Raw genomic sequence first — 278465 nt, 5'->3', positions numbered from 1 at the left:
TAATGAAGGCTTCCACTGTCCCCCTTTGAAGCAGATATCGAGACTCAAAGAGCAAAAGTACTTTGCCTGGCATCTCCCAGGTGGTGACGTGGAGCCAGGCATTTGCAATCCGGAGGGGCAGGCTCTACACATTCCCTGCAGGAAGTCAGCAAGGTGCTGCCTCCCCTCGTGGCATGGTTTGTTCTACTTCTGTTTCTCAGTCCTCCCTCCTGGACCTTGGCCTCTGGGTCCATTTGACCCCAGGACTCAAGGTCCATTTTGGGGTTTGCTTTCCAGATCTCCACCTAAGGGACAGGACCTCTTGTTTCCCTCTCAGTCTCCACTCATCCCCTCCCAACTGCAGATAAGAGATCTGACGCTTATGAACCCACAGCTGACCTACGGGGCAAGTTGGAGATCAAGTTCCATATCCTGCTGCTGTGACATCACTGTGATTATCTTGGGGCTGGAATAGCCCTAGCCTGTCGGTGGGGTGGGGGATGGGAGGTGAGCCATTAATAATGGCTACCCATTTCCCTGTTTCATTTCCTGCCTGTGAGTTCCAGAACCCATGTCCCTGCTACAGAGATGTCACATGGTCAGTAATGACTGGAGACAGTGTACAACCTTCTTTTCATTGTTAACATCATTTATAATGAACTCATGGCAATGTTATTGAAGTAGCACCTTGACAGTAGGGACTCCATTTTGAAGCACTTGAGACTGCATTCTGGGAAAGTAACCCCCACCGTGAGACTCTGGTTTGTAACCATGATCTCAAATAGTCGGACAATAGCAGTGCACTACATCATCCTTGGCAGAGCACAAAAATCCCCTAGCATGCTTGCTCAAGCTTGAAAGTAGAAAGGTTGCACCTGGGTTAATGATAAAGATGTGATTTGTCTATGTCTTACACATAATTTGAATTAATGTCAAGATCATAAATGATAATTGTATGATTATAACTGGTATTGTCAAGATTATGATGGATATTAATTTCACCTAGGTCTTAGGTTATATTGACCCCAGTAACTATGTACCCTCTTTGGATTTTTTTGTACTCTCTTTTGATCTTAGCAACCGTGTATAGCAACCGTGCATTCCCCCTCTTCCTGGTTTTGTGGTTTTTGCCTTTATAAACCCTAACCTTTGGTTATTCGGGGCTGCTCTGCTCATGTATGATCAGACAGCCCCGGCATGCTGGATAATCAATAAATCTTTAACCCTTTGCTGGTTGCATGAGAGAAAAGTCTCTTGGAGTTGTTCTTCGGGTGGTGGGCTTTTTCAGACTCTAACATTTTTTTTTATTTTTTATTTATTTATTTATTTTTGACAGGCAGAGTGGACAGTGAGAGAGAGAGACAGAGAGAAAGGTCTTCCTTTTGCCATTGGTTCACCCTCCAATGGCCGCCGCGGTCGGTGCGCTGCGGCCAGCGCACTGCGCTGATCCGATGGCAGGAGCCAGGTACTTACCCTGGTCTCCCATGGGGTGCAGGGCCCAAGCACCTGGGCTATCCTCCACTGCACTCCCCGGCCGCAGCAGAGAGCTGGCCTGGAAGAGGGGCAACCGGGACAGAATCCGGCGCCCCGACCGGGACTAGAACCCTGTGTGCCGGCGCCGCAAGGCGGAGGATTAGCCTAGTGAGCCGCGGCGCCGGCCTCAGACTCTAACATTATAAGACACAGTTCTTCTGTATTTTACTTCCTTAACTTAAAGACTACATATCATACCTGTCACAGGAATGAGTCTTTTTTAACTGAAAGAAGGTGAAGCAACATACAGTATTAGTATTAAAGTCAAATTTTCATAGAGTGGCTATAGACATGGACTGTATTATTCATCATCACATGTATCCAATGGCAAGTGACACTCAACTCTGTGTTCAAACTAAATTTCATCCTGGTCATAATCATTCCTTGTCTATTTTACCCTTAGAGACTCTCAAGAAAAGGGATTATTCAGCCTCTCTGCTGCAGGGATCTTTTCCATGTAACCAACAAGACCGCTTCTGTACTTGGAGGCTGGCTGGGCCTTGTTCTCAGAGCAGGTGAAAACATTTGGCCAACAGGAGGTTCGGGTGTTGACAAATCGTTACCAAATTATCTTTGGATCATTTTGTTCTTTTCCAGAACACAGTATTCTAAGCGTTAGTATTATTGTTATTATTTATTAATGCTCCCTTGGTTCTCTCGGCTCCTTCTTTTTGGTCTTACCCATTTCTCCATGTCTTGTGCAATTCCCTTCTGCTTTGCACCGCCGGTTACTTCCCAGACTTTCCAGAATGAAGTCCCCACTCTTTGGGCTGGCTCCTAAGAGCCTTCCTGCAGTACAATTCCTCTGGCTTCAATTTCCCCACTCCCTGCTCATTTCCTCCTGCCCCAGCAGGACAAGCCTTTTGCTTTCCATCAAATGTCTTCCCACCTGAAGACTGTACAGCTGCTGTATCAGTGAGAAGTGAATCAGGAACATAAAAGCCACAACTGGAATTCAGATACTTCTGTGCAAAGAATGACAAGGAACTGGGATGCGATGGTTGCTGTTTACTTTGCTGGAGAATCAAGGAGGCGTGGAAAATGCTGGCAAGTGGCTGGCAAGCCACATGGCAGCAGGTGTGATGCAGAACCCCACCTTGGTCAAAGCCCAGCCACCTGGGCTGAGTCTGCCCCTTCTCCAACCTCCACTTCTCAGGAGCACATGTGCATGCCCTCACACGCTGGGGCCAGACACAGCTGCCAGGCTCCCAGCTCTGGGGTGCAGGAGGAAGCCAAGAAAAGGGTGAGAGAGAACAAGTCAACTAACAAAACCCTTCCTTCAGCTTCAGCACTCCTGCCTCAGCTTCCAGAAACTCTTTCCTAATCAATCCACTCATCCCTGAGGTCTGTAACCAGTCCCTTCCACTCCCACCTGAGGCTGTCCTTCAGACAACTTCACTGTATCATCTCAGAGCACTTATTAGTACCTGAAATGACCACATTTCCTTCCTGGTTTATTTTCTGTCTCCCCTTACTATATACAAACCTCTCACAGGTACGTTCTCCGCACTCACAGTTGTGGTCCCCGCATGCCCAGCTGTGGACCATGCGCTCACAGCTTGACACTCTGCACTAACAGCTGTGGCCTTTGCCATGACAGCTCGTGCACTTAGCACTCACAGCTGTAGTCTGTGCCCTCACAAAGGTGCCTGACCCACAGAATAGCAGAAACATGGAAAGTTCATGTCCTTCACCCTCCTAGTCTGCAAGGAGAGTTTTCTCTGGTTTCTAAAATAAAAATAGTTATCAAAAAAGTCAATTATTGAGCCTTCACAATGGACCCACCAGCAGATGAGTGTGACTTTTATGTCCTTGTGTTCAGATAGTCACTCACAGTGAACCGTGTGCATTTACGTACGGTGGTTCTAAGAGATGCATCCAATGACCTTTAAGCCATGCTTCTGCACATTTCTGTAGAGAAAGGAGTATGGTAAACAGAGACTAAGAACCTGGCATACAACAAACACTCAAAAAGTGTGATCTAGTGTCAATGCCACTATTTCTTCCCTTCAACCAATGGTTCTAGGAAAACTGGATTTCCAGATGTAGAAGAATAAAGCTGGACACTTATCTCAGTTGCAAAAACCAACACAAAATGCATAAAATACCTAAACATAAAGGCCTGAAACCATAATCTCCTAGAAGAAAGCTTAGAGAAAATCTTGGCACCGGCCTTGGCAATGACTGTTTGGATACCACACCAAAAGCTCAGGCTACTAAAGCAAAACTAATTAAACCCCAAGCTAAATAACTTCAGCACAGCAAAAGGAAACAATGAACAAGATAGAAAGGCAGCCTACAGTTGGAAAAAAAAATAGTTGTATATCATATATCAGGTAAGAGGTTAATATCTAAGATTTACAAAGGACTACAATCCAACAGCAAGGAAGTATATAACCCAATTAAATAATGGGAACAGAACTTCAATAGACGTTTCTCCAAAGATGACATAAAAATACCCAACAGGTACATGAAAAGGTGCTCAACTTCACCAATCATCAGAGAAATATATATATATATATATACTTATATATATATATATTTCTTCAAAAAGGTCATGGAAATGTGTATTATGGAAAAACTATGTGGGTTTTTGGCAGCAAAATAACTTGGTTTTAATTCCATTTTTACCCTGAGCCCTTTGAAGTGCCCTGTGTGTGACAGGCACAGCCTGTGGGTGGCCGCCAAATCTGACAGGTTGACAGCCTGCCTCTTTACAGCAAACGTCTGTGACCCTGCTCTGCAGACTCCATGTCCTTCCACTGTCCTTCCTGGCTTACTTGGTTGATTAGAATGCACACTTTATTTCTTAATTAATCATGCATTTACTGTTATAGGTCATGGAGGATTTCTGAAAAATCTAACAAAAACAGGGACCCATAAACCAGTGGGGCAGCTGCAGCCTTGAGGACCCACACCCTGATGATGCCGTCACCTTGGCCACTATCCCAGACTTGATTCTCCTGTGGGTGTGTCTGGGAATGCAGCGACCGGCTATAAATGTCCTTTTAATAGCACCTCTTTGGGAACACAGAGTGGCTGCCAGCAAGCGATCGATCTTGGGGAATTTCCAGGGGTATTTGCAGCTTCTACATCAGCCTTGGGTCCGGCTCGTTCTCAGACAGAGGAGGACAGGAAGGAGCCCAGCCTGCCTGCCCGCTCCCTCCCGTGGGCCCCTTCTTCTGCATCTTCACCCTGCTGCTCTTCTCATTTCCTGCTCTGTCCTCCACTTCTGCCCCCCCAAATCTGCAATGATGCACACTTAGCAGGGCAGTTGGAGATGGTGGATATCCCTCACTCCAGATTCTCACTTGTCTTGTCAGCTTCTACATGTATGTCTCTCGCCAGGTATGTCCTTGTTAGTTGGAAGAAAAATCTTTCATGGACTCAAACTGAAGTTGACTTACTCTTGGGAAGGTCTTTCATATGGACACACATTTCTCCTATTGTGTGCTGGGTAAATAAGACTCTTTAAGTGCCAATTCTGTTTTCAAAAGCCCTTCCCAGTCAAACCACAGGAGCCCTCCCCATTCCTTCAATCCCACAACACCCATTCCTCATTCTTCCTTTACTTTTTTTTTTTTTTTTTTTTTGACAGGCAGAGTGGACAGTGAGAGAGAGAGACAGAGAGAAAGGTCTTCCTTTGCTGTTGGTTCACCCTCCAATGGCCGCGGCCAGTGCACTGCGCTGATCCGATGGCAGGAGCCAGGTACTTATCCTGGTCTCCCGTGGGGTGCAGGGCCCAAGCACTTGGGCCATCCTCCACTGCACTCCCTGGCCACAGCAGAGAGCTGGCCTGGAAGAGGGGCAACTGGGACAGAATCCGGCGCCCCGACCGGGACTAGAACCCGGTGTGCCAGCGCCGCAAGGTGGAGGATTAGCCTAGTGAGCCGCGGCGCTGGCCTCTTCCTTTACTCTTACTTCTGGATTGTCCTTTGGAACTCCAGTATTGATGTTGCTAATTTTCTACACCTAGATTTGCTTGAACATTTTCGTTTTCCCATGAAAATTCATGGCAACATGTTCAGCCAAGGGTCCTTCAACTGTGCAGTCCCAGCCTTCAAGGAAAGGAGCTGTGTTACTAGGAACAATGTAGGTAAAACACCGAGTGGTGCTGGGAAGGAGAGCTTGTAGCAGAGGGGCCTGGACCAGGTTTGTGGGCCAGGGAAGGCATCCCTGGAGAATACAGCTGACATCTGAGCTGGCCATGAAAGCAGGGGGAGGAGAGTCACTCAGGTGAGGGCAAGCACAGGTGCAGAGATGCTTATGGAGAAATCAAGAGAAGCCAGGGTGTGTGGTTGTGGAGAATGAAGGGGGAATTTCCTGTAAAGAGCCTCAGGTGTGGGGTTTGGAGGGCTTTGCTTAGCGTTGGAGGACTTATTAGCAATCCTGAACTTTCTCTGGATTGAGTAGGTATACTTGGGCAGGCGAGTGGGCTCCAAAGGGGTGAAAATGGAGACAAGGGAGGCCAGTGAAAAAGCTATCATAGCAGGCAGATTTAAAGGCGACATTGGAAATGGAAAGGAATCCATGGATCAAGCACGTATTTAGAAGGGAAATAATGACTGATTAGATGAGGGCAGGCAGTGGTCAGGGGCTGCCCTGGGTTCTGGCCTCAGTGACCAATTTGTTGTGGGGCTTGTTTTGGGTGAAGGCAAATTCTGACTTATGTTCCATCAGGTTGAGTTGGAAATACCTGTGGGTCACCTACATGGGGGTGACAAGAGGGCTGTTGGGAGGATGTTCCCAGAACTCCAGAAAGGGCCAATAGGGAGCAGTCCCCACAGGAGCCCAGAAGAAGAGCAGAGGAGGGAAACGGGGAACTGCGCCATGGGTGCCAAGGAAAGGAGGTGTTCTAGGGAGAGAAAGAGCAACCTCAGTGCCTACAGCAGAGCTCAAGGAGGTGACCTGGATGAGCGCTGGTGGTGTGACAGGCTCCAGATGACCGTGGGCTAAGCAGTGGACACAAGTGACAGCCACTTACATGGACATTTCTCTCCCTGTGCAAGAAGTGCCTCCTCTCCGTGCCTCAAAGGAAACCCCAAGGCGTCATTTGGAAAATCTAATCATACAGATCCTGAGCTTTGCAGCTGTCTGGAGACAAATGGGGTTGTGCTTTAACCCAATCTCCTTCCAATCAAGAGTCAGAAAAACAAGAGGGCCCTGGCCTTGGCCCCTAGCCTCCATTTATTCTTAAAGGAAATCAGATATAAATTTATCTGAGTAACTTAGCTCAGGGCAAATCACACTCCTTCCACGCACTTTGATAAAAACGGCCCTTGTGGACTGGGAGCCCTTAGAGGCAAAGGTCAGGTTTATTTTCTGCTGCTGGACCAAGTGTTCTTTGGTCTGTGATACTGGGCTAAGAAAAGAAAAAAAGTAACCGAGAAAGAGCGAGAGAAGGGGAGAGCGAGAACGGGCTGCCCAGAGCTGATGGGGACAGACACAGGAAGCATGCTGGAAGGGGGATCAGGAAGGCTGAGCTGCCCTACACGTCCACCCCCCATGCTGCCCAGTGGCCTGGTCCATGTTTGCCAACAGACCTTTGTTCCTTTGGGGTAAGCGGTTAGGCTCCATTCAAAACAGAGTGTGCAGCCTGAAGGGTGGAGAAGCACCAAGGGCCCTGGGGAGAGGCACCCACTGACGGGATGAGATCTGTAAGGGAGGCCAGAAAGCACCAAGTTCACTCACTTCTTGAGCAGTGGCCCAAGCAGAGCGTGAAAGGCACAGTGCGAGTTTTAGTGCTCTTTACTCAGAAGGTGTTCTGTCAGGGTTGCTGGGTAAGGATGTTCAGGCTGTGCACTGCGTACCTGCAGGCGTAGCATTCACAACATTAATATCACATTTGTAGCATCAATATCACAGCCGGGCTTCCTGCAGAGGCCCTGATGGCAGTCTTCTGAAGGTGAGGTTCACCTGTGTGAAAGGTGGAGCCATGGTGTGTACCTAGGTGAGGGGTGTCCATCCCATCTGGGTGAAGTATGTTGTTTCATTCTTAATCAACAGCATGTAACTGAGTGCCAAGATGATTTTTATAATGTCCATGTGAAAATATATTTCATTCTCGTCTCTTTGCTTTAAAAACCTGTAGAATAGCGGCTTGGGCCAACCAGCTTCATCCAGGGTACACTTGGGCCAGCGACTGTGAGAACTGCAGATTCAGGTGCCTTGTCAGGCTGTTCCAGGAACACACCTTGCACCTGCTTTCAGGAAAGGAGGAGAGAGGACTCATCGGGGTTAGAAGCCCAAGGTCCTTCTCACCAACAGGGTGGAGGCACAAACAAGGGGTCCTACACTGTGGTTGAGACTGTGCACCCTGCAGAGAAGTGCATCTGTACACTCTGGCGGGAAACACCGAAGAGGCTGTGAAAGATGTGAAAGGCAATATGCTGAGTATGACAGGACTAGGAGAGCATCTTCACATTTCTACTTTGTAGCTGAATTTATTTAAAAAATGCCTGGCTCCACTCTGGCAAAAAGATCTCTGTGAGTGAGATCCCAGTGGAAAGAACAGGTCTTCAAAGAGGGAGGTGCCTTTTTCTGAAGGGAGGAGAGAACCTCCACTTTGACTATGACCTTGTCTAAACAAGATAAGAGTCGGAGAACTCAAGGGGCTTCCATAGCCTTGGAAACTCATGACTGGTGCATAGGGAGATTATTGATGCCATAAACAGGAGTGTCAATTTGTAAAGTCAACAACAGGAGTCACTGTGCACTTACTCCTCATGTAGGATCTCTGTCCTTAATGTGCTGTACACTGAGGCTTAATGCTATAACGAGTACTCAAACAGTATATTTCACTTTGTGTTTCTATGGGGGTGCAAACGATTGAAATCTTTACTTAATGTACACTAAACCGATCTTCTGTAAAAAAAAAAAAAAAAGAAATTATCAATTCCCAACTTGACTCTCACTGGGATTAAACATGACAATAGGTCTGATCTGATTTCATCATGATTTAAAAAAAAATCATCTATTATTTTTCACTTTATGTTTCTGTGTGGGAACAAACTGTTGAAATCCTTACTTAAGGTATACTAAGCTGATCTTCTGTATATTAAGATAATCGAAAATGAATCTTGATGTGAATGGAAGGGGAGAGGGAGTGGGAAAGGGGAGGGTTGTGGGTGGGAGGGACGGTATGGGGGGGAAAGCCATTGTAACCCATGAGTCGTACTTTGGAAATTTATATTCATTAAATAAAAGATAAAAAAAAATAAAAAAATAAAAAAAATTAAAAAAAAAGAAAAAAAAAAAGAAAAGCTTAAAAAAAAAAAAATGCCTGGCTCTGTCAGAAGGTTGTTACCCAGCTGTGAGCCGGTGTTGTGGTATAGCAGACACAAGAGGGCGCTGTGCGTTCAGACGTCAACCTGGCTGAGAAAAAGAACTTGCCTTCTCCAGGAATGTTTGGCTAAACTCCCAGAAGCTAAAAGGGATTAATACGGTGAGTTGGGGAGGGGTGAGATTAGCCTCCAAACCAATCAAAGAGGCGGAGTGTGAGGTCAGCGTGCAGGCAGCCTGCCAGAGCTCGCAGCAGTCTCCACTCACGATCATTGTCATCAAGACGTGCCGTCTGCCGGGATGTGCACAAAAGACAGACTCGGAGTCTGCAGAGAATCAGTACTTGTCTTGATGCCTGATGATGAGACTTTATTCTGAGAAAGCCCCTCGTTCCTGGGAGCCAGCTGCAGCCCACGCCCTGCCTTCCGCAAGCAATCAGTGACCTCTGACCCAGTCCCAGCCAGCAGTGCCTGCACGGCCCATTTTCTTCTGAACAGGAATCTGAGCCACAGGTTCAGCCATGCGGTCATGGCTGCTGGCCACAGATTTCAGAGATACCATCTGGTTCCAGTTAATCTGGCTGTTCAGTGCGGGGTGGTGAGTCTGATGGCCTGGGGAGATGCCTCTGTGACCCGCCTGCTCACGCTGATGTTGGGGTTTGCTCCACAAATGAACAATGCACAACTCCTCTTCCCTGGAGTTTCCCTTCACCGCTTCAGCCCGAAGTAGACTTTGTGGGCAGCCCCAGCTGCCTCAGACCTCTGGCCACTGCACCATGTTTTATTTTGTGGCCAGTTTCCCAGTCTAGTGGAACTTCCATTTTTTTTTTTTTTTTAAGATTGTAAAATTTATTTTGAAAGTCGGAGTTACAGTGGGAGAAGAAGATACGGAGAGAGTGACCTTCCATCAGCTGGTTTACTCCCCAGATGGCTGCTATGGCCAGCGCTGGGCCAGGCAGACGCCAGGAGCCTGGAGCTTTTCGCAGGTTTCCCATGTGGGTGGCAGGGACCCAAACACTTGGGCCGTCTCCCACTGCCATCTTCCCAGTTAGGAAGGAGCTGGATTGGAAATGGGGCAGCTGGGACATGAATCGGTGCCCACATAGGATGCTGGCGTCACAGGTGGTGGCTTTGCCTGCTAAGCTACAATGCCAATCCCATCATCAGTTATTTCTGAAATTCAGATTCAAGGAAGGAGGAAGAAAAAGGCTCTATCTGCCTAGTAGACCACCCCTACCGCACTCACATCCCACCCACTGCGCTAACACCATGAAGCCTCTTCCTCTTCCCGCAAGTGCTTTCTTCCGGCCCGGGGTGATGGCACAGGCTCAACAGGGCCCTGTGGCAGGCAGCAGCTGATGAGCCCCTCGGAATCCGGGCAGCAGCTCAAGCCTCGGGGTATCAGTGGCAGTTTGTGGCTCCCCTTCCAAAAGACATCGTAGGGCGGTTACCTAACACGGAAACCTCAGCCCAGTCCTGCCACAGAGCCAGCTGCAGGCGCACCTCCCTCTTGGGACTGGAGCCTTCTATGTGTCCAACAGTGCTGTGAATGCCTCCTCTGTCGTTCCTGCCGCGTCCTGGGATCCTGCGATTCTCTGGCACTCACAGTGGGGCATTCACAGGGGGTCATAACTGGACACAGGGAGCCAACGTGCGGTACGAAAATGAACGCTGACAGCACCGCGTTCCTCATTGAAAGTGGCACTCTTGAATTTTGTGTCAGACAACTCAGAAGAAGAAAAGGAAAGAAAGACAAGAGAAGACAGACCCTGCAGGGAGTCGGATGCGAATGAGAACTGGATGCTGAGCTGCCAAGAAGAAGCAGGGCTTGGTGCCAAGTGTGCTGGGTGTTTTGCTGTCTCCAGGCGGGAGAACCATCCAGGCTCAGGCAGACGTGCTTCTCCTTGTCTGTCAGCTCCACAGCCCCTGCCAGGAGCCTTCGTTCCCTCCATCAGCCATGATCTTCAGGCTTTGTCGTCCTGTCAGGAGAGTTTAATTCATCACTGTCCTCGGGTCTTGAGAGAATGTATTACCTTAGAGGAAAAGTCGTGGTGGAAGGCAGATTTTCAGAGAAAAATGTTAGACTTTCCTTCATGCATAATTTAAAATTATTCATTTTTGAGGCCAGCAGTGTGCCGGAGCAGGTTAAGCCACCGCCTGTGATGCCGGCATCACATATGAGTGCCGGTTCGAGTCCCAGCTGCTCCATTTCCAATCCAGCTCCCCGCTAATAGACCTGGGAAAGCAGTGGACAATGGCCCAAGTGCTTGGGCCCCTGCCACCCACATGGGATACCTGGATGGGGTTCTAGGCTCCTGGTTGTGACCTGGCCCACCTCCAGCTGCTGTAGCCATTTTGGGAATGAAACAGCAGATGGAAGAGATCTGTTTCTCCCTTTCTCTGTCCCTCTGCCTTCAAGTAAATATTTAAAAAAAAAATGCTCCTTTTTGAGTAGGTAACACATGGCACACAGTGCATATCTACAGGGAAAAACCTTTTACTTCCCCGCCACCTCCTTTTCTCAGGTGCTTGGTTCCTCACTTGTCCTAGGGTTTTACATCATTCTAGAGATTATCTCCATAAATTACCAGAGTTATTCCCCATGTATCTTTGAGAGTATATATTTTTTCCTAATTTGTACATCCAGATGGATTCTGAAAAAAAAAAAAAACAAGTGAATAAATATACATGAAAATGTATTAAATTGTTAGGATGTTTATCCAATTAAAGCCCTGATTCTAGACCAGGTAATCCTGTTGTTTCTAGGTCCCTTGGACAGAAGCGTGGCTGTCCTTGCCATCGGTCTGTAAAGTTGCTGGTGCACTGTTGTCTGATGTAAGGTGTTCTTGTCCCTTCACATGCTGTGCATCAGATTTCCCAAGTCATGTCTATTGGTCATTTCTCTTTGAATAGAGGCAGGGACATCAAGTATTGAAAATTGAGGAGATGAGTTTTTCCTACTAGGAAAAAAAGCTTGGTTGAGGATCCAGCTGGCCATAATCCAAGAGGGGACCCCCCTGGTCACGGGGGCCCAGTGGGCAGCCTAGGAAATGGACCAGGGCTGGGAGGATCCACGTGTCCCACAACCCAATCTTAGAATCAAAAAGAATCAGTAGCGTAGTGACTCGCAGTGCTTTTGGATTACTTTGGATGCGTTTCAGTGCCTGGGAGGAGTATGATCTCCTTGCTAAGGGAGATGCCGAGGTGCATGTTAGTGTTCAGAGTCTCCTGGGGAGGGTGATTCTTGGGCCTGTACCTCCTGGGGGTTGCTGATGTAAGAACTTCTGGCTTGGTGACGAGTCAAATGCTTGGAATAAACCCGAGCTTCCCAAATCTTAATGCTGCAACACCTTCACTAATTCTGCAGATGCTGTTCACAGCTCAGTCATTTATTTGGCTGAATTCTCTGTTTATGGGTTGATAATTCTCGGCCCCTCCAGGCAGCCAAATGTGCCTTTCACAGAATAGGGATCCACTTCCTGGTGCTGCAAGCTGTGTGTTTGCAGAGGGGACTCTGGGGAAAGGAGGGGAGTCCCTTTGTTTGGGTTTATTAATGGTACAGAATGCATCTGGGTTCTTCTTGGGAAGTGTGTCTCTTTCCTCCTTATCCCCTCCCATTGACTCCGCAGGAGAAAGTGAATTTGAAAGGATGTTAAATCTCCCGAATTGACTTAGAGTCTGACCTTCTCAGGGAGCAGCTCAACCCAGTCTTTCCTTCTCTTAAGCAGAAACCACCTGTGTACAAACACAAGAAGTCTCAAGGGCACAGACGAATCAGCCATCCAGTCTTCCCAGATCCCTGGCACCTGGGTAATCCCTGAGATTTCCTGGTGTAGCCTTAAGGTTCCAGTTATTCCATCCTGGTTGTCTTTCCATACATTCATTTTCCAGGCAGAGGTTAAATCAAACTGCTACCCTCTCTCTCAACTCCACTGAGCAAGACGTAGGGGAATCCTGGGGTGCTATTTTTTTTCACCTGTTTTTCCCAGTGGCAGCAATTTTATTCCATAGCAGTGTATCTCTGTGGCTAATCAGGCTGGCATATCACCTATTACAGAATAAAGATGCCAAGCCCAAGGTCTTGACAGTGACATTTCAGCTGGCTGCAAGCATAGCTGCTTATGAGACGGCAGAGCCCCCTGAATCCCACCTAGGCAGGGCAGAGTTGGCATGAGGTTCTTCTCCCTGTAAGCATGGAGAGCCGGAATTCTCCCTGAAGGAGCATGACCAACAGCAATGGGTCCTAGTTTTCTATTTATATTTGTGCTGCCTCCCCTTATCCTCACAACTGAAACGCTACAACTTCTACCTCTCAACCATTCATCTCCATACTCTCATCTTGCTTTTCTTTTACTATCTCTCTCTCTCTCCCTGTCCTTTCCCCCCACCAAAATGTGAGCCTCTCAGCACAAAGTGTATCTGACTCACTTACTGCCGTATGCTTAGTGCCTAAAACAGTACCTATCCCATTTGTGGGCACGCAAAACAATGTTTGTTAAATGAAGAGAGAACTGCTAATGCCAGGCTCTGGGTCAGGCCTTGCCCATACCCTCTGTCTTTAATGCAGGTGAGGACTAGTGTCATCATGTGGGTGAAGAACCTATGTAAACAATGTGGCTTCATAAATTAGTAACTTGGGTCAGATGTTTCATAAATAACTGAGCTGAGCTGGGATCTGAACCAGGATAATCTCCTGCTAGAACTCCACTCTTTTCTCTTATACACAGAAAACCAAAGAAATATTTACAGTGAAGTGCTTTCCTCTTAAGATGGTCTCAATTTCCTATATGGGTAGAATTTAGGTAAATAGAGGAGATGGCAAGAAATGGACAGTCCCTGAGTTACCATGGTTCAAATTTTCAACTTTATGATGACAATAAAAACATTATTCATTCAATAGAAATCTTACTTTGTATTTTTGATTTTCTTCCTGGGTTAACAGCATGTTGCACAAATCTCTCTCACAATGCCCAGTGACGGCCAGTCTAAGTGTTCTGAGCACAGTGAAGGTAGGCTAGACCAAGCTATGGTGTTTGGTGGGCTAGGGGTTGAGAACAAACTGCCCCTAAAAAGCCTTCAAAACGTTCAAAAGAAGCACCAGAAGCCATCTGAGGAGTGGTAGGAAAGAGCTATGAACCTCATCCACCAAGGCTGTGTGACTTGGGTGATGGCGCATAAGGGTCTGTTTGCTGTTAGCCATCTGGGGCAAAACCTTGAGCAATCCTTTGTTTTTTCTTCATACAGCCCTTATCCAGTCCCTAAAATGTCTGTCTTAAAATTATTTAGTAGCCTTCTTTTCCACAGCCTCTTTTTAAATTTATTTATTTGAAAGACAGAGTTACAGAGAGAGGTCGAGACAAAGAGAGAGATCTTCCATCCGCTGGTTCACTCCCCAGAAGTCTGCAACAGCCAGATCCGAAGCCAGGAGCCAGGAGCTTCCTCTGCATCTCCCGCGTGGGTGCAGGGGCCCAAGGACTTGGGTCATCTTCTACTGCTTTCCCACGCCACAGCAGAGAGCTGGATTGGAAGAGGAGCAGCCGGGACTAGAACCGGCGCCCATATGGGATGCCGGCGCTTTAGGCCAGGGCTTTAACCTACTGCGCCACAGCGCCGGCCCCTCCATAGACTCTTAGAGACGGCAGCCTTCCCTTATTTCTGAAGGTGTTTGCAGCAAATCATATTCTAAAAGAAACTAATCTGCAACCAGAGAAAAATTCACTCCCCCTCCACCCCACCTTATCTGAAGCTTGCTTCTCAGGGCAAGCCAGCGTATGCTCACTGTGTGACACATAAATTCTGAGCAGGATTGACCGCTTTGGAACACTTCCCAACATTCATTGAAAGTCACCAGGCTGAGGTCATTCATACCCTGCCCTGAATGGATGTTCTATTACCTTTTTACAGGCCCATTTATTTCCGCCAGCAGTATATTTGGCGCATTTGTGACTTAACGATATTTTCAACTGACAATGAGTTGATTGGGACGTACCCTGGTGTAATGTGAGGAGCCTCTGCACATGTAAACTGAGGGTTGGAACAAACAAAACCAGTGTAGCTCAACACAAAATCCTCTGAGCCCAAATCAAACAACTACCAGCATCTCAGACGGTCTATTAACTTACTTGAAGTTCTCCAATTTACCAAGGTCCTCATACATGCCAGGCTCGGTGCCAAGTGCTCAGATATGGAGGAAGACAATAGGCAGGAAACCCAGTCCTGCCCGACTCACTGTCCGTGGAAGGAGAGTGAGCCCGAGTGGGGTAAGTTACTAGGATCCATGAGAAAAGGAGAGGAAACATACAGTGTGCTCGGGAGGGCAGGTAAGAGAGGGCTCTCCCCACACTTGGGGCAGGGGAGGCAGCTCAGGGACAATCACCTGAGGAAATGGTTGCAGATAAGAACTAAATCTACCCTGGAGGGGCCTGTGCTGTGGCATAGTAGGCTAAGCCTTCACCTGCAGCGCCGGCATCCCACATGGATGCCAGTTCATGTCCCGGCTGCTCCTCTTCAGATCCGGCTCTCTGCTTAAGGCCTGGGAAGGCAGCGGAGGATGGCCCAAGCTCTTGGACCCCTGCACCCATGTGGGAGACTCTGAAGGGGGCCGGCACCATGGCTCACTTGGTTAATCCTCTGCCTGCGGTGCCTACCTCCCATATGGGTGCCAGTTCTAGTCCCAGCTGCTCCTCTTCCAGTCCAGCTCTCTGCTGTGGCCTGGGAAAGCAGTAGAAGATGGCCCAAGTCCTTGGGCCCCTGCACCCACGTGGGAGATGTGGAGGAAGCTCCTTGATCCTGGCTTCGGATCAGGGCAGCTCCAGCCGTTGGGGCCATTTGGGGAGTGAACCAATGGAAGGGAAACCTTACTCTCTGTCTCTTCCTCTCACTGTCTGTGACTCTACTTCTCAAATAAAGAAATAAAAAATCTTAAAGAAAAAAAAAAAAAGAAGAAGAAGCTCCTGGCTTCAGATTGGCTCAGCTCCAGCTGTTGCAGCCATTTGGGGAGCGAACCAGTGATAGAGGACCTCTCTCTCTGTCTCTCCTTCTATCTATAAGTCTACCACTCAATTAAATAAATAAAATCTTTTAAAAATTTACCCTAGAGATTACAATAGTCAATGAAAAACAAATAGTAAATAGCTAGGACTCGTACCACCAATGTTACAGAAACACTGACAAGAGGAACTGGGAAGGAGGTAGTTAGATTTAAGGGCGGGAACTCAGAGGAGGGGTATGTGCTGGGACTTTGTATTTGGAAGTTGTTGGCAGCTTATTGAGGGTCACTGACATCGGAGGTGTATATGAGGTCACCTCGGGAGAAATTATATAGCAAGAATGGAAGGTAGCCCAGCACTGAGCTTTAAAGTCTACCCTTAGTGGCCAGGAAAAGGAGGCGGTGCCAGCAAAGAAGAGAGGGAAGGAGTAGGCAGAGAAATGGGTGGAAACACAAGGCGTGGGGCCAGGCTGGAGTCCCCGGGGAGAATGAGCACAGCGGAGTCAGTTACCTGTGTGCAGTCGGGACAACACAGAGAGAGGACACAGCATGAACTGGCCGAGAGGAGGCCACAGAAAGCTCTCCTTGGGGAAGGGTCTGCAGGGGGAACGGTGTGACTGACTGAATGACAGTGGGGTGAGGAGTAGGTTGGAAGGGAGATGCGGGGATATTACTGGCCTCTGCAGCCCTGCGCCCACCCACCAAATCTGCCTGGGGGTCTTGTGTTTTGTTTGTGCTGTGGTTTTTGTGTGTGTGTGTGTGTGCCTTCACATAGTTATATTTTTCACTGGAACAGTTGTACCTATTCATTTATGTAGCATTTTGTGAGTTGGACTGCTTCCTCCCCTACCGCACAATTTTTTTGGTGTTGCATATATTTAAGGTGTGCAACATGGTATTTTGACATACATTTATGTAGCTAAATGATTCCTTTAGTTAAGCAAAAACTAACACACCCATCACCTCACATGGTTACTTTCTTTGTGTGTGGGACAAGTACCTAACACCTACTCCAGCGAATTTTCAGTATACAATATGGTAGTTAACTATAGTGTCCCCCACACCCTCCCCCTGAATTCATATAATGGAATCCTAACCCTGGTACCTCAGAACATGAGTGTGTTTGGAGACAGAAGGGGTCTTCAAAGAAGCAATGTTAAGTTCAAATGGAGACATAGAGTAGGCTCAAATCTATTAGGATTGTGTCTTTGTGTGAAGAGGAGGTGAGGACACAGACACTCACCGAGAAAGGACCCTATGAAGACATGGGGACAAGGTAGCACTTGCAAACCTGTCCTCTTCTGAGGAGAGAGGCCTCAGAAGAGAACCACCCTCGAGTTTGGACTTCCACCCTCTAGACCTGCGAGAAACTAAATTTCAGTTGTGTCAGGCACCCAGTCTGTGGCGCTTCACTACGGTGGCCCTTGTAGACCAATGGCTGTTTTTGCATTGTACCATTTGCAGAATTGAGTAGTGGCCACAGAGCCTACATGGTGGACAAAGCCAAGGACACCACCAGCAGACACCAGCTGGCCCCTCCCAGAAATCGCCACTGCCGCCCTGGTGCACATGGCTGTGGCAGGGTCAAATCGCTGGATTGTTCCCGAGCTCAGACTGGAACCCAAGTCAGCCGCAGCACATCCTGTGCCCTGACATTCCTCCCAGGAGTCTCTGCACAGTCAGGAGTGCTGAGAGCAAAAGGGTCGAGTCAGCACGGAGCTCTGCTTTCCTTCTGCTCCTGCTCTGTCCTGTGGGCAGCTGCTGTGGGGAAATGCCGAGTCATAAATAATTATTCCATTAATGCTGAGGTGGCCGGAAAAGAAATGTCAGTAGGAAATGGTCTTTCAAATAAGTGCAAATTTCATAATTCAGGCAATTTTTTGGATCATATCTCATAGCAGTATTTCCTTAATTTGAGTTACGGTAAACTAGTAATCATTCATAAATGTGGAAGAAACTTACCTTTCTTTGGACGTTTAACCCAGATATATATGAGAGGTAAGGATGAAGGCATCCTCCTGCCACTTAGAATGGCCAAGTGCACCAGAGCAAAGAGAGGAACAATTGGTCTTATTTATAAAAACTGTTCCTTGTGTCTTTCAACCAACCTATACAATTTCAGTATCGTGCCATTCTCTATTTGCACTTAAGAATGGAGAGACACCAAGAAGCTTTGGTTTCTACTAAACAGAATAACTTATTAGTGTCATTTTATTCTTCCAGAAGTATATCATGCAAACCAGCCCTCATGGTCAGCTTCATTCCCAAGAAGGCCTCTTCTGGGTGTGCCCAAAGAAGCAAGGTTGCAAATGCCAACCTTGGGGCCAGGCTGGTTGGTTGGAGTGAAGCCAGTCAAGTGGAGAAAGCAGCTGTCCCGACCTCCGCGCCCCTAGGCCATTGTGGTCACAAAGGAACGCAGGCCAGCTGTCCCCACATCTTCCGCTTTTTTATAAGAAGCCAGAAACTCAGACTTGATCTGATGTTTCCCAATTTCTAGATCTTAGGAACCAATTCAAATGAAAAGAAAAACACTTAGGCCAGGCATTTCTGGTCTGTGGGCTGCATCAGCCATGGGTCCCCAGCTGCTGACGCCTGTTCTGGTCAAACTATATGGCAAGGTTGATGGTTGAAGCAAACAGGTCTGAACTCACAAGTATGTATCAACACGCATTTCAGAATCTCACTTCCGTGTGTGGTCTTCATACGTGCATTCCTGTGGCTGTGTCTGACCCACCTGTCTCATGCCCAACTTCCCTCCCCTCTTTATTTCTGGACACTGACATTCTGGGGGTCATTGAAGCCACTGCTGCTGGAAACACCAACTTCTGAATCTCGTGTTCCCAAGCAAGGAACTGCTAGCTGGGCTGGGGCAGCTGGGCAGATGGGACCAGCTCCCCTTCACTGTGACAACTTTCCTAAAGCTGGAGCAAGGTTTCCTGATTCAATTTTTGCCACTCTTCAGGTAGATGTTGCCAAGGAACAGATGATGGGGTACTAAAAATATAAGCTTTGCCATCTCTCTCTTTTTTTTCTTCAGACCTTTTCCCCAGCAAATGTCTTTTCTGGCTCTTGAATCGCCACTTGTTTTTCTCACCTGTTCATTCATTTATTCTCACAGTAAGCATTTAACTAACATGTGCCAGGTATCATGTTACATGCTCGGAGGGTTAGGACAAATCAGATCTGCACCCTGACACTGGAGGGCCTGTGGTGACTTGGTGTTGGGGCCTGAATGACTGTTTATGCCCCTTACCCAATTCGCACATTGAGCTCCTAATGCCCAAAGTGATGGCATCAAGAGGGAGCTTTCGGGAAGGTGATTAGGTCATGAGCACCCAGTCCTCCTGAATGGGATTAGTGTTCTTAGAAAAGAGATGCCAGAGAGCTCTCTTACTCGCTTTCTGCTACGTGAAAATTCCGGAAAGAGACCCCCTAGAAACAAGGAAGCGGGCCCTCACCAGACTCCGAATCTGCCAGCACCTTGATCTGGGACTCCATAGCCTGCACAATGGTAAGAACCAGTCTGTGTTGTTTAACCCCCATCCTGGCTGGAGGTGTCTTGTTACTGCAGCCCAAAGGGACGGAGACCTGAGGGTTTCTGGATAATGTGGAGCTGAGGCCCAAGGGTGTCTGGTGACTGCCGCTCCCACATTGGTACCTGTTACCCTGGCATCTCTCCACCAGGTATGTTGGATTCGGCTTAGAAAGGTGGAAGTGAACAATAGATAAGAAATTGAAAGGGCTACCATGAGGTTCCCAAGGGAAGAAAAATTCATTGGCCTTTAAAGGCATTCACCAAGCAATGATTCCAATGAAGGTATTTATTTCAACTTTTATTTAATAAATACAAATTTCCAAAGTATAACTTTTGAATTAGAGCAGCTTTTCCCCCCATAACCTCCCTCCCATCCGCAACCTTCCCATCTCCCACTCCCTCTCCCATCCCATTCTTCATCATGATTCATTTTCTTTTCTTTTTCTTTTTCTTTCTTTTTTTTTTTTTTGACAGGCAGAGTGGACAGTGAGTCAGAGAGAAAGGTCTTCCTTTTGCTGTTGGTTCACCCTCCAGTGGCCGCCGCGGCTGGCATGCTACAGCCGGTGCATCGCGCTGATCCGAAGCCAGGAACCAGGTGCTTTTCCTGGTCTCCCGTGCGGGTACAGGGCCCAACGACTTGGGCCATCCTCCACTGCACTTCCAGGCCATAGCAGAGAGCTGGCCTGGAAGAGGGGCAACCGGGACAGAATCCGTCGCCCCGACTGGTACTAGAACCTGGTGTGCCGGCGCCGCAAGGCGGAGAATTAGCCTGTTGAGCCACGGTGCCGGCCATGATTCATTTTCAATTATCTTTATATACAGAAGATCAACTTAGTATATACTAAATAAAGATTTCAACAGATTTCACCACAAAGACACACAAAGTATAGAGCACTGTTTGAGTAGTAGTTTCACCATTAATTCAATGAAAATATTTTTAAAATTCACACCTTCCTTAATAGATTTTATATTTTAGAGCATTTTTAGGTTTACAGCAAAAGTGTGAGGAAGGAACAGAATTCTTCCCATATGCCTCTTGCCTGACTCAATATCAAAATCCCACACCAGAGGGTATATTTGACATAGTCAATGTACCTATGTTAACTATCATAGTCCACAGTCTATAATGGGCTCACTCTTGGTGTTGTTACACTTGATGAGTTTGAACAGAAATGTGCAATCATGTGGGTATCCACCATAGTAGTGTCATATGCAAGAACAGGCTCTGTAGCATGTTTATAAACTAGATGAAGGATGATGTGACCACTTTAGGAAGTGTGCTGGGTGGCATCACATTAGTTGGGGTGAAGCTATAGATTCTGACATAAGAATATAGAAGATATGGAAGACTCTAAAGTTAGTCAAGATTATCGAACAAATTGAAAGCAGTTAACTTTGATAAACTAGCTAGCTAGGGACTAGTGTGGTCACCCTGAAACCACTATTCCCCTCCTGTCTTGTCTCTCAACATCTGCATTTGAAAACATTTGCATGTGCTAGAAATATCTGTCTTTTTTCCAAGAAAGATGGTCTTTTTTTTTTTTTTTTTTTTTTTTGGACAGGCAGAGTGGATAGTGAGAGAGAGAGAGAGACAGAGAGAGAGAGAGAAAGGTCTTCCTTTGCCGTTGGTTCACCCTCCAATGCGGCTGGCGCGCCGCGCTGATCCGAAGGTAGGAGCCAGGTGCTTCTCCTGGTCTCCCATGGGGTGCAGGGCCCAAGCACTTGGGCCATCCTCCACTGCACTCCCTGGCCACAGCAGAGAGCTGGTCTGGAAGAGGGACAACCGGGACAGAATCCGGCGCCCCGACCGGGACTAGAACCCGGTGTGCCGGCGCCGCAGGCGGAGGATTAGCCTAGTGAGCTGCGGCACTGGCCAGAAAGATGGTCTTTATCTTAGGTTCATTTTGAAAGTCCTTGTTGCGATGTAGAACATCAGTATTTGTGGAACAGCCTTACCAGGAGAGGAAGGTATCTACAGTCCAAACTCTACAGGACTTAGATTTTAAGAAGCCTTAGTCCAGCCCATGAAGAAAACCTCATAGAAACATTTGCAACAATATTATATTTCTTGTGTTTTATACATATTTACGAAGTATATGCTAAGTCAAACATTTAGTATATAGTTTCATATTAAATGTTTGCTTTCACATCAATTGATTATAAATGCATCAACTTGTATTTTATCTTATTATCAAAATTGATGTCTATAGATTTGTAGTTTCAATGAACTGCCAGGATTGAACTACACAGGAGAAGTTCAACTAAAGCCTGTTCCATTTGAGACTATTGTTCAGAAACCAACTATTAAAACTGGAATCACTTACCCTTGAATCTACCCTGATCCAGGAAGAAAAGCGAGGTGTGTCAGTGACCTGAGAAGGAAAGAGCCTTAGCTTGGTTAACCACGTTCTGTCTTCAGTTTAAATAACTCTGGGTATTGGCACCTTTGAGGAGAGAATCCAGGGAAGGGGGAACTTCTTCCTAACAGGTGGAATGAGTGGAGTCCCACGGGCAGGTTCATCAAGAGCCCTTGTCACTGATCTGGAGACAAGGGCAGCACAGAAAACTGTACCCCAAAGACATCCTACTATGGCGAGACACGTCTGGAGACTCCCCGAGGTACCTAAAGGACTGAGGTCCTACAGTAGTATGGGTACGGAGGGGATATTGTGTGAAATGCTGCAATAACAATGACTTGGACTTGTTTTGAGCCTGGGCTGCCCACGAAGCTCTTGTCTCTCACTGCCTGACCTGTTCTTCTGTATTCTGCTTTGTGATTCTTAGGCTGCATTTCCACCAGCCACATTGCTGTTTTGGCCTTGGCTCTTGGCAAGGCTTTGCCTATGTGGCGATGCTTGAGGGAGACTGCAGAGCTGGAGGAGGTGGAAGTACATGCCCCTTCCTGCCTGCTTGCTGCGCCTGAGTGGCATGCAGGCGATGCCAAATCTGGTGTGCAGAACATTCAACATGTACAGAACCAGCCTCCTTATACCCCCAGAGCCATGACTATGAAGTATGGAGCCCCTGCTTGTCTGAAGGTTTCAGCTCTGTGAGAGTCTTCCTAGCACCCTGGATTGGATCCTGGGACAGAAAGAAGACAGTAGGGAAAATAGCAAAACTCAAATAAAATCTGGGGCAATATTGGTTTTCTTACTTTTGACAAATGTGCCACGGTAGTATAGATATTAATAATTGGGAGCACTGGAGTGAGGGCGGTAGGGTCTCTGTAAATCTAAAAGTACTCCAAAACAAAATGCTTGCTTTTGCAAAGCAGTAACTAAATTGCATGCTTTGGAAGATTTGATAATGGTGGGTTGCTCTTAAACAATGCTGTTAAATTAGGTGTAGGCAGGGCCTAATTTTAAGGGAGAAGGAAAAAAATGTTTAAACCTTTGGCTAGTGCTCCACTCACTTTATAAAAACTGAAACTAGAAATTGTAGAAGAAGCTTAATGGATATGGTTGATGCATGAAAAGGGACAGTGGGGGGCCAGTCTTGTGGCACAGTGGGTTAAAGCCCCAGCCTGCAGCGCCAGTTTGAATCCTGGCTGCTCCACCTGATCCAGCTCTCTGCTATGGCCTGGGAAAGCAGTGGAAGACGGCCCAAGTCCTTGGGCCCCTGCATCCATGTGGGAGACCTGGAAGAAGCTCCTGGCTCCTGGCTTCAGATCAGCTCAGCTCTGGCCCTTGCGGTCATCTGGGGAGTGAACCAGCAGATGGAAGACCTCTCTCTCTCTCTCTCTCTCTCTCTCTGGCTGTACCTCTCTTTCTGCATCTTTCCAATAAAAAAAAAAAAAAAACAAATCTTTTTAAAGAAAAGGGATGGTGGATTCCAATGAGTAAAACTCATATTCAGGTTGATAGCCTATGTTAAAACACAGACAAAGGAATATGTGTTTATATTTTAAACATTTAACATATTTAACATATATGTACATTACTTCTTATTGTTTACCTGATTTTAGTGTCTAATTTTTCAATCAAATGGTCTTGGTAGCACTAAAATAGCTTCTACTAAAAACTAAAACCAGGTAATCAGGGACAGGCTTTTGACCTAGTAGTTAACAGACTGGCTAGGATGCTTGCATCCCATATTGGAGTGCTTGGGTTCTACACATACATCTGACTCCTGATGCCAGCTTTCTGCTATTGCAGACCCTGGGAGGCTGCAGGTCCTGACTTCCTGGCTTTGGCCAAGCCCAGCCCTGGCTATTGTAGGCATTTGGGCAGTGAACTGGCAGATAGAACCTCATCTCTCTCTCTCTCAAATAAATAAATATTAAAAATATAAACTAAAATAGCATCATCACAGGTTGCGAACTGTGTTCAAAAGATCTAGGCAGGGTGGTGTGAGACAGAGGGACCTGTGGGGATGACAGGGCTCTGGGAACATTGGAGAAACCCTCTCAGGAAATGACATTTGTGCTGAGGTCAGAATATGGCTTAGGGAACTTTGCTGGGCAAAGTTTAATGAAGCAGAAAGTCACATGAACAAGTACATGCAGCCAAGTGTCATGAAGTGGATGTGCTGACTGGGGCAGTGGGAACCCTGGGATGGGGAGTTGCTCACTGCTCACCAGGGATGGCGGAAGAGGGTCCTGGGAAGTGGCCACGCCCAGTCATGCCTTGAAGGAGAAGGCGGCATTTCCTGGGCAGAAGCAGAGTGACTTGGGTGGTGGCAGAGATACTTTGTTTTTTTATTTTAATTTATTAATTTTAAGATTTCATTTATTCATTTGAAAGGCAGAGATACAAAGAGAGGGAGGAAGAGAGAGAGTGAGAGAGAGAGATAAAGAGAGAGAGAGAAAGAGAGAGAGAGAGACTGGTCTTCAATCTGGCTCCAACAGCTGGGTGTGGGCGAGGTCAAAGCCACAAGCCAGGAGTTTCTTCTGGGTCCCCCGTGTGAGTGAAGGACTTAGGCCATCTTCTGCTGCTTTTCCGGTTGCATTAGCAGGGAATTGGATTGGAAGTGGAGCAGCCAGAACTCTAACCAGAGCCCATATGGATGCTGTCACTGCAGATAGCATCTTAACCTGCTGTGTGACAGTGCCAGCCCAGGCGCAGGTACTTTATATACACACACACACACACACACACACAATTTTAAATCAAATTTGACAGAGCAGATTCATACATGAGATATGGATCTTGAATGTCAATTACTGTTTTGTGGGGAGCAATCCGGACTAGACTAAGTTACTCGAATTAAGACTTATTCTATGCATCTGCTCTCCCACAATATGGCGCTGGGAGAGAAGAAAACAGCTTATACACAGCTGCCTCCAGTTCAACCAATAAACAGCAGGACCTGCTCCTGATTGGAGGAGAGCAGCGTACTCGGCGTGTGGGCAGCCGAGTTAGGATTGGCGGAGGAGGACTATAAAGGAGGAGAGAGACGGCATGCACCTGGAACATCTATGGGGAACATCTAAGGGAACCCGTGCAGCCCCCCAGAGAGCCGGCCGGCGGTGTGCCGCTCCCCCGCGGAAGTGGGGAATGTGGCCAGGGGGAACTGCCCTTCCACGGAGGTGGAAGGGATAGTAGCCAACCCGGGAAGAACCAGCAGCAAACCCGGGGAGGGCCGAGCAGACGAAAGAACAGCGCAGGGTCCTGTGTCGTTCCTCCACGAAGAGGGGGAGCGACAGATATGGAATCAGCACTATTAATAGATAAGTGGAAAGAAAATGGGGTCTACATACACAGCCTTTAAAAAGATTGAAATTCTGGGGCTGGTGCTTTGCACAGCAGGTTAAAGCCCTGGCCTGAAGTGCCAGCATCCCATATGGGTGCTGCTTCTAGTTCCTGCTGCTCCATTTCTGATCCAGCTCTCTGTTGTAGCCTGGGAAAGCAGTGGAAGATGGCCTAGGTCCTTGGGCCCCTGTACCCACGTGGGAGACCCGGAAGAAGCTCCTGGCTCCTGGCTTTGAATCAGCTGGGGAGTGAACCAGCAGATGGAAGACCTCTCTGTCTCTACCTCTCTCTGTAACTGTTTTTCAAGTAAATAAAATAAATCTTTAAAAAAAGATATAAAAAATTATATTACTTGTGATAACATGGTGAACTTAGGGGACATTATGTAAATGAAATATGCCAGGTACTGAAACAACCATACCCCATGATCTCACTCAATCCTGGATTCTAAAATGGTGGATCTCATGAAGTTGAAAGTAGCACAGCACTTACTTGAGGGAACAGGAGAGGGTGAGCCAACAATGTTACAGCTGGATAGGAGGAACCAGTTCTGGCTTTCTGACGCACAGCAGGGGGAACAGAGCGAATGCCGTATTGAATATTTCAAAGCAGCTTGGGGGAGAACTTCTAATGTTCTCAGCACAAACAAATGATACATGTTTGAAGTAACAGATACTCTATAATTTTTCCAATTTGATAACTTCACAATACACACACACACACACACACACACATACACACATACATATTGAACATCACATTGGGGGCCCAATCACATTTGGGATGGCCCAAATCCTTGGGCCTCTACACCTGTGTGGGAGATCCAGAAGAAGCTCCTGGCTCCTGGCTTTGGATCAGTGCAGCTCCGGCCATTGAGGACAATTGAGGAGTGAACGAGTGGATGGAAGACCGCTCTCTCTCTCTCTGTCTCTCTGTCTCTCTCTCTCTCTCTCTGCCTCTCTTTCTCTCTGTGTGTAAATCTAACTTTCCAATAAATAAATAAATCTTCAAAAAAATCACATTGTATATTATAATTACATATGTATAATTATGTTTCAATCAAAGATAAGTTAACAAATAGCTAAAATAAGGCCGGCACCGTGGCTCAATAGGCTAATCCTCTGCCTTGCGGTGCCGGCTCACCGGGTTCTAGTCCCGGTCGGGGCGCTGGATTCTGTCCTGGTTGCCCTTCTTCCAGGCCAGCTCTCTGCTGTGGCCTGGGAGTGCAGTGGAGGATGGCCCAGGTACTTGGGCCCTGTACCCCATGGGAGACCAGGAAAAGCACCTGGATCCTGGCTCCTGCCATCGGATCAGCGCGGTGCGCCGGCTGCAGCGGCGGCCATTGGAGGGTGAACCAACGGCAAAAGGAAGACCTTTCTCTCTCTGTCTCTCTCACTGTCCACTCTGCCTATCAAAAATAAAAAAAAAAAAATGATACATGTTTGAAGTAACAGATACTCTATAATTTTTCCAATTTGATAACTTCACAATACACACACACACACACACACACATACACACATACATATTGAACATCACATTGGGGGCCCAATCACATTTGGGATGGCCCAAATCCTTGGGCCTCTACACCTGTGTGGGAGATCCAGAAGAAGCTCCTGGCTCCTGGCTTTGGATCAGTGCAGCTCCGGCCATTGAGGACAATTGAGGAGTGAACGAGTGGATGGAAGACCGCTCTCTCTCTCTCTGTCTCTCTGTCTCTCTCTCTCTCTCTCTGCCTCTCTTTCTCTCTGTGTGTAAATCTAACTTTCCAATAAATAAATAAATCTTCAAAAAAATCACATTGTATATTATAATTACATATGTATAATTATGTTTCAATCAAAGATAAGTTAACAAATAGCTAAAATAAGGCCGGCACCGTGGCTCAATAGGCTAATCCTCTGCCTTGCGGTGCCGGCTCACCGGGTTCTAGTCCCGGTCGGGGCGCTGGATTCTGTCCTGGTTGCCCTTCTTCCAGGCCAGCTCTCTGCTGTGGCCTGGGAGTGCAGTGGAGGATGACCCAAGTACTTGGGCCCTGTACCCCATGGGAGACCAGGAGAAGCACCTGGCTCCTGCCATCGGATCAGCGCGGTGCGCTGGCTGCAGCGCGCCGGCCGTGGCGGCCATTGGAGGGTGAACCAACGGCAAAAGGAAGACCTTTCTCTCTGTCTCTCTCTCTCACTGTCCACTCTGCCTGTTAAAAGAAAAAAAAAAAGAAACCAAATAGCTAAAATAAGACATAGGCAAATTAGTAAAGTTGTGTTCCAATAAAATTTTATTGATAAAAACAAGCAGAAAACTGTTTTTGTCTTTATTATTACTGTTATTTTGTTTAACAGTAATGATTTGTCAGTTTCTGGTCTAGACTTAAGAAAGTGATGGAGAAAGTAGAAATGGAGGTGGGTGTTCTAACACAGTGGCTTGAGTCTCCACTTGGGATGCCCACATTCCATATCATAGTGCCTAATTTGAGTCCCAACTACTCCATGCTTCGGATCCAGCTCCCTACTAAGGAGCCAGGGAGAGAGCAGAAATAATCCAAATACTTGGGTTCCTGCCAACCTTGTAGGGAGGAGACTCAGATGGAGTTCCTAGGCCTGGCTCAGACCTAGTTGTTGCATTGGGAAGTGAAACAGCAGATGGAAGATCTGACTTTCTCTCCCCTTTTTGTTTTGTCACTCTGCCTTCCTAATAAATAAAAATACAATTTAAAAAGCTAACATTTAAAAAAAGAAAGAATAAACTCTAAGGTATTTCTTGTCTACAGCCACTACATTGTGAATAGCATTACAAAATAAGGAATGTTCTGCCAGTATCCAAAAATCTATTAGCTGATTCAGCTAAATCATTTGCATCAGTGATGCAGGAGTGAAGTCCCAACAACATATGTCTTCTTCGCCTCACACTCATTATTGTAAACAAAAATAGTAACCAGTGTTCATGGGGAATTTGCACTCAATTATCAGCTGCCCTATTTAATGGATATAGTTAGAAGACTTCAGCAAAAAAGAGTTAGGCCTCCACTTGGCTAAGAGTTAAGCCTCTTCAAACCATCCTGTGATAATCAATTGGCTATATGGAATTTATAAGAAAGACTACTGTTTTATCATTTATACTCATTTATAAATTTTCTGCCATACATATTTGTAGCAATCAAAATTTTAATCAACTTACATGCGTTATCATCATGCTTTTTGTTTTTGCTAGTTGCTATACTTTGATCCACACGATTGCTCAGGTTTCTAGTCTAGATGAGAAGGTGAACAGGGATTTTGGGAAACATGAGGAGCAGTTTTGCAAAAAAATAAACAGCAGAACTTCAGTCCAGGTTTGGACATGTTCCTCATTTATAATTCTCTTTTGAAAGAGCCCACTCAGGATCCAACCCCACATTCCATGAGTGCCTCTAGTTTCCCACCAAATCTGTAGTGGAACCAAATGAATCTTCTCAAGTCATTAAATGTCTACCCATATCCTCTTCCCAACTCAAACAAATGAGCAACTGTGTAATGCTGTTCACTGTCAACCTTGAGGGTGTCACTGACACTGCAGTGTATGCGAAAGTGAAATACAAACTGAATCCTCTATTATTTTATTAGTTTATTTAATTCAAAAGGCAGAGAGATATAGAGACAAAGATATTTCCCATCTGCTGCTTCACTTCCCAAATGCTGGCAACAGCTGGGCTGAGCTAGACGGAAGCTAGGAGCTGTGAACACAATCTAGGTTCCCTGAGTGAGTGGCAGGGACCCAACTGTCACCCACCAGTTCCAAAATTAGCATTAGCAGGAAGTAGAGCCAGGACACAAACCCAACCCCTCTAATATGGGATTCATGTGTCCCAAGCAACATTGTAACCACTACACCAAATGCTTGGCCCTCTGTTTTCTAACTTTGATTTTTTAAAAAATTTATTTATTTATTTGAAAGTCAGAATCACACAGAGAGAGGAGAGGCAGAGAGAGAGAGAGAGAAGGAGGGAGAGAGGTCTTCCATCTGCCGGTTCACTCCCCAGTTGGCCGCAATGACTGGAGCTGCGCCCATCCAAAGCCAGGGGCCAGGAGCTTCTTCTGGGTCTCCCACACAGGTGCAGGGGCCCAAGCACTTGGGCCATCTTCTGTTGTATAGCAGAGAGCTGGATCGGAAGTGGAGCAGCCAGGTCCTGAACCAGTGCCCATATGAGATGCCGGCTCTTCAGGCCAGGGCGTTAACCTGCTGCGCCATAGCGCCAGCCCTAATTTTGATTTTTTTTTAAAAGATTCATTTATTTATTTGAAAGGCAGAGCAACAAGAGACAGTGGAAGAAACTCAGAGGAGAAAGATCTTTCATCTGTTGGTTCACTCCCCAAATGGTTTTAACAGCCAGGACTGGGTCAGGCCAATGCCAGGATCCCAGAACTCCACTGTGGTCTTCTAAACGGGTTGTAGAGGCCCAAGCACTTGGGCCATCTTCCACTGCCTCACCAGTCCATTAGCAGAAAGCTGGATTGTAGGTTAAGCAGCAGTGACTCAACCTGGTTGGGTTTAAACCAGCCATTCTGACCACCAGGTAAAGCCTATACAATTTGAAGCTGGAGCTTGAACTGGCCTCATGCTTTGTCTGGAATGGTTATGTTATGTTATGTTCTAAGTTATGTTCCAGTTATGTTCTAAGAAAAGAATGTTCTTGCATTAAGTAAGTTATTATTTGGACACTCCTGGGGCTATAAGTTAAGCAAGCGCAGAACAGTGAACAGTTTTTATTTATTATGTCTGCACATGCTGTGGAGTTCATGGAGACTCCCAGAAATCTAGAGAAAAGAAAGAAAACTCTTCTATCTTCTGGTAAGTAAAAAACACAAAGGAAATCATTTACACATTTCCTCTTCTACAAGGGATGTTCCATGCAGTCCTATAGACAATGCACATGCAATGTGGTCAGATCTAAGAAGCCAGGAGAAAAAGGGCAGGCATTCCGGGGTAGAAAAAACCTCTGTCTTCTATACCAAAGATCCTAGCATTCAGAATTACAGGATGTCACACAGGTATAAAAACCATCTAGTGCAACTTCTTAGCTCACAGACTAGGAAGCTGAGCCATAGAGAAGGGACACGTCTAAGAATACCTGGCTAATCTGGCAAAGCCAGAACAAATGCAAACTACTGCACTTTCAGTTTAATTCTCTGTTAAGGCATCCTTCTACATTGCTAAAGTGGGTTGCTCCGAATTCGCATTGGCCAGAATTGCTTCTATCTGTGCTCACAGCCTGAGATTCTGAGATCCACTTTCTACGGCATGAGCCGTCGCTTGCCGCTCACTCTTCTTCAAGGCTTTGGCAATGCAATGGAAAGATCTCAGAATCTCTTCACCTTGGGAAACGGGCCATGTCACAACCCTTTTCCTAAAGTGAGTGAATATCTCAGCTCCAGAGAGACATGGAGTAACTGCAATCCTGTTATTTAAAATTAGAAATGGCCATAGTCCTAGTGTTTCATCTTTAAAGCAGCCAACATGCTTCTCTTCTTGTTTCTTCTTTCCTTTTTATATAATACAAAATGTAGGATTTTTTTTTTTTACTGTTGGAAAGATCTTTTACTGACAAAGAGAGTTTTTTAGACAGAAAATATTTGCAGCTCTTTTAAAAAGTTACCAAGATTTTCAGGAGAGCCTACCAGTGTCTCATTGCAGACAACATAGAACAAAGGAGATAAAATGACATATAAGGGAAAGAGTAAGCTTGTAGTAGTCTAGTGACGATCTGTTAAATTTCATTCATCAATTGAGGCAATCAATCAATCAATCAATCAATATGTAACCATCAAGTTAGTTTATATGGCTCATTACTTGAGTAGCTACTCCTCAAGGCAATAGTAGAGATGGCAAAATGAATATCATTTAAAGAAAATTTTATTCATTTATTTTTATTTATTTGAAAGGGGAAGGGAGGGAGTATGGGAGAGAGAGATACAGATACAGAGACAGAGAGAGACAGAGAAAGAATCTTTCATTTGCTGGCTGGTTCACTCCCAAAATGCCTGCAAGATTCTGAGCTGGGTCAGGCCAAAGCCAGGAGCCTGGAACTTAAGCTGAATCTCCCACATGAGTGCCAGCATCCCATATGGCTGCCAGTTCGAGTTCTGGCTGCTCCTCTTCCAATCCAGCTCTCTGTTGTGGCCTGGAAAAGCAGTAGAAGATGACACAAGCCTTGGGCCCTTGCACCCATGTGGGAGACCCGGAAGAAGATCCTGCCTGGGTCCTGGCTTTGGATCTGCTCAGCTTCAGCCATTGTGGCTATTTGGGAGTGAACCAGTGGATGGAAGCTCTCTCTCTCTCCATTTCTCCCTCTCACTGTCTGTAACTCTACCTCTCAAATAAATAAATAAAATCTTAAAAATAAGATATAAAACATTTTCACCAACCAAAATGTTGTCTCATGTCTGTTTAAGAATAACCTGTAGATATGATGACAGCTTAGTCCCTAAATATTTCAGTCTGTATTTCCTAAAACCAGGAATCCCCTTTTGTGACCACAGGACCACTACTGAAATCAGAAAGTCAACACTGAGACAATGCTGTTATATGATCTGCAGCCCTTATTCAGATTTTGCCAGTTTCCCCACAATATCTCTTACAGCAGTAGAAGTCCTCATTGTGAATTCAGTCATCTCGTCTCCAGTCTCCTGGGGTCGTGGTAACTTAGTGTCTCTTTCTTTCTCATGATGCGGGCACTTTTTTTGAAGAGTACAGGCTAGTTATTCTGTAGACCGTCCCTCGATTAACTCAGGTTTGTGAGATGTTTCCTCATGTCTAGGTGCCGGTTGGGCACTTTGGGCAGGAACATCACAGGAGTGATGCCAAATTCTTCTCACCACCTGGTATCGAGACGCACCTGCTGCTGCTTCTTCCCATTGCTGCAAGGTTACCTTTGATTATTTGGTTCAGGTGTCTGGCAGACTGCCTAAACTGAGAGCCACGATATTAGTCAGAATTCACTTGTAAGCAATCTTCTCTTGAGAGTGAAATCTCAATGGCACAGGATCGACTCATTTGCTAAACTCTTCCTGTTCATGGCAACCTAGTGAAAGGAGAGAACTTTAAAAAAAAATGCTTTAGAGCAGGCATCAAGAGTTTCTCTCTCCAAAAGGATTGTGTAGGGTCCACCTGAGGTTCTGAACACTGGCCTGCAACTGTGGCACCTACTGTAGCTGGCAGCGTTTGCAAACATTTACATACCTCAGTCTTTGAAAGTTAAGTCAACTGTGATGATTTTTGTGTACACAGAATGTCAGAAGGGCTTATGTATATAAGTAACGGTTTCAACAATTGATGCTAAAAAATATTCTCCACTTTCCCCTGAAACAAAGTTTTCTGATTGAGGTTTTCTAAAATAATGAAACCCCACTCCGTGTTTGACAAATACACTGCTAATAAATATATCACTCTTTATCTTTTTTTTAAAAGATTTATTTATTTATTTGAAAGTTAGAGTTACACAGAGAGGAGAGGCAGAGAGAGAGAGAGAGAGAGAGAGAGAGATCTTCCATCCACTAGTTCACTCCCCAATTGGCCACGATGGCTGGAGCCACGCCCATCCGAAGCCAGGAGCCAGGAGCTTCTTCCTGATCTCCCACATGGGTGCAGGGGCCCAATCACTTGGGCCATCTTCTACTGCTTTCCCAGGCCATAGTAGAGAGCTGGATTGAAAGTGGAGCAGCCAGGACTCGAACTGCCACTGATATGGGATGCTGGCGGTAGCTTTACCCACTACGCCCCAGTGCTTGCCCCTCACTCTTTATCTTAATATTGACTGAGTGCATTTTATTCCATGTTTACCATTTCCACACATGTGATATTATATTAATGGCCTCTTAGGTTTTTACCACGATAACTTATTTTGCCATTTAACCTTCTGGTTTAACTGTTTTTAAATGAACATTCCTAAAAAAAATTTTAAAAAATGAACATTCCTGGCATCAAATTATGTGATAACTAATGGGTGGGGATTATGTTCATTCTCTAAAATCATCTTCTAGTATATTTATTTCTTCTTTAGAAGAAGTGTGGGAAAACGTGCTACACATATACACATATTTCCTAAAGCTAGGATGTTATCCCTTCAAAAAAAAAAAAAAAACAAAAACAGGAAAAAAATAAAAGGCCAGATTCTAAATGCTTACTCATCACTGGGAAAGCTTTTACGTCTTTACATTTACTGAAACAGGAGGCCCTCCAGTTTCAGATGCCTTCACTTTATGTTTTGCTAAATAAGAAATGAAGGCTTGAGAGGATACACATCCCAGCATTAAGCACAAATCAGAGCCTGTAGCTTCCTGCTCATTTACGTGCACCGACAGGCTGGGGGAAGCAGAGGAAAGGATTCTTGTTTTTTTTTTTTTGTTTGTTTGTTTGTTTTAAGATTATTTATTTATTTTGGAAGATAGAGAAACAGGGACAGACTGTTACAGAGAGATCTCTTCCATTCTCTGGGTCACTCCCTAAATACCTGTCAGAGTGCGGACTGGACCAGGCTGAAGTCAAGAGTCAATGCAGGGCCGGCGCCGCGGCTCACTTGGCTAATCCTCCGCCTGCGGCACCGACACCCCGGGTTCTAGTCCCGGTCGGGGCACCGGATTCTGTCCCGGTTGCCCCTCTTCCAGGCCAGCTCTCTGCTGTGGCCTGGGAAGGCAGTGGAAGATGGTCCAGGTGCTTGGGCCCTGCACCCACGACCTGGCTCCTGGCTTCGGATTGGCGCAGCGCGCTGGCCATAGTGGCCATTTGGGGGGTGAACCAACGGAAGGAAGACTTTTCTCTCTGTCTCTCTCTCTCACTATCTAACTCTTCCTGTCAAAAATAATAATAATAATAAAAGAGTCAATCCAGGTCTCTCATGTGGGTGGCAGGGACAAAGTGCTCGAGCCACCACCTGCTGCCTCTCAGGGTATGCATTAGCAGGAAGCTGGAACCAGGAGCAGAGCTGTGACTTGAACCTAGGCACCATCATATGGGATGAGGGAGTAATAATTGGTGTCTTAACAGCTATGCCAAGTACTCACTCCAGGCCTCCTGTTTTCTATTGCAAATAAGATCTGATGTAGAGAACAGACACACAATAGTTGGTTTAAAGGGTGGGGACACCAAGTAAGCATCCAAGATGCTTGGATCCCACACTGGCCATAAACCATTCTCTGTTGGTCCCCCCCCACCCCCCACTGACCATACTATTTTATACATCTGATGTAGAGAACAGACACACAATAGTTGGTTTAAAGGGTGGGGACACCAAGTAAGCATCCAAGATGCCTGGATCCCACACTGGCCATAAACCATTCTCTGTTGGTCCCCCCCCACCCCCACTGACCATACTATTTTATACATCTCTGCTGTTGTTCCCACTAACCTGAGTGCTCTTTCTTATTATTTGTATCTAGGGCACCTAGATAAGTTCCTGAGATATGTCAGGCAGTTAAATGGATAATTTATTGCTTTAGAGGTTGGAGTAATATCATATCTTTTATAGATGGAGAGACTTAAAATAATGCAAGACAATACAACTTCTCACAAAAAGTTGAAAGCAACTGAGTAGGTTAACGAACTTTGAATGCCATCTACTATTTATTTGAAAGAACAGAACTAGAACTTATCTGGTTCTTTTTCCAATGCAGTATTTATAAATAAACTTGATTCTTACAGGACTGGCAAAAAAAAAAAATTTAGAATGTGAAGTCTGGTCTTCCCCACGTTCTTTACTAAATGTTGACATAGCTGAGGTCCCTGGAAGAACTCATTTTGGGGAGTAACAGCCTTAAAGAGCAGAGTCAATGGCTGGTGACAGATGACCTCTGTCAACCTTCATCTCAAAGTGATATTACTCAGAGAACCAAGTGGCACCCGTTCCTTTTAATGACTATTTTCATTTTAGAACTGAGTGTATAGATGACCCAGAGTTATCTTAATTCCAGATCCTTGTTCCTAATAGTTGCTCCACTTGGAATATGTCTTCTGTTAATTTTTTTCAAGACATATAGACTTAGGAACAAAAATGTTGAATGAATAAGATATGTTTGAAAGAATATGACACATATTATTCTCTAATGTTTAGTTACATACAGTGAAATTCACTGTTTTTGATGCACAATTCTGACTTTTTAGAAGTATAATCATGTAATTACCAACATAATCAAAACACAGATGAGTTTTATCACAGTCACAAATTCCTTTGTGCTACCTCTTTATGATCAAACTTCTCTTCATCCCTCCCTGTTCTCTGAGAACTACTGATCTGTAATTTACTACTCTTTATTTAGAATACCATTTAATAGAATCAAATAGAGTGAAACCTTGTCAAACTGGCTATTTCCATTCAACATAATGCCCTCAAGATACATCCAAGTTGTTACACGTACCAATGACTCTTTATAATTTATAAGTAATATTAAATTGTGCCAATGGACCATGGTTCTTTGAGAGACTTTAGGTTGTGTTCCATTTTTGCTAATTATCAATAATGCTGCTGTAAACATTTGCATGTGTTTTTAGGTGAATACAGGTTTTCATTCCACTTGGCTATAAGTGTAGTAATGGGATTACTAGGTTATCTGGTAAGCGTTATATAACTTTTTAAGAGCCCATGAGGCAATTCTCCATAGTGACTGTATAAGAATTCCAGTTGCTCTACATTCTTACCTGTACATGGCACTGCCAAGGTTTTGTTCTATTGTTAGCCATTTTAACCGGTACATAGTTGGATTTCATTGTGGTTTAATTAGAATAACCTTATAAAACTACGGAAATGACTGAAAAATCTATACACAGATACACATAAAAGAATATAAATGAATCAAAATGGAACTCTAAAAAATGTCCAAGGAGCCCACAGGAAGACAGAAAAAAAAGAAAACAGAAACAAAAAAGGAAGTACAACATAATGCCAGACATAAGCTCTAACCCGCTAACAGATGGTCTAAACGCACCACTTAAAAGACAGAGATTAGCAGATTATATTAAGAAACACGATCCAGGAGCAGGCATTATGGCGCAGCAGGTTCAGCTGCCACTTGGGATGTCTGCATCACATGTTCACAGTGCCTGGGATTCAGGCTTATCTTTGTTTCCAATCATTTTCTGCAGTGGCACCCAAAAGGTAGCAGATGATGGCCCAAATACTTGAGTTCCCCCCACCCAGGTGGGAGGCCCAGATGGAGTCCCTGGTACAGACTGGTCCAGTCCTGGCTGTTGTGGGCATTTAGGTAGAAGAATGATTATCTCTCTCTCTCTCTCTCTCTTTCTCTCTCTCCCTGCCGTCCTCCTTCCCTCTCTTTCTCTCTTTCAAATAAATAAATAAACTTCATTTAAAAGACAAAAGGAAAATGACCCAACTACATGCTCTTATAAGGAATCTTACTTCAAGCATAATGATTGAAGGAAAGGATGGAAGTAGGCAATTGGCACAGCAGGTTAAGCCGTTACTTGAGACATCTGCATCCCATGTTGGAGTCCTTGGTTTGGGGCCTAGCTCTGCTCTCCTTTCCAGCTAGCAAACTCCTGCTAATCTGCACCCTGGGAGACAGCGGGTAATATCTCAACTAGTTCAGACCCTGCCACCCATGTGGGAGATCTGGAATGAGTTCTAGGCTCCTAGCTTTGGCCTGGTCCAGCACCAACTGTAGCAGGTATTTAGAGATGAACCAGTAGATGGAAAATATCTGCCTCTCTCACTCTCTGTCTAGCTCTGCCTTTCAAATAAATACAATAAAAACTTTAAAAATAAAAAAAATTACCTCAAGTGGATCATGGGCATACATGTAAAACATGAAGTTAGAAAACTCTCTGAATAAAACATAGGACAAAGTCTTCAGGATCTAAGGTCAGGCAAAAAATTCTTAAACACCAAAAGCACAATCCCTCAAAGGAAAGGCTGGTAACTTAGATTTTCTAACACTCAAAATTTTCTCTCTGCAAAGGACCCTGAGAAGAGGATGGAAAGACAGGCTACAGAAGGGGAGAAAATGTCTGCAAATCACATTCTTCACAAAGGACTGATATATAGAATATTCAGAGGCCTTCAAAAATCTGCCATAAAACAAAACAAAACAAAAATCCAGCAAGAGAACAGACAAAAGATATATGCAGACATTTTACAAAAGAAGATATATTGATGGGAAATAAGCTCATGAAAAGACGTTCATCAGCATTAGCTACGGTGAAATGCCAGCACAATGAGATATCACTAAACCCCTATCAGAATGGTAACCTAAAAATATTGATAACCCGAGATGCCGGTACACAAGCAGTGAAACTTGATCACTCCTCCAGCACTGGCAGAAATGTAATATGATACAGGCCTCTGGAAAACTGTTTGACAATTTGTTTAAAAAATTAAACATGGGGCCAGCATTGTAATATAACCAGTTAAGCCACTGCTTGCAAAGCCTGCATCCATATCAGAGTGCTGGCTTGTGTGTTGGCTGCTCCACTTCCAATTCAGCTTCCTGCTAATGCACCTGGGAAGGCAGAAAGATGGCCCAAGTCCTTGGACCCCTGCCATCCATGTAGGAGACCAGGAGGTAGTTCCTGGCTCCTAGTATCAGCCTGGTCGGGTCCTAGCTATGGTGCTCATTTGGGGAATGAACCAGTGGATGGAAGCTAGCCTCTCCCTGTCTCTCCCTGTCTCTTTTGCTCTGCCTCTCAAATAAATAAATAAATCCCTAAAAATTAAAGATGTAACTAACACAATCTTGCAAGTGCATTCTTGGGTATTTATTCCAAAGAAATGAATGTTTATGTTTACCCAAAAACTTATACATGAATATTTATAGGAACAAATTTATAGCCCCAAACTGGAAATCACTCAGCTACCCTTCAGTGGGTGAATGGTTAAAGACACTGTTGTGCATCCGTGCTGTGGTATACCACTCAGCAATAAAAAGGAATGAAATGGTAACACACACAAAGCTTGGATGAATCTCCAAAGGGTTATACTGAGGGAAAGACAAATCCCAAAGGCTACATATCATATGATTCCATTTATAATAACATTTAGGAAATGACAAAGGAATAGAATGGCAGAAGAGATTAGTGGTCTCCAGAGTGTCTAAAGAAAGGGTCATGGTGGCAGAGACGATGGTGTGGCTATTACAGGACAACACGAGGATCCTTGTGGTGGTCTAGGGGCTGTTCTTGACTGTGTCAACATATGTTCCATGTAACACCGTACTCCAGTTCTGCAAGACGTTACCATCAGGGAGACTGGAGAAAAGTTACAGGGGAGCTCTCACGTTATTTCTTATGCTAAGTTGGGAGGCCAATAGACAGAGACAGTCACAGGGCCTTGTGTTCCTATAAGTAAACCCCAATCAAATTCAGAGTAGATGGGTGTATCCTAAGAAGTGAACTCAAGCCTAACCATCAGAAACTGCCAGCTAACCCCTAACTAGGGACTTTTAAAGCTACTGTTACACTTTAACCAATCAAATATTCTGTGGTCTTGCTTCCTTAAATTTCTTATACAGGTTTTCCCTTTGCACCCTTGAGGGAGCCCAAATGACTTGCGGTTTGGCACTGCCTGGTTCATGAATCACAGGATGCTCAAATAAACTCGGATTTTAATGTGTCTCGGTTAACTTTTAACATTTAATAACTACCTGTGATTCTACAACTGTCACAAAAAAAAAGTTTTATTATAAAATTAATCAATAAAAATGGCAAAATACTAATAAGTATATGAGATCTTCTAAAAGTTCGTGGAAAATACATGGCTTTAAATTTTTTGCATCAAAATAAACTTATTCTTTAATTATATTTTTTCTTAAAAAGGGCTGGTGTTGTGATGCAGCCAGTTAAGGCACCTCTGGTGATGCAATCATCCCACATCAAAGTGCCAGTTTGAGTCCTGGCTATTCCACTTCTGACCCAGCTCCCTGCTAACCAGAATATGGCCCAAGTGCTTGGGCCCTTGTATCCACATGGGATATCTTGATGGAATTCTAGGCTTCTGGCTTCAGTCTAACCCAGCTCAGCTGTTGTGAATGTTTGGGGAGTGAACAGGAGGATGGAAGATCAATCTATCTTTCTCTCTGTGCACCCCACCCCCATCACTCTGCCTTTAAAATAAATAAAATAAATCTTAAAAATAATTTCCTAAAAAGCCTCAAGACTCAGGTCAAATGTTTCCTCCACTCTAGGCTACTGTCAAGTAAAAACATTAATTGCTCTTTCTTTGAGATTCTAGGGAGGTACAATCAGAATGAGAGTGTTTTATGTACAGCTATACCTTGCTCATTTTTCTTTACATTTCTTTCCCTCACTCTCCTGTGTAGTCCAGGGTTTTGCATGCAATTGTTATTCTTATGATGCTGTTATTATTATATACTTAGCTATGTCTGAGGGCTCTAAATTAGAAAGAAAAGAAAAAAACGCACAATTTGAATCTTCACTCCATACAGAAAAAAAATGCAAGCCAAACAATTACATGGTATGTTATAGAAATGCAAGGAGCCATAAGGATATTGAAAAGCACCCACAGCGTGCCTTTTCAGAAGGCAGTTTCTTTGCCCAAGGGGACAAAATGTGGTTTGTGGAGAGGAGATTGGTTTTGTCCCTTTGAAGCTTGCTTATCTTTCAATCATTTAGAATGCTTGTGGTGTTGAGTAACAGATATTGAACTTAACTGGTTTCTAAATGAGAGACTGGCCTGGTTCACAGACCAGGGAGCTGATAGGTTACAGTCAGGGTTGACCGAGCCCAGAGGCCACTGCACTGGCTTGGCATTCCCCTGGAGGCTGGCTTCACCTGCTGGTGAACATCATCAAGTTCTGGGCCTCATAACCTTGCTGGACCCTCTCTCTCTTTTTAGAATTTTTATTTATTTATATGTGTTTATTTGAAAGAGAGAGAGAGAGAGAGCGAGCGAGCACTCTTCCATCAGCCGATTCACTTTCTAAATCCCCAAAACAGCTGGGGCAGGGTAAGGCTGAAGTTATTTGGGTCTTCCATGTTGGTGGCAGGGCCCCACTACTGGAGTCGTCATCACCTGTTGCCTCCCTCTAGGGTCTGCATTAACAGGAAGCTGGAACCAGAAGCAGAGCCTGGACTTGAACCTAGGCACTCTGATATGAGATACAGGCATACCAAGTGGCTTCCTAACCACTGTACCAAAAGCCCACCCCACAAAAGACCCTCTGTTTATTCTGTTTTCTCCTTAGCATGAGGAGACTCCCCCAGGATTCCCTGGGCTCACAGGCCCATTGCTGTCCCAGGTGCTGGCAGCAGGGATGGACTCCCCCATAGATCAAGCAAGCCTCATTCTCATCCGAGGGATGCACCTGCTCCTGAGGGGCTGAGCGTTGTCTGGAAAAGGGGTGGTTGCCCGAACAAGCTGGGGCTGGGGAGGTGGAGACGTGGTGAATCACGAAGCTCTTCCTGACCTCCCTCCCAAATTCACTCAGTTTTGCTTCTATTAATGAGGTGGTTACCTGGGGTTTCCTATTCTGGGTTGACCTGAAGTCAAGGAAAGGAAAGAGACACTCTTCTGCATGTCCAGGGAGAGTAGGAAGCTGGGCGGGAAGACAGGCCAGGGGAGTGAGTGACACAGTCCCATTTCAGGATTTAAGAAGAGCAGTGAGGGTACAGTACCTTGAAGCAACACAATACTTGAGAATGTAAGAGCAGCACATTCAGTTCTATGGCAGGCCAATGGGCACCCACATCATGCAGTCCCCAGGAATTTGCAGGATCAATGGGGTTTTAAGCCCCTACTTAATTTTAATAAAAGCAGTCCACTTTTTGACTACAGAAACACCAGTACAAAATTCAAAATGAACTTGAGAACTTGGATGAAAAGCCTACAGACATAAAGAGAAATATTTGCAGGCTGGGGGAGGCATTATTTAGTCTGTTGCTAACAGTAATCACCATCTCTTACTTTTTCAAATTGTCTAGCTTATGTGGAATAGCTTGAGATATTTATGGGACTGGCCTGGTAAAGATTCAATGGTGATATGTAGTACTGTGAGCTCTGGGGAAAAAAAAAAGGAAATTGGGGCACAGAAAAAAAATAATTTTTCCTCTATTCTCTGAAAATTTCTAAGAGAACACATGAGGGACTATTAATAGTGCTTGCTTCTGAGCAGTGGGACTTGTTGCTGGGCAGGTGGAGAAGAAAATTTTACTTCTACCGTTCTATGTGGTAGGCACTTTTGCATGTATCAGGTGTTTATCACGAGTCAAGGAGTTTATCAATTGTTTCCTCAGTTGGAAGGGAAAGTCTGGGCCTGACTTACCAGATCTTTGTTCTGCTGCGTGCAGTGCTGATGTCTTTTCTGTGAAGAATTCAGGTCTCAGTTATCCTCAGCAGCCTCACTCGGTCACAGAGCAACGTGGGTGAAGAAGGGACCGAGAGACATTCTCAAAAGTAAGCTTTCTACAGATGCTCACCGTCCTAAATGACACCACCAAGTCGCGTTGGCAGTTCCGTTCTCATAAACAGCCCCAAGAAATGCCCGGAGATCAGATGCAGCGCATTAGGAAATGCAAGCACTGTGACTGAACACAAGTGACAGATTTTAATTCAGATTAGCTCAGTAGAGCGGAAGGTCCAACCTTGACTCTGCTGGTGTGTGCGGTGGGGGGCGGGGAGTAGGCAGGGGGTGGTGCAGTGAAGAAATGAATGTTGTAATCAAGGTTATATTGGAGTGCCTGGTTCACGTTTAGATTCTGCTTCTGACCCATGCTTCCTGCTAGTGGCACCCTGGGAGGCAGCCGATTATGGCTTAAGTACTAGGGTTCCCGTCACCCACCTGGGAGACCCAGATGGAGTTCCAGGCTCCTGGTGTTGGCCCAGCCCCGTCCCATCTCTTGCAGGCATTTGGGGAGGGAACCAGTAGATGGAAGATCTCTCTCTGTCTCTTTGTGTGTTTCTTTACCTTTCAAATAAAATGAAAAATTAAAAAACAAAACATTGTTTTAAGAGATTTCAATGAAGAGATAATTCTTCAATGGGTTAGAGCAAATGTATGTAATATTTCAAATGTACAAGCAGTATTCTGATACTATCAAAGAGTTTTTTTTTTTTTTTTAAAGACTCCACCTACTTGTATTTAACAAGGATTCTCTGTGGATTCGGGCTGCTGCTCACACTTCCAAAAAGTCTGTGCTAACCTATCATTTCTAACAACACTTAGGTCTTTGAAAATATTAATTCACATTAGAGTAAGAAACAACTAGACACAAGCAAAAATACTATGATGTGATAACCTCAAGCTCATGCATTTGCAATTACTGCTTACTTTTTTTTTTTTAATTTATTTTGTGTATTTGAAAGACAGAGTTACAAAGTGAGGTAGAGATAGAGAGAGAGAGGTCTTCCACCTGCTGGTTCACTCCCCACGTGGCTGCAAAGGCCAGAGCTGCGCCGATCTAACGCCAGGAGCCAGGAGCTTTCTCTGGGTCTTCCACAGGGGTGCAGGGGCCCAAGGACTTGGGCCATCTTCTGCTGGTTTCCCAGGCCATAGCAGAGAGCTGGATTGGAAGAGCAGCAGCTGGGACTAGAACTGGTGCCCATAAGGGATGCTGGTGCTTCCGGCCAGGGCTTTAGCCTGCTGTGCCACAGCACTGGCCCCATACTGCTTACTTTTGATGCTAGTATTTTGACAGAAGTTCATAAAACAAATTGCCTTACCCACTTTCTCCTGACTGTTGGCACTGAAATCTGTATTATAGATGGGACTAAGGCCAGTACAGAATTTCACAGAAAACTGGGTATATATTTGCCAACCAGGAAGCTTTTGTCACCCAAGGGCCTTTTAAAGGTGCAGAGATAAAAGTCTGGGTTTACTTCTCTCCCTCTCCTATTGTCCTTGCCTCCCTTTTCCTCTCCTCTCTCCTCCTTTCTTCTATTCCTCCATCCTACCATATATTCTCTTTTCCTTTCTTTACTTCCTAAAAAGAATGAATGGTAGGTGTGTTTGGGGGGTGTATACTGAATTCTCTTCAGATATTTGTTACCAAAGGTTTTTCACTTAGAGTTTGAACTTAAACATCTGTTCTGCACTTACAAACTTCTACTTGAAGCATATGTAGAGAGTCCGGCATAGTGGTGTAATAGGTTAAGCTGCTGCCTGCAGTGCCAGCATCCCACATGGGCTCTGGTTTGAGTCCCAGCTGCTCCACTTCGGATCCAGCTCCTTACTAATGCACCTGGGAAAACAGTGGAAGATGGCCTAAGTACTTGGGCCCCTACATCCACATGGCAGACCAGGATAAAGTTCCTGGCTTCTGGCTTCAGCCTGGCCCAGGCCTGGCCATTGGCCATTGCAGCCATTTGGAGAGTAAACCAGTGGATACAGGTTCTCTCTCTCTCCTCTCTCCTCCTCTGTCTCTCTCTCTCTCTGTAACTCTGACTTCCAAATAAATAAGTGCATCTTTTTTTTTTTTTTTTTTTTTTTTTTTTTTTTTTTTTACAGGCAGAGTGGACAGTGAGAGAGAGAGAGACAGAGAGAAAGGTCTTCCTTTACCGTTGGTTCACCCTCCAATGGCCGCTGTGGTCGGCGTGCTGTGGCCAGCACACCGTGCTGATCCGAAGCCAGGAGCCAGGTGCTTCTCCTGATCTCCCATGAGGGTGCAGGGCCCAAGCACTTGGGCCATCCTCCACTGCACTCCCTGGCCACAGCAGACAGCTGGCCTGGAAGAGGGGCAACCGGAACAGAATCTGGCACCCCGACTGGGACTTGAACCTGGGGTGCCTACTGAGCCGCGGCGCCAGCCTAAATACATCTTTTTTTTAAAAGGATATATAGAAACAAAAATATAATCTTCTGATTAACAGTAGGGCTCTAACGATTAGGGAAAATATGATGGTTCCTCTTTTCTTACGCATTTAATGGTTCCTTTCCCTTAATTCCCTAGAACATCATTTGATGGGAAGCCTTATTAAAGTCAACACAGCCTAAATCTTGAAATCAGCAGAAAAGCTGATTTCTCTCCTTATTTTATTGTTAATACTTATTTTGGGACTAAGTAGAATTAGGAGGAGTTTCATTTGAAATAGTTAATTTCCAAACAGGGTGTGCTCTTCGGAGCCATGAAGTTCTCAAGAGGCCTTTTTTGTTTGGAGCTGAATGAACAGTTCTGCAGTGAGACCAAAAAAAAAAAAAAAGAGAGAGAGAGAGAGAGAGAAAAGAAAAGATTTAAATGAGGGTTCTTGACCTCTGTACCACTGACATTTCAGACTGGATAAGTCTTTGCTGGGGGTCAAGAGGTCATCCTGCAATGTAGGCTCTACAGCAGCAACCCTGGCCGTGACTCCCTAGCGGCTCCTTTCTCCAAGCTGTGACACACAGAAATGTCCCAGACATTGCCAAGCATCCCCGGAGTGGCCAAAACTGCCCCCGCCTGCTTGAGAACCCCTACCCTAGATGCAGCAGCGTCTCTCTCAGAGTAAGTTCAGAAACTTGCAGAAGTTGACAACTCTAGCAGAGTAAAATCTTGCAGGGCTCGAATTTCTCCCTTGCTCGTGTGCCTAAGATGGCCTTGTCACGCTCTCTCCTGGGAGGCATGAGGCTGCTCCAGTTCTGGACACAGGTGATCCAATAGATCTCTTCCCGTCTCAGGGTTCTGGCTAGTGACAGCATAATCAATGCGCTGACGCTGAAAACATGCTGAGAAAACAATGGGAACAGGGTCAAATTCCCCTAAGAAAGATGATTTTTTTTTTCCCGTTAGTAGCCTGAAGCAGATATAATGCTGCACTGTACATTTGTCATAAGGTAGAAGACGCCAGTGATTCAAGGCAGAGTAAAAAATCAGTCTTTTTATTGTGTCCAAGTCCAGTATGCTATCAGATGTAGCTGCAGCTAAGTCATCGCCACAAAGGAGTCTTGAAATATGCTACCAGGTGGCTTAAAAATCACAGCCATTTAAATCTACATATTCAACTTGGCAGTAAACTCCTTGCATATCTCCTATTTGGGAAAGATAGCACCCTATGATTCCTAGATTTAACTGAATTATGCAATGTAGACACTGAGACTCGGGTACAAAAAGGTTCCTCCCCCCTCCCCGCCCCTTTCCTCTCTCTTTCCTTCTTTTTTCCTTTTCTTTTCTCTGACAGTGTTCACACACATAAGAAAAGGTGAATCAACACATCTGGATTGTGAAATAAAGCGTTAGCTGTGGTTGGATCAGCAGAAGTAGCGCATCCTGGGAATGTTCAGTTAAACATCTGAAATGAAGCAGGTGCCTTAGAAGAATGGCTTTTGCTAGCTTCTCTGTAGCTTGAAGGACTTTCCAGGTTGCCAATCAAGGACAGAGCTCGAGCTGTCAAAGTTAAAGAGTAGTTCACGGACTGCTTCATGGTGGTGATGCTGGCCCACCGGCTGCAGGGCCACATGGCTTTCTGTGTATGAAAACATCTGTGCCAGGAGAGCTGAGTGGGGTCAGATCCATGACTGGGCAATTTATCAGAAGTTCTCTTTATTGAAAGAAACTCTTTGTAACGTTTTTTAAACTTCATTACCAGAAGCTGGTGTGCAAAGTTGAAGACCAAGAATAACCTGACTTTCAAGCATCCTATGCTACAAAGAGACTCAATTCTCCATTTTGTGTCCAGCCCTTCTATTTCTGCACTACCAGCCTTAGCTCAGGCGATTTCCTCTGCAGTGATGTTCTTTCCTCCCAGGACCACGTGCCCCCCAAATGCTGCCCTTTGTAACTGCCATCAAGTCTCCTGTTCCCTATCCTTCTAGACAGGGAACCGTGCCTTCCCACAAACTGCCTTAGAACATAATCTCACCGCTCGTGTGACACTCCACTTTCTGTCTTGTTTCAGGATCGTTCATGTTTCCCTTCCTGCTGTACAGAAAACCCTTTGCAGGAAAAGATCCTCATCTGGTTCCTTGCTCCATGCCCCACATTGCATGACTTAGGACTTTGAACACTGAGTTCAGCTGATAACATGTTAAATAAATGACCCATTAGGTATCATGTCTGTTCTGATATTTGTTCTCCCCTGAGTGTGTCATCTGGAGCAGGAGATAATGCAGCTAAGCTGCTCTTCAACCCCAGCAATAGTTCTAGGTGAAGAAAGGCAGGGGCCAGTTACAGATCAACTCCCTGGACTGATGTCGCAATCTTTCCCTTTGCAAACGCGTGTCAGCATGTCTGCTCACGTATCTTTCTACATATCTTCAGTGATCAAACTCCCAGGAAAACACTGGCTGCTTACAGAATGGGGGCAAGGTACCAAGGGCGCAGCCATTCTTTTGTTTTTTCCCCTCTACTGTATTAACCTACTCTTTTACATTTAGAAACATAAAAAGGATTTCATCAGCTGGTCCAACCCCTTTGTAGGGATCACTGCCAAAGAGATGTTGAAACGACGCTACACCTGACCTTTCTGAAAAAGACAAGAAAGAATGCACCAGAAATGAACTCTTGCAAATGAGGATGGTTAACATTTAGAGCTCCTTAAACCCTATTGGCTCATTACTTTATAGGAGTATGAAGCCACATTTTGATGAAAGGAACCATTTGAGCTGAATATTTTCTCTCACACACAGAGAATTAGAATTTGTGAACCTGGCCTGGCTCTGGATCTCTTTGCCTTCCTCCTTTGGAAGAACTGAATGCTGGCAAAACAGCTTCATGTTTCCTGCTAGCTTGTGGTCACTGCATCTTTTGCAGTATTTGATATTCACACAGATTTGCTGTCAAGACATTATGTCTTTCACTGGATCTCAGAGGGTATTGGGCAAAAGGCAATGGTGATTTATTGGACAGCACATAGAAATAACCTGGATTTGCATCCTTGCTGTCACTACTGGCAGTTTGGTTTAGGAAAAGCTAATTAACCTATCTGCTTCTCAGTCTCCTATTTGGAAAATGGAGACAATAATAATTCATATCTCCTCAAACTGATGTTAGATTTTTAAATGATTTATTTAATTTATTTGAAAGGCAGAGTTACAGAGAGAGGTAGGGACAGAGAGAGGTCTTCTATCTGCTGGTTCACTCCTCAGCTGGCCACAATGGTCGGAGCTGAGCAGATCTGAAGCCAGGAGACAGGAGCTTCTTCCAAGTCTCTCACATGAGTGCAGGAGCTCAAGGACTTGGGCCATCTTCTGCTGCTTTCCCAGGTGCATTAGCAGGGAGCTGCACTGGAAGTGGAGCAGCTGAGACTCAAAATATGGGATGCTGGCCCTGCAGGCCAGGGCTTTAACCTGCTGTGTCACAGCATTGGCCCATGTTGTTAGGTTTTAATGAGATAATGCATGTGAAAATGTGCTGAAAAGTATACAGCATCATATCAATACCCACTCTTCTTATTGTATCACCATGCTCAGATACCACAATAGCAATTTGTTCCAAATCAATATGTAGGGGCTGGCATTGTGACACAGCCATCACTTGCAATGCTAGCATCCCGTATCAGAGAGCTGGCTGGATTCCTGGCTGCTCTGCTTCTGATCTAGCTTCCTGCTAATGCACCCGGGAAGGCGGTGGATGATGACCTAGACACTTAGGCCCCTGCTGCCCATGTAGGAGAAATGGATGGGGTCCCAGGCTTCTGGCTTCATCCTGGCCCATCTCTGGCCACTGAAGCTGTTTGGGGAGTGAACCAGTGAATGAAAGAACTGTTTTTCCCCACTCCCATCTGCCTTTCAAATAAATAAATAAAAATAAAAAAAAGGGGGCAGGGGCAGGGTGGGCATTGTGGCAATTGTGGCACAGCAGCTTGAAGATGCTGCCTTGGATGCCTGCATCCCATATTAGAGTGTCTGGGGTCCAGTCCTGCCTCTGCCTGTGACCCAGCTTCTTGGTAATGAGCTCCCTGGGAAGCAGCAGGTGGTGGCTCAAGTATTGCAGCTCAAACCGGAGAAACAGACGGAGTTCCTGGCTCCTGGCTTTGGCCTGGTCTAGTCCCAGCTGTTGTGGGCATTTGGGGAGTGAACCCATGGACAAGTCTTTTCTCTCTCTGTTGGTCTGCCTTTCAAATAAAAGAAAATAAATTTAAAAAATTTGAAAAAAATAAGTGTGGGTTTAGTGGGAGGTACTTGGTTCTTGTGAAACCACTTGGTAGTTCCTGCAAGAGGTTGTATAAAAGAAAAAAAAAACTCTTTTCCCCCACCACCCTCTCCCTTTCCTTCCTAGCTTGGCAGATGACTGCATTGTCCAATGGGGTTCCGGCCCATGCCATCTGCCATTTGCCATGAGGTGATGCAGCCAAGGGGCCCTCATGAGTCTGTGCCTTACTCTTTGGACCTCCAGGCCCCCAAACTGTGAGCTAAATCTCTTTCTCTCTCTCTCTCTTTTTTTTTTTTTTTTTGACAGGCAGAGTGGACAGTGAGAGAGAGACAGAGAGAAAGGTCTTCCTTTACCGTTGGTTCACCCTCCAATGGTTGCTGTGGTCAGCGCACCGTGCTGATCCGATGGCAGGAGCCAGGTGCTTCTCCTGGTCTCCCATGCGGGTGCAGGGCCCAAAGACTTGGGCCATCCTCCACTGCACTCCCTGGCCACAGCAGAGAGCTGGCCTGGAAGAAGGGCAACCAGGACAGAATCCGGCGCCCTGATCGGGACTAGAACCCGGTGTGCCAGTGCCGCAGGCAGAGGATTAGCCTATTGAGCCGCGGCGCCGGCCTCTCTCCCTCTCTTTATAAAATAGCTTGCCTCCAGCATTTTGCTATAGTAAAAATAACTGAATACACCTATTTTTCAAGACAAAATGAGATAACCTGGGCAAACCATTGAGCCCACTGTCTATTTCCAGTTGCTCAGAAAATGCTACTTTTCCAAGGAATAAGACAAGTGCTAATGCAGAGTTACCAGAATTCAAGTTAATGAGAAAAAACCATTATATCTGACTGGAAAGGCTACACAGAAGATTTAGAATCTGACTGGAGGCTTGATGGATAAATTTATTTCTGCACCTGAAGAAATAACCTGTAAGTACTACACACTGTTCAAGGCACTTTGTCTATGTTATCTCATTTAATACCAAACACGGTTAGTGCAACATACCCATTTTGCAAATGTGAAGATTGAGGCACAGAGAGCTGAACTGACTAATGCAAAGTCCTGCACATGGTTCAGAACACAGCCAGGGCCAGGCCCTAGGAGTCTGTTTCCTGAGCGTCAGCTCATAACCATCACTTAGAACAAGGCAGGTGGCTGGGGGCTAAGAAGAATGGGGCAGAGGGCAAACAGAGGCATTATAGAAGCAGATTAGAGCAATGACAAACCTGGGAGCTTCCCCTTAGTATCTTCCTCTCCCAAGATGAAGCAGTATCAAAAGCAGAAAAAAAGAGACACAGTCAGAAAGAAGCCCTTTGTGATGGGAAACCGTGAAGGATGAAAAGGCCAGAGAGACCGAGTTGCAGGCTATAGGGAGATCAGAGTATGTGGCCTGCCACTGAGCCCCGGTTAATGCCTGTTGACTGCACAGGCAGGAAGAAGGAGGGTGCTTGACTTTGCAAATCCAGGTCAGATTTTGACACGTGGCCCGGTTTTTCTTGGGAGGATATCTTGTCCAAGACACCAAGGTCATCCCTTTCTCTGTCCACAAAGTGCTGCCGACCTTTGGCCCTTTCTAGAACAGCTCTCATTTGGTGTCACCTCTCATCAGGTCTCAGCAATTACTGTGCACTTCTTCTAAAAGGTTAGACTTGCAATCTTTTTCAGGCCTGCACAGTAGAATGTCATTGTGTGCATGTTTAATGAATCACTTCAGCACCCAGATTCTGAAAAGCCATTCTGCAAAGCACGTTGGAGGAAACAACAAACACCCTTCAGTTTTTAGAATACAAACAGCAATGAAAAAGCACATTTCCCCCAGGAAGTGTAAAGACTACATGTAGTTTGTAGTGTTATTTTGTAAGAGATTTCCTCTCTTCTCTCAAATTCTGAGTTTTACTGACACAGTGTTGTCAGGCCTCAATGTCACGCTTTCCCTTTGATGGAATCATTAGGTCTTTACACAGCCCCATGTTGTCAGCATTTCAATTCAAGGTTGCCTCCTCTGCGAAAGTTAATTGGATGGGATGATGGTTATTCAATGATAATGCATTACATTGCCTTAGTGTGACCCCCTGGGTGTGTCATTTCATTAGCAGTCCAAAGAACATGTCTCACTAAGGCTTTTAGGCTTCTAATCACATGAGCACACCTCTGCATGCAAAATTAGTCCCTAAAAGGTAGTTAGCATAAATTATTCCATCACTCAAGCACAAAAGACTCTTTTGACAAAATATCTATCATTTTTAATTAACTTCCTTGTATATATATTTCTCTTTCCTACGCTGGTCATCCAATCAAGTGGAACCTAATGTGCTCTTAGAGTAGTCCAGGCAACTGTTCATTTTGCCAGGAAGACCAAAAGAACTGCTATAACCTCTTTTCTCTTCCTTCCTTTTTTTTTTTTTAATACTGTTTTATAAAAAAATTACCTGCTTCAAGTTTTGTTCCATTAAAATAGTGAAAAACATCAATGAGTATACATTACAAGTAAATGCTACCTAACTCTTGTGTTTAGCATTTTCTACTTTGTTTTTTCCTCATTTCCTTTCTTCAGAAACTCTTTTTAAATTTTTTTTTATTTATTTGAAAGGCAGAGTTACAGAGAGAGAGAGAGAGAGAGAGAGAGAGAGAGAAAGAGATCTCTTCCGTCTACTGGCTCACTCCCCAAATGGCTGCAACAGCCAAGACTGGGTCATGCCAAAGCTAGGAGCTTCATCTGGGTCTCCCACATGGGGACAGGGCCCCAAGAACTTGGGTCATCTTCTGCTGATTTCTCAGGCACATTAGCAGGAAGGTGGATGAGAAGAGAAGCAGCTGGAACTTGAACCGGTGCCCGTATGGGATGCCAGCATTGCAGGTAGCGCCTTAACCTGCTGTGCCACAATGCCAGCACCCCCCACACCAGCCCCCAGAAACCCTTTAAAGGTAATATTCTTGCTACTGATCAACAGTGAACCCAGAACAAAGGCTTTGTTCCTTCCTTCCTTCCTTCCTTCCTTCCTTCCTTCCTTCCTTCCTTCCTTCCTTCCACCACTCATCCAGCCATTTATTTATCAAATATTAACTGAGCAGCTTTATGAAGTACCTGGAAATACTCAGGACACTTGGAATACATTAGTGAGAAAGCAGACAAAGATTCCTGTCCTCCTGGAGCTTACAGTCTCATAGGGAGGTTAGGTAATCCACAATAAACAGTGTAAGTAAGGGAATTCTACAGTATGTAGGAAGTACATCACTGCTCTGGAGAAAACAAAAAGTAGCACAAGAGAAAGAGTATGAAGAGCTGCTATGTGTGTGTGTGCGGCTGGGGAGGGGAAGGGGGAGACTGCCATTTTAAATAGGGTCAATTGAGAAATTGAGATGGAGAGACACGAAGGAGGCAGCCAAGCCAGTATCTGGCTTAAAGCGAGGCAGCAGCTGGAGCTCCTGGCATGTTCCTGATGTGGTAATAAGGTCAATCAGAGTGGCTGGAGACAGGGAGAGAGGGAGAGCCTTGTAGGAGAGGAGGACAGACGTGCTGGGTGGGTTAAGACATTGCAGGAACTGGAGTAGTGTCATGGCATCATCAATGTTTAAAGGGACGCCTCTAGTACTGGGCTAAGAATGGACAGTGTTGGGGGTGGGGATCATTGTGGAGGAAGGGAGAATTAAATTACTACTCTCAAAGTCACATCAGCAAATGTTAAGAAGAAAAAAAAATCTTCTTTGGCTCCCATTGTTTTAAGCCAGACAGAATAGAAAACAAAACAGAGAACAACCTCCTGTGCAGTCACTCCCGTGGACTGTGTCTCTTGCACAGAACCTCAGCTCCGCCCCGACACTGACTGCAGGGGTCCCAGCTCACTGTTCCTTATGAGCTCCCTTGGTAGTTCCCTTGGGGGCAGTGCAGTGTGTCACAGAAGATAAATCACCGCATCAGGGGACAGTGAGACAAACCCAAGTTGGAAAGTTCCAGAAGTGATTTTGAAATGCTGGCTGACGCAAGCAAAGAATGGACTCAGCAAACGGGGTGGGCAGAAGCCCTGTAACTCATTGTCTCTGTTGATGTAATAGATAGGGCACGTATTCATTGATATTTAGAGGGACATGACGCAATATACCACACCTTCCTTTACTGTTGTTGTTTTTGAACTGTCACAATGCAGCTTAGACTTGTGTGAGTCTTTTTTTTTTCTTTTCCAGAGGGATTAATATTAGGGATATAGTCTGGGGGTGGCAGGGAGGTTGGAGGGAGAGAGAGATTCATTGATTCATTCATTGATGCATAAGAGGGGATCAAAAGCTGAAGACGCAAGACCTAAGGGCAGCAGTAGACTCAGCGAAGAACTGTCTTCACAGACTATGTAAACCTAAGGTAGAAGCAAGAAGACTTAGTGCTCCTTAATTATTTCACATGACTGGCTGAGAATGTAGGAGTAGAGCTATTCAAAGAAATCCTAGGAGAGATTACTGCCCTAGAAAGAGAGGTCTCTAGGCCTCTGCTGAAGCAAGTAAAGCCATCTGAAAATGTAAATGGGACTAGAGGGAAATAGCCAATCACAAGAGACCAGAAGCAATGTCAGAAGGTCACTTAGCTACAGGATGGTGAGCAGAGTGCAAGTCTCAGTGCCAAGTGCGATCCTGCGGAGTAACTTCTGGAGCCAGCAGTTAGTCGTACAGGATTCCGAGGCCACACCTGGTGTGGGGTAGAATGGCACAATAGGGGCGGGTGCTACTCCCGTCCCAGGCAGCAGCAGTGGTGCACACAGCCAGGAACATAACATTCCCCTCACGAGTCAATCCTCTCGCCTTCACATCTGTCCTCGCTCAGGCTGCCTTAGCAAGAGGAGATGCCACTCTGTCTTCAAGAGGGTTGAAGAGGACATGATGGAAAATCCTTCCAGAAAGGCAGATTGTTACTTAAAGGAATTCTGCTTGTATTACCCAAGGCCTGGTTGCTTTATCGAATCTTTTTTTTTTTTTTTTTTTTTTTTTTGACAGGTAGCGTTTTAGACAGTGAGAGAGAGACAGAAAGAAAGGTCTTTCTTCCATTGGTTCACTCCCCAAATGGCCGCATGGCTGGCACTGCACCGATGCAAAGCCAGGAGCCAGGTGCTTCCTCCTGGTCTCCCATGTGGTGCAGGGGCCCAAGCACTTGGGCCATCCTCCACTTCCCTGCCGGGCCACAGCAGAGAGCTGGACTGGAAGAGGAACAACCGGGACTAGAAGCCAGTGCCCATATGGGATGCTGGCGCCGCAGACGGAGGATTAACCAAGTGAGCCACAGTGCTGGCCCTGGTTGCTTTATCAAAACACTGTTTTCTCTTCTCTGGCCTTGGTGGAGAATGGGAGAGCACCAGGCCCCAGGAACCTCCCCGTCATCTGTGAGTGAGGTCGAGGTGCTGGACTCTCCCCTTTCTCTGGCTGCCTCCATCTTAATTCAGGGCTTCCCTCCCCTGATGCCCCTCTCCCCACTTCTGGCTCCCTTGCAGACAACATGGGGACTTCAAACTGAGACAGATGGAATCTCGGGCAGATGATGGGTCATGAAGAATCTGGTTTCCTCCTCTAGTCCTGTCACCAGATGTCTCATTTTCCTCAGTAAAATGAGGAGGATGTTAACCTGGGAAAAGAAGCCTGAAATAATTCATGTATTTGCTGTAGAATTAGGCTGGTTGATATCTTTTGTTAGATTCTCCGAGTTGTAACCTCAAAGTTGTTCAGAGTCACTGGCTTTGGGGGAGGGGAGAGGGTGCATCACGGCACAGTGGGTTAAGCCACCACTTGTGACACAGGAGTCACACACCCAAGTGCTGGTTCCAAGTCCTGGCTGCTCCACTTCCAACCTGGCTTCCTGCTAATGCACCTGGGAAGGCAGTACATGATGGCCCCAGTACTTGAGCCCCTGCCACTCATGTGGGAGACAAGGATGGAGTTCCAGGAGTTAATGACTGAGCTCTGGCTACTGTGGCCATCTGGGGGAGTGAATCAGTGGATGGAAGCTTGATGTCTGTCTGTCTGTCATTGTCTTAGATGATTTCTAATATTCTTTCAGTTTGAAACTTTTTATGTTAAGATCCCTTTTCATGTAAGCAATAACCATGCATCACCCTCACAGCTGGAGGATGTGGCAAAACACTCTTCAAAAGGTAACTTCCAGGCCTTCCAGAGAATGGATTCATATTAATTAGATCTGCAGAAGATGCCTAGCATCAACCAAAAATGCAATCCCCGTAAGGAAAGAAGTAGAATTTGGCAGAGTTACCCTGGAAGCCTGTGAGTTACGAAACAGGAGACTTGGTTCTAGAGGACTTCTTGTCTTTTAATGACCATGAATCAAAAGGCAACCCTCATGGGAGACAGATACTCCCTGGGTCTCGTGGGGACAGCAGCAGCAGCAGCAGCAGCCAGCCTTGTTTTGGCTGGCTGTGGCCCTTGGCCTCCCAGCTGCCATTAAAGCCGCAGTGAAAACAGATTAGCCACATGCATCAACTGTCTTGGGTGTTCACACAGAATACAGAGAAAAGGCCTGGAAAGACAACAAAGTGACACAGGCGCTAGGAGAGGGGACATGGATGAGGAGTGCCGTGCAGAAGCACTCTGGCTTCACTGGCTGCGTCTGTCTTCCAGAACCGACATGCAGACATGGCAAACTAGGCTGTTTTTGAAAACAACTGGGATTTACTCTCACAGTTCTAGAGGCAGGTCCTTGTTCCCCCCTTCTTTGTCTCCTGGAAGGCTCTAGAAAGTAATCTTCCCAGGACTGGTGCTGTGGCGTAGCGGGTAAAGCCTCCACTTGCAGTGCCGGCATCCCATATGCGCACTGGCTCGAGTCTCGGCTGCTCCACTTCTGATCCAGCTCCCTGCTGATGGCCTGGGAAAGCAGTAGAAAATGGCCCAAGTCCTTGGGCCCCTGCACCCACATTGGAGACCTGAAGAAGCTCCTGGCTCCTGGCTTTGGATCAGCACAGCACAGGCTGTTGTGGCCAATTGTGGAGTGAACAAGTGGATGGAAGACCTCTTTCTCTCTGCCTCTCCTTCTCTCTCTATGTAACTGTGACTTTCAAATAAATAAATCTTAAAAAAAAAAAGAGGAAAAGAATAGACAAAAAAAAAAAAAAGAATCTTCCCTTGCCTTGTCCAGTTTCTGATGACTTCCAGCCTTTGTCGACTTTCGGTAGCTTAACTTCAATGTCTGCCTTTGTCATCATATGGTCTTTCTCCCTGGGAGTCATGTGTCCCCTCCTCTTCATACCAAGACTCCACCAGTCATCGGATCGAGGACCCACTGGAAGACAGGATGATTTCATCTTGAGATCCCCAAATAAATACATCTTCAAAGATCTTATATCCAAACAGTCACATCCTGAGGTCCCTGGTGAGTGTGAAGTTTGGGGGATACAGCAACCCACCACATTTGCATCATTTCAATTGCTTTTCTATAGCAAAGGTGTATTCATGTATTAGGATATGAAGAAACAAAATGAATCAAATAACAGGGTATGTAGCTATAAGCAGCTATGATGTATATCCATAAAGATACTTCAGACAATTTGTGGAAAAATGGAATGAAAACCTAAGTGTGCTTTGGTATAAAAATGTTTTGAACCCATGCCCAGTTTTTTCTTAATAGGCATGTCCCAGGGACTTTATGAAGACCCCTCATATATGCGGTCATACATGTGATTTTTTTGGTACCAAAATACACTTGTCTTTTAATTCCATTTGTCTACAAAGTACCCTTGTATATTATTATATCTACTGTATATGACATGTATCAATATATGAACAATAATATTAATTATCACTATTATTATTTTTTCTAGCTTACTCAGACAGGATTGGTTGTAGGGAAGAATGATTGCTAATACTTGCAGACTGCTTGCTATCTGCTGAACACTGTTTTAAGTGCTTTTTGTATATTAGACCACTTGATTATCATAGCAACCTTATGAGGGAGGCGATATTATCATGCCTATTTTACAGGTGGGGAAACTGAGGCACAGAACAATTAAGTCCCCTGCTCGAGCTCTGGTGGAGGTAAAGCATTAGAAACTAGACTGTGTAGCTTAGCAGCTGTGCTCATAAATACTGTGCTCTGCTCTCATCACGTGCGGGCAAGTGGAGAAGTCAGCCTGAGGAAAGAAAATCTGACACTGTCTCTTGAACACACGCAGGCATGGCACTCACACGTCCTCCTGCTCCCAAAGAAGACACGATGGTTTCATGTGCAGAGCCGACTGGACTGGACACAGCCAGATAGCTACTTGAATAAAAATTCGTACGGGCCGAGTTAAAGACAGCTGCTCATGCACATCACCGCCTGCCTCTCTGACCACAAGTGACCTTAACCAATCAAACTGCAGCAATGCTCTGGTCAAAGGGTAGCTGCATATCAGGCATTGACTTACGGCAGCTTCTGGCAAATGGCAGCTTGGCTGCGCTTGTGGTTGACGTGGTGTCTTTACAGGAACACGCACCACACAGAGCAGTGACAGCAGCGCTACCCTGGATTCTATTTTTCCATGCAATGCTACCCGTAGGCTTCTGAATCATTAGTAGCCCAGTGACTAATGGTGAGGCTGTCAGGATGTCCCGATGGTGAAAATGGCCCGATTGTGTTCCTGTAAACGTGCTCCAGGGGCTTTCCCCTCCTGCAGCCCCCTTGTTGCTCTAGGGCTGGACACACGTGTCTAGAGAGTTACTAAATGAATACCTCAGGGGTTTTCACTGGGGGGGCGGGGCTGGAGTGGGTAACTTCTCAGGTAATTTCCCTCCTCTGAGTAGCTTCTTGAGTGGAACCAAACCTTCCAAGGGCACAGCCTGAAGGCGTGGGAGTGGGGTAGCACCAGATAAGGTACAAACCTTCCGTTACACAAACCTCTTTTGTTGGGGGCAGGGGGGAGGGCGGAGAATGTTGGCCTCCCTGGGGTCAGCTCAACACCTGTACGGCAGCACCTGCCTAGAGCCGGGATGGAGTCATAAGCAGAGAGAGGAGGATCCAGGCGAGAAGGCAGTGCTGAATGCACAGGTTGAATTGTGGCCTCTGAAGGTGAACCCCTGGCACTCAAACGCCAGCACCATCACTCCCCAGGCCCCCACTCAGGAGCCTTTGCTGTTTCATCTACAAAGTGGGTGTAACAATCAATTCTACCTCCATAGGCTGCTGTGAGGATGAACCGGGTTACTTTGCTGCAAGTGCTTTGTAGGATGCCTGGTGCTTAGGACGAGGCAAGAGCAGTCATCATTCCTGGGGTACCACCAGTGAAGTCCTGTGCACCGGCCTTCCTCCCCGGGGGAACTGAGACAACTGGACTCCCGGGAGTTCCTCTGTGCTCGGTTCACCCCATGTTGTCCAACAAGCCATTCAGTATCTGCTGGCATCTCATGAGAAACACAGAAGGAAAGACATGGGTTTTTTCAAAGAGGCTCGCTCTTAAAATACTTCCGTCTGACCTCCCACTCCTCCACCCCAAATGGATTGCTGGTGCGTGGGGTTCATTTTCCTTTCCTGTGGCTCAGCCAGCCCCCGTGAGTGTTCCTTTTCCACCAAAGAGAGCAGGTTCCTGCCCCCACAGGGGCCCCTTTCTTTCCCCTGAACCAGAAGGGAAGATCTCCTTTCTCTTTTCAGCAATGGGCAAAGAACAAGGTTCCATTGACAATGTGAATGGAGCATTTCTTACGCTGCACTCTCTTACTGCGGCAGACGCAGGGGCCTTTTCTCTCTCCCCCGGCTTGCTGAACATTGATTCAGGCTCTCCAGAAGGCGCCTGGGGGCGGACCAGAATTCCTCATTCTGCCATGAGCCCGCCAAGGGAGGGAGGTTGTGTGGCTGTAGGGTCTCCATGCCAGATCATTTTACCTGTGATTTCTGATAGGTGCAACTCCTAGAGTTTCCCCTGCTTTACCCATTAGTACCCTCTCCTTCCACACCACAGTCCCTAACCCTGCTTCATTTTTCCATTTGAGCACCCAGCATCACATGGTCCATAATATGAACATGCCTGTTCTCCCTCTCATGGGAACACAAACTCCAGGAAAAGCCAAGGCTTGTCCTGTTGATTGCTGAATCACAGTGCCTGGCAGCTAGCAGGTGCTCTGCAAATACTCACTGAGTGAATGAATGCATGCAGGGAGGGAAGGCTGACAGCACCTTTGGGTTTTCCTATAAAATCCAGAAAGTGCTTTCTGACACATGAGTAACCCAAGTCAGGTTGCAATTACTTAGGGTGTCCAGAATGGCCAGAGATTGGATCTCTTGATTAGCAGGCACAATTGATGGGGCATCTCTTATGGCCAGGAAAGGTCAGGATGTAGAAGGTTATGACCTGGTCCCCATTCTCTGAGCAGACGGAGTTCAGCTGATGGCAATAAAGCTCTCCAATGGCAGTGGAAAATGAATGCAGGTAGAAGATAAGCAGATCATTAAGGGCAAGGGCAGCTGCATAGGCATGCCTGGGGCCACTGCTGTTCCTGGCATCTCAAGGGAGGACAAAGGGGACCACCTGGCAGTGCCGCTGACACTGATGTTGAGGGACTCAGACAGTGCTGGTGTCTGGTTTCTATAGTCTGGGCTCCCTCTGCACCTTGTACCCAGAAACGACACCATTTCCAGGAAGTAAGCACTAACCGCTTGTTCGCTGTGGGTTTCCCCTACTCTTCCTTTTTGGCCTTGCTACTTCTTGCAAATTAAAAAATAAGTCAGGAAGCAATGTTAAAAATAATCAGACCACAGTTAAAGGAAGGCGCTATCAAAAGAAGAGAAAGGGGAAAATAATCGAGTTGCACATGATTCCGCATTGCCTGATACCTGAGGTCCTGCGTGATTATTCACTCGGGGAAACCGCTGAGGCCTTCAGGGAGTTAATGGGGCCAACATGACTTTGTTTTTGCATTGCCTACATGGGCCATAAAACTTAGCATTGGCTCCTTGGCCCAAAGCCTGGACAAGTCATGCCATGGGGAGGGAAGAAGGTTAATCAAAATGGAAAACCCAGGGCTCCAGTTTTCCTGCAATGCTGTTAGGTAGCACCTCTCTGGAATCAAAACCAGCTTCAGGCATCAGGGGGGGCAGAGGAAAAAGAGGAGCCAATGATCCAGCTGAAACTGGGCACTCGAGGGAGGACTGGGGACCTTTGAGAGGCTCTGTGCTCCGAGGTCTGGGGCCATGGAAATCGACAGGTGGGTGTTCAGGGCCTTGAGGAAGAAGGCAGCTGGCGTCAGAGCGTGTTTGTGGCTACTTCCTTTTTTTTTTTTTTTTTCCTGGATCCCAGAACATGAAAACACGGAAAGAAGTTCAAAGCTGAACCCCTCCCCAAACTTTGGCAATTTTTAAAACATAAACTTAACAAATGAGTGCTTGTAAAGCACACGTACACAAATAAAACATGGCAAATTGTGGTATTCAGTAGGGAAGTCCAAGATTTACTAAAACTCTGAACTCGGGGGCAGGCATTGCTGGGACCAAGTGGTTAAGGCGCTCGCATTCTGTGTGGAATGGAATGTCTGGGTTTCAGGCCCTGCTCTGCTCCAGCTCGTGTGCACCCTGGGCGGCACAAGGGATGACGCACACTCTCAAGTCTCCATCGCCCACGTGGAAGATCTAGATTGAGTTCCAGACTCCTGGCTACCCTCTGGTCCAGCCCTGCTTGTTACAGGCATTTGAGGGTATGAGCTAGTGCATAAAAAAATCTGTCTTTCCATCACTGTGCCTTTCAAAGAAAAACAAACTAAACTTAAAAAAAAAAAAAAGGACTCAGAGCACACTGCAGATGGCGAGGACCACCAGGGCACAAGCGGGTGTGTCAGGCAGCGGCTGTCTGTGGCTCTCAGTGGGTCTCTGACGGCTGCAGCTAGCTCAGAGACAGCGCCTCAAGTCTCGGTTTTGGAGAAGCCCTCTGCAGTGACTCAGCTACTCCGAGGGAGGAAGCCATCCTATGCTATTTGTTATTGGACATCCTGCTTTGCTCTCGGGCTGACACGGAAAGGCCTCCTCTCTGGCACTCGCCGACAGGCGTGGAGGGTGGGGCGGCCTGGGATGATCTGGGCTCTCGCTTGCTCCCTCGATCCACGGGGCCTCTCCAAACAGCAGGGTTTGTTCAGGACGTTTTCTCTGACTCACCCTGGTGATAAGACAGGCAAAGGCCTTCTCAGCAAGGCAGCTGGCATTCAGGGAGGTTTTAGATCCTTACCACTGGCAGTTGGATTTCCAAATTTGCAAGTTCCTTTAGCACAACTATTATAGCTTTGATAGAACTGTAGCCATTCTGAGAACCAAAACAGCAGTGACAACAAACAGAATGCTAAACTCACTGCCTAAGAATGAAGGAAGCTTAATTCTTTGGCTCCCTGTTGCTATGTTCATATATTCATTCAACTAATATTTATTAAGCCGCCTTCTAAATGCTAAGCACTAAAGCAATAACAGTGAGCACATGATGTCCGCTTCCTCTCTGGATGAGGCCTATAGCACACAGGCGGACGAGGGACCCTAACCCTAAATCACAAGGCAATGTGCATGGCCACAGCTGCAAGCGCTACGCAGGAGAGGTTTGTGGTGCCAGGAGCACACATCACTGGGTGAGGCAGGGGAGGGAAGGGACGGCTCACTGAAAAACAGATATTAAACTGAATCTGAGGGAGGAAGAGATAAAAGTGGAAGACTCTTTATGGAAATTTAAAATACCATGTGCCAAGGCCCTGTGGCGGGAGAGAGGAGACTATTTAAAAAAAAAAAAAAAACTGAGAGGAAACAGGGCTGGGGCAGAGTGATGGAGACTCAGGTTAGGGCCTGAGGCGCCTGGGGCACAGCCAGGCGGGAGAGAACCGGCGCGCTGGGCAGGAAGGAGGATGTATCTGGGCCTTCCAGGCCGCTGTCTTCTAACAGCAATGGGACATCTCTGAAAGGCACAAGCAAGGGATGTCCGAATCACATTTGCATTTTGAGACGATCACTCTGGCTACAGTGCTGGTATCTTCTAAGCTGATTTCTGCTTTGCCAATCCAGCCATCAGGGTTAGGGTCCAGCCACTGCAGGCACACACGGACGCCTGGCAGCCTCACCTGGGTTTGAATCCTGGCTTCATGCCTCACTTCCAGCATGGCCACAGGCAAGCCAGCTTCTCAGAGCCCTCACTTGCTCATATATAAAATGGGGAATAATAACACCGCCTTCCACATTGCTGTGAGGGTTAAGAAAATCACAGTACATAAACAGTCTTGCTTGATACACAGCTAACTCTCTTTGAGACTTTCAAAAATATAAATCTACTTTGATATTGTATATACTGCTAAAAGAAAAAAAAAGCCAACACCTCAGCAGGTCGAAAGCACCCGGAGAAAACGTCTCAGGCTTCACTTGAACGTCTTCCCACAGGCGTGCAGTTTGGAAATACCTACTCCCCACTCTCTGCAACAACAAAAACACAGTAAAGACACAACCACTCATTCACCTGCTTGTCCAAGGTGCAGCCGTCATGCTTCCCGACTCTTGAACTATTTAGATGATACACTGTGGGGACATGAACAACCCGAGGACAAACAAGTGTGTAGTGAGCGTTGCAAACACAGAAGCAAAATAAGTCACTGGCTGAGCAGAAAGTGCGTTGGTCAGTAATCAATAAGAAACGGCTGCATGTCTTCAAAGAAATGGTAAATGTTTAAGGGAGAGGAAATGGAAATCACACTGCTTGTCATTACACACTGTGACCATGGATCTGATTATCACACTGCACCCTATAAATACGTACAATTATTTTATGTTAATGATTTGTGGCAAAAAAAAAAGGAGACTGCTGGAAAGTATACCTTGTGTTGACATTTCAGGGCTCTCATTTGTTTTTATACTTATTTATTTGAAAGTCAGAGTTCCAGAGTGGGAGGAGAGACACACAGAGAGATCTTCCATCTGCTGGTTCATTCCCCAGATGATTACAATAGGAAGGGCTGTGTCAGGCTGAAGCCAGGAGCCAGGAGCTTCACCTGGGTCTCCCACATGGGCTCAGAGGCCCAAGTACTTGGGCCATGTTCTGTGCTTTCCCAGGCCATTCACAGGGAGCTGGATTGGAAGTGGAGCAGCCGGGACATGAACTGGCACCCATATGGGATGCCAGCATTGGCCCACTACTTTGCTGGCAGAACTTGCATCGACTTAAATCAAGAGTCTTATCAAAGTACTTGCAATCAGTCAACCTTAACATGCTCTTACCAGCTGGTGATGAGACAATGTGAACACAGAGCATGTGAGACATATCAAATGTACTTAAATCCTTGAGTTTTTAATGGTATTTTAAAGATATTGCTCACCACTAAAGGGTGACATGAAATGACATACTGCTTTGTTCATTTGTGAACAAAGGATATGAAACAAACAGGTATTCTCTCTTTCTGACATGAACTGTACCAAATAGCGGATGAAGGCAGGTTTTTCTTTATAGAAATATTTCAGGGGCTGTGTAGTGGCACAGTGCATTAAGCCTCTACTTGGGATGCTGGCATCCCATAGTGGAGTGCTGGTTCAAATCCTGGCTGCTTTGCTTCCGACCTTCCTGCTAATGTGTCTGGGGAAGCAGCAGATGATGACGGCCCAAGTCATTTGGGTTCCTGCCACCCATGTGGGAGACCAGGATGGAGTTCTGGGCTCCTGCTTTCAGGCTGGCCTAACCCTTGCTGTTGAAAGCATTTGGGGAGTGAACCAGTGGATGGAAGATCTCTGTCTCTCTCCCCTCACAACCTCCATACCCTTTGCTCTGCTTTCAAATAAATGAGTCTTTAAAGACAGAGCTACTTCAGCTGACAAATGTTGAAGCCGTGATGGACTGGAGTATCACGATTCTCTAGCCCTTCATGAATGAGTGAATCTAGACTGCAGTCATTACTGCCACGGATGTCGTAGAAAGTTACCCACCCACCCCATTCTGGGCCTGCTGGTGGGAAAACATAAAGCAAACAAAATTTTGCTCCCTTCAAAAAAAAAAAAAAAAACCAAAAACTGACTTTGAATCAAGTGAATTAAATTCAACTACCAATTTTTGAAAAGTAGGGAGGACAGAGAGATATGTTAAGTAAGAGACTGCGAGAAACTCTGCAGGAAGAAAGGCTAGATTTCCAAGATGAATGTGCTGCAAGGGAGGAAAAAAGAGACGGAGGGGAAACCTGCAGAATAAAGGAGACTTTATGAGCTCTCTTAGCCAACTGCAAGGTGGGGATCCAAGCAAACTGAAGAAATCTTGAACGTTGATGGGGTATTTGATGACTCTTAACATTTTTTGAAAGATTTATCTATTTATTTATTTATATCTGAAAGGCAGTTTTACAGAGAGGCGGAGTAAGAGATAGATCTTCCATCTGCTGGTTTACTCCCCACATGGCTTCAATGGCTAGAGCTGTGCCGTTCGGAAGCCAGGAACCAGGAGCTTCTTCCAGGTCTCCCACGCAAATGCAGGGACCCAAGGACTTGGTACATCTTCCACTGCTTTCCCAGGCCACAGCAGAGAGCTTGATCGGAAGTGGAGCAGCTGGGACTTGAACCGGTGCCCATATGGGATGCCAGCACTGCAGGTGGCGGCTGTACACACTATGCCACAGCGCTGGCCTCGACTATTAACTTTTTAAAAGTGTGCTAATGGTATTGTCAAAGTTCTTATTTCTCAGTGATTCAAATTGAAATCATCGTAACTACAGATGAATGGTAAGCTACATAATAGGCGGGAGAATGGGGTACTGATAATGCAAGATGGGGCTGGAACTGTGCCGCAGCAGGTTAAAGCCCTGGCCTGCAATGCCAGCATCCCATACGGGTGCCAGTTCGAGTCTTGGCTGCTCCACTTCTAATCCAGCTCTCTGATAATGTACCTGGGAAAGCAGCAGAGGATGGCCCAAACCCTTGAGCCCCTGCATCCATGTGGGAGATCTGGAAGAAGCTCTTGGCTCCTAGCTTTAGCCTGGCCCAGCCTGGCTGTTGTAGCCATTTGGGGAGTGAACCACTAGATGGAAGAGCTCTCTCTCTTTCTTTGTAACTCTGCCTTTCAAATAAATAACTAAATATCTTTAAAAAAAATGACTAGACATGAGCCAAAAATGGTTGAAAGTGGACCAGGGGTTTTAGGTAGTTTGATATTTCCCTCAATAAAGAAGTGTTTAAAAAAGGCATTGGCCAGTGTGGGCACTTAGCACAGTGGTTAAGATACCACTTGGGATGCCACATTCCATACCTATGTGTCTGGTTCGAATCCTGACTCCCCCACTTCCCATCCAGCTTCCTGTTGATGGCACCATGGCAAGCAGCAGGTGACGGCTCAAGCACTCGGGTCCTTGGTACACCCATGTGGGAGACCTGGATTGAGTTCCAGGTTCGTGGCTTTGGCTTGGCCCAGCCCTGACTGTTTTGAACTTTTGAGCAATGAACTAGCAGATGGAAAATCTCCCTCTCTCTGTGTGTCTCTCTCTGCCTTTCAAATAAAATGAAAATAAATAAAAAATGTAGAGAAGTCTATTGGCCAACCTATTTCCCTTGTTATTTCAATTTTAAAAACTAATCATTATTAACAGTGCTAATGTCCACATTCATCCAGTCACTTTCACAGGAGATCTGGGGGCTGGCGCTGGCAATTAGGAAATCTGGATTTGATTCATTTGATTCATTAGCAGAATCATTTTGGAATTTCAGCTCTCAGGGTCTCCCTGAATCCATTTGGGAACTGGGGAATCAAGGATGGTTTCTAACATCCTGCTGGCAGCAGATTCTTGGAATGACAAAGAGATCTGAGGCCTGCAGACTGCCTGCCTGGATTGGAATCCCCGCTTTCCTCTCTGGAGCCTTGGGTAAATTTACCTAATCCCCGAGCACTCAGTCCTTTGGGTTGATAAAATGGACATAACAACAACGCCTACCTCCCAGGGCTGTTGTGAAGGTTAGTCACTTCACGCATTTATTCCACACATATGGAGCACCCAAGTCTCCAGATCTGGGAGGGGCACGGGGTGAAGTAGCACAGAGAATACAGGCGCTTGGCTGTTTGCAACCTAGAGGGAGCGCCCAGGAAAACAAGTAGTAAACGCAAATTGAGATGCAGTATTCCGATAAACAAGAGCTGGGAAGAAGATCTAAGTCAGCCGTGTGACCCGAGCTGCAGAATGACTAGGGGCAGGAGCGCTCTACCTTAAGCAGGACTGAGTGGAGGTTCCCCATCAGGGTGGATCTGGGCTTCCCTGCGCAGCTCCTTTCTCAAGCGCGGTTGACTTCTACCTCCTCGCTCCTCCCTCCACTTCTGGCAACGTCTGGGGAATTTTGGTTGCCACCATGGAGAAGATGCTGTTGGCATCTGGTGGGCAGAGGCCAGAAACACTGCCCATAATCCGACGCACAGGGCACTGCCCATAATCCACTCCAAAATGTTAACAGCTGCAAGCTTGAGTTACCCTGTTATAGGCAGAACCAGGTTTGGGGGGGGGGGAAGAGTCAGAAAGGGGCTTGCTGTGTTGGGCAGAGCAAAGGAAGATGGAGAGAAGGAAGGAGAACCGGCTGCACTATGGGTGATCCTGAAGGCACCGTGAGGAATTCGGAATTATTCCAAAGACAGTGGGAGCCCTTGCAGAATTTTGTGCAGGGGGGTGAGGGTGGAGAGGTTTAGCAGGTGCGTCAACAAGTTCCTCTCCAGTGAAATGTTAATTTTGGTGCAAGAAACTGAAACTACGCATACGCGCACGAGTGTTCAACGACGTCCACGACCACCACCGCCAGGGTCTTCCCTACACTTTGCAATAGCCCCGACCACCCAGGCCTCGGCGCGGCCGCAGTGACTCCTCCCGGCCAGCAGAGGGCGCAGGTCGACACTTGGCCACCCGCCGCCCGGGGCGGGCCTCCTCTTGCCTGCCCCCGCCCCCCCCAGCTCGCCTTCCCGTCTCAGGAGAAGTCGGGAAGGTGGCGGTGGCGGCTGCGGTCCCGGGCCGGCCGGTTGGTGTGGCGCGCGCCGCCAGCGTCCGCGCCGCGTCGAGCCCAGCCCAGCCAGAGCCGCGGCGGCCGGGCTTCGGACGGGCGGCGCGCGCTGACGGAGGGCGGCGGCCGCGGCCAGGGCGGCCCGTGGGACCGCGGGCCCCCGGCGCAGCGCCGCCCGGTTCCCGGCCCTGCCGGCCTCCTCCCTCGGCGCCGCGGCCATGGCGGCCAGCGCGAAGCGGAAGCAGGAGGAGAAGCACCTGAAGATGCTGCGGGACATGACCGGCCTCCCGCACAACCGAAAGTGCTTCGACTGCGACCAGCGCGGCCCCACCTACGTGAACATGACGGTCGGCTCCTTCGTCTGCACCTCCTGCTCCGGCAGCCTGTGAGTGCGGGGCGGCGGGGCGGCGGGGCGGGGGAGGGGGCGCCGGGCGCGCCGCCGGCCGTTGGGGGCGGCCGGCGGGGCCGGGGGCGGCCGTTGGGCGCGGGCGCGTGGGGGCGGAGCGGGGCTGGCCGGCGGGATGCGCTTTCGGTTTGAGCGGGCCCGGGGTCCACGCTGAGCGCGGCCTGGGTGGAGCCGGCATCTGCGGTCCTCGCCGAGCCGGCGGCCGCCGGCGCCTGGCCCTCCGCTCTCCGGGACGCCGGCCGGGCCGTGGGGAGCGGCCGGAGGGGTGCCGAGGGCCGTGCGGGGCCTATTGTGCGCCGGGTCTCTGAGCGGCCTGGGCGCGGCGGCCCTCGCGAGGCAGGCACCTGCTGGGCGCGGCGGCGGAGAGCAGGGTCGCGTGTGCTGGGCTTTCCTTTACTTATTCGAACCCTCCTCCCTCCGAGAGTATCTTGGTAGCCGGGAGAAAGCGGGCATTTAGGGGCTTAAAAGGTCGTGATGGCAGAGATGGGAGTCCCCACGGGAGAGTTTGGGGGGATGAATTCCCGGGTTCGGGGGAGGGGGCGAAGGCACCGAGGAGGTGGGTTGTGGGATTTGGGCCTCACAGTCGCTAGGGAGCCCTGAGTTGGGGGAAAGTTTTGCTGGGAGTCGGTCCCCAGGAGCGGCCTTGCCGCGTGGATGCGGTGCGGCGTCCGGCCGTGCGTGTCGGCGGTGCGCAGCCAGCGGGGACCGGGAAAGACCGCAGAGCGGAGCGGCTCGGGTTACTCGGATGGTTTGTGTTTGTCCTTTGTTTCGTTCAGCTTTGTTGAGGGAAAGGTCGTACTTGCTGTGCGGTTTCATCTGGCAGGTGAGTTTGCAGATGATGTTGGAACCGGGAAGGTGCTTTTCCAGGCCAGCTGTCTTGGATTTTAAGTAAATGCAGCTAGTCAGTATTCTCAACCGGTGATTGTGAGATTCACACTCAGATAACATACGCAGCGTGTGGGAAACTGGCTTCTTGCAGGTTGGAAAATGCAGGACTTGTCCGGGAGTGTGCTATGAGTATTTGCCTTTTTTAATTTTAAGTTGGACAGAGAGGCATTGCTAGTTTTCCCCGGGTTATCGCTTCTTCAGGAAGCAGGTATTAGGTACCTATTGGGTTTCGTAGGATGTGTATCGTGCTGAGCTTTAAAAGACTGGGTTAGGAGAGTCCCTAAGGTTCGTTTTAGGTTGTGTAGTAAGAGAAACTGAAGTTGCCAGTTGGTAGTATTACTGAGTCGCAATAGAGTCATAAACTAGGTGGAACCTGGGAGATAGTCTGGTTCGTGCTTTTCACAAATAAAGCAGAAAATTAAGTGAAATCAAGCCAATAGTACAATTTTTAAGTGTATTTTACTTTTAAGAAGTGCTTAAGGTGTTCTGCTTTTGCTAAACATATCGTATTTTAATGCACTTAAAGTATTTATGTATGTATAAATACACACACACATACATGTATTCACTGTTCCGAATAGTTGGCATTTCTTTGTAGGCTTTCAGCACACTGTTCCCTTGCAGCAAATGTGCAATGTTAAGAAATTATTTTCAGATTTTCTGCTGGATTCAGACACATGCTGTATAAAAGAATAGCTCACTGTAGTGACAACTGTTCTGAATGGATTTAATGTGACAGACAGGACTTGGTGTATCTATTCAGTTGTTACTCCACAGGCATTTCTTGCTTGCTTGGCCTGTCTTATACTGTGGGGAGAGCTGCAGTTACCTGGTCCTGCTGCTGTTCGGAGGCTTGCTTTCTAAGTACATGAGTATATAGCTGTAATATTGTTACATTTTCTTTCTGTGACCCATTATCCACAAAATATGTAAATGGATACGGAAAGCTTTACAGAGGAGTTAATGCTTGAGCAAAGACCTTCAAAGACCAAGTGTTGACAGCAGGTTAAGCTGCTTTCTGGGTCTGCCCAGCACCCCGGATCTGAGTGCTGTTTGGAGTCCTTGTTGGTCCACTTCCCATCCAGCTTCCTGCTAACAGCTTGGGAAAGCCGTGGAAGATGGCCCAAGTCCTTGGGTCCCTGCACTCTGTGGGAGACATGGATGTAGTTCCTGGCTCTTTGCTTCTGCCTGGCTTAGAACTGACTGTTGTGGCCATTCATTTGTGGAGTGAATTAATGGATGGGAAGATATCCTCTCTCCTCCCCCATGTCTCTACACCTTTCAAATAAAGAAATCTTTAAAAAATAATAATAAAGACCAAATCCGTAGATAAACCTGGTTTTGAATCCTGGCTCTAAGTGTTGTAGTTAGAGAATGCCAGTCAGTCTTTGTAGCTTGATACATGAAATGGTGAGGGTAAAGTTCCCCTTGTAAATTTTGGATGTAGATTTGTTCTCAGTATTAAGAGAATATAAAACACCACATAGTGCTTGGCACATAATAGGTGCCTGATGAAATATGTTATTAACAGAGAGGGAGAGGATGTTCTATGTTTAAGGAAACAGTATTTGAAAGACATGGAAATGACTAACACCCTAGTGAAGAATCTTATCAGTTTGGATTTTTTAAATGTAACTCAAAACCATACTCAAATTGGTTTAAAAATACAAAGGGAATTTACTGATTTGTCTAAGGGAAGACTTTATCCAATGGCTTAATGATGTTGCCTGTGTTTCTGTCATTCAAAGATAATTGCCCCCAGAGCATACTGTCTTTGTATCTGTTGTCTAATATTTTATTTATTTTTATTTATTTGAAAGAGAGCAGGAGGGACAGAGCTTCCATCCACTGGTTTTCTCCCTAGTTCACTGCAATGGCAAAAGCTGAACCAGGCAGAAGCCGAGAACCAGGAGCTTTATCTGGGTCTCCCACTTGGGGAGCAGGGGACCAAACACTTGTGCCATTTCTGCTGCTTTCCCCAAGCCAGTAGCAGGGAGCTGGATCAGAAGTAGAGCAGCTGGGACCTCAGCTGGTGCCCACATGGCATGCATCTCGGGTAGTGGCTTTACTCACTAAGCCACAACACCACTTCCAGTCCAACATTTTTAGAAGTTCTGCCATTGACTCTGATTAGTTTAGATCTTGTGGCCACCTTAGACCAATGTTCTGATTGGACAGATGTTCTATGTGACGACTTTGGATCCTTAAAGAAAGTTCCTAAATCAGAAATCTGGGACTCCTGGGAAAAAAGTGATGTAAGCATGGCGACCATCAAACGTCTACTGCAGAATATTGAAGGAACAGTAGCTCTTGAGGTTTCTTTTTTTCCTAATCTTTGGAAAAAATCTTTGATTTTTTTTTAATCTTTCCTAAGGTAGGAAAAAAGGGAGAATAATGTAACAAATCAGTTTAATTATCTATTTGCTATGTAGATGGTAAAATTGAAAAAAGGTATTTTGAAGACAAATTTTGATACTGCCACTAGGTTGGTTGATCAGAGCAAGGTATTAAGCTAGGCCATGTCAATTTAAAAAAAAAAAAGGTGGGGCCGGCGCCGTGGCTCACTTGGTTAATCCTCCACCTGCAGCGCCGGCATACCATATGGGCGCCGGGTTCTAGTCCTGGTTGCTCCTCTTCCAGTCCAGCTCTCTGCTGTGGCTGGGAGGGCAGTGGAGGATGGCCCAAGTGCTTGGGCCCCTGCACCTGCATGGGAGACCAGGAAGAGGCTCCTGGCTTCAGATTGGCACAGCGCTGGCCGTGGCTGCTGTTTTAGGGGTGAACCAATGGAAGGAAGACCTTTCTCTCTGTCTCTCTCTCTCACTGTCTAGCTCTATCTGTCAAATAAATAAAAAATAAAATATATGTTGGACTGGATCTGTTTTTAGCTTCATTTTTTGTTTGCTATTGCTTGCTTGATTTACCTAGAAAATACTGATACTTGTTAAATAATACGTATTCTCATGGATTCTAAATTTTACGATAGTCACATAATTATTCATTTGGCAATATTTTTGTTAAAAGTATTTTTATTATTATTAAAATTACTAGATTCAGAGCTAATCTTTCCTTTGTTTTTCTCCCCAGTTGACTGTTCTGTAGGCTTGAATGATGTTCATTCAGAATATACAACTGACGTCAGATTGTGAAACTTTAAAATAGATTTTAGATTTAGGTACAGTTAAGCTAATTATTAGTGAGGCAGAAAGAGGCATCCTAACTTGCTGGGTTGTCACTATTTTGTGTTTTTAGAAGTACTTAAAATTATGAACACATACTCTAAACAGTTAGAGCTCAACAACAAAATAGTATCTTCATGTTAAAGAACTTCAGTTGATTTTGAGATGTGTTTTACACCAAATTATTTGTTTTGTGGAGACTGTTAGCATTAGTGTAGTACTAAAATAATGAACAGTTGCTTCAGTTTTAAAAATGATTGATAAATTTTTCAGTGAGAGTTTAGGTACAATAAAATAACACTTGCGGCCGGCACCACGGCTCTCTAGGCTAATCCTCCGCCTTGCAGTGCCGGCACACCGGGTTCTAGTCCCGGTCGGGGCGCTGGATTCTTTCCCGGTTGCCCCTCTTCCAGGCCAGCTCTCTGCTGTGGCCAGGGAGTACAGTGGAGGATGGCCCAAGTCCTTGGGCCCTGCACCCCATGGAAAACCAGGATAAGTACCTGGCTCCTGCAATCGGATCAGCGCGGTTTGCTGACCTCAGCGCACCGGCCACGGTGGCCATTGGAGGGTGAACTAACGGCAAAGGAAGACCTTTCTCTCTGTTTCTCTCTCTCTCCCTCTCTGTCCACTCTGCCTGTTTAAAAAAAAAAAAAATTCACAAAACATGTTGTCGCTCTAATACCCATTATTTTATGTAGACAATGCATTTAAACTTTAAATATTTGGTGGGTAAATGGAGTCAGCTAATAGCTTCTTTTTTTTTTTTTTTTTTTTTTTTTGACAAGCAGAGTGGCAGAGTGGATAGTGAGAGAGAGACAGAGAGAAAGGTCTTCCTTTGCCGTTGGTTCACCCTCCAGTGGCTGCCACGGCTGTTGCGCTGCGGCCGGCGCACCGTGCTGATCCGATGGCAGGAGCCAGGTGCTTCTCCTGGTCTCCCATGGGGTGCAGGGCCCAAGGACTTGGGCCATCCTCCACTGCCTTCCCGGGCCACAGCAGAGAGCTGGCCTGGAAGAGGGGCAACCGGGACAGAATCCGGCGCCCCGACCGGGACTAGAACCCGGTGTGCTGGCACTGCTAGGTGGAGGATTAGCCTAGTGAGCTGAGGCGCCGGCCATAACTTATGCTTTGTTTATTGTTTTGACTCTCATGGTGAGTTTTTATTGCAAGAATTTTAATTCTTTAAGTTAAGGCTGACTAGGTGAAGTTTGTTATACAATTATTAACAGATGTATTGCAACCAAATACCCTTCTGGGTGCATTGTTTTTAATGGGATTTCATGAGGTTGCACACACTGGGCAGTGATTTCTATTCCTTTATTCCTTTTTTGCCTTTTTTTTTTTTTTAAAGATTATTTGAGGGGCCAGCACTGTGGCGTAGTGGGTAAACCTGCCGTCTGTGGTGCCAGCATCGCATATGGGTGCCTTTTGAGACCTGGCTGCTCCACTTCCAATCCAGCTCTCTGCTGTGGCCTGGGAAAGCAGTGGAAGATGGCCCAAGTCCTTGGGCCCCTGCATCCATGTGGGAGATCTAGAAGAAGCTCCTGGCTTCAGATTGGCACAGCTCCGCCCATTGTGGCCATCTAGGGGGTGAACTAGCTGATGGAAGACTTCTCTCTTCCTCTCTGCCTGTGCCTCTCTGTAACTCTGCCTTTCAAATAAGTAAAATTTTTTTTTTTTTTTTTTGGACAGGCAGAGTGGACAGTGAGAGAGAGAGAGACAGAGAGAAAGGTCTTCCTTTTGCCGTTGGTTCACCCTCCAATGGCCGCCGCGGCCAGTGCACCGCGCTGGTCCGATGGCAGGAGCCAGGAGCCAGGAGCCAGGTACTTCCTCCTGGTCTCCCATGGGGTGCAGGGGCCCAAGCACTTGGGCCATCCTCCACTGCACTCCCTGGCCACAGCAGAGAGCTGGCCTGGAAGAGGGGCAACCGGGACAGAATCTGGCGCCCCAACCGGGACTAGAACCTGGTGTGCCGGCGCCGCAAGGCGGAGGATTAGCCTAGTGAGCTGAGGCGCCGGCCAAGTAAATAAATCTTAAAAAAAAAAAAAAAAATTATTTGAAACATTGATGGATTGGGGCTGTGGGAGGGGTGGATAAGTGAGATATCTCCAGTCTGCTGGTTCCCTCCTCAAATGGCTGCAGCTGCTGGGGTTTGACCAGGCTGAAGCCAGGAGCCTGTATCTCCATCCAGGTCTCCCATGTGGGCGGCACGGCCCAAGCACTTTGGCCATTTTCTGCTGCTTTTCCAGGTGCATTAGCAGTCCACTGGATTAGCGGTGAGAAGCTGGGACTAGAACTAGTGCTTCAGTAAGGTGTGCTAGCTATGGGATGCCAGCATTGAAGGGTGGCAGTGTAGTCCACTGTACTACAATGCAGGTCTCCCCCCCCCTTTTAATATTCTAATGTGGCTTGCATTCAGTGAGATATTTTGATGATGCAGATGCAGGAAAACTTTGATGTAGAACAGGTGATAAAATTCTTAAAACTTTTATTGTGAAGAAAAAAAACTTTTTTAAAGTATTAAGTGCTCATGTACTGGGGATGTAAGAATTAAAGTATTTATTGAAATAAAAAAATGTAGCTACTATTGAGTACTAGCTATGTAGCAGGCATTAGTGTAGTGACAAGCATATGAGGAAGGTACTGTTGCTGCACACAACTTAGTTTTTCTTCATAAAAGTTTTAAGAATTGGGGCCAGTGCAGTGGTGTAGCAGGTAAAGGCGCCGCCTGCAGTGCGGCATCCCATATGGGCACTGGTTCGCGTCCTGGCTGCTCCACTTCCAATCCAGCTCTCTGCTATGTCCTGGGAAAGCAGTAGAAGATGGCCCAAGTCCTTGGGCTCCTGCACCCACATGGGAGACCTGAAAGAAGCTCCTGGTTCCTGGCTTTGGATCGGCATAGCTCCTGCCATTGCAGTCAATTGGGGAGTGAACCAGAAGATGGAAGATTCTCTCTCTCTCTCTCTCTCTCTGCCTCTCTGCCTCTCTTTCTCTCTGCTTCTCCTTCTCTCTCTGTGTAACTCTGACTTTCAAATGAATAAATCTTAAAAAAAAAAAGTTTAAGAATCAGAGAAGGCTGGCGCCATGGCTCACTAGGCTAATCCTCTGCCTGTGGCGCCGGCACCCCGGGTTCTAGTCCTGGTTGGGGTGCTGGCTTCTGTCCTGGTTGCCCCTCTTCCAGGCCAGCTCTTCTGCTGTGGCCTGGGAGTGCAGTGGAGGATGGCCCAAGTGCTTGGGCCCTGCACCCACATGGGAGACCAGGAGAAGCACCTGGCTCTTGGCTTCAGGCCGGCGCAGCACCAGCCATAGTGGCCATTTGGGGAGTGAACCAACGGAAGGAAGACCTTCTGTCTCTCTCTCTCTTACTGTCTATAACTACCTGTCAAAAATAAATAAAAAAAAAGAGTTGTCTCTCTGATTCTTTTTATTTTTTATTTTTTGACTGGCAGAGTTAGAGAGGCAGAGAGAAAGGTCTTCTTCCGTTGGTTCACCCCCCAAATAGCCGCTATGGCCGGCTCGCTGTGCTGATCTGAAGCCAGGAGCCAGATGCTTCCTCCTGGTCTCCCATGCAGTTGCAGGGCCCAAGTACCTGGACCATCCTCCACTGCCTTCCCAGCCACAGCAGAGAGCTGGACTGGAAGAGGAGCAACCAGGACTAGAATCCGGCTCCCATATGGGATGCCAGTGCCGCAGGCAGAGGGTTAGCCAAGTGAGCCACAGCACCAGCCCCAGAGAGACAACTCTTACCTATCGGTTCATTCCCCAAATGCCTAGGAGTCAGAAACTCAATCAGGATCTCCCATGTAGATGACAGCAATCTCTGAGTATTTGAACCATCATTTATTGCAGTCCCAGAGTATTTGTTAGTAGGAAATTGAAATTGGGAACAGAACTTTGACTCTAATGAATGACTGGGCATTCCAGTATGGACTTACAGGTGTCTTAAGTATCAGTTTTTTTTTTTTTTTTTTTTTTGACAGGCAGAGTGGACAGTGAGAGAGAGAGACAGAGAGAAAGGTCTTCCTTTGCCGTTGGTTCGCCCTCCAATGGCCGCCGCGGCTGGCGCGCTGCGGCCGGCGCACCGTGCTGATCCGATGGCAGGAGCCAGGAGCCAGGTGCTTTTCCTGGTCTCCCATGGGGTGCAGGGCCCAAGCACCTGGGCCATCCTCCACTGCACTCCCTGGCCACAGCAGAGAGCTGGCCTGGAAGAGGGGCAACCGGGACAGAATCCGGCGCCCCAACCGGGACTAGAACCCGGTGTGCCGGCGCCGCTAGGCGGAGGATTAGCCTAGTGAGCCGCGGCGCCGGCCTTTAAGTATCAGTTTTTAATGAGTGCACCAAACGTCTGCCCCTGCATACAAATTCTAATTGTAAAATTGGCATATATGTTTAGTGGTGTGTTGTGGTACCCTACTTGAAGTTGGGATCCAGAACTAATACTGTTTTCAGTCTTAAAGGATGTGTAGTTCCCATGGGTTGCTGTAAATTGTTGTAAATACTATAGTTTTGGGGTTTTAAATGGTTGATTGTACTTCATTGGGCTATAAATGGCAGAACAGATAGTTTATGGGTGTATTATACTTTATGACTGTGTCATGCTTTTTTTGGTAGGTAAGGCTTTAGTTCCAAAATATATTCCTTTTTTTTTTTTTTAAAGTTTATTTATTTATTTATTTATTTTTTGACAGGCAGAGTGGACAGTGAGAGAGGTAGAGACACAGAGAGAGGTCTTCCTTTACCGTTGGTTCACCCTCCAATGGCCGCCACGGCCGGTGCGCTGCAGCCGGCGCACCGCGCTGATCCGAAGGCAGGAGCCAGGTGCTTCTCCTGGTCTCCCATGGGGTGCAGGGCCCAAGGACCTGGGTCATTCTCCACTGCACTCCCGGGCCACAGCAGAGAGCTGGCCTGGAAGAGGGGCAACCGGGACAGAATCTGGCGCCCCGACCGGGACTAGAACCCCATGTGCCGGCGCCAGCCAATTTATTTATTTATTTGAAAGAGTTACACAGAGAGAGAAGGAGGCAGAGAAAGAGAGAGATCTTCCATCCGCTGGTTCACTCCACAGTTGGCTGCAACTGCCAGAACTGCGCCGATCCGGAGCCGGGAACCTCTTCTGGGTCTCCCACGAGAGTGCAGGGACCCAGGGACCCAAGGACTTGGGCTATCTTTACTGCTTTCCCAGGCCACAGCAGAGAGCTGGATCGGAAGAGGAGCAGCTGAGACTCTAACTGGCGCCCATATAGAATGCTGGCACTGCAGGCAGCAGCTCTACCCACCATGCCACAGTGCCAGCCCCCAAAGTATATTCTTAGCTTTGAATTTTATTCAGAAACTGTTGTATATTCTGTATGTAGAGGTAATATGGTACTGAATGTTCCATTAGCAATTCTTCTGAATTTCACATCCCCATAATACCATGTATAGTGAGTCAGTTCTTTTACTGTTTTCTTTAATTGTAATTAAGTCCCCTCACTTTATGCAGGATTGGTAGTGGTCAGGTATCAGGAAATAAGTGAAAATAGTTATTGAAAACAGATATTACAGGGCTGGTGCTTTGGTGCTGTGAGTTAAAGCCTTCTCCTGCAGCGCCGGCATCCCAATATGGGTGCTGGTTTGAGTTCTGGCTGCTCCATTTAAGATTCAGCTCCTTGCTAATATGCCTGGGAAAGCAATAGAGGATGGCCCAAGTCCATGGGCCCCTGCCCCAATGTGGGAGACCTGGAAGAAGCTCCTGGTTCCTGTCTCGGATGATCTTAGCTCCAGCTGTTGCAGCCATTTGAGAAGTGAACCAGCGGATGGAAGACTTCTCTGTGTCTCTACCTCTCTTTCAAATAAATGAAATCTTCAAAAAAAAAAAGATATTACACATATATAATTTTATGTGTTTATAGCAAGCTTAATTTTTTAAAAAGATTTATTTACTTATTTGAAGGGTTATAGAGGAGAGACAGAGAGATCTGCCATCTACTGGTTCACTCCCTAAATGGCTGCAATGGCTGAGCCTGATCCAGGCTGAAACCAGGAGCCCAGAACTCCATCTGGGTCTCCCACATGGGTATTTGGGGCCTATGCACTCAGCTCCTCCTCTGCTGTTTTCCCAGGCATATTAGTAGGAAGCTGCATTGGAAGTGGAGCAGCGGGGACTCAGAACTGGCATTCATATGGGAAGCCAGTGTTACAGGTGGTGACTTAATGTACTGTACCACAACACTGCCCTGCAAGCTTAAGTTTTTAATTATAACAAATATCAATTTTTCATAGTTTGTATTTAACACTACATGGATTTTTTTAATATGGATTCACCAATTATATTCTCTGTCCTCTGATACAATCCAGACTCACACTGTGCTGTTTATTATTTTCAGCATTTCAACTTTTTAAAAAAGAAATCTATGTTTTATCTTTTTAGAAGGCAGTGAAAAGGGTAGAAGAGACTTTTTTTTTTTTTTTTTTTTTTTTTAAGGATTTAGATATTTGAAAGGCAGAGAGAGAGAGAGAGAGAAGAGATCTTCCATCCGCTGGTTCATTCCCCAAATGAAGGACTATATAATAGCCAGGGCTCTGCCAGGCTGAAGCCAGGAGCCAGGAGCTTCATCCAGGTCTCCCACATGGATGCAGGGGTCCAAGCACTTTGGCTGCTTTCCCAGGTATATTAGGAGGGAGCTAGATTGGAAGAGGAGCAGTTGGGACTTGAACCTGTGCACATATGGGATGCCAACAATGCAGGTTGAGGCTTAACCTTCTGTACCACAGTGCCAGATCTTTCATTTGGTGGTTTACTCTTCTGAATACCTGGGACTGGGTCAGGCAGAAGCCAGGAGCCTGGAATTCCATCAGACGTGTTTAGCAGGACCCTAAGTACTTGGGCCATCATTTTGCTGCTTTCCCAGGAGCATTAGCAGGGAGCTGGATGGAAGTGGAACAGTTAGGACCCAAACCAGCACTTTGATATGGGCTGCTGCATTGCAGGTGGTGGTTTAATCTGCTGAGCCAGAACACCTACCTCTTAACTTTAAAAAGATATGTGTGTGTGTGTGTGTGTGTGTGTGTGTGTGTGTGTGTGTGTATATAAAATTTGAAAGAGAAAGAGAACTAGAGAGGGCTCTCCAATCTACTGATTTACTCAAAATACCTGCAGCTGCTAGGGTGGGTCAGGCCTAAGCCGCTAGCCTGGAATGCAATCTGGATCTCACATCTGATTGATGGGACCAAATACTTGAGCCAAGTTGGCGGCTGAGCTGGGGACTGGAACCTAACCACTTTGATATGGGATGCAGATGTCTCTCATGCAGTGCCTCAACTGCTGTGACCTGTTCCTTAATTTTAAAGTGGTTTGAATGCTGGATTGTTCTAGATTTTTATAATTTTTTTAGGCTTGTAATTCTCCACTATTACATGACAGCTTTTTCTAGCAACTCAATTTCATCTCTAAAATACTTCGTTTATATGGGAACAATTCTTCTCACTCATGTGTCATTGTTTTATGTAATATTTAATTAAACTATATACTTACCAAATACTCTACCAAGTGTCTTACCAAGTACTATTTCAAACTCTTGATAAACATAAAACTCAGTTGGAAGGAATAGGAGAGATTGGCCTTCTAAGCTGTGAATGTTCATTGTGTGATAGACATTAGCTGTAGGCTTTTCAGAGTGAAAGGGAAACATGGATTCTTCCACAGAATTGATTAGAAGGGACTCCTGTACAGTACAGTGCTATGAACATCTTCTATACTGGAGAAACTTCTGCATTGAGGGTGTAGTGGTGTTATTTGACATTAACTTGGTGATATCATTTCCATATAAAATTTGGCTCTTATTCTGTTTTTTGGCACAACTGTGACTGAACACTTTGGTGCTTAGTTTCAAAGTAGATAAAGTATAATTTGTGTGGATTTATATTAAAATTAAATGTTGCTGAGTTAGATTATCAATGAAAGAAATTAAAAACATTGTTTTAAGGAACTTGCTGACCTCTAGATCTGAATTTAAAAACTGTTACTCCTTTAGAAAGCCCTGCATTTGCTACAGTAATATTCTTTCAAAAGCAGGTAGATTTCATAGACTGATTTTTTTCATTCGTTTTTATACAAATATGCATAATTTTCATTAGTGAGAAGTTCTTAAGGAGATGCCCAGGACAAGGCATCATTATCCTATCCATTTTCTCCACACACAGAAATGCATTTCCCAATTCAAACTACTGATTACCTAGGGAAACATGACTTGATTCCTCTAACATATATATTTTAACCAGCTTGTTCCCCAGCAGGGAAAAACAATTAATAAAACTAAGCTTTTGGAGCCAGTGTTATGGTATAGCGGGTTAAGCTGCCTCCTGCAATACCAGCATCCCATATGGGTGCCAGTTTTGAGTCCTGGCTATTTAACTTCTTAGCCATCTCCCTGATGATGGTCTGGGAAAAGCAGTGAAAGATGGCCCAAGTGTTTTGGTCCCTGTCACATATGTGGGAGACTTGGGTGAACCTCCTGGCTTTGACCTGTCTTAGCCTTAGATGTTGCAGCCGTTTGGAGATTGAACTAGCAGATGGAAGATCTCACTCTTCCTCTCTCTTTTAATAAATAATAATTTTTTAAAAATCCCAGGCTTTCTTAATTGTTCACCCTGCACAGATTGTTACTTTAATCAAACAAATGGTTATTTGCAAGATTGCTTGAGGCATAGTTAAGAGCAGCATACTGGTGAACATATGGAATGAGTCACACCATCTGGTTCAGTCACACCTGGCTGGTGGTCATTAAAACTAAAATTTGTAGGGATCTATCTATGGCTTAATTATTCTGCTAAAACATTCTGGGCTGCACCAGTACATTACTTCATAACTTGGAACCAGTTAACTGACAAACATGCTTTCAAAATATTAATACTACAGGTTTTAAATAAGTCAAATGATCCTTTTTGACAAAACTGGGGACTTAAAATGTGAATTTTAGGATTTGGAATGGGTGGCACATCAGTTCTGGCCCTGTTAAACTGTAGTTTACTATTGGCCCTGTAAATTGATGTAGCTTACTTCCTCAACATTTCCATCCAATAGTTACTATTACTATTATTAAAGTATTCTATAAAATGCTGAATTTACATGGTAGATAGCCTAAGCTTATCTCAAAAAAAGAGAAGTGGCACGAGCTTCTAGGAGTACACTTTAAAAATGAGTTTCAATTTTGACCAAGTAAGAGTTACATTCAAGTTATCAAATTGGTAAGTGCAAAAAATGGTATGCAAATGAGAAGAAAATTAGTGTAAAAATTGTGATTGCAAGACTGTAATTTATTATTTGTTAAATTAACATTTATTGAAATTAAGTCTGTGTATACAGCTCAATAAATCTTAACATGCAGCCACCACTAAAATCAGAATGTGAGGACAGGTGTTGTGATAGAGCAGATTCAGAGTGCTGATTCAAGCTGGCACCCCTGCTTCTGATCCGACTTCTGCTAATGTATCCTTAGAGGCAGCATATGATGGCTCAAGTGCTTTGGACCCCTGTCACCCCAACAGAGGAGACCCCGAAAGACTTCAGGGCTTCTGGCTTTGGCCTGGCCCAGCCATGGCTGTTGTGGACATTTGGGGTGTGAGCCAGCAGATGGAAGTGCACATTCTCTTACTTGATTTCTGTCTGTCTCTGCCTTTCAAGTAGATGAAAATAAATAAATAAAAAACAACAACAACAACAACAACAAAAAACACAGGACATGGCAGCTGCTACATCATTCCTAAAAAACTCTTTAGTTCTTCAGTCCCTGGCAGCTAACCACCCATGTGTTCTTCAGCGCTGTAGGTTTTGTGTTTCTGAGAATGGTGTATAAATGGAATCATAATCTTTCCAGATGGTCTTCATTCTGTCAGCATAATGCCTTTAAGATTAATTTGAGGGGCAATTGGGTTGTTTTGGCTTCTGATGCATATATATAGTTTCTGTAAATATATATAGGTGTTGGGCAAATACAACTTTTAATTTCACTTGTGTAAAAATATTTAGGGTGGGATTGCTAGATTATATGCCAAGGATATGTTTTTATAAAAAATTGAATTGTATTAATTTTAGTAAAATGTTGAAGGTTTTTTAAAAGATTTATTTATTTGAAAAAGTTAGAAAGAGGCATAGGCGGGGGGGAGGAGGGGAGAGAGTCTTCATTCGCTGGTTCATTCCCCAGATGGTTGCAATAGCTGGAGCTGCACTGATCTGAAGCCAGGAGCCAGGAGATTCTTTCCGGTCTCTTATGTGGTTTCAGGGGCCCAAGGACTTGGGCCATCTTCCACTGGTTTCCCAGGCCATCAGCAGAGCTGGATTGGAAGAGGAGCAGCTAGGACATGAATAGGCACCCATATGGGATGCCTGTGTAGCAGGCAGAGGCTGAAGCTACAGTGCCACAATGCTCCAGTTTGTTTGCCTTTCGGCGGAGTTGCACAGAAAGTGAGAGAGAGAGATATTGTCTGTCTGCTAGTTCACTCTCCAAATGACCAAAATGGCTGGGACTGGTCCGGGTTGAAGCCAGGAGCCTGAAGCTCCATCCGGGTCTCCCATGTGATTGCAGGGGCACAAGTACTAGAGCCATCTGCTGCTGCTCTCCAGGCTAATCAGGGAGCTGGATTGGAAATGGAACAACAGGACTCAGACTACAGTGCCCATTTGGGATACAAGCATTGCATGCAGCAGCTTAACCTGCTGCACCACAACATTGACCCTGATTTGTTGAATTTTTAATTTCTACATTTATTGATTTTCATTTCTGAAAATTCTGATTTTTTGGGTCACTTTTCCTTTGAGGGGGAGGTTGGTCCTTAGATTCCCCTTTTTTATACAATCCAGTGATATGTTACAGTTAGGATTTTTTTGTAATTTATGCAATATTTGTCATGTTTTAACAGAGAAGCCTTTTCAGAACATCTAGTCTGCCGCATTGTCAGAAGTAAAATGAAATGAGATTAAATAATGTGAAGTGGCAGTCTAGGTACATTTTAAGTATTCATTTTTCTGGCTTAAGTATTAACTTAGTTTCACCAACCATTTTGTATATGACTGCTTCACATCATATAGCATAGTTGGTTATTTGTTGTGGTCTTTAAATTTGTGTGTATATATTCTGAATATATATATATGGCAAATTTTAAACTTATATTTTTGTTATTTATAATTTTTGAGAAATATTTATTTGGACATAAAATTCTAGAAACTCAAATTTTTGTGCATAGGGTAAAAGTTTTGAATGTTTTGCAGATGATTGAACTTGGATACCATTTAGATCAGTAGAGGTTTAGAGAAATTATTAATTTCTTTTGTTTGGTAACTAGAGCAGTAGTTCTCACCTAGAGGGGCATATATTCCCTCAGGCAGATTTAGCAATGTTTAGAACCATTTTCGATTGTCAGTACTTGGGGAGGGTATTCTGCTTAGCATCCCACATTACACTGGGTGTTCACCCTCCCTCCCCCCCAGTAAAGAATCTGACCCACAATGTCAATCAGTAGTGCCAAGGTTAAGGAACACTGGCTTAGAGAAGTGAAGATAAGGTGTTAATGATGGTGAGTATCAAGATTTGGGAGGAAAGATTTTTCCAGATTTGGAGAAAGTTAAAAGATGATTCTCTCCTCTTATTTTCTTTCTCTAACTTCAGCAGTTATTCACATGTGTAAAGCTAGGACTGAAAAGCTGCATTTTTTGACCAACTTAACTAGTCAGTTAGACTTCCAGTTATTTCTTGCCATTTTATTCTGTTACAGAATAATACATATTCATTGGGGAAAACTTGGAGATGATGGAAAATTATTTTTAAAAAAGTCATTCAATCCTATCACCTATATATGCAAGGACTGTTAACATTTGGAGTATTTAGGGGCTGGCATAGTGGGTTAAACCTCTGCCTGCAATGCCAGCATCCCATATGGACTCCAGTTTGAGTCCTGGCTGCTGCACTTCCTGTCCCATCCCTGCTAATGCACCTGGGAAAGCAGTGGAAAACGGCCCTTACTTGGGAGACTCTGGGGAAGCTTCTGGCTTCGCATTGGCCCAGCTCCAGCTGGTTGTAGCTATTTGGGGAGTGAACCAGTGAATGCAAGATTGATCTCTCTCTGTGTCTCTCTGCCTCTCTCTATTTGTAACTCTTTCAAATAAATAAATCTTTAAAAAAGTATTATTTTTCTTGGCCAAGATTCCTTATCTAGTTCTAAGAATACTATATAATTTTATCTTAAAAGTTAATACAAGCCTAAATAGGCATAATGTTATACAGTCTTATTACCATTGCCGTTTATTTAACCACTTACTCTTTGGTACTAAATGTTTCTGATATTTTTCTATCGCAAATAATGTTTGATGTACATCTTGTATATAATTTGTTAGCTACATTTCATATTACTCTTTTAGGATTGGTTCTGAAAAGTGGTATTGCTTGGCATGCATGAGATTTTTTTTTTGACATGCAGAGTTAGAGAGAGAGAGAGAAAAAGAAAGGTCTTCCTTTTCCTTTGGTTCACCCCCCAAATGGCCATTACGGCGTACTGTGCTGATCCGAAGCCAGGAGCCAGGTGCTTCCTCGTGGTCTCCCATATGGGTGCAGGGCCCAAGGACCTGGGCCATTCTCCACTGCCTTCCCAGGCCACAGCAGAGAGCTGGACAGGAAGAGGAGCAACCGGGACAGAATCCGGCGCCCTGACCGGGACTAGAACTCCGGGGTGCCGGCGCCACAGGCAGAAAATTAGCCAACTGAGCCGTGGCACCGGCCCTGCATGAGATTCTTGATACTAATTCATAAGTGTATCCCACTATCAGTATCTGAAACAACTCATTTTCAGTACAAGCTCCTTAAGCTTAATGCTAATTTTGTGATAGAATTGTCTTCAGTTTTTTTTTTTTTAAATGTTTGTTTATTTTCATCTACTTGAAAGAGCAAGAGAAATCTTTCATATGCTGGTTCACTTCCCAAATGTCCACAGTAGCCAGGGCTGGGCCAGGCTAAAACCAGGAACCTAACACTCCATCTGCCCCTTACAACACCTGCCACAGACTTCACATTTTTGTTTTAAACCACACTGTTTTGTGAGTTTATAATATGCATCTACAAAGCTTTTTGAGGCTGAAAAAGACATCTTTGTATATTCTTGCATTGAAAATATATACTTAAGCTGTCTGAATAAATGCGGTATACAAAAACTATTAGAGGAGGTACTGTGAACACAGGTAAAATTTCTTTGGAATTATTTGATTTATGTAATAATCACAGCCTTGCAAAATTGTTTCTGCCATTTTTATAAATTTGTATCTTATTTTAAGTGCACTGAATGAGCTCATTTAAAGAAATCCTGTTACGTGATCTTGTTCAGGGGCAAAAATGTCTTTTCAGAGTTTGGTTAAGTGTAAGTACATTTTTATAGTATTTGTTTAATAGATTCAAAGTTTTGTTCACTTAGATAATAAAAATGTAACCTGTGATATGGTAATGCCTGGAAGATGTATCAGTAAATATGCTATATATACTGCAGTGCATTCAAGAGATTAACCTTCTGGGATGCTCTTTCCTCATTGAACAATTTGGTATCTATAAAGATATAAATTATTGCTTCAAAAATTTGTGAACTTGTTATTTTACCTTTTCTGGTTTTCAAAAAGAAATAATTACACGTGAAGTGGAAAGGTAAAGGCTGTCAGGTACAGGAGATATTAGGGAATAGGGAGACAGAGTTGGAAATGAGGGAAGAAGAGGGATTTGAGTGAACAATTTTTCCTTAGTTTTGGGACAAGACATTGTGTAAATATAGATCATAAATTAATAAATTTACCCAAGGTGGTGAATACAGTCTTACTCTTTTAATATGGATCAATTGGAAAACAAAGTGTTGGCTCTTAAATGAATGAATAGTAGTGACTTTCTCTTTGGAAATTTAGAGGGAACCTTTAGAGACTTCATTTGTGGTTGCAGGTAGTAATGGTCCTCAAGTTATTCATACATAAGTTTTTTTTTTTAAACATATATTTATTTTATTCAAAAGGCAGAGTTAAGAGAAAGAGATTCGATCTTCTGTCTGCTGGTTCACTTCCCAAATGGCCACAATGGCCAGAGCTGGGCCAGACGGAAGCCAGGAACCAGCAGCTTCTTCTTTGTCTCCCACGTGGGTGCAGGGGCCTAAGCACTTGGGCCATTCTCTAGTGCTTTCCCAAGTGTTTACACAGGGAGCTGGATGAGAAGTGGAGCAGCCGGCTCTCAATCTGGCTTCTCAGCACGGCTTTACCCGCTATGCTATGGTACTGGCCCTATACATCAGTTTCTTCATAGTTAGATTTGAAAATGCTGCTAGAATAAAATTGCTGTTTAGTTTTTTTGTCCCAGTGAGTCCTTATTTCTACATTTTACTGCTCGTCAGGAGCTAAAAAACAGTTTATTAAAGAAAGCAAAACAAAACAACATCAAAACTCTAGGTTAGTTTTTCTCCACTTTAAAATGTGATTTGATTCAGATCATGGTCTGAAAGGTATTCCCTTCATCTCTGATGAGTGGAAGGAGGAGTAAAAAGAAACAGAATAAAAAAGTTGTGGAGTGGGGCTGCGTTGTGGCATAGTGGGTAAAGCTGCCGCAAGCCACCGCCTGCAATGCTGGCATACCATTGTGGGTGGTGATTTGAGTCCTGGATGCTCCACTTCCAATCCAGCTCCCTGCTAATGTGCCTGAGAAGGCAGCAGAAGGTGACTCAAGTGCTTGGGCCACTGTACCCACGTGGGAGACCTGAAAGAGGCTCCAGGCTCCTGGCTTTGGCCTGACCCGGTCCTGACCATTGTGGCCAGCAGATGGAAGATTTCTGTCTTTGTCTCTCCATCTCTCTCTGTAACTGTGCCTTTCACGTAATTAAAAATAAAGTTGTGGAGTTTCTGTTAATTCTGAATACTTCTTAGTGTTTTGGCTAAAGTATTCAATTTTATAATATTACATAATATATTGATTACTCAAAAATTTCCCAGAATACTTTTGAAAGTTCTTTGGTTGATTTATTATGTTACTGTTAAGTCTTTTCATTTGATTTGCATGGGTCATTGCAAATTCACAAATTCTGAAAGATAATACTAATAGGTTCTAAAACCTAGACTCCAAATGTGATTTTTATCAAAGGATATGATTCCAAAGTAGTTTATGAAATATTGCACAGGTTGTTACTTTGCATAGGTTTTTTTAAGGCCATTTTGTGAAAGTTGGACATGATGTTGATAGTTTACTGGCTCTGAGTACATTTTCATTCAGTTTTTCATGTGCATAGTAAAGCATCATTAAGATAAGATCCATAAGGCTATACATATAGAAATGTCTTTAGAGTTTTAAAGGATCTTAAAAAGCTATGTATTTAGCTGCTTTGTGATTTTCTTCTCTGTACTCCTATGGTTTCTTGAGTTTCTTCTCCGTGCCGAAATGATTTCCCTCTTGAACACTTACTTGAAAATGTTCTTTATTATGAATCCTTATCTGAAGTGATAGAGAGATGGGACTTTACTCAAAGTAGCTAATTATCTCAAGTTTCCTGATGCTAGTTTTCATATAGTTTTATAAGTTATTCTCAAACTTATTTCTCAAGATAGCAGCTATTTGTGTGTAGCTGTGAAATTAACACACATCATTGTCATAAGACACATGAAAATATTTAAATAATTATGATTGTAAATCTTGACTATAGAATTTTCTTCACATATATAGTCCTTTCCTTCCATCAGAAACACACTAAAGCAATATTTATTTTCTAGAAACCCATAAAGATACTATGTGTTCCCAAGTAGGTGGCTATTTGAATTTATCTTTTAAATAAGTTGGTATAAATCTAATCAAACTTATTTTATGTATTAGGAAGATTGATAGGTTAAAATAATTTACTTTTAGCTTATGGGATGTAAATACTATTCTAAGTTTAACTGCTAAATGTTTTAAATTATTAGATTTGTCATTTTAAAAATGTATAATAGTAAATTTTGTAAAATATTTTATCTTTTAGGCGAGGGTTAAATCCACCGCATAGGGTGAAATCTATCTCCATGACAACATTTACACAACAGGAAATTGAATTCCTACAAAAACATGGAAATGAAGTAAGTGTTTTTACTGTTTTCAGCTTTTTTGTTGGCAGTCTTTTTAATAAGATTTAATAAATTATATTAAATGGTGAATTTCACTGAAAAGTTATTTTTGCATTATGTATTTAGTTATGTAGGTGTGTTTACATTTAATAATGTGGGTAGAATTAATGTCTGCTACAATAATTTTCCTTAAACCTGAGGTAAAACTTGTGCTTACGGTTAATCATGGTTAAATATAAAAGGCATTTTTGGAGGCCATCTAATACTGGGATAGCAGTTAACCTTTGCTTTAAAAATGTAAAAAAGGCAGATGGAAATTAACTTTGTGATACTATATTAACCTAATTAGGCTCTTGTGATAATTTTGTTAGATTTTCAACTTCAGAAGTTTATATAATGTTTATGTAGGGAGGGAGCTAGTAATTCTGAGGGGTAGCCTAGTGTCATAAAGACCCAGATAAAGATTTGGGGTGGGGGGAAGCGGAACTTCTTCCTTCTTGCTTTGAATGGGCTTCTAGTCTCCTTGTTTTTGTCATGTGTCTTACAGTTAGTCTAAATAGTGATGTAGTATTCTAAAAATCAATAAACTTCACAAAGTAAATGGCTATTTTTTGTAATCTTTAGATAAGGATGAGTCAGCCTAACCAGCTGATTAATGATACCCATTATGATACTCATTATTTACGAGAAAGTCTTAATATTTTTTAGAAAGGAAATAGCATGTGATTGTACTATTCTGATTTCAATTCTTATATTTGAAATAGACAAATATAATTAAGATTTTTAGTTTTAATCTTCTCTTTTACTCAAATAAAATGTATGCATTTTGCACTCTTTTCTTCCTAATACTTTGATAGTAATATCTGAAAATTTTGCCTGTTTGTGATGCATGTCTGTTTTGATTCTAAAATAGTGAAGTGTATATTCACAACTAGTGAATACTTTTAAGTGCATGATTTAGAGAAGTGGCACTCTTTGATACCTCCAGATTTCACCAGTAACAAATTTTGAATAATCAGATTCCAGGTTGATGTAGGTATAATATAAAAAAATATAAAACTGGATGAAAGGCAAAAAGTTTTTTTAATGAAATTAAGCATAGATTAATATATTCACTGATTACAAATATAATTTTAATTTTATTTGTGGAAAGTTTAAAAAGAGATTAGTGTAGCTGTGCAGACTTGAAATTACTTCCTTAGAATGTTGGTTACTTTCTTAGAATATTCAGTATGCAGAATTTCAGAAATCAAAATGGAGTAAAAAATAAAGAACATTATTCTGTTCTTAGATTGAAACTCTTGGAACAATGGATAAAGCCAGAGTAACAGGACTGGAAATTTTACAGGCCACTGGATAAATAAATGAAAATATAAACATGTGGAGGTAGAGACTGATTCAAAAATATGAAGACTTTTTTTTTTTTTTTTTTTTTTTTTTTAAGATTTAGTTATTTGACAGGGAAAGACAGAGATGTTCCATCCTCTGGTTCAATCCTCACATACTCATAACAGCTGAGGCTGGGCTTCACTGAAGCTATGAGATAGGACTCAATCTGGTCTCTCCAGTAGCAGGAACTCAAGTACTTAGGCTGTCATTAGTTGCTTTGCAGTTTGCATTAGCAGGAAGCTGAATTGAAAGTTGAGGTGGGTATTGATCTCAGGTATTCCCGTATAGGTTGCAGGTGTCCCAGGTGGCGATTTAACCTGTTGCACTGCAATGCCTGCCCCCTAAAACTGTATTTTTAATTGTGGTAAGAACACGTAAGATGAGATCTATCCTCTTAATAAATTACATGGCATAAATATATTTAAATAAATATAAGTTACTAACTATAGTTGCAGTGTTGAATAGTAATCTCTACAGTGTATTTATGGCTTAACTGAAACTTTATGTTGCATAACAATTTGTGATTTCTTCCTCCTCACCCCTGATACCCGCTGTTGTATTCTGTATGGGTTTAACTATTTTAGATACTTCACTTAAGTGAAATTATACAGTATTTGTCCTCTGTGACTGGTATAATTCGTTTAGCATAAGATTCTCAAGGTTCATCCTTTATGCATAGTTTGCAAGATTTCTGAAGGAACATTTTTTAAAGTTGTTAACTTCAAGGTAAACTTAGTTTGTATAAAAAATATTAATGTTAGGAAACTTACTATATCAATCATTAGAAGTAAAATATAAACATTAGAAATGAATGTAATTGATTATGAATTTTAAATCCTACAAAGAGGCATGCAGATAGGTAGACCACAGTATTAGATAAGTAATGATTAGAATAAGAAGTTTCAGATTACATAAAAGAGGGACTTAACTCTTTGATGGAAAGTAGAGGATTGGTAAGACCTCATAATAGAGGCAAAACATTTGCTGGTTTTTGGGGAGACTAGAACTTAAGCTGGCATAGAAAGATACTAGAAATGGAGCAAACATGGCACACAATGAAAAAGCAAAATTTGCAACAGATTTCTAGGAAATAACACCAACCGTATAGATACTGGTTAAGGAAAACCAGTTTACTTTCTCATAGTGTCAGTGTACCTGAGGATATTTTAGAACCAAAGTAGTGGATTAGGCACCTTTGGTTCTTTATAGTATTAACAGTTTCTGTGTTTTAAAAACTTAAAAGGATGTTTAGCTGATAAGAATTGATATTAGGAAATAGAGAATGATTGTTATAGCTTCATAACCAACTATTCATAGACAGGTGTTCTTTTTATTGTCTTATTTAACATGTGTAGGGAATAGTACACAGAACTTGAGTTTACATTCAAAATAGGTTATCTGTTTCTATTGTCATCTTTTTAAACAGTTTGGAAAGGACCACAGTCATATAAAGTTAGAATAAAATGGCTGGCGCCGCGGCTCACTAGGCTAATCCTCTGCTTTGTGGCGCCGGCACACCTGGTTCTAGTCCTGGTCGGGGCGCTGGATTCTGTCCCGGTTGCCCCTCTTCCAGGCCAGCTCTCTGCTGTGGCCAGGGAGTGCAGTGGAGGATGGCCCAAGTACTTGGGCCCTGCACCCCATGGGAGACCAGGAGAAGCACCTGGCTCCTGCCATCGGATCAGCACGGTGCGCCGGCCACAACGCGTCAGCTGCGGTGGCCTTTGGAGGGTGAACCAATGGCAAAAGGAAGACCTTTCTCTCTGTCTCTCTCTCTCACTGTCCACTCTGCCTGTCAAAAAAAAAAAAGTTAGAATAAAATGACACTATTATACATGTTATGCATGAATGAATTCATACTTCAAGATGAATGTTTCAGGAATTAAAAAGGACAGAAAGTATATTGACTTTGGCATAAGTTTTTTATTTTTCCCTTGTACTGGGGTGTTGTATGTTGGAGGTCATGTTTGGCTATTGTCACTGTGGAGAATGTTGCTGAATTGAGCAGGCAAACACCATAGATGATGGATGACTTGTTATGTGTCAAACAAAATTAACCTGTAGGTCACATGCTTTATCCTCCAAACATATATGGTAAGCATCTGTGTGTAATTATCTGTGTATATAATTTAATTCTGTTTAACATAGTTTGCATTACAATTGTGGGCATCCCGTTGCCAAAGAAAATCAGGCACCAGGCCCAGCATCAGAGTTCTGGGAGAGGACTAACAAGTAATAGGGCAAACGGCATGGATACACAGAAGTTATTGATTAAGACCATCAGTGCAGTGACTTATCCACATATGTATGTCTAGAAAAGATAGCACTTCATTCAGACTTTATTGGGAATTATTTCCTTACTGTCTTGCAGAGCCTCAAAACTGATAGTAATACTAATGGTATGTGAGCTATTAGTAAAGTACATCTGTATTGATCTGTGTTGGTAGCTGTGTAAGCAAATAATATTGCTATTTATAAATAGGCAATGCCATACTTTTAAAGAGTATATTGTTAGATATATAGATCTATATTTCATCTCTGCAGATATAATTTACAATTTACATGAATAGTTTCGTACTTCCAGCCTTTTTTTTTTTTTTTTAAAGATTCATTTATTTATTTGAAAGGAAGTGTTACAGTGAGGCAGAGGCTGAGCCAAATGGCTGGAGCTGGGCCGATCCAAAGCCAGAAGCCAGGAGCTTCATCCAGGTCCCCCACACGGATGCCGGGCCCAAGGACTTCGGCCATCTTCCACCTTCCACTGCTTTCTCAGGCCATAGCAGGGATAGGAAGTGGAGCAGTGGGGGCTCAGTCCAGCGCCCATATGGAAGCCAGCTCTGGAGGCCAGGGCATTACCTGCTATGCCGCAGCTCTGGCCCCAGTATTTTCAGACTTCCATAGCATCTTTGAAAGAGCAGATACATAAACTTATTAAGTTATAGAATATAGTATACTAAATATTAGTAAATATTTTATAGCAAAACACTTTGTGATTATTTGCTGAATTAATTTTTGACCTTTTTTCCCAAAGGAAAAATATTTAACAAAGTTTCCACTTATTTTTAAATTTTTATTTATCTGTTTTATTTTTACTTGAAAGGCACAGAGAGAGACATAGAGAGAGAGCATGCTCTTGTCTACTTTTTCACTCCCCAAATCCCTGCAATAGCCAGGACTCAGCCAGGAGGCAGGATCTCAATCCAGGTCTCCCATGTTGGTGGCAGGAATGTAATTACTTGAGCCATCACCACTGCCTCCCATGGTTTGCATTGGCAAGGAGTTGGAAGCAGGTTTCAAACTCTAGCACTCTACCATGGAACACAAGCATCATAACCTCTAGTCTAAATGCCTGCCTCTGGATCTTCTCTTTAAACCGTCAAAATTTTTACTCTTTGTTTTTCAGAAATGTTTTATTCTACAAAGGCTAAGACTCTGATATGTTTTATAAATTTACTTTATTTTTGTAACAATTCCTGGGTTCTACTCCTTAGACATTCCCACCATGGATGTCAGTTGAGACACAACAGTGTTTTGCATTTTCAACCAGAACATAATTTGATTCTGATACAGGTGGCTGTGGATGGATCACCATTTGAGAAAACTAATATGCTTAATCTAGAGGCTCCAGATCAGGACTTCCCAAAATTCTACAATTCCATTTATCCCATTAATTTGTGAACTTTGGCACTCCGGGCAAACTGTTTTTTTTCTGAGCTTCATTTTCATTTGTAATCTCTGAGAAGTCCCTGTCTTGTCTAGTTTGTGAGGTTGGTTTGAATGCAGCATATGTGAAAACATTTTGAAAATTGATGTATGGTGATGGTTTATGTACACAGATACTAGTTGATTCCAAAGCTCTGAAAATGCCATATAGTAACATGTGCTTTCAGCTGTATTTAGTGTGGAGAGAAACTGCAAAATTTCAGTCAGTATGCTGTTGTGAAAAGATAGTTCACTAGTAATAGTTAAAAACTCTTTTAATGGCAAAGTATAATTTTTAAAAATATTTATTTATTTGAAAGGCAGGGTGACAAATGAAAGGGAGGCAGAGAAATCTTTAATTTGCCACTTCACTCCTCTAGTGGCTGCAACAGCCAGGATGGGCCAAAGCTGAAGCCAAGAACCAGGAACTTCATGTGGTCTCCCATGTGGGTGGCAGAGACTCAAGCACTGTGGTCCTCATCTGTTGCCTTACCAGGTACATTATTAGGAAGCTAAATTGGAAACAGAGTAGCTAGGACTGGGACTGGCACTCCAGGATGGGATATGGGTATCCCAAGAGGCAGTGGAACACACTGCACCACTACAGCTACCGCAAAAGTATAGTTATTTATGGAAATCACTTCCTAGTGAGATGTTGGAGGTTTAAAGTCACCCAATCATGTGGGATATCCAGATTTGAGTTCTGGGCTCCTGTATTCAGCTTGGCCCTGCTTTAGCTTTTGAGGACATTTGGGGGAGTGAACCACTGGATGGAAGATCTTTCTGTCTGACCTTTCATCTCTTTCTGCCTTTCTGATAATTTTAAAACCATTGAGACTATTGAGGCACACTGTTAAATTGTTTCAGAGGATATTTGTTCAGTTTCTATGTATTTATGGGAAAATATATTTTAGAAGAGGCTTTAGTGCTATAGTTCTCTTAATTTTAACTCAGTCTAATAATTACTAAAATAGTAATGTTTAGGGCTGGCTCTGTGATGTAGTGGGCTAGGCCTCTGCCTACAGTGCTGACATCCTATGTGGGCACTGGTTTGAGTCCTTGCTGCTCCTCTTCCAATCCAGCTCTCTGTTAATGGCCTGGGTAAGCAGTGGAAGATGGTCAAATGCTTGGGTCCCTGCATGCATGTGGGAGACTGAGGTGAAGCACCTGGCTCCTGGCATTGAATCGGCTCAGCTGTGGCCGTTGGAGCCATTTGGGGATTGAACCAGCAGATGGAAAACCTCTCTCTCTTTCCCTCTCTGTCTGTAACTTTGCCTCTCAAATACAAAAACAAAAACAAACAAACAAAAAAACTTAAAAAAAAAATAGTAACGTTTAGAATATTTGGAGATTTGGAGTTCATTCTTTGATAGCAGCTGTTGGCTTTTGGAAAAATACCTAATTGTACTAATTCACAAAATATGAAGGGATATTATCTTTGTGTTATATACATTGTAACATGTGGGTCTTTCTGAATGATAACAGAAAACCCGTAGTGTTATAAAAACAACTAGATGTTTGTCACTCTTCTTGAGAGCTTACTTAGTTTTTTATTACATTGATATCCCTGGTCATAATACTTATTTCCTCCTAGCTTTTGTTTGTTTGTTTGTTCTTGGCCGTTAAGTGTGTATTTTAAAAATCTTACTTCAATTTATTTCAAAACATGAGTTGTTAGACTTTTTTGTTCTATTTTAAGAAGTTTTTTTATTAAGGAGATGTTAACCTACACAGTTAGACCGTAATATAACAAAGTCTTATCCACCGTACTTCCTATTTCTTATTATTTTTTAAAGATTTATTTATTTGAAAAAGTTACTGAGAGGCAGAGGCAAAGAGAGAGATTTCCATCTGCTGATTTCACTCCCCAAAAAGCTGCAGTGGCTGGAGCTGAGCTGATCTGAAGCCAAGAGACAGGAGTTTCTTCAGATCTTCCATGTAGGTGTAGAGGCCCAAGCACTTGGGCCATCTTCTACTGCTTTCATAGGCCATAGCGGAGAGCTAGATTGGAAGTGGAGCAGCAGGGTCTTGAACCCAGTGCCTGTATGAGATGCGATGCTGGCACTGTAGGTGGTGGTTTTACCTGCTACGCCACAGTGCTGGCCCCTCTTTATTGTTTTGTAGCATACCAGCTCATGCAGTTTCATCTGTACATCTATCAACTCATTATTTAAAAAACATCTTAAAGATAATGATCCCATTTTCATGTCTATAAAAGTCAGTGATAGTCTTGTCATCTAGTAAGGTTTCAGATTTTCTATTGTTAATATTGATTTCTTTACCCTCCTGTACAGTTTATTTGAATTAGGATACAAATAAGGCCTGGACATTATGAGTGTAATTAATAGGGGTTGTAAAGTTCTGAAATCTTAGAAGTTAGCTGGATCACAATAAGACCTGAAAGGCCAGTTGGTACAGGCAACTTCTTGGGCGACCATATTGCTGGTCTCGGGGGATAGACATAAGGAGAGGTTTTGTCAGGACAGTGAGGCCTCAGACCAGGTCTTTGGCTACTGGAGGGCTAAGTACCCTAAAAATTGGGGACCCTGCCAGTTTAAGTCCTTGGGAACAAAATCGTGCAGGTGACTTTCTGTACCTTGTGAGTGAACTCAGATTGCATTTAGTATATATCTGAGCTGTAGTTCTTTTGTTTCTCTTCCACTGCTCTGCTTTCAGCTCCTACTCAGGCTCATGAAAATTGATGTTAGGTTCTTACTTCAGAGCAAGAAGCCTATTTGCCTGTCAGCACTGGCATTCACACCTTGGCAACAGAGGATACCATCTGGTTATGAAGTGCTGTGTGCTGGTAAGAAGAAACTTGAAATGGGCTCTGGGCCCATAGAGTTTTGAGGAATTGTTGATGACTTTGAAGGCTTCATGGTTCTGTTTTAGACTGAAGCCTTCCTGTACGGCAAGTCAGCTTTGGCAAGTAGAAGTTACAAGACCATGCATGTAGTATTTTCCTTTTTATTATTTCATTTTTTATTAATATTCTATGAATATATCTACATTTTAAAAAGAGATTTATTTGAAAGGCAGAATGACACATACACATAGATCTTCTGTCTGTTGGTTCACTCCCTAAATGGCTGCAACGGCCAGGTCTGGGTCAGGTCAAAGCCAGCACCCAGGAACTCCATCCTGGTCTCCCTCATGGGCAGCAAGATACTTGGTCATCCATTAGCTGTTGCTTTCCAGGCACATTAGCAGGAAGCAGCTGGGAACTAGTCGCTCTGATATGGGATGTGGGTATCCCAAGTGATGGCTTAATCATTGCATGCCCTCTCTTCCATAAACTTTTTGTAGCTCCATCAGATTAGCATTTTAAAACTGTAAATTTCCCTCTAAATTTTACTTTAACTGCATTATAAGAATTTGGTAAATTGTATTTTATCATTAGATGCTTTCTAATTGTCCTTTTGAGTTCTTCTTTGACCCATGGATTACACTAAAGTAATTATTTAATTTCGAGTATTTGGGGTTTTTCTAGGTCCCTTACTGTAATTGGTTTCTAATTCTGTATCATCAGAGAACCTTTTCTGTGTACTTTCTACCCTTTCTTAAATCAAGACCTGTTTTATGGTGTTAGTTGCATGGCCTGTCTTAATGACCAGACTGTGTCCACTTTAAAGGCGCGCGCTTTTCTGAACTCATTGGGTATAATGTTCTATAAATGTCAGTTATAGTTCTATAATTTATAATGGTGTTTAACTCTTGTAGGTTTCCTTTACTGATTTGTGTAGTTAATTGTTGATAGAACAATTAGACAAATAGTTTGGATTTGCATATTTATCTGTCATTATTTGCTTTATGTATCAACATGTTTACAATTATGTCATCTTGGTAAAAATGTCATTCTGTCATTATGCAGTGTCTTTTTATCTTTGTTAATATTCTTTTTTTCTGATATATTTTTTCTTTGAAGTGATAGGCTATTTTGGAAGTGTTTTTGCTTTCCAGAATTTTCTATAATGTGCCTGAACATTCTTTTTATGGGTGTGTATATTCTTGTGGTTTGCTGAGTTTCTTGAATCCATAAATTTATCATATACTAAATTGGGAAAATTTCAGCTATTTTTTCAGCAGATATTTTTCTGCCACGTTCTCTCACTTATGTGATTACAGTTGCATGTATATTAAACATTTTGATATTGTCCCAGTTTCCTGAGTCTGTTAGCATTTCTTTTGTCTTTTTTTAAAATTTCTTTATTTGAGAGGCAGAGTTACAGAGAGACAGAGAGAAAGGTCTTCCATCTGCTGGTTCACTCCCCAAATGGCTGCAATGGCTAGAGCAGGCTGATCTGAAGCCAGGAGCTGGGAACTTCTTGGTCTCCCACGTAGGTGCAGGGGCACAAGCACCTGGGCCATCTTCATCTTCCACTGCTTTCCCAGGCCATAAGCAGAGAGCTAGATCAGAAGAGGAGCAGCTGGGATGTGAATCAGCGCTGATAAGGGGTGCTGGTGCTGCAGGCGGAGGCTTAGCTTACAGCCCCACAGTGCTGGCCTCAAGTCTGTCAGTATTTCTTCCTCAGTCATTCCATTCTTCCCATTGGATAATGGATAATTTCTGTTTATCTGCAACAGACTCTTCTGTTATTTCCAAGACTTACTTTTTAAATCACAGATATTATCTATTCCAGTTCTAGGTTTGTGGTTTTTTTATATTTCTGTTTCTCTGCTGATATTTCATACTTCTTTTCTTTAACATAGATATCTTGGCTGCTTTAAATCTGTCTGCTAATTGTAAATTGTTATCTGTCACCACTGATTATGTTTTCTTCTATTATGAGTAGCCTTTTCCTGTTCTTTGTAAATCTGTGATTTTGGATTTTATTCTGAACACTGAAAATGGTAGATTACAAAGCCTCTAGATTGAATGTTTTGTTCCAACAAAAATTATTGATCTGAGGGGATGAACATTTAGTCTAGTGGTTAGGATTCCAGTTAAGACACCCATATCCCATATCTAGATACCTGGGTTCCTGTCTCTGGCTCCTGATTCTAGGTTCCTACTTAACTCAGACCCAGGGAGGCAGTGTTGTTGTTTCAAGAAATTGAGTCCCTGCCATCCATTTGGAAAAACTAGATTGAGTTCCTGGCTCCTGTATTTCACTTGGTTCACCCTCACTGTTTTAGGCATTTAGGGAATAAACCAACCAACAGTTGGGAACGTGCATACTCTCCCTCTCTCACTCTTTTAAGTAAATAAATAATTAAAATGTATTTTGTTTGTTTGCTTTTACTTTAGAAAACTAGTTAGTAGGCCGGCGCCGCGGCTCACTAGGCTTAATCCTCCGCCTTGCGGCGCTGGCACACCGTGTTCTAGTCCTGGTCGGGGTGCCGGATTCTGTCCCGGTTGCCCCTCTTCCAGGCCAGCTCTCTGCTGTGGCCTGGGAAGGCAGTGGAGGATGGCCCAAGTGCTTGGGCCCTGCACCCCATGGGAGACCAGGATAAGTACCTGGCTCCTGCCATTGGATCAGCGTGGTGTGCCGGCCGCAGCACGCTGTCCGTGGCGGCCATTGGGGGGTGAACCAACGGTAAAGGAAGACCTTTCTCTCTGTCTCTCTCTCTCTCACTGTCCACTCTGCCTGTCAAAAAAAAAAAAAAAAAAAAAAAAAAAAAAAAAAAAAAACTAGTTAGTGGGTACCAACTGAAATCTCTACTCAGTTCTTTTAATCCAAGGGTGGAGAACATTTTTCTACTAAGGACCATTTGGAAATTTATAACGTCATTCACTGGCCATACAGAATTACCAGTATAAAAATTAGCCTCTTGGGGGCCAGCACTGTGGCGTAGAAGGTTTAGAAGCCGTCTGTAGTGCCGGGATCCCATCTGAGTGCCAGTTGTGTCCCAGCGGCTTCTGATCCAGCTTCCTACTAATACGCCTAGGAAGGCAACGGAAGATGGTCAAAGTCCCACCCATGTAGGAGACCCAGAAGAAGCTCTTGGCTCCTGGCTCCAGCTTGGCCCAGCCCTAGCTGTTATAGCCGTTTGGAGAGTGAACCGGAAGATGGAATTCCTATCTCTTTCTTTCAAATAAGTAAATCATTTTTTTTTTTTTAATTTGCCTGCTGTAGATTTGTTGAATTTTGAGTCCCACCTGCAATTGCCTTGGCAGTGATAGACCAAATGATTTCACCAGCCTTATACAAACTGCAGGCCTGATGTTCCCCACCCCTATTTTGGTTTTTAATTCTTAATTCACATATAGGTGAAGGTGCCAGAAATTTTGGCAAAGCTAATATACAGGTTTTGTGGTGCCCATTCTGTTTATCTCCCTTCTGGAGTTTATCCCTCACTTTCCAGTTGGTATAGTCAAGGCAGACTTTGTATTATGCCTCAAGATTTGTAGATTTCTATTTCAGTTTTAGGCCTGCATGGGCAGGGGCTGTTTTCAAGTTTTGGTCCTTTTAAAAAAAAAAGACAAATAACTAGTCTGTTTCTTTCTTGGAAGTGTTGACCCTTCTCCAGTTTGTGAATGTTCTCTGGTGTCTTTTTTTTTTTTTTTTTTCCCAGAGTTTATCATTACTATCTGCTGGAGAACTGGTTATTTTACTTGTTTTTTAAAGGTTTATTTATGTATTTGAATGGCAGAACAACAGAAAGGGACACAACACACACACAGGTTGGGGATGGGGGCAAAACATCTTCTATCCCCTGGTTCATGTCAATAGCCAGTTCTCAACCAGGCAGAAGCCAGGAACCTCCGTCGTAGTTTTCCACATGGGTATAGCAGTTGGGACTCAAGTACTTGGGTCATCTTCTTCTGCCTTCCTCTACACATTAGCAGGAAGCTGGTTCAGATGTGAAGTAGCCAGGACTTGAACTTGCACTCCAATATGGGGTGCTGGCCTTGTAAGCAGTGGCTTTACCTGCTACAACACTGGCCTTGGGAGTTCGGTTTTAATTATGTTCCTCTGTTCTCTAAGTTGCCTGTGAACTAACTGGTAGTAGGATACTGTATGCTCTTTTATTAAATTCTGGCCTAATTTGGGGAAGGGGAAAAGATCCACTGTTTCATAAGTTGCATGAAGTATTCTTTGTATCAGAGACGACTTTTTTTTAAAGATTTATTTATTTATTTGAAAGGCAGAGTTACAGAGAGGCAGATGCAGAGAGAGAAGTCTTCCATCTGCTGGTTCATTCCTCAGATGGCTGCAACAGCTGGAGCTGGGCAGATCCGAAGCCAGTAACCAGGAGCTTCTTTTGGATCTCTCATGTGGGTGCAGGGCCCCAGGACTTGGGCCATCTTCTGCTTTCCCAGGCCTTAGCAGAGAGCTGGATCAGATGTGGAGCGCCCACATGGATTTTCCACCTATGCCACAGCGTAGGCCCCCAAAGAGACTTTTTTTTAAGTCATGTTAGTAGCTGCTAATGCTGGTTGTCTTCATCCAAATACTGAAACAAGTGAGAAATTAGCTGTCTTCTATTTAACCAAGCATTAACAATTTTAAACAGTGCCAGTCTTTCCATTAATTATTTTTCATAAATAAAAGCTCTTTATATTAATAATTATTTTTTTACTGTAAAGTTATTTAGAAGTACCCATGTGGTGCTTATAAGCAAAAGCTTATTGTAGTTCCTAATGTGCCTCTATTTTCAAAATAGTTATGTGATGTCTGCCAACAGTGACCAATTAGTGGTTTTTTAAAATTCCACTAAGAACTTATTTATTTGATGTGTTTCAGTCAGTCGTAATTATTTTTGATGCCCAAATCGTCCCCTTTGACTAGTGAAATCATTTGATTTTGAAACCTATTTAATGCTCTCCTTTTCTGCAGATCTTTTACTTCAAAATGGTTTGCCTTAATATTCCTGTTTCTCCCTTTTAACCTTGAACCACAGACATATTTGCAAATACTCTAAATGCTTCTTCCTCATTCCTGATTGATTTATGTTTTATGTAGAATGTAGTGCAAATTGAGTTTCCTTCAAAAATTCATTTTGTATTTGGACTAGTCTCTTGTTCTTTGGTGAGTATTGCCATTTCCAGCCTCACTCAGCTGCCTCACAGATGCAGGCCTTTTAGTTACTAGGGTAACAAGATAGTAGATTATCAGTATGAGTAGATCACTATCATTGAATCCTAAATTGAGCTAAATAATGAGTGAGTAGTGTTGATGTTAAAGGTGGTACACTGCTGATATCTCTAGACCACAGATAATCCACAAACAGTTGTGTTTTATATCAAGACAAGTAAATAAAGTTATGTCTTTAGTATTCAGATTCATACTATCTTTGGGAATGAGAATGCTTCCTTTAAGAGACTTGACAAACTTCAGAATGATTGAATTGAAAACACTGATGAGATATTTTTTCCTTTTTAGAAAACGATTCTTAAGTTCATCCAAAAGAATAAATAAGCAAAACTAGCTGAGAAGAATTTGTAAAACAAAGAGTTATACAGAATTGACTCTACTAGATACTAAATGTATCTCTATATTTATACACAGAAAATTTTAAAACAAATTTACAGTAACTATAGCATTATGGAGCTAATACAAGAATGGTCAAAGTCCATAGAATAAAGCCAAGATACACACTGTATTATGTGTGTGTGCATAAATATGAAAACTGTATATGAACTTATCAAAGAAATGAATTTGAGCTGTACAGTATGCAGGCAATTATGTTTATTCACTAACATGGAGAGTCATTTGGAATATTAGTTGACATGATATAGCAAATAGATTGTAGAAAAAATTGAGTTAAAATTCATAAAGGAAGCATAAAAATGTGGAGAATACCAACCATATCTCCCTACAAGATACTTATTAATCCAGTGAAGGGGGAGTCAGATAGCAGCTGCACAATGGAGATATCTGACAGATATGTTTTAGTCAAGTAATCAAAGTTAGCATCATCAGTTCTGGGACATGTGCCTCTTGTTTTTTTTTTTTTGTTTTGTTTTTTTGTTTTGTTTTTTAAAGATTTATTTATTTGAAAGGCAGAGCTACAGAGAGATCTTCCATCCACTGGTTCACTCCTTCCACTGATTCACTCCCCAAATGGCCATGGTGGCCTGGGGGCTGGGTCAGGCTGAAACCAGGAGCCAGGATTTTATTCCGGTCCTCTCATGTGGGTTGCAGGGGCCCAAGCACTTGGGTCATCTTCCACTGCTTTCCCAGGCACATTAGAGTGGAGCTGTATCAGAAGTGAAGCAGTTGGGACTCAAACTGACGCCCATATGGGATGCCTGCATTGCAGGCTGCGGCTTCACCCGCTGTGCCACATCGCCAGCCCCAACATGTACATCCTGTAGATGCACTGTGAAGAGTACACTGTCATTTATTTGGTGGTACTTTGCAAAATGCATAATATGAATTTAGTCATGAGGATACCCAAATTAAGGAACATAGTACAAAACAGCTGGCCTTACTCATCCTTTTGAAGATGTCATGGTCACAAGAGAAAGAAGGACAAAGGAATTGTTTCATGATAGAAAAAACAGTAAGAAGACAGAACAGTTATAGATCTTCCTTGGTGGGGCCTTCTGGGTCCTGGATTTGGTGTAGATACAAGTAGGAAACCCCAGGTGTGCCAGGAGGGGGCTGTGGAAGAGCCAAGGGCAGATGCTTACTTTGGACAGCGAATGTAGTTTTCCTGTTGATATAAAGTCATTAAGATAATTGGCTAGTCAGTGAATAGATTAGGTAGTAAAATGTGTAAACTGTTAATTTCTTGATTTTGATAATGCTATGGTTCTGTAAAGTCTTGATTTTTAGAAAATACACAGTTTGAGATAAAAGGTTTGTTGTGTCTACAGTTTAAATGGTTCAGAAAAAATTTATCTGTCTCGAGAGAAAATAAAGCAGATGCTAACATTTCAATGATGAGTAAAAGGTATATAGATTTTATATTTAGTACTTGCAACTTCTCCATTATAATTTTGAAAAGCAGGCAAAATTGTAGTGTTCATGGATGCATCCGTTGAGGGAGGAGACAGTAATAGAAACACAAAGAAGTGATTGCTATAAAAATTAATAGAAAATATAACTGCATATTTAACATTTGAATGCAGATTTTACAGACTAAAAGCACTGGAAATAAAAACTGATAACTTTAGGTAAAACCTGGAAAACTAGCAAAAGACATAGCACATAAAATTAAAAGGCAGAGCTAATAGGCATAATATTTTATTTGCATATGTTATCTCAATTTCAGAAAGTGGGGAAATAGTACTGTTTCCTGAAACTACCATGACTTCGGTAATATTAAATTTATAAAACTCTAATTTATTTATTTTTTAAAGATTTTATTTTTTTAATTGTGAGGTAGAGTTGCAGACAGAGGGAGACAGAGAGAGGTCCTCCATCTGCTGGTTCACTTCCCAAAAGGCTGCAATGGCCAGAGCTGAGCTGATTGAAGCCAGGAGCCAGGAGTTTCTTCCTGGTGTCCCATGTGGGTGCAGGGGCCCAAGCACTTGGGCCATCTTCTACTGCTTTCCCAGACCATAGCAGACAGCTGGATCAGAAGAGGAGCAGCAGGGCCACGAACTGGTGCCTATAAGGGTTGCCGGCTCCACAGGAGGAGGCTTAGCCTACTATGCCACAGCACTGGCCCAAGCTCTATCTAATTTATAAAGCACTGCATAAGTAATAGGTTTGGGGCAGGGGTGGATAGTGTTTACTAGGCTCATACTTCTTGTTGGAGCTAAAAAAAGAGGCAAGGCTTTCTGCCCTGAGAAAACCACAGATAGAGCTGATTGGATCAGGAATAGGGAAAACTAACCCAAGTAGGAGTGGGGAGTAGTTAATTAAATCCTCCTTTCTTTTTTTTTCTTTTTAAGGTGTATTTGAAAGGAACAGTGAGAAGGAGGGAGGGAGGGAGGGAGGGAGAGGGAGAGAGATGGGGAACCGCTGGTTCACACCCTGTGTGGCCACAACGACCAGGGCTGGGCCAGACTGAATCCAGAAGCCAGGAGCTTCCTCTGGGTCTCCCACATGGGTGCAGGGGTCCAAGGACTTGGGCCATCCTCTTCTGCTTTCCCAGGTACACTAGAAGGGAGGTGGACCAGAAGTGGAGCAGCCAGGACACCAATCACCCATATGTCCCAAAAATCCTCTTTTTTTAAACATACACACACATGAATTTTTTAAAGAGTTTTTTAAATTAATTTGAAAGAGTTACAGAAAGAGGTAGAGAGAGAGAGAGACAGAGAGGTCCTCCATTTGCTTGTTCACTCTCCAAATCGGCTGGAGCTGAGCCGATCCAAAGCCAGGAGCCAGGAGCTTCTTCTGGGTCTCCCACGTGGGTGCAGGGGCCCAAGGTCTTGGGCCATCCTTTGATGCTTTCTCAGGTGCATTTGCAGGTTGCTGGATCAGAAATTGAGCATCTGGAACTCGAACTGGTGCCCATATGGGATGCCAGAGCTGCAGGCTGGGGCTTTAACCTGCTGCGCCATAGCACTGGTCCCAAGATTGATTGATTTATTTTAGAATCCGAGAGAGAGAGATCTTCCATCCACTGGTTCACTCCCCAAGTGGCTGCAACATCCAGGGCAGGGCCAGGCCAAAACCAGGAGTTAAGAGCTTCTGATGGATCTCTCATGTGGGTGCAGGGGCCCAAGCACTTGAGCCATCTTCCACAGCTTTCCCAGGCACATTAGCAGGGAGCTGGATCGAAAGTGGAGCAGTTGAGTCTTGAACTGGTGCCCGTATGGAATATTGGCACCAGGTGGTGGTTTTACTAGCTGCAGCACAGTGCCAGCCCCAATATCCCCTTTGTTAAGAAATTAACATATACAGAGGCTAAACTCTTAATTATGATGAATTACTTGAACTGAAAAAGCAGTGTGTACTTGGCCTTTGTGGGCTAATAAATGAAAAAATAAGTAAAATTAAACAAGTACTGAGATAAGCAAGAGCAGGAACCATGAGAAGCGAAAATGATAAACTGTTGGTACTGGTGCTAATTGAGAAAGGGGGTTTAGAAAGCAGAACTCAGAGGGCTTTGTGTACCAGATGGCTTCCTGTTTGCACCTCTTTTTTCCATGAAGTTTTGGTTTTGTTTTCATCAAGTATTGCTGTATGCTTTCTGTAAATCTGTTTTATCTGGGCTAGTTTAGCTGGATTTTGGTTCTATGTAACCAGTCTGGAACATAATTCTGATGTTTAGATATTTAGCCTTGGAAACTCATGACTGGTGCATAGGGAGATTACTGATGCCATAAACAGGAGTGTCAATTTGTAAAGTCAACAACAGGAGTCACTGTGCACTTACTCCTCATGTAGGATCTCTGTCCTTAATGTGCTGTACATTGAGACTTAATGCTATAACGAGTACTCAAACAGTATATTTCACTTTGTGTTTCTATGGGGGTGCAAACTGTTGAAATCTTTACTTAATGTATACTAAACTGATCTTCTGTAAAAAAAAAAAAAAAAAAAAAAGAAATTATCAATTCCCAACTTGACTCTCACTGGGATTAAACATGACAATAGGTCTGATCTGATTTCATCATCATTTAAAAAATCATCTATTATTTTTCACTTTATGTTTGTGTGGGAGCAAACTGTTGAAATCTGTACTTAATGTATGCTAAACTGATCTTCTGTATATAAAGAGTATTGAAAATGAATCCTCATGTGAATGGAAGGGGAGAGGGAGTGGGAAAGGGGAGGGATGCGGGTGGGAGGGACGTTATGGGGGGGGAAGCCATTGTAACCCATAAGCCGTACTTTGGAAGAAATTTATATTCATTAAATAAAAGTTTAAAAAAAATATTTCATAGGAATGGGAATGCTATGAGTTGTATTTGCTGCTTTTTACTAAGTCTTCACAGTAGGTATCATGAATTAGAGCTGTTGGTCTCCTTCATAATTCACAAGTAATTGCAAATAAATTTTCTTAATATTTCTGCTACATTTAATTATCCTCTAGTGTTCTAAATATTTGCTCTGTTAATTTCACTTATGAGCCTTCCTAATCCCTTGGCGAATTTTTTGCTTTTTCTGTTTCACTGTACATAGTTAATTAGGAAAGAAATGTTTAATACCTATTAATCTTTCACTAAAACTTACTTTTGGTAATACGTTTTCTATATTCTCAAGTGAGTTGATAGATATAATAAATTGATTTTTTTTTTAAGATTTATTTATTTGAAAGAGTTAGAGAAGAAGAAACGTAGAAAGATCTTTGCTGTGCTGGTTCACTCCCCAGATGGCCACCTCAGCCAGGGCTGGGCTAGGCTGAAGCCAGGAACCCTCAGCCTCATTTGGGTTTCCCACGTGGGTGCAGGGGTGCAAGGACGTGGGCCATCTTCTAGGTACATTAGCATGATTTGGATTGGAAGTGAAGCAGCACAGACTCGAACTGATGACCGTATGGGATGCTGGCACTGTAGGCAATGGTTTAACCCACTGTGTTACAGTGTTAAGTAGCTGGGACAGGAACTGTGCCTGTATGGGATGTTGGCGCCACAGATGTAGGCTTAGCCTACTACTCCACAGCAACATCCCTGGGAGGAAACATTTTATAAAACCAAATGTTAAGATGGAATATACCAAGTATCCTATACAGTTTCTAAAAAGATGTTTATTGATGCAGAACTGTCAGTGTCTCTTGGTATTTTTGTTTTTCCAAGAGTCATTCTGTTTATAAGTGGTTTATGTTGTTGTCAATGAGAAATACCTTTCAGCTTCTGGTTTTTAGCATAGTTATGTAAATATAGACTGGATGAATGGAGAGAATGTTAATGTACTTGTTTATTCAGTATTTAACTTGAGTAATGGCATGTATTTTTTTAAAGATTTATTTATTTATTTATTTGAAAGAGTTACACAGAAAGAGAGAGGCAGAGAGAGAGAGAGAGGTCTTCCATCCACTGGTTCACTCCCTAGATGGTCGCAATGGCTGGGGCTGTGCCGATCTGAAGCCAGGAGCAGGAGCTTCTTCCAGGTCTCCCACATGGGTGCAGGGACCCAAGGACTTGAGCCATCTTTTACTGCTTTCCCAGGCCATAGCAGAGAGCTGCATCAGAAGTGGAGCAGCCGGGACTCGAACTGGCACCCATATGGGATTTCAGCACTTCAGGCAGTGGCTTTACCCACTGTGCCACAGTGCATATGTGGCTGGCCCCATGGCATGTATTTGAAATAATTTTTCTGATTGTGACTTCTTTGTTTCTTCCTTTTAGAGCAAATTAATACATTGGTGACAAAATTTTATGTAAGTCCCTAGTAACTAGAGAACTTCTAAATAGTATTTCATATTTGTTAATTATTTCTTTTCAGTCTTTATGTTTCTTAGGTAGATAGGACATTAGTTAACTTGTTGATGAAATTTTCAGTTCTTTGACTCATTGTCCCTGTGTGTTATGAGCAGTTTTCTGTATGTGGTTAAGAGGAGGTAGATCCTCCATCTCTGTGAATGGGAGTGGAGACAAAAAAGAAAGTTTGAATTCTAGTTGGATGAATATAGATGGGCTTAATGAGAAAAGGTTGTCTTAATTCTAGGGCATCTTTCTGTCCTTAATCTTACATTTTTCTGCCTCCAGGTTGCAAGCAGTCGTGTCATACTGTTTATATAATTTTTACGAAGATAAGAATTTGTCTGAATAAAGGTGAAATACCCATTTCAGCAAGTTTTGTCCTGTTTTGTTGTCTCTTGAGGGGAATACAAAGCTGTAGTATTCCTACGTGATCTCCATCCTTATCTGTTTTCTTTCTCAAGCTTGATGTAGCACTGCTATCTTTCCTTTTGCATACAAGTATTTAAGAAGAGTATGAGTGTTTCTTATTTTTGGTGTTCCTGGGTTTATTAAATTATTGTATATGTTATTGTTGTGGGGAGCAACTGAGACTAGACTAAGTTACTAGAATTAAAACTTATTCTATGCATCTGCTCTCCCACAATATGGCGCTGGGGAGGAGTAAACTTCTACGCAGCTCCTTCGCCAATTTGACTGATGAGCTGCAGGAGCTGATCCTGCTCCTGATTGGAGGAGAGCAGCGTGCTCGGCGTGTGGGCAGCAGAGCATGGATTGGTGGAAGAGGACTATAAAGGAGGAGAGAGACAACATGCACCAGGAACACCTGAGGAACATCTGAGCAGCCCCCGAGAGAGCTGGCCAGCGGGGAAAGCAGCAGGGGGTGCCGCCCCTCCACGGAGGTGGAGGGGCCGGCAGCTAACCCGGGACAGCGTCGTTCCTCCGCGAGTGAGGGACCGGCAGCTAAGCCGGGAAGAGCCAGGCAAAAAGAACAGCGCAGGGTCTAGTGTCGTTCCTCCGCGAATCGGGGAGCGACAGTTGTGATTTGAGTTCTGTGCTGAATATCTTCCACCTGACATTCTGGCTCTAGTCTTTACTGTAGCTCCAGGTGGTCTGTTTGGATGTACAGATATGTTCCCATGATCTCTGCTTCTGGTTGGGCTCAGCTGATGGGGAACATTGTTAGCAGATAGAAGGAGAGAGAGGTTAGCATATTTGCTTTCTTGACTCCTTCCTGTGGGTTTGCTGCATCCTTCCATTGAAATTCCCCAGTTCCTGTATCTGACTGCCCTTTTGTTTTAAGTTCTCTAGACCTCTTCCTCTCCTTGCCCCTTTATTTTCAATGGGTTGTGGTAGGCCCTGCTGATACTAACCCTGGGATATTATCACTTGTGATTTCTCTACAGCCTGACTATGCTTATTAATAGTCTCTTTAATAAACTTTCCTCAAATTAACTAAATTGTGCTTTTTCCTGTGGCAGGCCTGGTTGATAAAATATGCTTTAAAATGTCTTAGAGTCAGTGACTATTATGATTGCAATTCTTAAGTGAATTGGCACTAAAAGAAGGAAAAATATTACTTTGATAACTTCATGAGCTTATTCTGTTGGCTGGTGTGATTTTATTGTTAATTTTCCTTAAGATCTGGTTTTGAGTGTTACTGATCTGTTTGTTGAACATTGAATATAGCACAACCCCTTGTTTTAAGTTTGTGGTTAAGTCAAAAGTTCTATGTGCGACACATGCTCAGTGAGTGATTCCAGGGTAAACTGGTATAGTGAGTTTCTTATTGAGGTACAAAGTGCTATAGAGGGTCAGAAGAGGGAACTGTGCTATCAGCATCACCTTTATAGTGTCTGCAGCAGGGCTGAAGGCAGATGCACATTTTCCCTTGCTCCTGGTGAGACCTCCCTTTTCCAGTCCTTCCAGTGCAAATCACGGAGGAGACCAGGCTCTAGATGAACAGTATTTAATGTTTACTATATGCCTGCTTTCAGTTCAAAACATATTAATTTATTTAACTCACCCAACATATCTATAAAGTAGGTTCTAGTATTACTTGCATTTTACAGATGAAGAAAAAATTTAGTAGCTTACTTGTGTTAGGTGGCTTATAGTTGGAGTTCAAACTTAGGCAGTCTGATTTTCTACTACAGGCATACAACCACCACAGCCACCATTTAATCTGTCATTAGAATTTATTATGTCCTCCAAAGATATTACCAAAACTAATTCCACATCCGTTGTGTTCAGCCCTTGTTCTTAAAGATCTTGATCCTCAGCACGGTTTCTAGTCCCCCACCCCATCCTCCTCCTGTGAATAGATTTTGTTACCTGATGTTTCTTCTTGTTGGAGTCATACCAGTTAATCAGTTAATTTTAGATTTTAGATTTTACACCTTACGTAGTACCTTTTTCTCCCAGTGTTAGTAAGTTCTGAAATCCCAGTATCTATATAGATAATACATGTATGTGGCTTTGTGAATTCTCCAGTGAACAACCATCATCCTATTGTAAACATTTTATTAATAAGTATATCACCTCAGATTTCAATTTCAAAAATCATGTGCCCCCCATTGATGCTCTTTTCTAAGTTCCTTCCTTCCTTTTTTCTTTTTTAAAGGTTTATTTTATTTGAAAGGCAGGGTTACACAGAGACTGATCTTCCATCTGCTGCCTCAGTCCCCAAATAGCCACAACAGGACAGAGGCAGGGCCAAGCTGAAGCCAGTAGCTAAAAACTCTCTCCATCTAGGTCCCTCACATCATCCTCTGCTTTCCCAGGTGCATTACCAGGGAACTGAATTGGAAGTGGAGCAGCCTGGCATACATATGGGATGCTGGCAGCTTAAAATGCTGTGCTAGGCCTTGTGGCCCCAGTTCATTCCTTCCTGAATCCAGCAATTTTGGAATAGTTTATCAGGACCTCCATTTCACTGACCTCCTTTCCTTATTTCTGCTAACCCTCGTTTTTCCATCACCCTCATCATGTTTTCATTTTTCTTAACCTAGCTTAGATTGCATGTTCTGTTAAGACCACCTCCTTTCAACACCTTTTGTGTTCTGGTTGATTAATGCCAATGCTATACTTTGTAATTAAATAGCCAGATGAGTCTGGAGAAAAACACAGTGATGACTAGTTTCACTTTAGTTATTTATGGCCACAGCTCTCAATCTTAGTCAATTTACTGCACCCTTATCTCCATACATTGAAAAACCATCCTTTTTTTAGGGGATGGTGTTTATTATGTTGCTAAAACAAGCAGAAAAGAGACTTGAACTCATTCAACAAATTTTTAAAAGTGAAAAAGAGCAACCTTAGAATGGTGGGAACAGATGGCAACTGTTCAGTTACTAAAATGTAAGTCTCAAGGAGTTAGAGATTGGTGTTTTCCCAGATATGTCAGGGTGAACAGATTTACTAAATTTGGGAAATGCTGAAAACTGTGTACAATTTGAATCTATCAGCTACCTGTCTATATCTAATATAGAGGCTAGAAGAGATGAAAAAATTACTGGCAGAAAGGAAGTTTCTATGTGCTGGCCTAAAGTTTATTACTAAAACATTGTTTTTCAAGCTTTAACCTACTTAAAACTCTCCTGGATGACTTGGTAAAACAGATTTTTGGGCACCACATAAAGATACTGATTTCATAAGTCTTCTTGGATAGCTCCTGAAAATAACGCTTTTCCAACAGATTCTTAGGAGCCACTAGTACTAGAAAGTAGGGAATCAGATTTTGAGACACATTTCTCTTGAGTTAGAATTCCATTGCCAAGAGTATCAGAAATGTGGAAGAATTTTTTTTAAGTTTCTTTTTTTTATTTTTTAAGATTTACTTATTTATTTGAAAGGCAGAGGGGTAAGGGATGGGGAGAGAGAGAGAAGAGAGAGAAATCAAAGTCTTCCATCCACTGGTTCACTCCCCAAATGGCCGCAACAGCTGCAGTTGTGCCAAAGGGAAGGCAGGTCTCAGAAGCTGCTTCTTTGGGTCTTCCACGTGAGTGCAGGTGCCCAAGCACTTGAGCCATTTTCTACTTCTTTCCCAAGCTATAACAGAGAGCTGGATCGGAAATGTAGCAGCCAGGATTTGAACTGGAACCCGTATGGGATGCTGACACTGCAAGCAGTGGCTTTACCTGCTAGGTCACAGCGCCAGCCCTGAATGTGGAAGATTTTGAGCACTATAGATTTCCCCAAATTTGGAAGATTCTGAACAGCTGTTGTGAGGTTATTTTGTAAGAAATTAATACTGATTAATGATTACATGAGAAACTTGGTAGGGTTGAGATAGCATGAATTTGTAGGGGACTCACACAGCTAGTTGTAATGACTTTCATTATCAGTTTACCTAACAGAGTAGGAGCAGGGCCACCCAGTAGTAACTACAAAACTTTAGGTACCTTGAGATTGCTAATGTCAAGTATCTGTAGAGGTTACCATCAAGTACGCTGCCCTTGGCTTTGTATTACCTCATTGTGAGTGTCAAGATAATAGCTTTAGAACTTATCTGCCCCCATCCCATCTCCTTCATTTTCATTTATATGCTTGTTGTTGATTGTTTTTAGTTTTTAAAATTATATATGGTAGTTAGTAGGGGTTTTAGAATGCAAAAACTAAATGTTACAAAGTGTCTTGAATTAATTCCATCAAATACACATTAATAGTTAGGGCAAATAACTACCATGTCTTTCATTTTCTCATTTGGGAAGTTTTGTATGTTTGTTTATTTTTTATTAATGTGAAAGGCGGAGAGACAGAGAAGCAGGAAGAGTGACAGAGATCTATGCAGCTTGGGCTGTCTAGGCTGTAGCCAGAGCCAAGTCTGGGTCTCCTGTGTGGGTGGCAGAGAGCCAAGTACTTGAATCATCATCTGCTGTCTCCTGGAGTGTTTATTAGCAAGAAACAGAAGTGCAGTGCAGACTTGAACTCAGGCACTCCTGTATGGGATGCGCTTGTCCCAAAGGGTATCTTTACCGTTGTGCCAATTGCCCATCCTTGGAAAGTTTTAAAATAGAAATATTAGAATATCCCTCCTTTTATGCATGTAATTACAATGCCATAGAATCTTTATATTTGGGGAGAATAGGTATTTGAGTAACATGTAGTTTTTTCTTCTCCCTAGTTTATTAGCTCCCCAGCACCCTTCCACCCCATTCCTACCCAGTCCATGTTTTGTTTTTTTAAACTGGCTAAATATTTATTGTATAAGCTGGCTTAAGCTTTATGAATTCCTTTAATAGGTTGCATTATCAGTCTTGATGTCTGTACTTCTCAGGCTTTGCCACTGAAATGTTTTTTGTAATGTGATTGGGCCTTAACCTAGGTTCCACATGTATCAGCTGTTACTGCTTGAATGACTACAGAATGTGTACTGAGCCTGGATTAGGAGGGAATCACAGGAAATGTTTGGAAACATGCTTGAGGGCATGGTAGGAGAGGGAGAGGGAGTCCTTTTTTCTATCCTTCCTCTTCTCCCTTTGCAGTTCAGTGAGTAGATTTTTTTTTTATCAATATTTGTCGGACTTTTTTCGAAACCAGTTTCTTTTCACAGTGTCATAATTGGTTGTTCTTTTTTAAAAATTTGACAGAGTTATAGACAGTGAGAGAGAGAGAAAGGTCTTCCTTCCATTGGTTCACTCCCCAAATGGCTGCCTCGGCCAGCACTGCAGCAATCCAAAGCCAGGAGCCAGATGCTTCTCCTGGTCTCCCATGCAGGTGCAGGAGCCCAAGCACTTGGGCCATCCTCCACTGCCCTCCTGGGCCACAGCAGAGAGCTGGACTGGAAGAGAAGCAACCGGGACTAGAACCTGGTGCCCATATGGGATGCCGGCACCGCAGGTGGCGGATTAACCAAGTGAACCACTGCGCCAGCCCCATAATTGGTTATTCTTTAATATAATTTTGAAAACTTGTGAACTTGTTTTCTAGAGCTTTACTGAGGAATAATTGATTATAATAATCTGTGTACATATATAGTTCCATGGGTTTAGACGTATATACACTAATGCTACCACTATAACAACATACTTTCATCTTTCTCGTGAGCTTCCTTATAACTCTTCATTTTGAATCTACTAATCTTTTTTTTTTCTTTTTGAGTATAGTTAGTTTTCTAAAATTTTAAGTGAATGAAAGCATATGATATATACCTTCCTTTGGTGGTAGGGGTTTGACTTTCAGTTGCTATGATCATCTTGAGGTTTATTTGTGTTTTTTTCTTTGTTAGTATTTTGTTCCTTTTAATTGCTTTAATAGTATCCCATTTTTGGATATAGCACAATTTGTTTTCATTTGCCTATTTATGGACATTCAGATTATTTTCAATTTGGGGGTTATTATCAATAAAGGTGCTGTAAATATTTGTGTACAACTTTGTGTGAATATGTACTTAAGTAGAATGATTGGCTTATATGCTGGATGTGCATTTAATTTTTAAGAAACTGTCAAACTGTTTTCCGTAGTGATTCATTTTATATTCTTGCCAACACATGGTTTGATCACTCTTTTTTAAAAAATTTTTTAAGGATTTATTTATTTGAAAGTCAGAGTTACAGAGAAGCAGGGGCAGAAAGAGTGAGAGAGGTCTTCCATATACTGGTTCACTTCAGAAATGGCCAGAGTTGGGCTGCTCCGAAGCCAGGACTCAGGAGCTTCTTTTGGGCCTCCCACGCAGGTGCAGAGGCCCAGGGACTTTGAGCTGTCTTCTTTACCGTAGCAGCAAGCTGGATTGGAAGTGGAGCAGCCAGGACCTGAACCGGTGTCCATATGTGATGCTGGCACTGCAGGCAGTAGCCTTAACTCGCTGTGCTGCAGTGCCGGCCCCTTTATCACTTTTTATCTTTCTTAGTGGTATATATGGATGTCTGTATCTTGAGGCCTCTGTGTTGTTTTAATTTGCATTTTCTACATGGCTAATGATGTTAGGCTGCTTACTTGACATCTGTATATCTTTGGTGAAATTGCTGTAAAAATTCTTTTCCCCTCTTTAAAAAATGTATTGTACTTTTCTATACTTGAATTGTAGGAGTTCTTTATATATTCTGGATTCCAGTTTTTTTCAAGTTCTTATATATGTTGCAAATGTTTAAGTTTCTGGATAGTAGATAGTTTTCATTTTGCAAATTCTATCACTTAATAGCCTGCCTTCTCTATTTATTCCTTTAAATTCTTTGAAGAAGTCAGTTCTAATTTTGATGACATCCCCTTTATCATTTTTTTCTTTTCTTTTTGCTCTTAGTTTTGTATTATTTTTCTAAAAAAGCATGGGAGAGCCAGTCTATGTAACTGCTTTGTGTTTTTGTTTATCATTATTACACTTTACTAACAAGCTGTTTATGATTCTAGGATTTTGTTCTTTTCGGTTGATTTTTAAACTTGTTAAAAGTGCTCATAAAATTTCTACTAGTCTAGTTCCTCTGTTTTATGGGTAAGGAACTGAATTTTATATAGTTATGTGACTTTACTAATGGTTTATAGTTTAAGTACTAATGGTTTATGGTTTATGATCATGCCAACAGCAAAATACCTGCAGGTCTTCTCAAATCCTGTTTCACTATTCATGTCCCTTTGATTTTAATTACTAAAATTTTACTTCAGTCTGCAACATTAAAATAAGTTTAGTTTCTTTATTTCTGATTATAATAGATATCCTCATCCTAAAGCAGTGTTAGTAAAATTAAGTAAGTTAGTTTTTCCCCTTAAAAATTTCACTAAGTGAAGATTTTGCTTTTAACATATATTTTTTTTTAATTCTTTCCAAAGGTCTGTAAACAGATTTGGCTAGGATTATTTGATGATAGATCTTCAGCAATTCCAGACTTCAGGGATCCACAAAAAGTGAAAGAATTTCTACAAGAAAAATATGAAAAGAAAAGATGGTGAGTGAATAGTTTTGTTTTTTTTTGTTTTTTTTTTTTTTTTTTTTTAGAATAAAGTCTCCCCAGATCACATTAATTATGGGTAAGATTAATCTGAGATGATACAGGAAGGCAGGGAGGCAAAAAGGAAATAAATAAATAGGTAGGTAGGTAGCTTGGTTGGTAGGTAGGTAGGTAGGTAAGTAAATTTTCATTATGTTTTGCCTCTTTATTGGATGTGGGTCTCCAAAACCTTCATTTTAACTCACCTGTGCCTAGCAGTTGCCTTTTTATTGTAATTACCAGGCCTTCTATCCTTTTTGGAACATTAAGGATCTTTCCTTTCAATCGTTTCCAACCTCTGTTAGCTTTGCTAAACGTTTGTAGTCCTACAAGGCCTCATGTCTTAAGATCAGTTAATTGCATCTTTTTTTTTTAATTAGCTGCTCTGATATATATATTTTTTATGAAATTAGCTATGCTTTTTTTTTTTTTTTTAAGGACAGGCAGAGTTACAGAGAGAAAGAGAGAAAAGTCCTTTTTCCGTTGGTTCACCCCCCAAATGGCCGCCACAGCCGGCGCACCGAGCCGATCCAAAGTCAGGAGTCAGGTGCTTCTCGTGGTCTCCGATGCGGTTGCAGGGCCCAAGCACCTGGGCCATCCTCCACTGCCTTCCTGGGCTACAGCAGAGAGCCAGACTGGAAGAGGAGCAACTGGGACAGAATTCGGCGCCCCAGCCGGGACCAGAACCTGGGGTGCTGGTGCCACAGGCGGAGGATTAGCCCAGTGAGCCACGGTGCTGGCCTTAATTGGCATCTTGCACTAAGTCTTTGCTCATCATGTCCCTTACTTCTCACTGAATAAGTCAGTTTACTACCTGGTGAAAAAGAGAGTGTTCATACTCCCCTAACTAAACTAATCAGATACTGGTTTTTAAAGAGAAATTGCAATAGGCTGTACATAGAACTGGTATGCCCCTGACAGTGGAGTAGGGCCTATATCCATTGAACTACTCATGACTCTTAATTTTCAGCTGTGTGTGCACAATTTAAGGCACATGACTAAAACGGATTACCTGTGTACTCTTTCAGGTTTTTCTTTATCAGTAATGATTATGTTTCTTACTTGGGAGGCTAAGAAGATGAGGAAGAGTTACAAATAGAGGGAGTAAGCTCATGGGGAAATAAATGCCTCTTGTTTCCCTGAGGAACAGTGTTTTAACCTAGAAAGTGATATTTTCAGAGCCTGTTTTGGTCCTGAAGGAATACTTGGCTGTGGATTTGTTCTTAGTGTTCTCTAAAATAGACTGCTTTTTGTCAAGATTAGCCGGGATTGTATTTAGCTGTGCTAGATATATTGGATAGGATATGGATAAAAATGTATCAATAAAATTTTATTTCAGGAAAGAAGAAAATATTAGAAGATAGAGTGATAGTAGAAGTATTGTAGCATAAATAATCTTTAGAATGAAAGATGTAATTATCCTTTTATCATTTTATTTTCTTTTATTTTTTTTAAGGATTTATTTACTTAATTTGAAAGAGTTACAGAGAGGGAGAGACAGAATCTTCCATCTGCTGATTCACTCCCCAGTTGGCTGCAACAGCCAGACTGCCAAACTGAAGCCAGGAGCTTCTTCTGGGTTTCCCACATGGTTGGAAAGGGCCATCCTGCAGTGCTTTTCCAGGCCATTAACAGGAAATGGATGGGAAGTAGAGCAGCTGAGACACAAAATAAGCATACATATAGGTTGCCGGCATTGCAGGGGGCAGCATTACCTGCTATGTCACAGTGCCTAGCCCCTTTTTCTTTTTTCTCTTCTCCCTCCCTTCCCCTCCCCTCCCCTTCCCTCCCCTTCCCTTCACAGGCAGAGTGGACAGTGAGAGAGGTAGAGACAGAGAGAGAGGTCTTCCTTTACCGTTGGTTCACCCTCCAATGGCCGCCACGGCCGGCGCGCTGCGGCCGGCGCACCGCGCTGATCCGAAGGCAGGAGCCAGGTGCTTCTCCTGCTCTCCCATGCGGGTACAGGGCCCACGCACTTGGGCCATCCTCCACTGCACTCCTGGGCCACAGCAGAGAGCTGGACAGGAAGAGGGGCAACCGGGACAGAATCCGGCGCCCCATACAGGACTAGAACCTGGTGTGCTGGCACCGCAGGCGGAGGATTAACCTATTGAGCCACGGCACTGGCCCCCTTTTTCATTTTTAATAGACTTTCACCTTATAAGTGAGACTGTTCTCCTTGTCCAGCCCTACGTTTTAAATTTCTCAGCAGTGTTACTTTCACCAACTAAGATTAATATAGTTAGCACTTAGCTGGGATTTTAGATAGGTTAATTCTAGCTATAAAGATAAGAGTGGATGAATAACAGTTGACAGAATTAAAATCATAGATCCTCAGCCCAGCATTAACCATAGTATTCATTCAAACTGTAATCTTAAGTGACTCAAAACCTCAAATAGTTATAATTCATATTATTGTTTCCTTACTGAGAAACAGAATAGGAATAATAATAATAGAAATACAGAAGGGTACAGAATGATGGGTACAGAAGAGGGTGAACATCATTAAGAGGGCCAGACTTGCAGATTTTTTAAGATTTTATTTCTTTATTTATTTGAGAAGCAGAGTTACAGAGAGGGAGATGTCTTCTATCCGCTGATTCACTCCCCAAATGGCCGCACCCACTGGAGCTGAGCTGATCCAGGAGCCAGGAGCTTCTTGCAGGGGCCCAAGCACTTGGTTCTACTGCCTTTCCAGGCCATAGCAGAGAGTGGGGATTGGAAGAGGAGCAGCTGGGACTCGAACCAGCACCCAAATGGGATATTGGCATTGCAGATGGAGGCCTAGCCCACTATGCCACAGCGCTGGCCCTTATACTTACAGATTTTTAACCAATGTAACTGCCTACCTATAACATGTATCTAGAGATCAGTTAGAAGGTTTTTTTTTTTTTTTTTTAACACATGGTTTAAACACTATCCAAATAAAATATCACTAAAAAAAAATGCTGTAGGAAACTGTTATTCAAAGGAATTTTGAAATTGTTTTTTTGACCACTTCTTGAGATCACTTCCTTTGTGATCTTTAAGTCAGTGAAATGGTTTAAACAAAAAGCTATTTGGTTTTATCCTTTGGTAAGACTTGACTGTATATAAGAGTTTGTATTATCAGTGCTATGCCAAATATGAGAAAGCGTAGCCTCTTGTATTCTCTTGTTTCTTCTCTCCCATTTACTTTTAAAAAATGTTTTATTTTTTGTAATTATTACATGATTTGATAATAGCTAACACTTTATGTACTTACACCTATACCAGGAGCTATTCTAAGTGCTTTACAAATGTACTGTTGTTTTAAGCTCACAGCAGACATAACTCAGTATCTCAAAAAAAAAAAAAAAAGTTAAAATTAAAACTTCTTACAGCTGTTGAGTGGTGGACTTGTGATGGAACTTTAGAATAGGTGCTCATAAATTAGTGTTTTCCTGTTTCCCTCCCTGCTTTGATATGGGGCTTGGGTGGTGGGTAAGAGCAAAAGCTTGTGTTTAACTCCACCCTAGAAATTAGTATTGCTGTTGACATTTGGGCATTGTATTCTTACTGCTCCTTTGTCCTTTCCTTCTGTGATTCCTGCTTTTACATGACTGGTATCAGGCCTGAAAAACTTAGGAAGGTTTACGGGCATCTTTCCACATCTAAGTGGGGTAGTTATATAGTATTATAAACATATTAGCACAATCTCTTTAAATATTTTCCTGCTTTTGTTTTTTTAATTATATGAAGTGCTCTGCTAACAGTATATATTCCTGTTTCTGTGTATACTTATCTAGTTAATTCCTAAAGATGGGTTTCAAGGAGTGATACTTTTGGGACACAGAACATACCTATTTATTATACATGCTAGTAAACAGTAACAAAGTATAAAGTTTACACTCAGATGAAAGGTGTATATTAGTTGCGTTCATTTCTGTCTTACATGAAAATTGCCTCTTCTGTATATTTTTAAATGGGATTATTGATCATATAGATTTGTAATAGACTTTTCATATTTTAGCCTGTTAATTGTAATACAATAAATGTTTACCTTCCTACTCATTTATCTACAAATGTTACCTATGATCTTAAGATATTATAGTTTTCATAAATTATAGTATTAATATTTATGATGATTATAGGTTTTCTGTTTTAGAAGGCAATTATTAGGCTGGCGCCATGGCTCAATAGGCTAATCCTTCGCCTTGCGGCGCCGGCACACCAGGTTCTAGTCCCGGTTGGAGTGCCGGATTCTGTCCCGGTTGCCCCTCTTCCAGTCCAGCTCTCTGCTATGGCCCGGGAGTGCAGTGGAGGATGGCTCAAGTCCTTGGGCCCTGCACCCCATGGGAGACCAGGAGAAGCACCTGGCTCCTGGCTTCGGATCAGTGCGGTGCGCCGGCCGTGGCGGCCATTGGAGGGTGAACCAACGGCAAAGGAAGACCTTTCTCTCTGTCCCTCTGTCTCTCACTTTCCACTCTGCCTGTCAAAAAAAAAAAAAAAAAAAAAGGAAAGCAATTATTATGTTTATTAAAACTTTTAATTGGGTATTTCAGTAACTGTAGTTTTAAGCATCAATTCTCGCTGACAAGATTTTTCAAATAAGAATTAAAATGTTGAAATAGTCTTATATAAAGATAGAATTGAACTTAGCATTTCTTAGTTAACTCTCAGTGTAATTCTCACGTGTTTCAGGTATGTCCCACCAGAACAAGCCAAAGTGGTGGCATCAGTTCATGCATCTATTTCAGGCTCCTCTGCCAGTAGCACAAGCAGCACACCTGAGGTCAAACCACTGAAGTCTCTCTTAGGAGATTCTACACCAGCACTACACTTAAATAAGGGCACCCCTAGTCAGGTGAGTAGGATGAATCTTTATAAGGACCTGTACTTGATTATCAAGAATTTGAGAATTCCTTAAGAATTTGTTAAGTATGCCAGTAACATTATGTACTAATGGTTTATAATACATTCATAGGTTTTTGGTTAAGTAGAATCTTTATTTTCATTCTTATCACTTACAAAGAGTTTGACTTCTGCATTTTTGACAATGCAGTATGTTGCTACAGCTATCTGCATTGTAATAGAAAATTAGCAAAACATGAATCTGTGGTGGATATGAGAGTTAATAGCCTCTGTGATATACTCATACTAGAAGGGATTTCTTAAGCCATGGGATTTACATGCATGCCTGATTGTGAGGCATGTTTGTCATGGAAACAGAAGTGGCTTTCAACATATCGTATTCTAAAAAACTAAACAGGTTAGTTTTTTCATTATTGGTGTCTAAAGTTTGTACTTGTGCACTTTATTATAGTTGCTGGAGCTCTGACATACCAGAGTCACATACAGGAATGGTTGTAAGGCATTGTACTGTGGATTAAATCCTGCCCTTTCAGATAATGCATTCTAGTGCACCTGAATAAACTGCTATTTTCACAAAGTATTTGTGAATAAAAATGAAGAGAGGATTTAAGTCAGCATTTTATAATCTTCCTAAGTATAATTGTGTTTTAAACTTGATGAATTGGAACTAGTTTCATATAAAATTTTAGCAGGTGTGACTAGAAAATCTTTATAGTTAATATGTGATTTGTAGTCCCCAGTTGTAGGTCGCTCTCAAGGGCAGCAGCAGGAAAAGAAGCAGTTTGACCTTTTAAGTGATCTTGGCTCAGACATCTTTGCTGCTCCAACCCCTCAGTCAACAGCCACAGCCAATTTCGCTAATTTTGCACATTTCAACAGTCATGCAGGTAAGTTTTTGTCCTAACAGCTTTCACTGGACATGTTTATAAAACAGCAAAAAACATCCATACTTTTTTAAATTGAAGTGTCAGTGAACATATTCAGTTGAGGGTATATGGTCACCTGTAACTGTTAACCTGATAGGTAACTCTAGTGCTTTTCAATCACAAAAAAGTGTAATGAGATACCGACATGACCTTTTACAACAGAAAAGTAGGGGAATACTTTAATGTTTTTTTACCCTCTGTTATCGAAAATTGTGAATATTTAAAAATGACAGGATAAGTAACATTTATATACTAATTACGCATGGCTAGTTTTGTTCTATTTAACCATTCTCATACTATTTTGAACCAAATTTTGGACATAATATTTGTCCCTACTTTTAATTTTCTGTGAACTTTTCGAAGTACCTACCTCATAACTCAATTGAGTTGCAGTAAGATCCACACATTGTAATTGTGAGATAGGTCTTTTAGGCCTCTTAGTCTACAGGTGTTTTTTTTTTTCATCTTTTTCCTCCTGTATAATATGTTCCTTAAACTAGATTATTTGTCTTAAAGAGTTAGCAATGATTGAATTGACTTATTGCACCACTGAGGTGCCCTGTGACAGTTAGTTCCTCTCTTTGGTATTATTAACTGGTAGTGGATATAGATACTTGATCAATTATAGGTTGTTTTATTTGTATTGGTGGAGAGAGTGACTAGGGGATTACTACTTAGGGTTTAGTAGGCACATAATTTTGGATTGTGTCTTTTTGTACCATTAGTTGTTGATGTTCAAAGCCTAGGAACTTTATTCAAAATTGATGAGATTCTAAATACCATTCCTTCTGAAATGCTCATTTTAAAACTGCTTAGCTGATAGCACAGTTTTTGTTTTTTTAAGATTTATTTGTTTATTTGAAAGTGGAGAAAAGAGAGACGGAAAGAGAGCACTCTTCTACCCTCTGATTCACTCTCCAAATGACTACAGTAGGTAGGGCTGGGTTAGGCTGAATCCAGGAGCTAGGAACACCATCCAGGTCTCTCATGTGGGTGCAGGGTCCCAAACACTTGGGCCGTTCTCTACTGCTTTCCTAAGCACATTAGCAGGAAGCTGAGTCAGAAGCAGAGCAGCCAGTACATGAACCTACGCGCCTATGTGGGATGCTGGCATCGGAAGTGAGAACTTAACCTGCTGTACCACAGTGCTGGCCCCTAGTAGCATGGTTTCTATAGGAAAGTCAGAATACATGATTTATTCTTTTCAGTCGATTAGAATAATCAGTTAAGTCCTAGTATTTTCTTTTTTTTTTTAACTTTTATTTAGCAAATATAAATTTCCAAAGTACAGCTTATGAATTACAATGGCTTTTTCCCCCCCATAACTTCCATCCCGCCGGCAACTCTCCCAACTCCCGCTCTGTCTCCCATTCAATTCACATCAAGATTCATTTTCAATTATCTTTATATACAGAAGATCAATTTAGTATATATTAAGTAAAGATTTCAACAGTTTGCATCCACACCGAAACATTAACTGTAAAATACTGTTTGAGTACTAGTTATAGCATTAATTCACAATGTACAACACAATTAAGCACAGAGATCCCACATGAGGAGTAAGTGCACAGTGACTCCTTTGTTGATGCAACAGTTGACACTCTTGTTTATGGCATCAGTAATCTCCCTAGGCTCTTGTCATGAGTTGCCAAGGCTATGGAAGCCTTTTGAGTTCACCAAATCCAGTCTTACTTAGACAGGGTCATAGTCAAAGTGGAAGTTCTCTCCTCCCTTCAGAGAAAGGTACCTCCTTCTTTGATGGCCCATTCTTTCTACTGGGATCTCACTCATAGAGATCTTTCATTTAGTTGGTTGTTGTTGTTGTGTTTGTGGGTTGTTTTTTTTTTTTTTTTTTCCCCCAGAGTGTCTTGGCTTTCCATGCCTAAAATACTCTCATGGGCTCTTCAGCCAGATCTGAATGCCTTAGGGCTGATTCTGAGGCCAGAGTGCTATTTAGGACATCTGCCATTCTATGAGTCTCCTGTGTATCCCAATTCCCATATTGGACCATTCTCTCCCTTTTTTATTCTGTCAATATTAGCAGACACTAGTCTTGTTTGTGTGATCCCTTTGACTCTTAGACCTCTCAGTGTGATCAATTGTGAACTGAAATTGATCACTTGGACTAGTGAGATGGCATTGGTACATGCCACCTTGATGGGATTGAATTGAAATCCCCTGGTATGTTTCTAACTCCACCATTTGGGGCAAGTCAGCTGAGCATGTCCCAAATTGTACATCTCCTCCTCCCTTATTCCCACTCTTATATTTAACAGGGATCACTTTTCAGTTAAATTTCAACACATAAGAATAATTGTGTGTTAATTACAGAGTTAAACCAATAGTATTAAGTAGAACAAAAAAAATACTAAAAGGGATAAAGTATTACATTGTACATCAACAATCAGGACAAGGGATGCTCAAGTCACTGTTTCTCATAGTGTCCCTTTTACTTCAACAGGCTTGCTTTTTGGTGATCGGTTACTTGTCGCTGATCAGGGAGAACATATGATATTTGTCCCTTTGGGACTGGCTTAATTCACTCAGCAGAAGGTTTTTCAGATTCCTCCATCTTGTTGCAAATGACCGGATTTCATTGTTTTTGACTGCTGTATAGTATTCTGTAGAGTACATGTCCCATAATTTCTTTATCCAGTCTACTGTTGATGGGCATTTATTTTGGTTCCAGGTCTTAGCTATTGTGAATTGAGCTGCAATAAACATAGAGGTGCAGACAGCTTTTTTGTTTGCCAATTTAATTTCCTTTGGGTAAATTCCAAGGAGTGGGATGGCTGGGTTGTATGGTAGGGTTATATTCAGGTTTCTGAGGAATCTCCAGACTGACTACCAGTTTGCATTCCCACCAACAGTGGGTTAGTGTCCCTTTTTCCCCACATCCTCACCAATATCTGTTGTTGGTAGATTTCTGAATGTGAGTCATTCTGACCAGGGTGAGATGAAACCTCATTGTGATTTGATTTGCATTTCCCTGATGGCTAGTGATCTTGAACATTTTTTCATGTGTCTGTTGGCCATTTGGATTTCCTCTTTTGAAAAATGTCCTTGGCCCATCTCTTAAGTGTGTTGTTTGTGTTGATGTTGTGGAGTTTCTTGATCTCTTTGTAGATTCTGGTTATCAACCCTTTATCTGTTGCATAATTTGCAAATATATTTTCCCATTCTGTTGGTTGCCTCTTCACTTTCCTTACTGTTTCCTTTGCCGTACAGAAACTTCTCAATTTGATGCAATCCCAAATGTTAATTTTGGCTTTGAAACTGCCTGTGCTTCCGTGGTCTTTTCCAAGAAGTCTTTGCGTGTGCCTATATCTTGCAGGGTTTCTCTAATGTTCTCTAATAATTTGGTGGTGTCAGGTCATAGATTTAAGTCTTTAATCCATGTTGAGAGGATTTTTGTGTCAGGTGAAATGTAGGGGTCTTGCTTCATGATTCTGCACGTGGAAATCCAATTTTCCCAGCACCATTTATTGAATAGACTGTCCTTACTTCAGGGATTGGTTTTGGATCCTTGATCAAATATAAGTTGGCTGTAGATGTTTGGATTGATTTCTGGTGTTTCTATGCTGTTCCATTGGTCTATCCATTTATTTCTGTACCAGTACCATGCTGTTTTGATTACAACTGCCCTGTAGTATGTCCTGAAATCTGGTATTGTGATGCCTCCGGCTTTGTTTTTGTTGTACAAGATTGCTTTAGCTATTCGAGGTCTCTTGTGCCCCCATATGAATTTCAGCACCATTTTTTCCAGATCTGCGAAGAATGTCTTTGGTATCTTGATTGGGATTGCATTGAATGTATAAATTGCTTTTAGGAGAATGGACATTTTGATGATGTTGATTCTTCCAATCCATGAGCATGGAAGAGTTTTCCATTTCTTGGTATCCTCTTCTATTTCTTTCTTTAAGGTTTTGTAATTTTCATCATAGAGATCTTTAACGTCCTTGGTTAAGTTTATTCCAAGGTATTTTATTGTTTTTGTAGCTATTGTGAATGGGATTGATCTTAGAAGTTCTTCCTCAGCCATGGCATTGCCTGTGTATACAAAGGCTGTTGCCTTTTGTACATTGATTTTATACTCTGCTACTTTGCCAATCTCTTCTATGAGTTCCAATAGTCTCTTAGTAGAGTTCTTTGGGTCCCCTAAGTAAAGAATCATATCCTCTGCAAAGAGGTATAGTTTGACTTCTTCCTTCCCAGTTTGTATCCCTTTAATTTCTTTTTCTTGCCTAATAGCTCTGGCTAGAACCTCCAGAACTATATTGAATAGCAGTGGTGAGAGTGGGCATCCCTGTCTGGTACCAGATCTCAGTGGAAATGCTTCCAGCTTTTCCCCATTCAATAGGATGTTGGCTGTGGGTTTTTCATAAATTGCTTTGATTGTATTGAGGAATGTTCCTTCCATACCCAGTTTGCTTAGGGTTTTCATCATGAAAGGGTGTTGTATTTTATCAAATGCTTTCTCTGCATCTATTGCTATAATCATATGGTTTTTCTTCTGCAGTCTGTTAATGTGATGAATCACATTGATTGTTTTGCACACATTGAACCATCCCTGCATGCCAGGGATAAATCCCACTTGGTCTGGCTGGATGATCTTTCTAATGTGTTGTTGTATTCTATTGGCCAGAATTTTATTGATGATTTTTGCATCTATTCATCAGGGATATTGGTCTGTAATTCTCTTTCAATGCTGCATATTTTTCCAGCTTAGGAATTAAGGTGATGCTGGCTTCATAGAAAGAATTTGGGAGGATTCCCTTTCTTTCGATTGTTTTGAATAGTTTGAATCTAGGGATTCCTGAGTTGCTAATTTCCAACTTCATTCCACTGTGATCGAGAAGCTGCATCGTATGATTCTAATTCTTTGAATTTTCTGAGTCTTGCTTTTGGCCTAGTATGTTGTCAATCCTAGAGAAGGTTCCATGTACTGCTGAGAAGAATGTAAGTTCTTTAGATGTAGGATTGAAAGTTCTGTAGATATCTGTTAGATCCATTTGGGCTATAGTGTTGTTCAAAGCTACTGTATCCTTGTTGATCTTCCGTCCGGTTGATCTCTTTCTGAGAGTGGAGTATTGAAGTCCCCCAGTACTATTGTATTGGAGTCTAAGTCTCCCTTTAAGTCCCTTAACATATCTTTTAAATAAACTGGTGCCCTGTAATTAGGTGCATATACATTGATAATTGTTATATCTTCCTGTTGAATTGATATCCCTTAATCATTATATAGTGTCCCTCGTTGTGTCTCTTAACAGTTTTTGTGTTATTATTGTGTCTGATATTAAGATGGTTACACCTGCTTTTTTTTTTTTTTTTTTCATTTCTGTTGGCATGGTATATCTTTTTCCACCCTTTCACTTTCAGTCTGTATGCATCTTTGTTGGAAAGATGTGTTTCTTGTAAGCAGCAAATAGATGGGTTTTGTTCCTTAATCCATTCAGCCTGTCTGTGTCTTTTAACTGGAGAGTTGAGGCCATTAATGTTCAGTGTGACTATTGGTAAGTAGTAACTTTGTCCTGCTGTTTTCCCAAAGATATTTTCTAATATATGCTTTAAACTTCATGTGCTCTTTTGCTGTGAGGTTTCCTTCCTTTACCTTCTTTCATATTGATGACCGTGTTTCTGTGTGTAACACATCTTAAGCATCTTTTGCAGGGCTGGACGAGTGGCGACAAATTCTTTCAATTTCTGTTTGTCGTGAAAAGTCTTTATTTCACCTTCATTCACAAATGAGAGCTTTGGGGGATATAATATTCTGGGCTAGCAGTTTTTCTCTCTTTGTGCCTGGGCTGTATATCGCCATTCCCTCCTAGCCTGTGGGGTTTCTGATGAGAAGTCTGCTGTGAGTTTAATGGGAGATCCTCTGAGAGTAATCTGACATTTCTCTCTTGCACATTTTAGAATCTTTTCTTTATGTTTCACTGTGGTGAGTTTGATTACAACGTGTCATGGTGAGGATCTCTTTTTGTCATGTTTACTATTGGTTCTATGAGCTTCCTGTACTAGGATGTCTCTGTCCTTCTCCAAACCCGGGAAGTTTTCTGCTAGTATCTCACTAAAAAGTCCTTCTAATCCTTTTTCCCTCTCCATGCCTACAAGAACTCCTAGAACTTGAATCTTGGGTTTTTTAATGGTATCCTGTAGATTCCCCACAATATTTTTTAGATTTCTAATTTCCTCTTCTTTTCTTTGGTTTGACTGTATACTTTCCTGTGCTCTGTCTTCTAAGTCCCATATTCTCTCTTCTGCCTCACTGACTCTTGTTTTTAAGGCTCTCTAATGTGTTTGTCATTTGATCTATTGAGTTCTTCATTTCATTTTGATTTCTCTGTACTATCACACTTTCCTGTTCTACTAGTTGTTTCATTTCATTTTGATTCCTCCTTAAGATTTCATTTTCACGAGAGATTTTTCTATCCTTTCCAGTAAAGATTTCTGTAGCTCAAGCTTTTGTTTTTGAAAACTTCTAAATGTTCTTATCATAAATTTTTTGAAATATGTGTCTTGCATTTCTTCTATCTCATCATCTTCATAATCTTGGCTTGCGGTGTCTTGTTCATTTGGGGGCATCATAATGTCTTCCTTGTTCTTGTTTCCTCAGTTTCTGCGTTTGTTGCTTGGCACTGTGGAGCTATTCTTTGGTTCTTCTTCCCTCACTGTGGTGTTTTTTCTCGTTATACTATACTATGACTGTATTAAGTGGACTGTTTTTGATGAATCCTTAGGGGCTTGAGATGGGTGTGGCTACAGAGCTCTGTTTGATTCTTCATGGTTAAGGGTGTGCCGCTGGCGCCGCAGTTCACTAGGCTAATCCTCCGCCTTGTGGTGCCACACACCGGGTTCTAGTCCCGGTCGGGGCACCGGATTCTGTCCCGGTTGCCCCTCTTCCAGGCCAGTTCTCTGCTGTGGCCAGGGAGTACAGTGGAGGATGGCCCTAGTGCTTGGGCCCTGCACCCCATGGGAGACCAGGATAAGTTACCTGGTCTTGCCATCGGATCATCACGGTGTGCCGGCCCCAGCGTGCCAGCCACGGTGGCCATTGGAGGGTGAACCAACGGCAAAGGAAAACCTTTCTCTCTGTCTCTCTCTCTCACTGTCCACTCTGCCTATCAAAAAAAGAAAAAAATAGGGTGTGCCAAAGGTGACACACCCAGGTTAGACGTGGTAAATCTCTCTCTCTCTCTCTCTTTTTGATTCAGAAATTAAGTTATTCTGCCCAGCTGAGCGGAATTGAAGGCAGTCAATTTCTGACTTCTGGCTCCTGTGGGTATAATATTAGTCTGCTCTGTCCCAAGGACCACACAAATGATTTATGCAATCCTCAGTGTAAGCTCAAATTTCTCTTCTTTCTCCCACCGGGTTGCCACGGTTACTGAGTTTGTGTACTCTTCCTACAGCATTCACGTTCTGTGAGTTCCCTCCCATACCTTCAGTCCTTCACAGTCTCAGTTCATTAGTCTACAGATTCACCAGGTCCCAACCTCCTGTTATTTCACCTCCCCCCGCAGATTCAGGTTTTTCTGTTTGAGTAATGGTGGGCGCAGTCCCTATGTACGTCCAAAATGGTGACTGCTCTTTGTCTTGCTTGCCTTTGAAAGGTGAGTGGAGAGACAAACTCGTGTCCATACCGGTCCCTTTTTTTTTTCTCTCTCTCCTCTAGTTAGCCTGGTGAACTTTCCCCCTGGGGCCTCAAGCCTCGTTCCTGGTGAACTTTCCCCCATGGGGCCTCAAAGCTGGTTCCCTCTAGGCTCCTCCTTCTGCTTTCCCGATGGTGTCTCGGGCTACTGAGGTTTCGGCTCACCTCCCTTTCCAGCACTGGTGTGTAGATTCCGCAGCTGGGGTCCCAAGCCATGAGTGGCCATGCCCTCCACGTAGGTCCACCGTGATCCAGCAGTTCCGTAGGAGTTTGCTCTGCTGTTTCTTCCCTAACTCTTTCTTGAAACTGCAGTGTCTCCACTTTTATTAAACTGTCTTTTTTTGGACTGTCAGTGTGCTCCCTTCCTATTCCACCATGTCATCCCTAGATTTTCTAAAGGTGACCCTTTGCCCCCCATTAGTATCATTATTACCACTGTGACTTAATATATTTAAATATTTGTTACATCTCTGTTATTTTTGTTTTTATTACTGCTAAAATTATCCCATCTTTGGAATAGAAACAGCTATAGGTTGGCTGCTTTCTTAATAAAACTCTTATAGTTTTTGGATAGCCACCATCCCCAACCCCCATTCCACCCACCCAATCCCAGGTTTCACATGTTGATTACATACAGTTTAATGTATTTCACCAGGAATTAGAAATTGTGGAATTTTATTTTGTTAATGAAATACAAACCTTGCAGTTACCTCAGTAATATATGTTTTAAAAAGATTTATTTGTTTATTTAATTTGAAAGAGTTACAGAGATAGATCTTCATGTGCTGGTTACTCCCCAAGTGGCTGCAACAGTCAGGACTGAGCCAAGTTAAAGCCAGGGGTCAAGAGCTTCATCTGAGTCTCCCATGTGTGTGGCAGGAGCCCAGACATTTGGGCCATCTTCCTCTGCTTTTCCCAAGCCATTAGTAGGAAACTGGAACAGAACTGGAGTAGTTGGGACATGAACCAGCTTCCATATGGGATGTTGGTACATTGATTTTAACCACTATGCCACAGTGCCAGCCCACCTTAGTAATTTTTTAAAACTGACTTTTTAAAGTATAAATTATTTGTGTCTTTGCTTAATAAGTCTGATAGCGAAGTGGCATATGTAGTAAAAAAAGTAAATTTTTGAGTTGAATTGACCCGGGTTTAAATAATGACTTTGCCACTTACTTGAATAACGTTAGGCAAGTTAGTTAGCATTTCTTAATTTTGCTATTCTGTAAATTGGTTTTAGTAACTTCCTAAGTAGTGAGGTTCAAATGAGATAATTCACCTGAAAGGTATAGTAAATACTGCTGTTCTTTTCTCTCTTACTCCCCCCCCCCACATATATACATGTTCATATATATATTTATATATGCATGCATATAAACTGGTAAGTGTATATGTATTACCTACATGTGTTTAGCCGAAAGAATTGTACTCTATCAGGTTTTTGTCCTTTGTAATCTTTAGATTTTAGGTAAGATGTTTCTAATGAGTTAAACTAATTTCCTAACAGCTTTCCAGGCGCATTAGCAGGGTGTTGGATCAAAAGTGGAGCAGCCAGGACTCATATTGAATGCCGGCACTGCATGCCAGGCCTTTAACCTGTTGTGCCATAGTGCCGGCCCCAAGAATCTGTATTTTTATGAGATAGTAGAGTTGGATCTTCACTGCTTTTTTTCTTTCTCATGTATGTTATAAATTGTAGGGTAGGTAAATTTGAGGAGATAATTTGATAGTTGATAATTTGATAGCTGTGTAGTTTTGGTCAGGTTGCCTTTTTTTTGGCTTAAATTTCTTAATTGTTTATAAATGATTGCTCAAATCTTCTTTTTAAAAATTTTTGTCTTATAGCTTGTTAGGAAGATAAAATATATGCCTCTTACAAGAAAAAAGCTAATTTCTGATTTATTTCCTTTTGTGTGGCATTTCACCATGAAATAGTTTTTAAGTGTAAATCAGTACAGTGGTTCAATGGAAAAACTTTCCAGAGCCTTTGCAAGCACTTTTAAGTCTTTATGCTTCTATATGTGTTTCATGGATAAAGTAATTGATGTGGAGGTCTCACCCTCAGATTCTCTTATTTTTAAAAAACATTTGGTGAGAAATTTATCCTAAACAGTGTAATTAGACAGCTGAAACATTTAATAGCAAATGACGATTATACTGATATGGTTACCATAGCTTTATAGGGAAAATCGTTCTTTTGCAGGTAATTCAGTATATTAAGACTCAGAAGTCTTTACATGTGAATGTTCTGGCTGTGGGGATGTGCGTGTGTGTATGTGTCAGTGTACGGATTTGTTATTGTGTTGAAAAATAATCATCTACAAAAATATTCATTCACCTGCATTATTTAAATAATCATTTTACTTGGTGATGAGCAACATATCACAAAATCTGTGAACTGTAAATGTAATAGTTTCTTGTTCACACTTTATGCCATGATCTGAAACTCAACTACCTTGCAATCCAGGTAACACAAATGAATAATATAAAGCAATGTGGGAGAACTATGGAGCACTTTCCAAAGGGGATTTCTGTTCTCCTGTTGCCAGTTGGAAATTAGAGGTCTTGGGATTACTATTTTTATTTTCTTTCAAGATAATCAATAAATTTTAAAAAACTATTAATATAAAATACTGTCTTTTTAACTATTGGGGATTCATGGAAAAAAAGTTTAAATACTGTATAGGTTGGCCAACACTGTGGTATAGCAGGTAAAGCTGCTGTCTGCAGTGCTGGCATTCCAGATGGGCACCAGTTCGAGCCCCAGCTGCTCCACTTCTGATCCGGCTCCCTGTTAATGAGCTTGAGAAAGCAGTGGAAGATGGCCCAAGTGCTATGGGCCCAGCACTGGCCGTTTTGGCCATTTCGGGAGTTAACCAGCAGATGGAAGATTCCCCCTTCCCCACCCTCCTGGGTTAACTGTGCCTTTCAAATAAATAAATAAATCTTAAAACAGAAATCCTCTATAGGTGAAACAGTGTATCTGTCAGGTGAGTTTGCTAAGGGCTTCAGTTTACATTCTGTGGTGTCTTCCTTTCTCAAGAAGATAAGATACTTCTCTTTGAAAAGGGATGATAATTATCAGCAAGACTCAGCCTCAACCTTGTTTCTTAAATTCCAAACAAAATTATTGAGAAGCATCTTTATTATTTTGTCACATTTCTGTTTGGCTTTGATGTCTTTTTTGCAATTTGCTTGAGAGTTGCGATAGTAATTTTTGTATGAGTTTATTAGTGTTTAATTTTTGAAGTTCTGTTTTTCAGCATCTTAATTCTATAACACTTGTAACGGTCCTTGAAAATAGTGATTATATACAGTACCTAGAATTACAACTAATAAATGTATCATAAAGCCCTGCCTTTCTGTATTAAATGTGTATGATGTGTTTGAGGCTCTTCGTGTAAAACCCTGGGAAAATATAAATATTTAAAAGTGGGCTTGAGTCATTGAAAATGGTTTGCCTTGAACTGATTTTTTTCCCAAAGAATAAGTTGTTCAAAAAAGCAGAAACTTGCCTTTTGGAATATAACTCATTGTAAACTTGAGAATTTGCTATGTTTTCTATTCGTGTTAGTATCTAGTTATATAATCTATATGTTACATATTTGTACTAGAACTTTGTCTTTTAATAGACTTTTCAGTCTAGTATTTCAGAGTTCTTAAATAAATTATTCCTTTTTCTCAGAAGTTTTAGGATCATAATTGTTAGTGAGAAAACTGATGGAGCCAGAGCAATTGAAGTACTTGTTAAAGACTGGGAAGTCACTGAAGTTACGATGGAATTTTCTGATTCTTAACTTAGAATCCCTTTTCACTAAACTGCACCTGCTTACTGCTGTTTTCAGCAGTACTCTGTGGTGACTGTATTTTACCTTGTATTATATTTCTTAATTTTGTGTAGATATTTCTTCCAAAATATTTTTTGAGAAACTTATTTTTTGGTGCCGGCAGTGTGGCATAGCAGGTTAAGCTTCTGCCTGCAGCACTGGCATCCCATATGGGTACCGGTTTGAGTCCTGGCTATTCCACTTCTGATTCAGCTTATTGCTCTTTCTCCCTCTCTGTCTTTCTGGAACTTTGCTTTTTAAATAAATTTAAACACACACGCGCACACATACATACACACAATTTATATTTTAATTTCCATCTATCATTTTTATTTTCTGGAAAGTATATATTGAAGCTTTGGCACGTTAAGTAAAAACAGTGACAAAGATGGATGATATCCAGAAAATACACAATTTACATTTTCAGTAATAAACAGCCTTTTCATTTATGTACTTCTGTGTTAGAAAGAAAATGTTTTGTTTAAAAGTTTTCAAGAAGAAATTATAAAGGCACTTCCAAAAGTTCATGGAAAGATGGGATTAAAAGGTTACTTTGGTGCAACAGATTGTGAAATTCTTATGATGTGCATTTTTTATGAACCTTTTGAAGACCATGCATATAATAGCACCTCACATATTACAGCAGATGAGGGAAGTGGCACAGGTACCTTGTAAAGGGAAGTAGTATATTTTGGGTACATTTGCACTCTTACTGTCACTTGTTGGCTACTTTCAGATTTATATAAAAGTAGTAGTTAACATAAAATGATCTACACTTTGCTTTCTAGAATGTTTAATTTGTGCTTTGTTAGTCAAAGAATTTTTAGTTAACTTAAGATTTGTTTACAAGTAGAATATATATTCATTTCAAAAGCTCAACAGGCAAACAAGAAGAGAATGATACTAATTTGAAATTCTATCTAGAATGAACTAAGGTGTAGGTATTCTATGCACATAAAACCATGGGTTTGATGTAATAAAATTGGCAGATGAAAGTTATCTGGAATTTATTTACTTGCTTATTTACCTTGGCATATACATTTTATACAGGATTAAACATTATTGTATGTGATTTTTCCATGGCTGTGTTATTCCATCATATCATCTATAATATTTAAGCAATCTGTTATTGGCTAACATACAAGTTTTTAATTTTACTATTCACAATCTAGCTTTTAGGTATAACCATACTCATTTGCAAGATAATTTCTTTACAAAAACTTCTTAGAAGTAGAATTGCCTGTAAAGTATTTAAAGTGGCTGCTTTTTAAAACTCTATTCATGACATTTAACCTCTGTGTCCTTTAGATTTGCTTTTCATTCCTGCTTCTTAGCATTCTTTTTCTTGCATACACCATTTCTTATTCTTATTATATCCTCCTCTAAAATTCTTATTCAGCATCTATTTTGGTCTTCAAAAACAACCTTTGAATTGTTTTTGTTTTACTTATTTATTTGAGAGGCAGAGTAACAGAGAGGGAGACAGAGAGGTTTTCCATCCACTGGTTTGCTCCCCAAATTTATTAATGTAATTAAGCCATCTTTATATCATTGCTTCAGATATTTATGTTATTATTTAAAGTAAGTGAGCCTTCCAGAATGTATTCTATCTACATCTTTGCTTTTTCTGTTACTCATGTATTTAATGCTCTCAATTCAATTTGCTTCGTTAATAGAGTTATTTTTATAGTACTGTTCCTCAGGTCATTCAGAAGTCACTGTGTATAAATTTATCATTATTATTTGCTTTTGGAAATTTCTGGTTACCCTTGAATAAACAACTTGTAATTGTGTTAAATGCTGATAGGATTTAAAATCTGATGTCTAAATGAATTTTCCTTAAAGTGAGTTGTGATTCATAAACACTTTCCATAAAAATTCTTAAATTCATTTGTCATGTATTTTCGTTTGTGGTTTTCATATTCATTAACATATGTTGTTCCTTACCATTTACAGCTCAGAATTCTGCAAATGCAGATTTTGCAAACTTTGATGCATTTGGACAGTCTAGTGGTTCGAGTAATTTTGGAGGTTTCCCCACAGCAAGTCACTCTCCTTTTCAGCCCCAAACTACAGGTAGAGCTTCTCCAGCATTATGCTTACATGTTGACTTTAAAAAACAGAACTTTTTAGGTGTAGTTTGGAAAAATACTCTAAACTTAAATTCTATGATTACCTGATTTAAAAGTAACTTTCTTAGAAAGCTCTGGGGAAACCTGAAATCTGTTTTTTTCTCTGTTCCTTTGTTTTTCTGAGCTCTTCGTTATGTCATCTAATTCACAACATCTATTGTCTATCCTCCTATTTCTGCACAGGAATCTGCCCTAGATCTGTTGTACAAAGAGGCTTTAAAGTACTAAAAATGTTTTTGTTTATGTAAGGCATTCATTTAGGCTATTAGACCTCTGAATAAAGGAAGCTAATTGACTGCTTCCATAGAACTAAAAATGTAAGCTTGAGAAAAAATTTTAGTGTTATTAGTCAGCAGCAGATTATTTAATGATCCCTCAAACCTGAAAATACTTTTCTGTGCAGAAATTGGTCTTCAGTTGAGTACTTTCCCATAAACTACTTTTTCAGAAATTGATTGAAACCTTATTTAGATCTTTGGCTGATTGCTTTTCTTTCAACTTTTAACTCTGTGTACACATGTCTTAAAGCGTTTTCTTTCAATTTTCTTTTTTTTTTCTTTAATTTTCATCATTTTACATAATTTCTGGCTGTCCAGCATTTAGAATGCTTTCATCTAGCTGCAGTTTTGGTGAATTTACTTCAGCTTTTCCTCTCCAGGCTACCCACAGTAAGTTTTATTGTTAAGTAGGCTCTTTTACTAATCTGTATATTGTGTGCTGTATTTCATTGAGTTTTCTCAATAATTGTTAATCTATTAATGATAAACACTCATCAATTCTTACTTTTACTTTCCCATCTCTGTTAGGAAACTTAAAGAATACAATACTATACCATAAACAAATAGTCTTAATAATTTAATTTTTAATAGTTTGAACTTATTCTCTATGTAAATTTTGAAAGTGTAATGAAGTTTGCTGGCTGACTGAAACATTATTTTTTAATACAAGCATATATTTCTTAGTTTTTATTGAAACAGCCAGAATTTAATTCCTTGAAGAAATTTATCAGTCAATATTTGATTTAGAATGTTTAAAGTGCTGAATGATAGAAAGTGTTTGCTTTTTCTTAAAAAATAAGAGTGTGTCCATGCTGTTGTTAAAATATGTGTACTTTGCTTTAACTTTATATGTTCTTAACTTTTTAATTATTTGAATGTCAGAGATCTCCCACCCCCAGGTTTAGTCCCCAAATGCCCACAATGAGCAAGTCTGGAGGCCGAAGCTGAGAACTCAATCCATGCTTCCTGTGTAGGTTCAGTGACCCAACTACTTGAGCCATTACCAGCTTCCTCTCAGAGTCTGCATTGGAGACAGAGCCATGAGGCATACCCAGGCACCTCAGTATAGATGCAGGTGTTTTAACTGTCTCAGCCAAACATCGGCTTCTATCCTATTTTGATTGCTTAACCTCAGGATTAGGAATAAATAACTATTCTCTCAAATGTGGGACCAAAAACATACAATGAAATATACTGGTATTAGTCTTTTAGTACTACTTTATGAAGTTCTTTAGAAAGCAGATTTTAAAGAATTAGTGGGAGATAGATCATAGTGACCTTTAGGTGAATTGTGCTTTGCAAAGTCAAAAATTGCTATATTGTGTACTATAATTTATATGATTTGAACTATATGGTGTATGGCATGATTCTACTGCACACATCATGATTTTGTATGCTTATTAAATTGCTAGGTAGAAATAAATAATACCTCTTGAAGTAAAATAAATTTAAAACTCAAGGACTATGTTAAATTCTGGATCAAAATGATACATCTTAAACATTGTTAAACATTTTTTTGAACTATGTCACCATGGAGCTACATTTCACAGTTTGATTTTAGAGCCTGTACAGAGAGAATTAGTAAAATATCATTCTAATTGTACAATGCTGGATGTTCTATCAAATAACTAAATCTCAAAGCAGGTAGTGTGGACTTTTCTGAGGATTTTATTCTTTACTTCAGGGTAGGTAATTAAACATAGAATCATGTTTTCTTACATGTTACCTGGGCCTTTAAAAGTCTGGTTTCAGAAATGATGAAAAGTAATGTGTAGATATGAATAAATTTGAATGCCACTTACTAATCATTGATCTTAAAGAGTATATATGATTACAAGATCCAAAACATGAGTATAGAAAATGTCCAATAATGTTTGTTGGACACCTGATTTAAGAAGAAATGATCATATAATCTACCAAAGGGTATTGGGAAAAGTCTAGAAATTTCAAGTGTGTTATTTATTTCTGTTACAGGTGGAAGTGCTGGATCCGTAAATGCTAATTTTGCTCATTTTGATAACTTCCCCAAATCCTCCAGTGCTGATTTTGGAACCTTCAATACTTCCCAGAGTCATCAGACAGCATCAGCTGTTAGTAAAGTTTCAACAAACAAAGCTGGTTTACCGACAGCAGACAAATATGCAGCCCTTGCTAATTTAGACAACATCTTCAGTGCTGGGCAAGGTATCAAGCTTTAAACAAAACAAATATTTTTGTATTAAACAGTGCTCTAAATTTGGTTGTATTTGTTAAAATATGAGAATGATCATGCTCTTCTCAGCTATATTGAAATTTGGTTTACGTTAAACATTTTGAGTAAACCGTTCACTTGGCACATTTTGGACTTGAAATATGAACTACAAAACTGAAGACACAGAAACTAATTTTTTTAAAACTTTTGATTTTAAAAGAAAATAATTGAGGAAAACGTTTTTATCCTAGAAAACATGCTTTACTACTCTTTGGCCATAGGGTTAAATAAATGCCATGACCAGAGCTAACTGGAAAGTTGTTTTGTGGTTTCTGTAATATATTCATGTTGAACTGTTCTTGGTTATTTATCTTGGAGTGTGTGTGTTTGTGTGTTTAAATCATTTTATATCCAGTTTTGGTTTTCAGGCATATAATGTGCCTCCAAAAATGCATAATGTAGTGCTGAACATCAAGAGTATGATGCTAGGCTGGATTCTGTACCCTGTCTCTGCGCCTGTTTTGTCATCTTCAAAAATGAGGATGATAATAGCATTGAGCTCAAACAGTTAGAGTCTGTATCTTACTGCATGTAAGATATTTCAAACAGTGCTTAGCATGTAGTAAGTACTCAGTAAACATTAATCTTTTTTTTTTTTTAATTTTATTTATTTATTTGAAAGAGTTACACAGAGAGAAAAGGAGAGTCAGAACAGAGATCTTCAGTCTGCTATTTCACTCCCCAAATGGCTGCAACAGCCAGGACTGAGCCAGGAGCTTCCTCTGGGTCTCCATGTGGGTGCAGAAAACTGTGGGAAAGTTACACTAATAGTTTGTTCACCTTCGATCCAGCATTTTTGAGTTTATATATTCACTTGAGTGAGATCCACCCATCTTGAATTACTTTGAGGATTTCTTCTCTATGTGTAATCTAGATTATGTTATTGGTAAAGAGTCTTAGTTGTTACAGAAACAGTGTTCTGTCTACCACAGTTATATGGAGAGCTGCTAATCTTGACCAGTATTGTCAGTTATTTATTAGATTAAGATTCCAGAAGTTAACATCCATTGAATTTTTTAACTGCAAATTTTATCTATGTTCCTTGACAAACATGATTAAAAATAGAACTTCTAAATTTTTACTGTAATTTCTTTTTGTTCATTCACAGGTGGTGATCAGGGGAGTGGCTTTGGGACTACAAGTAAAGCTCCTGTTGGTTCTGTGGTTTCAGTTCCCAGTCAGTCTAGTGCATCTTCAGACAAGTATGCAGCCCTGGCAGAACTGGACAGCGTTTTCAGTTCTGCAGCCACCTCCAGTAATGCGTATACGTCTACAAGTAATGCTAGCAGGTACCTTGTCTCTGTCAGTATTCTGCTGTGTGTGTGTGTGTTTAAAGATTCATGTATTTATTTGAAAGTCAGAGTTACACAGAAAGAGAAGGAGAGGCAGAGAGAGAGAGAGGTCTTCCATCTGATAGTTCACTCCCCAGTTGGCTGCAATGGCTGGAGCTGTGCGGATCTGAGGCCAGGAGCCAGGAGTTTCTTCCAGGTCTCCCACGCAGGTGCAGGGGCCCAAGGACTTGGGCCATCTTCCACTGCTTTCCCAGGCTAGAGCAGAGAGTTGGATTGGAAATGGGGCAGGTGGGTCTCAAACTGGTGCCCATATGGGATTGTGGGCACTGGAGGCAGTGGCTTTACCCAATACACCACAGTGCCAGCCCCTCTGCTTTGTGTTTTTTTTCCTTTAATTTTTTTTTTTTTTTTACCAGTTAGGAATGGCTAAGTAATGACTATTTGAGCATATAATTTTAAAGTTCATGAATATTTTTGAAAATTTGAGAGAATTTGAGTTAATTTTCCTATTAAAACAATGAGCCACCACAATAGATTTATCTTTAATTCAATTAGAGGTTCCATTGTATGTACATATCTCAGAATGGACAGTTAAAGCAGGTTGTACTCAGCCAAAAATGAATTGAGGGGCTGGTGCCATGGCGCACTAGGTTAATCCTTCACCTGCGGTGTTGGCATCCCATATGGATGCCGGTTCTAGTCCCTGTTGCTCCTTTTCCAGTCCAGCTCTCTGCTGTGGCCTGGGATAGCAGTAGAAAATGGCCCAAGTGTTTGGGCTCCTGCACCCACATGGGAGGCCAGGAAGAAGCACCTGGCTCCTGGCTTTGGATTGGTGCAGCTCCGGCCGTTGTGGCCATTTGGGGAGTGAACCAACAGAAGGAAGACTTTTCTTTCTCTCTCTCTCTCTGTCACTGTCTATAACTACCTCTCAAGTAAATAAATAAAATCTTTAAAATAAAATGAATTGAGTCAGCAAATGGACTTGACTTTTAATAAAGGTGCAGTTTTTGGTCATGAAGACTAATCAGTGAAAGTACTATGTTGTGGCCTTAGTTGTAAATAGACATTTTTATAGATGTTTGCGTCAAAGCCCTACAACATACTGTTATCTCTTCAATGTTAAACATACTGTATCTTTTCAATGTTTATGGTCACATCGTATTCCTATATATCTCTCTTTTTAATAAGATTTATTATTTGAAGGGCCGAGTTAGAGCATGAGTATAAGGTCTTCCATCCTCTGCCTCACTCCCCAAATGGCCTACAATGGCTAGAGCTGGGCCAGTCCAAAGCCAGGAGCCATGAGCTTTTTTCCAGTCTCCCATGTTGGTGTGGGGGCCCAAGCGCTTGGGCCATTCTCCACTACTTTCCCACACCATTAGCAGAGAGCTGGATTGGAAGCGGAGCAGCTGGGTCTCGAACTGGTGTCTGTATGGGATGTGTTGTGACATTACCTACTGTGCCACAGTGCTGGCCCCAATATATAACTTTTGTGAAGAAATTCTAGACAGAAGAAAACCTTAATACATTTTGATGACATTAGACTTTTAAAAATTTCTAGTCTTCTTAATTTAGAAGTTAAAAATAGATCTGATAAATACAAGAGATTTATCTGTACAATATTTTATTCATTTTTTTGTTGCCATGGATTACTTGTTTTTCTCTTTTGTTGTCATGATTTATTTCCCTTTAGTACCTTTCCTAGAGAGAAGTGGTAGGATTTTTACAGTAGCTACTTACTGTTTGATAGTGAAGTTTCTGTATGTCAGATGGAAAAAATTGAATCCAAGGAGCAAAGTTTAAAATTGTTTACATATTTTTTCTTTATTGATATTCTCTACATTAGACACATAATAATGGATAAGATGGCCAAAAGGTCTGGAAAACAGGCAGTTTATACTTAAAAATGGTTTGTTGGTACTATAATACATCAGTCACTTGCAAAGCATGGTACATGAAACAATTGGGGTACCTGAGATCTTTTCATAGACTCTTAGGATAAAACGTTATCCATAATAAATTTTAAAGATTTATTTATTTGAGAGACAGAGAGAGAGGCCTTTGATCCACTGCTTCACTTTCCAAATGTTTGCAAAGGCCGGAGCTGGGCTGATCCAAAGCCAGGAGCCAGGAGCTTCCTCTGGGTCTCCCATGCTGGTACAGGGGGCCGAAGGACTTGGGCCATTTTCCACTTCTTTCTCAGACACATTAGCAGGGAGCTGGTTTGGAAGTGGAGCAGCCAGGACACGAACCAGTGCCCATATGGGATGCTGGTACTGCATGCAGTGGTTTTACTGCTACACCACAGCACTGGCCCCCGTAAGAATTTTGAGAGGTTGCTTGCCTTTTCATATGCAGTACAGAAATAGTGGTTGATAAAATTTGCTGGTGCTTTTTTATAAATTAATATAGTACCACTAAAGTGTGCTACTAACCATTTGAGAGTCATCATATCTTTTACCACTTATGCATTCGGTTTACTTATAAATATCCTTTAAACATTGAGTTAATTTATTTGCAAGGCAGAGAAGACAAAGATCTCCATCCGCTGGTTCACCGCCCGCCCCTCCTCCCCCCTCCCCCCAATACTTGCAACATCCAGGACTGGGCCAGGCCCAGGGCAGAAGCTGGCAGTTCTGTCAGTTCAGATCTCCCACATGGTTGACAGGGACCCAATTACTTGAGATGTCACGTGCTGCCCCCAGGGTCATAATTAGCAGGAAACTTTAATTGGAAGCAGAGGTAACTCAAACCCAGGCACCCCAGTATGGGATAAAGACATCCCAAGTGGGGTTCTTAACTGCTGTGCTAAATGCCTTCCTCTAATTACTTGAGGAATAGTCTTGATTCACTTTTTTTCTTGAATCTTCTTGATAAAGCAGTAACAATTTTTAATTGTTAAATCTTTAACCTTATATGAGTATGCTTTCTTAATTTTCTGTGTTTGTCACATATACGTCATGTGGTTCTGCATATTGAAGCATGTGATTATCTTAAAGGAAATTACTTGTGTAGCTGTTTGTGTTATGAGATGAACCCACCACTTGTTTTATGGAACACCATTTGTTTTCTTGAAAATGTGACTGACAGACTAACTAGTTATTCAGGATTGAGTATTTGTCAGGTTGTTTTCTCAGAAATGAGCTAATTAAGTCTGTCACCTTAAGGAAATTAACTGATAAAATTAATGCTTTTGAAGAAGTATACAGGTTTTGGAAAATGCATGGGCTTCCCCATGAGCTTGACAGCTTTCCATTACTGTTGTGATGATATGGTTGGTGATACTAATGGATGATTTTAAAATTTTGCTTAAAGAAATAAGTCAAAATTTGGCCTATTGGCATAACTCAGTAAACAACTATTTCTGAATAAAAATGCACAATATAAATTTCATAAAAGATTCATTTAAAGTACGGTGAAGGGTTGATGTTTTGGTGCAGTGATATCTGCATCTTACATTGGGGCAGTGATGCCTGCTGTTTGTGATATCTGCTCATTACATTGGAGCATGCTGGGGTTCAAGTCTCTCTTCTGTTTTCATCAAGCTACCTGCTGATGCACACCCTAGGGGAAGCAGCAGGTGATGGCTCAAGTCCTTGGGTTACTGCCATTCATGTGGGAGACTTGGATTGAGTTCAGATTCTGTGTTTTAACCTGACCCAAGCCTGGCATTTGGGGACTAAAACAGCAGAAGGAAGATAGTCCTCTCTCTGTCATTCTGCCTGTCAGATAAATGACAAAAAATTTTTTTAAAGTGCTGTAAACTTTAATGGAGTACAAAATGCTCATTTATCTAGTTTCAAATTCTACTACCCTTTAGCTACCCTTTAGGAAACTACTGTTGTTCTTGGCATCATATCAAAGGAGATATCCAGAATTAACTGAAAAGGCTATTAAAATAATCCTCCTGTTCAGTTCTTTGTCTTACATGAGGCCACATTTCCTTCATAAACCAAAGTAAATCATGACGTCATCTTTTCTTAAGATTTACTTTTTATTTATTTGAAGGAGTTACAGATAGAGGGAGAAACAGATCTTCCATCCACTAATTCATTCCCCAAATGGCCCCAGTGGCCAGGGGTGGGCCAGGCCGAAGCCAGGAGCCGGGAGCTTCATCTGAATCTCCCACGTGGGGTACAGTGTCCCAAGGACTTGGGCCATCGTCTGCTGCTTTCCCCAGCACATTAGTAGGGAGCTGGATCAGAAGTGGAGCATCTGGGACTCAAACCGACACCCATGAGGGATGCCAGCATTACGGGCAGCAGCTTTACACACTACACTGTGACGCCAACCCAACATAATTTTTCTTTTAAGTCAGGTAGCTGTTAAAGGGATTTTGAAAAATATAAAACAGCACTACTCTTGTCCTTTTTGTTTTGAAAATGTAGTTATCTTAGAAGTGCTATTTATACTGTCATCTAGTGGCTTTATAATTATTAAATGAATAAAATGTTTAAAAATATTTTTACAATTTTAATTTCTATATGACACAGGTTGACAAATACAACACACACAATTTGCTTATTATTGGGGACTTGCTAATTTCCCAGAAAACATTAACATGTCCTGAGGCTTAGAGTTTGAGAACTACTGTGATGCCTGATATCCTCAATATTACTGTGTTTGCATTTCATGGCTAGTCTGTAGATGGATTATATGCTTTTTTTTTCCTTTTAAATATGAACTCTTTCAATATCTCTTCAGCAATGTTTTTGGAACAGTGCCAGTGGGTGCTTCTGCACAGACACAGCCAGCTGCCTCAAGTGTGCCTGCTCCATTTGGAGGTAGGTGCTTCTGATAAATATACTGATTTTTATACAGTCTCAATTCTAGAAGATAGTTGAAGAATAGTCTTTTTTTTTTTTTTTTAATCAGCTCAAGTTTTGTATCTTGGTTAATATAGTGAGCAAATATTTTAAATCTGAGATAGAAGATATATCAGGATTTCATAGTATATTTTATAATTTTTTAAAGCTACACCTTCCACAAATCCATTTGTTGCTGCTGCTGGTCCTTCTGTGGCATCTTCTACAAATCCATTTCAGACCAACGCCAGAGGAGCGACAGGTAAGACCAAACACAAATTATGGAACAGGAAGCTTGGGGGAGGTGTTTTATTGCAGAGTACCATATGAAGAACACCACAATCTGGGACCTCTTTCCTACTCACATGAATGGGAAATGGATAGAAGAGTTTGTCTGTAAAGACAAATACTGGCTAAAAGTTTATAAGATCCTGGAATTGAACAGCTAAGTGGGACTTCAGAAATTATTGGGCCATTGCCCTCCACAATGAAAGCTTTCATTTTTTAGGTAGGAAAGCCCAAACATGGAGATGAGGCTTCTTCATTAGAACCACACATCCAGTTTATGTCAGAGATGAGACTGGTCTGATTTCAGAATTACTGTCTGTAATTCAGCTCATGTTCTATCTTCTAGTTTTGTTTTGTTTTTTTTTGTGTGTGGTTTTTTTTTTTTTTTTTTTGGATAAAGAAATACAAAATACATTAGCATTACCTGTTGTGTCTCTGTCGTGCAGGTGAATCCCAGAGCTTCTTTCTAGCAATAACGTAGTACCCATTAATCAATCTTGCTTCACCCTTCCCTCTCCTAATACACTTTCCTTTTCCTTTTCTCTTTCCCCTCCTTTTTTCTTTTCCTCTCTCTCTTCTCGCTTCTTCTCTCTCCTCTCCTTTCATTAAATCTAATAAATTCTCTCTCTTTTTTTTTTTTTTTTTTGACAGGCAGAGTGGACAGTGAGAGAGAGACAGAAAGGTCTTCCTTTTGCCGTTGGTTCACCCTCCAATGGCTGCCGCGGCTGGCGCACCGCGCTGATCCGATGGCAGGAGCCAGGTGCTTCTCCTGGTCTCCCATGGGGTGCAGGGCCCAAGCACTTGCGCCATCCTCCACTGCACTCCCTGGCCACAGCAGAGAGCTGGCCTGGAAGTGGGGGCAACCGGGACAGAATCTGGCGCCCCGACCGGGACTAGAACCTGGTGTGCCGGCGCCGCAAGGCAGAGGATTAGCCTAGTGAGCCGCGGCGCTGGCCATAAATTCTTGATAGTATGGTTTTTTTCCTCATGCAGCTGTTTCAGGGTGTTAATGTTAACTCGTGGAAACTTGATCCAATTTTGAGTATAATATTTGGGTGTTTTGGTAATTTCTCCCCTTAATTCTCTTTGTTCTCCCCTTTTTTTCTGTTTGGTTTATACTGTAAGCCAGTCACATCTTTCTCATCTTGTACTTCTTTAATTTTTTTCTTATTACCCTGAAGACCAGAACTGTTTGCATACCTTGGAATACCAGCAAGTGCATGTGGTATGGCTGTGTATTCATTAAAACTAGCATTTATAAACTTCGTTTATGTGTGTATATGTCCCAGTAATTTTAGAACTGAAACCTAAACTTGAATATAGCAAATAATTTTAGAACTGAAACCTAAACTTCAGTTATAGCAAATACTGATATGGTATGACAGAGTAGATATTTGTAATGTTGTGATTAAGCCATTAAGAAGTGTTAATAAATCTTTCATCATTGGCAAGATTAAGGATTGTGAAATTTAAGAGTTGGGATTAAATTACTAAAATGTTAAAAAAAGATGGTTTGTTTTAATTCAAGTACACTTAATCTGATAATTTTAGATTTATATTGTACGTTGGTTATTGATTACTAATTCAGACATACCCAACCAATGTTTACATTAAGTTTCTATTTGTATTAATTTATTTTTTAGATGTGATACATACAATATCTCTCATTTCTTAGCATATGTCTTGGTGGAGTGAATTTGTAAAATGTCTAATGACACAACTGGTTTTTTGTATATTATTTAATACTCCAGACTCCTGTGAAGTTCTCATAAATGTCTCCATCACTGTGTTACAGTTGAGGAACTGAAAGTTTGAAAAGTTAAGTGAATATGTGTTGAGTACAGCCAGCCAAAATTCTGTCCAAATCCTAATTTAGTTTTTACTTGTGGGGTCATCTTAAGAAAGGTTTTTGTAGTTTGTTATTTTAATTAATGGTGTAAAAATGTTGAGGGAATATACTAACATTTTTTTAAAGTTTTATTTATTTATTTGAGAGTTGCAGAGAAGGGAAGAGACAGAGAGAAAGAGATCTTCCATCCACAGGTTCACTCCCCAAATGGCTGCAATAGCCCAGGCTGGGCCAGGCTGAAACCAGGAACTAGGGGCTTCATCTAGGTCTCCCACTTGTTTGCAGGGGCCCAAGCACTTTGGCTGTTTTCCACTGCTTTACCAGGCACATTAGCAGGGAGCTAGGTCAAAAGTGGAGCATCCGGGACTTGAACCACTGTCCATGTGGGATGCCGGTACTACACACAAGCAGCTTAACTCGCTGCACCACAGCTCTGGCCCCTTAATACTTGTTGAATATTAAAGATATTTACAAGCTACTTTGGAGATGTTTGTAGAAGTAATAACTCTAACAACTGAGGAATGAATAATCAAATTATGCCTGACTGAGATTAATTGTGTTAACTCTCTGAGTCTTTACTGTTGTACTTACCTGTACAATGTGACCAGCATTCTCTGACTGGCAGGGGTGGTTTGAAATAGATGATGCATGCTGCATTGTGTGTAGTCTTTCCATTATTTTATACATTTTGTAAATCATACTATTTTCTTCTTGTGACTGTACCTTGGAGTTGTTCTGTCATTAGAATTAAGGGCATTTTTTGCTAGACTATACAAAGCCTTAATTGTGAGGGAGACATTTAGCCTAGCCTCTAAAAGACCCATGTTCCATATCAGAATACCTAGATTCAGTTCCTGGCTCTGAGCATTCCAGTTTCCTGCCATTGCAAACCCTGAGGGGGGGCAGGTAAGATGGTTTAAGTAGCTGAATCTCTGCCACCCAAGTGGGAGGCCTGGATCGTGTTCTTGTTCCTGGCTTTGGCCCAACCAAGTCCTAACTATTGCTGGCATTTGGGGAATGAACCAGCAGTGTGAGCTCTCTTTTTCTGTCTCTCTCTGCCTCTCAAATAAATAAATAGAAGTTGAGATTCCACATAAAAATTCATATAAGATATATATAATCATTTAAAATGTAAAGTATTCAGATGATGTAAATTGATTTTAATATTAGCCTATGCAAAATTTATTTAACAAGTAAGTACTATCCCCACAGATTTTTACTTCAAGATAAAATTTTTTTCATTATCAGCCGTTTTGAATTTATTACATGGATTATTTTATTCAGTTGACTAAAAGTAAACATTAACTGCTTGCTTTTCTATTGAAACTAGAAAATGAACCTTACTTTGACAAATACACAATGGCTAGGACTTTATAATTAATAACAAATAACATGAGAATTAATATTAATCCTTTAGTAATTTTTGTTTTGTGAAACTACATTTGGAAATAGCTTTTTGAAGCAGGGAATTACATAATCTGTATGTAATTTGAAAAGATTTACCGAGTTTATTTCACTCTTAAAATATACATTTTAATCATTTCTTATAGGCTTTATGCAACTTAAGGGCTTTAACTTTCTCTAACTGTATTACATAAAAGTGTTTATTACAAGATTCGCCAGTATAGCCTCAGACCATTTAATTTTAGGATTCCATGATAGTAAGCATTCATTTTTTTTCCCTTTGAACCTGTAGTCTAATTAATATAGTTAAAACAATCAGCAGTTATTGGCAAATTCTCTTGTAATTCTTAGGTCTCCCCTTGGTCAGTGAGTGAATAGTCTTTTATTCTCTTAGCACTTATTTTAGTGAATGAGTGAGTGGTTTTAAGGAGTTTATTTTTTTCCTAAGGAGACAAATTTATTAAAATGTAAAGGTGTATGATTTCATAGTTAGCATTTAGGCCCCACATCTTTGTTTTATTACCTGTGTGGAAACTGATTTGTGAAGATGTTAATGGATTTGCTCTAAAGGTTCAAAATTCAGTAATGGTTAACCCAGTATTGATAATCAGAATATTTGTAGACCAGCACTATTCCTATTCTGTTGCAATTTTGCATTTGTGAAGAGCACACAAATCAGCATTATGTACTTATTTATATATAAATATATATGTATAAATTTATGTTCCTTATACTCAGAGGACCCAGCTTACCTGTCTTTTATACCCTAAAAATGTGGATTAATTTTTTAAGGGGAATGGAGAGAGAGTAGATAGAGGTAGTTGAGAAAAACAAAGAAAAAGACCTAAGTAGAAAGTTATGTTGACCATAAATTTATATAGTTTCTATATATCAGTTTTTAAAATATTGCATTGGGGAAATAGGAAATACTTGGTTTATAGAACTGATTTTTTTTCCTGTGCTCTCCCACCCATGATTTATTCTTGGACATCTCTTTAACATTTAATAATCTGCAACTGACAGTTTTATCAGCCAGAAGTGAAAATTGTCAGTCAATAAATGAAAGATAGGAAAATTGTAAAACTTACAACAAAAAATTTGAGCTTTAGTGGTCTGGAGAAAATATTTATAAATCATGTATTTGATAAGTTAGTGACTTATATGAAGAATATATAAAGAACTCTAACATTCAATGATAAAAAGACAACCCACAGCAAACATTTGAATAGACTTTTCTCTAAGAAGGCATGCAGATGGTCAATAAGCATATGATAAGATGTTTAGCATTGTTCTAGTCATTGGGGGAATGAAGTGGAAACCACTGTGTCACACCTACTCAGATGACTGTAATAAAGATAAATAATAATAAGCATTAGTGAGGACATGGAGAAATTACAAATTTTATTCTTTGGTTGTTGGAATTTTAAAATAGTACAGCTCCCTTGGATAACAATTTGTTAGTTTTTCAAGAAGATCATAATAGAATTAACCTGCATTTACAGTATTGGGAATATATCCAAGAGATATGAAAACATAAGCATAGAAAATTTTATACAAAAATGTTCATAGCACTTTTCTTAATAGCCAAAAGGTGAATACAATCCAAATCTGTTGGTAGATGAGATCAAATTTTGAATAGCCATGCAATGCTATACAGTGGAATATTACTGATAATAAAAAGTGATGAAGTGTTGATACATTCTATACATCATAGATAAGTTTTGGAAACATTAAAAAAGACAAATTAGTCAAGAAAGGCTGTGTATTTGTGATCCTTTTTATATGAAATATCCAGATTGGGCACATTTATGAAGACAAAGTAGATGACTGATTGTTGTCTGGGATGGTGGTAGTGGCGGGGCAACAAAGGGAGTGATGGCTGATAAGTGTGGAGCTCCTTTTAGGGAACAATAAAAATGATTTAGATTGTGATGATGGTTGTACATCTCTGGATATAAGTGGATGAGTCTGTCAAATGTGACTTACACCTCAAAAGCTGTTAAAAGTCTAGTCATCTGAGACCAAAGCTTGAGGGCATCTTTGTTGCAGATGGAGGCACAATGGTTAATATTGGTTATCAGTTACTCTTGATTGAAATGTTGCTGGTTCCTGGAAAAATCTTGTATGCCTAAATACAGTTGGGAAATTTAAGCAGTATTGTTATTGTTAATTCAGGGCTTCTCAGAGCCTATAAAGTACTCTAGGAAATACAGTAAATATAAGGGGAATAAATTTGTTCCACAAAACTCTTCCCTCTCAACCCTGTAACATCATATAAAAAACATCTTGTTGCTAGCAAGAAAAAATACATTTGTTGAATGTTTGTTCTTCACTTTAAACCATTGTTACATTTAGCCTTTGATTTTATAACAGCTCTGTCCAGTAACACAGGCACTGTTGTCCCTATGGCTCCCTCTTTCATTTGCAGATGAGGGAACTGAAGCTTTACAGTCACTAAGTAATGTGCTCCTAGAAACTGACAGAACCAGCACTCATAGAGGCTCGAATCTCTTAACTGCCTGGTTTCCAAAATTCTTGCTAATTTAGAAAATAAATATAAAATGCATGAAAAAAATTTTTTGAGAAACAGTCCCACTTCAAATTGTTAATACAAACAAGCCAAAGGTTTTAGTATTTTACAACCTAAGTTTATTATCTGTTAATTACATATACTTATATGTAACATCTGTCCTCACACATGCCAGGTGAGTAAGATCTACAAAAGATACATTTTTCTTTTCTTAAAATCATATATAGGAGTCAGCTGTGTGGCACAGTAGGTTAATCCCCTTCCTGCAGCATCTGCATGCATCCCATATGGGCACCGGTTCTAGTGCCGACGGCTCCTCTTCTGATCCAGCTCTGTGCTATGGCCTGGGAAAGCAGTGGAAGATGGCCCAAGTGCTTGGGCCCCTGTACCCACATGGCAGACCCGGAAGAAGTTCCTGGCTTCTGATGGGCCCAGCTCCAGCCATTGTGGCCAATTGGGGAGGGAACCAGCGGGTGGAAGACTTTTTATCTCTGTCTCTCCCCTCTCATTGTCTATAACCCTACCTGTCAAATAAATAAATAAAATATTTTAAAAAAATTTTATATATATGATTCTAAGGATTTTTTTTTTAATTTATTTGAGAAGGAGAGACAGAGTTCTTCCAACCACTGTTTCACTCCCCAGGTGACTGCTATGGCCAGCACTGGGCCATGCTGAAGGCAGGAGCTTCTTACAGGTTTCCCATATGGGTGGCAAGGACCTAAGCACTTGGGCCATCTTCCCCTGCTCTTCCTAGACCGTTAGTGGGGAGCTGGATCAGAAGTGGAGCAGTCGAGACATGAAGTGGCACCCACACAGGATGCCGGCATTGCAGATAGTAGCTTTACCCACTATGCCACAGAGCCAGCCCCTTCAGTTGTTACATTTTAATGAGCTATATTTAATTAATTTCTTCACATAATGCTTAATTAGTTCATTTGAATTATCTTTGTATTTCAGTCTTAAAATTTTATACATGCTAAATAAATAGCATCTTGTATATAATCATGCCAAAAAGCCTTTCTTACAGGTATAGTTGTGTCTTCATGTGAAACAAATGTTAGTGCTTATTTTTAAAAATGAATTTCATCAATGTTTCATTTGACATTCATTGTTCATTCTAATCATCCCCCTTTTTACAGTGTAAATATTATGATGTCATGAATATAGTTAAAATTAGAAAGCTCATTTTATGCATGTGTTCATATAAAGTATTCTTATGCTACCCACTTGGCAATAGTGCATTCTAATTTTAGAACTCTTTAATAAAGCAAGTTTACTTTTGAAAATGGTTATCCATAAGTAAATTGACATTGGTCTCTTTATGGCTTTCCATAAGGCCTTTCTGGAGCAATGCATTCTCAAGTGTTCCCTCACGCTCACTTTGGTAGGTGGCCACAGCTAATACCTAGATTTGTGTGGCAGTTTGTCTGCCTGCTTGTGGAAGCTTCTGCTAGTGTCATGGATCCCTGCATGTGGAATTAAGTTTTTCCCGTGTTTTAGGATGGAGTGGGCATGGATGTGTGGCATTGGGATTATATTGTATCTAAAGGTACATGAAAATCTTTTGTATCAATTTATGTTTTAATGCTGAATGAAAAGCATTATTGCTTAACTCCATGGTCACATTAGAATCTTCATAGCTGTTTTGATTCTTTTCTTGAGTTTCAATTCATAGTACATGGAGTGATGACTTTTTGATATACCAAACCATTTTACCACGCTATTCCATGGAGTTTGGTATTGCTTAACTGTATCCAAGTTTTGCTTTTTTAGTGCTTTCTTATAAAGTGATCGTCAGAGTTATGTCATTGCATTGTTGTGTGTTATGAAACTTCCTGTTTTCTCTTGCAGTCTGCTTATTCTTTAATTCACTTGCTTCCCAGTAGCCTGTTTTTCCTTTTTTCTTCATTAACTGTGAAAGTGATTTTTTAAAAAAATTTATATTCTAATTAGGTTCATTGAGAGAAGTTGCACTGTTATATTACAACTTACTACAGTTACTTTGGGCAACCTTTTTTTTTTTTTTTAAGATTTATTTATTTGAGAGAATGAGAGGGATCTTCCATCCTATAGTTCACTCCCCAAATGGCTGCAACTGCTAGAACTGGGCCAATCCAAAGCCAAGAGCTTCTTTTGGGTCTCCTGTTATGATGGGTTTAGAAGCCCAGGTACTTGGGCCATCTTCCACTACTTTTCCAGGTACATTAGCAGGGAGCTGGATTGGAAGTGGAGCAGCTGGAACTTGAATTGGCGCCCATATGGGATGTTGGTGTCGCAAACTGTGGCTTTAAAGTCACAGTGCTGTCCCCTTCGGTAACATCTTTTTTTAAATAAGATTTATTTATTTATTTGAAAAGCAGAGTTACAGAGAGGCAAAGGCAGAGAGAGAAAAATCTTCCATCCTCTGGCTCACTCCCCAAATGGCCGCAACAGCCAGAGCTGTGTCAATCTGAAGCCAGGAGCCAGGAGCTTCTTCTAGGTCTCCCATACAGGACTTGTGTCATCTTCTACTGGTTTTCTTTTTTTATATTACAATGCTAAAAATACTTCATTGTGTAATTACTGGAAGTCTATTTTTTTTAAGATTTATTTATTTGAAAGTCAGAATTACATACAGAGAGGAGGAGAGACATACAGTTCTTCCATCCACTGGTTCATTCCCCAATTGGCTGCAACAGCAAAAGCTGTGCTGATTCCTCTAGGCAGAGTGGACAGTGAGAGAGACAGAGAGAAAGGTCTTCCTTTGCCATTGGTTCTCCTTTGCCGTTGGTTCACCCTCCAATGGCCACCACGGCTGACGCGCTGCTGCTGGCGCACCACGCTGATCCGAAGGCAGGAGCCAGGTGCTTCTCCTGGTCTTCCCATGGGGTGCAGGGCCCAAGCACTTGGGCCATCCTCCACTGTACTCCCTGGCCACAGCAGAGAGCTGGCCTGGAAGAGGGGTAACCGGGACAGAATCCAGCGCCCCGACTGGGACTAGAACCCGGTGTGCTGGCACCGCAAGGCGGAGGATTAGCCTAGTGAGCCGCGGCGCCAGCCATGCTGTGCTGATTCTAAGCCAGGAGCTTTCTCCAGGTCTCCCACGGGTGTGCAGGGGCCCAAGGACTTGGGCCATCTTCCACTGCTTTCCCAGGCCATAGCAGAGAGCTAGATCAGAAGTGGAGCAGCCAGGACTTGAACCAGTGCCCATATGGGATACCAGCACTACAGGCAGTGGCTTTACCTGCTACACCACTGCACTGGCCCCGGAAGTCTATTTTTAAAGAAACGTTATTGTTTGTTATTTCACTGAGACCCTTCCCAGAAATACAGTTGTATGGTTCTTTTTTTTATATAGGCAATGAATGACACACTGTTTTACCATTACATGTTTTTCTGTATTGCAAATTAGTTTATGAGTGATTGTTAAGACAAATGATAACAGCACACCAAATATGTTTCATTTATTCACACTCAGCTTTCTGCCAACATGTTCATGCTGTGTCCACGAACTAATAACAGCCAGACATGGCAGTTCAAAGGAGGTGTACAGTGGTATTCAACACAATGCCCATTTACTCTACAAAGAATACTTATTTCACTTCTTTTCCAATCTTTGTACATTTTGCACAGATTTCTGTAACTCAGCAGCAGTCCTAGCCTTCCTTCAACCCTTTTTTAAAACTGTCTTCATTTACCTTGAAATAAAGGGTAAGATTTCATATATTACTTTTAGAGTTGGTTTAATAGGAACTTAACATGTCCTATTCAATTCTATTAGTGTTTTCAGTACACTCTTTTTTTTTCCTTTTGGTAGCTCTAGTTTTAAACCATGCGGATCTTTAGTAGTCTATATGATCCTTTACCTACTGTAAATCTTATTACTTTTGAAGTATTTTGCAGAGACTTTTGAATTTTCCTTTCCAGGAACACAAGATATTACCCTTTAAAAAATTTTTTTTACTGTGTATAGCAAAACAAAAATGTATGCTGGTATACATGTGAATTGCATAATGATGGGCTTTGAAAAGCAGACTACTGTTTAGAACTTGAAATTATGTTTGAGAAATTTTCTTGGCATTTAAAGTCACAGTTTTAGTAATTTTAAAGTCACAGTTTTAGTAATGTGATTCTGGTCATCCAGCTTGAAGAGTACAAATTTTCGTAGATTATCTTAAACCATATAGTTCTAAAATTCATCTTTATTTTATTGGAATTTCAAATGCCTTTAAATGTGCATCTCATTATTTTTCAAGGTAAGTGATGTCTGTTCTACAATGTTGAGTATGAGAAGTAAACATACCCTTGTATGCATCTGATCAACCTTTCTTTTCTCCCGTCAGCGGCAACCTTTGGCACTGCATCAATGAGCATGCCTGCGGGCTTCGGCACTCCTGCTCCCTATAGTCTTCCCACCAGCTTTAGTGGCAGTTTCCAGCAACCTGCCTTCCCAGCCCAAGCAACTTTCCCTCAACAGACAGCTTTTTCTCAACAGCCCAATGGTAAGATAAAATATTGGAGTGCTAGTCAACATTTGATAGATGTCTAGGAAAAATCATACCAAAGAAAAATATTATTTAAATAGTGTTAACTATACAAAAATGGAAATGTTTGATTATTTGGCCCTCGGAAAACTGAACTTAACTAGATTTTTGAAAATGAGTGACCTTAAGAGTGCTCCTCTCTCCCCAGAATCCCCATTGTCTTAATGCACTTATATGTTTAATGTGCCTCTTGATTTTAAAGTCAACTCTGTAGACCGAGAATTTGTTTTTTAATCACAAAAATGTTTCTTTGTGCCTTTTTGTGTAAGAATGTGTGCCTGAGTTTGTATATATGTATGAAATAGAGTAATTTTGTATTATAGTTGAAATTTACTTTTAGGACAGAGTAAAAGGACTCACTTGTCTATTTCCTTTTAGCCATTTCTCTGATTCGTTAAGGTTTGATGTTCATAGATTTGAAGATTATTCTCAAATTACAATGACATGTTTTCATCTTTTAAAGTCAGTAATTAGATAAAACTGTGTGAATATGGTCTATAGATGAGCCATATGTGATAAAAATATTTCCATACAACTCCTCCCAAATATTCCCAAGCTCGTCTATTAATTAAATCTTTGAAATGTCAGCAATTTACACTGCTACGACAAATTGGAATTAGCCATTTCTGAAGAGCTGAAATAAAAATTCTTTAAAGACATCCCATAGGAAGTTTGTCTCTGATATCTGAAAGAACATGAGACATAACCATTTAACCTTGGCATTTTATCTTTGCTGATCTGATAGGAATTTCTCTAACTTATGAGGCCTTATAATATCAGGTTGTCTCTTTTAGAGTAGGTTTTAATTGATGGTTCTGTCTTAACAAGGTGCAGGTTTTGCAGCTTTTGGACAAACAAAGCCAGTGGTAACTCCTTTTGGTCAAGTTGCAGCTGCTGGAGTATCTAGTAATCCTTTTATGGTAAGTAAAATTTAATTTTAATACTTCTTTAAGCTTTTGAACCTTATTTTCAAATTAGGAAAAATAGCATGTGAATATTCCTAGATGCTATTTTGTGTTACACTGATCAGACATTATGAGATTGTTAAAATTGAGACAAAGTCATTACGTCTGATCCTTTTCTGAACTTATTTTTAAAAATTTAGTTGCACATCAAAGTATAGACAATAAATATTTTATGATGTGAAACTTGTCTGCTGTGTTGTTGAAAATAACATTTTGTGAGAAGCTAAAGGATTTATTGCACAGTTTGAAAGAAGATTCTTAAAAGATTTTGTTTTGGCCAGCGCTGCGGCTCACTTGGCTAATCCTCCGCCTGCGGCGCCGTCACCCCGGATTCTAGTCCCGGTTGGGGTGCTGGTTCTGTCCCGGTTGCTCCTCTTCCAGTCCAGCTCTCTGCTGTGGCCCGGGAAGGCAATGGAGGATGGCCCAAGTGCTTGGGCCCTGCACCCACACGGGAGACTAGGAGGAAGCCCCTGGCTCCTGGCTTTGGATCGGTGCAGCGCTCCGGCCGCAGCAGCCATTTTGTGGGTGAATCAATGGAAAAGGAAGGCCTTTCTCTCTGTTTCTCTCTCTCTCTCTCACTGTCTAACTCTGCCTGTCCAAAAAAAAAAAAGATTTTGTTTTAATCACAAATCTTTTTTTAAAGTAGTCAAATCCTTCTGTTACAAGAATTATATGAAATAATGGTACAACAAGTCTTAATCTAAATAAAGTTTAATTAAAAATTTAAATACAGTTTAATTTCATATTTTGGACACATAATACCTTCATTTATTTATTTTGTCTTGTGTTTTCTTTTAGACTGGTGCGCCAACAGGACAGTTTCCAACAGGAAGCTCATCAACCAATCCTTTCTTATAGCCTTATATAGACACTTTACTGGAACGAACTTTTATGTGGTCATATTACATCTCTCCGCCTCTTGCACTGTTGTCTTGTTTCACTGATCTTAGCTTTAAACACAAGAGAAGTCTTTAAAAAGCCTGCATTGTGTATTAAACACCAGGTAATATGTGCAAAACAGAGGGCTCCAGTAACAGCTTTTAACCTGTTGAATTGGCAGAAAGAGATAGCGGTATCATGTATATTAAAAATTGGCTAATGTTAAGTTATTGCAGATACCACATTCATTATGCTGCAGTACTGTACATATTTTTCTTAGAAATTAGCTATTTGTGCATATCAGTATTTGTAACTTTAACACATTATGTGAGAAACGTTACTGGGGAAATAGATCAGCCACTTTTAAGGTGCTGTCATATATCTTGGAATGAATGACCTAAAATCATTTTAACCATTGCTACTGGAAAGTTACAAAGTCAAAATTGGAAGGTTTTATTCATTCTCGAATTTTTCCTTTCTAAAGAGCTCTTCTATTTATACATGCCTAAATTCTTTAAAAATGTAGAGGGATTCCTGTCTGCATAATAAAGCTGATCATGTTTTGCTACAGTTTGCAGGTGAAAAAAAATAAATAATAGAAAATATGCTATTGTTTTTGTGTTCTTGCTGCAATGCCTTTACCAAAGTGGCCTTAAATATGAGTAGTGAATTGAGAACATCTTGAATTCTTAAATACTGGTAGTGACTAACTTTTTATAAAGAGGCCATGTAGAAAATTTATTAAAACTACTATGACTGCTATATTCAGGAATGTGTCAGTGGTAAAGCATTTAAATGTAGCTTATCAGATTCACCATAATCCTTCTAATTTCTTTGCAACTTGTTAATTTTGTGACATTTGTATATATGAAGAATTTGCATGTATGTGTATTTACAAAATTTTTAAGTATCTTGAGTTTTCAGACTGCAAAAGGCCTATTTTAACTATTGATTTTTTAAAATTGTCTTTGAATGTATTGGAAGCAGACATGCATTAACTGTGATATGATTGCACCTCGATTTTTTTTTCCCTTTTTCTGGACAAACATTATCTGTGGGATATTTGTGTTTGTTTTTTTGGGAGAAAGAAACTGGAATCCAGGGTTACTAAAAGTTACAGAATACTTTGTTTAAAAGGCAATGATACTAAGTTTAGTTGTTATCTTTTGTTAATATTCAAATGGACTTGTTAAGTATTTATATATGGTGATGCTTCCTTCATCTAGAGATAATCTGGCTGTATCATCCAAAACAAACACAATTAAGAAACTTGGAATGATGTTTTTTAAAATGCCTCTGTGCAATCCATTTAAGTCATGAAGTTTCTATGTTACAGCTTATGTATTGTTTTTACATGAGATTTTAATAATTTTGATTATTTGATTTCTCAGGCCTAGCATATTAGCAGTTCAGAATTGATGGCTTGGAATGAAGGAGACTTGAAAAAACTATGAAGAACATACACTGTCCAAGACTGTTAGCATAGGGACAGCCAGCCCAGCCTAGAGGACAGCACTATATTTCATCATCAGATAATTATCTATTGTTATGACTCTGTCATCAAGACAAGGAGGAACTATATACACAAATATGTAATACATGTTTAAAAGTGTTCTCTTAACATGATTACAAGTTTTTAAAAATCTTTGGTATTAAAAGAAATGAACATCAGTTTCCTCACATTTTATTTATGTTGAATGCTTTTTTGCAATGCTGACTACATCAGTTGTTTTAGTATTTCTAAGTCTGTATAGAGTTTTAGCCTTGTTAACATTTCTGTCCCATGCACATCTAGCTGAAATCATGGTTGATCTGAACCATTTTGATAAGCAAGATAACTGGGGAATCTGCCCATTTTCTGAGCAGTGTCCATCTTCTCTTGAAATTAAATGAATGTTGCACAGTTCCAGGTGTGTGTTGTAGATTTGAAATCTCTACATTTTTTGGGACTCTTAGCCCTTTTGATACATGGGAAACTTAAATGTATTTAAATTTCTGTCAAGGTTGTATTGGGTCCCAATTGATTGATATGTACAAAGTTACTATTAATTGTAGGTCATTACCCAAATAACCTACCAATCTTTCCATCTAATAAGTACATTAAAAAATTGTTATCAAAATAATTTTGAAGACTTTTTCTCTGCGTAAATCTTGACGTTTATAATTAGATGGGGACTCCTACTGACTTTAAATGAGTGCTTATAAAATGGAAATGTTTAAGAAGAGGTTCATTTTTAAGGAGAATTTTCTCATGACCCTTACTATTTGTTAAGAAAACCCAACTTCCACTTGGCTTTTATGTTTGCATGTTCTTCCAGTATTATATAGATCATCAGAATTGTGTTGAGTACTAAAAAGAAAACTCGTGAAGGGGAGAAGGCTGAAGACAAATTTCCTGGTTTACCAATTGAATCAGATGTTCTGTATTCAGGAAAGAATTTATCTTTTAGAAGTGGCAGATTTTGTAAATATAATCTAAAGGCATTTTACTCTCTATTTTTGTAAAAATAGAGATTAGGTTATCTATCACTTTCTTCCTTAAGATAAGTCCCTTTTGTAAATTTGAAAAATGACACTGTCCCCAACACAACCTCTTTAGTAGAGTGCCTGTAGATTGGCAAAATAGAGAGCATGAAATGACTACTTCTGTACCAACATTTCTGTTTAAGGACCATAACTTTTTTTTTGTTTTTTGCCAGACAGAGTTAGACAGTGAGAGAGAGAGACAGAGTTGTAGACAGTGAAAGAGAGACAGAGAGAGGTCTTCCTTCTGTTGGTTCACTCCCGTAATGGCCGCTACAGCCGTCACGCTGCACCGATCCGAAGCCAGTCTCCCAGGTGGGTGCAAGGACCCAACCACTTGGGCCATCTCCACTGCCTTCCTGGGCCACAGCAGAGAGCTGGACTGGAAGAGAAGCAACTGGGACTAGTACCCGGTGCCCCAACTGGCACTAGAACCTGAGGTGCTGGCACCGCAGGGGGAGGATTAGCCAAGTGAGCCACGGCGCTGGCCCAGGACCATAACTTAAAAAATTCCAGAAGATCCCAATGAGTTTTTGTTTGTGAAACTTCTGATTCTCAGCTCAGAACTCATTGTACTCAAAGTTAATGCTGATATATTTTAAAAGAATGTTTATTCATTTAAATATAATAGTAATAAATCCATTACTTGTTAACATAGATAACCTTTTTGATGAAAAGCAAGTTTTCTAAAACAGAATTGTCTTTAACAATTTGCACATCTTTTAATTATGTAGCTTAATATTAAGAAACAGATTTTCATACTGTTTTTGCATTCCAATTCTTGTGTCACACAGCTTGAAGGCACTGGAAAACTCCTGTGCACTTCTGAAATGAGAGTGGAAAAAGGCATATTACATATTAGTATTATTATGAAAGTACTTTGATCTTGCAGAACTCTTCAGAGGCCATTGAGGACCTTCAAGAGTCTGTTTCTGTAACTATTTGCTTGTAAATGTAACTCACATCTGAACTAAGTTTGCCCAGTGGGAAAATTGAAATTGCATACTTTTAAATATCATTTATTTCAGAGTAATACTGGTGGTAGTATTATGAGGTGTGGTTTATGAAGTCCTTTTCAGTTGTATCGTTGGGCACTGGCTAAATGCTTTTCTTACATTCTTTCATACAATACTTGAATCCATACTTTAAAAGATAGAAGGCATAGAGAGGTTGAGGTAGTGACAACTTTTGATCTAGGGAGCAAATACGGCTGGATTAACATGCTGGCAAATATGTATGTGAGTAGATTTATTTTTCAACCTTGAAATTCCAAGAAAGTTTTTATATACTTAAAAAAATTTTAGTAATTATTTTTTCATAATTTATTAAATCAGTGGAGCCTGTTTTTTTTTTTTTTTTTAAGTCTTTGGAAGTGAGTTGTTAATGAAGTATGTTTTAAAAGGCAAACACATCTGATGTATCACAGTGACTTCTGTTTTGTGACACACTTTTATTGGTGTGTGTGCCCTATACAGTTTTTAAAAATTACTTTTAAAAAGATGCTTTTATTAAAATTTATCTTAAAGTAGCCTATTGAATTCATCCTTAAATTTTTTTTGAAGTTTTTAGAATAATATCATTAATTAAGCTTTTTATATGGTTATATTTGAACAAATGAATATATGACCACTATGTAATCTGGTGTTGTGCTGGTGTACCAGCCATCTCTCTTGAAAAGTGCCGTAGTGGTATAAAAGTTCTGTTAGTGATGGCTGATTTTACCAACCTGATGTCATTAAATGCATTTTGAAACAGAAACACCAGCAGCTCTCCCAAGCCTTTGCAAACCATTTCTAGCACAGCACTGATATAGAAGTCCCTAAATTTATTGATCATTTGATGATTGTATCCAGTATTTGAATAACTTTTTGTGTTATATTTCTAATGAATTCAGAAAACATTTGGACCCCAGTTCATTTCTAGTGATGTACTGGCACTGAGCCATTTAGTCTGGAAAGGTCCAAGTATTGTGAACCTGGATTTTGGAAGTTCAGTTATTGCATTACTGTAGGAGTTGTACATTCATGGCTTACACTGTGTTCTGTCTGCAGTTCTGTTTTGTTTGACCAGCATGGTGTTTTTATGCATTGAATTTTTGATCCAACTATTTAAAGTGGGACATGTACTCTAATGTAGATACTCCCTGATACTGCATTTTCTTAGCCTCAAACATTCAAATGCTCTGGTTTTTTTTGTTTGTTTTTTGTTTTTTGTTTTTTAAGGCAGAATTATAGAGAAGCAGAAGCAGAGAAAGAGGTCTTCCATCCACTGGTTCATTCCCCAAATGGCCACAACGGCCAGAGCTGTGCTGATCCAAAACCAGGAGCCAGGAGCTTCTTCCAGGTCTCCCACGCAGGTGCAGGGGCCCAAGCACTTGGGCCGCTTTACACTGCTTTCCCAGACCATAGCAGAGAGCTGGATTTGAAGTGGAGCAGCTTGGACTCAAACAGGCACCCATATGGGATGACAGCACTGTAGGCAGCGGATTACTCGCCAACTCACAGTGCCGGCCCCTCCAATGCTTTTCAAGGCCTTTGAGATGACATATCCTTGAGTAGATAGATAGTACAAGTATAAAGAGCCCTTCTTAGGCTTACCTCTCATTCTCATTTTGGATTTAATTGAAGTAGTTTGAATTTCTGGTGGTATTTTCCAATGAAAGTTTTTGCCAAGAATGTATACCCAGTAACTTCTGTACATACTGTTTATTTGACCAGTAGTCAAAATATAAATGTATTTTTGAAATCTTTGTTTGTCCAACATGTTGGACTATGGGATTTAATGAAAGTAGAATGTGATGGTTCAGGTTTTTTTTTTGTTTTTTTTTTTTTTTGTTGTTGTTTTGTTTTTTTTTTTTTTGACAGGCAGCGTGGACAGTGAGATAGAGCAAGACAGAGAAAGGTCTTCCTTTGCCATTGGTTCACCCTCCAATGGCCGCCGCAGCCAGCACGCTGCGCTGATCTGATGGCAGGAGCCAGGTGCTTATCCTGGTCTCCCGTGGGGTGCAGGGCCCAAGCACTTGGGCCATCCTCCACTGCACTCCCTGGCCACAGCAGAGAGCTGGCCTGGAAGAGGGGCAACCGGGACAGAATCCAGCGCCCCGACCAGGACTAGAACCCGGTGTGCCAGCGCCGATAGGCGGAGGATTAGCCTAGTGAGCCGCAGCGCCGGCCAGGTTCAGGTTTTTATAAAAGGAAAATTTGATCCCGTATAAAATGTTTCTGAGGGTTTTAGTTCCCTGAAATCTTGAGTAGATGCTATCAAAGTTGCGATTTAAGCATGAGAGGAAGATATGCATTCTAGATTATTCAAAAATTTTCCCTTAATCCTCAGTAGAGGGCAGAGGAAACAGACACTAAGGAGCCTTCTAATTTTGACTGCATGACATTAACTACAGTCAGCAAGGGATTGTAAACTGATCTTAAACAGTGTTTCATGGAATGCTTTGGGTGCAATCAGGTGTTTTAAAGACTTTTAAGGTTTTTTGTATGTTATACAATAGTACATGCTTATGATTTTTAAAAAGATGCAGTATGCAAAGGAAATTATAAAGTGATAAAATGTCTCCCTCTGTGACTTTATTCCCACACTGAGGAATATAATTTATATTCTTGTATAGTCTTTCAGACATGTTATCATTTGTATCTATATATGCCTCTCAATGCCCTTACTTATTTTAAGTGTACGGTTTTGTAACTTGGTTCTTTCTGTTTAACTTGGTTGTCTTTCCATAGTACCAAATCCAGCTCATTTTTTTAAATGGCTCCAGGATTCCATCATATGGATGTCCCTTTGGAAGAACACTCATGTTCAGACTTTCCGACTGAAAACACTGTTAAAATGTTTACAGTGCATATATGAAGGACACTCGATTCTGTCTTACTGGAAACTTAATAAAATAGACAAAATTATATTTTGAGGGTCCCAGCTGTTCAAGGTCTTGTGCTTCCATTTAAGGAATTCTTACGCTTGAAGAAGGAAGAAAAATCCCTCAAATTGACTATTTTAAGATACTTGAAATATCCCATGTTTTAAATTGAATTATGAAATAATTTAATCAGTCCATTGAAAGACTGTGCAAGTTTACATCTGTTTTGCACTTTATTTTTTCCCACCCAAGACTTTTGTGGTTTCTAACTTTTTGGGGGGGACTACGTTCTTCTACAATTTGTTGGTATCGTGCCTTATATATTTTAGCTTAGAATATATCTTATTTTTAAGAGAAAATACAAATTATGGCAAATCTATTTTGGCACAACCACCTATTCATTATTTCCTAAAGATTGGCTTCTTTTACTTTAGGTAAGATTTGAGTAATGACTGAAAGTTCTGTTTCTGAATCTTTGCAGATTAGAGTTCAAAAATTTCTTAACATGTATTTAATATTAGTCAAGCATGGGATTTGCTCCCAAGAAAAGTTTCTTTTCATGAGAAACACTTAACTCTAACAGCTAACAAAACGTACCTTTGCACTTCATGCCTGAGAAGTAGGATGAAAACTTACTGAAAACCTGAAAGAGTAAGAGGTGGCCCCCTCTAAAGCAGGGAATGTTTAGAAAATGTTAATATCCCACGATCTTTTAAATCCAATCTGAGTGCAGGAGGTGGTTGTAGGTATTGGATGAAAACTTACAGACTGTTTTCAGTTTCATTTCTACAGTTCTTTAGTATGTAGATAAATTTGGTTAAAAACTTGTTTGTTGTGAAATATTGTTGGAAGTTGATTTTATTTTATTTTCCAAATAAAGACTTCTGTATTTGTGTACCATTTGGGAAAAGCCTCTTTCCTTTAAATGAATGTTACTTTATATATATATATATATATATATATACACACACACACACATATATAGTAGCATATATATAATATATACATGAATTATTTAGGTTTTTATATATATATCAGACAAGACATCTGGAATATTGACAAAGAATATTGTAGTTGTCATTCACATTGTGTATTTTTTTTTTAAAGATTTTATTTGAGAGGTAGAGTTACAGACAGTGAGAGGAAGAGACAGAAAGGTCTTCCCTCCATTGGTTCACTCCCCAAATGACCACAATGGTCGGATCTGCCAATGAAGCCAGGAGCCAGCTGCTTCTTCCCAGTCTCCCACGTGGGTGCAGGGGCTCAAGCACTTGAGCCATCTTTTACTGCTTTCCCAGGCCATTAGCAGAGAGCTGGATTGGAAGAGGAGCAAGCGGGACTAGATCCGGAGCCCATATGGGATGCTGTCCCACAGACGGAGGATAGCACCAGCCCCATGTTATGTATTTATGGAAAATAGATCATGTAAACTACCTTCATCATAATCTTTTCTTCCACTACCATTAATAACTGCTGTGGCCACTTTTTAGTCTGGGTTTTACATTGCCAAGTATCTGCATTTTTAAACAAAAGGACACATTGCTACTTGCAGTGTAACTCCTTTTTCTTTCGAAATACAGGTGTAGGTTGGCTTCCACAGAGCATTATAATGGAATTTTAGCTACCTGCAACCCAAAAAATTTGAAAGGTGAAGTGCCCCAGTTCATATTTTGCTTTAGTAGTATCTGTTACTGGTTACAGATCCACCCCAGCTCCCAACCAGATCCCAAAAGAAAATCCGGCTTTCCTTAGTATCTTCACTGTTGCAGATTGAGGATGAGATAGGGCGAGAGGGAGCCAGTGTTTCAGTCTTTTCTTCAATGAAAAAAAGTTTTATATTTTCTTTAAATGTTTTGCTTATGATTTTTTACGTTTTAGGATTATGACTGAAAAATGCTGATCCAGAATTGAGTGACCTTTGTTGCAATCAAGTTCTGCATCTGGGCAGGGAGTTTAATTGATTCCAGTCCCCCAACTTTCAAATCTTCCAAATGTGAAAACAAGATTCTCATCATTTGAAATACATTTAAATTAGAGAGTAATTATCTTTTGAATTGGAATTAAAAATTGCAACTTAATAGCTAATTAGATTAAACATATGAAACATTTCCATAGATCTAAAAAGCCAAGTATTAACAATAGCTTACTAACAGGATGGACATCACTTGTTAATCACCACTTCGTGCCTTGTGACTGATAATTATTTAGTGGACACAAACGCCTTTTAAGGCAGTTTGTTACCAAGAAAAGGTGTTCACTTCACCAAGCTCATTCAACTATTCAGTAAGTGGCAAGAATAGAATCCTGTCCTACTTTAAGGTTCATCTGTATTTTATCCCTACTTTGAAATTCCAGCAGTTTTATAAGTAAGGAATATGGAGTTTTTATCCATCTGTTTTATGAACATTGGGAAGCAAGCATGCAGCCTTACTACTACAAATGACCCAAATTGGCTTTTTCCCCCAACTATGTTTATTTGTTGCTTGCCCCCATGGAGTTTTGCATTGTGATCATAGCAGTTACATTTTCATGTTTTTCCCACGTAACAATTTCTCCCAAATTGGAAATACAGTTGTTTCTGATTATGGAAAAATGTTTTAATTGTAGAGAATCTTAAAATATAAGAAAGTACTTAAAATGTTTTAATTGTAGAGAATCTTAAAATACAAGAAAGTACTTTTTTTTTTTTTTAATTTAGTGGTCCTGCCTATGCAGGTAAGTACGTGTGGCTTATTTAATGTACAGTAAATTTTAAACTTACAGAATTGGGTCATACCACACTTAATATTTTGTACCCTTTTCCTCAGTATATCATAGGTTTCTTTGTCAGTCACAGATCCACATTCCCTTCCAGTGAAATTATATGGAGTTATTGTGTAATGAATCCTTGTGATTAGCATGAGAAATTGTCTAGCTTTTCAACGTTGGTAATTTTACATATCTTTTTAAACATGATTTGGGGTCATTTTTTCTTAGAAGTGGGATTGACGAGTGAACAATAAACATCCTAAAAACTGATACATCTCCTTTTCTGGATTCCACTTTTCCTCATGGCCATTTGAGATTTTCCATAATGTTAATTGGGTGCCTCACTATGTGTGTAACTTTTCATTTGGATTTGGCCTTGGAGTAAATTTTGTTAATCACACTGTTGGCTTATAGGAATTAATGTCCACTAAACTAATTACTATTTAAAGGAATTGTTTAAATTTTTACAAATATGCAGAAGACGTGTGGGCCGCTTTTACTCCAAGTTCCAGGAGCTGTCAAGGGAATTCCTCTTCATAAATGCTAATCTAAGGAATATGGAAAAGTGTCTCATCTCCCCTTTTTGTGATTATGGTGAGATTGTTTTTCCCGATGTTGTCCTCATTGCTTATTTTTGTTTATATATTGTCTCACAATTTCATTCTTATGAGTTGTCACTGAAATTTATATTTTTAATCACCACATTCTCAATATATTGTTTTTAATTCCAAGTCACATATTTGGATTTTCTATGGCTAATGATGCTTTTATCATGAAGAACTTTGTGGTTTACTTCAAAGAGTGACAGAGGAGAGACAGAAATCTTCAATCTGCTGTTTCATTTCCCAGATGGACAATTAGGCTAGGGGTGGGGAAAGCTGAAGGAAAAACTCATTCAGGCCCTCCAGTTGAATTGGTCTTCTCACCCTGCCCATATTTGCAGAGATGGCTGTTTTTCTTTGATGGGGTACTTTGCATATATTGTGTCGATGTATTTATTTTTCAGATGGAATTTGTGCTTCTTGAATCAGTATTTTTTACCAATTCTATTAACTTCGCCATTCTATCTACAAATGTTAATTGTCCTATTCTACAGTAGCTTTTAAGGTTACTAAACATTTTGAATGTTAAACAGTTCAGACTACAGATATCACAAGAATATTACAGTAGAATACTTATGATTTTAGAGCAGAACAGTTCAGCCTTGTTATTTTAGTTAATATATTTGGGTAGTTCTCTCAGAATAAGATAAGATGGTCAGCACCCTGAACTGTGGGAACTTCTGAGGAATTGCAAGTCAGTGACCCATTCAGAAACTAATATTTTTTCCTATGTAGAAATAGTATATTTTAAAATGCAGAACAATATTTGACTTCTTAGATGATGTTTGAGAATTACTAGTGTGATGGAAACCACACTAGGGGCTGTATGCCATTGTCAAGGTAGCTTCCATTTAGTACTAGTTCATTATTAGTACCATTTTGCTAAATGATTTTTAACATCATCCCCTGTGATTCTGACAATGTGATATGTAGGTATGACTTCTATTTTACCAGACAAAATAAGAATGTAAATAAGAAGTAAACGATTCTTAAGTAGGTAAGCACAGAACTGAGGTTTGAACCCAGGTCTCCAGCTCTGAGCAGGTGCTCGGGAGCACTCTGCCGCAGTGTCTTGAAGGAAATGGTAATCTGGAAGAAGTATGTTGTGTGTACAAGAAGATCGGGGCCAGGGCATGGAGCTCTAGGAGAATAGATGGCTCAGTACACTTAGAAAGAACTAGCAGTCGTGAAGACAGAGCGGAAGGTGAGAAGTAGAAGGAAGGAGGGTGAGCATCTATATTATGGTGGTGTTGTATGGATGGGCAGACAAATATTTGCAAACACCCTGGGCAAATTTTTTAATCAAATGATTAAAGAAAGGGATATGTGTGTGATACAGAAAATAGTACTTGTACCAAAACTTGTTCTAGGTCTCAGTGGCATGAAGAACATAGAGAGGGGTGTGAGTGTTAAGAGCCAGTAATTGTATTTAAAATCAACAAATTGCTATCAGGTTAGAAGTCTTACAACATATATGTTCCATCTAAGGCCACCCACAGCCTGGATGTCAGCTGGGAGCTTGTTGGAATTTCAGACTCCATCCCAGTGTAGTAAATCAGAATCTGCTTTTTAACAAAAATCCAGAGCAGATAAGCCATTTGTAAACCATTTTGTCTGGTAAAATAGAAATATCTACATATAAGGTTGTGCAGATTATAGAAAATGTTAACTCAATAACAGTCATTGTGCGCTTGCTCCCTATGTAGGACCTCTGTCCTTATTGTGTTGTACTAAGAATTAACGGTAAAACTGGTCTTCAAGCAGTACTTTATACTTTGTGTGTCTGTGTGAGTGCAAATTGTTGAAAGCTTTACTCAGTATAGAGTTGATCTGTATCTAAAGATAATTAAAAATTAATCTTAAGAATGGGATGGGAGAGGGAGTAGGAGATGGGAGGGTTTGCGGGTGGGAGGATGGTTATGGGGAAAAGAACTGCTATAATCCAAAAGTTGTACTTTCAAAATTTATTAAATAAAAGTTTTCTATAAATATATATATGTAATGAAAGTAAAATAAATACATTTTTCAAAAAATGGCTAACCTTTAAAAAAAGGCATTTTGCAAAATGACACCAAATTAACTCCTGCTAAATGGAATTACTATGACATGCATATAGATAGCATTTAGCATGATTGCTTTTACGTGGATGTATCTCAGAATTACAGAAGACAATTTGTATGCAAGCAGTATCAAGGAGCAGTAATTGAGGCCCATGCATGTAAGATAAACCACTTTTTATGTTGCTTCTAAAAACTCAGAAGTTAATTTGTTATGTTAAAATCACTGAAGAATCTTACAAAGTAAGAATTCATCAGAAGGGATTCTGTAAAAATACACTTGGATTAAATTCCCCCTTAAGGGTATTATGTGTAGATGTGTTCCAGGCACCAGGAGTCTGTGCGGAGTATTTTATCTAAAAACAATGAAGGAGTTGGCTGGTGTTGGCTTCAGACACAGAAGGTGTCAGGTGCTGTGCAGTGAAGGGATGTGTAAAGGCAGCAGGATTTCCCCATGCAGGATACTGTGGGAGAGGGAAATTGGAAGAACACAGGTTTCCTTGTCACCTTGAAGCCAGACCATGAAAAGGGAAGGCGACCCCGCGGGCGACAGGAGCCCCTGAGGATAGCCTAAGTACTTCTGGTGACATATCCACATGAGCAGGACAGCAGCTGCACGGAGGAGAGTGACATGGGTGTCACCCATCTGACAGGTGTGTCCCAAGTACTGGAAACTGCTGTAGAGGGGCGTAATTCCTATGGTGATATTAAAGAAACTGTGTAGGATTGTTCTTCCTGTATCCTGTTGACTTGCAAAATTTAAAAGTGGTCACTTCACAGATGTGTTGTTTTGCACTTTCACAGAAGTAAGGTGTTCATTGAAGAAAACTTGTAGAGTTCCTCACCCCAAAGATGTGCTTCTCATCACCTTGAGAGTGCCAATGTTTCTTCCCAACTATTTAGTGTGAATGTGTGCATTCTGTTTTCCTTGTGTGCAGCTTACATAAGTATTTTCTGCACTTAAAAAAAATTATTTGAAAGGCACAGGTATAGGCAGGAATAGAGACAAAGATCTTCATCTGCTGGTTCACTCCCTAAATGGGCTAGAAGCCAGGAGCTTTTTCCAGGTCTCCCACATGGGTGCACTGGCCCAAGTACTTGCTGCTTTCCTAGGCACATTAGCAGGGGGCTGGTTCAGAAGTGGAGCAGCTAGGTTTCAGACTGGCACCCATATGGAATATTGGCCTTGAAGGTGGCAGTTTAACCCACTACACCACAACGTGACCCCTAAATATTATCTGCTTTTAAAATACAGTAAGTACCTTTACCCATCATGAAGTAGTATGAGAAGCCATATATAATAGCTGCATTATGTGTGTCTTTTTTTCAAAGCATAAATGTCTTCACTGTTTCCATGGATGAATGATTTACAAACTTCAAGTGCTTAGAGAGTAGTATATATTTTAGATTTTGCAGGCCATATGGTCTCTGCTTCAATTGGTGGACTCTATTTTAGAGCAAAAGCAGCCTTAAGCAAAATGTAGATGAGCTTGCCCGTGTCCCAGTGAAAACTACTTGGAAAACCAGGCCTGGAGGTTTAGGTTGTTTACATACTTGTTGGCATCCTTGTCCAAGAGCAGTTCCAGGAATTAGTCTGTGTCATGGATGTTCCTGGGCCAGAGGCTGTGCATTTATATTATAGTGATCCAGATAATTTTCCCAACTTATGGTTCCCACAAATTTTTGAGAGAGTTTATTGCTTTACAGCACTGATAACATTGGGTACTTTAAAATTTTGTCAATCTGATGAATAAAAGGTGTTACATTTTGTTTTATATTTCTTGGATTGCTAGTGAGGTTGATCATTTCATTCCTTGTGAATTAGTTTTTCATACGATTCAACCCTCTTTTTTACTATGCTCATCTTTTGAAAGTTGGTTTTCAGATCTTTTTGTATATTGAATAAAAACAGTATTATGTATTTTGCGATTTTTTTATGTACGGAAATCTTGTTTTTATAAAGTTAAATCTGTTCCTCTTTTCAATAGTTTCTAACTGAATTTGTTCTCAAGAAACCCTTTTCTAAGCCAATGTATAAATCTTCACCTATGTATTTTCATTGTAAGCTTCATAATTTTTTTAACTTTGGGGGATGGTTATTATGAGTGTCAGCAGAGCGGAAGTCTTGTGTTGATTGGGTAGCAATACAGTTCTCATGGAATTTAGAGGTCATGCATATGAAGCCCAACACGATAGCAGTGTTCATACTCCAGGAAAGTGAAGAAGTAGAAGGAAGTCAGATGGATGGATTTTGAAAGGGATGAGGTTGCCTTATAATGAAGGGAGGGAAGTGGTCGCAGAGGTAGTCGGATGAATGGAAGGTCTGAGACTTGAGTACATGGGAGAAAGGAATAGGTCAAGAGTAGCAGGTTCTCTCCATTAATGTAAAGAGAACATGCTACCTTTGTCAGCAGACGGGAAGACCCAGCGACTGTGTTCTGAAATGTGTATGCTGTTCAAGCAGCCTTGTGGGCCTGGAAAAGCACTCTGTTACTGCAGTTGGGAGGAGGCGAGCCATCTGTGTGAGGAGACAGTGAGGCCTGAAGTGGCAATTTACTAGAAGAGCTGGCAGCATGCTGAGGTGTTTAAGAGCTTGGCAAGGTTGCCCACTTCACTGATTTAGAAAATCCTCAACAAACTCATTACGGAGCTCACCAAGTCCTTAGCTACTATGGTTTGATTCTGTGTTCACAGAAGTCTTCAGAATATGAGCAGAAAATAATCAGCATTTGTTTTTGGAAAAGTAGGAAAGACTTCCTGAGAGGGAACAAGTCATAATGCATGTAAAGAATAAAGAGAAGCATAAATGTCCTAAAGAATCACGATTCACTTAAAAAGAACAACATATACCTGTGAGAGGATAATGCAGATAGGTTTCAGTTCTCTGTTTTCCTAAGTCTTCTGAAATCACCAAAAGGCATCATTATCTGCTTGACTATACAAATAGTACAGGTCCAGCTGATGACAGGTCAGTGCACCGTGCTACCTGCTGGCCACCTGATTCGGCAAGTGATATTTTACTGAACACAGCTGCACCAGTTTTTCACTTACTGTCCATGAAACTCTGGCCTGCAACAATGAAAACTGTGGTTGTGACAGATGTAGGGCCCACGAACCCAAATATCCCTTTACAGACAAATTTTGCTGACTTCCACTCTAGATAATTAGGTAAATACAAATATATAAATTTTGATTGTCCACAATGTCACTTTTTGTATGTGTATATACATCTTACACAACAATGTAAAATGATTATATTTGGGAAAACAAGGTTTTAATACATACATAGTATTCAACAACATAGCTATACAGTAATTTATTAAACACTTCCCTATTGGCCTATTTCTAGTCAGTATTAGTACAAATTTGGTTAAAATTTTTTAAAAGATTTATTTATTTGAAAGTCAAAGTGGCAGAGACATTTATTTGAGAGGGATAAAGAGCTTCAACTATGCATTCATTCGCAAAATGCCTGCAATGACCAGGGCTAGGGACGAAGCGAGAGCCAGGAGCAGGCATTTCAATCCACGTATTGTCTTGGATGCAAGGGACCGGATTATTTTAACCATCACTACTCCCTCCCATGTCTACATTGGCGGGGAACAGGAGTCAGGAGCAAATACAGACACTCTCATGTATGGTGTAGACATCTTAACCATTAGGCTACATGCCTGATCCCCAATAATATTTTAATAAAAATCCTTATACATAAATCTCTGTGTATGTGTGTACTTAGTGTTACTTTTCAAAATAAATACTTCATTATCCCAAATTGCTCTCCAAAGACATTTACTAAGTTTAGATTCCTACCATTAGGGTATGAATGTTCATTTTCCTTGATCCTTACCATGCAGGATTTTTAGTAGTTTTATGCATTATTATAAGAAAAACCAGTTGTTGTTACTGAACTGCTAAAGGCGCTATTTTTCAAATGTTAATTTTCTTGTTTTAGTTCTTTTTGGATTTGGCTTTTCATGTCCTTAGCACATTTCTTAATTGCTATGTAAATACAAAGTATTTCCTACTTGGAAACTGTTCTTCTCCCTCTGCTCATTTCATTTTCTAAAGATTTACTTATTTACATGAAAAATAGGGCTAAAAATGAGTTTTTATATAAAAATTTTGAAATCTGCATTATTATGGGTCTTTAAAAATTCATTAAAATATGTATTATGAACAAGTTCTGCATGGATTTCATATACTATGTAAGTGAATGGTCGAGGCTATATTCCAATAAAACTATTAAAATGGGCCCCATACCAGATCTTAACAGTAGACCACAGTTTTCCAACCTTGAAATATATGAAGACATAGGTAAACTTGCCCTGTACTCAAGAGAAAAGGCAAAGAGTAGAGATCAACCCAGTAATAACCCAGACAGGGATTTTAAAGCTTCATCTTGGTGTGAGGGACACCTGTCCTTGATCCTGGGCCGTAGGATGCAGCACTCTGACCTTCCTCTTTAACCAATCTCGCACAAATAGGCAAGGAATTCATGATGTATATCCTCTCTCCAGTTTTTATCCCTCCTTCTAAACCATGCTCCAGGCAGTCAGGGAGTCTAGATATTTCTGCCCAAGCAGCCCAGGCCCACTTCCAGGGTATGCGGATCCTGGCCTAGTAACTACTGTTTGTCAGGACGTAGGGGCTGATACGTGTATGGAACCTTAGTGTTCTCATCTGAAAATGTGTGATAATAAAGTACAGGAGGATCAGTTTACTTTGAATTTCCTAAAAATAGCAAATAGTTTTTTATTAGAAATGTTCCATTCAATATTTTAGACACACACATTCCTTCATTGTTTACCTAATATTCAAATTTGATTGGATATCCTATTGTTTATTTGCCAAATCTGAAAACCCCACTCCTCCCTCTTTCATGAGAAATTCAAAGAACACATAAACCAATGTAAGAATGTATCTGTATACATGCCTTTTAGGCTGTGCCATACATGCTGCTGCAGAGTGAGAATTCATGTTTACATGTCAACTGTTGGAGAATTGGCAGTTATTCCTGCTGCCGTAGGTCATGTGTTCAAATGATAACTTATGTTCTCACTTATCCCCAAGGTGTCTACTTGCATGGATCACAAGCACATAGACTAAACCCTTGGCCATTTCTCCCCAGTACCCTCAATATGTGGCGGTGAGAATACTGTTCTCTCAGCTGCTGCATCTCCCTTTTAGGCTCTCAGTTTTACATTCATTCATTCAGCAAATAGGTCTTGAATAGTCACCCCATGTTGGGGCAAAGAGCAATAAAGACAAAAGCCAAGAGCCTTACCATTATGGAGCTGAGCTCTGGTGAGGGAGGGGCTTCCCGTCCACTATTAACTACCCTTTTGGTTTGGCACATGACTTAGTTTCTCTTGACTTTGCCTTTGGCCTCCATCTAGCTGCGTCATCCTTGTTTAGTGCACTTCCAGAAACTCTTGGTTTGACCCTTCTCACCTACTAAGTCCTTGACATGAATCTCCTGTTCACCTTCACCCCAGAGGACACCCCCTACCTTACCTTATCTGGCCTCGTTTGGGATCCAGGACTTGGATAGTACATATGATGCAGCATTTGGGGTAATCAAGGTTATCTATAAACTTAAGTATTAAAAAAGTACTTGAGATAAAAATAGCATTTAAAAACTCTGAAATTATTTCTGCTAAGACTCCAAGATAATATCTCAAGTGAAAAAAGATTAAAAAGTATATGGAGGAAGATGTTCCATCTTCTTAGGGAATTGACATTCTGGTGGTATTACATGACATACATCTTAGCATCTTGAGAAAAGAAAGTTTCACGTGGCCAGTCTACAAATGAAAGAGCTTAATAAGTGACTGAAATTCAACAGTAAATTTTATGACTATATTAAAAAGCATATATTTTCACACTACATAGAAACATTGTGCTTGGATTCCTGCTATTTTATTGGAGACCCAGATGGAGTTTTGGGCCCCTGGTTTTTGCCCAGCCCAAGTTATCTCTCTGTCTCTCTTTCTCTTTCATCTATCCATCCATTCATCTATCCATCTCTTACTCTGTCTTTCAAGTAGATGAAAATAAGCATTTTTAAAAAAGGGTTTGGATCTATATTAATTTAAGTTGCGATCCTGGTATTAGCTGCTTAACTCCTCACCATGAAAGTGAATTTGTCCGGAATCATTCTACACAGTAGTTGTATGTATCAAAGTAATGAAAATCAGGTCTTCAATCCAGGTCAAATAGAAATAACAGTTTCTATCCTTTTAGACATTTCAGTAACTCCCTTGATAAGAATAAATCTAGGGAATGCTTTTTGGTTAGAATGGGCCATTTTCTAGTACTATTGAACCCATATGAGAGTTTTTTGAAAGACTTATTTATTTGAAAGGCAGAGTTATAGAGACAAGAAGACAGAGAGAGAGAGAGAGAGAGAGAGAGAGATCGTCCATCCCCTGGTTCACTTCCCCACAACGGTCAGGGCTGGGCCAGGCTGAAGCCAGGAGTTTCATTCAGATCTACCACATAGGTGTCAGGGCCCCAAGTACTTGGCTGATGCTTTCCCATGTGCATTAGTAGGGACCTGGATTGGAAGTGTAGTCGTCAGGACTTGAACAGGTGCTCATGTGGGATGCCAGTGTTACAGGTAGCACAACGTCTGCCCACGTGAGAATTTAAGAGCCAGAAGGGACTCTTGGGCAAGTCTGACCTCCAGTGTTTACAGGGAAGAAATAGAGGCTAACAGGGGTTCTGTGAGTACCAACAAGCAGAGAGTTGCACAGTAATGTGCGCAAAACCAGTCTCCCACTCACACTGGATGTTTGTTCCAAGGCCCCCTCTCCTGTATAAAGAAAGAGACAAATAATGAGATGGGTCACTTGCCCTTAGGTTTCGCTTTATGTGATCCCTGCAATGACCTGTTTGCACTCCCCACTGCACACCATCCTCCCCTTGAGTCCTCTGATCCAACCTTGTCCATCAATCTTATAACAACACCCAGGCTCTTTTCTGACATCAAGTTCAAAAGACAGCTCAGAGCTGCCAGTGGCAATTACAGCCTCCTACACAGTATTCTCACAGTGTTAGGGACAATTACAGAGCTGGTTATTTCTGGGTAAAAGTACTCAGGCCCACGTTCTCTGGCTCTCATCGAGACGTGTTTGATGGAAGTTTTGGTCCTACCTGCTGTGTTAGCAATGTTACCCAGACACCTGTTTTATGTTCCCTTCAATGGCCCTTAGTTTCTAATTCTTTATCCTGTTCGGTGTCAGAAGAATTCAAAGAGACAAACATATCCATTAACATCCTCCTTGAAACATATTCAAAAGCCATTTTGAAGACCTGGAGTCCCAGGGAAGAGGTGTGTCTCTGTTCTTGCTTTGGTCCTGCTGGCAAACTTTTTACCCCAGGATCAAGAGGCTGCTGGTTGAACTGAACAAAGCAGCTGCCCCCTGTGGCTAGCAGTGCTGTACAGCCATTGCAGACTGGGCACAGTGGGTCCATCGTCTACAGACACAGGCTCGGAGGGGAGGCAGTCTTCTCCCTGGAGGCCGAGTTTCCAGCCTGTTGCAAACCTGACGGACAGAGGGTGTTATGAGGTGTCCACACTCTTTAGACAATAAAAACCCTACATGAATTAGAGATTCCCTCGAGTGTTTTTAAGAGCATCAGCATTTTATTTATTTTTATTTTAAATATCTATTTATTTGAAATGCAGAGCAACAGAGAGAGGTAGAGTCAGAGGGAGAGAGTGAGAGGGAAAGAGAGAGACAGAGACAGAGAGAGAGATTCCAGCCACTGGTTTACCGTCCAAATGGCTGCAACAGCCAGGTCTGGGCCAAGCTGAAAGCAGGAACTAGGAATTCCATCCTGGTCTTAACCTGAGTGGAAGGGGCAAGCACTTAAGCCATCTTCTGCTGTCTTCCCAGGCACATTAGCAAGGAGCTTGATTGGAAGTGGAGCAGCAAGGACTCGAACCAGCACTCCAGTATGAGATGCCAGCCATGCAAGTGGTAGCTTAACACACTGTGCCCCAGTGCCAGACTATGTGTGTTTTTTAGTGTGATTTTTAGCATGATTTTCTAATAGCAGGGACTAAGGGAAATGTGTGCTTTCAAGATGACTTTCCATGACCTGCTCTGTTGACTTGAAACTGGCAGACCCCAGAGATCACTTGGCTGTCCCTTTTGGACATCACTGATTTTATTTTGAATGCAATTTCCTGTATTCTGAGGCTTTCCTTGCTCTGCTGTTTTACATAGCGTGTCTTTTTTTTTTTTTTTTTTTTTTTAGGTTTCAATCCAAAATACTTCTGGAAAGTACATTTGTGCTTTAGTTTATAGCTTTGCTGCTTTGGTTTGTGAGCTTTTTGTGTAGCACCTCACTGGCCTGACGTTTAATGACACAGCTGAATTGCATACCTTATCGAGAAGGGAAGTGTTAGGTCTTCTCTGACTGACCCCAGGGGCCTCACATAAGACACCGTCCAGTACCCATCATTGCTGGTTCTGTAAATGGCTTTGAATGGATTCTTGGTGACATGACCACCTGCTACCATCTCCTGGATAGAGGGTGAAGTCACTCATCAATATTAATTGATGCCATATACTCAGAAAGGACCTAGGAATTCAAAACAAAAACATATGGTTCTTGCCCTCAAGAACTTCAAGGTGTTCTAGCAGGCACATGTGTTAAATTGGCACTATAACAGTAAGATGCAAAAGGCAGGGACTTTTACAGGCGAGGAGTAATAGAATGATTGGGAAAAGGACCAGTCCTATAAAGCCTCACAGGGGTTTCCTGTATTCATTGAATGGAAATTTAATGAGTATGCGCCTGCACACAGCTTTGAACAGTGAATGGGCAGAGCAGGTGTAGCTCTCATGGGAGAAGGAAAGAAAGAAATGAGCATGACCAACTGACAAGCAGATATCAGGTGTCTACAAACAACATAACCCAAGGGCAATTTCAGACTGGTTGGTCAGGAAAGACCACTCTGGGAAACTGAGATTTGACTTTAGCCTGAAAGTTGAGCAGGTGTCAGTTGTACAAAGATCTGGGAAGGTTATTGCAGGCAGAGAGGATGGCAAGGGTGAAGGCATTGAAGGAGACACAAGCTTTACGTGTCTGAGAAAGCGAAAGGAGGCAAATGTGGGTGGCAGGGACCATTGGCCAGATGGACAGGGGCTGGATCATGTAGGGCCTTGTAGGAAGAGAGAAGTTATTACAATAAATCCCTGGGGCCGGCGCCATGGCGCACTAAGTTAATCCTCCACCTGCGGCGCCAGCATCCCATATGGGTGCCGGGTTCTAGCTCTCTGCTGTGGTCTGGGAAGGCAGTGGAGGATGGCCCAAGTGCTTGGGCCCCTGCACCCACATGGGAGACCAGGAGGAGGCACCTGGCTCCTGGCTTCCGATTGGCATAGCCCAGCCATTGTGGCCATTTTGGGAGTGAACCAACAGAAGGAAGACCTTTCTCTCTCTCTCTCTGTGACTCTACCTGTCATAAATAAATAAATAAATAAATAAATTCCAAGTGTGAGGAGAAGCCCTGGATGGGTGTGAGCTGGTCTAAACCATAGCTATTACTGGGGAAAAGTGAAGTGGGGGAGTAGTGGGAAGGTGACAACTACCAGAAGACAGGTAGGGTTGGGCCAGAGTGTGCTAGCACTGGAGCGAGAAGGAAATGTTTGTGGATGAAAGGAACTCACCAGTGTCCAGGATGGAGATGGGACAAAGCAGACAGATGAGTGAGCATGAGCAAATCATAATCAAGTCCTTAGTGTCAGGGCTAAGAGGGACAGGTGGAGAGAGGAGCTTTGAGCATCTCACTTTATCCAGGAGTTTTTGGAGTGAATGATAGTATCCCCATTGACTTTGAAGAAATGAGTGTCACAAACAGTAAGAAACTGAACTTGGATTAATAAGGAGCCTCTGAGACTCGCTCCTAAGTGAGACAGTGTTTCTGCCCTGGGTATTGGGTCTATGATGCATCTCAGCATGACTTTGATTGTAAGAGAAATGAATACAACAATAGGAGTAATTCTTCCCAACAAGGGTTTCTTTATTTAACTTGAATGAACTTATAGAGTACAATTGGTCCTTTCATAGCAAGACAGTAAATAAAAGTAAAAAAATAGACCTTCAGCCATCAATTTGTGGTACATTATTTATACATTGAATGTTCAGCTACATAGAAGAGCTGGATATAAGAACATAGTGCAAATGGCATGAAGGTGCAGCACAATGAGAAGAACTATGGGAGCTGAAGGACAGAAAAACACAGAATTCAGCAATGACGAGTCCATTTTCCATCTGTTCCACATGGGCCTAGTCTCCAACAGCTGGGCTGCCTCTCGTGTTCGTAGGAGTCATTGTTCACATCAAGATCAATCCATATTTGGAAATGGTGGATTTGTGATGTGACAAGAGGAGAGTGTCACGTCCACAGGCCTTGAGTGACTTCTAAGTCACAGCAAGAGCAGCGGAGAGGCCCGGAAGGAAGTTTACTAATGGCGGGCAAGCGAAATCCCGGCAGATTCTACCGGAGGCCAGGCCGAGCGCCTAGTGGCAGCACTGCTTCTGACAGCCACACTTCTGCTGGCAGCAGCCCTTCCCAGAGCCACAGCCACAGCCACAGGAGCGATGGCAACAGGTGCGGCGGTAGCAGCACACAGTGGGGCAGCAGCAGCAACCACAGCAGCTCCCACAGCAGCCACCACAGCAGCCACCACAGCTGCCACAGCCACCACAGCCACCACAGCCACCACAGCTGCCACAGCTGCCACAGCCACCACAGCCACCGCAGCTGCCACAGCCACCACAGCCGCCACAGCCACCACAACCACCACAGCCACAGCACCCCATGGTGTCAGCAGAGAGGACTCAGTGCAGTGAGGAGAGAGGACTCGGGAGAGGTCAGGGAGGTCTGCTGCCTCCCCCTGCTAGGGGGGCCCTTATATACCCAGTTGGGGGTTGGCACATGGCAGAGGGTCACTTCCTCCTTGTTGTTTGGCTGCTTTCTGTGATGGACAAGTACTTCCTCTGTGTTACTTCCTCCTGGGTGCATACAATTTGACTCTTATTGCAATTTCAGATAAATCTATTTCTATATAAAAACTGGAAGTAGAACTGCATGACATATGTAATAAAACATTGCATTTTTCAAGCTGTCTCCTTGAGTAATGTTCTTTTGATTCCCAGGCAATGATCTAAGCTGAGCAGACCCAGCGTTTGCTCCACCTCTGAAGGTCAGTGCGGGGCTTCCAGAGCAATGATTCTGTACTCTGACTTTGCCTCCTGCTCTAAGTATATACAGCTTACGTAACTATCTTTAGTCACCCGTAAGAAATAAATTCAGTGTCTAACATATCTGTTCAGATGGGTTTTAAAGTCAAACAATCTAGGATATGTTTCATGTTACATTTCCACTTGAAGTTTCCACTTGGGAAATTCACTTCAATATATTGCAGGTAATAAGAAGTCCTGGAGGGAAAAAGATCTTTAAAAAAATCAATATTTGGCAATGAAGAGAGTTCTCACATATCAAATTAAAAATCTAATTTTACGAAGAACCCATTCAAAAACACAAGAAAAGCAAATAGGTCTAAGTGGAAATCTTTATGGAGATAATTATTAGATTGCATTGAGGGACATGAATGGAGAAATAGCATAGGTTCATGGGTGGAAATCTCAACATCTGAGAGATGCCCATCATTCCCAAAGTCATTAACGAATTTATTAAGATTCCATTAACACTAAGAGGTTTTTAAAACTTTGCCTTTTTTAAAAAACATGACATCTGCCCCTAAATACCTGTGACAAAACCAATAGCCTTAATGTCAAGGAGGTGGAGCATTCCACTTATCAGATTTTGGGACTTACTCTAAGGCTGTGATCACTCAAGCAGAGTGGTATTTTGTTGCTGAGAGGGACAGAGAGACTGATGGGTAGAAAGAGGCCAAACACAGAATCATATAGAATTTGGGACGTGGTATATGGCAGAAGCATTAAAAATCCTAAGAAAATATTATCTATTTAATATTTGCATTGAAATAACAAGTCATCTATGTAGATAAAAATATTAGGATCCTTCTTCACACCAAAGTAAATTCCAAACAATTTTAAGGCATAAATATGAAAAACTTAACTTGACAGGAGATTTATTTATTTGAAAGGCACAGCTAGAGAGAGAGAAAGAGAGTGAGAATCTTCCATCCACTGGCTCACTCCCCAAATGGCCACAATGGCCAAGGCTGGCCAGGAGGAAGCCAGAATCCAGGAGCTTCTTCTGGGTCTCCCAGGTGAGTGCAATGGTTCAAGGATTTGGGCCATCTTCCGCTGCTTTCCCAGGCATATAGCAGACAGCTGGAACAGAAGTGGAAAAGTTGAGACTTGAACCAGTGCCCATATGAGATGCTGGCATCTCAGACAGCAGCTATACCCACTATGCTACAAAATTTGACATTTTAAAAAGATACAGGAATGGGTCTTTGACACAGCAGATAAGACAACACTTGGGATGCCAGGACCTCATCTCAGAGTCCCAGGCTCTGGATCCCCACATCCTGCTGGTATGTAGTCTGAGAGGCCGCAGGTGATGGTTCACGTGGTTGAACCCTTGCCAACCATATCAGGGAGGCAGATTGCATTTTGAACTTCTGGCTTCAGCCTGGCCCAGCCCTGGCTATTGCGGGCCTGTAGGAAATGAGCCAGTGCATGCCATGAGAGATTAGTTGCAGAAGAAATGAGAATCCAACTGCCTTTAATGAAGCCAGGAATTAAAGAGATTTGCAAAAATATAAAGTAGTGCCACTGTACTCACCAAATGTATTTGTTTTAGAAAATGTAGTTATCTCTCTCCAAAATACATTATGCCTGTGGATGTGTGATTACATTATTATTTTTAATGTATTAATAAATGTTTTAATGGTATCAGTTTTAATTTCTAATGCAATAAATAGGTATTGTTATAAGCCACATAACACAAGGTATTTAGGGTCCTCAATACTTTTTAAGAGCACAGAGATCCTAAGACTTTAGAGTAGAAAACCCTTCTCTACCCTTGCTCTTTCCTGGGACGAATGTAACTGCTTTTCTACACCTACCATCAAGATTTGAATAGGAGGAATGACTGTGTAGCCCAGAGATTAAGATACCTGAGTCCCACTTGGGAGTACCTAGGTATTTGTACCTGGCACTTCTGGCTCCTGATTTCAGCTTCCTGCTAATGCAGGCCCTGAGAGGTAGTGATGATGGTTCAAATAATTAAGTTCTTGCGACCCACATGGGAGATCCGGATTGTGTTTCTGGCTCCTGGTTTTGGCCTGGCCCAATCCTGGGCCATTGCAGGCATTTGAGGAAAGAATTACTGGATGGGAGATCTGTCTGTCTATCTGTATCTGTCTCTGTCTCACATAAACAATAATAAAGACAAATCTGAATACGGGACAGTGCTGGGAGCTCTGTAATCTTGGGGGTAATTGAAAGCAGTGCTTTCCAGAGTGAAAGCCAATTCGGTGGTCAGAGGGTTGGGTGGGGTGGAATCCTCCCCTTCTCCCTTAGGGGGTCACAGAGCAGATAAGAAGTGAGAGCCTCTTGAAGACCCCAGTGCCCAGAAGCATGTTTGGCATTATGGGAAGCTGCCTATTTCCCGAATATAGTTTAAACTTGCCTGCGTAGCGTGTTTTACCTTCCTGCAGAACTAGTGTTCTACCAAACCAAGGATGGAAAGCCCAGGATGACCACTCCCTTTCTGGAGACAATTATCGTCACAAGCCCGGAGCTAACCCTGCAAAGGCAGGCATCGCATGAGGAGGCTTTGGGGGGATGGTGGAACTTCTCGTGCCTCTGAGACCTCACCTGTGGGCCATTCTCTCATCAAGACTTGACCTGCACTCAGGACTCACACAAGAAGAATCATGAGGATGAATGATACAGGAAATGGACTAGAGGATTGTGGGCCTCCCATTGAGGGTGGTTTGGATAATTCCTTTGATGAGGCTAATGTAGTGGTCAGGGTATCTCTCTCTAGTGGGCGAAACAAACGTAGCCACTACTCCCGGGGCTTGGGCCCCCCACTTGTAGTGTATGCAGACCAGTGATGGAAATAGCAGATGCTGGAAGCTGCCTTAAAAAAAAAAAAACTTTTTATTTATTTATTTGAAAGGCAAAGAGAGAAAAAGACAGAAATCTCTTAGCTGCCAATTTGCCCTCCAAATGTTGGCAAGAGCCAGGACAAGGCCAGGTCAAAGCCAGAAGCCAGGAACTCAATCTGGGTCTCCCACATGGGTGGCAGGAGCCCAGATACTTGAGTCATTATCTGCTGCCTCTCAGAGTGCCCATCGGCAGGAAGGTGGATTCAAAAGCAGAGCCAAGGCCTAAATCCAAGAGTTCCCATATGGGATGTGGGTGTCCCAAGAGATTCCTTAACTACTGAGCCAAAAATCTACCCTGAAACTGCCTTCTTTATATTAGTTTCTAGGTAACCATCTGCTATAAAGTGACCCCTAAGAATTTTCCCTGGGTATATGTAGAGAGAAGTATATGATTCCCCTGAGACAGTATTAACAAACAGGGAAAACAACCATGGGTAGATGTATTTTCCAGAGTCTCTTTTTTTTTGTTTGTTTGTTTTTGACAGGCAGAGTGGACAGTGAGAGAGACAGTCAGAGAGAAAGGTCTTCCTCTTTCTGTTGGTTCACCCCCAATGGCCGCTGCGGCCAGCGCACTGTGGCTGGCGCACCGTGCTGCTCCGAAGGCAGGAGCCAGGTGCTTCTCCTGGTCTCCCATGGGGTGCAGGGCCCAAGCACTTGGGCCATCCTCCACTGCACTCCAGGGTCACAGCAGAGAGCTAGCCTGGAAGAGGGGCAACCGGGACAGAATCTGGCGCCCTAACCAGGACTAGAACCCAGTGTGCCAGCGCCACAGGCAGAGGATTAGCCTATTGAGCCACAGCGCCAGCTCCAGGGTCTCTAATCCAAGACTTGCTGTATCTAAAAATAGCTACAGCTTCTTTGCTTACTATTCTTAGTGAGCATAACAGAGATAAATTTAGCTAAGCTGAAAATAAGTGACTTAATGAGACTAAAGGTGTCTGGTGGAGAAAATAAACAGGAGCCTGATGTTTTCCTATAAAATCCAAAGTAAACAGCAGCAAGGAAGTGATCATGAGTGGCTCCTCTCCTGTCCCCAGAGCTGGTGTACAAAGGCCTATCCTACAGGAGGGGGCATCAGACCTCCCTGACCTCTCCCAAGTCCTCTCTCCTCACTGCACTGAGTCCTCTCTGCTGACACCATGGGGTGCTGTGGCTGTGGTGGCTGTGGAGGCTGTGGTGGCTGTGGCAGCTGTGGTGGCTGTGGTGGCTGTGGTGGCTGCGGTGGCTGTGGTGGCTGCTGTGGGAGCTGCTGTGGTTGCTGCTGCTGCCCCACTGTGTGCTGCTACCGCCGCACCTGTTGCCGTCACTCCTGTGGCTGTGGCTGTGGGAAGGGCTGCTGCCAGCAGAAGTGTGCCCACTCGTAAGAGAAAGTTCAGGTGGTGAGTTCCCTCGAGACCCCCTCTGCACACAACGGCTACTTCTGTTCCTCACGACAAGTCTGGGAGGTGGGCTCTAGTAGACCCATTTCACAGAAGCAGAGACCAAGGCTGGGGCAGTTAAGAAACTCCTCAGGGATGAAGCACAGTTACAAAGTCCTCATCTGACGGTAGGTTTCTCTGACACCAGCCCCCACAGTCCTCTTTCTATCCCACACTGATTCTTGACATTTAGCATGGTTTCCGTTCTTCCATCTTCCCAAGTTCATGCACATACATGTCATCACATGACTTTTCCTCTCCCTGCCAGGTGGCCTGTGGCGTCTGCTTCCAGATGGGAGCTGTCCTCTGGCGACTTCCTTTCTGGGCTGTGCAGGGGACACCCTCTCTGCTGACCAGGGGACAGCTGCTTTATCAACTCGTTCCTGGCGGGATGAAAGTGTCCTCCGATGGTTAATGTGGGCAGGAAGGTGAATCTCTTCACAGATGTCTGCAGAAGTGTTCTTGAAATTGCTGTGTTCACTTTGGGCCCCTGATAGTACAGAAGACATTCCTGTACGGGCAGGACTTGAACTGTTTTTCAAGTCATTACTTTTGCCTCTTGAATACACTCAAGGAGGCTTAGAGGTGGCTTAGCTTTAGCTTAAATCCCATCCCCAATAAACTTCTCTTATCTCTATCCACCCCAGGGAAACCTCTCTGTGAGCTCCCATAACTTCCTTTATTTCTGCAGCATCTGAAAATATTTTCTGTATGTTACTATTTTTACTTATGAACAAGAGATTCCAGATAGATTGTGTGTATATTGCATGCATATTCTTTATATATATGTATGTATGCACACAAACACACATACAGTTCCTGCTTTGCTTCCTTGATGCATCTATCTGTCTATTCAGTTTCCAGAATGAATCTCAACACACGGTGCATGCACTTTACAGGATGCTGGGGGTGGAAGGCAATAGGCTTTGGCTCCTGGTCCTGCAGTGCTCACGGTCTGAGGGGAGACAAGTCAGTCCAGGATAACTGCTATGTGATGTGATCAATGCCATGGTAGGGAGCACCCCAGGGTGTTATGGAAGTACAGGTAGGATGTCTAGCCAGGCTTCTTGGCAGAGATGACACTTGAACCAAATCCTGAGGGATGAAGGCAGCCATGTGCCGGGAGAAGTTGAGAAGGGATTTTTCAGCCAGAGGCAATGGTGAGAGCCAGCGTGACTGCTGGGCTGCAGCCTGAGCCCAGTGTGAGTAGAGGGCTGAGGGTGAGGGTTAACGTGGTAGGAGATGAGGCTAGGACGTGAGTGCAGGGCAGGTAGGGGAAGTCCTCGTTCACGGGTCTGAACATTGTGCCCCACAGCATGAAAGACTCTTTGGTTTAGTGGGAGGGGAGCCATGCTCTGAAGAAAATACCAATCTATTTCTATAAGAAAATACGCAGGGAGAATGCATGGGAGGAAACTGAGTTCTGAGGCAGAGAAAGAGACAGGAAGTCATGATAGTGATCAGGATCCATATGACTGGGGCCCAAACCACAGTGCATTGGAGAAATGTGAGAGAAGTTTAAGCAAAGGAACTAATTCCTAACTAAGTGGACTCAGGATAAGTTCAGGAACGATATTTCTGGCTTGGACAGGTAGGGTATGATCCAGCATGGACAGGTGAGTCATTAGGTCACCCACTGAGACGGCAATGATGACAATAGCAGCTGATGTTGCCTCACTTGATCCTCACAGCCATCCTGAGAGGCAGATATGCCACCTGGCTATCTCCAATAGAAATGGCGTTTGGAAGGGGACGTTGCTTAGCTGCTGTGCGGTAGCGCCAGGGTTCAAATTCAGCCTGGTCGATGCCAGAGCTGGCCTTCTCAATTTCAACCTGTGTGGTTAGTGGAGGAGTGGGGCTGGGAGCAACACCTCAGTCATCTTTGTTATCTTTCAGAACCTCGCACAGTATTCATCATGGAGGCTTCCCAATGTTTCTTGGGGTGAATATAATTGAAAATATGCCTCATGGGAAACAGGACCTTAGAATCTTTGGATTCCTATCCACCCATATGGCCATGTGTCTTCCCTTCGGACACAGTCTTTAATAGCAAGAGAGAGAGAGAGAGCCATGTTTATGTTTGTAGCATCCTGGCCCCTTATAAATACCTGGTCAGTGGCAAATTCTTACACTCTTGTAAAGTAGGAGGAAGGGAGTGGGATAGGGGAAGCTGAACTGGGCAGTGCAAATTCTGATCCTGCCTTTATATAAAATTTTGATGGGTTGATCATTGTGGAGTTTCTTCACTCATTTGGATTATTTTAACTTGAGTTTTTGGTGCCGTCCTAAGTTTTGTGCTTGAGACAAGTGTCTCATTCCCTACATTTTAATCCTGGCCCTGGGAAGAGTACTAAATGGGTCCAAATCTTCCTTGCATAGCCCACCATTGCTATTCCTATGCAGAGCTAAATAAATATTCTACATGAAGTTATGTGCACTTATTGAAAAGGGTGACTACTTCAAATTGGCTATTCCCATGACTAGGCTTCAGTGATCTTAAAGATTGGGGTGATGCCTGACCTAGTAGTTAAGACATCCACATCCCTCATTGGAATACCAAGATTTGATTCTCAGCACCAGCTCTTGATTGCAGCTTTCTGCTAATGCACACTCTGGGGGCAGCAGTGATGGTTCAAGTGATTGGGTTCCTGCCATCTGTGTGGGACCTGAATGGAGTTTCCTGCTCTCTGCTTTGGCCCCGGAGCTCTCTGGGCTGGCCTGGGCTATTGCAAGCATCTGGGGGAGTGAATCAATAGATAGAAGCTGACTCTCTTGCTCTCTGTCTCTCTCTCTCAAAAATTAAATACTTGTAAGTAAATCAGAAAGTCATCCTAATACTGGTTGTAGGAATAAAACAGAATCCACTTAATAGAAAGTAGCTTCAAAGACTCAGAAACACAAGGCACCTGTGAGGGTAGGGGAGCAAGAGAGCTCTGAACTCACCTTACATTACAGCTCACCGTGGTCCCTCAGGTCCAAAGCAATGCGCTTGCATCCCAAATTCCCTTTTTGACTCTGTGTGATGAAGACCAGAGCTTGGTAAATTTTTCTGTAAGGAATCACACGCAGGTGTTTTTGAGTTTGCAGTTCCATGTGATCTGCTGCTGCTCGATGCAGCCATCCTAAATTTAACAGCTGTAGACAACAGCTAAATTTATGAGTGACTTTGTTCTAATAAAACATTATTTACAGAAACAGGTGGAAAGCCAAAAATGGATATTAGTTTGTAGGCCCCGGTTCTATACAATGAACTTGAAGATTAGAAGTGCAATGATGTACAGTGGTTAAGAGATTTGATTCCAAGGTCAGGATGCCTGGCCTTGTTTTCTTTCTTTTCTTTTTTTATTTTTTGACAGGCAGAGTGGACACTGAGAGAGAGAGACAGAGAGAAAGGTCTTCCTTTTTCTGTTGGTTCACCCTCCTATGGCCACTGCGGCCAGCACGCTGTGGCCGGCGCACCACGCTGATCCGATGGCAGGAGCCAGGTACTTATCCTGGTCTCCCATGGGGTGCAGGGCCCAAGCACTTGGGCCATCCTCCACTGCACTCCCGGGCCACAGCAGAGAGCTGGCCTGGAAGAGGGGCAACCGGGACAGAATCCGGCGCCCTGACCGGGACTAGAACCCAGGGTGCCGACGCCGCAAGGCGGAGGATTAGCCTATTGAGCCGCAGCACTGACCTGGCCTTGTTTTCTAAGTCACAAATTATTTTTGTGATCCTGGGCAATTAATATCCACTATCTTAGTGTTTTTTTTTTTTTTAATCTGTAAAGTGGGAGTATTCACAGCACAGTCTTTGGAAGATGATCTCAAGAATTAAATCTAATGAGACCTATAAAATACTTTGAATTATGCCTGGGACATTATGAAAGCTCAAAAATAATGTTACAGATATCAGAAAGTTGAAGCATTATGGAAGAAGCACTTGCTATACAACTTTGACGGTCTTGGCAATCAGGGTAACACGTTCTTTGGGCTATAGTGCACTTGGTAGACTGTGATCCCAACGGTCAGGTGGGGACCCTGAGGTCTTTCAGGGAGGGGACCCTCTTCCCATTCCTTAGGATTTTCTCAGATATCATCATCTTCCAGAGCTGGAGTGTTGTGACTGACCTCTGCAATCGATCCCTTGCACAAAACTCTTTGGCATCGGACTAAAGCCATCTGCTCAGTTTCTTAGAAGCCTGTGAGTTGACCGGAGCATGAGAGCTGAAACACCATCTCAGTCACCTTCGTAGATCACCCCACTCTCCCCTCTAAGCCAGTGCTCAGCTCAGTGCCAGGTAAAGAGACGTGCTACATGGTTCCACATTCTGTCATCAGGGAACTTGTTCAGCTGGTGTTACTGTTGTCAACCATAGTCACTATGGAGAATCACAATTATTACACTCATTATGTAGTCTGATGAAGAAGACTACATTTAATTTAATAGGACTGCTTGCACTTGAGAATTTTTAATGGAGATAAAATTCTCCACTGATAGCCTTCTAACTGGCCTATCTCTAAGTTTTCTTCTTTAATCTATCCTATAGGCTACGTCAGATGCATTCCTCTGAAATGTCATTTTTACCATGCTCTAGAATTTACCTGCAAAAGAACTATCAAACTATCTGTGGCCTAAGTTCATGACTAGTCTCCATTTTTGTTTCTAGCTTGAATATCTACTAACTTGAATATCTACTAACTTAACTATCTACTAACTTGAATATCTGCTACTTGGATAAACTTCCCACTATAGGTAGATTTCTTTCCTTCCTTTCTGTTTCCTGAGTGGTATTTTCCCTTACAACACATAGCCTGCCTTAAACTAATAACAGTAGCTAACATTTATTGGTGTTTATCATGTCCCAAGCTCTAGTCTAGTGTTTTGTCTGTGTTACTGCATATACATTCCACAGTCACCCTACTTTAGAGATATTCCCTTCAGGGAATGAAGGCATCAAAAGATGGGGTCACATCTTTCTGGAGGTGCAGGGTCAACTAGCAGAGGAAGATCCCAGATTTCATCCTTTATCCTCGGATCTCCTCTTGCTTCTGAAGCCCAGATTTCCATTCAGACTCCCCGACAAGATCTGCTTCCTTCCTAACTTGTCACTTCTCTTCTTAGTCTCAATATTCACTGAGAACTCCACCAGCCACTGCTTTTAGACAGTGCTTCTTTTATTGGACTCTATTTTTTCCCTTACATTTCCCAATTATTTATTTTCTTCTCTCTTAGTAGGGATGCACATTTTTTTGTGTCCCCTATATTACCCTGCACCTAACAAGAGTTCAACAAATACTTACTGATTTGGTTTGATTTTTGCTTAGATGTTTATCTTTCCCAATAGAACAACAAATAGGAAGTTAATTGATAGATTGACTAAATAGCACCCTCTGGACATTTACGGTAGGCAGTATGTGGTTATTTTTAACGGCATGTAAGCTGTGCCTTATGTAGGAACTTATGCTACTGACTAATAGGTCACAAGTTGGAATGCCCCATGGTTTCCACTGACCTGTGTTTTATAGCTTGGTTGATGGGGGTTGGGACTGTTGTCTGCCCCCATGGAGCCAAGCCAAGCTGGCTGCCCATATGTAGGTGAATCTGAATGCAGATGCCCTTTGAAGGGGTCCTGGTCATTACCCAATATTGCTTTTCTAAGAAAAGCAAAGATCCCATTACTTGATCTCTGTGTAGGAGTCTAATTTAGTCTTGGGTAATTATAGGGATTCCTGTACCCTTTTACAAGGGAAGGTGCTGTTAGGATTAGATATGGTGCTCTGGGATCTATGAGGTACTCAGTCCTGATTTCTTCAGCTTCCAAATGTCTTTTCTCAAAACATCCCCTACTTTCCACCAGCTCTTCAGCTCTGTGAGACATCCCTAATCACAACTTCTTGCGCATTCATTGGCATCTGTTCTCTCCTCTAGGGCAGCATGATCAGTGCACAGAACCTTCGTGTCCTTTCCTGTAAGAGGGAATGACAAGCAAAGTGATGAATTTTTATTTTTAAAAATTTTTTTTGGTAATGGAAGAGTTCTATCCCTTCACCCAAAAAATATAGGAAAAGCACTCAGCTACAAAATTCAAGGTAAAACCATATCATTCAATTTTCTTTAGAGACAGCAAGAAATGCTTATTTATTGCTATTCTATTCCACATCAGTCCAATAGAAAGCAGGCCTCCAATGGCAATCCTGCTCCCCGCCGCCATGCTTGGTAAGGCCTTGCTCATCATCTCAATACCTGGTTTGCAGGATGGCTTGGAGGGTGGGGAACCTAAGGAAACAATTCCCTGTACTTTTTAAACTTGAATTTCATAAATATACTTTGAGCACGTGTGCTGAATACCAAAATTTACATTTTTAACCTAATTATTTTGGGAACTGGCACAAAAGACAGGGAAGCAGCAGGTCTGTCAGGAGAAGGTTTGAAGTTGGCAACCTTATTAAACTAGAAACAAGGGTTTGGAAAGCCATGTGGGTGGCCATAGATTTTACCAATGCTGCTTCCATGATGCTATACCACAGGAGTGACTGCCCCAGCTTGACCTGGCTGAGGGGAGTCTAACATGCTTGTGTAGGGTTAGAGACATGAGGAAGTGGAGATGCCAGGGGTCTCTTGAGTTGAAAATGAGGAAGCATGATAACAACAAAAACAAGGAAAATCATTTTAAGGAAAAGAAGTCAAGCAAAGAATGTTGGCTGTATAGCAATGCCCAGTTATACAGATGTTTTGAGTGGTATATATTTGAAGGGGAGATTTAAAAAGTTTGTGGATAACAGAATTAAAACATTGTATGGGGATAGGCATTTGGTCTAACTGTCAAGACACTGGTTAAGTCACCTGCATCCCATTAGCGGAGCATCTGGGTTGGGTGCTCCTCTCTGGCTCCTGATTCTAGCTTCTTGCCAAAGCAGACACTGGAAAGTAGCTGTGATGCTCAAGAAGTTGGGCTCTTGTCACTTATGTGGGACACCTGGATGGAGTTTCCAGTTTCTAGCTCAGACTGTCTAGTCCCAACGTTTGTGGACATTTGGGAAGTGAACCAAACATGGGAGCTCTGTCTGTCTACCTCTGTCTCTTTGTCTCTCTGTCTCCCTGCTTCTCTAATAAAACAAACAAAAAAGATAATGCACATTTTCCATAAACTTTTGGAAGCCCTTTGCATATTGCTTATACATAAATATATATACATATGCTTATACATATACATATATGTATGTATAATGTGTGTGTGTGTATAATTATGAGCAGTATGAGGGTACTTCAAAAAGTTTAAGGAAAGTGGAATTAAAAGTTAAGTTTATTTTGGTGTGAAAAATTTTAAACTCTGCATGGTGTTTCCATAATATACTTTTCCATGAATTTTTAAAAATATTTATTTATGGGCTGGCGTTGCAGCTCAATAGGCTAATCCTCCGCCTGCGGTGCTGGCACACCAGGTTCTAGTCCTAGTCGGGGCACCAGATTCTGTCCTGGTTGCTCCTCTTCCAGGCCAGCTGTCGGCTGTGGCCCAGGAGTGCAGTGGAGGATGGCCCAAGTTCTTGGGCCCTGCACCCGCATGGGAGACCAGGAGAAGCACCTGGCTCCTGGCTTCGGAGCAGCACGGTGTGCCGGCCGCAGCGCGCCAGCCGCAGTGGCCATTGGGGGGTGAACCAACGGCAAAGGAAGACCTTTCTCTCTGTCTCTCTCTCTCACTGTCCACTCTGCCTGTCAAAAAAATTTTTATTTATTTATTTGAAAATCAGAGTTATGGAGAGAAAAAGGGGAAGGAGAAAGAGAGAGAGAGAATCTTCCATTTGCTGGTTCACACCCCAAATGATTGCAATGGCCAGGGCTGGGGCCAGGCCGAAGCCAGGAGCCTGAAGCCTCCTCCAGGTCTCCCATGTGGGTGCAAGGGCCCAAATAGTTGGACCAGCCTCTGCTGCTTTCTCAGGTTCATCTGCAAGGAGTTGGATTAGAAGTGCAGCAGCTGGGACTCAAACTGGCATCAATATGGGATGTTAGCATCACAGGAGGCCGCTTTACCCACTATGCCACAACACTGGTCCCCTACATGAACATTTTAAAGTCCCCATCCTACATACTTATTTACTTTATATATATACACACATACATAGTAGGTCCATGTCGTGAACCGAGAGCGATTGGTATACCCCTGTGGAGCTTGCCTGAGGCATGTGGAGTAAAGACAATGAGAAGCGTTTCTCGTGGGACATGGACAGTTCAGGGCACCATTTTAGGGGCCATGTAGCAGAGTGGGTGATACGCAGGTGAAGGAGATTCTGTGCTTTGCTGCAGAGTGATGTCAGGGCAGGGCGAGGTTGGCACAGCTGTAGCCAGGAGTGTTAGCTCTGGCAGCAATCACCACACCATGGGGTGACTGGTGACCATGATGAGCTGTATCACAGCATAGCTGTGGCCTAGAAGCTTCAGCTAGGACCTGTGGGAGGTGACATCCACCATATGCCTTCATAAGGATTCTGCCTTATGAGAGCCCATTGCTCTAGCGTTACTTACCCTAAGACACCAGCAGGGTAGAAAGATGAGCAAATGAAAATGTAACTCCATAGTGCAGCAGAGAGTGCTGTGCTTGTGAGCACACTGACACCTCTTGGGGACCCCTAAAATAATGGTGTTGGGACAGGAGGAATTTTTAGAAAATGAGAAGACTTTCATGGTACATAATAGTGGATAATTTAATTAATCAACTGAGTGATCAATGGATTCAGCAAGTGTATATTGACTACCGACTACATGACTAAGTAGCAGATCTAGAAAAACACTGGTTGCTGAACATGACCGTGATGTCTTTCCTATGATGATGTCCCCTGGGGAATGTTACATGTCCAGGTCATAGCTCTTTCCCTGCCTCACAATTCAGCCTTCAGCCTATTGAAGGCCATTTTCTATCAGGCCAAGAGGTTGCAAAGACCTTTTATCTTTCTTTCTTTGTTTTCATTTTATTTGAAAGGGAGAAAGATATTCCATCTGCTGGTTCACTACCCAAAAGCCCACAATAGCCAGGGCTGGGCTTGTTGAAGCTAGGAGCCAGGAACTCATTCTGGGTAGCTCACATGGACAGCAAGGACCCAAGTACTTTAACCATCACCTGCTGTCTCCCAGGGCGTGCATTAGCAGGAAACTGGATTAGAAGTGTGGGTGGGACTTGAACCCTGGCACTTGGATACAGGATGTGGGTGTCCCAAGTAGCATCTTAATTGGCAAAAACCCTTTAACTGTTCACTGATTTGCTCCTCTCCTTCCAAGTCCTGATTTTGTTGTCATTTACCTTCCTGAAGCATGGGTCACAGTTCCCATTGGCTTCCAAACTTCCCACTCTTCTTCAGCATGGTGCCCAGCAACATCTACATTTGTACTCTGTATTTCCAGGTGTGGCTCTGGTGGTTCATGGTACCCAAGCCTCCCTCAGTCCTGTACTGATAAGGCCCACTCATGAGTGCTGTAGTAGGGGCTGCCAAACTCCCCCATGTTTTCATATATTCTTTACTGTAGAAGCTCTTTACGGAAGCTCCTCCCTGTGGTGGATAATCCCTACCACAGTCTCCCCAGTTTCTTTCTCCACCAACCCTTAGAACCAACTCATTCTTTCCCATCCCTCTGAGAAGGTCAACCTGCAGGTTACTCTGGTTCTTGTCCCAGTTCCTTACATTGGCATTTCTTTACATGCATTTCTTAGTAGACCCAGTGCCTGCAGATTCATCCTGTAGTGGCCTCACAGTGCCCTGCTTGGTCACTTCCTCATAACAGAAGGACAACCCAACAACACTTGTTAAATTGAATACACATGGGCAATTATTAAGGCAGATTAAATTAAAAATTTATGAGCCTCTTTTTTTAAGATGTATTTATTGGAAAGACAAATTTACAGAGAGGCACAGGCAGAGAGAGAGAAAGAGACAGAGAGAGAGAGAGAGGGTCTTCCACCTGCCAGTTCACTCCCCATCTGGCAGCAATGGCCAGAGCTGTGCTGATCTGAAGCCAGGAGCCTGGAGCTTCTTCCACATCTTCCAGGCAGGTGCAGGAGCCCAAGCACTAGGGCCACCTTCTACTGCTCTCTCAGGCCATAGCAGAGAGCTGGATTGGAAGTGGAGCAGCCGGGACTCAAACTGGTGCCCATATGAGATGCTGACCTGCAGGCGGTGGCTTTACTTGCTATGCCATGGTGCTGGCCCCTATGAACCTCTTTAAATACAAACAGACAAACTTTGGAGATTAGAGCATTGGAAAGAAATTTATGCGGGATGAGGGCGTGGAGAAAACTCTAGTTCATGGTATACTTTCCAGTGTAGCTAACAGCTCTGGCTTAACTCTGAAATAAGGAAAAAACTATCAGTCACAGAAAAATGATTGCAGTCCAGAATTTTGGGAAAATAGTGTCAACCTGAAGTGAAATATTTTATACAGAGGCCCATCCATGCATCCTTGAAACGTAATGACCAAAGCTGGGAGAGTGTAGGCAGGATGGAGAGGGCAGTGTAACATAGCCATGTGTTAAGTCTCTTTCTTGTTTTTCTGATTTGAAAAATAGTTGCATTATCAAATAAGTCATTTTTAACAAAGATTTATTTACTTGAGATATAGTTACAGACAGAGAGAAAGTTCTTCTATCTGTTGGTTTACTCCCCAAATGGCCCCAACGGCTGGAGCTGGGCCAATCTGAAGCCAAGAGCCAGGAGCTTTTTCCATGTCTCCCACAGGGATGCAGGGGCCCAAGGACTTGGGCCATCTTCCAACGGTTTCCAGGCCATAACAGAGGGCTAGATCAGAAGAGGAGCAGCCAGTGCCCATATGGGATGCCAATGCTGCAGGCAGAAGCTTAGCTTACTATGCCACAGTGCCAGCCCCCAAAAAGTCATTTTTAAGACTTCTTTTACAGTAATTAAAAAATTAACTTGACAGAACCCCAGTGATCCAGATCCAGATCAAAACATGATTTCAGGGGGCCTTTGGCAGTTCTTCAGCAAGAGAACCACTAGAACACACGTATTATATGAAGGACTTCAATAAGCTACAGAAGGAGTATTTTATGAGAAAACTGTGCATTGATTTCAAGGTTTTTTTTTTTTTTCACCAAAAGAACCTTATCTTTTAATTCTATTTTCTCACACACTTTTTGAAGTCCCTTTGTATACAAAGACCATTATTATGGGAATTGGCTCACATGGTTATGAAATCTGAGAAGTCCCTTACCTGCCACTTGCAAGCTAGAGAACCATGACAGCTAAGGAGGTAATTCAGTCTGAGTTTGCAAGCATGAGAACGGGCATGCTGACATCCAAGGGCAGGAACAGGTGATGTCCCTCCTCGAAAGAGAGGGAGACTTCTCCATTCCTCCATCTGTTCTAGCCCAGCACCTCCATGGACGGGATGATGCCTGTCTTAGTCTACTTTGCATTGTTATCACGTAATTCTTGAGACTGGGTAATTTATAGAGCACAGAAATTCTTGCTCTGTCGTTCTGGAGGCTGGAAAATCCATGATTATTGAGCCAGCCTCTATGGCCGGTGTGCAGTAGGTTAAAATGCTGCCTGTGATGCCGGCATCCTGTATGAGCACTGGTTGGAGTCCCTGCTGCTCCACTGCCGATCTATCTGCCTGGGAAAGCAGTAGAAAATGGCCCAAGTGCTTGGTGCCTGCACCTGTGTGGGAGACCCAGCTAGAGTACCAGGCTCCCAGCTTCAGCGTGGCCCAGCCATTGGCTGTTGCAACCATTTAGGAGTGAACCAGCAGTTGGAAGATCTCTCTCTCTCTGTCTCTCCCTCTCTCTGTCACTTTACCTTTCAAATAAATAAATAAATCTTACAAACCCCAGGAACTCTTTTAAAAAAAAAAAAAAAGCGAATGTCAGTCTCTGGGTAGGTTTTTCTGCTGTGTCTTGACCTGGTGGGAGGTGGAAGGGAGGAGAGGGAAGAGCAAGGTGCCTCACACTGCAGAAGAGCAAAAAAGGATGACCCAAGTCCCATGCAGCAGGCACCCACTGGGCTCGGAAACGGCTGCTCCATGATCACCCAGGCATTGGGCTGCTTCAGAACCTGCCTTCAGCTTTGTCCTTCTCCAAGAGGTTCATGAGAGTAGACACCTCCTCACGTCTGACAAGTGGCATGGCATCTTCTTCCCAAGGCAAGCACCTGTCACCTGGGATGGGATTCAGGATGCTCTGGAATAACACCTGACAGTGCAGGATTCCCACTTCACAGAGAATTTTAGCTCATCTTCCATGCCGCCCAAGGACCCTGCCTGAGGAGGAGGCAATACTATGCCTGGGCTCATCTGTCATTTGAATTTCCAAAATGTTCTCCTCTGTCAAAAGGGAGACTCTAAAAGTTAAGGTGTAGCAGTAAATGATGTAAAAATGCAAAAATCTTTGTCCCGGGGTGATTTGAGTAAGAATTGCAAAGTAGTTGAAGAAATTCTATTCCCATTTTTGTTTTCTGCAATGATTGAAAAAAGAACAGGAGGATAATGGTTGTTTATGGTTCTACATTAATGATAACTCAAAAAGATGAATAAAAGCTAAATTTAGTAAATATTTCAAGTCAGAGGATCCATGCAGGAAGTGTAGGCATGGGCATGTGATATTTGCATAAACAGCCACGGGAAGTGGCAGAGTCTTAGGTCAACACTCTCATCAGAGCTGGTATATAAGGGCCCTCCCTCAGGAGGGGCATCAGACCTCCCTGACCTCTCCCGACTCCTCTCTCCTCACTGCACTGAGTCCTCTCTGCTGACACCATGGGGTGCTGTGGCTGTGGTGGCTGTGGTGGCTGTGGTGGCTGCGGTGGCTGTGGCAGCTGTGGCGGCTGCGGTGGCTGTGGCAGCTGCGGTGGCTGTGGTGGCTGCGGCAGCTGCGGTGGCTGTGGTGGCTGTGGCAGCTGTGGTGGCTGCTGTGGTGGCTGCTGTGGGAGCTGCTGTGGTTGCTGCTGCTGCCCCACTGTGTGCTGCTACCGCCGCACCTGTTGCCATCGCTCCTGTGGCTGTGGCTGTGGGAAGGGCTGTTGCCAACAGAAGGGCTGCTGCCAGCAGAAGTGTGGCTGCCAGAAGCAATGCTGCTGCTAGGCGGACCACCCTGGCCCCCGGGCAGCTGTGGCAGGTAACTGCTCTAGGTAAGCTTCTTCCCTTTCTGTCTGCTCCTCTTGACTTGCAGGTCACATGGATGACCTGAGCTGATCTCACATTTCTGGAATTTTTGTGATCGTGCCGGCATTTAACTCAAACCACGCAAAGTAAGAAATATGCAACCTTGTGTTAATTCATGCCTGTGAAGGCAGTCAAGATACTTACGTCAGACCTTCTTAAAATATCTCTCAGGTTCTATTTATCTATGTCCTGTTCTTACCAATGCATTGGTGTATCTGTGTACACAAAGTAATCCTTATCCTAATAAATTATACAAAGCAACCTCAAAAAGTGTCTCTTGTAGTTTTTTCCTGTGTCTGTACTGTCTCTCCATGGGCAAAAGTCAGTTTCATCCTCAAAGATAAACTGGAATATACATTTAAAATCAGCAGAGAATCAGAAACTAAATAGTTTATGCTAGACACAGACAGAATAGTGGATGATGGGATGATGGATTTTATTGCTGCTTGGTTAGGAAGAGAGGGACTTGGGACACAGCCTAACATGGCACTTAAAAGTCATAAACGTAAACATTTCCCACACGGCTCTCTTGATAGGGTCACAGCAGCAGAAATCTGGCGCGTGAATAGTTGTGGAGAATCTGAAAGGACAAGGAGTCCTCAAACAATGTGATGGCTTTGAGGCTTGTCATTTGTGATGGTCACCTTTTGTACCCTCCTAGGGTCTGCTCCTATGACATATTGAGCGGGGTGGCCATGTCCACATCACTATCACTCCCAAAGGCAGCAGAATCTGAGAAAAGGTTCTCTTTGCAGTTTTGGCCCATTACCTCTGCAGTCCCTGTAGTGTTTCCACTCAGCCATCCTCCTTGCTTAGCATCTATACCTTGCTACTTCTATCAGTCAGATTCATTTGATAAATTTGACTCCAGCCATGGCAGGGACCATGGACTCGCCCTGCCAATACAAACCACAAGCTCAGTGTTGGCTGTAACATGACATCAGCATGAGAACCATACCAATCTCACCACCCCTGGATCCTTTCCTGTGGGGGCTCCAGATTCTGGAAACACTGTGGGTGGGTTAGGGTTAGAGTTTGGGTTAGAGAGCAAGGAGGAGGGTTGGGGGAGGTCCCTGTGAGGTTGGGAAGCTGAGCTCCTTGGCATCTTCCAGGAGAAGGGCGTTCTTGCACCAACCCACAAGGCGCCATGTGGCTGTTTCCTGTCAGTGTCAGCAGAAGCTGGTACAGGAGTGAGGGTAAACATGCTGCATGGACCACATGGAATGACACAAACCACCAGACATGAGGTGAATCACTACGTCAGATAAGACTTCCAGAGAGACCCATTATAAAGAGTCTTCCTCGCCTGTAGCAATCTGAAGACGGGGTTTGAGGAGTGGGGCTGAAACAAGCCTCCCAAATGTTATGCTGCAAGGTAGCTGGGCCCCCACCTGTGTCTGTTTCCTATGCACCTTCCAAGCCCTCACCTCTCTGCCCTCAGGCAGCCAAAGATTTTAGGGTCTATCCTTGGAGCTCTCATCCTCTGGCTCACCCTTGCTCTTGTAGACACCCCTGGAAGTGCATCTGCCCTCAGGGGCTGTCTCAGCAGGAGGGAGGGGGCAGGGGACAAGCTCACTCACTCTATGCTAAGGGAAGGACCCCGAGGACCCCTGGAGTCTGAGTCCCACACAGTGATCAATGGCATTGGGCAGAGCTGTTGGCTGGGTGGCCCCCTCCTCACCACCAAGATCCAACCCTCTCAGGCCCTTGCTTTCCCTGTCCTGCTCACTGGACATGAGGCTCTGTTTTCAGTCAGTGGAACTTGAGGCCACAGGCAGTGGGGCAGGATGGGGACTCGTGGTCAGTGTGGACATGGACTGGCAGAGGGTGAGGATGTGCTGTCCATGAGATGCTCTGTCAGGTGTGGGGGCAGGGTTGGCTCTGCTCAGAGGTCTTAGAGATGGAGTCACTGCGTGCTGTGAGGGATCAAGGAGTGAGCACCAAGCGAGCTGGCTCACCAGACAGATGCTGAGAAGAGAGTGGACAAGGACCATGGCTCCCTCCGGGGTCAGGCTGAGGGCACCAACCAAAGGCGCCAGGAGATTTTACTGGGCAGCTGAATGTCACCAGGTGTCAGAGGCAGGCAAGGAGGGGAGTTTGGGGCAGGGGCTCACCTTATCACTCTGGGGCAGCTGGTCACCTGGGAGGGATGCTCTAGATTTACAACACAGAGCACCAGCCACGTTCACTGAACACTGCTGTGCCAGGCGTGGTGCTGAGTGCTATTGGCAGAGTCTAGGACACAATTCTTCTACAAATAAGTGACAAAGTGAAATGTAATAGACATTTAGTGCAAATCTACAAAGACTACTGGAAAAATAAGCAGAGAGCATGTAGAACTGAGCACAGGTCACCAGCAAAATCGCATAAATCAAGGATGAAGCCAGTAAGATCTCCATGTTTTATTACTCTTTTTCCTATAGGATGAATAGTGTTCTATCCAAATATTGATATCTGATATTATAACACCCAGGAATTCAGAATGTGACAGCATTGCAAGACAGGGTCTTTCCACTGATGATTAAGGTAGAATGCAGTCATTAGTGTGGGCTGTGGCCCAGCAAGACTGAAGTCCTTCTAAGATGAGGAGACGGTACACAGATATACATCCAGGGAGGACCATGGCAGGTACACAATGGCGCAGATGGTGGTAAAGCAGCCAAGCCGCCGAGGCCTCCGAACACCAAACCTGCTGATAACGTGACATTGGACTTCCAGGCACTCAATGTGGAGGAGATTAAGCTGCCTGTGTGCATCGTGCTTCCTGACAGCCCTCGCAACTCGTGCACTCTTTTGGTCAGGTGGTTTGGGTACTGGCCCTCATGTGTATGCATGTGCTTAGCTCTGGTCCCGACTAGATGTTGGGACTCAGGTGGCTCTGCCCGATGAGCTGTGTTTGCTGCTCAGATGGAGACAGGTTGCTGTGGTGCACAGCGTGTCTGTGTCTGCCGTTGGTCCCTGGGTTTCCTTTACATCCCTCCTCTCTCCTCTCCTGAGCAGGTTCTGCATTAATTCTCCCCACATCAAGGTGCCAGAAAAGCTTATGGGCATTCGCAGAAAGTCGCTACATGAACGGTTGGGAGCCTGGGAAATAACTGGAGCACACCTGGATGAACTCTCCGAGCGCTCCCCTCAGCTGTTGGGGGCCAGCCAATGACACTCCAGAGGATGGAGCTTGGGAATCCTGAGAACTCGGAGCTAAAGGCACTGGAAGCCACATAAGCAAAGGCTTCCTCTGGCCTTCCCGTGCCCTTCACTGTCTTGCTTTCCTTCTGCTCTGAAGTGAGTCCCAGGAAGCACGATTCCTCTTCTCCCAGGTACTCAGAGACACCAGGAGCTCCCTCTTGAGATGCATAAGCTCTAGGGTTCGCCCTCCTCTCCTATTCTTCTCCCAAGGACACTCATTCCTGAGGGGCCCTGCTCAAAGCCAGTGAAAGGAACGCTGCACACAGAGACTGAGAATGTGAGCAGACAGGCCTTGCTGGGTTTCTCTGCTCAGGCTGTTGCATTAGATCCCAGCCTTTTTGTCCAATCACATTTCTGCATCGCTTTCCTCTGCATCAAAAAGAGAGATTTCTCTAGATCTTCATTCCTAAGGCGCTTGTGTCACGTAAAGCTTTGCTTAAATACATTTCTTACATTTTCCCCTTTTTACTCTATGTCTTGTTATAGGAGCATGGGCCCTGACCTTTTTGGTGGGTGAGGGAATACATCACTCTTTTCTGCTCTACCATTTCTGGTGCCCAGTGTGGGGACCCTGAAACACCTGACCACACTGGGGCCTACACATGTGATCTCGGGGCATCTGAGGAAAGAAACAACGAAGAATGGTGAGAAGGTTTCCCAAAATCAGCTCCCAGATCTCTGCTGGGCCAGGATGAAGGATAAACATTTTTCTTTCTCTTTTCCTTTCCTAATTCAGATTAGCAGAAGAAGATCAAATGTGTGATTTTAGGTCTGTCAACACAGGTGACATTTTTGGCATGAGTATTCATATTTCCTGATTCTTTCTTTCCCAGGGATGATCTCTGTTTTCCCCTATCTCTATCTTTCGCATTGTTTGTCACAAAGGGAAGAAGTATAGGAAAGGACACAGGCAGAGGCTCAAAGATCAAGCTGTTGTTGGAGCAAGCCTGACATACTGGTGAGTTCATGGTTCTCTCCAAATCAATGTCTGCTTATACAAACTGTGCCATGGGACCCAAGACAAAAAGATGAGGCTCTCTTTTCATCTCATTTTGTATCTTGGGGACTTGGCTTTGTTCCGAGTGAGGACACTGTTTCGCTGTGCTCAGAGAGTGCATGAGTCACTTGTGGCAGCCAGGTGACTAGGCTGGGAAGCCAGGCACTCTCTTTAGCCATGACAACATCCAGAGGAATTTGTCCTATGGGAGCCCCCAGTTCATCCAAGGCTCTTTGCAACTCAACCTCCATTGCTTGGTTCATGCAGGGAAACTTTCATCCCGGTATTGCCCATCTGTTGTGATACATTTGCGGGAGACCAGAGATACTGGGCAATGAACACTGTTCTCAACCACCGTTGGATTGAAAGTCTCTGCATTCTTAGCCTGTCTCTGGGAGGGAAATTTTGGATTTATTTTGGAATACATAAATTGGCTGTATTCAAGAGAAAGCAACAGCCTTAACATTTGTAAGAATATATTTGACTTGTGACCTTTGGCATTGGGGTACTCATTTGTTACTGATGCTTTGCCTGTTGTGGACAGCTATGATTACTGTTTCCTGTTTGTCCTATTTTGTGTCCTGAGACCTTGGCTTGACCTTCTACCTGCTGGAGGCATGCAGAATGTCAGAACTGTACGTGCATAGTAGCTTGAAGTTTGAGAGTCCCCAGGAATCTGTCCAGACAGCGATATGGTTGGGTCTCGTTTGTGGTTAGTGCCCTGACCATCATCAGCACTAGAGGAGTGTCCTTGATCTTTCCTTCCTTGAGAAGTCCCTGGTGGAAGCTCTGGGTGCTTTTTTTTAAGATTTATTTTATTTGCAAGATAGAGAGATCTTCCAACCTCTGTGTTTTAAACTATTTGACACTTTTGACAAACCTTCAAAAACCAAACCCTACATTAAGACTTTAGATTATAGGGCCAGCATTTTGGCATAGTAGCTTCAACCTGGTCTCCCATGTGTGTGGCAGGGGTCCAAATACTTGGTCCATCTTTCACTGCTTTTCTCAGGCCAATAGCAGGTATGTTACAGGTGGTAGCTTCACCCGCTACACCACAATGCTAGCCCCCTGTTTTTCTTCCTAAGAGCATTTACAACCAGCTGAAGTTCAAAATTGCTTTTTCTTCAAGGGAATTCATGGAAAAGACACTGAAAAGTACCTGGAATACAGGTCTAATAACTTTAAGATCATGCCATTGGAGTGAATAAGAATTTCCAAAACTCTAAGGAAGCTGAGGACTTTGTGAACTGGGAACCAGTATCATGCAGAGCAAAAATGAATTACCTGGGACTGAGTGAGCAGGTGGGAAGTGTTAGGACTTACTAGGCTTAACTCTGCACCTGATAAGATTGGGCACAAGCAAAACGACCCTGAGGCTGGCGCCGCGGCTCAATAGGCTAATCCTCCGCCTAGCAGCGCCGGCACACCAGGTTCTAGTCCCAGTTGGGGCGCCGGATTCTTTCCCGGTTGCCCCTCTTCCAGGCCAGCTCTCTGCTGTGGCCAGGGAGTCCAGTGGAGGATGGCCTAACTCCTTGGGCCCTGCACCCGCATGGGAGACCAGGAGAAGCACCTGGCTCCTGCCTTCGGATCAGCGTGGTGCGCTGGCCGTAGCGCGCCAGCTGTGGCAGCCATTGGAGGGTGAACCAGCAACAGAAGGAAGACCTTTGTCTCTGTCTCTCTCTCTCTCACTATCCACTCTGCCTGTCAAAAACAAAACAAAACAAAACAAAACACCGACCCTGAGAAGAGCACTGTGGTACTTCCTTGTTTGAGATTTTGCTGGCTTGCCTTGACTTGACTTTTACAGTTCCTTACCAGGGGCATGACACCTGCCAGAGGGGCCTTATTGCTCATCCAGGCCTGCTTTATCATGAAGCATGTGGATCTCTTCGAGTATACATGGCCCTTCTCAGGTGAAGCATAGTGGGAAAACTGCCCACAACCAGGTGGGGGTACAGGGATTGGAGTGGGAGGTGGGGGATGGGAAGCCTTGCCAAAGACCTCTCTCCTGCTATCCAGGCAGGCTAAAATTCTACTTTATTTACTATGGTGTCCTTTCTACAATAAAACATTTCCTAACTTGACTGGATGTCTCTTCTTCAGACCTATTTATTTTATTTTTATTTAAAAAAAGATTTATTTATTTGAAAAGCTGAGTTACAGAGAGAGAGATCTTCCATCCACTGGCTCACCCCCGATATGGCTGCAATGGCCGGAGCTGGGCCAGTCAGAAGCCAGGAGCTTCCTCTGTGTCTACCATGTCAGGGCAGGGACTCAATGATCTGGCCTATCTTCTGCTGCCTTCCCAGGCATACCAGCAGGGAGTTGTATCGGAAGGGGAGCTGTTGGGACTTGAACCGGTGCCCATATGGGATGCCAATGTCAAAGGCAGTGGCTTAGCCTACTATGCCGCAGCCCCAGCCCCAGATATGTATCTTAAAGCTAACAGGAACAACATTTTGAGGACTTTTTATTCAAACTTTGGCTGATTCTTATTTTCAATGGCTTTTCCCCTAGATTTAAGGAAATTTGTTTTCCCTCTTAAGCTATCTATAGCTTACACCAATAAGGTATAGCTTGTTAACAAAAATTAAAACACTGGGCCGGCGCTGTGGCATAGCGGTTTAGTAAAGCCACTGCCTGCAGTGCAGGCATCCCATATGGATGCCAGTTCGAGTCCTGACTGCTCCACTTCTGATCCAGCTCTCAGCTATGGCCTGGGAAAGCAATAGAAGATGTCCAAGTCCTTGGGCCCCTGCACTCCCATGGAAGACCTGGAAAAAGTTCCTGGTTCCTGGCTTCGGATCAGCGTAGCCCCAGCCATTGCAGCCAAGTGGGGAGTGAACCAGTGGATGGAAGATTGATCTCTCTCTCTGCCTCTCCTTCTCTCTCTGTGTAACTCTGACTTTCAAAAAATAAATCTTTAAAAAAAAAGAACTATACAGTATATAAGAACTTAATTTGGATCTGGCAAGTAGTAAGTTTTTTTTTTAAAAAAAGGAAATATATAGTTAAGTGTTGTCAGGCACATTTGAAGATATTCCTGCTACCCAACTGCATTCCTGTGTCCATTAACCATCATCTCTCAATACAAACTCCCCTATGTTCTACTTCCTTAGATCTACTTTTTAGCTTGCACACGTAAGTGAGAACATGCGGTAATTGTCTTCTGTCCCTGACTTATTTGACTTAATGTCCTCAAGTTCCAACCATGTTGTCACAAAGGACAGAATTTCATTCTTTTTATGGCTGAATAATATTCCACTGCACATGTGTACCACATTTTTTTCCTTTATCCATTCATGGAAACCCTGATTGAGTCCTTATCTTGACTACTGTGAGTAGTGCTGCAATAAACATGCAAGTGCTAGAATGCTTTGACAAACTGATTTCATTTCCCTTTGTATATGTACTAACTAGTGAAATTGCTGAATCACATGGCAAGTCTATCTCTAGTATTTCAGGAAGCTCCACACACTTACTTCCTCATAATGACTCGACTAATTTGCATTCCCTACAACAGTGTATGAGAGCATCCCTTGCCCTCACTCTCACCAGCATTTGTTTTTTTTTTTTTTTTTTTGTCTTTTTGATTGTAGCTATTTAATCTGGGGTGAAGTGATATATAAGTGTGGTTTCATTTCCATTTTTCTGATGCTTACTGACTGAGTATTTTTTCATATACTTGTTGACTTGTTTTATGACTTGTCTTCTTTTGAGCAATGTCCATTCAGGTCATTTTTAAAAAATTAGATTGTTTGTTTTTTATTGCATTATTATTATTTTTTAGTGCTGTTGAGTTGTTTAAGTTCCTTCCATAAATCTGGATATAAATCACTTGTCCGATGAGTAGTTCAAAAATATTTTCTTCCATTTATAGGTTGCCTCTTCATTCTGTTGATTGTTTCCTTTGATTTGAAGAAGCATTTCGGTTTCATATAAACACATTTATCAAGTTTTGCATCATTGCCCAGATCTATGTCCTAAAGCATTTCTCCTATATTTCCTTATGCTAGTTCATAGGTTTGGGTCTCACACTTAAGTCTTTGATCTATTTCTAGTTGATTTTTGTATGTGGTGAGAGATGCAGGAAAGGAACTTAATTCTTCTGCATTTGGATATCTAGTATTCCCAGAACAATTTGTTGAAGAAATTATACTTTCTAAATGCATGTTCTTGTTGCCATAATTGAATATCAGTTGGTTGTTGATACATGAATTTATACCTGGTCTATGAGTCTAAAGCATGGAAAGAATAGATAAAATCTTACATCACAATTGAAATTATTCAGTAAGATCAGACACAAATTTGAACAAAACGTGAGCCTTATTGACATTCCACTCATGGTTAGATTCATTTAGGCTGAAAAGGACACAGCAATTCATTTGAAAACAACAGTGAGACGCCGGGTTGTGGAAGAAAACCATGAGAACTCAGAAGAATTCCATGTCCTTTAATTCCCATTTATTTAGCACAACGTGAGGCCATGAATTTTGTAGTCAGAGAGATGGAAAGCTCAGTCAGTCACATCAAAATTCTAATTGTGCCCTGCTGGCTGAGCTTGTAGAAGGGAAATGAGAGAATCCTCAATGGTCCCAGGAGACAGAAGCCTAAATCAATGGGGTTATCCATATTGTGGGAGCCAACTCATTTCAGAAAATTTGGTTGAATTATTTCACTGAGAATGAAACAGGATTTTCAGTGCACTTGGGAAACTTGTTGTTCTGGAAATAAATCTCCCTCAGAATCAGGAATTTGGATGGTGGGCAAGAGCCAAACTTGCAAGTGCTCTGCTTGCGTTGGTGAGTGGAGCACCTGGACTACAGTGACAGGAACACTGTTCCCAGCGTCCCTGGTGAACTCAGCCACCATCACCATGTGCTAAATGCCTTTTTAGAAAGAGTTATAATTCTTAGCTTATGAGATATGGGCATACAAAATAAAGACAAAGAGAAATGTTTAATGATAAAATTTTATTTTACGAAGAATCTTTTAAAGTAACTGTTGACAAAAACGAGTCAAGATGGAAAAGGCATAGTGATAAAAGCAAAAAAATGGAACGGGAAGGAAATAGTCATATGTATCAAAATAGACTCTGGGGACCATGGTGCACTGTGATTGTGGTCAGAGCTGTGGGCATGTCTGCAGGAGCTCAGCTGTCCCAAGTCTTTGAGTTGAAGTTTTGCTTTTAGATGGGAAAGAATGGAAACACCCAAAGTAGGAAAGATAGGAACCCAGCAAGCAGAAGCAAAGTCACAGCCCAAGAGGATAAGCCCCCGAATACCCCAAGGACAGGTGGGTCTGGTAGATGGGGTGGAGGAAGGTCCTCAATATCGTCTGCCCAGGGACAGATGCCAGGCTGGCTCCCCTAGTGGCAGCATTGCTTCTTGCAGCCACACTTCTGCTGACAGCAGCACTTCTGCTGGCAGCAGCCCTTCCCACAGCCACAGCCACTAGAGCCACAGCCACAGGAGCGCCGGCAACAGGTGCGGCGGTAGTAGCACACCGTGGGGCAGCAGCAACCACAGCAGTTCCCACAACAGCCACCACAGCAGCCACCACAGCTGCCACAGCCACCACAGCTACCACAGCCACCACAGCTGCCGCAACTACCACAGCCACCACAGCTACCACAGCCACCACAGCCACTGCTGCAGCCGCCACAGCCACCACAACCTCCGCAGCCACAGCACCCCATGGTGTCAGCAGAGAGAACGTGGATGAAGGGAGGAGAGAAGATTCAGGAGATGTGAGAGAGAACTGCTGCCCCCTCCTGTGGGGAGGCCCTTATATACCAGCTCTGGGGAGAGAGGAGTGAGTGCCCAGCACACATGACCATGGGTCACTTCCTTGTAGCTGCTACTGCAACGTCCACATAGGCTGTCTCAGGCCATCCCTGTTTACATCCTCCTGGACTATATTTGGCCCAATATAATTTCTAATTTTAACCCATGTTTTGAAAGCCATTGGTAGCAAGCCAAGAAATGCTAACATTTACTAATACATCATCATTTTAATCAAAACATGGTGATTCTTGAGAGTTTGAATTAATCAGGGACTCGGGGTGGCTACCACAACCTCTTCCTCTGTTCCCCAAGGAGAAAATGTCTCTCTGGACATTCATTTGAAATCAGTTTGAACTAACAGCAATGTCCCACATGTACAAGAGAGCATGAACATATAGATGGAGCTTGTAGCTTTGTTCTTCCCCCAATGCCCACATCCTCTGCTGTAGCAAACCTTACTTCTCATGACCTTGGCCAGTTCCCTTCCTGTGCAAGTGCATGTTCCTGGTTGTACTTCATGTGGATCTGTATACTGAATGATGCTTCTGTCTCCTCCCTTTCACCACCAAGGATAATCCATTAGAAATCTTCCTCCCTATGAAGCTGCCCCTCTCCCCCAGTGCCCCTCCCTGAGAGTGGTCCAAGTGCTTGGGATTCTGCACTCATGTGATGTTAAAAAAACAAACAGGAAGGAGAACAGCAAGAGGGCGGAATAGGAAGGGAGCACACTGATAGTCCAGGAAGAGACAGTTTAATAAAAGTGGAGATACTGCAGGTTCAAGGAAGAATAGGGGAAGAAACAGCAGAGGAAACTCTTCTGGAACTAGTGATTCACAGTGGAGAGCATGGGAGCTGATTGTTCGGGACACCAGCAGCAGAATTAACGCACCAGCGCTGGAATGCAAAGTGAGCCAAACCTCAATAGCCTGAGACACCAGCGGGCAAGCAGAAAGAGGAGACTAGAGGGAATGAGGCTTGAAACCCCATGGGGAAGAGTTCACCAGGCTAATTAGAAGAGAGAGGGAAAAAAAAGTGACCGATATGGACACGAGTTTCTGTCTCTATGCTCACCTCTCAAAGGCGAGCAAGACAAAGAGCATGTGCCATTTTGGACATACATCATAAGCGGGGTGACCTCAGGGCTGCACCCGTCCTCAGCCAAGCAGAAAAACCTGACTCTGGGTGGGGGGATGAAGTAGCAGGAGATTAGGACCTAGTGAATGTGTGGTGCTACTGAACTGAGACTGTGAAAAAGGAGACGGTGGGTGAGAGAACTCATGAATTCACGTGAGTACTCTCCAGAGACGTTACAATTCGGTAACCTAGGCAACCCAGTGGGATACTGCAGGAGAATTTGAGCCCACACTGAGGGCAGGACAGATTCCCTGTGTGGTCCTTGGGAAAGAGCTTCCGATCTCTGGCTCCTGTGGGTATATCATTTGCCTGCTAACTACCTCCAATTCCATTCAGCTGTGCGGAATTACTTCCCTTTTGAATCAAAAAAAGAAAGAAAGAGAGAGAGATTTACCATGCCTAACCTGGGAGTGTCACCTTTGGCACACCCTTAACCCTGAAGAACCAGACAGAGCTCTCAGGCCACACCCATCTCATGCCTCTAAGGTTCCATCAAAAGCAGACAGTCCACTTAATACAGTCATAGTAAAACAAGAAAAAACACCATGGCGAGGAAAGAGAATCCAAAGAATATCTCCACAATGCCAAGCAACAAATGCAGAAACCGAGGAAACAAGAACAAGGAAGACATGATGACACCCCCAAATGAACAAGACACCCCAGTTCAAGATTATGAAGATGATGAGATGGAAGAAATGCAAGATATGGATTTCAAAAAATTTATAAGAACATTTAGAAGTTTTCAAAAACAAATGCTTGAGCTACGGAAATCCTTACTGTACAGGACAGAAAATCTCCTTCGAGAAAATGAAATCTTAAGGAGGAATCAAAATGAAATGCAGAAACTAGTAGAACAGGAAAGTGTGATAGTGAAGAGAAATCAAAATGAAATGAAGAACTCAATAGATCAAATGACAAACACATTAGAGAGCCTTAAAAACAAGAGTCAGTGAAGCAGAAGAGAGAATATGGGACTTAGAAGACAGAGCACAGGAAAGTATACAGTCAAACCAAAGAAAAGAAGAGGAAATTAGAAATCTAAAAAATATTGTGGGTAATCTACAGGATACTATTAAAAAAAACCCAACATTCGGGTTCTAGGAGTTCCTGAAGGCATGGAGAGAGAGAAAGGATTAGAAAGCCTTTTTAGTGAGATACTAGCAGGGAATTTCCCGGGTTTGGAGAAGGACAGAGACATCCTAGCACAGGAAGCTCATAGAACCCCTAGTAAACATGACCAAAAGAGATCCTTACCATGACACGCTGTAATCAAATTCACCACAGTGAAACATAAAGAAAAGATTCTAAAATGTGCAAGAGAGAAATGTCAGATTACTTTCAGAGGATCTCCCATTAGACTCACAGCAGACTTCTCATCAGAAACCCTACAGGCTAGAAGGGAATGGCAAGACATAGCCCAGGTACTAAGAGAGAAAAACTGCCAGCCCAGAATATTATATCCTGCAAAGCTTTCATTTGTGAATGAAGGTGAAATAAAGACCTTTCACAGCAAACAGAAATTGAAAGAATTTGTCACCCCTCGTCCAGCCCTGCAAAAGATGCTTAAAGATGTGTTACACACAGAAACACAGAAACACGGTAATCAATATGAAAGAAGGTAAAGGAAGGAAACCTCACAGCAAAAGATCACAGGAAGTTCAAATCATATATTAGAAAATATATTTGGGAAATGGCAGGGCAAAGTTACTACTTACCAATAGTCACATTGAACATTAATCTCCTCAACTCTCCAGTTAAAAGACACAGACAGGCTGAGTGGATTAAGGAACAAACCCCATCTATTTGCTGCTTACAAGAAACACATCTTTCCAACAAAGATGCATACAGACTGAAAGTGAAAGGCTGGAAAAAGATATACCATGCCAACAGAAATGAAAAAAGAGCGGGAGTAGCCATCTTAATATTGGACAACATAAACTTTTACACAAAAACTGTTAAGAGAGACAAAGAGGGGCACTATATAATTTTTAAGGGATCAATTCAACAGGAAGATATAACAATTATCAATGTATATGCACCTAATTAAGGGCACCGGTTTATTTGTTAAGGGACTTAAAGGGAAACTTAGACACCAATACAATAGTACTGGGGGACTTCAATACTCCATTCTCAGAAATAGACAGATCAACAGGACAGAAGATCAACAAGGAGACAGTAGATTTAAATGACACTATAGCCCAAATGGATCTAACAGATATCTACAGAACTTTTCATCCTACACAGAAAGCATTTACATTCTTCTCAGCAGTACATGGAACCTTCTCTAGGATTGACCACATACTAGGCCATAAAGCAAGTCTCAGCAAATTCAAAAGAGTTAGAATCATATGATGCAGCTTCTCAGACCATAAAGGAATGAAGTTGGAAATTAGCAACTCAGAAATCCCTAGAGCATACGCAAACACATGGAGACTGAACAACATGCTCCTGTATGAACACTGGGTCATAGAAGAAATCAAAAGAGAAATCAAAAACTTTCTGGAAGTAAATGAGGATAACAGCACAACATACCAAGCTTGCGGGATACAGCAAAAACAGTGTTAAGAGGAAAGTTTATATCAATAGGTGCCTACATCAAGAAATTGGAAAGGCACCAAATAGATGAGCTTTGAATGCATCACAGGGACCTAGAAAATCTGCAGCAAACCAAACCCAAATCTAGTAGGAGAAGAGAAATAATTAGAATCAGAGGAGAAATCAACAGGATTGAATCAAAAAAAACATTACAAAAAATCAGCCAAACGAGGAGCTGGTTTTTTGAAAAAATAAACAAAATTGACACCCCATTGGCCCAACTAACTAAAAAAAGAAGAGAAAAGACCCAAATCAATAAAATCAGAGATGAAAAAGGAAATGTAACAACAGACACCACAGAAATAAAAAGAATCATCAGAAAACCTGGACACATGCAACCTACCTAAATTGAACCAGGAAGACATAGAAAACTTAAACAGACCCATAACTGAGACAGAAATTGAAACAGTAATAAAGGCCCTCCCAACAAAGAAAAGCCCAGGACCAGGTGGATTCACTGCTGAATTCTACCAGACATTTAAAGAAGAACTAACTCCAATTCTTCTCAAACTATTCAGAGCAATCGAAAAAGAGGGAGTCCTCCCAAATTCTTTCTATGAAGCCAGAATCACCTTAATTCCTAAGCCAGAAAAAGATGCAGCACTGAAAGAGAACTACAGACCAATATCCCTGATGAACATAGATGCAAAAATCCTCAATAAAATTCTGGCCAATAGAATGCAACAACACATCAGAAAGATCATCCACCCAGACCAAGTGGGATTTATCCCTGGCATGCAGGGATGGTTCAATGTGTGCAAAACAATCAATGTGATACACCACATTAACAGACTGCAGAAGAAAAACCATATGATTATCTCAATAGATGCAGGGAAAGCATTTGATAAAATACAGCACCCTTTCATGATGAAAACTCTAAGTAAACTGGGTATGGGAGGAACATTCCTCAATGCAATGAAAGCAATTTATGAAAAACCCACGGCCAACATCCTATTGAATGGGGAAAAGTTGGAAGCATTTCCACTGAGATCTGGTACCAGACAGGGATGCCCACTCTCACCACTGCTATTCAATATAGTTCTCAAAGCTTTAGCCAGAGCTATTAGGCAAAAAAAAAAAAAAAAAAAAAAAAAAAGAAATTAAAAGGATACAAACAGGGAAGGAAGAACTCAAACTATCCTATCCTTCTTTGCAGATGATATGATTCTTTATTTAGGGGATCCAAAGAACTCTACTAAGAGACTATTGGAACTCATAGAAGAGTTTTGCAAAGTAGCAGGATATAAAATCAATGTACAAAAGGCAACAGCCTTTGTATACACAAGCAATGCCACAGCTGAGGAAGAACTGCTAAGATCAATCCCATTCACAATAGCTACAAAAACAATCAAATACCTTGGAATAAACTTAACCAAGGATGTTAAAGATCTCTACAATGAAAATTACAAAACCTTAAAGAAAGAAATAGAAGAGGATACCAAGAAATGGAAAAATCTTCCATGCTCATGGATTGGAAGAATCAACAACATCAAAATGTCCATTCTCCCAAAAGCAATTTATAGATTCAATGCAATACCAATCAAAATACCAAAGACATTCTTCTCAGATCTGGAAAAAATGATGCTGAAATTCATATGGAGACACAGGAGACCTCGAATAGCTAAAGCAATCTTGTACAACAAAAACAAAGCCAGAGGCATCACAGTACCAGATTTCAGGACATACTACAGGGCAGTTGTAATCAAAACAGCATGGTACTGGTACAGAAATAAATGGATAGACCAATGGAACAGAATAGAAACACCAGAAATCAATCCAAACATCTACAGCCAAGTTATATTTGATCAAGGATCCAAAACCAATTCTTGGAGTAAGGACAGTCTATTCAATAAACGGTGCTGGGAAAATTGGATTTCCACGTGCAGAATCATGAAGCAAGACCCCTACCTTTCACCTTACACAAAAATCCACTCAACATGGATTAAAGACTTAAATCTACGACCTGACACCATCAAATTATTAGAGAACATTGGAGAAACCCTGCAAGATATAGGTACTGGAAGCACAGGCAGTCAAAGCCAAAATTAACATTTGGGATTGCACCAAATTGAGAAGTTTCTGTACTTCAAAAGAAACAGTCAGGAAAGTGAAGAGGCAACCAACAGAATGGGAAAAAATATTTGCAAACTATGCAACAGATAAAGGGTTGATAACCAGAATCTACAAAGAAATCAAGAAATTCCACAACATCACAACAAACAATCCACTTAAGAGATGGGCCAAGGACCTCAATAGACATTTTTCAAAAGAGGAAATCCAAATGGCCAACAGGCACATGAAAAAATGTTCAAGATCACTAGCAATCAGGGAAATGCAAATCAAAACCACAATGAGGTTTCACCTCACCCCGGTTAGAATGGCTCACATTCAGAATTCTACCAACAATAGATGCTGGAGAGGATGTGGGGAAAAAGGGACACTAACCCACTGTTGGTGGGAATGCAAACTGGTCAAGCCACTATGGAAATCAGTCTGGAGATTCCTCAGAAACCTGAATATAACCCTACCATACAACCCAGCCATCCCACTCCTTGGAGTTTACCCAAAGGAAATTAAATTGGCAAACAAAAAAGCTGTCTGAACCTTAATGTTTATTGCAGCTCAATTCACAATAGCTAAGACCTGGAACCAACCCAAATGCCCATCAACAGTAGACTGGATAAAGAAATTATGGGACATGTACTCTATAGAATACTATACAGCAGTCAAAAAATGATATCCGGTCATTTGCAACAAGATGGAGGAATCTGGAAAACATTATGCTGAGTGAATTAAGTCAGTCCCAAAGGGATAAATATCATATTTTCGCCCTGATCGGTGACAACTAACTGAGCACCAAAGGGGAAACCTGTTGAAGTGAAAGGGACACTATGAGAAACAGTGACTTGAGCAGCCCTTGTCCTGACTGTCAATGTACAATGTAATACTTTATCCCTTTTAGTATTTTTTTGTGTTCTAGTAATATTGGTTGAACTCTGTAATTAACACACAATTATTCTTAGGTGTTTAAATTTTAACTGAAAAGTGATCCCTGTTAAATATAAGAGTGGGAATAAGAAAGGGAGGAGATGTACAATTTGGTATATGCTCAATCGGAGTTGCCCCAAATGGTGGTGTTAGAAACGTGCCAGGGGATTCCAATACAATCCCATCAAGGTGGCATGTACCAATGCCATCTCACTAGTCCAAGTGATCAATTTCAGTTCACAATTGATCACACTGATAGGTCTAAGAGTCAAAGGGATCACACAAACAAGACTAGTGTCTGCTAATACTAACTGATAGAATAAAAAAGGGAGAAAAGATCCAACATGGGAAGTGGGATACACAGCAGACTCCCAGAATGGCAGATGTCCTAAACAGCACTCTGGCCTCAGAATCAGCCCTTAAGGCATTCGGATCTGGTTGAAGAGCCCATGAGAGTATTTTAGGCCTGGAAAGCCAAGACACTCTGGCAAAAAACAAACAAACAAACAAACAAAAACAACAACAACAGCAACACACACACACACACACACACACACAACACCTAAATGAAAGATCTCTGTGAGTGAGATCCCAGTAGAAAGAATGGGCCATCAAAGAAGGAGGTACCTTTCTCTGAAGGGAGGAGAGAACTTCCACTTTGACTATGACCCTGTCTGAGTAAGATCGAAGTCGGCGAACTCAAAAGCCTTTCATAGCCTTGGCAACTCATGACTAGAGCCTAAGGAGATTACTGATGCCATAAAAAAGAGTGTCAAAAAATTAAGTCAACAACAGGAGTCACTGTGTACTTATTCTCATGTGGGATCTGTCCTTAATGTGTTGTCCAATGTGAAGTAATGCTATAACTAGTACTGAAACAGTATTTTACACTTTGTGTTTCTGTGTGGGTGCAAACTGATGAAATCTGTACTTAAATTATACTAAATCAATCTTTTGTATATAAAGATAATTGAAAATGAATCTTGATGTGAATGGAAGGGGAGAGGGAGCGGGAGATGGGAGGGGTGCGGATGGGAGGGAAGTTATGGGGGGGGTGAAGCCATTGTAATCCATAAACTGTATTTAGGAAATTTATATTTACTAAATAAAAGTTAAAAAAAAAAAACGAACAGGAATCTTCCTCCCTATGCAGCCCACCCCACTCTCCCAGTGCCCCTCCCTGAGGGTTCTCATTTCTGCCATGGACAGAATGTCCACATTTTAATTCCCCAATTAGCTCCTCCAATGGAGCCTCTGACTCAGACCCTCCTTCCCACTCCTAACTCACCTGTAGCTGACTCTCAGCTCCTGCTTCCCCTGGGGGTCTCAAGGCACCTGCAGTGTCAGGTGCTCCAGACTCAGTCACAGTTCCCCTGCCCCACCACAGGAAGTGCCCTGGGGCTCCGTGCCCACCAGGTCCTCACCATGAAGCCTCTGCCTGAGGCTTTCTCAGCCCAGGTCCAGTCCTCACCAAATGCTGCTGACTCTGCTTCCTGAGCAGGTTCCCACAAATCCCTACATCCCCATCCCCCTGCAACCCCACCCCATTTCAAACAGCTGCAGGTGGCTCCTAGGTCTGAACACCTCAGCTGTGGCTGGGGTCCTCAGGGAGCAATGCCAGTCAGCCCCAGGGACCAGTCAGCTCCAGGGACCTGTGGCCTTTCCTCCAGGCTGCATCCCTGCAGAGCAGTGTGCCAGGTGGACAAGAGGGACTTTGGTGAAGAGCCTGTCACACCTGAACAGGGGAGGATCTTGTCTGCCACAAAGATCCTGATTACTGTGCCCTGAGCTCAGGGACTGCTGGAGGCTCCCTCCCTCAGCAAGCCTGGAGGAGAGCCCACCCGACCCCCACTGTCCTGCCTTATGTGTTTCATCCTCATGACTGGTCAGCAGTACACAGGCCCTACCATGAACCAATGCCATTCTCTTCACCTCTTGGTGTAAACCCCTGTCTTCCACCCCAACCCGCACTAAGCTCACCTCCTCCCCCTCTGACCTCTGACCCTGCATTCTTCTCCAGCAGCTCTATGTGGGAGCCCAACAGTCTGCTCTCAGGGGACTTTGTCTCCACACAGTTAGCACCAACATCCGTTCCTCTCCAGGTGTTAATCATACCAATGATTACATAATCAAAGAGCACCTTCCTTCCATGACCTATTCTGCTGTAAATTAAGTCAAGGCCAAGTGTGCAGACCAATCAGGGTGACCTACTGCAGAAGAAGGGGGAGGGGTTGATGTTTCCAGCCCCAGCTAATCCTCTGTTCAGTGAATGGGATTATGGCACCTGCCCTAGGCAATGACTTTTTATTTTTTTTTGTTTTAAAGATTTTTATTGATTTATTTGAGTGAATAGAATTACAGTCAGAGAGGGATAGAAAGAGAGTAAAGTCTTCTCTCTGCTGGTTGACTCCCCATATTGCCGCTAGGCTAAAGCTGGGCTTATCTGAAACCAGGAGCCAGGAACTTCTTCTGGGTATCTCACGTAAGTGCAGGCACCCAAGTAAGTGGGCCATCTTCCACTGCTTTCCCAGACTACAGCAGAGAGCCAGATTGGAAGAGGAGGAGCCTGGACAGGAACCGGCACCCATAAAAGGGATCCTGGTTTCACAGGCAGAGGCTTAGCCTACTACACTACGGCGCCTGGCTGCACAGGGATTTCTCTATCAGTTACCATTTTCACACCACCAGGACCCAGTGTTACTTTCTTTTTAGCTCTTTGAGTCATGGACTGTGCCTTAAACTTCACAGTAGCCATGCCTCATGGATCCCTGGAGGAGTTTTTTGATTCTCCCCAAGCTCTCACTCATGTGTCTGCTTTGTGGGCACTGTGGGAAGAAGGAAGCAGCTGACAAACACCACTGACAACCTCACATGTCCCTGGCACCCAGGATACCTCTCTAAATCTTTGAGACTCTCCTAGCTTACGCAAGATGGAGTATTAGGAAATAGAAACAGCTGCAAGTGGTGAAGATAAAGGCATCTGAGAGAAAGCAATTTAGACATCGTGAGAGTCACGAATGCACAACAATAAGAGAGCAACCAGGAAGGAAGGGGTCATGAGGCTTCCTCCGCTGTCCCCAGAGCTGGTATATAAGGGCCTCCCCCGGAGCAGGGGCATCAGACCTGCCTTACCTTTCCCGAGTCCTCTCTCCTCACTGCACTGAGTCCTCTCTGCTGACACCATGGGGTGCTGTGGCTGTGGAGGCTGTGGTGGCTCCAGCAGTGGCTGTGGTGGCTGCAGCAGTGGCTGTGGTGGCTGTGGTGGCTGTGGTAGTTGTGGTGGCTGTGGTAGTTGTGGTAGTTGTGGTGGCTGTGGTGGCTCTGGTGGCTGCTGTGGCAACTGCTGTGGCAACTGCTGTGGCAACTGCTGTGGATGCTGCTCCCCCGTGGTGTGCTGCTACCGCCGCACCTGTTGCCATCGCTCCTGTGGCTGTGGCGGGGGGAAGGGCTGCTGCCAGCAGAAGTGTGGCTGCCAGAAGCAGTGCTGCCACTAGGCGGGATGGTCCGGCCTCTGTCCCTGGGCTGGAGAAGCTGAGGGCCTTCCTCCCCCACTCAGCATACCCACCTGTCCTTGGGGAGCCCAGGGGTTATCCTCTTGGGCTGTGACGTTGCTTCTGCTTGCTGGGTCCTGTCTCCTGCTGTGGGTGTTCCAGTCTCCCTGTCTGAAAGGCTAACTATCCAAAAGCTTCAACTCAAAACTTCACAGTCAAGCTCCTGTAGGCGTATCCACAACTCGGAGCGCAGCCTCAGCACACCATGGTCCCCAGAGACTGTAGATGCACGTGACCATTTCCTTCCCGTTTCTGTGCTCTGGTCTCTGCATCTTTTTCACCCTTATTGCTTTTCATCAACAGTTACTTTACAATTGAGTAAGTAAATAAAATACAATTTTATCAGTAAAAGTTTCTCTTTGTCTTTATTTTGTATATCCATATTCACCAGCTAACCTAATTTGAATTTCTCAAATGGCCTTTGACAGATGCCAGAGGCGGCTGCACACCCCAGGGACCCCGAGAACAGTGTCCCTGGCACTGCAGTCCAGCCTCTCCAGTCACCAAGGCAGACAGAGTACTTGCAAGTCCAGCTCCTGGCTACCATTCTAACCTGATTCTGGGGAGGGAGCATTATTTCCCTAAGGACAACTTTCCCCCATGCATTGGAAATCCTGTTTCCTTCACAGTGAAATGATTCAGAGAAATCCTGAGAAGCACATAGGTGTCCACAACATGGATGATTCCCTGAGCTAGGTCTCTGCTTTCTGAGGCCTTCACTCTTTGCCTAGAGGGCAGTCTCACCCCTGCCATGTGCACTGTCCCCTTTTCCTCCTACAAACTCAGCCTGCTGTGTGTAAGAACTTCAGTGCTATGGCCAAGCTTCTTCATCTCTCTGACTACAAAATTCATCACTGATGGACATGGCCTTCACCTGAGTCCCTCTGGTTCTCTTCTACAGCCTACGGACTCACTGTAGTTTTCTGGGGTGATTGTTTGCTTGTCTGGTGCTGGGACACAGTGCCAGCTTGCAGAGACTGCCTCCATCTGAGGTTTCATGTGCATGGCCATCTAGTATTTCCCTCTTTCAAGTCTGGAGAAAATGAACTCACAAGCAATCAAACGCACAGGCTCTAACACAAAGGGCAGAGTCATTATTAGAGGACCTAAGGAAGGTGCTTTCTACACCATGAGCAAGTTTTCCCATTGAGAAGCAAACTGACACTGCCAAGAGGGGCTTTCTAATAACCCGGTGGGCTTGATGGTCTGGCCAGTTATGAGGCCAGACCAATGTATCTCTGCACAATGGGGTCCCGAGGAGATATCATCAAGGAGGTGTGAACCTCCTTAGGGAAGGCACTCTGTTGACTCCCACTATCTAGCTGGCCTGGGAGGAGAGGTGGACTGAATAGAAGGTAGGTGGCAACTCTAAAAGGAAATGTGTAGTCCTGTCTGAATGTCACTGACCCTGCTTGGCCGTCCCCTCAACAGTGGTGGTTCCTCTCTAAGCTGGGGCGAGTGGAGGGTTTTTTTCAGCTTGGAGCCAGCAGGGTCTGTGGCTGTGATCCAGGAGTCCTACAACCCCGAGGGCAGTTCCATTTCCATTGACCCAGCTAATGAAAGAATGCTGGCAAGCGTGTGGAGACAGTGGAACTCTCATACACTGTTTGGGGAAGGTAAAGTAGCAGAGCCATTGTGGCGAATAGTGTGGACGTTACACCGAAAAGCTGGGGGCAGTGGAGGAAGCCTCATGACCCCTCCTTCCTGGTGGCTCTCTTACTGTTGTGCATTCGTGACTCTCACGATGTCTAATTTGCTTTCTTTCAGATGCCTTTATCTTTACTACTTTCAGCTGTTTATATTTCTCAATATTTGATCCCTTTAAAATTGGGTTTGTATCAAAGTTTTAGGGTGGCATCCTGGGTGCTAGGGGCATGATGAAGTTGTCACCGGCATGGGCTGTTTTCTCCTGCTTTCTGCAGTGCCCACAAAGCAGACACTTGCGAGCGAGTGGTGTGTAGAAGAGGGAGAAGGAGATGCGAGTGTTTGCGGGTGGGAGGGTGTTACAGGGTGAAAAACTACTGTAATCCAAAAGTTGTACTTTCAAAATTTATATTTATTAAAAAAAGTTTAAAAAAATGAATTAAACTCCCCAGGGGATCCATGAGGCATAGCTACTGTGAATCATAAGACATAGACACTGACTCAAAGAGATAAATAGAAAGTAACACTGTGGGCTGGGTGTGTGAGAATGGTAACAGAGACAAAGTTATCAGCCAGGCCAGGTGCCGTCATCCCATTCCCTTAGCAGGGGAGTTGCTTTGGCCTGGCAACCAAAACCCCTCCCCCTTCACCTGTCTTCTGCATATTCAACCTTGACTGTTTTTTTTTTAACATTAATTATTTTTTGAAAGTAGAGTTACAGAGGCAAAGGCAGAGAGTGAGAGAAAGAGAGCAAGAGAGAGGTCTTCCATCTGTAGGTTCATTCCCAAAATGGCTATAATGGACAGAGCTGGGCTGATCTGAAGCCAGGAGCTTCTTCTGGGTCCCCCATGGGGGTGCAAGGGCCCAAGGACCTGAGCCATCTTCTGTTTCCCAGGCCATAGCAGAGAGCTGGATCCAGTGGAGCAGCTGAGACTCAAACCGGCACCCATATGGGATGCCAGCACTGCAGGCTTTGCTTTACTTGCTAGGCCACAGCGCTGGCCTCTTGGCTGTTAAGCTACAGCAGGAAAAAGTCATGGAAAGAAGATACTCTTGGGTGATGTGATCATTGGTATGATTAACACTGGAAGAGAAACTGATGGTGCTAAACAGCCTTACAAAGGTCAACTAGAAAGCAGGCTGTTGGGCTCCTAGATGGAGGAGCTGAAGGGGAATGTAGGGTCACAGGTCAGAGAGGGAGGAGGTGAGCTTAGTGCAGGTTGGGGTGGAAAACAGGGGTTTACACCAAGAGGTGAAGAGAAAGGCTTTGGCTCACGGTGGGGCCTGTGGAATGGTGACCAGCAGGAGGTAGTGAAAACGTGAGGTGGGTACAGTGAGAGTGGAGGTGGGCTCTCCTCCAGGCTCGCTGAGGGAGGGAGCCTCCAGCAGTCCCTGAGCTCAGGGCACAGTGATCAGGATCTTTGTGGTAGACAAGATCCTCCCCTGTTCAGCTGTGACAGGCTCTGCACCAAAGTCCCTCTTGTCCACCTGGCACACTGCTCTGCAGGGATGCAGCCTGGAGGAAGGGCCTGGGGCTGACTGGTCCCTGGAGCTGACTGGCCCCTGGGACTGACTGGCATTGCTCCCTGAGGACCCCAGCCACAGCTGAGGTGTTCAGACCTAGGAGCCACCTGCAGCTGTTTGAAATGGGGTGGGGTTGCAGGGGGATGGGGATGTAGGGATTTGTGGGAACCTGCTCAGGAAGCAGAGTCAGCAGCATTTGGTGAGGACTGGACCTGGGCTGAGAAAGCCTCAGGCAGAGGCTTCATGGTGAGGACCTGGTGGGCACGGAGCCCCAGGGCACTTCCTGTGGTGGGGCAGGGGAACTGTGACTGAGTCTGGAGCACCTGACACTGCAGGTGCCTTGAGACCCCCAGGGGAAGCAGGAGCTGAGAGTCAGCTACAGGTGGGTTAGGAGTGGGAAGGAGGGTCTGAGTCAGAGGCTCCATTGGAGGAGCTAATTGGGGAATTAAAATGTGGACATTCTGTCCATGGCAGAAATGAGAACCCTCAGGGAGGGGTATTGGGAGAGAGGGGTGGGCTGCATAGGGAGGAAGATTCCTTTTCAGTTTTTTTTTAAGGGTTGTATTTATTTAATTGAGAGGTAAAGTTACAGTGAGAGGGAGAGACAGAGAGAAAGGTCTTCCTTCTGTTGGTTCACTCCCCAGATGGTCACAACTGCCAGAGCTGTGCCGATCTGAAGCCAGGAGCCAGGTGCTTCTTCCCAGTCTCCCATGCTGGTGCAGGGCCCAAGCACTTGGGCCATCTTCTACTGCTTTCCAAGGCCATAACAAAGAGCTGGATTGCAAGAGGAGCAGCCAGGAATAGAATCGGCACCCACATGGGATGCCGGCGCTGAAGACTGAGGATTAACCCACTGAGCCACAGAGCCGTCCCCCATTTTCGTTTTTTTTAACATCACATGAGTGCAGAGTCCCAAGCACTTGGACCACTCTCCACTGTTTTCCCAGCACATTAGCAGGGAGCTAGATCTGAAGAGAAGCAGCCAGGCCTTGAACCTGGCACCCATATGGGATGCTACTGCCACAGGCCGAGACTTAACCTACAACACCACTGCTCTGGCTACTACAGAGGAAGATTCTTACTAGATTATTTTGGGTGGTGAGAGGGAGGAGACCAGAGCATCCTTCAGTGTAAGGCTCCCTGAGAAGCACAACCAGGAGCCTGCAGGTACACAGGAAGGGAATCACCAAGGTCATGAGGGGTGAGGTTGGCCACAGCAGCTGACAGGAGCATTTTCAGAAAGAAGAAAACCACAATTTCATTTGCATGTTCATGCCTTCCTTTTTCCGGTGGGGCATTCCTGTTAAAGAAGAGGTGATTTTTACTGAAGTTCTCTAGAGAAATCCCATGAGGAGGAAAGAAGGAGGAGCTGCCAGCGATCATAAGTCAGATCTGTGTTTCTGTGAAAATGAACATTCACACTGAATTGCTAGTGCCTCTTGGATCAATTCTGAAAAGGGTTTTTAAAAGAACACTTAGCATTAGAGATTGCATTGGGCCCAGTGTAGTGCATGAGGTTATAAACAGGGAGGATCCAGATAAGCTTATTGGAGACACTGCAATAGCAGCCACAAGGAAGCAACCAGAGCCCTGTGCTCATGCCATCCCCCTCTGATCCCAAAGTGGTATAAAAAGGCCACTCGCAGTAGGAAGAGGGGCATCAGACCTCCCTGACCTCTCCCTAGTCCTCTCTCCTCACTGCACTGAGTCCTCTCTGCTGACACCATGGGGTGCTGTGGCTGTGGTGGCTGTGGTGGCTGTGGCAGCTGTGGTGGCTGTGGTGGCTGTGGTGGCTGTGGGAGCTGCTGTGGTTGCTGCTGTTGCCCCACAGTGTGCTACTACCGCTTTCCCTGTTGCCTTCACTCCTGTGGCTGTGGCTCTAGTGTTTGTGGCTGTGGGAAGGGCTGCTGCCAGCAGAAGTGTGGCTGCCAGAAGCAGTGCTGCCACTAAGCGGGATGGCCCGGCCTCTGCTCCTGGGCTGGAGAAGCTGAGGGCCTTCCTCCCCCACTCAGCAGACCCTCCTGTCCTTGGGGAGCCCAGGGTTTATCCTCTTGGGCTGTGACATTGCTTCTGCTTGCTGGGTCCTGTCTCCTGCTGTGGGTGTTCCAGTCTTCTGTCTGAAAGGCTAACTATCCAAAAGCTTCACTCAAAACTTCACAGTCAAGCTCCTGGAGGCGTGTCCACAACTCGGAGCGCAGCCTCAGCACACCATGGTCCCCAGAGACTGTAGATGCACATGACCATTTCCCTCCTGTCTCCATGCTATTAGCTCTGCATCTTTTGCACCCTTATTTCTTTTCACCAACAGTTACTTTAAAAGTTTCTTAAGATTTTGTCATTAATGTTCCTGCTTGTCTTTATTTGGCACGCCCATATCCCACAAGCAAATGTACCTCAATCTTTCTAAAATTGCCTTTGGCAGATGCCAGTGGTGGCTGAACAGCCCAGGGACACTGAGAACAGCGTTCCTGGCACTGCAGTCCAGGCGCTCTGGTCACCAGTGCAAGCAGAGTACTTGCAAGCCTGGCTTCTCGCTGCCATGCGAATTTGATTCTGAGGAGGCACCTTTATTTCCAGAATTTCACATCTCCCGGATGCATCGCGTATCCTGCTGCATCCACAATGAAGCAGTTCACACCAGTGTCAGAAGCACATGGGTTCCACAGGATTGGTGATTCCACTGTTCAAGGTTTCTTTCCCCTGGGGCCTTCCTACTTGTCTGGAGGGCAGTCTCAGCCCTGCCAGGTGGACTCTGTTTTTCTTCCTAGGAACTCAGGCAGCAGTGCCTAGTTAAAGCTTTCTTGTGATTGGTTGAGATTTTCTATCTCTTTAACTACAAAATTCGTGCAACCAGGTTGTGCTGAGAGGAGGTGAAGGACAAGGCATGCATCTGAGGTCTCCTTGTGCTCTTGCCACAGCCTGGAGCCACATTGTTGCTTTCCAGTGAATCACTGTATCCTTTTCTGCCTCCATTAATCTAACCACTTCTGGGATAGTGATAAAGCTCATATTTCATTTCAAGCTCATTTGTGAGATTACTGAATAACAGAGACTGTAATTTATAACTTTGTTCAATCCTTTCCATGTTTTTTTAAATTAATTGATTTATTTATTTGAAAGGCAGAGTTACAGAGAATCAGAGGCAGAGAGAAAGAGGTCTTCTGTACCCTGGTTCACTCCCCAATTAGCTGATCTGAGGCCTGGAACCAGGAACTTCTTCTGGGTCTCCCACATAAATGCAGGGGCCCAAACACTTGGGCCATCTTCTACTGCTTCTCCAGGCCATAGCAGAGAGCAGGATTGGAAGTGGAACAGCCAGGTCTCGAACCTACGTCCAGATGGGATACCAGCACCACAGGCCTCCCTTTCCATGTTTTACACTCATAAGCATGCAGGGGCCCAGAGCACGCTAGCCAGGGTGAGCCTGTTCCTGATAAGAAAACCATTAAATGCACAGAGTCTCTGTGTCTTTCATACCTAAGCGACACAAGGCCTGAGTTAACACCAAATGACCACTCACTTTACACATCAAGACATGATATTTCATGACACAAACCATGAACTATCATTGGAGAATTAAAAATTTTTGGAAAGAGATTTTGCTCTCTGTTGACCAGTATTGACAGGAAAATCAAGAGATGTAAAGGAACATCCATAGGCCTCAGTCTTCTTCAAAGATGTGTCAGATCCTGCCATGAGTGTCTAAGGTGGGTGAATTGTGCACACAGAACTACATTCATAAGCTGAGCGTTGGTGCCTGTCATGGTATTCCTATCTGAGCAGTAAGATGGTTCTCCTAAAAGTCTCCAGACAGGTTTCATAGCACTGAGTCTTGTGGACTGCTCATTGCAGAGCTCTCTGTCTCACTCAGCCTCTTTGGTGCCAGTGCTGGAGAAGGATTAAGGCTGAAGATTGTGGGGTTACACAGCAGAGGCTGTTGATGGCTGTGTGACTATCAGTTGACAATCCCGTGCAGTCAGTTGCTGCACTCCTATGCTATTTTTTAAGCGTTTTTTATTTATCTGAAAGGCAGAGTTACAGGGACAGGCGCTGTGGCTCACTTGGTTAATCCTCTACATGTGGTGCTGGCATCCCATATGGGCACCGTGGTCTAGTCCCTGTTGCTCCTCTTCCAGTCCAGCTCTCCACTGTGGCTGGGAAGGCTGTGGAGAATGGCCCTAGTGCCTGGGCCCCTGCACCTGCATGGGAGACCAGGAAAAAGCACCTGGCTCCTGGCTTCGGATCTGCAAAGCGCCGGCCCTGGCAGCCATTTGGGGACTGAACCAATGGGAGGAAGACCTTTCTCTCTGTCTCTCTCGCTCACTGTCTGTAACTCTATCTGTCAAATAAATTGGAAAAAAAAAAAAAGGTCAAAGAACCATTATATTCATTGACATTTAAAAAAAGAAAAAGAAATGCAGAGTTACAGAGAGGCAGAGGCTGAGACAGAAATGTCTTCCATCAACTGGTTCACTCCCCAGATGGCCGCAATGGCCAGAGCTGTGCCGATTCAAAGGCAGGAGCCAGGAGCTTCTTCCTGGTCTCTCGCATGGGTGCAAGGGCCCAAGGACTTGGGCCGTCTTCTACTGCTTTCCCAGGCCATAGCAGAGAGCTGGATAGGAAGAGAAGCAGCCGAGACTCAAATCAGCGCCCATATGGAATGCTGGCATTGTAGGCAGCAGCTCTACATGCTACGCCATGTCGAAGGCCCCATCCCCCATTTTTATGATGCTAATTTTTCAGATGAATTAAGTGCCAACAAGAAAAAGATGCAACAATATTTTGAAAAAAATTTTCTGTGACTGTAATTGGCCAAGCAAATTTGTTGCATTTTTAAATCTGATATTATCTTCACTTGTTTTGCATCTACACATTGGCCTTGGCTATAAATTCCCTTAAGGTGAGGGACATTGATCATGTTCTGTAATTGTGCTAATAACCAAGCAGACTTAAATCCACACCAGGGTTACAGAAAAGAATTCACAACTATCGACATAGTAAGTGTTTGGTGGCATAAAATAATGATACATTTTACAATCATCAGAAATGACACAACACAGAATCCACTAACAAAAGACAAATTAAAGAGAGAAGAGCATACAAAATTTATTACATCACATGTTGACACAACATGGTAGATTTTAGAAATGAAGACTTAAAAACCCAGAGAAAACTCTGCTTTTACACTGAGATTCAATAAAGAAAGGACAGCTTTGTAGAAGTGTGGTTGAACATAGAAGTGTGATCTATGTTGAATATGTGTGATCTAGTTGAACATAAAAGTGTGAACCCGTGCTGTGACACAACTGGTTAAAGCTTGGCCTGCAGCACTGCTGTCCCACATGGGTGCCGGTTCAAGTCCTGGCTGCTCCTCTTCTGATCCAGCTCCCTGATAATGTGCCTGCGAAGGCAATAGAAGATAACCCAAGTTCTTGGGCCCCTGCACCTATGTGGGAGACCCAAAAGAAGCTCCAGGCTCCTGGTTTTGGCCTGGCACAACCCTGGTTGTTGCAGCCATTTGGAGAGCAAATCAGCGTGTGGAAGAACTCTCTCTCTCTCTCTGTCTCTACCTCCCTCTGTAACTCTGCTTTCCAAATAAATATATCTTAAAAAAAAATGTGATCTATGGTAATAGCTTGACGAAAGAAGTCAGCACGGCTTGTCTGTTCAGTTCCTTGGTCTGTGTGTGTAGCATTCTGTCCTCCTGGGTAGAGTAGGACCCCCTGGAATGACAGCCTACCAGGGAGAAGGGAGAAGGGAGCGAATGAGATTTGCAGGTCTGGGGACTTGCATTGCGATACAGTGTTTAGTTTCCATGACCTTCCTTGGAGAAGAGGAATTCTGCTTTCTGTATTTCTCTTCATTGTGGGAAGAAAATGAGGAGACAGAAGCCCAGGAGAAAGACCTCGGGAGACTTTGCTTTCGAGGCTGTTTCTGAAACCTACCAGGGTTCTTTAGAACAAAGACCTCAGCATACAAATGCTCGGTACTGCAGTGTTTCATTTTCTAAGCTCCAATATTCCTGATTGTGGAACCTTTGGGTAAGTTTCACTGTTTTCTGCCACACTAATCACAATAGCCAAGGCTACAATTAACCTAAGTGTCCATCCTTAGGGTATCATTGATTGGTCCCCAACAGGAGAGATGCGGGACAAATGCCCCAGCCTGCAGAGTGCTTCCCAGTGTTCTCTATCTGTATCCCAAACCCCCAACCATCATGCAGTGGTCCCCTTGTGAATTTCCATCGATTCTCATGCTAGCTTTGTGTGGTGAGAATTGATGCTCAGGGGAAGAGGGCAGAACCAAGATGTTAAGCAAAGCCAGGAACCAAGGGCAGACACAGTCATACCATACATATGTGGGGAGAGCAGCAGCCTGTTCCTTCCATCTGGTCAAGCTCACTTCATCAAGAGTCATCACCTAAGAGCCAGCATCTCTGTAGGCCCAGAGCTCAGCACCTACACACGTGTGAGGGATGGACACTCCTCACATCTGACCAAGAGACTGTATGTGTGTTAGGGCCACCACGAAGTGCTGCACGCTGGAGCCAAGGAGCACTCTGGAGCTTGGGAGTTCAACAGTTGAGGTGCAAGAAGTTTGCTTTTCTGAGGACTCAGTCCTTAGCCTGTAGATGATTGTATGCTCCTTTCTGTGTCTTCACATGGTCCTCTCTTGATGTGCATACACATCCCATTTCCTCTTCTTAGAAGGAATCAGGCCTTGGATCACAGCCCCCCATAGCAACCTCCTTCTAACTTAATCACCCTTTAAAAGCCCTATCTCACAATACTATCACACACTGAGTTACTGGGACTTATAACATCAGCATATCAATAAGTGAGATTGCTGGTGACCTGTGCTCACTTCTACATGCTCTTTGTTTTTCCAGTAGTCATTATAGATTTGCACTTAAATTCTGTTCCATTTCACTTTGTCACCTCTTTAATGGAAGAATTGTGTCCTAGAATCTGCCAATAGCACTCAGCACCACGCCTGGCACAGCAGTGTTCAGTGAACGTGGCTGGTGCTCTGTTGTAAATCTAGGGCATCCCTCCCAGGTGACCAGCTGCCCCAGGGTGATAAGGTGAGTCCCTGCCCCAAACTCCCCTCCTTGCCTGCCTCTGACACCTGGTGACATTCAGCTGCCCCAGTGAAATCTCCTTCTGCCTGTGGTGGGTGTCCTCCACCCTGACCCCATGGGAGCCCTGGGCCTTGCTCACTCTCTTCTCTCTGCCTGTCTGGGGAGCCTGCTCTCTTGCTGTTTGCTCCCTCACCCTTAGGATGCATAGTTGCCTCATCTCTGAGTGTTTGTGTAGAGACAGCTTTGCTGCCCTGAGCCTCTGCTCTCCTCCTCCTGTGCCCACAGCTGACTGAGCATCTCATGAGTCAGCACATCAGGGCCCTCTTCAGCTGGGATCTGTTTTTATCCCCAGTCCATGTGTACACTGACTGGGAGTCCCCACCCGTCCCCCTACCTCTGGCCTCCAGTTCCACGGACTGCAAACAAGATTCATTTCCAGGAGCAGGACAAGGAGAACCAGAGTGTTGGTGGCTGGGAGGGGCAGCACAGCCAAGAACTCCACCCATCACCACTGACCACAGTGTGGACTCGGATTCCAGGGGTCTTGGGCTCCTTCCCTTAGCTAGGGTGAGTGAGCTGGGGCTTGTCCCCTGCCCCTCCCTCCTGCTGAGACAGCCCCTGAGGGCAGATGCAGTCCAGGGAATGCTGTTGATTCAGCAGTCCCTGTTGTATACAACCCTTTTCTCAGCCTCTGCTGCCTTTGGGAGTGACCTCAGCGATGAGGCTGTGGCCACCGTGATCAACGTGCTGTAGAAGAAGGCCCTAGAAGTGGACAGAGGTGACAATTACAAATGGCAAGCCTCTTAGGGACCGTGCTGTGAAGACCCTCTGAACCTGTGGGATCTGCACAAGTACTCATGCACCAGGTCTCTGCAGCTCTGACCTGATCAAGAGAACAGTTTGGGAGAAGTTCATGCTTATGATATTCAGGCCCAAGTTAGGCTTTGTCCCCAGTCCCTTCCTTCTTGGCAACTCTGCAGTGACTTCATCATCACTACTCTATGTCAATCGTAAAATACTTAGTCTCCAATTCTCTATCGATTACACATGTATATTCCAGGCTTTATATTTTGGGATAAAACTCATTTTTGCCCATAGAGAGACAGTATAAGACTGGAAAAAGTAAAAGAGACAACATTTTGAGGTTGATGTGTTTAATTTATTAGGTTAAGGATTATTTTGTGTACACAGATACACCAATGCATTGGTAAGAACAGGACATGGATTAATAGAAAGTGAGAGACATTTGAAGAAGGTCTGACATACGTATCTTGACTGCCTTTGTGGGCAGGCATGATTTGAGCAGTAATTAACACAAGGCTGCACATTTCTTACTTTAAGTGGTTTAGGTTCAATGCCGGCACGATCATGAAAATTCCAGAAATGTGAGATTCCCGTGGGTGGTGATCAGCTCAGGTCATCCATGTGACCTGCAAGTCAAGAGGAGCAGACAGAAAGGGAAGAAGCTTACCTAGAGCAGTTACCTGCCACACCTGCCTGGGGGCCAGGGTGGTCCGCCTAGCAGCAGCATTGCTTCTGGCAGCCACACTTCTGCTGGCAGCAGCCCTTCTGTTGGCAACAGCCCTTCCCACAGCCACAGCCACAGGAGCGATGGCAACAGGTGCGGCGGTAGCAGCACACAGTGGGGCAGCAGCAGCAACCACAGCAGCTCCCACAGCAGCCACCACAGCAGCCACCACAGCTGCCACAGCTGCCACAGCCACCACAGCCACCGCAGCTGCCACAGCCACCACAGCTGCCACAGCCACCACAGCTGCCACAGCCACCACAGCCGCCACAGCCACCACAACCACCACAGCCACAGCACCCCATGGTGTCAGTCGAGAGGACTCAGTGCAGTGAGGAGAGAGGAGTCAGGAGAGGTCAGGAAGGTCTGATGCCCCTGCTCTGGGGGAGGCCCTTATATACCAGCTCTGGGGACAGGAGACTGAAGCCTCATGACCCCTTCCTTGTTGCCTTTGACCCAAACCACATGGAGGACTCTCACGATGCCTTGTTTACTTCCTGTTCCGGTGTGTCTTCACCGTATTTTCAGTTTTGTTTTTCCTATAGCTTTGTTGCTGCATGAGTAATTGTTGGCTACGTGTTCTACGGAAGCCTTCTGAGAACCAGTGGAATGAAGAGGCTGCGAGCAGTAAGAGCTTCTTTCTCCTTCTTCCCACAGTGCCGAGAACAGAAGTCCATGTGTGGGACTCTGCAGAGAGCTTACAAAGCACAGGCACCAGCCAGCATCCCCAGGACCAGAGAATCTGTGATCCTCTATCAGGAATGGGGAACTGTTTTTCCCGGAACTCTATATAAATATGTATAGCATCATCCATGAGCTATCCACATTATCAACTTGAAAGTTAGTCTGTTATAAAGTTATTCAATGTTGAGTTCCACCTGTGGTTGCCAAATGAGTTCATGAGCCGTATATGCCCTGGGGGCCAGAAGTTTCCCACCCCTACAAGGGTGGGTGCTATGCAGTTTATAAGGTACAGTCCCAAAGTTAAAATGGCTGATATAGAATGTTACACCGGGAGTCAGAGGTAGGAAAAAGTTAACAACTTCTAGTCAGAGGCTGGATGCCGTATTCCCATTGACTGAGCTGGGGCAGGAAACATCAACCTCTCTCCTTTCATCTGAAGCAAATCATTGTCATTGTTCTGCACACTCAGCCTTGACTGGTATTTCACACAGAATGATTCATCAGTGGAATACGCCCTCCGATGATGCAATCATTGGTATGTTTTGCTTTGGAGGAAGAATTAACCTTGTCTCTGAGTGGATGACAACAGTTTAGGCGCGAGAACCACACTGCGGTGCCCAGGAGCCTGAGGGAGACCCTCTAGAGAGGAGGGTGTTGGAACTCTTGGAGTGGGCAGTCTGGATACTTGGGGAAGAAGAGTCAGGGTCAGAGAGGAGGAGGTGAGCTGGGGGCAGGTCGAGGCTGGAGCACAGGGTTCACATCAAGAGGTGAAGAGAACAGCTTAAGCTTATGGTGGGAACTGCGGGCTGGTGCCAGTAAGGGGGATGCAAACGTAAGGCAGGGACAGTGGTGGTCGGGGTGGGCTCTCCTCCAGACTCACTGAGGGAGGGAGCCTCTGGCAGTCCCTGAGCTCAGGGCACAGTGATCAGGATCCTTGTGGCAGAGAAGATCCTCCCCTGTTCAGGTGTAACAGGCTCTGCACCTGAAGTCTATCTTTTCCACCAGGTTTACTGCTCTGCAGGATGTAGCCTTGTGGACATTCAGTCCATGGCAGGGATGAGAGCCCCCAGGGAGGGGCACTGGGGGAGAGGGCCGGGCTACATAGGGAGGAAGATTCCTGTTGGTTTTTTTTAACATCACATGAGTGCAGAGTCCCAAGAACTTGGACTACTCTCCACTGTTTTCCCAGGCACATTAGCAGGGAGCTAGATCTGAAGAGAAGCAGCCAGGCCTTGAACCCGGCACCCATATGGGATGCCACTGCCACAGGCCGAGACTTAACCTACAACACCACTGCTCTGGCTACTACAGAGGAAGATTCTTACTAGATCATTTTGGGAGCTGAGAGGGAGGAAAGAACAGCATCCTTCAGTGTAAGGCTCCCTGAGAAGCACAACCAGGAGCCTGCAGGTGCACAGGAAGGGAATCACCAAGGTCATGAGGGGTGAGGTTGGCCACAGCAGCTGACAGGAGCATTTTCAGAAAGAAGAAAACCACAATTTCATTTGCATGTTCATGCCTTCCTTTTTCCTGTGGGGCATTCCTGTTAAAGAAGAGGTGATTTTCACTGAAGTTCTCTAGAGAAATCCCATGAGGAGGAAAGAAGGAGGAGCTGCCAGCGATCATAAGTCAGATCTGTGTTTCTGTGAAAATGAACATTCACACTGAATTGCTAGTGCCTCTTGGATCAATTCTGAAAAGGGCTTTTAAAAGAACACTTAGCATTAGAGACTGTATTGGGCCCAGTGTAGTGCATGAGGTTGGAGACAGGGATGATCCAGATAAGCTTATCGGAGACACTGCAATAGCAGCCACAAGGAAGTGACCAGAGCCATGTGCTCACGCCATCCCCCTCTGATCCCAAAGTGGTATGAAAGGGCCACTCCCAGCAGGAGCAGGGGCATCAGACCTCCCTGACCTCTCCCTAGTCCTCTCTCCTCACTGCACTGAGTCCTCTCTGCTGACACCATGGGGTGCTGTGGCTGTGGTGGCTGTGGTGGCTGTGGTGGCTCTGGTGGCTGTGGTGGCTGTTGTAGTTGTGGTGGCTGTGGTGGCTGTGGTGGCTGTGGTAGTTGCGGTGGCTGTGGTGGCTGTGGAGGCTGTGGTGGCTGTGGTGGCTGTGGAGGCTGTGGTAGTTGTGGTGGCTGTGGTGGCTGTGGAGGCTGTGGTAGTTGTGGTGGCTGTGGTGGCTGTGGAGGCTGTGGTAGCTGTGGTGGCTGTGGTAGTGTGGTAGCTGTGGTAGCTGTGGTGGCTGTGATGGCTGTTGTAGTTGTGGTGGCTGTGGTGGCTGTGGTAGTTGCGGTGGCTGTGGTGGCTGTGGAGGCTGTGGTAGTTGTGGTGGCTGTGGTGGCTGTGGTGGCTGTGGTGGCTGTGGAGGCTGTGGTGGCTGTGATGGCTGTTGTAGTTGTGGTGGCTGTGGTGGCTGTGGTGGCTGTGGTGGCTGTGGTGGCTGTGGTGGCTGTGGTAGTGTGGTAGCTGTGGTAGCTGTGGTGGCTGTGGTGGCTGTGGTGGCTGCTGTGGATGCTGCTGTGGATGCTGCTCCCCCGTGGTGTGCTGCTACCGCCGCACCTGTTGCCGTCGCTCCTGTGGCTGTGGCGGTGGGAAGGGCTGCTGCCAGCAGAAGTGTGGCTGCTAGAAGCAGTGCTGCCACTAGGCAGATGAGCAGCCTCTTACCAGAAACTGCAGTGACAAGTGTGACAAGATTGCCACTCTCCAATCCTGTCTGCTCTGCCCTCACCAAAAGGTTCCTGGGCCCTACAACACTTTCCTTAGGTTCCAAGTTTCCCATCTGGAAGACGTCCACATTGATTGGAACGTTGTATGGAAAGAAGTGGAGTGCAGCCTAGCATCTGAGCACCTGTGCACATCACTGATTTCTGCTGAGGTAAACCTTGACTCCTAATCTTTGGTGTGATGGATGCTCGCTCCATCCAGCCCCTCCTGTTTTCCCATCACCCCTCTGCATGCCCTGTTTCCTTACTTGTTCCTTTGTACTTAGTTGTCATACAATGTTATCCAGGTCTGCTAATAAAATAAACTAGATACCCATTCGATAGGTGTCTTCTTGTCTCTGTTCTATTTGACTTCACTAAATATGGGTTTGTCTGTTCTCACAAAGCCCTGGCTTTGAAACACGTGCAACACGAGCATTGTAAGCCAAGGTCACGTCAGAAACTGCACTTGGTGAAGCAGCAGGTGACCCTCAAAGTCCCCGCTCCCCCAAGCCTCCGGTGTGTGCACGTGCTCCTTCCTGAGATTTATGGTTCTGTGATTTGATGTGTCTGACACAGCCCTTCCTCAGAAACCCCACATGCCCCAAATGACCATTTCTGTCAAGACCCAAATATAGGTGTCCCATCTGTATACCCGTTCAAGTCCTTCCTGCTCCACTCCCCATTCAGCTCCCTGCTAATGTACCTGGGAAAGCAGCAGAGGATGGTCCAAGTAAGGCTTTTGTATTCTTTGTACTTAGTGGGAACTTTGTACCCAAATTGGAGCCCCTTTAGAAGAGCATGACTCTTGGTTCTTGGGTTTGGTCTGCTCCAGTACTAGCCATTGTAGTTTTTGGGGAGTGAACTAGTGGATGGAAGGCATCTCTCTCTCTCTCTCTCTCTCTCTCTCTCTCTATTTCTCTCACTGTCTTGCTGCCATACGACTGAATTTCAAATACATAGAAAATAAATCTTAAAAAGAACAAAAATCAGCAGCATTTTAATCTATCAAGAGTGATCTTGCTGAGAAAGAACTTGTAAGAGTAATTCCATTCAAAATAGCTCAAAAAATTAAATAACTTGGTATATTTTCATCAATATGTAAAAGGCTTCTACGATGACAATCACCAAATAGTAATGAAAGAAACCAAAGAAAGCACAAACACCAAAGGAAAGACTTCCTTATTACCGGTGGATGAGCAGCTTCCACTGGCTAAGATTTGGCTCATTTGGGTTAGCTTTTCCCTGTAATGGGATCTGCCATGTGTCTCTTTCTCACTTTTGGCATTCCACATACTCCCAGTGAATGCCTCAGTTTATCAGAAGACAGCCTGCGAAGTTTGCAATTCAGTTTGCATTATAACTTAGCCATTCCTGAGATGAGACTCTGGGTTTGGTTTTCAGAATCTCAGCTCTGTGGCTACTGAAAAATGAGAATTTTGCTCAGGTCATGTCTAGGCTGTCGGGTCATTGAGGCAGGGCTGGAGATGAGAGTTTGAAGCCCTGCATCAGATCTGCCCTATACACTTCCTTATCTATTCTTCAAATTAAAGCAGGTGACACTTATGTGATAGGTCCTAGAAGACTAAGTATATCAGTCACTCTAGGATGACATAAAAGGCCCACATTTTCATTTCCATATTGCTTTGGGGTAGATTTGAAAGTGCTGAAATGGTATTCAGGATTTGAGTTGTTCAGTGAGGTCATGACGAGAGCTTGTTTCAATGTTATCATTTAAATTATTGGGTTGTACCAGTTCACTAACCAATAGCTGATTTTGCTGATGTTCATGATGGTCCAGTCTTGCATGGTAACATAATGTAGCACAAGATATTAATGCCGTGTAGTTTATCACCATACGCTGAATAATGACTGTGTTCTCAAAGCAAAGGAATCCTTTGGATTTTTTTTTGATAGGTAGAATTATAGACGGTGAGAGAGAGAGAGACAGACAGAGAGAAAGGTCTTCCTTCCATTGATTCACTCCCCAATGACTGCTACGGCCAAACTGCACTCAACCAAAGCCAGGAGTCAGGTGCATCTTCCAGGTCTCCCTTGCGGGTGCAGGGGCAGAAGTGCTTGGGCCAACCTCCACTGCCCTCCTGGGCCACAGCAGAGAGCTGGACTGGAAGAGGAGAAGCCGGGACTAGAACCGGCACCCATATGGGATGCTGGCACCGCAGGTAGAGATTAAAAGTGAGGCACAGCGCTGGCCCCACTTTGGATTCTGACCTGCTGTTAGGCAGTCTACATTTTTTCTTCCTGCATAGAAACTTTGAAGCTTATCATTTTGTCTCCTCCTAGGACATTCTCCTACAACTTATTGATCTTGATGGCTATAGTCTCATTGCTGAGATCCTCACAAAGACAGCACACTCCATTACATCTGCACTCTCCTGTTGGTTTCCACTCACTTCTTTTTGTTTGTTGAAGATTTACTTATTTGAAAGAGAGAGAGAGAAAGAGATAGAAAGAGGGAGGAGGCAAGATGGCGGAATAGGAAGGGAGCACACTGATAGTCCGGGGAGAGACAGTTTAATAAAAGTGGAGATACTGCAGGTTCAAGGAAGAGTAGGGGAGGAAACAGCAGAAGAAACTCTTCCGGAACGCGTGATGCACAGTGGACCTGCGTGGAGAGCGTGGGAGCCCACAGTTCGGGACACCAGCGGCAGACTCAACACACCAGTGCTGGAACGCGACGTGAGCCGAACCTCAATAGCCCGAGACACCGGCAGGCAAGCAGAAAGAGGAGACTAGAGGGAACGACCCCTGAGGGGGAAAAGTTCACCAGGCTAACTGGAAGAAAGAGAGAGAGAGAGAAAAAAAAGTTGACTGGTACGGACATGGGTTTCTCTCTCTCCGCTCACCTCTCAAGGGCGAGCAAGACAAAGAGCATGTGCCATCTTGGACATACGTCATAAGCAGAGCGACCTCAGGTCTGCACCGGCCCTGAGCCTAGCAGAAAAACCTGACTCTGGGCAGGGCGAATTAACAGGAGATTAGGACCTAGTAAATTTGTGGTGATACTGAACTGAGACTGTGAAAAAAGAGACGGTGGGGGAGAGAACTCACAGAATTCATGTGAGTACACTTCAGAGACGCTACAATTCCATAACTTTGGCAACCCAGTGGGAGACTGAAGGAGAATTTGAGCCCACTCTGAGGGCAGAACAGACTCCCTGTGTGGTCCTTGGGAAAGAGCTTCAGATCTCTGGCTCCTGTGGGTATATCATTTGCCTGCTAACTATCTCCAACTTTGTTCAGCTGTGCAGAATTACTTCCCTTTTGAATCAAAAAAGGAAAGAGAGAGAGAGAGAGATCTACCATGCCTAACCTAGGAGTGTCACCTTTGGCACACTAAACAGAGCTCTCAGGCCACACCCATCTCAAGCCTCTAAGGCTCCATCAAAAACAGACAGTCCACTTAATCTAGAGTCATAGTATAACAAGAAAAAGCACCACAGTGAAGAAACCAAATATCTCCAATATGCCAAATAACAAACGCAAAAACAGAGATAATAGAAACAAGGAAGTCACCATGACGCCCCCAAATGAAAAAGACACCCCAATTCAAGATTATGAAGATGATGAGATAGAAGAAATGCAAGAAGCAGATCTCAAAAAATTGATAAGAACATTAAGAAGTTCTCAAAAACAAATTCTTGAACTACAGAAATCCTTAATGGACAAGATAGAAAATCTCTCTCGTGAAAATGAAATATTAAGGAGGAATCAAAATGAAATGAAACAACTAGTACAACAGGAAACTGTGATAGTGACGAGAAATCATAATGAAGTGAAGAATTCAATTGATCAAATGAAAACCACAATAGAGAGCCTTACAAACAGAATGGGTGAAGCAGAAGAGAGAATATGGGACTTAGAAGACAGAGAACAGGAAAGGATACAGTCAGACCAAAGAAAAGAAGAGGAAATTAGAAATCTAAAACATATTGTCAGGAATCTGCAGGATACTATTAAAAAACCCAACATTCGGGTTCTAGGAGTTCCTGAAGGCATGGAGAGGGAGAAAGGATTAGAAGGCCTTTTTAGTGAGATACTAGCAGAAAATTTCCCAGGTTTGGAGAAGGACAGAGAAATCCTAGTACAGGAAGCTCACAGAACCCCTAATAAACACGACCAAAAGAGATCCTCACCACGACACGTTGTAATTAAACTCTCCACAGTGAAACATAAAGAAAAGATCCTAAAATGTGCAAGAGAGAAACGTCAGATTACTCTCAGAGGATCTCCAATCAGACTCACAGCTGACTTCTCATCAGAAACCCTACAAGCTAGGAGGGAATGGGGAGATATAGCCCAGATACTAAGAGAGAAAAACTGCCAGCCCAGAATATTATATCCTGCAAAGCTATCATTTGTGAATGAAGGTGAAATAAAGACCTTTCATAGCAAACAGAAATTGAAAGAATTTGTTGCCACTCGTCCAGCCCTGCAAAAGATGCTTAAAGATGTGTTACACACAGAAACACAGAAACACGGTAATCAATGTGAAAGAAGGTAAAGGAAGGAAACCTCACAGCAAAAGATCACAGGAAGTTCAAACCATATATTAGAAAATATATTTGGGAAATGGCAGGACAAAGTTACTACTTACCAATAGTCACATTGAACATTAATGTCCTCAACTCTCCAGTTAAAAGACACAGACAGGCTGATTGGGTTAATGAACAAAACCCATCTATTTGCTGCTTCCAAGAAACACATCTTTCCAACAAAGATGCAAACAGACTGAAAGTGAAAGGCTGGAAAAAGATATACCATGCCAACAGAAATGAAAAAAGAGCGGGAGTAGCCATCTTAATATCGGACAACATAAACTTTTACACAAAAACTGTTAAGAGAGACAAAGAGGGGCACTATATAATGATTAAGGGATCAATTCAACAGGAAGATATAACGATTATCAATGTATATGCACCTAATTAAGGGCACCGGTTTATTTGTTAAGGGACTTAAAGGGAAACTTAGACACCAATACAATAGTACTGGGGGACTTCAATACTCCATTCTCAGAAATAGACAGATCAACAGGACAGAAGATCAACAAGGAGACAGTAGATTTAAATGACACTATAGCCCAAATGGATCTAACAGATATCTACAGAACTTTTCATCCTACTCAGAAAGCATTTACATTCTTCTCAGCAGTACATGGAACCTTCTCTAGGATTGACCACATACTAGGCCATAAAGCAAGTCTCAGCAAATTCAAAAGAATTAGAATCATATGATGCAGCTTCTCAGACCATAAAGGAATGAAGTTGGAAATTAGCAACTCAGGAATCCCTAGAGCATATGCAAACACATGGAGACTGAACAACATGCTCCTGAATGAACACTGGGTCATAGAAGAAATCAAAAGAGAAATCAAAAATTTTCTGGAAGTAAATGAGGATAACAGCACAACATACCAAAACTTATGGGATGCAGCAAAAACAGTGTTAAGAGGAAAGTTTATATCACCTCAAGGATCTAGAAAATCTGCAGCAAACCAGACCCAAATCTAGTAGGAGAAGAGAAATAATTAGAATCAGAGGAGAAATCAACAGGATTGAATCCAAAAAAAAACATTACAAAGAATCAGCCAAACAAGGAGCTGGTTTTTTGAAAAAATAAACAAAATTGACACCCCATTGGCCCAACTAACTACAAAAAGAAGAGAAAAGACCCCAATCAATAAAATCAGAGATGAAAAAGGAAATGTAACAACAGACACCACAGAAATAAAAAGAATCATCAGAAATTACTACAAGGACTTGTATGCCAGCAAACAGGGAAACCTATCAGAAATGGATAGATTCCTGGACACATGCAACCTACCTAAATTGAACCAGGAAGACATAGAAAACTTAAACAGACCCATAACTGAGACATAAATTGAAACAGTAATAAAGGCCCTCCCAACAAAGAAAAGCCCAGGACCAGATGGATTCACTGCTGAATTCTACCAGACATTTAAAGAAGAACTAACTCTAATTCTTCTCAAACTATTCAGAGCAATCGAAAAAGAGGGAATCCTCCCAAATTCTTTCTATGAAGCCAGCATCTCCTTAATTCCTAAGCTGGAAAAAGATGCAGCATTGAAAGAGAACTACAGACCAATATCCCTGATGAACATAGATGCAAAAATCCTCAATAAAATTCTGGCTAATAGAATGCAACAACACATCAGAAAGATCATCCAGCCAGACCAAGTGGGATTTATCCCTGGTATGCAGGGATGGTTTAATGTGCGCAAAACAATCAATGTGATACACCACATTAACAGACTGCAGAAGAAAAACCATATGATTATCTCAATAGACGCCAAGAAAGCATTTGATAAAATACAACACCCATTCATGATGAAAACTCTAAGCAAACTGGGTTTGGAAGGAACATTCTTCAATACAATCAAAGCAATCTATGAAAAACCCACAGCGAACATCCTACTGAATGGGGAAAAGTTGGAAGCATTTCCACTGAGATCTGGGACCAGACAGGGATGCCCTCTCTCACCACTGCTATTCAATATAGTTCTGGAAGTTCTAGCCAGAGCTATTAGGCAAGAAAAAGAAATTAAAGGGATACAAATTGGGAAGGAAGAAGTCAAACTATCCCTCTTTGCAGAGGATATGATTCTTTATTTAGGGGACCCAAAGAACTCTACTAAGAGACTATTGGAACTCATAGAAGATTTTGGCAAAGTAGCAGGGTATAAAATCAATGCACAAAAATCAACAGCCTTTGTATACACAGACAATGCCATGGCTGAGGAAGAACTTCTAAGATCAATCCCATTCACAATAGCTACAAAAACAATCAAATACCTTGGAATAAACTTAACCAAGGACGTTAAAGATCTCTATGATGAAAATTACAAAACCTTAAAGAAAGAAATAGAAGAGGATACCAAGAAATGGAAAAATCTTCCATGCTCATGGATTGGAAGAATCAACATCATCAAAATGTCCATTCCCCCAAAAGCAAGTTATAGATTCAATGTAATACCAATCAAGATACCGAAGACCTTCTTCTCAGATCTGGACAAAATGGTTCTGAAATTTATATGGAGGCACAAGAGACCTTGAATAGCTAAAGCGATCTTGTACAACAAAAACAAAGCTGGACGCATCACAATACCAGATTTCAGGACATACTACAGGGCAGATGTAATCAAAACAGCATGGTACTGGTACAGAAACAGATGGATAGACCAATGGAACAGAATTGAAACACCAGAAATCAACCCAAACATCTACAGCCAACTTATATTTGATCAAGAATCTAAAACCAATTCCTGGAGCAAGGACAGTCTATTCAATAAACGGTGCTGGGAAAACTGGATTTCCACGTGCAGAAGCATGAAGCAAGACCCCTACATTTCACCTGACACAAAAATCCTCTCAACATGGATTAAAGACCTAAATCTACGACCTGACACCATCAAGTTATTAGAGAACATTGGAGAAACCCTTCAAGATATTGGCACAGGCAAAGAATTTCTGGAAAAGACCTGGGAGGCACAGGCAGTCAAAGCCAAAATCAACTATTGGGATTGCATCAAATTGAGAAGTTTCTGTACTGCAAAAGAAACAGTCAGGAAAGTGAAGAGACAACTGACAGAATGGGAAAAAATATTTGCAAACTATGCAACAGATAAAGGGTTAATAACCAGAATCTACAAAGTGATCAAGAAACTCCACAAAAACAAAACCAACAACCCACTTCAGAGATGGGCCAAAGACCTCAATAGACATTTTTCAAAAGAGGAAATCTAAATGGCCAACAGGCACATGAAAAAATGTTCAAGGTCACTAGCAATCAGGGAAATGCAAATCAAAAGCACAATGAGGTTTCACCTCACCCCGGTTAGAATGGCTCACATACAGAAATCTACCAACAACAGATGCTGGCGAGGATGTGGGGAAAAAGGGACACTAACCCACTGTTGGTGGGAATGCAAACTGGTAAAGCCACTATGGAAGTCAGTCTGGAGATTCCTCAGAAAACTGAATATAACCCTGCCTTTCGACCCAGCCATTCCACTCCTTGGAATTTACCCAAAGGAATTTAAATTGGCAAACAAAAAAGCAGTCTGCACCCTAATGTTTATTGCAGCACAATTCACAATAGCCAAGACCTGGAACCAACCTAAATGCCCATCAACGGTAGACTGGATAAAGAAATTATGGGATATGTACTCTTTAGAATATTATACCGCAGTAAGAAACAACGAAATCCAGTCATTTGCAACAAAATGGAGGAATCTGGAACACATCATGCTGAGTGAAATAAGCCAGTCCCAAAGGGACGAATATCATATGTTCTCCCTGATCGGTGACAACTGACTGAACACCAAAAAGGAAACCTGTTGAAGTGAAATGGACACTATGGGAAACGGTGACTTGATCAGGATAGCCCTGACTGTTAATGAACAACTTAATACATTATCCCTCATAGTAGTTTTTTTTTGTCTGTTCTACTTAATATGACTGGTTTCATTCTGTAATTAATACACAGTTATTCTTAAGTGTTGAAATTTAACTGAAATGTGATCCCTGTTAAACATAAGAGTGGGAATAAGAGAGGGAAGAGATGTACAATTTGGGACATGCTCAAGCTGACTTACCTCAAACGGTAGAGTTAGAAACATACCAGGGGATTCGAATTCAATCCCATCGAGGTGCCGTGTACCAATGCCATCTCACTAGTCCCAGTGATCAATTTCAGTTCACAATTGATCATAATGAAAGGACTGAGAGTTAAAGGGAGCACATAAACAAGTCTAGTACCTGCTAATACTAACTGATAGAATAAATAAAGGGGAGAGTGATCCAACATGGGAAGAGAGATACTCAGCAGACTCATAGAATGGCAGATGTCCTAAACAGCACTCTGGCCTCAGAATCAGCCCTAAAGGCATTCGGATCTGGCTGAAAAGCCCATGAGAGTATTTCAGGCAAGGAAAGCCAAGACACTCTGGGAAAAAAAACACACACACACACAAACGACAAAACCCTAAATGAAAGAACTCGGTGAGTGAGATCCCAGCGGAAAGAACAGGTCTTCAAAGAAGGAGGTACCTTTCTCTGAAGGGAGGAGAGAACCTCCACTTTGACTATGACCTTGTCTAAACAAGATAAGAGTCGGAGAACTCAAAAGGCTTCCATAGCCTTGGAAACTCATGACTGGTGCATAGGGAGATTACTGATGCCATAAACAGGGTGTCAATTGGTAAAGTCAACAACAGGAGTCACTGTGCACTTACGCCTCATGTAGGATCTCTGTCCTTAATGTGCTGTACATTGAGACTTAATGCTATAATGAGTACTCAAACAGTATATTTCACTTTGTGTTTCTATGGGGGTACAAACTGTTGAAATCTTTACTTAATGTATACTAAACTGATCTTCTGTTAAAAAAAAAAAGAAATTATCAATTCCCAACTTGACTCTCACTGGGATTAAACATGACAATAGGTCTGATCTGATTTCATCATCATTTAAAAAATCATCTATTATTTTTCACTTTATGGTTCTGTGTGGGAGCAAACTGTTGAAATCTTTACTTAATGTATGCTAAACTGATCTTCTGTATATAAAGAGAATCGAAAATGAATCCTCATGTGATGGAAGGGGAGAGGGAGTGGGAAAGGGGAGGGTTGCAGGTGGGAGGGACGTTATGGGGAGAAGCCATTGTAATCCATATTCTGTACTTTGGAAATTTATATTCATTAAATAAAAGTTAAAAAAAAAAAGAGATAGAAAGAGATCCTCCACCTGCTGGCCTACTCCCAAATGGTAACAATGGCCAGGGCTGGCCTAATTCAGGAGTCCAAAGCCCAGTCCAGTTCTCCTACATGAGTGGCAGGGGCCCATACATTTGTGCCATCTTCTGCTGCTTTCTCAGGCAAACCAGCAGGAAGCTGGCTTGGAAGCTGAGTCGCTGGTTCCTGAACCGGGGCTCCTAAAGGATGCTGGTGTCACAGGTCGTGGCTTATCCAGTCACACCACAATGCTAGCCCGCCATCACTCCTTTTCCAGTTCTCTACCGTCCCCCTCCTCTCTGACAGATTCACTTCATGAATTTTGACTCTGGCCTTACCTGGACTCAAAGACTCTCTGCCAATACAAACCACAGTCAACTTTGGCGACAACGTGAGATCACCATATGACCAAGCCCTGAGAGTGTCCACCCACACATGAAGAATTATGTCCCAAACTCCCTTCCTGTAGTTCCCCACAATGTACCCTGATCCTTTCTGGGGGACCTCAGATTCTAGAAGCACTGTGGGTAGTTTAGTGTAAAGTAGAGAGCAGGAAATAGAGCAGGGGGAGCTCCATGTGAGGTTGGGAAGCTGAGCTCCTTGGCATCTTCCAGGAGAAGGGCGTTCTTGCATCAACCCACAAGGCCCCATCTGCCTGCTTCCTGTCAGTGTCAGCAGAAGCTGGTACTGGAGAGAGGATAAACAGGTTGACTAGACCACATGGAACGACACAAACCACCAGACATGAGGTGAATCACCACGTCAGAGAGACCCATCACAAACAGTCTTCCTCTCCTGTTGCAACCTAAAGATGGGGTTTGAGGAGTGGGGCTGAAACAAGCCTCCCAAATGTTACACTGCAAGGTAGCTGGGCCCCCACCTGTGTCTCTGTTTCCTATGCATCTTCCAAGCACTCAGCCCCCTGCCCTCAGGCAGCCAAAGATTTTAGGGTCTATCCCTGGGGCTCCCATCCTTTGGCTCACCCTTCCCCTTGCAGACACCCCTAGAATTGCATCTGCCCTCAGGGGCTGTCTCAGCAGGAGGGAGGGGCAGGGCACAAGCCCCAGCTCACTCACCCTAGCTAAGGGAAGGAGCCCAAGACCCCTGGAATCCGAGTCCACACTGTGGTCAGTGGTGATGGGTGGAGTTCTTGGCTGTGCTGCCCCTCCCAGCCACCAACACTCTGGTTCTCCTTGTCCTGCTCCTGGAAATGGATCTTGTTTGCAGTCCGTGGAACTGGAGGCCAGAGGTAGGGGGACGGGTGGGGACTCCCAGTCAGTGTACACATGGACTGGGGATAAAAACAGATCCCAGCTGAAGAGGGCCCCGATGTGCTGGCTCATGAGATGCTCAGTCAGGTGTGGGCACAGGAGGAGGAGAGCAGAGGCTCAGGGCAGCAAAGCTGTCTCTACACAAACACTCAGAGATGAGGCAACTATGCATCCTGAGAGGTGAGGGAGTGAGCAGCAAGAGAGCAGGCCCCCCAGACAGGCAGAGAGAAGAGAGTGAGCAAGGCCCAGGGCTCCCATGGGGTCAGGGTGGAGGACACCAACCACAGGCAGAAGGAGATTTCACTGGGGCAGCTGAGGGCTACCAGTCCTCAGTCATAGGAGGGAAGAAGAGGATGTAGGGGCAGGTACTCTCCTTATCATCCTGGGGCACCTGGTCACCTGGGAAGGATGCTCTAGATTTCCAACACAGTTCACCTGTGGCACTTACTGAACAGTGCTGTGCCAGGCGTGGTGCTGACTTCTATTGGTATACACTAGGACACAATTCTTCCACTAAATAGGTGACAATGCGACATGGAATAGGATTTAAGTGCAAATCTATAATGACCACTAGAAAAATAAGCAGAGAGCATGTAGGACTGAGCACAGGTCACCAGCAAAATCACATAAATCAAGGGTGAAGCAAGTAAGACCTCCTTGTTTTATTACTCTTTACTCTTAGGCTGAATTGTGTTCTATCCAAATATTGATATGCTGATATTATAACACCCAGCAATTCAGAATGTGAGAGCATTGGGAGACAGGGTCTTTAAAGGGGGGCCGGTGCTGTGGCATAGCAGGTGAAGCCGCCATCTGCAGTGCCAGCATCCCATGTGGGTTTTGGTTTGTGTCCTGGCTGCTCCACTTCTGATCCAGCTCTCTGCTATGGCCTGGGAAAGCAGTGGAAGATGGCACAAATCCTTGGGCCCCTACACTCAACTTGGACACTTGGAAGAAGCTCCTGGCTCTTGGCTTCGGGTTAGCACAGCTCCAGGCATTGTGGCCAATTAGGGTCTGAACCAGCAGATGGAGGACCTCTCTTTCTCTCTCTGCCTCTCCTTCTCTCTCTGTGTAACTGTGACTTCCAAGTAAAGTAAATAAATCTTAAAGAAGGGTGGGGTTATCATGTTAAAATGAGGTAATCAGGGTTGTTTGGGATCTAACAGAACTGGTGTCCTTCTAGGAAGAGTAAATGGGACACTGGTGTAACTGAGGGAGGACAATGTGAAAACACAAAGTCCGTCAGCCCAGGAGTGAACCTCAGGGTGTGAACCTGCTGACACCTTCACTTTGGAATTCCAGGCCCAGAATGCTGGGTAAATTAGTACCTCTGACCAAAGTCATCCAGTGTGTGTGGTATTTCCTGACGGCTCTCATAAACCCTCTTGGTGAGGTGTGATGAGAGCCCAGCCCCCATGTGTGCGTAGGTGCTGAACCCTAGGCCAAAATATATCCTGGGACCCAGGAGAATCTGCCTGAAGATCTGTTCTGGGTCAGATGGCATAAACAGGCTACTGCTGTGCCCATGTTGTGGCTGTGTCTCCCCTTGGTTCTTGGCTTTCCTTTAGAATCTACCTCTCTCTTCTCCTGAGCATTTTCCACATTAAATCTCACCACACAAAGCTACCATAGGGTTGATGGGAATTCACTCTGATGGTTGGGCTCTTGGGGTACAACAGGAGAACACTGAGAAGAAATCACTGAGTGTATTGGGGCACTTTTTCTGCACCTCACCTGTTGGGCATCAGTTGATGAAACACTATTCGGTTGATTTCAATTCTTGACTATTGTAAATAGTCTTGCAATAAACTGTTGAAATCTACTTGATGCTTTTGGTTGAATACTGTAATCAATACACAGTTATTCTTAAGTGTTGAAACTTAATTGAAAAGTGATCGCTGTTAAATATAAGAGTGGGAATAAGAGAGGGAAGAGATGTGCAATTGGGACATGCTCAAGCTGACTTGCCCCAAACGGTAGAGTTAGAAACCTACCAGGGGATTCCAATTCAACCCCATCAAGGCGGCATGTACCAATGCCATCTCATTAGTCCAAGTGATCAATTTCTGTTCACAATTGATCATAATGATAGGACTAAGAGCCAAAGGGATCACATAAACAAGACTAGTGTCTGGAAATGCTAACTGATAGAATGGAAAAGGGAGAGAAGGATCCAACATGGGAAGCGAGATACACAGCAGACTCCTAGAATGGCAGATGTCCTAAAGAGCACTCTGGCCTCAGAATCAGCCCTTAAGGCATGCGGATCTGGTTGAAAAGCCCATGAGAGTATTTCAGGCATGGAAAGCCAAGACACTCTGGCAAAAAAAAAAAAATAACCTAAATGAAAGATCTCCGCAAATGAGATCCCAGTGGAAAGAACAGGTCATCAAAGAAGGAGGTACCTTTCTCTGAAGGGAGGAGAGAACTTCCAATGATGTTGGAATGGGATTATGGCATCTGGCCTGGGCAATGACATTTGAACAAGTAGAGTTATAATTAGAGAGGGATAGAAAGAGAGTAAAGTCTTCTCTCTGCTGGTTCACTCCCCATATTGCCGCTAGGCTAAAGCTGGGCTTATCTGAAGCCAGGAGCCAGGAACTTCTGGGTATCTCACGTAAATGCAGGCAACCAAGCAAGTGGGCCATCTTCTACTGCTTTCCCAGAGTATAGCAGAGAGCCAGATTGGAAGAGGAGGAGCCTGGACAGGAACTGGCACCCATTAAAGGGATCCTGGTTTCACAGGCAGAGGCTTAGCCTACTACACTACAGCACCTGGCTGCACAGGGATTTCTCTATCAGGTACCATTTTCACACCACCAGGACCCAGTGTTACTTTCCTTTTAGCTCTTTGAGTCAAGGACTGTGCCTTAAACTTCACAGTAGCCATGCCTCATGGATCCCCGGGGGAGTGTTTTGATTCTCCCCAAGCTCTCACTCATGTGTCTGCTTTGTGGGCACTGTGGGAAGAAGGAAGCAGCTGACAAACACCACTGACAACCTCACATGTCCCTGCACCCAGGACACCTCTCTAAATCTTTGAGACTCTCCTAGCTTACGCAAGATGGAGTATTAGGAAACAGAAACAGCTGCAAGCGGTGAAGATAAAGGCATCTGAAGAGAAAGCAAATTAGACATCGTGAGAGTCACGAATGCACAACCGTAAGAGAGCAACCAGGAAGGAAGGGGTCATGAGGCTTCCTCCGCTGTCCCCAGAGCTGGTATATAAGGGCCTCCCCGGAGCAGGGACATCAGACCTCCCTGACCTCTCCCGAGTCCTCTCTCCTCACTGCACTGAGTCCTCTCTGCTGACACCATGGGGTGCTGTGGCTGTGGAGGCTGTGGTGGCTCCAGCAGTGGCTGTGGTGGCTGTGGAGGCTGTGGTGGCTGTGGTAGTTGTGGTAGCTGTGGTGGCTGTGGTGGCTGTGGTGGCTGTGGTGGCTGTGGTGGCTGCTGTGGCAACTGCTGTGGCAACTGCTGTGGTAACTGCTGTGGATGCTGCTCCCCTGTGGTGTGCTGCTACCGCCGCACCTGTTGCCATCGTTCCTGTGGCTGTGGCTGTGGGAAGGGCTGCTGCCAGCAGAAGTGTGGCTGCCAGAAGCAGTGCTGCCACTAGGCAGATGAGCAGCCTCTTACCAGGAACTGCAGTGACAAGTGTGACAAGATTGCCACTCTCCCATCCTGTCTCCTCTGATCTCACCAAAAGGTTCCTGGGCCCTACAAAACTTTCCTTAGGTTCCACGTTTCCCATCTGGAAGAAGTCCATGTTGATTGGAACATTCATTGGAAAAAAGTGGAGTGCAGCCTAGCATCTGAGCACCTGTGCACATCACTGATTTCTGCTGAGGTAAACCTTGACTCCTAATCTTTGGTGTGATGGATGCTCGCTCCATCCAGCTCCTCCTGTTTTCCCATCGCCCCTCTGCATGCCCTGTTTCCTTACTTGTTCCTTTGTGCTCTTAGTTGTCATACAATGTTATCCAGGTCTGCTAATAAAATAATCTAGATACCCATTCGATAGGTGTCTTGTTGTCTCTGCTCTATATTTTGCTTCACTAAATATGGGTTTGTCTGTTCTGACAAAGCCCTGGCTTTGAAACACGTGCAACATGAGCATTGTAAGCCAAGGTCACGTCAGAAACTGCACTTGGGGAAGCAGCAGATGGCCTCCAAAGTCCCCACTCCCCCAAGCCTCCGGTGTGTGCGCATGCTCCTCCCTGAGATTTATGGTTCTGTGAATTGATGTGTCTGACACAGCCCTTCCTCAGAAAACCCACATGCCCCAAATGACCATTTCTGTCAAGACCCAAATATAGGTGTCCCATCTGTATACCTGTTCAAGTCCTTCCTGCTCCACTCCCCATTCAGCTCCCTGCTAGTGCACCTGGGAAAGCAGCAGAGGATGGTCCAAGTGCTTGGGCCCCTGTTCCCTTGTGGTAGAACAAGAAGTTCCAGTTTCCTTGCTTTCACATGCCCCGTTGGATTCATCTGGACAGTGAACTGCAGATAGAAGATCCTCTCTCTCTCTCTCTCTCTCTCTCTCTCTCTCTCTCTCTCACACACACACACACACACACACACACTTTACCTCTCCATCTCTCCCTCTCCCTCTGTCTGTCTCTTCATCTCTCTCTGTAACTCTTCTTTTCAAATAAGTAATAAATATATCTTCAAAAAAAAAAAAAAAAGGAATCCAGTTTTCCCAACAATTTTTATTGGAGTTATCTACAAATCAAACACAACATCATATCAAAACTATTATTAACTCTCACCAAGTGGAATTTATAGCAGGAATGTATTGGTGGTTCAACACATCAAATCAATAAATGTAGGGGCCGGCACCATGGCTCACTGGGTTAATCCTCTGCCTGCAGTACCGGCATGCTATATGGGTGCCGGGTTCTAGTCCCGGTTGCTCCTCTTCCAGGTCAGCTCTCTGCTGTGGCCCAGGAGGGCAGTGGAGGATGGCCCAAGTGCTTGGGCCACAACACACTTGTCAGAGACCTGGAAGAAGGTCCTGGTCCTGGCTTCGAATCTGCACAGAACCAGCAGTAGCGGCCATTTGGGCAGTGAACCAAAGGAAGGAAGACCTTTCTCTCTGTACTCTCTCACTGTCTAACTCTTTCTGTCATATAAATAAATACATAAACAATTGAAATAAGTAAATAAATATAAAACATCTCACCTGAAGAATGAAGAATAGAAACCATATAATCATCTCAATAGACATAGAAAAACATTTGAAAAATACACCATCCTCTCATAATAAACACCTTGAGCAAATATTGAAGGAATATACTTCAACACAATGAAAGTTAGATATGACAACCTACAGTGAATACCATAATGAATGTGGGAAAGGTGGAAGAATTTCCTCTAAGATATGACCATTGTCAACACTCTTGTTCATTATATAGCTAGAAGAGTTAGCCAGAGATAAAAGGCAAGAGAAAAAAATAAAGGAGATATAAGTAGGAAAGAAGGAAGTCAAATTATTCCTGTTTTCAGGGTACCCAAAGATTCACCAAGACGTTACTACAAATAACAAGAGAAATCAGCAAAGCTGTAGAATACAAAATCAACACACACACAAAATTAGGGGCCGGCAATTGGACATAATGGGATAAGTGGCCATCTGTGACACTGGCATCCCATACGGGCAGTGGTTCAAGTCCCAGCTGCTCCGTTCTGATCCAGCTCTCTGCTAATGTGCCTGGGGAAGCAGCAGAAGATGGCCCAAGTAAGGCTTTTGTATTCTTTGTACAAAGTGGGACCTTTGTACCCAAATGGGAGTCCCTTTAGAAGAGCCTGACTCTTGGTTCTTGGGTTTGGCCTGCCCCAGTCCTAGCCATTGCAGCTTTTTGGGGAGTGAACTAGTGGATGGAAGACATGTCTCTCTCTCTCTCTCTCCCTCTCTCCCTCTCTCTCTCTATTTCTCCCACTATCTTGCCGCCATACCGCTGACTTTCAAATACATAAAAAATAAATCTAAAAAGAGCAAAAATCAGCAGCATTTTAATCTATCAAGAGTGATCCTGCTGAGAAAGAACTTGTAAGAGTAATTCCATTCAAAACAGCTCAAAAAATTAAATAACTTGGTATATTTTCACCAATATGTAAAACACTTCTACAATGACAATCACCAAATAGTAATGAAAGAAATCAAAGAAAGCACAAACCCCAAAAGAAAGACTTCCTTATTACCGGTGGATGAGCAGCTTCCACTGGCTAAGATTTGGCACATTTGGGTTAGCTTTTCCCTGTAATGGGATCTGCTTTGTGTCTCTTTCTCACTTTTGGCATTCCACATACTCCCAGTGAATGCCTCAGTTTATCAGAAGACAGCCTGCGAAGTTTGCAATTCAGTTTCCACTATAATTTAGCCATTCCGAGATGAGACTCTGGGTTTGGTTTTCAGAATCTCAGCTCTGTGACTACTAAAAAATGAGAATTTTGCTCAGGTCGGGTCATTGAGACAGTGCTGGAGATGAGAGTTTGAAACCCTGCATCAGATCTGCCCTATACACTTCCTTATCTATTATTCAAATTAAAGCATGTGACACTTATGTGATAGGTCCTAGAAGACTAAGTATATCAATCGCTCTAGGATGACATAAAAGGCCCACCTTTTTCATTTCCATATTGTTTTGGGGTAGATTTGAAAGTGCTGAAATGGTATTCAGGATTTGAGTTGTTCAGTGAGGTCATGATGAGAGCTTGTTTCAATGTTATCATTTAAATTATTGGGTTGTACCAGTTCACTAACCAATAGCTGATTTTGCTGATGTTCATGATGGTCCAGTCTTGCATGGTAACATAATCTAGCACAAGTTATTAATGCCATGTAGTTTATCAGCATACGCTGAATAATGACTGTGTTCTCAAAGCAAAGAAATCCTTTGGATTGCCTTTTTTTTTTTTTACAGGTAGAATTATAGACTGTGAGAGAGAGAGAGAGAGACAGAGACAGACAGAGAGAAAGGTCTTCCTTCCATTGATTCACTCCCCAAATGACTGCTACGGCCTCACTGCACTCATCTGAAGCTAGGAGTCAGGTGCATCTTTCTGATCTCCCTTGTGGGTGCAGGGGCAGAAGTGCTTGGGCCAACCTCAACTGCCCTCCTGGGCCAAAGCAGAGAGCTGGACCTCAAGAGGAGAAGCCGGGACTAGAACCGGCACCCATATGGGATGCTGGCACCGCAGGTAGAGGATTAAAAGTGAGCTACAGTGCTGCCCCCCCCCCCCTCGGATTCTGACCTGCTGTTAGGCAGTCTACATTTTTTCTTCCTGCATAGAAACTTTGAGGCTTATCATTTTGTCTCCTCCTAGGACATTCTCCTACAACTTATTGATCTTGATGGCTATAGTCTCATTGCTGAGATCCTCACAAAGACAGCACACTCCATTACATCTGCACTCTCCTGTTGGTTTCCACTCACTTCTTTTTGTTTGTTGAAGATTTACTTATTTGAAAGAGAGAGAGAGAAAGAGATAGAAAGAGATCCTCCACCTGCTGGCCTACTCCCAAATGGTAGCAATGGCCAGGGCTGTCCTAAGCCAGGAGTCCAAAGCCCAGTCCAGTTCTCCTACATGAGTGGCAGGGACCCACACATTTGAGCCATCTTCTGCTGCTTTCTCAGGCAAACCAGCAAGAACCTGGCTTGGAGCTGAGTAGCTGGTTTTTGAACCGGGGCTCCTAAAGGATGCTGGTGTCACAGGTCGTGGCTTATCTAGTCACACCACAATGCTAGCCCGCCATCACTCCTTTTCCAGTGTCTCTACTGTCCTCAGTCTCTCTGACAGATTCACTTCATGAATTTTGACTCTGGCCTTAGCAGGACTCATAGACTCTCTGCCAGTACAAACCACAGTCAACTTTGGCGACAACGTGAGATCACCATATGACCAAGCCCTGAGAGTGTCCACCCACACATGAAGAATTATGTCCCAAACTCCCTTCCTGCTAGTTCCCCACAATGTACCCTGATTCCTTCTGGGGGACCTCAGATTCTGGAAGCACTGTGGGTAGTTTAGTGTAAAGTAGAGAGCAGGAAATAGAGCAGGGGGAGCTCCCTGTGAGGTTGGGAAGCTGAGCTCCTTGGCATCTTCCAGGAGAAGGGCGTTCTTGCATCAACCCACAAGGCCCCATCTGCCTGCTTCCTGTCAGTGTCAGCAGAAGCTGGTACTGGAGAGAGGATAAACAGGTTGACTAGACCACATGGAACGACACAAACCACCAGACATGAGGTGAATCACCACGTCAGAGAGACCCATCACAAACAGTCTTCCTCTCCTGTTGAACCTGAAGATGGGGTTTGAGGAGTGGGGCTGAAACAAGCCTCCCAAACGTTATGCTGCAAGGTAGCTGGGCCCCGACCTGTGTCTCTGTTTCCTATGCACCTTCCAAGCCCTCACCTCTCTGCCTTCAGGCAGCCAAAGATTTTAGGGTTTCCCTGGGGGTCCCATCCTTTGGCTCACTCTTCCCCTTGCAAACACCCCTGGAACTGCATCTACCCTCAGGGGCTGTCTCAGCAGGAGGGAGGGGCAGGGCACAAGCCCCAGCTCACTCACCCTAGCTAAGGGAAGGAGCCCAAGACCCCTGGAATCCGAGTCCACACTGTGGTCAGTGGTGATGGGTGGAGTTCTTGGCTGTGCTGCCCCTCCCAGCCACCAACACTCTGGTTCTCCTTGTCCTGCTCCTGGAAATGGATCTTGTTTGCAGTCCGTGGAACTGGAGACCAGAGGTAGGGGGACGGGGTGGTGACTCCCAGTCAGTGTACACATGGACTGGGGATAAAAACAGATCCCAGCTGAAGAGGGCCCCGATGTGCTGGCTCATGAGATGCTCAGTCAGGTGTGGGCACAGGAGGAGGAGAGCAGAGGCTCAGGGCAGCAAAGCTGTCTCTACACAAACACTCAGAGATGAGGCAACTATGCATCCTGAGGGTGAGGGAGCAAGCAGCATGTGAGCAGGCCCCCCAGACAGGCAGAGAGAAGAGAGTGAGCAAGGCCCAGGGCTCCCATGGGGTCAGGGTGGAGGACACCAACCACAGGCAGAAGGAGATTTCACTGGGGCAACTGAGGGCTACCAGTCCTCAGTCACAGGAGGGAAGAAGAGGAAATAGGGGCAGGTGCTCTCCTTATCATCCTGGGGCACTTGGTCACCTGGGAGGGATGCCCCAGTTTTCCAACACAGTTCACCTGTGGCACTTACTGAACACTGCTGTGCCAGGCGTGGTGCTGAGTTCTATTGGCATACACTAGGACACAATTCTTCCACTAAATAGGTGACAATGTGACATGGAATAGGATTTAAGTGCAAATCTATAATGACCACTAGAAAAATAAGCAGAGAGCATGTAGGACTGAGCACTGGTCTCCAGGAAAATCACATAAATCAAGGGTGAAGCAAGCAAGACCTCTTTGTTTTATTACTCTTTACTCTTAGGCTGAATTGTGTTCTATCCAAATATTGATATGCTGATATTATAACACCCAGGAATTCAGAATGTGATAGCATTAGGAGACAGGGTCTTTAAAGGGGGGCATGCGCTGTGGCATAGCAGGTGAAGCCGCCACCTGCAGTGCCAGAATCCCATGTGGGTGCTGGTTTGAGTCCCGACTGCTCCACTTCTGATTCAGCTCTCTGCTATGGCCTGGGAAAGCATGGAAGATGGCCCTAGTCCTTGGGCCCCTACACTGAACTTGGACACTTGGAAGAAGCTCCTGGCTCTTGGCTTCGAGTTAACACAGCTCCAGGCATTGTGGCCAATTAGGGTCTGAACCAGCAGATGGAGGACCTCTCTTTCTCTCTCTGCCTCTCCTTCTCTCTCTGTGTAACTGTGACTTCCAAGTAAAATAAATAAATCTTAAAGAAGGGTGGGGTTATCATGTTAAAATGAGGTAATCAGGGTTGTTTGGGATTTAATAGAACTGGTGTCCTTCTAGGAAGAGTAAATGGGACACGGTTATAACTGAGGGAGGACAATGTGAAAACACAAAGTCCGTCAGCACAGGAGTGAGCCTCAGGATGTGAATCTGCTGAAACCTTCACCATGGAATTCCAGGCCCAGAATGCTGGGTAAATTAGTACCTCTGACCAAAGTCGTCCAGTGTGTGTGGTATTTCCTGGCGGCTCTCACAAACCCTCTTGGTGAGGTGTGATGAGAGTCCAGCCCCCATGTGTGCGTAGGTGCTGAACCCTAGGCCAAAATATTTCCTGGGACCCAGGAGAATCTGCCTGATGATTTGTTCTGGGTCCGATGGCATAAACAGGCTACTGCTGTACCCATGTTGTGGCATTGTCTCTCCTTGGTTCCTGGCTTTCCTTTAGAATCTACCTCTCTCTTCTCCTGAGCATTTTCCACATTAAATCTCACCACACAAAGCTACCATAGGGTTGATGGGAATTCACTCTGATGGTTGGGCTCTTGGGATACAACAGGAGAACACTGAGAAGAAATCACTGAGTATATGGGGGCACTTTTTCTGCACCTCACCTGTTGGGCATGAGTTGATGAAACACTATTCGGTTGATTCCAATTCTTGACTATTGTAAATAGTCTTGCAATAAACTGTTGAAATCTACTTAATGCTTTTGGTTGAATACTGTAATCAATACACAGTTATTCTTAAGTGTTGAAACTTAATTGAAAAGTGATCACTGTTAAATATAAGAGTGGGAATAAGAGAGGGAAGAGATGTGCAATTGGGACATGCTCAAGCTGACTTGCCCCAAACGGTAGAATTAGAAACATACCAGGGGATTCCAATTCAACCCCATCAAGGTGGCATGCACCAATGAAATCTCACTAGTCCACATGGTCAATTTCTGTTCACAATTGATCATAATGATAGGACTAAGAGCCAAAGGGATCACATAAACAAGACTAGTGTCTGGAAATGCTAACTGATAGAATGGAAAAGGGAGAGAAGGATCCAACATGGGAAGCGAGATACACAGCAGACTCCTAGAATGGCAGATGTCCTAAAGAGCACTCTGGCCTCAGAATCAGCCCTTAAGGCATGCGGATCTGGCTGAAAAGCCCATGAGAGTATTTCAGGCATGGAAAGCCAAGACACTCTGGCAAAAAAAAAAAAAAAATAACCTAAATGAAAGATCTCCGCAAATGAGATCCCAGTGGAAAGAACAGGTCATCAAAGAAGGAGGTACCTTTCTCTGAATGGAGGAGAGAACTTCCACTTGACTATGACCTCGTCTAAATATGATCAGAGTCGGTGAACTCACGGGGCTTCCATAGCCTTGGCAGCTCATGACAAGAGCCTAGGGTGATTACTGATGCCATAAACAAGACTGGGAAATTGTTAAGTCAACAACAGGAGTCACTGTGCACTTACTCCTCATGTAGGATCTCTGTCCTTAATGTGCTGTACATTGTGATTTATCGGTATAACTAGTACTCAAACAGTATTTTTCACTTTGTGTTTCTATGTGGGTACAAACTGTTGAAATCTTTACTTAATATATGCTATACTGATCTTCTGTATATAAAGAGAATTGAAAATGAATCTTGATGTGAATGGAAGGGGAGAGGGAGCAGGAAAGGGGAGGGTTGCGGGTGGGAGGGAATTTATGGGGGGGGAAGCCATTGTAATCCATAAGCTGTACTTTGGAAATTTATATTCATTAAATAAAGTTAAAAAAATAAATTGTTGAAATCTCTACTTAGTATATACTAAGTAGATCTTCTGTATATAAAGATAATTGACAATGAATCTTGATGGAGAATGGGTTGGGCGAGGAAGTAGGAAATGGGATGGTTGCAGGTGGGAAAGATGGGGGGGAAAAGCCGCAATAATCCAAAGGTTACAGTTGTACTCTTGAAATTTACATTCATTAAATAAACGTTTAAAAAATAGACTTGCAATAAAAATGGGAGTGCACATGTTGCTTTGATGTAGTGATTTCATGTTCTTTGGATATGTGTTGAGTAATACATCTTTCTAAATTATAATTCTTTCTACCTTTTGGGGTAACCTCCACGCTATTCCCCACAATGGCTCTGCTACTTTACCTTCCCTATAATCTATGAGAGTCACAGCAGAGCAGTGGTGGAGGAGGTTAAGGCTCTCCTGTGTCACTAGCATCACATATGGGTGCCTGTTTGAGCCCTGGCTGCTTCTCTTCAGATCCAGCTCCTTGCTAATGTGCCTGGGAGAGCAGTAGAGAGCAGTCCAAGCACTTGAGACCCTGTGCCCATGAGGGAGACCTGGAAGACACTCCTGGCTCCAGGTTTCAGATCAATTCTACCACGGCCCTTGGGGCCATAAGGAAGATGATTCAGTGGTTTGAAGACCTCTCTCTCTGTCTTTCCCTCTCTCTTTCCGTGGCTCTGTCTCTCAACTAAAATAATTAAGTTTTTTTTAAAGAAATAAAGCAGTGGCAGGAATTTTAGCATTCACCTTTATATCATTAAAAATAAAAAATGGAATCTTTCTCCTAATGTGCCCGCCTTTCTCCCCTGGTGTACCTCCCTGAGGGTTCTCATTCCAGCCAAGGACAGAATGTCCACATTTTAATTCCCCAGTTAGCTCCTCCAATGGTGCTGCTGTCTCAGACTCTTCCCCAAGCCCTAACCCACCTGTAGCTGACTCTCAGCTCCTGCTTCCCCTGGGGGTCTTCAAGGCACCTGCTGTTCAGGTGCTCCAGACTCAGTCACAGTTCCCCTGCCCCACCACAGGAAGTGCCCTGGGGCTCTGTGCCCACCAGGTCCTCACCATGAAGCCTCTGCCTGATGCTTTCTCAGCCCAGGTCCAGTCCTCATGAATGCTGCTGACTCTGCCTCCTGAACAACTTCCCACTCATTCCCACATCCCCAGCTCCCCCGCCACCCCTGCCCCACTTCAAACAGCTGCAGGTGGCTCCTAGGTCTGAACAGCTCAGCTGTGGCTGGGGTCCTCGGGGAGCAATGCCAGTCAGCCGCAGAGACCAGTCAGCTCCAGGGACCTGTGGCCCTTCCTCCAGGCTGCATCCCTGCAGAGCAGTGTGCCAGGTGGACAAGAGGGACTTTGGTGAAGAGCCTGTCACAACTGAACAGGGGAGGATCTTGTCTGCCACAAAGATCCTGATCACTGTGCTCTGAGCTCAGGGACTGCTGGAGGCTCCCTCCCTCAGCGAGCCTGGAGGAGAGCCCACCCGAACCCTACTGTCCTGCCTTATGTGTTTCATCCTCATGACTGGTCAGCAGTACACAGGCCCCACCATGAGCCAATGCCATTCTCTTCACCTCTTGGTGTAAACCCCTGTCTTCCACCCCAACCCGCACTAAGCTCACCTCCTCCCTCTCTGACCTCTGACCCTGCATTCTCCTCCTCCTGCTCCATGTGGGAGCCCAACAGCCTGCTCTCAGTGGACTTTGTCCCCACACAGTTAGCACCAACATCCGTTCCTCTCCAGGTGTTAATCATGCCAATGATCACATCTTCAAAGAGCACCTTCCTTCCGTGACCTATTCTGCTGTAAATTAAGAGTCAATGCCGAGTGTGCAGACCAATCTGACGGCGTGCTTCAGAAGAAGGGGGAAGGCTTGATGTTTCCACCCAGCTAACTCCTCTGCTCATTGAAAAAGATTATGGCACCTGGCCTGGGCAATGACATTTGAGCAAGTAGAGTTACAGTCAGAGAGGGAGAGAAAGAGAGTAACGTCTTCTCTCTGCTGGTTGACTCCCCATATTGCCGCTAGGCTAAAGCTGGGCTTATCTGAAGCCAGGAGCCAGGAACTTCTGGGTATCTCACGTAAATGCAGGCAACCAAGCAAGTGGGCCATCTTCCACTGCTTTCCCAGACTATAGCAGAGAGCCAGATTGGAAGAGGAGGAGCCTGGACAGGAACCGGCACCCATAAAAGGGATCCTGGTTTCACAGGCAGAGGCTTAGCCTACTACACTACAGCGCCTGGCTGCACAGGGATTTCTCTATCAGGTACCATTTTCACACCACCAGGACCCAGTGTTACTTTCCTTTTAGCTCTTTGAGTCAAGGACTGTGCCTTAAACTTCACAGTAGCCATGCCTCATGGATCCCCGGGGGAGTGTTTTGATTCTCCCCAAGCTCTCACTCATGTGTCTGCTTTGTGGGCACTGTGGCAAGAAGGAAGCAGCTGACAAACACCACTGACAACCTCACATGTCCCTGGCACCCAGGACACCTCTCTAAATCTTTGAGACTCTCCTAGCTTACGCAAGATGGAGTATTAGGAAACAGAAACAGCTGCAAGTGGTGAAGATAAAGGCATCTGAAGAGAAAGCAAATTAGACATCGTGAGAGTCACGACTGCACAACAGTAAGAGAGCAACCAGGAAGGAAGGGGTCATGAGGCTTCCTCCGCTGTCCCCAGAGCTGGTATATAAGGGCCTCCCCTGAGCAGGGGCAACAGACCTCCCTGACCTCTCCCGAGTCCTCTCTCCTCACTGCACTGAGTCCTCTCTGCTGACACCATGGGGTGCTGTGGCTGTGGAGGCTGTGGTGGCTGCAGCAGTGGCTGTGGTGGCTGTGGTGGCTGCAGCAGTGGCTGTGGTGGCTGTGGTGGCTGTGGTGGCTGTGGTAGTTGTGGTGGCTGTGGTGGCTGTGGTAGTTGTGGTGGTTGTGGTGGCCGTGGTGGCTCTGGTGGCTGCTGTGGGAACTGCTGTGGCAACTGCTGTGGATGCTGCTCCCCCGTGGTGTGCTGCTACCGCCGCACCTGTTGCCGTCGCTCCTGTGGCTGTGGCGGTGGGAAGGGCTGCTGCCAGCAGAAGTGTGGCTGCCAGAAGCAGTGCTGCCACTAGGCAGATGAGCAGCCTCTTACCAGGAACTGCAGTGACAAGTGTGACAAGATTGCCACTCTCCCATCCTGTCTCCTCTGATCTCACAAAAAGGTTCCTGGGCCCTACAACACTTTCCTTAGGTTCCACGTTTCCCATCTGGAAGAAGTCCATGTTGATTGGAACGTTGTATGGAAAAAAGTGGAGTGCAGCCTAGCATCTGAGCACCTGTGCACATCACTGATTTCTGCTGAGGTAAACCTTGACTCCTAATCTTTGGTGTGATGGATGCTCGCTCCATCCAGCTCCTCCTGTTTTCCCATCGCCCCTCTGCATGCCCTGTTTCCTTACTTGTTCCTTTGTGCTCTTAGTTGTCATACAATGTTATCCAGGTCTGCTAATAAAATAAACTAGATACCCATTCTATAGGTGTCTTGTTGTCTCTGCTCTATTTGACTTCACTAAATATGGGTTTGTCTGTTCTGACAAAGCCCTGGCTTTGAAACACGTGCAACATGAGCATTGTAAGCCAAGGTCACGTCAGAAACTGCACTTGGTGAAGCAGCAGGTGGCCTCCAAAGTCCCCGCTCCCCCAAGCCTCCGGTGTGTGCGCCTGCTCCTCCCTGAGATTTATGGTTCTGTGATTTGATGTGTCTGACACAGGCCTTCCTCAGAAACCCCACACGCCCCAAATGACCATTTCTGTCAAGACCCAAATATAGGTGTCCCATCTGTATACCCGCTCAAGTCCTTCCTCCTCCACTCCCCATAGCTCCCTGATAGCGCACCTGGGAAAGCAGCAGAGGATGGTCCATGTGCTTGGGCCCCTGAACCCACGTGGGAGAACAAGAAGTTCCAGTTTCCTGGCTTTCACATGGCACGTTGGATTCATCTGGAGAGTGAACAGTAGATGGAAGATCTCTCTTCTCTCCCTCTCTCTCTCTCTCTCTCTCTCACACACACACACACACACACACTTTACCTATCCATCTCTCCCTCTCCCTCTGTCTCTACATCTCTCTGTGTAACTCTTTTTTTTCAAATAAGTAATAAATATATTCAAAAAAAAGGAATCCAGTTTTCTCAACAATGTTTATTGGAGTTATCTACAAATCAAACACAACCACATATCAAAACTGTCATTAACTCTCACCAAGTGGAATTTATAGCAGGAATGTATTGGTGGTTCAACACATCAAATTAATAAATGTAGGGGCCAGCACCATGTCTCACTAGGTTAGTCCTCTGCCTGCGGTGCCGGCATGCTATATGGGTGCTGGGTTCTAGTCCCGGTTGCTCCTCTTCCAGGTCAGCTCTCTGCTGTTGCCCGGGAGGGCAGTGGAGGATGGCCCAAGTGCTTGGGCCCCAGCACACTTGTCAGAGACCTGGAAGAAGGTCCTGGCTCCGGGCTTTGGATTGGCGCAGAACCAGCAGTAGCTGCCATTTGGGCAGTGAACCAAAGGAAGGAAGACCTTTCTCTCTGTACTCTCTCACTGTCTAACTCTTTCTGTCATATAAATAAATACATAAACAATTGAAATAAGTAAATAAATATAAAACATCTCACCTGAAGAATGAAGAATAGAAACCATATAATCATCTCAATAGACATAGAAAAACATTTGAAAAATACACCATCCTCTCATAATAAACACCTTGAGCAAATATTGAAGGAATATACTTCAACACAATGAAAGTTAGATATGACAACCTACAGTGAATACCATAATGAATGTGGGAAAGGTGGAAGAATTTCCTCTAAGATATGACCATTGTCAACACTCTTGTTCATTATATAGCTAGAAGAGTTAGCCAGATATAAGGCAAGAGAAAAAATAAAGGAGATATAAGTAGGAAAGAAGGAAGTCAAATTATTCCTGTTTTCAGGGTACCCAAAGATTCACCAAGACGTTACTACAAATAACAAGAGAAATCAGCAAAGCTGTAGAATACAAAATCAACACACACACAAAATTAGGGGCCGACAATTGGACATAATGGGATAAGTGGCCATCTGTGACACTGGATCCCATACGGGCAGTGGTTCAAGTCGCAGCTGCTCCGTTCTGATCCAGCTGTCTGCTAATGTGCCTGGGGAAGCAGCAGAAGATGGCCCAAGTAAGGCTTTTGTATTCTTTGTACGAAGTGGGACCTTTGTACCCAAATGGGAGCCCCTTTAGAAGAGCCTGACTCTTGGTTCTTGAGTTTGGCCTGCCCGAGTCCTAGCCATTGCAGCTTTTTGGGGAGTGAACTAGTGGATGGAAGACATGGCTCTCTCTGTCTCTCTCTCTCTCTCTCCTTCTTTCTCTCTATTTCTCCCACTATCTTGCCACCATACCACTGGCTTTCAAATACATAAAAATAAATCTAAAAAGAACAAAAATCAGCAGCATTTTAATCTATCAAGAGTGATCTTGCTGAGAAAGAACTTGTAAGAGTAATTCCATTCAAAATAGCTCAAAAAATTAAATAACTTGGTATATTTTCACCAATATGTAAAACACTTCTACAATGACAATCACCAAATAGTAATGAAAGAAATCAAAGAAAGCACAAACCCCAAAGGAAAGACTTCCTTATTACAGGTAGATGAGCAGCTTCCGCTGGCTAGGATTTGGCACATTTGTGTTAGCTTTTCCCTGTAATGGGATCTGCCATGTGTCTCTTTCTCACTTTTGGCATTCCACATACTCCCAGTGAATGCCTCAGTTTATAAGAAGACAGCCTGTGAAGTTTGGTTTTGGTTTTCAGAATCTCAGCTCTGTGGCTACTGAAAAATGAGAATTTTGCTCAGGTCATGTCTAGGCTGTCGGGTCATTGAGACAGTGCTGGAGATGAGAGTTTGAAGCCCTGCATCAGATCTGCCCTATACACTTCCTTATCTATTCTTCAAATTAAAGCATGTGACACTTATGTGATAGGTCCTAGAAGACTAAGTATATCAATTGCTCTAGGAAGACATAATAGGCCCAATTTTTCATTCCCATATTGCTTTGGGGTAGATTTGAAAGTGCTGAAATGGTATTCAGGATTTGAGTTGTTCAGTGAGGTCATGACGAGAGCTTGTTTCAATGTGATCACTTAAATTGTTTGGTTGTACCAGTTCACTAACCAATAGCTGGTTTTGCTGATGTTCATGATGGTCCAGTCTTGCATGGTAACATAATCTAGCACAAGATTTTTTTTTTATTTTTTTAACTTTTTTTTAATGAATATAAATTTCCAAAGTACAGAATATTGATTACAATGGCTTCCCTCCCTTAACGTCGCTCCAACCTGCATCCCTCCCCTTCTCCATTCCCTCTCTCCTTCCATTCATATCAAGATTCATTTTCGATTCTCTTTATATACAGAAGATCAGTTTAGCATACATTAAGTAAAGATTTTAACAGTTTCCTCCCACACAGAAACATAAAGTGAAAAATACTGTTTGAGTACTAGTTATAGCATTAGATCTCAATGTACAGCACACTAAGGACAAAGATCCTACATGAGGAGTAAGTGCACAGTGACTCCTGTTGTTGACTTAACAAATTGACACTCTTGTTTATGGCATCAGTAATCACCCTAGGCTCTTGTCATGAGCTGCCAAGGCTATGGAAGCCCCGTGAGTTCAGTGACTCTGATCATTTTTAGACAAGGCCATGGTCAAAGTGGAAGTTCTCTCCTCCCTTCAGAGAAAGTTACCTCCTTCTTTGATGACCCATTCTTTCCACTGGGATCTCACTCGCAGAGATCTTTCATTTAGGTTTTTTTTTTCTCCAGAGTGTCTTGGCTTTCCATGCCTGAAATACTCTCATGGGCATTTTAACCGGATCCGCATGCCTTAAGGGCTGATTCTGAGGCCAGAACTAGCACAAGATATTAATGCCATGTATTTTATCACCATACACTGAATAATGACTATGTTCTTAGTAGCAACGGAATCCTTTGGATTCTTCTTCTTCTTCTTTTTTTTTTTTTTTTGACAGGTAGAATTATAGACAGTGAGAGAGAGAGAGAGAGAGAGAGAGAGAGAGAGAAAGGTCTTCCTTCCATTGATTCACTCCCCAAATGGCTGCTACGGCCAAACTGCACTCAACCGATGCCAGGAGACAGGTGCATCTTCCTGGTCTGCCTTGCGGGTGCAGGGGCAGAAGTGCTTGGGCCAACCTCCACTGCCCTCCTGGGCCACAGCAGAGAGCTGGACCTCAAGAGGAGAAGCCGGGACTAGAACCGGCACCCATATGGGATGCTGGCACCGCAGGTAGAGATTAAAAGTGAGACACAGCACTGGCCCCCCTTTGGATTCTGACCTGTTGTTAGGCAGTCTACATTTTTTTCTTCTGACATAGTAACTTTGAGGCTTATCATTTTGTCTCCTCCTAGAACATTCTCCTACAACTTATTGATGTTGATGGCTATAGTCTCATTGCTGAGATCCTCACAAAGACAGCACACTCCATTACATCTGCACTCTCCTGTTGGTTTACACTCACATCTTTTTGTTTGTTGAAGATTTACTTATTTGAAAGAGAGAGAGAGAAAGACATAGAAAGAGATAGAAAGAGATCCTCCACCTGCTGGCCTACCTCCAAATGGTAGCAATGGCCAGGGCTGGCCTAAGCCAGGAGTCCAAAGCCCAGTTCAATTCTCCTACATGAGTGGCAGGGGCCCATACATTTGAGCCATCTTCTGCTGCTTTCTCAGGCAAACCAGCAGGAAGCTGGCTTGGAAGCTGAGTCGCTGGTTCCTGAACCGGGGCTCCTAAAGGATGCTGGTGTCACAGGTCGTGGCTTATCCAGTCACACCACAATGCTAGCCTGCCATCACTCCTTTTCCAGTTCTCTACCATCCCCCTCCTCTCTAACAGATTCACTTCATGAATTTTGACTCTGGCCTTAGCAGGACTCATAGACTCTCTGCCAATACAAACCACAGTCAACTTTGGCGACAACGTGAGATCACCATATGACCAAGCCCTGAGAGTGTCCACCCACACATGAAGAATTATGTCCCAAACTCCCTTCCTGCTAGTTCCCCACAATGTACCCTGATCCTTTCTGGGGGACCTCAGATTCTGGAAGCACTGTGGGTAGTTTAGTGTAAAGTAGAGAGCAGGAAATAGAGCGGGGGAGCTTCCTGTGAGGTTGGGAAGCTGAGCTCCTTGGCATCTTCCAGGAGAAGGGCGTTCTTGCATCAACCCACAAGGCCCCATCTGCCTGCTTCCTGTCAGTGTCAGCAGAAGCTGGTACTGGAGAGAGGATAAACAGGTTGACTAGACCACATGGAACGACACGAACCACCAGACATGAGGTGAATCACCACGTCAGAGAGACCCATCACAAACAGTCTTCCTCTCCTGTTGCAACCTGAAGATGGGGTTTGAGGAGTGGGGCTGAAACAAGCCTCCCAAATGTTACACTGCAAGGTAGCTGGGCCCCCACCTGTGTCTCTGTTTCCTATGTACCTTCCAAGCCCTCACCTCTCTGCCCTCAGGCAGCCAAAGATTTTAGGGTCTATCCCTGGGGCTCCCATCCTCTGGCTCACCCTTGCCCTTGCAGAAACCCCTGGACTGCATCTGCCCTCAGGGGCAGTCTCAGCAGGAGGGAGGGGCAGGGGACAAGCCACAGCTCACTCACCCTTTGCTAAGGGAAGGAGCCCAAGACCCCTGGAATCCGAATCCCACACTGTGGTCAGTGGTGATGGGTGGAGTTCTTGGCTGTGCTGCCCCTCCCAGCCACCAACACTCTGGTTCTCCTTGTCCTGCTCCTGGAAATGGATCTTGTTTTCAGTCCGTGGAACTGGAGACCACAGGTAGGGGGACGGTGGGGACTCCCAGTCAGTGTACACATGGACTGGGGATAAAAACAGATCCCAGCTGAAGAGGGCCCCGATGTGCTGGCTCATGAGATGCTCAGTCAGGTGTGGGCACAGGAGGAGGAGAGCAGAGGCTCAGAGCAGCAAAGCTGTCTCTACACAAACACTCAGAGATGAGGCAACTATGCAACCTGAGGGTGAGGGAGCAAGCAGTAAGAGAGCAGGCCCCCCAGACAGGCAGAGAGAAGAGAGTGAGCAAGGCCCAGGGCTCCCATGGGGTCAGGGTGGAGGACACCAACCACAGGCAGAAGGAGATTTCACTGGGGCAGCTGAGTGCAACCAGTCCTCAGTCACAGGAGGGAAGAAGAGGATGTAGGGGCAGGTGTTCTTATCACCCGGGGGCAGCTGGTCACCTGGGAGGGATGCCCCACTTTTACAACACAGTGGGAATTACTGTGGCAATTACTGAACACTGCTGTGCCAGGCGTGGTGCTGAGTTCTATTGGTATACACTAGCACACAATTCTTCCACTAAATAGGTGACAATGCGACATGGAATAGGATTTAAGTGCAAATCTATAATGACCACAAAAAATAAGCAGGGAGCATGTAGGACTGAGAACTGGTCTCCAGCAAAATCACATAAATCAAGGGTGAAGCAAGTAAGACTTCCTTGTTTTATTACTCTTTACTCTTAGGCTGAATTGTGTTCTATCCAAATATTGATATGCTGATATTATAACACCCAGCAATTCAGAATGTGATAGCATTGGGAGACAGGGTCTTTAAAGGGGGCCGGAGCTGTGGCATAGCAGGTGAAGCCGCCACCTGCAGTGCCATCATCCAATTGGATGCTGGTTTGAGTCCTGGCTGCTCCACTTCTGATCCAGCTCTCTGCTATGGCCTGGGAAAGCAGTGGAAGATGGCCCAAGTACTTGGGCCGCTACACTGAACTTGGACACTTGGAAGAAGCTCCTGGCTCTTGGTTTCAGAATAGCACAGCTCCAGGCATTGCGGCCAATGATGGACTGAACCAGCAGATGGAGGACCTCTCTTTCTCTCTCTGCCTCTCCTTCTCTCTCTGTGTAACTGTGACTTCCAAGTAAAGTAAATAAATCTTAAAGAAGGGTGGGGTTATCATGTTAAAATGAGGTAATCAGGGTTGTTTGGGATCTAATAGAACTGGTGTCCTTCTAGGAAGAGTAAATGGGACACGGGTATAACTGAGGGAGGACAATGTGAAAACACAAAGTCCGTCAGCACAGGAGTGAGCCTCAGGATGTGAAACTGCTGACCCCTTCACTTTGGAATTCCAGGCCCAGAATGCTGGGTAAATTAGTACCTCTGACCAAAGTCATCCAGTGTGTGTGGTATTTCCTGGCGGCTCTCATAAACCCTCTTGCTCAGGTGTGATGAGAGCCCAGCCCCCATGTGTGCGTAGGTGCTGAACCCTAGGCCAAAATATATCCTGGGACCCAGGAGAATCTGCCTGAAGATCTGTTCTGGGTCAGATGGCATAAACAGGCTCCTGCTGTACCCATGCTGTGGCTGTGTCTCCCCTTGGTTCCTGGCTTTCCTTTAGAATCTACCTCTCTCTTCTCCTGAGCATTTTCCACATTAAATCTCACCACACAAAGCTACCATAGGGTTGATGGGAATTCACTCTGATGGTTGGGGTCTTGGTATACAACAGGAGATCACTGAGAAGAACTCTCTGAGTGTATTGGGGCACTTTTTCTGCACCTCACCTGTTGGGCATCAGTCGATGAAACACTATTTGGTTGATTCCAATTATTCACTATTGTTTTTTTTGTAAATAGTCTTGCAATAAACTGTTGAAATCTCTACTTAATACATTTGGTTGAATACTGTAATCAATATTCAGTTATTCTTAAGTGTTGAAACTTAACTGAAAAGTGATCACTGTTAAATATAAGAGTGGGAATAAGAGAGGGAAGAGATATGCAATTCGGGAGATGCTCAAGCTGACTTGCCCCAAACGGCAGAGTTAGAAACCTACCAGGGCATTCCAATTCAATCCCATCAAGGTGGCATGTACCAATGCCATCTCATTAGTCCAAGTGATCAATTTCTGTTCACAACTGATCATAATGATAGGACTAAGAGCCAAAGGGATCACATAAACAAGACTAGTGTCTGGAAATACTAACTGATAGAATCAAAAAGGGAGAGAAGGATCCAACATGGGAAGCGAGATACACAGCAGACTCCTAGAATGGCAGATGTCCTAAAGAGCACTCTGGCCTCAGAATCAGCCCTTAAGGCATGCGGATCTGGCTGAAAAGCCCATGAGAGTATTTCAGGCATGGAAAGCCAAGACACTCTGGCAAAAAAAAAAAAAAAAAAAAAAAAAACTTAAATGAATTATCTCTGCAAATGAGATCCCAGTGGAAAGAACAGGTCATCAAAGAAGGAGGTACCATTCTCTGAAGGGAGGAGAGAACCTTCAATGATGTTGGAATGGGTTATGGCACCTGGCCTGGGCAATGACATTTGAGCAAGTAGAGTTACAGTTAGAGAGGGATAGAAAGAGAGTAAAGTCTTCTCTCTGCTGGTTCACTCCCCATATTGCCGCTAGGCTAAAGCTGGGCTTATCTGAAGGCAGGAGCCAGGAACTTCTTCTGGGTATCTCACGTAAGTGCAGGCACCCAAGCAAGTGGGCCATCTTCCACTGCTTTCCCAGACTATAGCAGAGAGCCGATTGGAAGAGGAGGAGCCTGGACAGGAACCGGCACCCATAAAAGGGATCCTGGTTTTACAGGCAGAGGCTTAGCCTACTACACTACGGTGCCTGCCTGCACAGGGATTTCTCTATCAGTTACCTTTTTCACACCACCAGGACCCAGTGTTACTTTCTTTTTAGCTCTTTGAGTTAAGGACTGTGCCTTAAACTTCACAGTAGCCATGCCTCATGGATCCCCGGAGGAGTGCTTTGTTTCTCCCCAAGCTCTCACTCATGTGTCTGCTTTGTGGGCACTGTGGCAAGAAGGAAGCAGCTGACAAACACCACTGACAACCTCACATGTCCCTGGCACCCAGGACACCTCTCTAAATCTTTGAGACTCTCCTAGCTTACGCAAGATGGGAGTATTAGGAAATAGAAAGAGCTGCAAGTGGTGAAGATAAAGGCATCTGAAGAGAAAGCAAATTAGACATCATGAGAGTCACGACTGCACAACAGTAAGAGAGCAACCAGGAAGGAAGGGGTCATGAGGCTTCCTCCGCTGTCCCCAGAGCTGGTATATAAGGGCCTCCCCCGGAGCAGGGACATCAGACCTCCCTGACCTCTCCCAAGTCCTCTCTCCTCACTGCACTGAGTCCTCTCTGCTGACACCATGGGGTGCTGTGGCTGTGGAGGCTGTGGTGGCTGTGGTGGCTGTGGCGGCTGTGGTAGTTGTGGCGGCTGTGGTAGTTGTGGTAGCTGTGGTGGCTCTGGTGGCTGTGGTGGCTGTGGTAGTTGTGGTGGTTGTGGTGGCCGTGGTGGCTCTGGTGGCTGCTGTGGCAACTGCTGTGGCAACTGCTGTGGATGCTGCTCCCCCGTGGTGTGCTGCTACCGCCGCACCTGTTGCCGTCGCTCCTGTGGCTGTGGCGGTGGGAAGGGCTGCTGCCAGCAGAAGTGTGGCTGCCAGAAGCAGTGCTGCCACTAGGCAGATGAGCAGCCTCTTACCAGGAACTGCAGTGACAAGTGTGACAAGATTGCCACTCTCCCATCCTGTCTCCTCTGCCCTCACCGTAAGGTTCCTGGGCCCTACAACACTTTCCTTAGGTTCCACGTTTCCCATCTGGAAGACGTCCACGTTGATTGGAACGTTGTATGGAAAAAAGTGGAGTGCAGCCTAGCATCTGAGCACCTGTGCACATCACTGATTTCTGCTGAGGTAAACCTTGACTCCTAATCTTTGGTGTGATGGATGCTCACTCCATCCAGCTCCTCCTGTTTTCCCATCACCCCTCTGCATGCCCTGTTTCCTTACTTGTTCCTTTGTGCTTAGTTGTCATACAATGTTATCCAGGTCTGCTAATAAAATAAACTAGATACCCATTCGATAGGTGTCTTCTTGTCTCTGTTCTATTTGACTTCACTAAATATGGGTTTGTCTGTTCTGACAAAGCCCTGGCTTTGAAACACGTGCAACACGAGCATTGTAAGCCAAGGTCACGTCAGAAACTGCACTTGGGGAAGCAGCAGGTGGCCTCCAAAGTCCCCACTCCCCCAAGCCTCGGTGTGTGCGCGTGCTCCTCCCTGAGATTTATGGTTCTGTGATTTGATGTGTCTGACACAGGCCTTCCTCAGAAACCCCACACGCCCCAAATGACCATTTCTGTCAAGACCCAAATATAGGTGTCCCATCTGTATACCCGCTCAAGTCCTTCCTCCTCCACTCCCCATAGCTCCCTGATAGCGCACCTGGGAAAGCAGCAGAGGATGGTCCATGTGCTTGGGCCCCTGAACCCACGTGGGAGAACAAGAAGTTCCAGTTTCCTGGCTTTCACATGGCACGTTGGATTCATCTGGAGAGTGAACAGTAGATGGAAGATCTCTCTTCTCTCCCTCTCTCTCTCTCTCTCTCTCACACACACACACACACTTTACCTATCCATCTCTCCCTCTCCCTCTGTCTCTACATCTCTCTGTGTAACTCTTTTTTTTCAAATAAGTAATAAATATATTCAAAAAAAAGGAATCCAGTTTTCTCAACAATGTTTATTGGAGTTATCTACAAATCAAACACAACCACATATCAAAACTGTCATTAACTCTCACCAAGTGGAATTTATAGCAGGAATGTATTGGTGGTTCAACACATCAAATTAATAAATGTAGGGGCCAGCACCATGTCTCACTAGGTTAGTCCTCTGCCTGCAGTACCGGCATGCTATATGGGTGCTGGGTTCTAGTCCCGGTTGCTCCTCTTCCAGGTCAGCTCTCTGCTGTGGCCCAGGAGGGCAGTGGAGGATGGCCCAAGTGCTTGGGCCCCAGCACACTTGTCAGAGACCTGGAAGAAGGTCCTGGTCCTGGCTTCGAATCTGCACAGAACCAGCAGTAGCTGCCATTTGGGCAGTGAACCAAAGGAAGGAAGACCTTTCTCTCTGTACTCTCTCACTGTCTAACTCTATCTGTCATATAAATAAATACATAAATAATTGAAATAAGTAAATAAATATAAAACATCTCACCTGAAGAATGAAGAATAGAAACCATATAATCATCTTGATAGACATAGAAAAACATTTGAAAAATACACCATCCTCTCATAATAAACACCTTGAGCAAATATTGAAGGAATATACTTCAACACAATAAAAGTTAGATATGACAACCTACAGTGAATACCATAATGAATGGGGGAAAGGTGGAAGAATTTCCTCTAAGATATGACCATTGTTGACACTCTTGTTCATTATATAGCTAGAAGAGTTAGCCAGAGATAAAAGGCAAGAGAAAAAAATAAAGGCGATATAAGTAGGAAAGAAGGAAGTCAAATTATTCCTGTTTTCAGGGTACCCAAAGATTCACCAAGACGTTACTACAAATAACAAGAGAAATCAGCAAAGCTGTAGAATACAAAATCAACACACACACAAAATTAGGGGCCGACAATTGGACATAATGGGATAAGTGGCCATCTGTGACACTGGCATCCCATATGGGCAGTGGTTCAAGTCCCAGCTGCTCCGTTCTGATCCAGCTGTCTGCTAATGTGCCTGGGGAAGCAGCAGAAGATGGCCCAAGTAAGGCTTTTGTATTCTTTGTACAAAGTGGGACCTTTGTACCCAAATGGGAGCCCCTTTAGAAGAGCCTGACTCTTGGTTCTTGAGTTTGGCCTGCCTGAGTCCTAGCCATTGCAGCTTTTTGGGGAGTGAACTAGTGGATGGAAGACATGGCTCTCTCTGTCTCTCTCTCTCTCTGCCTCTTTCTCTCTATTTCTCCCACTATCTTGCCACCATACCGCTGACTTTCAAATACATAAAAATAAATCTTAAAAAGAACAAAAATCAGCAGCATTTTAATCTATCAAGAGTGATCTTGCTGAGAAAGAACTTGTAAGAGTAATTCCATTCAAAATAGCTCAAAAAATTAAATAACTTGGTATATTTTCACCAATATGTAAAACACTTCTACAATGACAATCACTAAATAGTAATGAAAGAAATCAAAGAAAGCACAAACCCCAAAGGAAAGACTTCCTTATTACAGGGAGATGAGCAGCTTCCGCTGGCTAGGATTTGGCACATTTGTGTTAGCTTTTCCCTGTAATGGGATCTGCCATGTGTCTCTTTCTCACTTTTGGCATTCCACATACTCCCAGTGAATGCCTCAGTTTATCAGAAGACAGCCTGTGAAGTTTGGTTTTGGTTTTCAGAATCTCAGCTCTGTGGCTACTGAAAAATGAGAATTTTGCTCAGGTCATGTCTAGGCTGTCGGGTCATTGAGACAGTGCTGGAGATGAGAGTTTGAAACCCTGCATCAGATCTGCCCTATACACTTCCTTATCTATTCTTCAAATTAAAGCATGTGACACTTATGTGATAGGTCCTAGAAGACTAAGTATATCAATTGCTCTAGGAAGACATAATAGGCCCAATTTTTCATTTCCATATTGCTTTGGGGTAGATTTGAAAGTGCTGAAGTGGTATTCAGGATTTGAGTTGTTCAGTGAGGTCATGACGAGAGCTTGTTTCAATGTGATCACTTAAATTATTTGGTTATACCTGTTCAGTAACCAATAGCTGATTTTGCTGATGTTCATGATGGTCCAGTCTTCCATGGTAACATAATCTAGCACAAGATTTTTTTTTTATTTTTTTAACTTTTATTTAATGAATATAAATTTCCAAAGTACAGAATATTGATTACAATGGCTTTCCTCCCTTAACGTCCCTCCAACCCGCATCCCTCCCCTTATCCACTCCCTCTCTCCTTCCATTCATATCAAGATTCATTTTCGATTCTCTTTATATACAGAAGATCAGTTTAGCATACATTAAGTAAAGATTTTAACAGTTTCCTCCCACACAGAAACATAAAGTGAAAAATACTGTTTGAGTACTAGTTATAGCATTAGATCTCAATGTACAGCACACTAAGGACAAAGATCCTACATGAGGAATAAGTGCACAGTGACTCCTGTTGTTGACTTAACAAATTGACACTCTTGTTTATGGCATCAGTAATCACCCTAGGCTCTTGTCATGAGCTGCCAAGGCTATGGAAGCCCCGTGAGTTCACTGACTCTGATCATTTTTAGACAAGGCCATGGTCAAAGTGGAAGTTCTCTCCTCCCTTCAGAGAAAGTTACCTCCTTCTTTGATGACCCATTCTTTCCACTGGGATCTCACTCGCAGAGATCTTTCATTTAGGTTTTTTTGTTCTCCAGAGTGTCTTGGCTTTCCATGCCTGAAATACTCTCATGGGCATTTCAACCGGATCCGCATGCCTTAAGGGCTGATTCTGAGGCCAGAACTAGCACAAGATATTAATGCCATGTATTTTATCACCATACACTGAATAATGACTGTGTTCTTAGTAGCAACGGAATCCTTTGGATTCTTCTTCTTCTTTTTTTTTTTTGACAGGTAGAATTATAGACGGTGAGAGAGAGAGAGAGAGAGAGAGAGAGAGAGAGAGAGAAAGGTCTTCCTTCCATTGATTCACTCCCCAAATGACTGCTACGGCCAAACTGCACTCAACCTCAGTTGACAGGTGCATCTTCCTGGTCTGCCTTGCGGGTGCAGGGGCAGAAGTGCTTGGGCCAACCTCCACTGCCCTCCTGGGCCACAGCAGAGAGCTGGACCTCAAGAGGAGAAGCCGGGACTAGAACCGGCACCCATATGGGATGCTGGCACCGCAGGTAGAGATTAAAAGTGAGACACAGCACTGGCCCCCCTTTGGATTCTGACCTGTTGTTAGGCAGTCTACATTTTTTTCTTCTGACATAGTAACTTTGAAGCTTATCATTTTGTCTCCTCCTAGGGCATTCTCCTACAACTTATTGATCTTGATGGCTATAGTCTCATTGCTGAGATCCTCACAAAGACAGCGCACTCCATTACATCTGCACTCTCCTGTTGGTTTACACTCACATCTTTTTGTTTGTTGAAGATTTACTTATTTGAAAGAGAGAGAGAGAGAAAGAGAGAGAAAGAGATAGAAAGAGATCCTCCACCTGCTGGCCTACTCCCAAATGGTAGCAATGGCCAGGGCTGGCCTAAGCCAGGAGTCCAAAGCCCAGTTCAATTCTCCTACATGAGTGGCAGGGGCCCACACATTTGAGCCATCTTCTGCTGCTTTCTCAGGCAAACCAGCAGGAAGCTGGCTTGGAAGCTGAGTCGCTGGTTCCTGAACCGGGGCTCCTAAAGGATGCTGGTGTCACAGGTCGTGGCTTATCCAGTCACACCACAATGCTAGCCTGCCATCACGCCTTTTCCAGTTCTCTACCATCCCCCTCCTCTCTGACAGATTCACTTCATGAATTTTGACTCTGGCCTTAGCAGGACTCATAGACTCTCTGCCAATACAAACCACAGTCAACTTTGGCGACAACGTGAGATCACCATATGACCAAGCCCTGAGAATGTCCACCCACACATGAAGAATTATGTCCCAAACTCCCTTCCTGCTAGTTCCCCACAATGTACCCTGATCCTTTCTGGGGGACCTCAGATTCTGGAAGCACTGTGGGTAGTTTAGTGTAAAGTAGAGAGCAGGAAATAGAGCGGGGGAGCTTCCTGTGAGGTTGGGAAGCTGAGCTCCTTGGCATCTTCCAGGAGAAGGGCGTTCTTGCATCAACCCACAAGGCCCCATCTGCCTGCTTCCTGTCAGTGTCAGCAGAAGCTGGTACTGGAGAGAGGATAAACAGGTTGACTAGACCACATGGAACGACACAAACCACCAGACATGAGGTGAATCACCACGTCAGAGAGACCCATCACAAACAGTCTTCCTCTCCTGTTGAACCTGAAGATGGGGTTTGAGGAGTGGGGCTGAAACAAGCCTCCCAAATGTTACACTGCAAGGTAGCTGGGCCCCCACCTGTGTCTCTGTTTCCTATGCACCTTCCAAGCCCTCACCTCTCTGCCCTCAGGCAGCCAAAGATTTTAGGGTCTTCCCTGGGGCTCCCATCCTCTGGCTCACCCTTGCCCTTGCAGAAACCCCTGGACTGCATCTGCCCTCAGGGGCTGTCTCAGCAGGAGGGAGGGACAGGGGAGAAGCCCCAGCTCACTCACCCTAGCTAAGGGAAGGAGCCCAAGACCCCTGGAATCCGAGTCCACACTGTGGTCAGTGGTGATGGGTGGAGTTCTTGGCTGTGCTGCCCCTCCCAGCCACCAACACTCTGGTTCTCCTTGTCCTGCTCCAGGAAATGGATCTTGTTTGCAGTCCGTGGAACTGGAGGCCACAGGTGGGGGACGGGTGGGGACTCCCAGTCAGTGTACACATGGACTGGGGATAAAAACAGATCCCAGCTGAAGAGGGCCCCGATGTGCTGGCTCATGAGATGCTCAGTCAGGTGTGGGCACAGGAGGAGGAGAGCAGAGGCTCAGGGCAGCAAAGCTGTCTCTACACAAACACTCAGAGATGAGGCAACTATGCATCCTGAGAGGTGAGGTAGCCAGCAGCAAGAGAGCAGGCCCCCCAGACAGGCAGAGAGAAGAGAGTGAGCAAGACCCAGGGCTCCCATGGGGTCAGGGTGGAGGACACCAACCACAGGCAGAAGGAGATTTCACTGGGGCAGCTGAGGGCTACCAGTCCTCAGTCACAGGAGGGAAGAAGAGGAAATAGGGGCAGGTGCTCTCCTTATCATCCTGGGGAAGCTGGTCACCTGGGAGGGATGCCCCACTTTTCCAACACAGTTCACCTGTGGCAATTACTGAACACTGCTGTGCCAGGCGTGGTGCTGAGTTCTATTGGCATACACTAGCACACAATTCTTCCACTAAATAGGTGACAATGCGACATGGAATAGGATTTAAGTGCAAATCTATAATGACCACAAAAAAATAAGCAGGGAGCATGTAGGACTGAGCACAGGTCTCCAGCAAAATCACATAAATGAAGGGTGAAGCAAGTAAGACCTCTTTGTTTTATTACTCTTTACTCTTAGGCTGAATTGTGTTCTATCCAAATATTGATATGCTGATATTATAACACCCAGCAATTCAGAATGTGAGAGCATTGGGAGACAGGGTCTTTAAAGGGTGCCGGCACTGTGGCATAGCAGGTGAAGCCGCCACCTGCAGTGCCAGCATCCAATTGGATGCTGGTTTGAGTCCTGACTGCTCCACTTCTGATCCAGCTCTCTGCTATGGCCTGGGAAAGCAGTGGAAGATGGCCCAAGTCCTTGGGCCCCTACACTCAACTTGGACACTTGGAAGAAGCTCCTGGCTCTTGGTTTCAGAATAGCACAGCTCCAGGCACTGCAGCCAATGATGGACTGAACCAGCAGATGGAGGACCTCTCTTTCTCTCTCTGCCTCTCCTTCTCTCTCTGTGTAACTGTGACTTCCAAGTAAAGTAAATAAATCTTAAAGAAGGGTGGGGTTATCATGTTAAAATGAGGTAATCAGGGTTGTTTGGGATCTAATAGAACTGGTGTCCTTCTAGGAAGAGTAAATGGGACACGGGTATAACTGAGGGAGGACAATGTGAAAACATAAATCCGTCAGCGCAGGAGTGAGCCTCAGGATGTGAAACTGCTGACCCCTTCACTTTGGAATTCCAGGCCCAGAATGCTGGGTAAATTAGTACCTCTGACCAAAGTCATCCAGTGTGTGTGGTATTTCCTGACGGCTCTCATAAACCCTCTTGGTGAGGTGTGATGAGAGCCCAGCCCCCATGTGTGCGTAGGTGCTGAACCCTAGGCCAAAATATATCCTGGGACCCAGGAGAATCTGCCTGAAGATCTGTTCTGGGTCAGATGGCATAAACAGGCTCCTGCTGTACCCATGTTGTGGCTGTGTCTCCCCTTGGTTCCTGGCTTTCCTTTAGAATCTACCTCTCTCTTCTCCTGAGCATTTTCCACATTAAATCTCACCACACAAAGCTACCATAGGGTTGATGGGAATTCACTCTGATGGTTGGGGTCTTGGTATACAACAGGAGAACACTGAGAAGAACTCTCTGAGTGTATCGCGGCACTTTTTCTGCACCTCACCTGTTGGGCATCAGTCGATGAAACACTATTTGGTTGATTCCAATTATTCACTATTGTTTTTTTTAAAATAGTCTTGCAATAAACTGTTGAAATCTCTACTTAATACATTTGGTTGAATACTGTAATCAATACACAGTTATTCTTAAGTGTTGAAACTTAATTGAAAAGTGATCGCTGTTAAATATAAGAGTGGGAATAAGAGAGGGAAGAGATATGCAATTCGGGAGATGCTCAAGCTGACTTGCCCCAAACGGCAGAGTTAGAAACCTACCAGGGCATTCCAATTCAATCCCATCAAGGTGGCATGTACCAATGCCATCTCATTAGTCCAAGTGATCAATTTCTGTTCACAACTGATCATAATAATAGGACTAAGAGCCAAAGGGATCACATAAACAAGACTAGTGTCTGGAAATACTAACTGATAGAATCAAAAAGGGAGAGAAGGATCCAACATGGGAAGCGAGATACACAGCAGACTCCTAGAATGGCAGATGTCCTAAAGAGCACTCTGGCCTCAGAATCAGCCCTTAAGGCATGCGGATCTGGCTGAAAAGCCCATGAGAGTATTTCAGGCATGGAAAGCCAAGACACTCTGGCAAAAAAAAAAAAAAAAAAAAACTTAAATGAAAGATCTCTGCTTTTGAGATCCCAGTGGAAAGAACAGGTCATCAAAGAAGGAGGTACCATTCTCTGAAGGGAGGAGAGAACCTTCAATGATGTTGGAATGGGATTATGGCACCTGGCCTGGGCAATGACATTTGAGCGAGCAGAGTTACAGTTAGAGAGGGATAGAAAGAGAGTAAAGTCTTCTCTCTGCTGGTTCACTCCCCATATTGCCGCTAGGCTAAAGCTGGGCTTATCTGAAGCCAGGAGCCAGGAACTTCTTCTGGGTATCTCACGTAAGTGCAGGCACCCAAGCAAGTGGGCCATCTTCTACTGCTTTCCCAGACTATAGCAGAGAGCCAGATTGGAAGAGGAGGAGCCTGGACAGGAACCGGCACCCATAAAAGGGATCCTGGTTTCACAGGCAGAGGCTTAGCCTACTACACTACGGCGCCTGGCTGCGCAGGGATTTCTCTATCAGGTACCTTTTTCACACCACCAGGACCCAGTGTTACTTTCTTTTTAGCTCTTTGAGTCAAGGACTGTGCCTTAAACTTCACAGTAGCCATGCCTCATGGATCCCCGGAGGAGATTTTTGATTCTCCCCAAGCTCTCACTCATGTGTCTGCTTTGTGGGCACTGTGGCAAGAAGGAAGCAGCTGACAAACACCACTCACAACCTCACATGTCCCTGGCACCCAGGACATCTCTCTAAATCTTTGAGACTCTCCTAGCTTACGCAAGATGGAGTATTAGGAAACAGAAACAGCTGCAAGTGGTGAAGATAAAGGCATCTGAAGAGAAAGCAAATTAGACATCGTGAGAGTCACGACTGCACAACAGTAAGAGAGCAACCAGGAAGGAAGGGGTCATGAGGCTTCCTCCGCTGTCCCGAGAGCTGGTATATAAGGGCCTCCCCCGGAGCAGGGACATCAGACCTCCCTGACCTCTCCCGAGTCCTCTCTCCTCACTGCACTGAGTCCTCTCTGCTGACACCATGGGGTGCTGTGGCTGTGGAGGCTGTGATGGCTGTGGTGGCTGTGGCGGCTGTGGTAGTTGTGGCGGCTGTGGTAGTTGTGGTAGCTGTGGTGGCTGTGGTGGCTGTGGTGGCAACTGCTGTGGCAACTGCTGTGGCAACTGCTGTGGCAACTGCTGTGGATGCTGCTCCCCCGTGGTGTGCTGCTACCGCCGCACCTGTTGCCGTCGCTCCTGTGGCTGTGGCGGTGGGAAGGGCTGCTGCCAGCAGAAGTGTGGCTGCCAGAAGCAGTGCTGCCACTAGGCAGATGAGCAGCCTCTTACCAGGAACTGCAGTGACAAGTGTGACAAGATTGCCACTCTCCCATCCTGTCTCCTCTGCCCTCACCGTAAGGTTCCTGGGCCCTACAACACTTTCCTTAGTGTTCCTCATTTCCCATCTGGAAGAAGTCCATATTGATTTGAACGTTGTATGGAAAAAAGTGGAGTGCAGCCTAGCATCTGAGCACCTGTGCACATCACTGATTTCTGCTGAGGTAAACCTTGACTCCTAATCTTTGGTGTGATGGATGCTCGCTCCATCCAGCTCCTCCTGTTTTCCCATCACCCCTCTGCATGCCCTGTTTCCTTACTTGTTCCTTTGTGCTTAGTTGTCATACAATGTTATCCAGGTCTGCTAATAAAATAAACTAGATACCCATTCGATAGGTGTCTTCTTGTCTCTGTTCTATTTGACTTCACTAAATATGGGTTTGTCTGTTCTGGCAAAGCCCTGGCTTTGAAACACGTGCAACACGAGCATTGTAAGCCAAGGTCACGTCAGAAACTGCACTTGGTGAAGCAGCAGGTGACCCTCAAAGTCCCCGCTCCCCCAAGCCTCCGGTGTGTGCACGTGCTCCTTCCTGAGATTTATGGTTCTGTGATTTGATGTGTCTGACACAGCCCTTCCTCAGAAACCCCACACGCCCCAAATGACCATTTCTGTCAAGACCCAAATATAGGTGTCCCATCTGTATACCCGTTCAAGTCCTTCCTGCTCCACTCCCCATTCAGCTCCCTGCTTGTGCACCTGGGAAAGCAGCAGAGGATGGTCCAAGTAAGGCTTTTGTATTCTTTGTACTTAGTGGGAACTTTGTACCCAAATTGGAGCCCCTTTAGAAGAGCATGACTCTTGGTTCTTGGGTTTGGTCTGCTCTAGTACTAGCCATTGTAGTTTTTGGGGAGTGAACTAGTGGATGGAAGGCATCTCTCTCTCTCTCTCTCTCTCTCTCTCTCTCTCTATTTCTCTCACTGTCTTGCTGCCATATGACTGAATTTCAAATACATAGAAAATAAATCTTAAAAAGAACAAAAATCAGCAGCATTTTAATCTATCAAGAGTGATCTTGCTGAGAAAGAACTTGTAAGAGTAATTCCATTCAAAATAGCTCAAAAAATTAAATAACTTGGTATATTTTCATCAATATGTAAAAGGCTTCTACGATGACAATCACCAAATAGTAATGAAAGAAACCAAAGAAAGCACAAACACCAAAGGAAAGACTTCCTTATTACCGGTGGATGAGCAGCTTCCACTGGCTAAGATTTGGCTCATTTGGGTTAGCTTTTCCCTGTAATGGGATCTGCCATGTGTCTCTTTCTCACTTTTGGCATTCCACATACTCCCAGTGAATGCCTCAGTTTATCAGAAGACAGCCTGCGAAGTTTGCAATTCAGTTTGCATTGTAACTTAGCCATTCCTGAGATGAGACTCTGGGTTTGGTTTTCAGAATCTCAGCTCTGTGGCTACTGAAAAATGAGAATTTTGCTCAGGTCATGTCTAGGCTGTCGGGTCATTAAGGCAGGGCTGGAGATGAGAGTTTGAAGCCCTGCATCAGATCTGCCCTATACACTTCCTTATCTATTCTTCAAATTAAAGCAGGTGACACTTATGTGATAGGTCCTAGAAGACTAAGTATATCAGTCACTCTAGGATGACATAAAAGGCCCACATTTTCATTTCCATATTGCTTTGGGGTAGATTTGAAAGTGCTGAAATGGTATTCAGGATTTGAGTTGTTCAGTGAGGTCATGACGAGAGCTTGTTTCAATGTGATCACTTAAATTATTTGGTTGTACCAGTTCACTAACAAATAGCTGATTTTGCTGATGTTCATGATGGTCCAGTCTTGCATGGTAACATAATGTAGCACAAGATATTAATGCCGTGTAGTTTATCACCATACGCTGAATAATGACTGTGTTCTCAAAGCAAAGGAATCCTTTGGATTTTTTTTTTGATAGGTAGAATTATAGACGGTGAGAGAGAGAGAGACAGACAGAGAGAAAGGTCTTCCTTCCATTGATTCACTCCCCAATGACTGCTATGGCCAAACTGCACTCAACCAAAGCCAGGAGTCAGGTGCATCTTCCAGGTCTCCCTTGCGGGTGCAGGGGCAGAAGTGCTTGGGCCAACCTCCACTGCCCTCCTGGGCCACAGCAGAGAGCTGGACCTCAAGAGGAGAAGCCGGGACTAGAACCGGCACCCATATGGGATGCTGGCACCGCAGGTAGAGATTAAAAGTGAGCCACAGCACTGGCCCCACTTTGGATTCTGACCTGCTGTTAGGCAGTCTACATTTTTTCTTCCTGCATAGAAACTTTGAGGCTTATCATTTTGTCTCCTCCTAGGACATTCTCCTACAACTTTTTGATGTTGATGGCTATAGTCTCATTGCTGAGATCCTCACAAAGACAGCACACTCCATTACATCTGCACTCTCCTGTTGGTTTCCACTCACTTCTTTTTGCTTGTTGAAGATTTACTTATTTGAAAGAGAGAGAGAGAAAGAGATAGAAAGAGGGAGGAGGCAAGATGGCGGAATAGGAAGGGAGCACACTGATAGTCCGGGGAGAGACAGTTTAATAAAAGTGGAGATACTGCAGGTTCAAGGAAGAGTAGGGGAGGAAACAGCAGAAGAAACTCTTCCGGAACGCGTGATGCACAGTGGACCTGCGTGGAGAGCGTGGGAGCCCACAGTTCGGGACACCAGCGGCAGACTCAACACACCAGTGCTGGAACGCGACGTGAGCCGAACCTCAATAGCCCGAGACACCGGCAGGCAAGCAGAAAGAGGAGACTAGAGGGAACGACCCCTGAGGGGGAAAAGTTCACCAGGCTAACTGGAAGAAAGAGAGAGAGAGAGAAAAAAAAGTTGACTGGTACGGACATGGGTTTCTCTCTCTCCGCTCACCTCTCAAGGGCGAGCAAGACAAAGAGCAGGTGCCATCTTGGACATACGTCATAAGCAGAGCGACCTCAGGTCTGCACCGGCCCTGAGCCTAGCAGAAAAACCTGACTCTGGGCAGGGCGAATTAACAGGAGATTAGGACCTAGTAAATTTGTGGTGATACTGAACTGAGACTGTGAAAAAAGAGACGGTGGGGGAGAGAACTCACAGAATTCATGTGAGTACACTTCAGAGACGCTACAATTCCATAACTTTGGCAACCCAGTGGGAGACTGAAGGAGAATTTGAGCCCACTCTGAGGGCAGAACAGACTCCCTGTGTGGTCCTTGGGAAAGAGCTTCAGATCTCTGGCTCCTGTGGGTATATCATTTGCCTGCTAACTATCTCCAACTTTGTTCAGCTGTGCAGAATTACTTCCCTTTTGAATCAAAAAAGGAAAGAGAGAGAGAGAGAGATCTACCATGCCTAACCTAGGAGTGTCACCTTTGGCACACTAAACAGAGCTCTCAGGCCACACCCATCTCAAGCCTCTAAGGCTCCATCAAAAACAGACAGTCCACTTAATCTAGAGTCATAGTATAACAAGAAAAAGCACCACAGTGAAGAAACCAAATATCTCCAATATGCCAAATAACAAACGCAAAAACAGAGATAATAGAAACAAGGAAGTCACCATGATGCCCCCAAATGAAAAAGACACCCCAATTCAAGATTATGAAGATGATGAGATAGAAGAAATGCAAGAAGCAGATCTCAAAAAATTGATAAGAACATTAAGAAGTTCTCAAAAACAAATTCTTGAACTACAGAAATCCTTAATGGACAAGATAGAAAATCTCTCTCGTGAAAATGAAATATTAAGGAGGAATCAAAATGAA

The 278465-nt window shown here is 43.5% G+C and overlaps 1 protein-coding gene and 1 long non-coding RNA gene across 17 annotated transcripts; one reads left to right on the top strand and one right to left on the bottom strand.

Annotated features, from left to right (window-relative positions):
* Positions 1-43927: 43927 nt before the first annotated feature.
* On the bottom strand, positions 43928-65655 carry LOC103348896 (uncharacterized). 5 transcript variants are annotated; one of them, XR_007920557.2, is made up of 6 exons: positions 65126-65655; positions 61281-61375; positions 61030-61148; positions 57122-57351; positions 44389-55255; positions 43928-44106 (listed from the first exon to the last, which is right to left on the bottom strand). It is a non-coding gene; the product is annotated as an uncharacterized lncRNA (long non-coding RNA). The 5 variants fall into 5 exon arrangements; XR_007920558.2 differs by lacking the exon at positions 61030-61148; XR_007920561.2 differs by lacking the exon at positions 61030-61148 and having other exon boundaries at positions 57122-57344.
* A 208-nt stretch (positions 65656-65863) lies between these two features.
* On the top strand, positions 65864-161387 carry AGFG1 (ArfGAP with FG repeats 1). Of its 12 annotated transcripts, XR_007920544.2 has the most exons (16): positions 65864-66287; positions 86363-86456; positions 113506-113621; positions 118326-118488; positions 119230-119383; positions 132857-132976; positions 133629-133700; positions 135285-135494; positions 136670-136850; positions 141558-141637; positions 141828-141920; positions 149069-149116; positions 152055-152213; positions 153084-153175; positions 154019-154223; positions 155491-161387. XR_007920544.2 is itself a non-coding variant. In XM_051849089.2 (15 exons), exons 1-15 carry the CDS (start codon positions 66121-66123, stop codon positions 154076-154078), a joined length of 1803 nt encoding a protein of 600 aa, XP_051705049.1. In that variant the 5' UTR covers positions 65864-66120; the 3' UTR covers positions 154079-161387. The 12 variants fall into 12 exon arrangements, 11 of the variants coding, with proteins under 11 accessions (XP_051705049.1, XP_051705048.1, XP_051705052.1 ...); XM_051849089.2 differs by having other exon boundaries at positions 153090-153175; positions 154019-161387; XM_051849088.2 differs by having other exon boundaries at positions 154019-161387.
* The last annotated feature ends 117078 nt before the right edge of the window (positions 161388-278465 follow it).

This window comes from Oryctolagus cuniculus, chromosome 3 (genome assembly GCF_964237555.1).
Source record: "Oryctolagus cuniculus chromosome 3, mOryCun1.1, whole genome shotgun sequence".
NCBI lineage: Eukaryota > Metazoa > Chordata > Mammalia > Lagomorpha > Leporidae > Oryctolagus > Oryctolagus cuniculus.
Note: the sequence above shows the minus strand (reverse complement) of the source record. Positions and strands in the feature narration are given on the sequence as shown.

Excerpts from the sequence above, each read along its gene's own strand:
- AGFG1 (XM_051849088.2), top strand. The coding sequence starts at position 66,121 with ATGGCGGCCAGCGCGAAGCGGAAGCAGGAGGAGAAGCACCTGAAGATG. Across the intron at positions 119,384-132,856 it reads ACATTTCAACAGTCATGCAG|CTCAGAATTCTGCAAATGCA; the intron begins GTAAGTTTTTGT and ends TACCATTTACAG. Across the intron at positions 141,921-149,068 it reads CAACGCCAGAGGAGCGACAG|GCCTTTCTGGAGCAATGCAT; the intron begins GTAAGACCAAAC and ends GCTTTCCATAAG.